The sequence below is a fragment of the Phycodurus eques genome, chromosome 19, assembly GCF_024500275.1.
Source record: "Phycodurus eques isolate BA_2022a chromosome 19, UOR_Pequ_1.1, whole genome shotgun sequence".
Taxonomy (NCBI): Eukaryota; Metazoa; Chordata; class Actinopteri; order Syngnathiformes; family Syngnathidae; genus Phycodurus; species Phycodurus eques.
In genome coordinates, this window is record NC_084543.1 from 13,767,317 (window position 1) to 14,055,674 (window position 288,358).

Below are 288,358 nucleotides of genomic sequence, written 5' to 3' on the forward strand. Positions count from 1 at the left end.
AACAGAACTTCAGCTACAGTGGTAAACAAAAAAAAGTAATCATCACCTTCATCAATCAAGACAGCATGTGCCAACACAACCACAAACCAAAAGGTAGCCATTGCTTCCGGAACAGTTGTCAAACAGTCAGAGTTGATGAGTTTTTATAACAGGTTAGAAGTGACCACAGCTGGTGCTAATTGGCTCTAATTAGCACCAGTTGTACCACCTTTGCAACATAGCTACAAAATAAAATAAAATAAATTGTTAACCGACATTGTCTTGGATCTAAATTTATGTTGAGCTCCTTCTGGTCATTGTATGTAACTTGTGTTATTATTATTATTATTATTATTTACTGTCTAGGTTTTTTTAAAGACCTTGAATTTAAAGATTGTCACACCTTGGATTCTGCATTTAATAGAAACTGGAAGAAAACTGAATACAGTTGGAGTTTGCAGTTACTCCCCCAGCTTACATGTGCTTTCTCAAGTGGTGCTAAAAAGTAACAAAGAAATTATACTTTGTAAATGTACTTAAGATTTTTCTGTTGGATATAATTTACTTGAGTATTCATTTCTCTGACAACTTTTAACTTTCACTCCCTACATTGACAAATGAGGGACATTATCATCATCATCGACAATGGGAAATATAAAAGTAAGACATTAACTGGGGAGCATCAACGACGATGACGCAACAAATTTGGAAAAGCAGAATATTCCCCTCCATGGCTTTGTGATAATCCATCCATCCATTTTCTGAGCCGCTTCTCCTCACTCGGGTCGCGGGCGTACTGGAGCCTATCCCAGCTATCATCGGGCAGGAGGCGGGGTACACCCTGAACTGGTTGCCAGCCAATCGCAGGGCACATACAAACAAACAACATTCGCTCCTACGGGCAATTTAGAGTCCCCAATTAATGCATGTTTTTGGGATGTGGGAGGAAATCGGAGTGCCCGGAGAAAACCCACTCAGGCACGGGGAGAACATGCAAACTCCACACAGGCGGGACCGGGGATTGAACCCCGCTCCTCAGAACTGTGAGGCTGACACTCTAACCAGTCGCCCACCGTGCCGCCCTTTGTGATAATTGTTATTAAAAATTGGTATTGTATATAATTGAGAATAAAAATGTATTATTGCTTTTCTACTTAAGTACATTTCAGAGTCTGTGCTTTTTACTTTTTTTTTTTGTCAGCTATTTGTGGGATACAGTGACGTGCGGTGAGGTTTCCGATTGGTGAGGCACTGACTACGTCACGTGACTGAAGCTCAACACAACACTGCCACATGCTGAATGTCCCACCGTACATCCCAGACTCCACTGTGCACTTTTAGTGGCTTTTCTGGTTGATAAGAAAGACTAAATGTCACACACTTTCATTAAATATATTAGACAGTCTGTTAAACGTCAGTCAGTGCAGTACATGTGTGATAAAACATATATTATTGGCGATGTAATGAGGAAACACCAATGTACTTGTGTGAAGCCACGGACCAATCACATCCCGCCTGAATGGATGTGTGCGTGGTCTCTTGAAGCATCATGCGAGCGATGACTCAACGTGACTCGTAATTGCGCTTGCTCTGCATTTGAACAGGAAATATGAAAATTCTGCTATTTTAATGATTAAATCATTGAAATTATTGGATTGAAAGAGAAAATAAATGTAAAGCACGGACCATATAACTAAAACGGAACAATTTAATGTAATCATAAGGTTGTTTTTTTACTATTCACATGCAGTGGAAAGGTATGACCACCAGGGGGCAGTGCGGCTCTGCCTCACTTGTCTACCATGACCGCACGTCAGTGTCATAAATGAGTATAGAGTATATTATTTTTTCCTCTGTGAACACAATCATTTTATTTTTGAATTGTAATGGTTACAATGGTTGAGTGGCTTATTACTTATATTCATGGGTGTAAATAAAACTGGATGGTAAAACAAATCATTAAAATAACATACAGTACATACAGTAATTAAACAGAGACAGTGATATGACATTGTTAGTTGTACCACAAAGATGCAGAGGCATATTATATTAACCACAATAAAGGCATTTTTACAAAATCTTATTCCTTATTTTATTCTCAAACACAACCCCAAAACACATAAAAATAGAGATAAGTGGTGTGACTATCAGACATTTCTCAGCATTTGAACATGTGCGTATGCTTGTCTTCTTTGTCAATTTGAAATATTTGACTCGACTGCTCATCAGTATATGCCACAGGTTTGATCCTTTCCATCTCTGTATCTGTCCAGGTAGCGTAGGGGTTGTCCGTGGGGGTCTTTCACTTGTGGTGGATGGTAAACTGGAAGACGGATAAATTCAAACACTGGCTCTCGCGTGTCTGCAGGTGAAGATATTCATCATTAGACATCAGTGTTAAGTAATGATACACTCACAAGACTTGTTTTGGATGCTGCGGTTTAGTGTTACTAATGGAGGGTGTTGTGAAAGCTGCTGGTGACAGATTCTGATTGGGACTGGAAGAATGTGAAGTGACTTCAATAATGGGAAGTTTACCAGTACCATTGGTTGAAAAGCAGCCCCACACCATCATGTTCCCACCTCTGAACTTCGCAGTTGGTAGGGTGTTTTTAGGGTGATGCGCATTGCCATTTCTCCTCCAAACGTGGTGTGCATTATCGCATCCAAACAGTTAAATTTTGCTCTCATCCGACTAGACTTTAAACACGACTAAACTTTAAACACGCTTTGACATGCTTTTTTTCAGCAATGGGGTCTTATGCGGGGAGCGTGCATACACGCAAGGGCAGCGGAGTACATTACTCACGGTGTTCCTTGTGACAACAGTACCTACTAATTCTAGGTCTTGTTGAAGCTCTCCACAGGTGGTCCTTGGCTCTTGGACAATTCTTCTGATTATTCTTTGCACTCTTCTGTCAGAAATCTTACAAGGAGCATCTGATCGAGGCAAATTTATGGTGGTATGATCAGCTTTAAAAAGTTAAAGACGATAATACAAATAAAATTTGCAAAAGTTAAAAAATGTAATATATGCATGAAACGAAACATAGTAGAATACAGCTTGAAGCTATGCATACATCCCTTTTTAGACTTATTTCTAATTCTTTACTTTTCAAGTACAGTATATTTTAAATACAGTTCTGTTGTCCATCCATCCATCCATCCATTTTATGAGCCGCTTATACTCACAAGGGTCGCGGGAGTGCTGGAGGCTATCCCAGCTATCTTTGGGCAGGAGGCGGGATACACCATGAACTGGTTGCGAGCCAATCGCAGGGCACACAAACAACCATTCACACTCACATTTGTACCTACGGGCAATTTAGAGTCTTCAATCAATCTACCATGCATGTTTTTGGGATGTGGGAGGAAACCGGAGTGCCCGGAGAAAACCCACGCAGGCAGGGACCGTGATGCAGACGCTCTAACCAGTCGGACACCGTGCCCAGTTCTGTTGTATTGAACTTAAGTACAGCACAGTATAAAACTGTTTGCATTCAAAAAAATGTTTTATTTTATTTTATGTATTTGATAAATGATTCATTATTAAAGTACACTTTTTTTCTCTACCTTTATTGATACCAAGATGGCGCCTACCAGTGTGGTCGCCTCGGTTACGCGCTCTCTAGTATTGTTTTTGTGTTTTTAGTTCGTCTTTGGAGACGTTACACGACTCACTTACACAAAGGGAGACTTACTAACCATCAACGAGGCGACTCTTAACTTTCTTTCACCAACTTTCGCAAATCCGCTCAGTTTTTTCCCCGAGATACTCACCGGAGTGGCGTCTGCGGTTTTCGGCGCATGGAAACGGAGGCGACGCCACAGAGGGAAGTGAGCCGGCATCCAAGTGAAACTCCGCAAGAGAGGATACAGATTGGCGTTCCCGCCGATCCACCTCGCGAATGTATGCTCCCTACCCAACAAAACTTCTTCTCCTGATAAAGACCAGTAAAGACTTCGGACATTCCGCCGCCATGTGCTTTACGGAAACCTGGCTCTCCGACGCTGTACCCGATGGCGCTGTCATGCTTCCCGGCTTCCATATTCACCGAGCAGACTGCGTCAAGGAATTATCGGGGAAAACAAAAGGCGGCGGGATATGCTTCTATATCAACGAAAAATGTTGTACGGACGTCACGGAGCTCAGCACACACTGCAGCCCGCATTTGGAGTCGCTGTTTTTGAACTGTAAACCATTCTACTCACCACGTGAGTTCGCATCATTCATACTGGCTGGAGTCTACATTCCGCCTCAAGCTAACACGAACTAACGCTCACCGAACAAGTCAACAACATTGAAAAAAAACACCGGGACTCACCCCTCATGATTCTCGGGGACTTTAACAAAGCTAAACTCAACCACGAACTCCCCAAATACAAGCAGCACATCGACTGTCCTACCAGGGAAAATAACATTTTAGACCACTGCTATACTACGCTAAAAAACGCATACCGTGCTATACCTCGTGCTGCCCTGGGCTCGTCTGATCATTGCTTAATTCACTTAATACCGAGATACAGGCAAGAACTTAAATGCGCGAAGCCTACAGTGAAAACAGTGAAAAAGTGGACCAATGAAGCAAAGATGGAACTTCAAAGCTGTTTAGACTGCACAGACTGGAGTGTCTTTGAAAATTCATCTTGCAGCCTGGATGAAAAAACGGACACCGTCACATCCTATATCAGTTTCTGTGAAGAGGTTTGTGTACCAACAAAGTCATTTCGCACATTCAACAACAAGCCGTGGTTCACTGCCAAACTTAAGCAGCTTTGCCAAGCTCAGGAGGTCACATATCAGAGCGGGGACAGGGCCCTGTATAATCGAGCTAGAAACCAGCTGACTAAAGAAATTAACATTGCAAAGAGGAACTATGCAGCAAAGTTGAAAAAACAGTTTAGCGCTAACGACTCTAAATCAGTCTTGCATGCATCCCAATCGCTGACTAATTATAAGCGACGATCCCCCCCAAGCTGAGAACAATAGCACACTAGCCAACGACTTGAATACTTTCTACTGCAGATTTGAAAAGGACACTTTCACACCCCGCACCACCGACCACAATCACACCTCTGACTTTACCATCTACGAACAGGATGTGAGATTCATCTTCAAACAACAAAAGATTAACAAAGTGGCAGGCCCAGACCTTATGTCTCCATCCTGCCTCAAAGTCTGCGCGGACCACCTCGCGCCAGTCTTCACTCAGATCTTCAATAGATCTCTGGAACTGTGTGAAGTACCATCCTGTTTCAAACGCTCCACCATCATTCCAGTCCCCAAGAAACCTACAATCTCGGGTCTAAATGACTACAAGCCTGTCGCCTTGACATCTGTGGTTATGAAGTCCTTTGAACGTCTCGTGCTGGACCACCTCAAGAGCATCACAGGTCCCCTGCTGGACCCCTGCAGTTTGCCTACCGAGTGAACATGTCTGCGGATGATGCAGTCAACATGGGACTGCACTACATCCTAAAACACCTCGACAGTGCAGGGACCTACACGAGGATCCTGTTCGTGGACTTCAACTCAGCTTGCAATACCATCATCCCTGAACTCCTTTCATCCAAGTTTCTCCAGCTCACCGTCTCACCTGCCATCTGCCAGTGGATTTACAGCTTCCTGATCATCGAATCAGTCCTGTGTTCTTCCATCACAGTCTGGTTTGGTGCTGCTACAAAAAAGGACAAACTCCGACTGCAACAGACAATCAAAACTGCTGAAAGGATTGTCGCTACCCCCCTACCGACCCTTGAGGACTTGCACGCTGCCAGAACTAAGACAAGAGCGTGCAAAATCCTCTCGTACCCTCCACATCCCGGTCACCAGCTCTTCCAGGTCCTTCCCTCAGGTGGGCACTACCGATCAATGCAAACTAAAACTAGCAGCAATTCCAACAGCTTCTTCCCTCTTGCGATCAACTTCTTAAACACCTAACCTACAATTCAATTACAACATGCTGACAATTTTTTGACTTGGGTTCGTTGTCACATTTCTGTGGGGCCAATTATATATTACTTGTGCACTCACTGTAGTAGTCTCGCCACGCTGCACTATTTGCATATCTGTTGTTGACCAATACTGTCCACTCATGCCAGAGTAGCGTCTGCTCCATTTGCACACTGATTGAGGAGTATTTGCAACATTTGCACAATCAACATTGTCCCAGATTATCGCACTACTCGTCACTTTAAACTGCATACACTCCTTGAAGTCTTGGCGCCCTTTGCACAATGGTCATTGCACCGGACTATTGCAATATTAGTCTTTCGAACTGCTCTAAGCGCTAGAGGACTCTGCATCTTTTGCACGATTGTCAAAAAATAAATAAATAAATAAAAGAAGTTTACACTACCAGACAACTAGCAACCCTTTATTGCTCAGTGACTGTTTTGGTTTTTTTTTTGTCAATGTCTTTATGTCACAAAAGTGTTCTCTGTCAATTGACTGTCTGTTGTCGTACTCGAGCGGCTCCAACTACCGGAGACAAATTCCTTGTGTGTTTCTTGGACATACTTGGCAAATAAAGATGATACTGATTCTGAAATGCAGTGTTCATGTTCAAACTGTGCATAATTTTACAAAAGTAAACAACCTTGCTGTTCTCTTTCATAAAGCTCTTTGTCAAGGTGCAATCTGCCAATCAGAAAATCCTTTAGAAAGGTTTTGCATTTTGACCGTTAATGTACTTTTTAGGAATAAAACCTCTAAATTTTTTAAGAATACTTAGGGCTACAATGCTATTGTTGGACATTTACGGCAGGACGTTTAAAGTTTGAAGCACGCACATCGTCAGTTGTGACATCATAAATTAATAATGACTCGCTCACAGACAAATTTTAGGAACTAGGCAGATAACAGCTTGAAAATATTTTCTTGGGTGTTTATGTTGACATCTGATACGTGGGAAGGCACTCCATAGAATCAACTAATTGTAGACAATTTTTAAAAAGAATGTACATAATGTATCCACTTCAAGACCTGTGATTAGTAAAACCATGAATTTCCTGTCTCCTTCACTCCAGACAGGTGCTCCCTGACATGTGACCCCAGCACAGCCAATGGCAATTTGGTTTTGTCCCAAGAGAACCGGAGAGTGCAACACCTGACTTCGGGTCTGCGTCCAGTGGTAGAACACGAAACCCGCTTTGATTAGACCTGGCAGGTGCTATGCAGCCAGGGCTTCAAACACAGCCAGCACTACTGGGAGATGGAGGTCTCCAAACCTTGAGCCGACCTGGGGGTATGTGCTGCCTTTCCATATTTCAAATATGGTGATCAGAGATACATACAGTACATAGTAGTGGTAAGCACATCTGCTTCACAGTTGAGAGGTCCTGGGGTTGAATCTCAGCCCTGGTTTGTAGTTTCTCACTGTGCTTGCGTGGGCACTCCAACTTCCTCCTATGTTCCCCAAAAATCCCAACGGTAGTTTAATGAAGACTAAATTGTCCGAAAGTGTGAATGGTTGTTTTTTTATGTGCCCTGCAAATGGATGATGACCAGTCCAGGTATACCTTATACTTATTTCACACAGTTTTGACTTTATAAAATTTCAGCAAGACAAACGTTGTTTTAATATACAAGATCTCGTTCTCAGAATCTTAAGTCACGTCCTCACCTGGATCCACAGTGCCTTGCCATGCCTCCACACTATTAATCAATATGTGCTGTGTGCCTGTGTACGTGCAGGTGTGGGTGTGTTTTGAGTTTTTATGTGGGAATGTTAACTGGGAGGGCTGGCTCTGAATGAGTTAACCATTGGGCAGCCGTGACCCAATGGTTAAGATCATCGCCTGCCACAGTGGGGGACCTAGGTTCAAGACCCCAACTGGACCATCTGCCAACATCCCCCGGACTCATGGCTGTGGTGTCCTTGAGCACGACACTGATACCCCGAAATGCTCCCCGGGTGCTTCAGCTGCCCCCTGCTCCAGTGTGTTCCACAAACATGTGTTCACTGTGATGGGTTAAATGCAGAGAACAAATTTAGTGCGCATGCATGTTCATGACAATAAAAAAGGTGAATCTTCAAAACATGTCTAATTTTGTACAAGTTTCATTTTATGCAATACATTCCAATTTAACCATTAAATTTTGCAGTTCTCTGTATTCAAGAGCAGTGCTAGTGCTCAAACTACATGTTGTGGCTTCCATCCATTTTCTACCGCTTATCCGGGTCGGGTCGCGGGGGCAGTAGCTTTAGCAGGGACGCTGAGACTTCCCTCTCCCCAGCCACTTCATCCAGCTCTTCCGGAGGGATCCCGAGGCGTTCCCAGGCCAGCCGAAGGACGTAGTCTCTCCTGCGTGTCCTGGGCCGTCCCCGGGGTCTCCTCTCGGTGGGACGTGCCCGGAACACCTCACCAGGGAGGCGTCCGGGAGGCATCCGAATCAGATGCCCCAGCCACCTCATCTGGCTCCTCTCAATGCGGAGGAGCAGCGGCTCTACTCTGAGATCCTCCCGGATGAGCGAGCTTCTCACCCTCTCTCTAAGGGAGAGCCCGGACACCCTGCGGAGGAAACTCATTTCGGCCGCTTGTATCCAGGATCTCGTTCTTTCGGTCACGACCCACAGCTCATGACCATAGGTGAGGGTAGGAACGAAGATCGACCGGTAAATTGAGAGCTTCGCCTTTCGGCTTAGCTCCTTCTTTACCACAACGGACCGATACAAAGTCCGCATCACTGCAGACGCTGCACCGATCAGTCTGTCGATCTCCCGTTCCATTCTTCCCTCACTCGTGAACAAGACCCCAAGATACTTGAACTCCTCCACTTGGGGCAGGATCTCATCCCCGACCTGGAGAGGGCATGCCACCCTTTTCCGACTGAGGACCATGGTCTCAGATTTGGAGGTGCTGATTCTTATCCCAGCCGCTTCACACTCAGCTGCAAACTGCTCCAGTGAGTTGGAGCTCACGGCTTGAAGCCGACAGAACCACATCAGCAAAAAGCAGAGATGCAATATTGAGGCCACCAAACCGGACCCCCTCTACGCCTTGGCTGCGCCTAGAAATTCTGTCCATAAAAGTTATGAACAGTTATGTTGTGGCTTCCAGTAATGTTAAATGCACTTTTGAATGAAACTCTTTCATGAGCACAGGCCAGTCACACTATTTTAATTTCATTGTACTTTAAATTTTTAAGCTGTGGAACATTTCACCACTAGGCTACAGAAATCATTGTAAGTAATCAACTGACACAACTCCAAGTTCCATTAATGAAAAACAGATTAAGTTAAGTTCGTTGAAATACCAATACAAGCGATCAATTGTCTTAAAGTACAAAACATTTTAAATACCAGACCCTGGATAGTAACAAACCCCTTGATCTTTAACCAAACCCAATGTTTATTCTGCAAAAGTTTTCACTTTAATTGAACCAAGTCCCCCCCTCACCAAGATTACAATTTTGAGGCACCCATTAAATTTCTGCACAGCACTCAAGCTATTTTAAAAAAACATGTACAAGTATCAACGTAAAGAGTTTTATTTAGGAATTACATGAACATTTGAGCTCTTTGATGCCTTCACGAATGCAATGAAACCGCATACAAACAACAAACTTCACACCATCTGTCAAGTCAGTTGGTCCCTTCAGTGGCTGGTGCGCATGTAGTCATCCTGGTGGCCCTTGCTCATGTAATTCTTGTGACTAAAGGCATCGTTCAGGTCGCCTGAATCATCCTGGTGGCCCTTGCTGCTCATGTTGTGGCTCAAGGCCTAGTGGCCATGACTCACCTTATCACTTGAGTCACTCTTTTGGTTGTAGCTCATGTTGTGATCCACATTATGATCATTTCTCATATGGTAGCTTGCATCACTCATGTCATGCTGGGAGGTTTTTGCTCACATTATGATGACTGCCCAACTTTGTTGGAGTCCTTTAGGTTTGTGCAGTAAAACATTTCCCAGGCCAAGAGCTGCATCAATTGCCACTTCTTTCACTGCCATATGACCTTCACCCCAAAAACAAAACTTGACATTTCAAATGAATTTAAAATCAAGACTGAAAATTGACTAAGTCATAATCAACTGCTGTGCCACAGCACTTTAGTGTTCATCACAGAAAGTTTACGCCAAAATGAACAATCAAACACAAGGGATAGTGGAAGGCAGAATAAAATGCAGTTCCACTCAGTGGCATACAACCTGTGCATAAACCTGTTGCCATTCCTACAATGACACCTTTGTTTAACTCAACAGTCCTCAATTTCATAGTAAATTGAGATAAGATAATTTAGTGTATATACACTTGTGACCTTTATTTGGTGCTGTACAGTGATACACACACCCCAACTTGGTTCAAATGAAAAAAAAAAGTTCGAACACTGGAGACGAGAACTGAAGGCAGCCCAAACCTTCTCACCTTCTTTGGCATGTAGCGCCAACACAGAATCCAAAGACTGGAGAAGTTCAAAAGCACTTTTAAGTGAAACATCTTCAGGAGACACATCTGTACCAAATGAAAACATGTCAAACAGATTTAATTCACCAATAATGCTCTCACCTGGCATTTTCTTCAGCTCAGTATCAGATTCAGCTTGTGTAGAGCCAGCTGGAAAAGAAAACCCTGCAGACACAAACTCATTTCAGGACACAAACCTTCTTTTAACAGAACTTCAGATACAGGGGAGAGTAATCATCACCTTCAGCAAACAAGACAGTACGCGCCAGCACAACCACAAGCCAAAAGGCAGCCATTGCATCAGGAACAGTTGTCAAGCAGCTAGACATGATGAGCTTTTATAACAGGGGAGAAGTGACCACAGCTGGTGGTAATTGACTCTAATTAGCTCCAGTTGTACCACCTGTGCAACCTAGCGACAAAAAAATAAAACAAAATGTCAACCTCCACTGTCTTGGATTTAAATTTATGTTGGGCTCCTTCTGGTTATTGTATGTAATTATCCATCCATCCATTTTCCGAACCGCTTCTCCTCACAAGGGTCGCGGGCTATCATCGAGCAGGAGGCGGGGTACAACCTGAACTGGTTGCCAGCCAATCACAGGGCACATACAAACAAACAAACAACCATTCGCACTCACAGTCACACCTACGGGCAATTCAGAGTCTCCAATTAATGCATGTTTTTGGGATGTGGGAGGAAACCGGAGTGCCCGGAGAAAACCCACGCAGGCACGGGGAGAACATGCAAACTCCACACAGGCGGGGCCGGGGATTGAAACCGGGTCCTCAGAACTGTGAGGCTGACGCTCTAACCAGTCGTCCGCCTGGACGTAATTAATGGGTTTTTTTTTGCTTTTTTTTACTGTCTGGATTGTTTTTTAAAAGACCTTGAATTTAAGAAATTGTCACACCTTGGATTCTGCATTTGATAAAAATTGGTAGAAAACTGAATAAAGTTGGAGTTTGCAGTTATTCCCCCTGCTGACGTGGTTTCTCCAGTGGTGACAACAAGTAACAAAGAAATTGTACTTTCTAAGTGTACTTAAGATTTTTCAGCAATATAATTTACTTGACTATTGATTTCTCTGACAACTTTTATTTTGTGTGTGTGTGTGTCCAGTTCGGCTGTTAGGTGAAGCAGAATGGAAAATCTGTATCCATTTTATGCCGAAACAGTTTTATTGTGTCAGAGTGGAGTTTTTAAGCTTCCGCTGTGGTTTTTTAGTATTATAATTGAGGTTTATTGAGAATCAGACGTGATCAGTCGAACAGAACAAAGTTTCTACAAGGGAGAGAGAAACAAAGACAAAATACAATGTACTAACTGTAAACAGGATGAGAGAAGTAAATCATTACATTATCTACAACAGTGAAACATTCAATATGAGTGTGGCATGGGGCTGCCGTGAAAAGGACAGGAGAAGAAGCATGCAGGACAAGGATAGTGAACCCGGCTGTGCAACTGAAGTGTGGTGGGATTAATTATATAAATTATAAAAGTCTACAGGACCAGAGTATAAGTGAGGGGCTCCACAAGCGATTTGCATATTCATGAGTTATTTCTCGCAGAAAGTGCATCACCCAATGAAAGAGTCCTAGGGGTGTGTGCCTGCGGATACATGCAAGTGAATTGACACCGTTTTGCATTCGCAAAGACTGACAGAAATGTCCTGTAATTGCTGTGGCCCCACCCAATCAATTGAGGGGCGGGGTCAGGCACAGGTGTCCAGCCGAAAGCAGCCCGGTGGACGGGACACGTCCCACACCGAGGGACCCAGGGCGGTCTGCCGGCCCCACCGAGGCGCCCGACAACTGGCCACCCAGTGGGGGCCGCGGGGACCCAATGCCACCCCCCAGACAACAGCCCCCGACCCCCCACAGCCAGTCCCCGTCCAACTCTGACAACTTTTAACTTTTACTCCCGACATTGACAAATGAGGTTCATTATTGTTACATTTTTCAACCTCAACGGATGACAACGAGAAATATAAAAGTAAAACATTAACTGGGGAGCATTTAATGCAACAAATTTGGAAATGCCGGATATTCCCCATCCATGGGTTCATTTATTTATTTAGTTATTATTTTTAAAAATGGGTATTGTATATAATTGATAAAAATTAATGATGGCTTTTCTACTTAAGTACATTTACATTTGTACTTTTTACTTTGCTTAAGTACAGGAATGGAATCACGACTTTTTTTTTTCCTGCTTTAAGTAGGGGGTTGAGTAGGCGACCTCTGGTTTTCTCCAGCCTCATCCAACATTCTAAAAACATGCATGTCAGGTTAATTTAAGATGGTAATTTGTCCATGAGTGTGTTAGTGTGAATGGTTGTTTGTCTGTGTGCCCCGTAATTGTGACCCTAATGAGGACAAGCTCTGTAGAAAATAGGTAATCAATTTCACACGAATTAAATTGTAATCAAGGTTTTTCTTTTCCTGTTTTATGATTATCCGCTATATGTACAATAAAATATACTCTTAAGTGATTCAAAAAAAAAATTATTTGTGAAAATAATTGTTTTTCAATTGTAATGGTTACAATTTGAACATCCAATTTTCCTTTGTAATCTGTGGTTTTTGTTTGCATTTGTTTGCATTCAAGAGCAGTCCCAATGTTCAAACTACATAACATTGTGGCTTCCAATAAGGTTAAATGCACTTTTTTTTTAATTAAACTAATTTTATTGATGAGCACAGGCCTCTTACACTATATGATTGTACATGTAATTTTTAAGTGGTGTAAAATGTTACCACTGCGCTACATAAATCATTGTGGTCAATAATCAGACACGGCAAGTTTAATGAATTAACCCAACTCAGATAAAGCCCATTTTGAAGTTTAATTAATTTAATTTAATTTAACTTAAAGTACAATGGAGATTACAGTTTGTTTTTTGGGTTTTTTTTTTTTAAATACCAGACCCTGGAATATAAGAAACTCCTTTATCTTTTCTAAACAAACCCAATGCTTATTCTGCAAGAGTTCTTTAATTGAACCAAGTTTCTCCCCCACATTACAATTTTGATGTACCCATTACATTTCTAGACAGCACTAGAGCCAAAAAAACAGTACAAGTTTCAAGGTAATGGGTTTTATTTCATAAAACCATGAACATTTTAGAGCGCTTCTATGCCTTCAATAATGCAATGAAACCACATACAACCTACACAGAATCTGTCAAGTCATCATGGCCCATTCAGGTAGTTGGTCCCTCATTTAGTCACCCTGGTGGCCCTTACTGCTCATGTAATCATTCTTGTGACTAAAGGCATCGTTCTGGTAGTCCTTGAGGGTCATGTTTTGGCTCATATGGTCATGGTTAAAGGAGTCATCCTGGTAGCCCTTGCTGCTCATGTTGTGGCTAAAGGAGTCATCCTGGTGACCCTTGCTCATGTTTTGGCTCATCTGGTCGTGGCTCAAGGCATAGTCCTGGCGGCCCTTGCTGCTGATGTTGTGGCTAAAAGAGTCATCCTGGTGACCCTTGCTCATGTTTTGGCTCAAGGCATAGTCCTGGTGGCCCTTGCTGCTCATGTTATCATTCGTGTGACGAAAGGCATCGTTCTGGTAGTCTGAGTCTTCCTGGTAGCCCATGTGGTCATGGCTAAAGGAGTCATGCTGGTAGCCCTTGCTCATGTTTTGGCTCATCTGGTCGTGGCTCAAGGCATAGTCCTGGTGGCCCTTGCTGCTCATGTTATCATTCTTGTGACTAAAGGCATCGTTCTGGTAGTCCTTGAGGGTCATGTTTTGGCTCATATGGTCATGGTTAAAGGAGTCATCCTGGTAGCCCTTGCTGCTCATGTTGTGGCTAAAGGAGTCATCCTGGTAGCCCTTGCTGCTCATGTTGTGGCTAAAAGAGTCATCCTGGTGACCCTTGCTCATGTTTTGGCTCAAGGCATAGTCCTGGTGGCCCTTGCTGCTCATGTTATCATTCGTGTGACGAAAGGCATCGTTCTGGTAGTCTGAGTCTTCCTGGTAGCCCTTGGGGGTCATGTGGTCATGGCTAAAGGAGTCATCCTGGTAGCCCTTGCTCATGTTTTGGCTCATCTGATCGTGGCTCAAGGCATAGTCCTGGTGGCCCTTGCTGCTGATGTTGTGGCTAAAAGAGTCATCCTGGTGACCCTTGCTGCTCATGTTTTGGCTCAAGGTGTAGTCTTTGTGGCCATGACTCACCTTGTCACTCTTTTGGTTGTTGCTCAGGTTTTCCTGCTGATGACTGTTGCTCACATTGTGATCCACATTATGGTCATTTCTCATATCATGCTGGAGGTTTTTCCTCACATTGTGATGACTGCCCGACTTTGTTTGGAGCCCTTCGGGTTTGTCCAGTGAAACCTTTCCCACGCCAAAAGCAATTTCCACTTCTTTTGCTGCCAGGAGACCTTCACCCCAAAAACAAACATTTAAAGCATGACTGAAAAATTACTTCAAGTGATCAACTGCTGTGACACAGCACCTAAGTGCTCCATGTAATAAATTTTACTCAAAAATGAACATCTGTTCAAATCAAATGTTAGTGATAGCGGCAGGCAGAATAAAATGGAGTTCCACTCAGTGGCACACAACCCGTGCATAAACCTGTTGCCGTTCCTACAATGACAGCTTTGTTTAACTCAACAGGCCTCTATTTCATAGTAAATTGAGATAAGATAATTTAGTGTATATACACTTGTGACATTTGTTTGGTGGTGTACAGTGGTACACACATCCCAACTTGGTTCAATGAAAAAAGGGTCAAACACTGGAGTCAAGAACTGAAATCAGCCCAAACTTTCTCACCTTCTTTGGCATGTAGCACAAACACAGAATCCAAAGACTGGAGAAGTTCAAAAGCACTCTTAAGTGAAACATCTTCAGGTGACGCATCTATACCAAATGAAAACATAGTCTTTACATGTCAAACAGATTCACCAATAATGTTCTCACCTGGCTTCATCCACTCAGTATCAGACTCACCTTGTGTAGAGCCAGCTGGAAAAGAAAACCCTGCAGACACAAACTCATTTGAGAACACAAACCTTCTTTTAACAGAACTTCAGATACAGGGGGGGAGTTATCATCACCTTCAGCAATCAAGACAGCAAACGCCAGGACAAGCCAAAAGACAGCCATTGCTTCAGGAACAGTTGTTGAGCAACTGGACTTGATGAGCTTTTATAAGAGGTGACGACAGCTGGTGCTAATTAGAGCCAATTAGCACCAGTTGCACCACCTTTGCAACATACCTACAAAAAATAAAACAAGATGTCAACCTCCATTGTCTTGGATTTTAATTTACGCCAGGACAAGCCAAAAGACAGCCATTGCTTCAGGAACAGTTGTTGAGCAACTGGACTTGATGAGCTTTTATAAGAGGTGACGACAGCTGGTGCTAATTAGAGCCAATTAGCACCAGTTGCACCACCTTTGCAACATACCTACAAAAAATAAAACAAGATGTCAACCTCCATTGTCTTGGATTTTAATTTATGTTGGACTCATTCTGGTTATTGTATGTAATTATTGTTATCCATCCAACATACCAACATAAACAAACATCCGTTTGCACTCACATTCACACCTACGGTTACAATTAACCTTCCACGCATGTTTTTGGGATGTGGGAGGAAACCGGAGTGCCCGGAGAAAACCCACGGCGGCACGGGTAGAACATGGAAACTCCACACAGGCGGGGTCGGGGATTGAACCCCAGTCCTCAGAACTGTGAGGCAGACGCTCTAACCATTATTGTTATTATTATTTTTTTATTTTTTTTACTGTCTTGATTTTTTTTTTAGACCTTGAATTTAAGAAATTGTTACACCTTGGATTCTGCATTTGATAAAAATTGGGAGAAAACTGAATAAAGTTGGAGTTTGCAGTTTGTCCCCCTGCTGACATGGTTTCTCATGTGGTGACAAAAAGTAACAAAGAAATTATACTTTGGAAGTGTACTTAAGATTTTTCAGCTATATATAATTTACTTCTCTGACAACTTTTTTTTTTTTTTTTTTTTTTTTTCCTGTCATGTTCGGCTGTTAGGTCAAGCAGAATGGAAAATCTGGAGCCCTTTTATGTCGGAACAGTTTTACTGTGTCACAGTGGTGTTTTAACAATGAAACATTAAATATGAGTGTGGCATGGGGCTGCCGTGCTTCACCCTGTGAGGGAAGGACAGGACAAGATAGAACAGGACAAGGACAGAAGAAGAAGCATGCAGGACAAGGGTCGTGAACCCGGCTGTACAACTGAAGTGTGGTGGGATTAATTATCCATCCATCCATTTTCTGAGCCGCTTCTCCTCACAAGGGTCGCGGGCGTGCTGGAGCCTATCCCAGCTATCATCGGGCAGGAGGCGGGGTACACCCTGAACTGGTTGCCAGCCAATCACAGGGCACATACAAACAAACAACCAGTCGCACTCACAATCACACCTACGGGTAATTTAGAGTCTCCAATTCATGCATATTTTTGGGATGTGGGAGGAAACCGGAGTGCCCGCAGAAAACCCACGCAGGCACGGGGAGAAGATGCAAACTCCACACAGGCGGGGCCGGGGATTGAACCCGTATCCTCTGAACTGTGAGGCTGACGCTCTAACCAGTCGGCCGCCTGGGTATTGTATATAATTGATAAAAAATCATTATGGCTTTTCTACTTAAGTACATTAAGTGTGCTTTTTACTTTGTTTAAGTACAGGAATGGAATCACGAGTTCTTCTTTTTTCCTGCTTTAAGTAGGGTGTGAGTAGGCTACATCTGGTTTTCTCCAGCCACTCCAGCTTCTTCCAACATTCTAAAAACATGCATGTTAGGTTAATTTAAGACGGTAATTTGTCCATAAGTGTGTTAGTGAGAATGGTCGGTTGTCTATGTGTGCCCCGTGATTGGCTGGCAACCAGTCCAGGGTGGACCTCACCTGTCGCTCAAAGCCAGCTGGGATAGGCTCCAGCTCTTCTGTGACCCTGAGGACAAGCTCTGTAGAAAATAGGGAATCAATTTTACAAAAATAAAATTGTAATCAAGGTTTTTATTTTCCTGTTTTCATATGATTGTCAGCTATGTGTAGGATAAAATATACTCTTAAGTGATTCAAACATAAATGGGTTTTTTCTGTGAAAATAAAAAAAAAAAATTTAAATTGTAATGATTACAATTTCAACATCCAATTTTCCTTTGTTATCTGTGGGTTTGTGTTTCATTAGTGTGGTAGTTTTTGTAACGTTCACTGAATTTGTTAGAAAATTAAATTTTGTGTACGCTCATTAAAAATATAATTTGCAGTCTATGGGCCACATTTGTAGGAATCTTGTACAATATGGCATAGGTAAGATTAATTGTGAAAGGAAAAATGTTTTTACCAATCAAATCCGCACACATTTATTTTGTGGTTATGAATGTTTTCAATACACGTGGAAACAGTATTCTTTTACAGGGTCAACGAATCTTTTGTTCTCCCATCTGAGCTACTTCGGAAAACAAGGAGTCATATTTCTGCAGCCAGTCTCCATATGAGTTTGAGTGGCTTATTGCTTTATTTTTATTATTTTTTAACATTTACAGGTGAAAAATATAAAACTAAAAGGTAAAACTAATCATTAAAACAAGATGTACAGTAATTAGACAGTGATGACAGTGTTAGTTGTACCACAAAGATGCAGAGGCATATTATATTAACCATGATAAATGCATTTTTATGAAAATCTTATTCCTCATTTTATTCTCAAACGGAAACGCAAAACACATAAAAAAAGGAGGTAATTGATGTGACCACCAGACATTTCTCAGCATTTCATGTACGTAAACTCATCAGTATATGCCATAGGTTTGCTCCTTTCCATCTCTGTATCTGTCCAGGTAGCGCAGGGGTTGTCCATGGGGGTATTTCACTTGCGGTGGATGGTAAACTGGAGGACGGATGAATTCAAACACTGGCTCTCGCATGTCTGCAGGTGAAGATATTCATAATTAGACATCAGTGATAAGTAATGATACACTCACAAGACTTGTTTTGGATGCTGCGGTTTAGTGTTACTAACTGAGGGTGTTGTCAAAGGTGCTGGTGACAGATTCATCCCATTGGCACTGGAAGAACGCCAGACCAGCTGGTGTCATGCTGTCCTGGTTTTTTCTGTAGAAATCCACCGTTTTGAATGTACGGTCTACCAGTGAATGACTACAAAAAAGAGGCAAAAATTGCTATTGTTATTTGTTATGTATGGGAAAAAAATGTCGCTTCGTTGTGAGATCTCAATGTCCACCCATGTGATGGGAGGCAAAGGTCGTGCAGTTGCTCACCATGGCGACGGCCTCAAATCCTCCTGGAAGCGTATGGGCCCCTCCTGCTGGAAAAGGATGTAAATGTAGCGGTGGAAGCCCGTTCCTCTTGCAGGAAAAGGAGGCAGATAGTGACATAGTTCTTCTCCAGCCTGCACTGCTCCGCCTGGTACATTCCCACTGTGGAAACACGAGGCAGTCATCGTCCCACGTTATCACGCATAGTTGCTGTCGAAACAAAAGCATGTACAGTGCGACGCCGCTACATTGCGGGTCTAATTACAAAAACATTCTGTGTTCCCCACACAACGACGAACAGATGCTATCACTGAAATAGTTGAAAACGTTTTAAATATTAATGCATACTGAGCTATTTGTTCAAATAAAACTTATTCCATGTTGGGAAATACACATTTCATGTTATAATATGCAATTCAGTCAGAATTACAGTGAATACTCGCCCAGTCACAGTTCACCATTTGCAAATTCAACTACTGTATTTCCGTCCCCTCAATTTATTTGCTTTTTTGAAGCTCAGGTTTTTTTTTACGTAATATTTAGACTTTACACCAATCTGATCTGCGTTATCGGTATCGGCCGATAATTAGCATTTTATGCTGATCGGCTTCCATGTCATAAGTCAATTTTTTTTTCGCCTTTTTTTTAGCCTTTTCACATGTCTTGTTGTGCAGTTCTGTAACTATCAGCAGTTCAGAGAACCCACTCTTTTTATCCTTGGAGGGGGTGCTGGAGAGCGCTCCCGCTGGGGACTCCATCGTTCTGCTGGGGGACTTCAATGCTCACGTGAGCAATGACAGGAGGGGCGTGATTGAGAGAAACGGCTTGCCCGATCAGAATCTGAGCGGTGTTCTGTTATTGGACTTCTGTGCTCATCACGGATTGTCCATAACGAACACCATGTTCAAGCATAAGGGTGTCCACACGTGCACTTGGCACCAGGACACCCTAGATCGCAGTTCAATGATCAACTTTGTGGTCGTGTCATCGGACTTGCGGCCGCATGTCTTGGACACTCGGGTGAAGAGAGGGGCGGAGCTGTCAACTGATCACCACCTGGTGGTGAGTTGGCTCCGATGGTGGGGGAAAATGCCGGTCCGACATGGCAGGCGCAAACGTATTGTGAGGGTCTGCTGGGAACATCTGGCAGAATTCCCTGTCAGAAGGAGTTCCAACTCCCACCTCCAACAGAACTTAGCTCATGTTTCGAGTGGACCATGTTCTGCGCCTCCATTGCTGAAGCGGCCGACCGGAGCTGTGGCCTAAGTTGGTCGGTGCCTGTCGTGGCGGCAATCCCCAAACCCGTTGGTGGACACCAATGGTGAGGGATGCCGTCAAGCTGAAGAGGAGTCCTATCGGGCCTTTTTGGCCTGTGGGACTCCTGAGGCAGCTGATGGGTACCGGCTGACCAAGCGGAATGCAGCTTTGGTGGTCGCTGAAGCAAAAACTTGGGCATGGGAGGAGTTCGGTGAGGCCATGGAGAAAGACTTCCGGACGGCTTCGAGGAAATTCTGGTCCACCATCCGGCATCTCGGGAGAGGGAAGCAGTGCACCATCAACACTGTGTATAGTGGGGATGGGGTGCTGCTGACCTCGACTCGGGACGTTGTGAGCCGGTGGGGAGAATACTTCGAAGACCTCCTCAATTGCACTGACACGCCTTCCCATGAGGGAGCTGAGTCTGGGTTCTCTGAGGTGGGCTCTCCTATCTCTGGGGTTGAGGTCACCGAGGTGGTTAAAAAGCTCCTCGGTGGAAGGGCCCCGGGAGTGGATGAGATTTTCCCGGAGTTCCTACAGGCTTGTTGTCGGGCTGTCCTGGTTGACATGCCTCTGCAACATCGCGTGAACATCAGGGACAGTGCCTCTGGATTGGCAGACTGGGGTGGTGGTCCCCCTTTTTAAGAAGGGGGACCAGAAGGTGTGTTCCAACTACAGGGGGATCACACTCCTCAGCCTATTCAGGGGTGCTGGAGAGGAGGGTCCGTCTGGAGGTTGAATCTCAGATTCAGGAGGAGCAGTGTGGTTTTCGTCCTGGCCGTGGAACAGTGGACCAGCTCTACACCCTCGGCAGGGTCCTCGAGGGTGCATGGGAGTTCACCCAACCAGTCTACATGTGTTTTGTGGACTTGGAGAAGGCGTTTGACCGTTTCCCTCCGTGGGGGATGCTTCGGGAGTATGGGGTACCGAACCCCCTGAAACGGGCTGTTCGATCCTTGTACGACCGGAGTCAGAGTTTTGTCCGCATATCCGGCAGTAAGTCAGACTCGTTCCCAGTGAGGGTTGGACTCCGCCAAGGCTGCCCTTTGATTCTGTTCGTAACTTTTATGGACAGAATTTCAAGGCGCAGCCGAGGCGTAGAGGGGATCCAGTTTGGTGGCCTCAGTATTGCATCTCTGCGTTTTGCAATTGATGTGGTTATCTTGGCTTCATCAAGCCATGACCTCCAGCTCTCACTGGAGCAGTTCTCAGTTGAGTGTGAATCGGCTTGGATGAGAATCAGCACCTCCAAATCTGAGACCCTGGTCTTCAGTCGGAAAAGGGTGGCATGCCCTCTCTTGGTCGGGGATGAGATCCTGCCCCAAGTGGAGGAGTTCAAGTATCTTAGGGTCTTGTTCATGAGTGAGGGAAGAATGGAACGGGAGATCGACAGGCGGATCGGTGCAGCATCTGCAATGACGCAGACTTTGTATCGATGCGTTGCGGTAAAGAAGGAGCTAAGCCGAAAGGCGACGCTCTTGATTTACCGGTCAATCGATGTTCCGACCCTCACCTATGGTCACGAGCTGTGGGTCGTGACCGAAAGAACAAGATCCAGGATACAAGCAGCCGAAATGAGTTTCCTCCGCAGGGTGTCCGGGCTCTCCCTTAGAGATAGGGTGAGAAGCTCAGTCATCCGGGAGGATCTCAGAGTAGAGCCGCTGCTCCTCCACATCGAGATGACCCAAATGAGGTGGCTGGGGCATCTGATTTGGATGTCTCCCAGACGCCTCCCTGGTGAGGTTTTCCGGGTACGTCCCACCGGGAGGAGACCCCGGGGATCACCCAGGACACGCTGGAGAGACTCCGTCCTTCGGCTGGCCTGGGAACGCCTTGGGATCCCCACTGGAAAAACTGGATGAAGAGAGGGAAGTTTGGGCGTCCCTGCTAAAGCTACTGCCCCCACGACCCGACCTCAGATCAGTGGTAGAAAAATGGATGGATGCAATACATTCAAATTAAACCATTAAGTTTTGCAGTTCTCTGCAGTCAAGAGCAGTGCCAAGGTTCAAACTACATAACATTGTGGCTTCCGGTAAGGTTAAATGCACTTTTTTTGAATGAAACCAATTTTCTTCATGAGCACAGGACTCTTACACTATATGATTGTACATTTAATTTTTAAGTGGTGTAAAATGTTACCACTGCACTACAGGAATCATTATGGTCAATAATCAACAGACACGGCAAGTTTCATGAATTAACCCAGCTCAGATAAAGCCCATTTTGAAGTTGCCTGAAATACCAAGACAAACCAATTAAATTGGACTGAAAGTACAATGGAGATTACTGGTTTTTTTTTTTTTTTTTTTTTTTTTTTAAATACCAGACCCTGGAATATAAGAAAATCCTTTATCTTTTCTAAACAAACCCAATGCTTATTATGCAAGAGTTCTTTAATTGAACCAAGTTTACCCCCAACATTACAATTTTAATGTACCCATTATATTTCTAGACAGCACTTGAGCCAAAAAAAACAGTACAGGTTTCAAGGTAAAGAGTTTTATTTTGTAAATCCATGAACATTTTAGAGCGCTTCTATGCCTTCAATAATGCAATGAAACCACATACATACAACCTATCAAGTCATCATGGCCCATTCAGGTAGTTGGTCCCTCTTGCGGCTGGTGCTCATTTAGTCACCCTGGTGGCCCTTACTGCTCATGTCATCATTCTTGTGACTAAAGGCATCGTTCTGGTAGTCAGAGTCATTCTGGTAGCCCTTGCTGCTCATGTTTTGGCTCATCTGATTGTGGCTCAAAGCATAGTCCTGGTGGCCCTTGCTGCTCATGTTTTGGCGAAAGGAGTCATCCTGGTGACCCTTGCTCATGTTTTGGCTCAAGGCATAGTCCTGGTGGCCCTTGCTGCTCATGTTATCATTCTTGTGACTAAAGGCATCGTTCTGGTAGTCTGAGTCATCCTGGTAGCCCTTGGGGGTCATGTTTTGGCTCATATGGTCGTGGCTAAAGGCGTCATCCTGGTAGCCCTTGCTGCTGATGTTGTGGCTAAAAGAGTCATGCTGGTGACCCTTGCTCATGTTTTGGCTCATCTGATTGTGGCTCAAGGCATAGTCCTGGTGGCCCATGCTGCTCATGTTATCATTCTTGTGACTAAAGGCATCGTTCTGGTAGTCAGAGTCATCCTGGTAACCCTTGGGGGTCATGTTTTGGCTCATATGTTCGTGGCTAAAGGAGTCATCCTGGTAGCCCTTGGGGGTCATGTTTTGGCTCATATGGTCGTGGCTAAAGGCGTCATCCTGGTAGCCCTTGCTGCTGATGTTGTGGCTAAAAGAGTCATGCTGGTGACCCTTGCTCATGTTTTGGCTCATGGCATAGTCCTGTTGGCCCTTGCTGCTCATGTTATCATTCTTGTGACTAAAGGCATCGTTCTGGTAGTCTGAGTCATTCTGGTAGCCCTTGGGGGTCATGTTTTGGCTCATATGGTCGTGCCTAAAGGAGTCATCCTGGTAGCCCTTGCTGCTCATGTTGTGGCTAAAGGAGTCATCCTGGTGACCCTTGCTCATGTTTTGGCTCATCTGGTTGTGGCTCAAGGCATAGTCCTGGTGGCCCTTGCTGCTGATGTTGTGGCTAAAAGAGTCATCCTGGTGACCCTTGCTGCTCACGTTTTGGCTCAAGGCGTAGTCTTGGTGGCCATGACTCACCTGGTCACTCGAGTCACTCTTTTGGTTGTAGCTCATGTTTTCCTGCTGATGGCTGTTGCTCACATTGTGATCCACATTATGGTCATTTCTCATATCATGCTGGAGGTTTTTCCTCACATTGTGATGACTGCCCGACTTTGTTTGGAGCCCTTTGGGTTTGTCCAGTGAAACCTTTCCAGCGCCAACAGCAATTTCCACTTCTTTTGCTGCCAGGAGACCTTCACCCCAAAAACAAAAAGTTAAAGCATGACTGAAAATTGACTTCAAGTGATCAACTGCTGTGCCACAGCACCCAAGTGTTCCATGTAATAAGTTTTACTCAAAAATGATCTGTTCAAATCAAACGCTAGTGATAGCGGCAGGCAGAATAAAATGCAGTTCCACTCAGTGGCACACAACCCGTGCATAAACCTGTTGCCATTCCTACAATGACAGCTTTGTTTAACTCAACAGGCATCTATTTCATAGTAAATTGCGATAAGATAATTTTGTGTATATACACTTGTGACATTTGTTTGGTGGTGTACAGTGGTACACACATCCCAACTTGGTTCAATGAAAAAAAAGGTCAAACACTGGAGTCGAGAACTGAAATCAGCCCAAACATTCTCACCTTCTTTGGCATGTAGCGCAAACACAGAATCCAAAGACCGGAGAAGTTCAAAAGCACTCTTAAGTGAAACATCTTCAGGTGACGCATCTATACCAAATGAAAACATGGTCTTTACATGTCAAACAGAAACACCAATAATGTTCTCACCTGGCGTTTTCATCCACTCAGTATCAGACTCAGCTTGTGTAGAGCCAGCTGGAAAAGAAAACCCTGCAGACACAAACTCATTTGAGAACCCAAACCTTCTTTTAACAGAACTTCAGATACATGGGGGGGAGTTAGCATCACCTTCAGCAATCAAGACAGCAAACGCCAGGACAAGCCAAAAGGCAGCCATTGCTTCTGGAACAATTATCGAGCAGCTGGACTTGATGAGCTTTTATAAGAGGTGACTACAGCTGGTGCTAATTAGAGCCAATTAGCACCAGTTGCACCACCTTTGCAACATACATACAAAAAATAAAACAAAATGTCAGCCTCCATTGTCTTGGATTTCCTGCTTTAAGTAGAGTGTGAGTCGGCTACCTGTGGTTTTTTTCAGGCCACTCCAGCTTCTTCCCATGTTAGGTTAATTTAAGACGGTAATTTGTCCATAACTGTGTTAGTTTGAATGGTTGTTTGTCTATGTGTGCCCCGTGATTGGCTGGCAACCAGTCCAAGGTGGACCTCTCCTGTCACTCAAAGCCAGCTAGGATAGGCTCCAGGGGCGTCATGAACAAAGACTTACGTGGATTTCCTACTAAAACATGGTGTACGCTCAAATCCAGAAAACGTCGTACGCACAAAATATCCAAATATATGAATCTGTGCGTACGCATGAATCCAAGGACATTTCCTTTGTACATTTCAAACAACGTGAAAATGAGCGTGCATGCTGTAGTATCCGACTCCTCGCTGTCCACGCTCATATTTAAATATGCAAATAATATTAAAATGAATCCTGCACCTGTGATCCCGATCTCTGCATGATCAGGAAAAAAAGACAATGAGCAAGGTAATGGAAAAAAATCCATTTTCTGAATGTGAAGTTGCTCAATGAAGTGGAGGTGCGCAAGAAAATCCTCTTTGGCACGCTGTCATCCGGCATAAACAACACGCGAAAGAGGAGCGAATTGTAGAGCGTGTGTGCGGCTGTCGATGCTGTGTGGTCAGAACAGCGCACACACGATGAACTAAAAAAGAAGTGATCAGACATTAAGATGGATGTGAAGCGGTGGACAGCTGCCCACCGCCAAAGTGTGGCCAAAACAGGCAGAAGAAGCGGCACGGAGGGCCTGACCCCGTTCGACGAGAGAATCGCTGCGATCATGGGTGACACGACTCTTTCCGGTGGTGGGAGCACATGTGGCTGACTCTGATCACCACACAAGGTTAATACCATGTATTTTTATAACTCATAACAAATGTGTCCATACAGTAACCTACACTCACCCATGTGAGATAAAGGTTCATGCGTAAATGTTGTATGTATGGTATTTGTAATCAATCTTTTGAATTCAAATAGAAGTAGATCAGCATATCAAAGAGGATATCAAAAACTTTGAGTCCTTTTTGATGACACAATTTATTATTTTAATACACAGGAGAGGACACGCATACTGAATGCGTTTCTTTTTTTTAGGAGAAGAGGGGTAAATTATGTCATTTCAACACATTTCAATCAGATTCTTCTTTTTTAATAGGTGTCCTCACAAATATCAGTGGTTCATTAAATACACTGGTTAACAAGTGAATTCTGAGTCCTTGCCTCAATTACATTGTCGAAATCAAATGTTGCCGGGCATGAATTGTTCATCAGTGCTAATTGTTCATGTGTCTCTGATGTGCAGATTTATGATAACAGTTTCCCAGCATCACCTCAGTGTCGCCAGAGTACCAAAAGCTGCAGAAACGTGCGTACGCCAGCCATGAAGTTGGCGTGAGGCACAGCACATTTCCACGGTCATGTCACTCTTGATACATCGGAACTTTGCCATAAAAAAGAACGTACGCCACTTTTTTGTGCGTGCGCAACTTTTGTACATGAGGCCCCAGCTCTCCTGTGACCCGAATGAGGAGAAGCTCTAGAAAATAGGTAATCAATTTTACACAAATAAAATTGTAATCAAGGTTTTTCTTTTCCTGTTTTCATATGATTGTCAGCTATGTGTAGGATAAAATATACTCTTAAGTGATTAAAACAAATGTTTTATCTGTGAAAATATTTTTTTTTCTCATCGCAATGGTTACAATTTGAACATCCAATTTTCCTTTGTAATCTGTGGGCTTTTGTTTCATTCGTGTGGTAGTTTTTGTAACGTTCACTGAATTTGTTAGAAAATTACATTTTGTGTTCTCAAAAATATCATTTTCAGTCTATGGACCACATTTGTAGGAATCTTGTACAATATGGCATAGGTCAGATCAATTATGAAAGGAAACCTTTTCTCAATCAAATCCGCACTCATTTTGTGGTTACGTATTCAATACACATGGAAACAGTATTCTTTTACAGGGTCAACAAATCTTTGTGCTCCCATTTGAGCAACTTCAGAAAACAAGGAGTCATGTTTCTGCAGCATCTCCATGAGTTGGAGTGGCTTATTGCTTTAAACATTTACAGGTGAAAAAAAACCTGAAAGGTAAAGATGTACAGTAATTAAACTAACATTGTTCGTTGTACCACAAAGATGCAGAGGCATATTTACCATGATAGACGATTAAAATCTTATTTTATTCTCAAACAGATCCCCAAACCCCATAAAAGGTTACCCAGACATTTCTCAGCATTTCAACATATAAATGCTTGTCTTTGGCAATTTGAAACTCCTCCTCCAAATTACATTAATCAAACTCAGAAAGCCCTTTGGAAGTTCCTTGAAATACCAAGACAAACGCTCAATTGTCTTGGACTAAGTACAAAACATTACTTTTCATTTTAAATACCAGACCCTGGAATGTAACAAATTCCTTGATCTTTTCTAACATTTATTCTGCAAAAGTGTTCACTTTAAGTACCCCCCCCACCAGAATCCCAAGATTACAATTTTGATGCACCCATTACATTTCTGCACAGCATGAGATTTATTTAAAAAAAAAAACAGCACAAGTATCAAGGTAAAGAGTTTTATTGAGTAATTACATGAACATTTGAGCTCTTCGATGCCTTCACTAATGCAATGAAACCACTTACATCAAACATCACACCCTCTGTCAAGTCATCATGGCCCAGTCGGGTAGCGGTTGGTCCCGCTAGTGGCTGTTGCTCATATAGTCATGGCTCATGGCGTCACGCTGGTCGCCCTTGCTGCTCAAGGAATCGCCCTGGTAGTGTGCATCAAGGTTGCCCATGTTGCTCATCTGGTCGTGGCTCAAGGAATCATGCTGGTCGTCTGCATCATCCTGGTGGCTCTTGCTGCTCATGTTTTGGCTCAAGGCGTAGTCCTGGTGGCCATGACTCACCTTGTCACTTGAGTCACTCTTTTGGTTGTAGCGCATTTTTTCCTGTTGCTCACGTTGTGATGCACATTATGGTCATTTCTCATATTGTAGCTTGCGTCGCTCATGTCATGCTGGAGGTTTTTGCTCACATTGTGATGACTGCCCGATTTTGTTTGGAGCCCTTTGGGTTTGTGCAGCAAAACATTTCCCAGGCCAAGAGCTGCATCAATTTCCACTTCTTTCGCTGCCAGGTGACCTTCAACCCCAAACAAAATATATAATAATAATTTGACATTTCAAATAAATTTAAAGCATGACTGAAAATTGACTAAGTGATAATCAACTGCTGTGCCACAGCACTTTAGTGTTCATTTAATCACAATCAGCAAGTTTACTCCAAAATGAACAATCAAATGCTAGGGATAAGGGCAGGCAGAATAAAATGCAGTTCCACTCAGTGGCATACAACCTGTGCATAAACCTGTGGTCATTCCTACAATGACAGCTTTGTTTAACTCAACAGGCCTCTATTTCATAGTAAATTGAGATAAGATAATTCAGTGTCTATCCACTTGTGACCTTTGTTTGGTGGTGTACAGTGATACATGCACCCCAACTTGGCTCAATGAAAAAGGTCAAACACTGGAGGAGAGAACTGAAAGCAGCCCAAACTTTCTCACCTTCTTTGGCATGTAGCGCCAACACAGAATCCAAAGACTGGAGAAGTTCAAAAGCACTTTTAAGTGAAACATCTTCAGGAGACATATCTGTACCAAATGAAAACATAGTCTTAACATGTCAAACAGATTTATTTCACCAATAATGCTCTCACCTGGCATTTTCTTAAGCTCAGTATCAGATTCAGCTTGTGTTGAGCCAGCTGGAAAAGAAAACCCTGCAGACATAAACTCATTTCAGGACACAAACCTTCTTTTAACAGAACTTCAGATATAGGGGGGGAGTCATCATCACCTTCAGCAATCAAGACAAGAAACGCCAGCACAAGCACAAGCCAAAAGGCAGCCATTGCTGCACGAACAGTTGTTGAGCAGCTGGACTTGATGAGCTTTTATAAGAGGTGACCACAGCTGGTGCTAATTGGCTCTAATTAGCACCAGTTGTACCACCTGTGCATCATAGCGACAAAAAAATAAAACAAAATGTCAGCCTGCATTGTCTTGGATTTAAATTTATGTTGGGCTCCTTCTGGTTATTGTATGTAATTATTATTTTTTTTTATTGTCTAGATTTTTTTTAAAAGACTGAATTTTAGAAATTCTCACACCTTGGATTCTGCATTTGATAAAAATTGGTAGAAAACTGAATAAAGTTGAAGTTGGCAGTTACTCCCCCTGCTGACGTGGTTTCTCATGTGGTGACAAAAAGTAACAAAGAAATTATACTTTGGAAGTGTACTTAAGATTTTTCACCTATATATAATTTACTTCTCTGACAACTTTTTTTTTTTTTTTTTTTTCCTGTCATGTTCGGCTGTTCGGTCAAGCACAATGGAAAATCTGTAGCCCTTTTATGCCGGAACAGTTTTACTGTGTCACAGTGGTGTTTTAACAATGAAACATTAAATATGAGTGTGGTATGGGGCTGCCGTGCTTCACCCTGTGAGGGAAGGACAGGACAAGATAGAACAGGACAAGGACAGAAGAAGAAGCATGCAGGACAAGGGTCGGCTGTAGAACTGAAGTGTGGTGGGATTAATTATCCATCCATCCATTTTCTGAGCCACTTCTCCTCACTAGGGTCGCGGGCGTGCTGGAGCCTATCCCAGCTATCATCGGGCAGGAGGCGGTGTACACCCTAAACTGGTTGCCAGCCAATCACAGGGCACATATAAACAACGCAGAGATGCAATACAAACTGGATCAGTGATATGTAATGATACACTCACAAGACTTGTTTTGGATGCTGCGGTTTAGTGTTACGAACTGAGGGTGTTGCCAAAGGTGCTGGTGACAGATTCATCCCATTGGCACTGGAAGAACGCCAGTATTGCATCTCTGCATTTTGCAGATGATGTGGTTATCTTGGCTTCATCAAGCCGTGACCTCCAGCTCTCACTGGAGCAGTTCGCAGGAGTGTGTGAAGCGGCTTGGATGAGAATCAGCACCTCCAAATCTGAGACCCTGGTCCTCAGTCAGAAAAGGGTGGCGTGCCCTATCTTGGTCGGGATGAGATCCTGCCCCAAGTGGAGGAGTTCAAGTATCTTAGGGTCTTGTTCACAAGTGAGGGAAGAATGGAACGGGAGATCGACAGGCGGATCGGTGCAGCGTCTGCAGTGACGCAGACTTTGTATCGATGCGGTAAAGGAGCTAAGCCGAAAGGCGAAGCTCTTGATTTACCGGTCAATCGATGTTCCGACCCTCACCTATGGTTACGAGCTGTGGGTCGTGACCGAAAGAACAAGATCCAGGATACAAGCGGCCGAAATGAGTTTCCTCCGCAGGGTGTCCGGGCTCTCCCTTAGAGATAGGGTGAGAAGCTCGGTCATCCGGGAGGACCTCAGAGTAGAGCCGCTGCTCTTCCACATCGAGAGGAGCCAGATGAGGTGGCTGGGGCATCAGATTCGGATGTCTCCCGGACGCCTCCCTGGTGAGGTTTTCTGGGCACGTCCCACCGGGAGGAGACCCCGGGGATCACCCAGGACACGCTGGAGAGACTCCGTCCTTCGGCTGGCCTGGGAACGCCTTGGGATCCCCACTGGAAGAGCTGGATGAAGTGGGTGGGGAGAGGGAAGTCTGGGCGTCCCTGCTAAAGCTACTGCCCCCACGACCCGACCTCAGATCAGTGGTAGAAAAATGGATGGATGGATGCAATACATTCAAATTAAACCATTAAGTTTTGCAGTTCTCTGCATTCAAGAGCAGTGCCAATGTTCAAACTACATAACATTCTGGCTTCCAGTAAGGTTAAATGCACTTTTTTGAATGAAACCAATTTCCTTCATGAGCACAGGACTCTTACACTATATGATTGTACATTTAATTTTTAAGTGGTGTAAAATGTTACCACTGCGCTACATAAATCATTATGGTCAATAATCAACAGACACGGCAAGTTTCATGAATTAACCCAACTCAGATAAAGCCCATTTTTAAGTTGCCTGAAATACCAAGACAAACCATCAATTAAATTGGACTTAAAGTACAATGGAGATTACAGTTTTTTTTTTTTTTTTTTAAATACCAGACCCTGGAATATAAGAAACTCCTTTATCTTTTCTAAACAAACCCAATGCTTATTATGCAAGAGTTCTTTAATTGAACCAAGTTTCCCCCCAACATTACAATTTTGATGTACCCATTACATTTCTTGACAGCACTAGCGCAAAATAAAAAATAAAAAAAAAATAAAAAAAAGTACAAGTTTCAAGGTAAAGGGTTTTATTTAGTAAATCCATGAACATTTTAGAGCACTTCTATGCCTTCAATAATGCAATGAAACCACATACATACAACCTACACAGAATCTGTCAAGTCATCATGGCCCATTCAGGTAGTTGATCCCTCTTGCGGCTGGTGCTCATTTAGTCACCCTGGTGGCCCTTACTGCTCATGTAATCATTCTTGTGACTAAAGGCATCGTTCTGGTAGTCTGAGTCATCCTGGTAGCCCTTGGGGGTCATGTTTTGGCTCATATGGTCGTGGCTAAATGAGTCATCCTGGTAGCCCTTGCTGCTCATGTTGTGGCTAAAGGAGTCATCCTGGTGACCCTTGCTCATGTTTTGGCTCATCTGGTCGTGGCTCAAGGCATAGTCCTGGTGGCCCTTACTGCTCATGTTATCATTCTTGTGACTAAAGGCATCGTTCTGGTAGTCTGAGTCATCCTGGTAGCCCTTGGGGGTCATGTTTTGGCTCATATGGTCGTGGCTAAAGGAGTCATCCTGGTAGCCCTTGCTCATGTTTTGGCTCATCTGGTCGTGGCTCAAGGCATTGTCCTGGTGGCCCTTGCTGCTCATGTTATCATTCTTGTAACTAAAGGCATCGTTCTGGTCGTCTGAGTCATCCTGGTAACCCTTGGGGGTCATGTTTTGGCTCATATGGTCGTGGCTAAAGGAGTCATCCTGGTAGCCCTTGCTGCTGATGTTGTGGCTGAAAGAGTCATCCTGGTGACCCTTGCTCATGTTTTGGCTCATCTGGTCGTGGCTCAAGGCATAGTCCTGTTGGCCCTTGCTGCTCATGTTATCATTCTTGTGACTAAAGGCATCGTTCTGGTAGTCTGAGTCATCCTGGTAGCCCTTGGGGGTCATGTTTTGGCTGCTATGGTCGTGGCTAAAGGAGTCATCCTGGTAGCCCTTGCTGCTGATGTTGTGGCTGAAAGAGTCATCCTGGTGACCCTTGCTCATGTTTTGGCTCATCTGGTCGTGGCTCAAGGCATAGTCCTGTTGGCCCTTGCTGCTCATGTTATCTTTCTTGTGACTAAAGGCATTGTCCTGGTAGTCTGAGTCATCCTGGTAGTCCATGGGGGTCATGTGGTCGTGGCTAAAGGAGTCATCCTGGTAGCCCTTGCTGCTCATGTGGCTAAAGGAGTCATCCTGGTTATCCTTGCTCATGTTTTGGCTCAAGGCATAGTCCTGGTGGCCCTTGCTGCTGATGTTGTGGCGAAGAGTGTCATCCTGGTGACCCTTGCTGCTCACGTTTTGGCTCAAGGCGTAGTCTTGGTGGCCATGACTGACCTTGTCACTCGAGTCACTCTTTTGGTTGACGCTCATGTTTTCCTGCTGATGGCTGTTGCTCACATTGTGATCCACATTATGATCATTTCTCATATCATGCTGGAGGTTTTTCCTCACATTGGGATGACTGCCCGACTTTGTTTGGAGCCCTTCGGGTTTGTCCAGTGAAACCTTTCCAACGCCAACAGCAATTTCCACTACTTTTGCTGCCAGGAGACCTTCACCCCAAAAACAAAAATTTAAAGCATGACTGAAAATTGACTTCAAGTGATCAACTGCTGTGCCACAGCACCCAAATGTTCCATGTAATAAAATTTTACTCAAAAATGAACATCTGTTCAAATCAAATGCTAGTGAAAGCAGCAGGCAGAATAAAATGCAGTTCCACTCAGTGGCACACAACCCGTGCATAAACCTGTTGCCATTCCTACAATGACAGCTTTGTTTAACTCAACAGGCCTCTATTTCATAGTAAATTGAGATGAGATAATTTAGTGTATATACACTTTTGGCATTTGTTTGGTGGTGTGCAGTGGTACACACATCCCAACTTGGTTCAATGAAAAAAAAAGGTCAAACACTGGAGTCGAGAACTGAAACCAGCCCAAACTTTCTCACCTTCTTTGCCATGCAGCGCAAACACAGAATCCAAAGACTGGAGAAGTTCAAAAGCACTCTTAAGTGAAACATCTTCAGGAGACACATATGTACCAAATGAAAACATAGTCTTTACATGTCAAACAGATTCACCAATAATGTTCTCACCTGGCGTTTTCATCCACTCAGTATCAGACTCAGCTTGTGTAGAGCCAGCTGGAAAAGAAAACCCTGCAGACACAAACTCATTTAAGAACACAAACCTTCTTTTAGCAGAACTTCAGATACAGAGGGGGGAGTTATCATCACCTTCAGCAATCAAGACAGCAAACACCAGCACAAGCCAAAAGACAGCCATTACTTCTGGAACAGTTGTCAAGCAGCTGGACTTGATGAGCTTTTATAAGAGGTGACTACAGCTGGTGCTAATTGGCTCTAATTAGCACCAGTTGCACCACTTTTGCAACATACCTACAAAAAATAAAACAAGATGTCAACCTCCATTGTCTTGGATTTTAATTTATGTTGGACTCATTCTGGTTATTGTATGTAATTATTGTTATCCATCCATCCATCCATCCATCCATTTTCTGAGCCGCTTCTCCTCACAAGGGTCGCGGCCGTGCTGGAGCCTATCCCAGCTATCATCGGGCAGGAGGCGGAGTACACCCTGAACGGGTTGCCAGCCAATCGCAGGGCATACATAAACAAATATCCATTTGCACTCAAATTCACACCTACGGTTACAATTAACCTACCACGCATGTTTTTGGGATCTGGGAGGAAACCGGAGTGCCCGGAGAAAACCCACGCAGGCACGGGGAGAACATGCAAGCTCCACACAGGTGGGGCCGGGGATTGAACCCAGGTGCTCAGAACTGTGAGGCTGACGCTCTAACCAGTCGGCCCCCTGGGTATTGTATATAATTGATAAAAAATAATTATGGCTTTTATACTTAAGTACATTAAGTGTGCTTTTTACTTTGCTTAAGTACAGGAATGGAATCACGAGTTCTTCTTTTTTCCTGCTTTAAGTAGGGTGATTGTAGGCTACATCTGGTTTTCTCCAGCCACTCCAGCTTCTTCCAACATTCTAAAAACATGCATGTTAGGTTAATTTAAGACGGTAATTTGTCCATAAGTGTGTTAGTGAGAATGGTCGGTTGTCTATGTGTGCCCCGTGATTGGCTGGCAACCAGTCCAGGGTGGACCTCACCTGTCGCTCAAAGCCAGCTGGGATAGGCTTCAGCTCGACTGTGACCCTGAGGACAAGCTCTGTAGAAAATAGGGAATCAATTTTACAAAAATAAAATTGTAATCAAGGTTTTTATTTTCCTGTTTTCATATGATTGTCAGCTATGTGTAGGATAAAATATACTCTTAAGTGATTCAAACATAAATGGGTTTTCTTTTCTGTGAAGATAAAAAAATAAAAAAATTGTAATGATTACAATTTGAACATCCAATTTTCCTTTATCTGTGGGTTTTTGTTTCATTAGTGTGGTAGTTTTTGTAACATTCACTGAATTGTTAGAAAATTACATTTTGTGTGCGCTCATTAAAAATATCATTTGCAGTCTATGGGCCACATTTGTAGGAATCTTGTACAATATGGCATAGGTAAGATTAATTGTGAAAGGAAACATTTTTTTACCAATCAAATCCGCACTCATTTATTTTGTGGTTATGAATGTTTTCAATACACGTTGAAACAGTATACTTTTACAGGGTCAACGAATCTTTTGTTCTCCCATCTGAGTTACTTTGGAAAACAAGGAGTCATGTTTCTGCAGCCAGTCTCCATATGAGTTTGAGTGGCTTATTGCTTTATTTTTTTTAAACATTTACAGGTGAAAAAAACAAAACTGAAAGGTAAAACTAATCATTAAAACAAGATGTACAGTAATTCAACAGTGACAGTGATGACATTGTTAGTTGTACCACAAAGATGCAGAGGCATATTATATTAACCATGATAAATGCATTTTTATTAAAATCTTATTCCTCATTTAATTCTCAAACGGAACCCCAAAACACATAAAAAAGGAGATAAGTGGTGTGACCACCAGACATTTCTCAGCATTTCAACATGTACGTATGCTCATCAGTATATGCCATAGGTTTGCTCCTTTCCATCTCTGTATCTGTCCAGGTAGCGCAGGGGTTGTCCGTGGGGGTATTTCACTTGCGGTGGATGGTAAACTGGAGGACGGATGAATTCAAACACTGGCTCTCGCATGTCTGCAGGTGAAGATATTCATAATTAGACATCAGTGATAAGTAATGATACACTCACAAGACTTGTTTTGGATGCTGCGGTTTAGTGTTACTAACTGAGGGTGTTGTCAAAGGTGCTGGTGACAGATTCATCCCATTGGCACTGGAAGAACGCCAGACCAGCTGGTGTCATGCTGTCCTGGTGTTTTCTGTAGAAATCCACTGTTTTGAATGTACGGTCTACCAGTGAATGACTACAAAAAAGAGGCAAAAATTGCTATTGTTATTTGTTATGTATGGGAAAAAAATGTCGCTTCGTTGTGAGATCTCAATGTCCACCCATGTGATGGGAGGCAAAGGTCGTGCAGTTGCTCACCATGGCGACGGCCTCAAATCCTCCTGGAAGCGTATGGGCCCCTCCTGCTGGAAAAGGATGTAAATGTAGCGGTGGAAGCCCGTTCCTCTTGCGGGAAAAGGAGGCAGATAGTGACATAGTTCTTCTCCAGCCTGCACTGCTCCGCCTGGTATGTTCCCACTGTGGAAACACGAGGCAGTCATCGTCCCACGTTATCACGCATAGTTGCTGTCGAAACAAAAGCATGTACAGTGCGACGCCGCTACATTGCGGGTCTAATTACAAAAACATTCTGTGTTCCCCACACAACGACGAACAGATGCTATCACTGAAATAGTTGAAAACGTTTTAAATATTAATGCATACTGAGCTATTTGTTCAGATAAAACTTATTCCATGTTGGGAAATACACATTTCATGTTATAATATGCAATTCAGTCAAAACTACAGTGAATTACTCGCCCAGTCACAGTTCACCATTTGCAAATTCAACTACTGTATTTCTGTCCCCCCGTCCTCTCAATTGATTTGCTTTTCTGAAGCTCAGTTTTTTTTTTTACGTAATATTTAGACTTTACACCAATCTGATCTGCGTTATCGGTATAGGCCGATAATTAGCATTTTATGCTGATCGGCTTTCATGTCATATGTCGCCGATCTGATGAATGAGTGTCTTGTTGCGCAGTTCTGTAACTATCAGGTGGCCAATAAAGTTGTTTCAATCTTGTCGGTGATACGCTATTTTGCGGTGTCTCAGACAAACAACACGTAAGTTATTTGCAGTCTGTGCACAACTGAAGTATGTCGTGGGGAACGTCATCTAAATGCTTCAGCACAAATTTGATCGCACACCTGAAGAATGTACACGAGGAGCATGCCGCGTTCAAGCAACGCAGCGTGGGGGAGAGAAAAGTGTCAAACGGACACTCTGGACAACACCCGTCCATATAGCCGGGACAGTGAGAAAGTTAGAGTAACCATGTCATTAACAGTATTTATTTAAGTAATTCAATTGCAATAAAGTAATTTAATTACATTAAGTAAGCACCCATTATGTCTGTAAATTGTAATGTTGATTTGACCTAAACTTATGTCAGTGGCCAATCCTTGAATGCCCCCTAGAGGTCATTGGTGTTTTAACTTTTGTCTCAAATGCTCGAGAATAATTTGAGCTGGGACGGGCGGCTCCAGCACGCCCGCAACCCTCGTGAGGATAAGCTGTACAGAAAATGGATGGATGGATACAGTACACAATTATATACAATAAATGAACAAGTCATGTAAACAGACACATTGCTCCATCTTGTGATCGGATCGGTGATCGTTTTTTTTTAACTTGCTTATCGGTGATCGGCCCCAAAAATCCTGATCGTGTAAAGTCTAGTAATATTGTAAGATGATCTTTATTTATTTATTGGGGTGGTTGTGGTGGTAGTGGGGGGCCAACACCTGTAGTCGGTCTTGGTACCAAATCGTCTGTGCAGGTTCACAGTTTTCAACCTGTATTGTAAATGACATTTGCAAACATCCATCCATCCATCCATTTAGTGAGCTGCTTCTCCTCACTAGGGTCGCGGGCGTGCTGGAGCCTATCCCAGCTGTCATCGGGCAGGGGGCGGGGTACACCCTGAACTGGTTGCCAGCCAATCGCAGGACACATAGAAACAAACAACCATTCGCACACACATTCACACCTACGGGCAATTTAGAGTCTTCAATTAACCTACCATGCATGTTTTTGGGATGTGGGAGTGACCGGAGAAATCCCACGCAGGCACGGACGGGGAGAACATGCAAACTCCACACAGGTGGGGTCGGGGATTCAACCCCGGTCCTCAGGACTGTGAGGCAGACGCTCGAACCAGTCACTCACCGTGCCGCCGATAAATAAGCAATCATTGATAAATAAAAGTAGCAAGAGACATTTATATCATTGTAATGGAGTAAAAGTACTGTTACTTCTTAACAGCAGAAGTGTTTGCTTCTGGTCTCGTCAACTCCTGTGACAGGCGGAACCTCAAGCCAATGCGCTCCCATATTTTTCCACCACGGAGTAATATTCACAATTACATCCATGCGTGGATGGCGGATGTGTGGAATGGCTCTAGCTGCAAGTGTTCAAAGAGTACGAAACAGTCTATGATGACAGCGACGGCGAACCCCCCCCCCCCCCCCCCCCACGAAAAACTCATCTCATTTATACGTGTCAAGTAAATGGCGTATTTTGAGTTCAAAACGGCGAATTTTGCTGAAAGGCAACTGATTTGCATGTATGCGATTTGGACCAAGCTTTTCTGCAATTATGCCCCATTTTTACATAACAGTGGGGCTAATATACTTAATAACTGCCCGCATGCCATGTTTCTACATCCATTACATGATCAGCTCAGCAGTTTTTAACTTTTCCACACTTCAACACTGAAGTATGCTTACACAAAAGCATTTGATGGTTGTAAAATGAAATCAAAATATCACTCAAATGACTTACACAAGCCAGTGCAGGTATTCAGCTTCATTATCGAGAAGATGCTCATCTGAAAAACACAAAAATATGTTTGATGTGGAACAATAATAGTTCCATGTATTGGTAGACTGTAGCTACATTATATTGAAATGTGCAGCCTGACCTGGTGAGGTGAGCAAGAGGGTCCAAAGCGAACCCTCATCGGCATTAAAGCTGACCACAGGAGCAGATGCCGCCTGGGTGAGAAAGTCAAACAAGTGGAAAGAAAATGTATTAAGGCCAAAGAAGACATTGCAAGAATCCATTTTTATACTGCTCATACTTCTGTCGGTGTCAGAGGATTCCCATAATGCACTTGACCACTCGTTCCCTGGCTATAGCAGATCCGTAGAGGTATTTGAGGCAGGAAATACGCCATAGGGAAAAGATCCCTGAAGACCCCATAGTGGTCTGCCAGTCTTCTTATATGAAAGGGACCACTGCTCTTCTCCCATATTTCCTGCACTCGATCCACAGATATCTTGACTGAGCGAGAAAAAGAGATCATTCAATTACAAACATTGTTCACAGTTGTCCATCCATTCATCTTCTATGCCACTTATCCTCACGCAATACTCTGGATAGCTCTATTCTGCTCCGTATGACACTAGCATTTAAAAGAGAGATTCTTCCATCCCATATTCAAAAAAATAAACACTTGTGTGATAAGAATATAAATTAGTTCATGAGGCCATTAAATTTACCAACATTGAGAAACTTTTATAAAAAAAAAAAAAAAAAAGGATGACAGTTGAATGAAAACATTGAAAACAAAGCAAAATTGAATTGAAAACATTTCCTGTAAAGTTTACAGTTTGAAACAAACCATGTATGTTCCCATTAGTTGTTTTGGTAGAATTAAAAAAATAAAGAAAGAAATAAAAAATAAAGAAATTCAGTACCATTGTGATTGAACCTACATGTGCGCAAACGACTGGTCCTCTCCAGTTCGATATTCTTCTTGTTCTCCTTCATCACCTGCCTCCTCTCCCTCAGCTCATCGGTTCTAGAGTGTCGATATCGAGGTAGTCCGATATTCACCCGTGCTGCACCTGACAAAACACACAGGTCACAAAAATATGAAGGCTTAAGCAGGGGTACACACATACTGACTTTTAAAATCTTAATGATAATTGGACTAAATTTGAGCATTTCCCCCCCCCCCCTTCCAATTCAAGTCAGCAAATGTATGACTGTCATTATGGCTCAAAACTAATTTCCTGACCAAATAATCTTGTCGCTCTCGTCGTCACAAATAACCAATTAGGTAGCGACTAGAATCTCGCACTGTTGCCGCACACCAATGGAGGAGTGACTGGTTGTGTTGAGTGTTTGTACATCTCCCAAGTAAGTTAAAATGTTAACTGTACTGTCCCCCAATATGGCGGCATCCTTTCTTGTTTCTCACCATGTTCCGGATCCTCTTTCTCCATATAGCCGTGATAGGTCTTCCACCAGACCAGCTTGTTCTTCGCGTCTTCAGCCTGTCTGAAGTAACGGTTGTAGCTGCGATATTTCTCTATTGTGTCAATGTTTTGAACGTCAATGTCTTCATTCGGCATCGGGCCCAAGGGAGGTCTCCGTCGATAGAGGAACGCTGTTATGTGGAAACCCACAAATACTGTAGTTAGTTTCCTGTACACCTTGGAAAAGCAAGCTTTCTGAGATTACATTGCTCTTTCAACTATTGATTTGTGCACATTTGTATCGATTTATATGAGCTTTATCTAGAGCTCATTGTAAATCAAGCTGAATTAAATGACTGTTTTTAATGGAGAAGTGTGAAAGGTTTCCACACTTCTCCATTAAACAGCACTATTCAATCAAGACAATCGTTGATACTAAAACCCATAGTAGGTCACAGCTCATTCTTGTTTTGGCGTTCATTTCAATGACCATGAAACGACATTTCACTTAATAAACTACCGAATATTTAATTATTTCACTAATTGAATTTGACTAAAAGTCGGTTTTAAAATACTGGACGAGCGAATGTAACCGCAGGATTTGACTCCAAGCAGCATGCGCACGCTGCACTACAATAAGTGCACGCACCAACAGGCATATTTTGAAAATAACATTTGAAAAAAAACCAAGCAAAAACAGCCCAAGTGTCAGTATTTGTACCTGTTGTGACAAAAGTCCTTGCATTGTTGACCCTTAAATCAAAACAATTCCGAAGCACACCAGCAGACACTGTGCGCAGCGCCATCTTGGATGGCGCTACGGTGGCCGAGAAAAAATTAGTTCATGATCACTCGTTTTTAGTAGGTGTACACTGGAAGGACCACTTTCGACTAGGATGGATACCGCATTTCGGCGCACACGATTATGACATTACATATACTACTACTACTACTACTACTACTACTACTACTACTACTAATAATAATAATAATAATAATAATAATAATAATAATAATAATAACAATAATATTACAATATGCGTGATCAATGCTAATGTAATATAAAATTAATAATAATGCTATGTAGAAGCAATTAAAATACATATACAGTACATAGAAAGTCCGATTTTACATTTTTCAGACAGTACTTGAGGGTATCATCTTGTCGTCACTAGGGAAGGATCAGGTGACGCTGCATCTTGACGCGCTGTGAATTTTGGTAATGATTTCGTTCGTTCATGTTAAACCCATTGAATGAATTAGAATATCCGCTTTTTACTACATTTCAGTATGGTTGTGTTGTTCTGAAGCGCCCCGGCTAACGCTAAATGTAGCTTCTCATTCCGCATTGCTACGTTAGTGTGTGTTTAGCTAACTGCGCGGCGCTTTATGAACTGCTTGCTGCCTGTGTGCTTTGTTGTCGAATCCTAAAATAACAGAATGAGCGATTTTGGAAGTGGGATCTAGTATCCATGCTGCTTTTAATTGTTATGGTAATTTCCTGCCAAATGCACTACAGGTAAGATAACATTTACGACATCCTGACCAACCTTTTGTTGATTATTGTCTCACACACATTGTTTTTTTTTGTTTTTGTTTTTTTCCCCAGTGATGGATTCTCAGAGCTCAAACCTGACCTGTGTCATATGTCTAGAGCACTTTCAAATTCCTGTCACCATCCTGTGTGGGCACTCATTCTGTCAGAAGTGCATCACTGCCCATTGGGACACAAAACTCAGTTCTGGTATTGGACCTTATTGTCCCATCTGCAATGAGAAGTTTGCCACCAGGCCCATCCTCAAGCGTAATGTGTCCTTGTCGCTCCTGATCGAATCTGCGAACAGCAACACTGGCCCGTCTTGCAAAGACTGCGGCAGGGAGGAAGGTGGATCAATGCTTTGTGGTCATCATCATAAGCCTTTAGTTTATTACTGCAAGCGGGATAACATGTCAGTGTGCTGCGAGTGTGCCATCACAGAGTGCAAGAACCACGACAAGGACTTGTTGGAGACAGAAAAGAAAAAACAAAAGGTACACACTTCACATTTTCCAGTCCACCCATGTGTCATAGTGCTGAACACAATTGTCTCACAGTTGAGTGTTTTTTCTTCCTCCCATGTTTCAAAATCATGCTATTATTACTATCCATCCATTTTCTATACTGCTCATCCTCATTAGGTTTGCAGTTAGCTGGAGCCTAACTTTGGGCGAGAGGCTGCGTAAACCCTGCACTGGTCGCCAGCCAATTGCAGGGCACATGTAGCCCAATAACCATTTACACCTATGGACAGTTTAGAGTCTTTAATTACCCTAAAATGCATGTTTTTGGAAGGTGGGAGGAAACTGGAGTAACCCGAAGAAACGGAGCACGTGCAAAGTCCACACAGGAAGGCTGGAGCCGAGATTCGAACCTCAAAACTCTGAGGCAGATACGCTAACCAGGTCACCACGTGGCCCTAAAAACATCCATGTTCAGTTAACTTAAGACTCCAAATTGTCCATTGGTGTGAAGGGTCTTTGCAATCTGCAATCGGCTACCCACCTTTTCATCAATAAGTTATCCACTGGAGTGATTGCTACAATGTACCTAATGTATTGAGTAATCCAGTGCTTTCTGCGGCATTGCAGCAAAGGTTTTACTTACTATTACTCGTGCACTCACTGTAGTAGTCCCGCCACGCTGCACTATTTGCATATCTGTTGTTGTTGACCAATACTGGCCACTCATGCCAGAGTCGCATCTGCTCCACTTGCACACTGACTGAGGAGTATCTGCAACATTTGCACAATCAACATTGTTCCAGATTATCGCACTACTAGTCACTGTAAACTGCATACATTCCTTGAAGTCAATGCGCCCTTTGGACAAAGATCATTGCACCGGGCTATTGCTATATTAGTCATTCAAACTGCTCTAAGTGCTAGACTCTGCATCTTTTTGCACAATTGTCCACAAAAATAAATAAATATATATATATATATATATATATATATATATATATATTTGTAACGGCATTACCAGATAACTCGCAAACCTTTATTGCTCAGTGACTGTTTTTGTCAAATGTGTTCTCTGTCAATTGACTGTCTGTTGTCGTACTAGAGCGGCTCCAACGACCGGAGACAAATTCCGTGTGTTTTTTGGACATACTGGGAAAATAAAGATGACTCTGATTCTGATTCTTTCTCGGCATTCACTAATTTCTGGGGGAATAAGTAGCTATGCACAAGAAATAGTGTAACTCACTTTGTTGTGTTTTTTTTTTTGCACAGCTTTTACTGGAGAAGAAGAACGAGGAGGTGGCGAAACTCAGTGAAGAAACCAAGCAAAGTATTCACCACCTAACTGAAAATATCAGCCAAGCTAAGGTAATTACTTACTTTCTATCCTCAGTTTCTATCCTCAGTTTCTATCCTCAATGTAGGATGAGCTATCCTCAATAGCTCATCCTACATGTTAGTAGCATGACACATCATTTTAATTAGGCATATGGGGGAAAAAATGTGTCGATCACATATGTTACTGCAAAAATCATGATTAACTGCACAATTTGGGAATTTATAATTGGCATATTAAACCATCAATTTAATGCAAGGAATTTCACTTGAATGAATCGTACAGTAAATATTAGGGGGAACCCGATTAAAAAAAAAACAACAACAACTAATTCATTAGAGGCTTGCTTTGTAATTAAAGTCATTTTCATCGATTAGAAATGTTTGACACAAGAAACAATGTTTTTTGACTCAGATACATTTTGGAACTTAAAGGAGAAATGATTTTTTTTTTAACAATAGCACAGGGAGAAAGTGCAAACTTTGTAGTGGAGAAGTAGAGATGCAAACCCGATGCGAACCTCTCACCTGTGAGGTAGCTGTACTAACCACTATACCCACAATGAAGCTTTATGTAATCCTATATCATTTTGTGGTTTGTGAACGTCCATAACATTCCATCATATTGGCAAAATCACAAGAAATGCGTCACTGTGAAAATACGTTTGGTACTCGTGTGAAGCTGTCAATCTTCAAAGCTCTATAAATGAAGCACATCAACTGGTCTTTTATAATGTTTGTGTTGTTTTTCAATAACCAGGAGACGATGCAGCAGACATCCAGTCGGGTCACAGCCAAGTTTTCCACCCTGGTAAAAGTACTGGCTGAGCGGCAGGAGGCCACCGAGCGCTTCATGGAGCAGCAGAAAGAGGCGGCCATCTCTGAGGCAACGGCGCGTCTCTCTGAGCTGGAGGAGAGCGCCAAGAAGCTGCGAGCGAGCCAGGATAAGATAGCAGCTCTTCACGACCTCTCAGATACAGACCTCATCAAGGTTTGGAATGGCCTCACTTTTCACTGCCATTCGTTGGGATGGTTGAATGTCGCTTTACTGCGTTTTTTGGTCTCTTGTTCATCACAGGCAGGACTCTCTTAATTGATGTACCGCACTGTAGATTCATTCACGCCATAATGGCGTGCCACAGATGCAAAACTTCTGCCCTCTTTGATCATATCTAAAAGTTTCACTTTTTCGCTGATTGGTCATCATCTTCTTCTTCCTCTTGGGCGCAGCGCTTAGGCGGCATTGTAAGGGCTTCACTAATCAAAAAAAGTTATCGCTTAAACAAAAAAAGTTATCACGAACACAACACTAAGATACAGTATGCGAGACACAACAAGGGAAGATGCTGGGTGAGGCTCGCGATGAGCTCATGGGATAAATCCACTCGTGCTCTCATTAGTCGATGCCGTGCCGGGAACCAATCACCCGCCTTGTATGAGTGCCCGTGGTATGTACAGTACAGTACAGGCATGTATGTACAAAGCCTCTCAGTCGACTCATCTCTTTGTATGGCATGCATGGAAACCTTCTCTCTCGCGCATCAACATGAAACAATGCGTCTTTCCGCAATATGGCTGCTGATATGGGTGTATTTTTTCATTTTTATTTTTTGATGAAATTGCTTTTTTTTTTTTTTTTTTTTTTTTTTTTTTTTTTTTTTTAAATGAATATTTTTGAAAAACCCGCCAAGCACTGAAGCCGTGAAGCGCCAAGTGGCGAGGGAACACTGTATATAGAAATTTGAAATGAGAAAATAACCAAGACTAATCACTTATTTTTCCTATTGGGAGAAATCACGGCGTTCTAATAGTGTGGGGCCCATTTTGAACATAACTAACAACGACAAATATGGTCCCTGTTCTGATAAACAACACAAAAACGCTTTTGTTGTGCTCGACTCATCATATTTTGGACCATCTCAGCTGACTTCAGGTAATAAGCTGTGCACAACCTGAATTGGTCATCAGTTACACCGGTCCATAAATTTAGAGACTTCATTAAACCTGACATGTATGTTCTGACACTGGGGGAGTACCCTCGTAAGCACAAAGAAAACATGGAAACTCCACACAGAAAGCCGATCAAATCGGCATTCGTTGAGCATTAAATAACCTTTAGATTATCCATCCATAAATTTTCTGTACTGCTTTATCGTCACAAGGGTTGTGGGCGTGCCGGAGCCTATCCCAGCTATCTTTGGGCGAGAGGGGGGTACACCCTGAACTGGTCGCCAGTCAATCGCAGGGTACATATAAACAAACAACCATTCGCGCACACATTCACACCTAAGTGAAGTTTAGAGTCTTCAATCAATCTACCATGCATGTTTTTGGGATGTGGGAGGAAACCGGAGTGCCTGGAGGGGAGAACATGCAAACTCCACACAGGCGGGGCCGGGATTTGAACCCCGGTTCAGAACTGTGAGGCAGATGTGCTAACCAGTCTTCCAACGTGCTGCCACCTTTAGACTAAATTGTCATTAATATTAATAGTGTTGAAGGAGTTGCATTTCTGTTTTAAACGTCACATACTTGTAATGAAGTCATCAAACACCAAAGAATAAACTCTCTTTATATTCTTCTCTTCTGATAGGAATCAATGCTCATAGAAGTTCCACGCCTGAAGAAAATTCCCTCGGACGTGACGCCCCACCTGCAGGATCGATTAAGTGGCATCACAGAAGTCCTGACCCGATTATCCAAGCTGGTGGTTGAGGACCTCGAAAGAGCTGTCTGCACCGTTGTGGGTCAGGACGTCGAAGGTAAGCCCCGAGTATTCGACCTCCCCTCTTCTTCTCTCCTCTGTCTTGTTGTCTGTGTGTTCTCATGGCTCTCGTCATTTTCCGCTAGGTTCTCCTCAGGAGAAGAGACCCATTCTGGCTGTGGTTCCCAGTTCAGCTGCTCCGTGCTACCCTGGCGGGAAGGAGGGCCTCAGTGCTTGTAAGTCTTTTCTTGAATTTCTACTTATGAGTGAAACAATTATTTTGTTAAATGCAGTGAAAATAATAATATGCAAATCAACTATAATACAATGGAAGCACAACAATGGGACACACCTGAGCCACGTATAATTCAGAATTCGGCCAAAGTTTTCAGGAAAATCCTTCTTTGAAGTCAAACTAACTCTGACTTTTACCCGCTTACCTCTTTACTTTAGCTTACCTCATGAGACGTCAAGTTAGCGAGCATCAATTGGATTAACCCCGTTTTGTTTTTTCTGGCCAGAAGTCACTTTATTGAGTAACTTTTACGGCCCCTTCTAGCCACTATCTTTCAAAACAATGACTAGCAACTAACCTAGTAGCCTAGTTTTGTGGTATTATTCCAGACTTCTGGAGACTATATCCTCCAAAGTAAAAGATCATACAATACAAATAAAATTTGCAACAGTTAAAACATGCAATACATGCATAAAATGAAACAAAGTAGAATGTAGCTTGTAGCTATGCATACATCCTGTTTAGGCTTATTTCTAATTATTTTACTTTTCAAGTACAGTACATTTTTTAAGTATAGTTCCGTTGTATTGAACAATACAAAACTGTTTTGTTTTCAATCATTTATTTAAGTATGTTTTATTTAACTAGTATATATTATTCTCGGGGACTTTAACAAAGCTAAACTCAACCACGAACTCCCTAAATACAAGCAGCACATCGACAGTCCTACCAGGGAAAATAATACTTTAGACCACTGCGACACTACGGTAAAAAACGCATACCGTGCTATACCTCGTGCAGCCCTGGGCTCGCCTGATCACTGCTTAATTCACTTAATACCGACGTGCAGGCAAGAACTTAAATGCGCGAAGCCTACAGTGAAAACAGTGAAAAAGTGGACCAATGAAGCCAAGATGGAACTTCAAAGCTGTTTAGACTGCACAGACTGGAGTGTCTTTGAAAATTCAGCTGGCAGCCTGGATGAATATACGGACACTGTTACATCCTATATCAGTTTCTGTGAAGATGTGTGTGTACCAACAAAATCATTTTGCACATTCAACAACAACAAGCCGTGGTTCACTACTATATAATCCCTGTATAATATAATCGAGCTAGAAACCAGCTGACTAAAGAAATTAACATTGCAAAGTTGGAAAAACAGTTTAGCACAAACGACTCCAAATCAGTCTGGCATGCATTCCAATCGCTGACTAATTACAAGCGACGATCCCCCCAAGCTGAGTACAATAGCACACTAGCCAACGACTTGGAATACCTTCTACTGCAGATTTGAAAAGGACAGTTGTCACATTTCTGTGGGGCCAATTATGTATTACTCGTGCACTCACTGTAGTTGTCTCGCCATGCTGCACTATTTGCATATACTGGCCACTCATGCCAGAGTAGCATCTGCTCCATTTGCACACTGATTGAAGGGTGTCTGTAACATTTGCACAACCAACATTGTCCCAGATGATCGCACTACTCGTCACTTTAAACCGCATACACTCCTTGAAGTCTCGGCACCCTTTGCACAATGGTCATTGCGCCGGACTATTGCAATATTAGTCATTCGAACTGCTCTAAGTGCTAGAGGACTCTGCATCTTTTTGCACAATTGTCAAAAAAAAAAATAATAATAAAAAATGTACCGGCATTACCAGATAACTAGCAACCCTTTACTGCTCAGTGACTGTTTTCTTTTTTTGTCAATGTCTTTCTGTCTCCAAAGTGTTCTGTAAATTGACTGTCTGTTGTCGTACTAGAGCGGCTCCAACTACCGGAGACAAATTCCTTGTGTGTTTTTTGGACATACTTGGCAAATAAAGATGATTCTGATTCTGATAATTGATTCATTATTAAAATACACTTTTTGGTTTTTCCTTTTTTGCCTTTATTTAAGCGAAGTGTTCAAACTGCAACATTTTACAATGGAAAATGAAATGCAAAACCTCCTATCTTTAAAAAAAAATAATAATAATAATCTTGTTGTTCTCTTTCATAACGCTATTTGTCAAAATGCGATCCGCCAATCAGAAAATCCTGCAGAAAGGGTTTGCATTTTGGCTGTTAATGTATTTTTTAGGCATAAAAGCTCTGCCTCATTTTTGAAGAACACTTAGGCCTACTACGCTACTGTTGGCCATTACGGTGGTACTTTATTGAGGTGGTACTTAGCTTAAAAAGTTTGAAGCAGGCACATCGCCAGTTGTGACATAATAATTGAATGATGGCTCGCTCACAGACATTTTAGGAAATAGGCAGATAACAGCTTGAAAATATTTTCTTGGTTGTTAATGTTGACATCTGATACGGGGGAAGGCACTCCATAGAATCAACTAATTGTAGACAATCTTTTAAAAATGTACATAATGTATCCCCTTCAAGACCTGTGATGAGTAAAACCATGAATTTCCTGTTTCCTTCACTCCAGACAGGTGCTCCCTGACATTTGACCCCAGCACAGCCAATGGCAATTTGGTTTTGTCCCAAGAGAACCGGAGAGCGCAGCACCTGACTTCGGGTCTGCGGCCAGTGGTAGAACACGAATCCCGCTTTGATTACACCTGGCAGGTGCTATGCAGCCAGGGCTTCAAACAAGGCCAGCACTACTGGGAGATGGAGGTCTCCAAGCCTTGGGTCTATCTGGGGGTATGTGCTGCCTTTCCATATTTCATGGTGATCAGACATACATACATAAATGCCTATGATTTGAGATGGGGGCAGCATAGTAATGCACTGTTAAGCACATCTGCTTCACAGTTGAGAGGTCTTGGGATTGAATCTCAGCCCTGGTTTGTATTTTCTCACTGTACTTGCGTTTGTACTCCAGCTTTCTCCGACATTCATCCAAAAATGGCAACGTTAGTTTAATGAAGACTGAATTGTCCGATAGTGTGAATGGTTGTTTTTTTTTATGTGCCATGCAATTGGCTGGTGACCAGTCCAGGTATACCTTATATTTATTTTATTTTTTTCTTTGTTTTCCAGTGTACCTACACTGATGGATTTTAGCGTTAAATAAAGGTTACGAATGTCAAAGTGGCCTTTGAAGCCTTCAGTTTTTCTGCATGTGCCCTGTGGGGAGGTGGGGATTAGAACACCTTTTACTAAAAACCTTACCATTTATATTACATTATTTAAGTAATGTTAACATGAGCAACCTAGCATTGTGACAAAAGTAATGGTGAGAACATATGACCAGGAACTTTTCCACAGGCCAAATCCTGTTATTTGTCAAAAGTTGATGCAGTTCTTGGAGGTGTCTCCAAAGTTGTCGCCTCCATTGATTACAAAGGCAAAAAGGAGCACCTCCTCAATTGGGACACTCAGCATGTCCGGACGACTACTGGTTAGCTGAGCAGACATTCTTCTCCTGTCCTCCTCAGGTCACCTACACCACCATCCCCAGGAAAGAGAAGGGTCGGAAGTTCATGCTGGGTATGAACGAAATGTCCTGGAGCTTGCAGCTGGACGAGAAGCAGCTCAACGCCTGGCACAACGGCCTCAAGGAGACCCTGGTCGGATCTTCTCAGCACGGCCGCATCGGCGTTCTGCTGGACTACGAGGCGGGAACGCTCACCTTCTACGGAGATGGACACGTCAGGCTACATGCCTTCCACTGTGCCTTCACCCAGGAGCTCTTCCCTGCTTGCTGGATAGGAGAGGGTGTCAGCATCACCCTATGCCATGAGTGTGCAGAACCTCATCGTTCTGCTTTTTATTTAAACTGAGACATTTATTACAAATGTCTTAAATTGTAGACGAAAAACTGTGGGGGAATTGATTGATCAGTCAAAAATGTGTAAAAATACACTACTATTTATAAAAATGATAAAATTTACATTTTATTGAGTAAAATAAGTACATTTTATCCCCAAGGAAAACACAAGTTGGTATCTGTTTGCATCTTGATTTTGGCCCACTCCTCTTTACAGAAGCTCTCTGAACTAAATCCTTCACTTGTTTGTCAGGTTTGAAAAGTGACGAGGTCACTCCAAGACCTTAAAATTATCATTCTTGAGTTGATCTACTTCTTTGTTGCCCTGGCAGTATGTTTTAGGTGCTGGATGATCCACGAGTACGCCTCCATTTATTGGACCCTCAATGCGGTGAAGATGCCCTGCCCTGTATGACAAGTTGAGAGGATGAGTATTTGTAATTGTTCATTGTGCAAAGCTACGTGGCACATTAACACCAGCCTGTCCATCTGTGGGAATGTGAGAAATCTGGCTCAGTGTTAGGGTATCAAATACTCAATAAAACGCACAACCATAATCAACAAACAAGCACAACAATTAGAAATGTCTTTGTGAGTAAACTTACAAATTGAGCAGGGGATTAAATCCTCCCTCATTGTATATCCACCCATTCAAGGTTGGAGGAAGCTGAAGCCTACCTCAGTTGACTGATCTGTTGCGAAAGGGGCATTGTCAGCTATGGGAACCACTACACTACACATTCCAGTCAGCACAGTTGGGGCCACAACTACACTCCCCCAATATATCAAATAGTGTTCTGAATCCTTCCACTAGTTCAATTTCTTGAGGCGTGCCCACATGAATTTTAAACTTTTTTTTTTTTCTTTAAATTTAAGCGTAACTCCTTTTTAAACTTTTTTTTTAAAAATATGCACAGTAAGCGCTGTTACACACTCATTTGACTGCTTTTTTACTTTCAAGCCATCCGATGTGGAGATTCACAGGAACCCAAAATCACATTCCAAGTGAAGGCGCTGTGTCACTTGTTACAAATTATTTTGTGTTTGCGGCAGTAATCCTTTGATTCACCTGTACATTCATGGACATCTGGCTGTAATTGGTTTATGAAAGAAGCATTATTTAATGTATATACATCACTCCTTGTGAAGTGTAACATGACTTGGAATGGTTTTTTTTTCAGGCTCGCATCTTTAAATTGTCATTCAGTATTTGGTGAATTTACAGGTACATCTCAATAAATTAGATGTGTCCAAACCTTAATTAGGTAGTTCAATTGAAAAAGTGAAACTCAAAGAGATACATGACACAGATATTTCATGATTTATAAATAATTATATGTATAATTTTGATGATTATAGCTTACAGCAAACAAAACCCCAGAATTCACCATCTATAAAAACTATATTATGTAACAATCAAGAAACAATGACAATAATTCTTAATTTAGAAATTAAGCAGGAATTTGCCTTCTGAAAAGTACTTTCCAAAGTGTTCAATGACCTAACAATGAAAATCTTTTATTTAGAAATTAGGCAGAAATTTCCATTTGAAAAGTGTTTAATGACTATATAATAATAAATTAACTTCTCTACCATATTCTAATTTATTGAGATGCACCTTTATATATATATATTCTGTGTGTGTGTGTGTGAGACAGAAGAGAACAGCACAGTATTCAAAGCTTTGGCCAAACTGAAGCACAACCATCCCTGCTATTGTGTTTCAGTCATGGGAGGACTTCTGTGCAGTTTGTAACTCAACATCCATCATGTGACACAAAATTAAAAACACATTTGTTTACACATGAAACAAGATCCTTTTAATAAATGCCTATTGGTTGCATTAGCCGTTGTTAATAAATATAAAGCTTCATCATACTTTCAGCCATGCCTGAGCAAGCAAGAGCCCCAGGCTCAGCGCCAAAAAAAAAAAAAAAAAAAAAACAACCGGCCACACCTATCATACAGTACATAGTTACTTTAGTAGGAAGTACAGGAGATCTCAAACAAAAGACTTAAAATCTGACTTGAGACTTTTCTATCATGGTTATGTCTAACATGCAGTGAGTCTACAGGCCTGTGTTTTGTAAACTGTCAAAAAACTGGTGACATCCACTTTTGCGCGACATAACACAATCCATCCTGTCTGTGTAAACCGCTCTGACCCACCTTTTACTGTCTGATCTTAATCCTGGATCAGGGACTCACTGCTGGACTCTAATCTATGCAGTCCTCTCATCCAGCACAATGTGTCAAAGCAGACGGGATGCCTTGTACACCCTGCTAAGTGTGACAAGCTATATATTATCTCCAAAATATATACAGTGAAATGGTAGAAAAATAAATTACTTCATTTAGCTCGCTCACTGGATAGATTCACAGAGCAATGTGTAACATAAGATCAAGTCATAGCTGATTGTTAGTTGTACTGTACAGTACATTACATAAATCACAGCAAAGCTAAATTAAGCATAGAGGGAATCTTGCAACACTCTCAAGACATTAATAATATGAAATAATACCCTCTCTCATTAATTGCTCTTTTGATCCAGTATTAATTTAGTGAACATTTCATCCAAAGGGTATGTGATGTCATGTTATGCATGTCGTGGAATGAGTAGTTCAGAATGTGTTTCAGAAGACAAGAAAAGAGGGAATGATAATAAATTACAATGTGGATGTCAAGGTGGTCCATGTAGAAGAGGTTCACGGAGGGGAAGGAAATAAAGCAGGCCTACTGGTTCTTCTTGTCTTCTGGAGGAGAGTAGGGGGGAGGCTTGTCCTACACACACAGACAGACATACACAAAAATACATAATTACAAATACTGGATGAACCAGGAGATCAGAGATACAGTGATATCCCAATTTTCTCATTAAAAGGGGACATATTAGAGAAAAGGTACTAAATTACATTAAATTGCTAGTTAACAAATAGTTGGGTATCTGGAGGGCCTATACTACCAAGTAAATCCTTTGTTTCCTGGACATTTCTGAGGATGTGTCTGAGCGAGCCATTCTGAATTGTGATGTCACAATTAGACTAATTCATATAGGAACTTTGTTAAACTTCGTTTCTTTGCCCATGACATGGACAAAGATCCATAGCCACTTTCATAAGGTAAGCAGAGCTTCATTGTTTTCTTGAATGCACAGAATAGAATTAGCTAACAGCGTTAGCTTCTGATAAGCGGCACATACTCCTTTACTCAAAGTTTTTGACGCAGTGTGGGTGGTGTGGTATTTATTTGTTCGGTGATGTGTCCTTGTGCCACACAGTTGAGTAAGTGCTGCCTCCATGAGTAAACATGCTTGTATTATCTTTATGAGAGCAAATATTACTAGGGCCCTAATGATTACTCGGTCGGCTGATTATATCAGCCTCTTTCAAACTAATCATAATCGGCCGGAGATTTGCCGAAATATGCTTACTTCCCCATGAAACAATAAACGCTGTTCAGCGTTAGTCTCATTCATAATTATGTCCTTGCCTCGTTTGTCCACTTGATGGAGCTCTGACTCCATTTAATGCAATAAGCATCTTTCCTAAGACTGACGTGTTGTCCCAGTTATCGCATGGCCATCCGACAACATGGCCTTTATTTACAACAGCAATGGCGGAATACCAGGTTACAATTTCTGCTTGTCACTGTCAGCAACAAGTGGAAATGGACAAAAGTATATAACACATGTTCTTAAATCCACTGCATATACCAGGAGAAAGTTTCAGTGTTTGCGTGACACTGAACACACATTTCTTCACGGGAAACTTTTTTTTAAACGAATGAGAAAAGGATTGGCTTCTATTTCAGTTTAACTCTCTCTTTGTACATCATATATTTAAAATGCATGTTTTGACATCTGAGAAAGTCATCACTCCACGGCAAAGAAAAAATAATGGGTTAGAAGAAATGTGATATGACAGGGCATCCTTCATAAATCCTGTTTCGCCAGTAACTGCACTCATGTTGCTTATATACTGTACAGTATACATTTATAGCCCAAATCTAAACATACATTTATCACTTAATGCATATTTGCATGTTTCTGTACCTGAAAAATCCTCTGTTGTAAAGTTAACCAAATACTTAAGAATACAGTATTGTAAAACAGTCAAATGTTCTGCCTGTCATTCCTATCTTTTTTGTTCATTTAAATGGGGAAAGATGATCTGAGATAAAGTGCCTTCAGTTAGGAGCATAAATTCATAAATTTAACTCTCTTAAGGCACTTCTGTTTAATATACTCGAGTTCCTTAAAGAGCAAACGGGGTCCCTATTTTTCCAACTCCAGAAAGTACCCAGCGATGCCTCGAGGTAAGGACGCCACTATTTGGGGAAATATGGAGTGTTCAAACATCAGCGAGGAGTTTCACTGTTATGAGAGAATTACCTCTGGCAGGTACACATGTGTAGGCGGCAGCGTGGAACAGTTAGCAGCACTGGCTGCAGCTTCAGCTGCTTTCGCCTCAGCTGTAAACAGAAGGAAAAAGTAGCACCAGTGAAATTGAATGCCACTTGGTGTACAGCACAGTAGTGCCAGGCACTCACCTGCAGCTGAAGAGGCGACTTCAGGGTCACGTGGGGGCTGCCTGGGCTGCTGACCCAGAGCAGATGAATACGGAGGTGGAGCCATGTAGGCTGCAGCGCTATCAAATGCTGGAGGGTTGGGGTAGAAGCCGTCTTCATGGTGCCGTAAATAGGAGGTTAGCGGGAAATCACTCAGATACTCCGTTTTTTTTCTTTTTTTTCCTCAGAGAAGCTACGTACCTGGAGCAGGCGCGTTGGGGTAGCCGTAGCCAGGTGGGGGTCCGTCGGGATATGCCCCGTTAGAAGGGGGAGGCGGGTAAGCATAGGCCCCGTTAGCCATGAAAGGGCATTCACCAAACCCTGGAGTGACAGGTTGACCTCTGGAAACTGAAGGACACAAAGCATGATGGAGGTCTATATTATGTCTTTTATTCTGGCTCGATTCCAGTTTTTAAATGTAAACAAGCCAAAAGGAAGAGTGTACACGCTATGGTTAGTATTTGGTCAAGTTGTCAGATGAAAGGGAAAACACAGCATTTCCTCAACTAGTAGCCCGGCTCTAATAGAGGACCTGTCTCAATGAATTGCCAGGTGAGTTGTTTATAAACAACAAGGTACAGTAAACCCTCGTTCATCGCTTTATCGGGGGTTAAGTTCAGGACTACTCTTGCAATAGGTGAAATCAAGGAAGTGGCAACCTTTCTTTTTTTTTTTTTAAATATATATTAAAGCAAGTCATTGATGGTGTAGTGGTACACTCGCCTGACTTTGGTGCAGGCAGCGTGGGTTCAATTCCCACTCAGTGACGTGAATGTGAGTGCGAATGGTTGTCCGTGTCTATATGTGCCCTGCGACTGACTGGCAACCAACCAGTGTAGTCCGCCTTTCGCCCGAAGTCAGCTGGGATAGGCTCCAGCGTCAGCCTCACAGTTCTGCAGACCGGGGTTCAGGCACTCCCGTTTCCTTCCACATCCCAAAAACATGAATGAATTGGAGACTCTAAAATTGCCCGTAGGTGTGAATGTGAGTGCGAATGATTGTTTGTTTGTATGTGCCCAGCGATTGGCTGGCAACCAGTTTAGAGTGTACCCCGCCTCCTGCCCGATGATAGCTGGGATAGGCTCCAGCACGCCCTGCGACCCTGGTGAGGAGAAGCGGCTCAGAAAATGGATGGATGAATGGATATTAAAGCTGTATGAATCACCCCAGTCCCACACATTAATTTTTCCTTCTCTTTTATTAACCTCGACCACACTCTTATAAACATTTCCTCCACTTATCCTCTTTCTCTTAATCACTTTTCATACTCTTAATATTAACAATATATAAACTTCTACAAGGGTACTCACCATTGAAACTGAAGGTGATGCTGGTTTTGAATGTACTTCGCAGCCACGAAAAGGATTACAGCTATTACTCTTATATTGTATCATCCTTTTTTATGTATCGGAACGAACATTCATTTATGCCTTAATGGCTGCCGACAGCTGCAAACCTTTTTTTGTTCTCCCTTCCTTCAACAGGTCGAGAAGTTGCATCTGTTCAGCTAGTTAGCTGCTACCATCTTTCTCTGCCACTAACTGCGTACCTTTAGGAGGCACAGAACGTTTGGGCGACATCGCAGAATTTGAAAGAAAGTATTCCAATGATACACGATGAGAGGTTAGTCTATTTCTTTCACATTTATTGACAAAGTAAGGAAACGCCGTTATAACAGATGCCAAAATAAAGCAGTCACCTCTACCGTCCCAGCACGAAGTGATGCATTCAGTAATTTAATGATTTAGGCTGGAAAATGCTTATTTTCCCACACCAGTTAAAAAATATAAAGAAATCCCATGATGTCAAATTATCAGCAATATAAATATCATTTTGAAAATCTGCGATGCACTGAATCCACAATAGGCGAACTGGGATATAGCGAGAGATTACTGTACCTAATTTCTAATAAACCCCTCACAATAGCCGGTAGGGTCCTCTTTTGAGTCCTCTTAAAAATGTTACAATTAAACTTTGCATTCTCACCCTGAGTGGCAACCTGCAACATGTATTGTCCGAACTCAATGGCTCCACCTGCAGTAAAGACAAGCTTAAAGCTCGTGCTGCCTTCCCAGCTACCTAAACAGAAAGAACACCAACACAGAATGAATACAATAATCTTACAACTAATACAACATTTTGCAAGTCACTATAAAACTGACCTCCTGGTTCCGCACTGATAGTCCCCTTGATGTAATTTGCTCCCAGTACAGGTTGTTTGACCTCACAACCCTTCATCAAATAGAAAGGCATCATAAAGGACCTGAGTGCATCTCGACCTTTGGCCACAAAGATCACCTGCAATAGAAGACAGAAAATATTTCCATCAGTTCAACACTATTTAGGATCCACAGTGAGTGAAAACCTCCACTGAATTTGTAAGTTTGCTCACTTACAGACATTAACTGTCTCAAATTATTATGGTTGTCAATTATTGTAATGGACATCAGTCAAAAATGCATACAAATCCAATGATGTTGTAAAATCTTGTGCAATTCAGTGAGTGAAATACGTATTTTAACAAAATATAAGTTAGTACTTGGTAGAGAAGCCCTTGCCGGCAAGCAGAGCGTCAGGTGAGAGTTTCTTGCAGATGGTCACCAAAGGTCCTTAAATACTACACTTTTCTTGGCTGCTGTTTGGAAATTCAAAGCTTTAGGTCCCTTCACAGGTTTTTTATCGGCTGGGGACTTATTAGGCCACTCAGTAAACTAATATGATTCTTCGTGGGCCAATTCTTTGTTGCCCTGGCCAAAGTTGTAACCTCAAACCGTCTTCAATGTTTTTGCTGAGGAGAGGATGTTTCATTCAAGAATTTACAAAACATGGTTCTGTTCATTGGCCCCTGAATGCTCTAAAGTTGTCCCGTACCCTCATATTTCGACCTCCATGCTTGACAGTGGGGATAGTGTTCATTGGTCATGCTCACATTTTTCATCCTCCAAACACAGCGGGTTAAGTTCATGCCACATAGCTCAACTTCGGTTTTATCTGACTGCAGCACTCTGTCCCAAGCACTCACCGAGTCATTTAGATGTTCCACTGGCAAACTTAACGGTGGGCCTGTTCATGTGCCTTATTGAGCCGCGGCACCTTGTGAACACTGCAAGACTTTAGCCCATTACGATGTAGTGTGTTACCAACTGTTGACTGAAGTCCCAATTGCCCTAAGAGAGAAGATCCTGCTGTGTACTTTGAGGGTGCTCCCTTACCTTTCGCATGACCATCCTGGCGCCACTAAGCAAGATCTTGCATGGAGCGCCAGACCGAGGACATGGTAATTTTGTGTCTTCCACTTTCTAATAATGGCGCCAATAGTTGTCCCGTTCTCACCAAGCCTTTTTATGTTTTTTCTTGGGGTTAGGCGAGTACCAATACAAGCCTTATTACAAGGTATCGGGTACTGGGTGAAAACTGCCAAGACCAGCCACCGATACGTGAGGCAAAAAAAAAAATATGACATCGAGTATGTCCTCTTCACCAGTAGTTGGCGCTACACTGCGGCAGTTTGACACATTCGTGAATCATCATGTGCATCAGAAAGAAAGAAAGGTCTTTGTTTACAGTTAATGTCATTGTGTTAATTGGAATTTTATGTATCAAAAATACCAGTTGTATTGGTACTCTGTATCTGTGATTACTCAAGAGTGAATATTCGTACTGGTATTGGTCCAAAAAAAATTGGTATCAAACATCCCTTGGTAACCCATTCCAGCCTTGTGCAAGTCTCTAATTGTGTATATTTTAATAGCTGACTGAACAAACTTACAAATTTCTAGTTTTCCCCCACTGTAATTGATTAATTTAACATACAATGTTCACCATGGAGGATATGGATAGTGGACTTCACACCAATCTGATCGGCTTGATCGGTATCGGCCGATAATTTGCACTTTATGATGATCGGCTTTAATGTCATAATTCGTCGATCCGATCAATGACGTCATTGATCGGCTCCGCAAAAGACATTTACTCCGCGTCACCATCGTGTACAGTATATTTGAATCCAAAAGCTAGTTTATTTTTAGCCATGTCGCATGTCTTTTGACGTAGTACTGTAAATATCTGACCGCCAATAAAGTTATTTTTAAAAAAACATGGCAGTGAGGGACAGACAACATGTAATGCCTGGATCAAACTACAAGACAAATTCGGTCTTTCACGATTGCACTATGTCAGACTACTGCAATAAAATTCCGATACCACCACATCCCATCTTTTATGAGCATTGGGCTTTAGCTTGTCAAGTCAAACACGACCAAATACACTAGTTACCATTGCGACGGCATCGCGACGTGTGTATGATAAGAACAAAATGGGGAACAATTTGTGGTGGTGGTCGGGAGATTACGTTCATTTAAGGACTGCGTGAGGTATGTTCACATACTTTTAATACGATAAGGCTCGAAAGCAGGCAACAAAAGGTTATGTAGCCTAGCAAGCTAGTGCTAGCACTAACTGTTGTACGGTAACATGCCGCCGTTATGTCGAATCATGCTCTAAAGTTTTGGTGTCTGTGAAATAATTTTTTAAGTAATTACAACAAAGTTATTCAATTTCAGTAAATTAGCACCCATTATTTCTGTCATGCTATAATGTTGGTTTGACCTGACTGATTAGAATACATGACCTGACTAGAGCAGTGATTTCCAACCTTTATGGAGCAAAGGCACATATTTTACAATTGGAAAATCTCACAGCACACCAACAAACAAAAATGTCACAAAAAGTAGATACACAGTAATTACTGTACGTACCACATGCCATCTAATAGAAGTGCATTTATTTCTTCTGTCTGTCACTATGCCTCCCTGGCATAAATAGAGGAACTAAGATACATTATTTCTTGTAAATGAATACTTTTTTTGTGCATTTAAGTAACATTTAATAATTTCCCACAGCGCACCTGAAGATCGCTCATGGTACATTAATGTGCCACGGCACACAGGTTGGGAATCACTGGACTAGAGAATACTTTTGAAGATTTGAAGATACTCAGTATACAGTAGACTGACTATACAGTAAATGAACAAGTCATTTAAATAGACACGTTGCTCCATCTTGTGATCGGATCGGTGATTGGTTATCGTTTTTTTAAAGTCGTTGATTGGTGAGCAGCCCCAAAAATCCTGATCATGTAAAGCCTAATGGATACGATATCGATAAGTGAAAATCTTTAAAAGACCATGTGTAAAACAGTTTGACCACTGCTTTAAAACACATTTAAATGTCTTAGAACACATTTTAAACATATTTGAACACGCAAAAAAAAAAAAACACTAACATAAAATGTATGGAAAACACTGTACGTAGTGTAGTGTTAGGTGGGATGGCGTGTGACTTCAGCGAGTCTGTGTGGATGTGCGGGCGTGAATTGTTGCTGACAAAAGCTACCGCGTGAGTGTTCTCGTTGTTTTATGTTTTTTTGTTTTTTACAGTACATCTGAAAAGTGTATAGGCGACTTGGGCTATCCTTTCCCACGTGGGAGGGCATTACAGTAAGTACACTGTAATAATAGCGCATTTAAAAAACGACAGGGGATTTTCACAAGCAACAGTGGATACATGTCACCCCAAAATATTTACTGTGATGTCGTGGAAGGGTTGGTGGACGACGGCGGGAGGGGGGCACTGTACAGACACATTTCCTCTCACCCTGTACGGAGTCAGGTAGATGCTGCCTTTCTTGCTCCTTCTGAAGGCCTCAGGTAGACCCTCCGTGTCGACGAAGACCAGCTCCACGTTGTCATGGTTCATCAAAACGCTATGACATTAACCCCCGTGAGCACAGCAGTATTATTACGTCATTGAACTCATACGGTGTTTTATATGCTTTATGTAGCATTACAATTGAGTTAGACTTCTAAAACACAGGTTGGAATTCTGAATTAAAAATGAGATGATATAATAGGGATTGTTGTGCAATTGTCAGGTGACCAAACACTGCCCATCACTTTACTTTTGAGTTCTGTAAAAGGATTTGTCTTGCATGCTATCGACTGACAGATCATACTAATCTGATTCCAGGTCAACTGTTAAGGAGCTACTATGTTGGGTTCTAGAAGAATCGACATTGACTTTATTTGTGCTTTGAAGCCTGCTATTATATTCTGACCCGTTATCACGGGCGTCAATATGCCATCAAGGACTACATTTGCCTGTCTTCTTCTTAGTCATTGTGGTATCTGTATAGCTAGTCACTAATTTGTTTCTAACGCTTCAGTTTGGGTATACAAACAATATAAGCCTAAAAGTACACTGTTGACGTAAATGGTGCTGTCATGGGAAAACCTAAGCTAGCCGACGCTAAAATGCGTCATTCCATGTACTGTAGTTCCTTCGAAGACTATTATACGTGCGTATAATGAAACCAAAGTGTCATTATGGTAACAAAACATGATAGTTAATTGTATTATGTTAGCGGTCTTCGCCGTTATACATGCCGTGGCTACCTTTCACTGTTGTTGATAATGACTCCGCCGGACTCCGAATGGTTCTGGTTTAGAGTCATGTCGACCGGCCTCCTCCTCCTCCTCCTCACTCCCCAACAACAAAGCCCACCAACGGGTGCGTTCCTCCGTCGCAATATTTAGCACAATACAGGCCTGGCTGCAGCCTCGGTACGCTTAAAACTAATGAGAAGCACGATTTTAAAGGTGTTTGAGCTGCTAACTTCAGTGCTGCACCTGCGCGTACGGCAGTCGACGGGAACGCCGACACGTGACGCCGTAAATACGTCACTTTTTATTTTATTTTTTATTTTATTTTATTATTATTATTATTGTTATTTTTATACGTACCACTGGGGGGCGGGGGGGGGCGGACACTTTGCTCTCAAGTACCACCATCACGACCAACATTAAAATACAGTAGTGTAGTAGGCCTAAATGTTAATCATAAACGAGGCAGAGGTTCTAACGCTAAAAAAGTACATTTATTATTATTGTAAGCCGCCTGTACTGTAATTAGAGAACAACTACATTTAAATAGGCATTCAACCAAATATGTTTTTCAGGTGCTTCATTATCAAGGTTGTGCCAAACATGTCTAATGAAATGTAATCATAAAGACTGTACTGCTAAAGGTTGAACTGGACAAATCAAATTCTATGATGGTTTATTACCTATTTATCTTGGGGGGGGGGGGCGAAATGGACCTCATCTCCTCCAGGTTCCGTCAGCTCAGTATGTCTCCTGCCATACGCCAGTGGATTTACAGCTTCCTGACGGACAGGAGACAGCAAGTGAGGCTCTTTGGAAGCCACCTCATCCACTCGTACCATCAGCACTGGGGCCCCCCAAGGATCTGTCCTCTCTCCACTGCTCTTCTCTCTCTACACAAACGACTGCACCTCAACACACCCAGCAGTCAAACTCCTGAAGTTTGCAGACGACACCATAGTCATCGGTCTCGTCAACAACGACATATAGGCCAATGACGAGTTTTCATATGGACGGTAAGTGGAGCAAACACGCTCAAGACTGTAGCGATGATTGTGGACTTCAGTAAACATCCTTCGCCACAGTTGCCATCACTTGGACTCACCCCACCCTGGTCACCACCTTTTGCAGCTCCAACCCTCAGGTAGGTGCTATCAAAAACAATGCACATTAAGAAAATCAACAGACATTCCAATAGCTTCTTACCCCTTGTTATGAAAACTTATTCACTTCCAGCCTTCCCAGTTAACATGGATATTTGACTTCTAAAGCCGTCAATGGCGCTGAATGTGCATTGCGCAAGACTCTCCACCAGTGGCAGTGAATGTGTTAACACATTCTCTTACCTGTATAATTCTATAGTGACACTTTGCCAATTTTGCACAAATGCACATCTAAAACATTAATGGAAATTGTGTTTTGTGAATACTTTGTCAGCTAACGCCTACCTAAATACATAAGGGATTACATGCAGCAAAAATGGGAACTGGTAATGATAATAGTGTGTTTGTATTGAGTGGTAGAAGTTAAGACATGTGCCACATATCCTGGTTCAAGCCAGGTTCTTACACCATATCACTGGAAGGAAGCATATTGCTCTGTGCATGTAGACCGCACCACTCTGTCTGGAGGAGGGGGTGGGGGGGGATTGTGATGGAGTGGAACAAACCATTTTTGAGGGAATCAGGGGGGCTGTGTTTTTCCTGTAAAATATTACATTTGAACCAAGTACTGTATGGTTTTACACTTTTCTACGTTGTTTAAAAAGGACACACTGTTCAAAAAAAAATAATGGGCTATAAACGCCTATGAGGAGGCTACTAGAGTAGCCCCAACTACTGGAGACAAATTCCTTGGTGTTTTTAATGTACTTGGCTAAGAAAAATTATTCTGGTAAAACTGTTTGTAGTAACGCTTAATGATTTTGTATATGCACTGTTCACACAAATTGGTGTTTTAAAAAAAAGTATATATATTATATATATATATATGTGTGTGTGTGTGTGTGTGTGTGTGTGTGCACTGTTTTATTTTTGCTGTAGAATACAGGAGAGTTGTGAACAAAAAGAGACATATTCAGGTACAATTTAGGGTAGTATTTATATAGCCAAAAGTCACAGTCATCTGCGCTACCTCATTTTTGCAGGAAGTGGACTTCCTGTTTGACAGTTTCATCAAAGATTCTGCTCCTGCATTGTCACTTGTGCATGCAGGGCCCAGTGGCAGCTCATCAGACAGCAACATGTCAACTCAACGGGAGACCACCAGCTCTGAAGATCATCTACTCAAACCACCTGAACAAGTAAGGACTGTTATATACTTGGGTTGGTCAATAATGCCTTAGGCAAAGTCAACGTTTATTCAGTGAACAGGGGCATAGTGATGCCTTTTCATTTCATCAAAGTTCAAAGGCTTTTTTATTCTCATTCATCAACAACAAAAGGTTATTTCTGTACTACAATGCAACACTAGAAAATATATACAAGTACAAAGAGGTGTCTGACCTGTGTGAAAGTGCTGTACAAAGTAAATATAGCATTGTAAAAAAAAAAAAAAAAAAAAAAGTTTGATATAATTTGAAATATGAATATCTGGGTTTGTAACTACATATACGATGCCAACAGAATTAAATAAGCTTCTATTTATAATACTATAATTCCTTACAATCATTTCAAAATTCAAATGCAGATGCTTGCAATGGAGTGATGCTATTTTGAGCTGGCGGGACTATGAATCACTATTATTTTAGGATGTGAGCTTGGATCAGATGACGCAGAACGGAACCTAAGCAGTTAAAAAAAAACTCTATTTCATTACAAAAGCAAATACTAAAAAAATATGCATTAATTTTCTATACTGCTTGTTCTCATCATCCTATCTCAACTTACTTTGGGTGAGAGGCGGAGTACACCCTGGACTGATGGCCAGACAATTGCAGGCCACATAGAGACAAACTACCATCACACTTACATTCACATTTATTGATAATTTAGAGTCTTAAATTACCCTAACACACATGTTTTCGGAATGTGGGAGGAAGGCAGAAAAAACTCACGCAAGTTTACAACATACAAACTCAACAAGGGAAGAACCTCAGAACTGTGAGGCAGACTTGCTACTGTAACCACAATTCCACTGTGCTGCCCAGAATTTGTATATTTGCTTTTTGTTTTGTTTTTCTAATGTAGAGCCAATTTGCATGTATTTTCCATATGTGACAGCCTAGGCCTCTTACACAACCACGTATATGGCAACCAGGCACATCCACAGACATTTTTGGAGGCAGGTGCTCAAGGCAAAAAAAAGGGCACCCATTGCCAAAATTATTCATACAATAAAAAAAAAAAAAAAACAGTACTTTATGTTTGTATGTATTGTTGTATTGTATGTATTCATTTCTGTTAGCACAGTCAACACAGTCAATAATAAAACTATAAACAAAGGACGTAAAGGGAAGCTACAGTAGATATCAAATGTTTACACACCCCTCTTCAGATGCCAGGTTTTGTGATCGATTTTGTACAAAAATGAGACCTAGGTAAATTATTCAAAAACCTACAACCTGTACAAATCAATTGAAAGAAAAATACAATATTTTAGAGTGGGGAAGTAAAAATAAACAATTGAGATAACGTGGTTGCACAAGTGCACCTTCTTAGACGGGGTGTGTGGCTGTGTTCAGAATTAAGCAAACACATTGAAACTCATGTTAAATGGGAATCAACACACAAATGCCACCATTTAAAATGCCTCTGATTCACCCCAATGGAATCTCAGCTGTTCGGGTAGGCTTTTTCTGACATTTTTGTAGTCACATCTTACATCACAAGCCAAAATCTGCAGCATGAGAGTGGTCTTGTTGTTTAAAAGTATTGGTCAAAGGAAGGGTGCAAAAATAATTCAAAAGCATCAAGCATCATGTATCATATCACTGTGTATAATTCTCTCAAGGACACAAATAAATGCCTGTCATATATATATATATATATATATATATATATATATATATATATATATAAACCTTTTTTTTTTTTTAAATCTAGACGAATGAAGAAAAATATGGGCTGCTAAATAAAAGGCATGTTTTGCATCCAGGGCAAAGGGGCGGGTGCTTGAACACCACAGGGTGTATGTGTGCACCTGCCTGATTTAACAACCATGTATGTATACATGTTGTGCTACTTTCGTGATTTGTTCATGTATACAAAAAAAAAAAAACACTTTTACTTTGGTATGGTTTTTTTTAATTGTAAGTGTAGTTTGTAGCGCTGAAGAATGGCACTAACTTGATATGACGAAGGTAACCTTTTCCACTGTTGGGGGAAAAAAGGTGAGGATGAGCGGTATAGGAAATGGATGACTGGATGGACTTGAAAAAGTGAGCCATGCCTTTAAATCACCAAGACTAGACCTGACTAGAGCTTTAACAGGCAAACGTAAATGGGACAATATCACACACTGTTTTAACTTTGCACGGAGCCCTTTTCTCTCAGTTTTGTGATTAGATTAACACCAGTTACGGAGCTGCACTGTTCATACTTCTTTAAATGCTTATTAAGACATTTGACTTGACTTTCTTTCTCTGGGTTGAATATTTTTACCCCGTCGTGGCCTCGCTTTCCATTTCATAATCTTTAATTATAGGAAGTTTGTAACAGATGATATAATCAAAGGATCAAGGGTCTTCCTTGTTTTTTTGTATATGAACATATTTAAACATGAATGTATTAAGTATGATTTATAAATAAATTATTACTTCCTGGGCGGCACGGTGGCCGACTGGTTAGAGCGTCAGCCTCACAGTTCTGAGGACCCGGGTTCAATCCCCAGCCCCGCCTGTGTGGAGTTTGCGTGTTCTCCCCGTGCCTGCGTGGGTTTTCTCCGGGCACTCCGGTTTCCTCCCACATCCCAAAAACATGCATTAATTGGAGACTCTAAATTGCCCGTAGGCATGACTGTGAGTGCGAATGGTTGTTTGTTTCTATGTGCCCTGCGATTGGCTGGCAACCAGTTCAGGGTGTACCCCGCCTCCTGCCCGATGACAGCTGGGATAGGCTCCAGCACGCCCGCCACCCAAGTGAGGAGAAGCGGCTCAGAAAATGGATGGATGGATATTACTTCCTGCATATGAGTAATGCTATTTATATGAATTTTTCAGACACCTGGTTTACCAAGAGTCAAGCAGGTAAGCTGCGTTACAAAGTATTTGTTGTAATGGCATTGTGCAATTTAGCTAATTTGGCATTGCAGTGCGGTGTATTATTGTTTTTTCCTTGCTAGTTCTCTCCGGGCCATGTGCGTAAACTGGGCCAGACAAGAAAGATCCGACACAGGAGGGTGAACGCATTTCAATGCTTACATTTTCTATATCTACTATTATCAGCAGCACCCATGATGTGCTTGTTTCCTTTTAGGATTTTAAAGATGAGGAAAACCCCGACGAGAAAGCATGTCACTTCAAAGAGCTGGAGGTATACCATCAGTCACCTAAGTGTGCATTGTAATGGTTGGCACTTTAGAATAACGTCTTAATTCGCTTCTATTTAAAGCTGAAACCTTTGTATAAGGAGCTGTTGTACACTATTGCACACAAGATGGGAACATCTGCATCAACTGAGGACTTTGCAGATCGCCAACTTCACCAGTACATAAAAGAGGTGATCACCTCCACTTCATATATGGCATTAATTATTACACTACTCCCAAAAACTTGGGGATATTCGGCTTTCAGTTGAAGTGTCCTGTTGAACCTAAAATGCATGATAACCTTTGCACATGAATTTAATAGAGATACAGAAGAGTCACAGAAGAAAGTGCTCGGAAATGTTTATGGTTTAAATTCCTCTCGAGAATTTGGCCGGTCTGATCCTTGTTCGAGAACAGTTTTGCACAAAGTACTGAAACACTGAACAGTTGGACACGTGCATCCAAAACTTTAGAGAAGGTCGAGTTAATTTGTAAAGGTTATAGTGCTTTTCAGGTTAATTCTGAGATTTCACCAGAAATCCAAATATCCCTAACTTTTTGTGAGTAGAGTATGTCGTACGGGGGTGGAAAAAAAACAAAAACAAAAAAAACTTTTCTACCAGGCTCTCACAATGACAGAGTCTGAGCACAACTCTCTGATGGACAAAGTACAAAACGCAGAGGTGAGAAATCCCATAATATCTCAATTATTTGCGAACGATTAAATGTTTAGCTATGGTACCATAAAGGAGAACGTCTTGAAGTTCAAGTTTCTAAACATTTTGAACCTTACAGCCGCCTGTCTACTGCCTGATGGCCACTGTAAAGGAAGCCAAAGGAATCCTGGGAAAAGATGTTAGTGGTGAGTTTGCACAGCATCTTACATTTTTGTGGTGTTTGTGGTGCACAAAATTAAAGGCACTTAAGCAAAGGTCAAAGCAAGGACAAACCATTCAGCCATCCATACGTCACGCTAGTCCTCATTAGGGTCACGGGTGAGCGAGAGCCTACCTCAGATGACTGAGTGAAATTAATGGATGACACATGTTTGGTGGGATGCCGACCTTTCCTTTAGGAGGGTATTTCAACTTCTGAATGATGTGACTGGCAATAATTTCATCAATTCTTTGGCAAATAATCGTATTATGTATTATGATGGATTTGGCAAGATAATATCTGGGCTCCCATTCGAAATAGGTGCAGAGACACTCTCTTTCTTAATTATGTTTTTCAAAATGTATGACGAACAAAGAGGTCAGATATGACCACTCATTGGATGTATGTTTAGGTAAAATTCAATCCATTAGTATTATAATTAGTAAAATAAATTGAAAAAACATTTATATTGACAAACCGTTTGGTCTGCAACTGATAAAGGACCAGTACTTAAAATACTAAAACATTTCACGACCTCACTAATAACAATTATAGTGCTCTTGTGTCTCAGTTTTCCCACAGGTTAAATAATGTGTGGTATCACACTGCACAGTGAATTACTGTATAAAATTTTACTTTTAGGAATGTACATAAAGACAATATCGATAACTTCTTGTTGGCCAGGTTTCAGTGACCCGTATTGCTTGCTGACCATACTGGAGGATGAAGAAGAGAGACGCACACGTCGATCCAGAGCCAAAGCCTCTAAATATGTGGTCAAGGACGCCGTGTCTGATGATGAGATTTATCAGACCGACGTCAAGCAACAGACGCTCAACCCAATTTGGAACGAAACATTTATACTGTGCGTCTAAATGCATTGCTTATCATGATCAACTTGTTCTTGTGTAATCCTATTTTATCGTTCAGGGAGTTTGAAGACATCGTGGGTGCCAGCTTCCACCTTGAGATGTGGTATTGAAAAAAATACATCCCTAGCTCCTCTTTGTCCACTTTAGAAAGTTCAAATCATGCTCATCTCATTTGGAACATTGTTGTGTAGGGATAAAGATGAGGAGGTGTCACTCACTCAGAAACTCGAGGAGTTCACAACCAACTTTTCCAGTTTAAGCAGGTAGGCATGCTACTTAAGTAATCACACCTGAACACTCAATGAAGGGCCAAAACTATTGTTTTGCTATTTCAGAATTATTAAGGAGGTCAAAAAGGAGAAAGGGACCGATGACTTTTTGGGGAAAATAGTCATAAAACTGCAGGTAGTTAGTTAATGTTTTCCTTCCCGTTTTTGCAACTACACCGTCTTCTCTCTTCAAAAATACATTTCCATAATCTTGTTTCAGGATCTTCACTGCACTGAGGACAACTGGTACATTTTGGAGCCAAGAACGGACACGTACCCAGACCGTGGCCAGTGTCACCTGAACCTCAAGTTTATGCATAAAACGGTAACAATGCATCTTGGTATAGACACAGAAAAGAAAAAAAATGTGTGGCGCTGTACCCATTATAATCCCTTTGTGCCCTTGCAGTTTGCATTTTACAGCTCAGGAACAATTGTGTACCTTTTTGGTCCTTGGAAATCAATCCGTTGGAGTTATAATTAGTTCATTAATTGCTCTATAATCATATAAATGTAGATTATGTCCAAATTTCATTTATACCATAAATTAAACTACATTATTCACATGCATAATTACAAGTCTACAAGTTATTTTCATTGACTTTGGTGCAGGCAGCGTGGGTTCAATTCTCACTCAGTCTGAATGGTTATCTGTATCTACTGTATCTGTGCCCTTTGACTGACTGGCAACCAAAAAAGATACAGTAAATTCCGTAAACTTCAGTAACTACATTGCCTCAAAGTAACATTATTAGTTACTGACAGTGATCCTGAGATGATTTTGAGAGACGATATATACTGTGTGACTGGCAGAGAGATGACACACTAAGTCCAGGTCGAAATGCTTACATCAACTACTGTGGAATCTTGCAACAGTTTGTTCTGTCTTACATTTCCAAGCAAAAGGTAAAGTTCAGTTCTATTTTTAACAACACATTCTCATACCAGTTCTTACCTATATATGTAGCTACTGTACATCTTTTTTAATTACTCTCAGAGTTCGACTCCTTGGAAAGGGGAATTGTGTGGTGAGGCTCAGACTCTCCTGGAGCATTACGCCACGCAGAATGACCTCTCATCTTTTCTACAAGACCTGGCGTAAGCAACACTGTAACATTTTGATAGAGCCCGACCGATAATGATTGATTTTTAGGCCGATGCTGCTTCCGATATTTGGCAGAGTAAAATTCCGGTAACCGATGAATTGGCCGATTAATTACAAAATATAAATAATGAAAAAGGCGGCACGGTGGCCGACTGGTTAGAGCGTCAGCCTCACAGTTCTGAGGTGCGGGGTTCAATCCCCGTCCCCGCCTGTGTGGAGTTTGCATGTTCTCCCCGTGCCTGCGTGGGTTTTCTCCGGGCACTCCGGTTTCCTCCCACATCCCAAAAAACATGCATTAATTGGAGACTCTAAATTGCCCGTAGGCATGACTGTGAGTGCGAATGGTTGTTTGTTTCTATGTGCCCTGCGATTGGCTGGAAACCCGTTCAGGGTGTACACCGCCTCCTGCCCGATGACAGCTGGGATAGGCTCCAGCACGCCCGCGACCCTAGTGAGGAGAAGCGGCTCAGAAAATGGATGGATGCATATAATGAAAAAATAACTTCTTTTTTGGTCCCTCAATAAAGATATGAATTACAGGCAGAGCATTTGACTGTTTTACAATACATTGTCCTTTAGTATTGACAAATTGGCAAAAATTGGCTAAAAATCGTCATTTTTTTTCTTTCTCTGAATGTCATTATCTTTGTCTTATGCTCTAATGTGTTACTTTGGGGAACAAAATCAGCAAAAGTTGGATCGATTTTTTGGCCAATTTTAAAAAAACAATTTTTTTAAGGGCTACTAATATCGGGTGATTAAACTGGCTAGCCAGTCGGGCCCTACATTATAATAAGGATGATTTTCACCCACAACACTACAGAATTACAGACGGATCCATCCATCCATCCATTTTCTTTACTGCTTATCCTCACAAGGGTCGCGGGCTGCTGGGGCCTATTCCTGCAATCTTCGGGCGGGAGGCAGGGTACACTCTGAACCAGTCGTCAGCCAATCGCAGGGCACATATAAACAAACAACCATTCGCACTCACATTCACACCTACGGGCAATTTAGAGTCTTCAATCAACCTACCACACGTGTTTTTGGGATGTGGGAGGAAACCGGACTGTCTGGAGAAAACCCAGCCAGGCACGGGGAGAACATGCGAACTCCACACAGGCGGGGCCGGGATTTGAACCCCAGTCCCCAGAACTGTGAGGCAGAAGTGCTAACCAGTCATCCACCGTCCCAGCAAACTTGTCTTAAAATAACAACACTTAGTCGGCACCGACACACTAAAATGATGAAACGTGTATTTCAAGACAGGATATTGTAGTAACATTTAAAGAGAATCCTACATTTCTCCTTCCAGTTACTTTCATTATTTTCGACATTTGGTTAAAGTTGTGTGTCTCCATGACAGTAAGTGGGTGGCTTACAGCAAACTGTGCCAAAGCATAGAGGTGGACTCCTCCTTGCTGTTACAACAGCTCACTTGTGTGGAGTACCACTGGCATCAACATGAGCTGCCACAACAACAGGTAGGAAAAGTGCTAAACAACTGTTCTTGCTCAATTAAAAAAAAAATAATAATAATAATAACATATATTTAGAAAAATATATAAAATTAATTTATAATGACTTTATAATATTGAATTGGAAATTAGTTTTACAGTGCTAAATAATTGATGTATTATTAACAGAAACAAGAACTTGGTGACTCTCTTCATGGTTTCCTGCATTACGGACTCCATCTCGTGTCAAAATACAGGGACGTCTTCCCTCCAACTCCAAGTGCTACTCCAAAATTACACACGTTGCTCAGGTAAGAATTGTGATGAACCTCTTCGCATAATCAGAAATACACGCAATAAATGAAAGTTTGTCATGCCAGAATCTTAGTCCAGATCTGCAAGACGCAGGCATTTCAGAAAATGAACCCGGCTGATTTTCAAGTGCATGATGAGGTGGCTGATGCAGTACAGGTCTGTACCAAAAAGAATGATGTAATGTACATGTAGAACATCGTTATTATGATTCTACTTTTCTCCCCCCTAACAGACAGGTACACAGGAGTGGTTTACCAACAAAAAAGGTTTGCACCAGCCGATGACCAAGGTGAACACACCGCATTGTCTTAGTACGGTATTTGTCATTTAATTGCATTGTATTTTAAACAAATGTTGTTGCACTTGACCATCACACAGGAGCCATCAGAGATCATTAGCGCCTTGTCCAGGTTGATTGAGGAAGTACGGGATGACATAAAACTCAACAAGGATGTGTGGAATAGAACATTTGTCAGGTAAGTAAAAATGATTTAGTTTATTAGATGCAAATAAATACATTTTAATATTCCAATCATGTGTTTCTTCGGCAATTGTCTAGTGCAGTACAAGTGGACGTGTTCACTGCAGTCTACGAGAAGCTTGACTCTCTGGTAAGTGGGACTGACAGCTGGTCGTTAACTTCATTTCATGTCACCAACGCTGACCGTTCTCCTCATTTCCGTAGCTCGCTACAGAAGTGAGAGAAACCTTATCTCAAATGGAGGGTCACATCGATCAGGGTCTAGCAAACAGCCTTTTTCCCGTTTACCTGAGCCTGCAAGTCATCCGCAAAGACAAAGCCTTCTTGCAGAAAAGGTCAGAGAGACTATGGAATTGCTATTGTTCATGTCATTTCCTTTAATGAATACTATTTTTTTTACCCTGCATCAAGTTTAGCAGTGTGACTTTATTTCGCACGTCATGTCGTGTCATCAGCAAATGGGACAAAAGGTGTGTTTGTATCAAAGGCCATTATCAGTGGACGAGTGGTTCGCGATTCTGAGGTTCAAGAATCGCGAACCGATAAGCACTCACCTGTCAGCTGTCACTATTTAAAGCGCCTCTAATTAACGGCAAATAAAATTCAGATGTTCTTGTATGCCAGGGGTCGCCAACTTTTTTTTCAAACAGAGAGCAACTTCTCGGGTAGCAATTCTGAAATAACAAATTTGCTTTAAGTACCTTTAATTAGTAAAATAAGTTATTTTGAATAATGATTGATATATGTCTAAAGACACTCATCATGTCAGTGATTTTCACACAATATTTATCAACAATGGTTTAACAAGGTGGAAAAAAGATAAAGATCAATATGCAACACTATATTTCTATAATCTCTACAAATGCTTACATTTTCAAATGATCCCTTCTACAATATTCCTAGAAAATTACAGTGTCCTATCACTTGTGAGGTGTTTTTAGAACAGGCCCGCAGGCTACTCATGAGGTCCTTGGCGGGGTGGTGACCCCTTGTTGTAGGCTTTTCCTGACATTACTTATTTATTTTGTTACTTCTTTTTGCTTTCAAGCCTGAAGGTTTTGTGCTAACGCTGACTGGTATTTGGACATTTTCATAATTCCCTCAACCAAACCCCAGTTCCAATTCAATTCAATTGTACAGATTATAGGCCACATAAATGATGAAAAACGATTTTCTTCTACTGCAACTATTACTATTTTGACAATCGGAGCATTTATTCACTATCCTTCTAGTGTGCTGGATAGTTTACGAGTTAATGTTCCATTTTAGGGGTTTACTAAAGCTGACCAACTTTCATGTGAGCTTCAGAGAGGCTCAGCCTTACTGGCTCAACCAGATGTTCAACACCACAATGGACAGAGTGGAGAGGGCCATAAAGGTCGACCAGGTAACCCTTGTGTTTCCTTGTGTTCCGTGTGCTTGTGTTTACCCTGGGATCAGCATCAGGATACATTTCAAATATGAATCTCAGCTTCAGCCCCTGCACTCTGGTGCAGTGCCCATAAAACACAGCTCCTCAGCAGTGGACCTGGCGGCATGTATCCAGCCTGTGTGCGACCTGTGGGAGCAGATGTCCTGGCCTGACCCTGAGGAGGCGTTCATGCTCATGGTCAAAATCACAGAGGTGTCGTATACTTTTTCAAATATTTCTGATGCATTTAACATTGGGACAATACATTAAAAAGCAACACATTTCCTGCGAAGGGATTTGAAAGATTTTGCTAATTTTCAACTCTTGTTCTTAGCTGGGGATGTATTGTGTATGTTTTAAAAATGTAAAACAACTCCCGGGTGTCTTGATCACATTTAGTTACACCCTTGAATGGTGGGCAGGTAGCCTAAATATCCAACTATTTATGTACAAGCAATTAAAAAGTCCATTTTCCATAATTGGTCTCCTTTAATTTATCAGGATGCTCAAATCAGATAAATTCCATTCCACCCCCCAAAAAAACAGGACATTATTTCAAATTGACAGCGCAGAACATGCACAGACATAAATTGATTACTGACTTTCGGTCCGTAAGTCCGAACGTCAGAAAGATGTTGATCATTGTTTTCCAAAGTAACAGATGTTCGCAAATGTCTTATTTTGATTAAACACAAAGATAATCAGTGTGCTCTCATTGAGGACTACAGAAATCAGACAATATTTACTGTTGAGAGGCTGAAATATCTGAGGATTTGGACAATTTTCAGTTAAACAAGGCCTCGAAACAATTAATCAATGATCAAATTAGTTGTCGGTTAATTTAATAATTGACTAGTTGTCGATGAATTGAATACTTTTTGCACGTCTACATGAGTCACTAAAGTGCATTCCTTTTATTCCAGGAAACCCTCGTTTGATGGGAGGAAAACTCAAACAAGCAATATCATGCATTGCAAGCTATATTTGACTAGAATTCATACTTTCACCGAGACTTTGTCATTTAAGAAAATACTTAATCTGAAGTAACGTTTTATGGCTGTAACTTTTTTATTTTTTTTATTTTATTAGACTGTACTTATAGAAGAATAGAAGTAACGCACTAAACTTCTGGCCATCTGTCGCTTTGGTTTTGAAGACTTTTTTTGTGGTGTGCTTTCTTTTTGTGTGTGCAGGATGTGTGTAAGATTGTGGTGACCTATTGTCACAGTTTGAAGGACAGAGTCAGAATGCTCTCAAAGAACTGCGACCACGGAAGCGCCATTAACATGGTGAGGAATGTCTTCAAGAAAAGAAAAACCTCATGTGCTATACGTAGAACGGAAGTCTCAAATCTACTTCTTTCTTCTTCTCCAGCTGTGTGTTGTGGTGAACGACCTGGAATACCTGCGCTCTGTCCTGGCACGGCTTCCCACACAGCTGAACTGGGCGGGGCTTCGGGAGCGCACTCAACACGTTATCGGGGAAAGTCAGTTCCACAACACGCTGCCGTTGCAGGTGCAGCAAGCTCAGGGAATTCTCAGACGAGAGATCCGCTCTGCTTTGGAAACGCTGAGCAGAAAGGTGTGCAATACGGGGGTTGCGTCAATATGTCATTTGTTAGTGCCCTTACTTAGTTTTTACACAGTCAACCTGAATTCATTTCGGATGTTAGGTCAGCTACATAGGGCCACTGAGTAGTTTTTGGAGGATCGATGCCTTGCTCAAAAGAACCTCAACACTGTGGAGCAAGCAGACTAGCAGCAACAATTAGTCCTGATTTCTCTTTCTAGGTTGTGACAGGATTCAGGTCTTGGACTCTTTAGTCCCAAAACCAAATTCTTCTGGAAATTCCGCTGGACTAGGCTCCAGCTCACCAGCAACATCAATGGATGGATCTTCCATTATATATTTTTTACATTTATCATGTCGTAAAACATTCGCTTCTCTAGTTGGAGATTAACTCTTCTGTCAGATCCATTTTGAATATGTTTATTAATGTGCTTGTCGTGGAAGCCACAGTATACAATAATGGCAAATTATTCAAAGCAGCTTTCAGTATTGTGCAGCGCATCAGTCAAATATACGAACACAATAATAAACATATTTTTGATTTAATAATGCCATCCATTCTCTATAGTGCTTGTCCTTATTTTGGGTCACGGTTAAGCTGGGAGCCATTTGCAGAGCACATACAAACAACCATTCACACTTATGTTCACACCTACTCTATGGACAATTTAGCGTCTTCAATTAACAAAAAAACGTTGTTTTTGGAGTAATCCAAGATGCAAACTCCACTCAGAAAGTCCCAGCCGTGATTAAAATCCAGAATCTCAGACGTGAGGTAGTCAAGATTAACCACTAGGCCAATGTGCTGCTGAAATTGAACATTATTTGTGTACATATTCTCTCTGCCTGTCTTTTCAGTTGAACACAGACATTGAGACTCATGTCAGAGGAATGTCAACCAGAAAGAGGATTCCCCCCAAATCCACAGAAGACGTAAGTACGAGGGGCAGTCAAAAAGTAATGGGCCCAATTTAATGCAACCTGTTAATAATTGTTTTTTGTTTTGTTGAAGTTTTCAAGGTTTGTAGTTGAAATACTTTTTTGAAGGTTAAAAAACGATTTTCAACCTTCCTTCTGGTAGAAACGTGTTGCACTCAGAAAATGGTTAAAAGCGCAGCCTATAAATGCCCTTGTTCATGGATGGACAGTCGGTGACAAAAAAAAAAAAGGGAGATTACAGTGTAACCTCGATTTGACGGACTAAAAAGGGGGAGGGGTCATCTGTTAAATCCGATTGGCCGTTAAACTGAAGCACTTTTTGAGGCCTAAAAACACCAGTACAGAACAAAATTGTTTTCAACTTTTTTTTTCCATGGGCTAAAAACACCTACTACAGTACAAAATTATTGTTTTCTGCTTTTTTTCATGGCCTGAAACACTTAGTACAGTACAAAATGATGGTAAATAAATAAAAAATTAAAAAAAGCATTAAAATGTTTTAAAAAGTTTTGAAGTTGAACCAAACTTACCTCACTGGTGCATTGGAGGGGTGATTTTGAGTTCCAACTGGGCACTAATTATTTGTCCATTAAATCTGAAGTCCGTTAAATCGAGGTACGGCTGCATATTGAAAAGTAGCGATGAAATCCCCACTTTTTGGCCTTTATTTCTATGTGTCTATTGGCTTTTTTATTGCATATATTTATAACTAAAGCTAGAGGGAAATTGGCTTCTTACTTTTTGACTGCCCCTCGTCGATATGGCTTTGTTTACCACAGTTGCATAAAATACCCTAATTGTTATATGTGCCTCTTCTGATTTAGGCTGCGACCCCTCTCATGCGCTATCTGGAAAAAGAGCTGCATTACATGAACGAAAACTTGGTTCAAGAGAATTTCAACAGGTGATGAAGAGCCTTCGGAGATTGTTGTTAGTGAATCGAACATGAAATTCATCTCGTGATCTCTCACATGCAGTCTCCTCACTCCTTTGTGGAACAACTCAGTGAAGATTCTCCACCAGATGGCCTCTGAGCATTCGCAGCAAGAGGGGCTCATTGTGTTCTGTCACAGGCTACTGTACACACTGCAGGTCAGTACCTACGTTTAAAGCACAACGTGGACTCAATTGCAATATCTTGTGCCTTTATCCAGATTATCACCAAGCTGTAATAAATTATTCCTTGGCCCGTGCACCATCCTTCAACAAAGTGTTGTGGAAATGTGAAAAAGATCATTCAAACAACAAAAACCATGGCTGTTGATTTAGCTTCTTGTGGTGTCAATTTCAGTGCCTGGAACAGTGTTTCCACGGCGAGGGTAATGGCCTTCCATTGAACGTACTCCACTCTGATGAGTACAAGGTGAGGTGATTTAACTGTAGACTGGGTGATGAAAACACAGTAAAAAAAAAAAAAATCAAATATCACTTCTTTTGGCCGCAGACTCTCAACGCCTACCTGACTCATCACTCTCTGAGCAGTCGCCATCTTGTGGACAAGTTCCTGGAAGGGAAAATATGGGAGCAGGTGAGATGTCTACATGCCTACATTTGAAGGGATATTGCGCACGTGTATTCATTCAAACTGCTACTTGTTTTTCTCTTGTATCCCGTAGAGAGTGATTGCCGGTGAGAAATACGGCGCGGTCACCCTTCTCACCTCCTACAGGAGATCAGACCAAAGGCTCAGAGTTGAAGTGCTGAACGCAGTCAACCTCCTACCAATGGACTCCAATGGTGAAACTGAACAGAAAAGTCACAGCAACAAAAATTTTAAAAGTCAAGGCCATCATTAAATCTGTTGTTTTAGAAACTACCATACAGTATCCCTTATAATCTCAGTCTCTCTTTAGTAAAATAAAATTTGAAAGCACACAGTGGCCAAGTGACAAATATTGAAAATGATCGAACCTTACATACACGTTGTCACTCACTATGCATACTTTATTTCCTGAAATAGTGGCCTATTAACACCTTTTCCTCGCATACAGTTTTCTACAACGTTGTCGCCATTTGCGGCTTTACCTACTTGGAGATTTTTTTTTTTTTTTTTTTTTAACTTCTGTTATTTGCAGAAAAACACATATTTGTTTTTCTGCTCTGGCCAAAGCAATAAAAGTATTTCTATGAAGGGAGCATGTGGCATTTTGGTGCCAAGGAGCTATGTTGATGTGAAGGGTTAGGGTAAAGGAGCTTCATTTACAATAATGTAGTGTTTTGCTCCCATTTTATGGCATCTTGGTGCCAAAGAACTATTTTGAAGTAAGTTGAGGGGCTTCATTTAGACAAAGGTAGTGCTTTGCTGCCATCTTGGAACATCTATGAGTAATTATGAAGGTTTTAGACAGCTGTCAATTACTCACAAATCTTTGCTATTTACAACAGGGCTTGCTCTCTATCCCATGCAAATAGCGCTAGAACAACACAGATGGCATCTGTAAATCTGAAATTTACAGTGGAGTTTAAAATACATTTTTAACAATTTAAAACGCTTCCCAAATGTCTGACATACTTTCTTCAAAACACCTCAAGGGTCAAGAATAATAATTCACTTTCACACTATTTCTTGTCTTGCTGAATTTATCTCATTTTGAGGGGGCTCATGAAAGTTAGCCAGCGCTCATAGTGTGCCAATGGCGATTACAGATTTCTTTACCATGGCGAGTAGGGATGAAGCTTGGGGTAGCTTCAAGTTGATCTAAAAAAAAGCGACTCCAAACTGAGAAGCACGTGAACCCCCAATATGGATTTTATTTTCATTCGTGGAGTCAGCACTTCCTCACCAAAGCACCGACTTGAACTTGTCAGTTCGTGTGCGGATCTATGTATTGGTAGAATAAAATGGATAAAAAAATTGTTTTAAATGAATTAATCTTACATGCATTGTTAATGCCTGAGTGTCCTTTTATTCACTTTCTTACAGTTAAGTTACTGCTGTTGAAAAACTCAAAGAAGTGGTGGTGTTCGAAATTAGCATCCTACTTACATGCATTTCTGTGGCATCTGTCCTCTATCCCATGCATCCCACAGGTTTAAGTGATCCATACGTGCATTTGTGTTTGGAGCCTTACCACACCTTCCCTCTTGTAGAACCGTGTTGCACTCAGATAAAAAGCTGTGATCTTAATCCTCTGTTCGATGAGGCCTTTGAGTTGTAAGTTCTATGTCTTCTTCGCTCAAATTCTTTCATACACGTACTGTATACCCTCTTTAACTCGCCACCTGTCTCCATCACATGACAGCCTAGTCGGACTGAATCAGTGCCAGGCTCCAGGGGCTTGCCTGGTAGTGACGGTTCTGGACCATGACACCTTGAGAACAGACGACTTTGAAGGTGAAGCCTTCCTGTCCCTCAAAGACATACCCGGAGTAGCAAGAGGAGGGGAAGAAAAAGACGGACTGAGCTTTCATCCAGATGCCCCTCCGGCCCAAATACGTCTCCCCCTGACACATCCAAAACCAAATGGTATGACTATTTAATTCAAAATAAGATGACAGTTTCCCAACTGGAAACTTTTTGTCAATGATGTCTTCAGATGAGGAGTGGACAACGAGGAACTTTGGAGCGGGTTTTTGGCCATGAGAGCTCAGCTTCAGAGTCAGTGTCAGTGCTAGGGCACACATACTGCTGCTCAATAAATATTTTATATTAATTTTCTGGCGGCACGGTGGGTGACTGGTTAGAGCGTCTGCCTCACAGTTCTGCGGACCGGGTTTCAATCCCCGGCCCCGCCTGTGTGGAGTTTGCATCTTCTCCCCGTGCCTGCGTGGGTTTTCTTCGGGCACTCCAGTTTCCTCCCACATCCCAAAAACATGCATGGTAGGTTAATTGACAACTCTAAAATTGTCCATAGGTGTAAATTTGAGTCGGAATGGTTGAATGGTTGTATATGTGTTGTTTATGTGTGTCCTGCGATTGGCTGGCAACCAGTTCAGGGTGTACCCCTCCTCCTGCCCGATGTTAGCTGGGATAGGCTCCAGCATGCCCGCGACCCTAGTGAGGAGAAGCGGTTCAGAAAATGGATGGATGGATGGATGAATTTTCTGTCAACAACTTATTCACTAATCCGCCTCTTGCACCAAATCATTCAAATGCACTGAAAAGAAAAATCATTTGAATATACTTAATTCGAACATGAACATTGGTTGCACATGATTAAAATGTGTTAACCTGATATTATATATAAATTGGGATAGGTCAAAACCTTCTCCTCACCAGCCCTGCAATTAGAGTAACTAATATACTGTATATTATATTATTTTCAAGAAGAGGGGAAAAATACATCAGCATATGCCCAATAACTTGGAAGACGGCTTATCTTAAAGGTAATGTTGGACCAAGTTCCTTTGCTTTGTAACAAAATGGGTGGAAAAAAATACAAAAGTTAAACAATGATGGTGAGCAAAAGCATGCCCATAAACATAGTAGTCAACAAACAATTTTGACAATGGTTGCGTGTAAAAGTCTGCCATTAAAATATTAAAGATTTAGAATTGCTGTGGCAACCACTCATGGGACAAGCCGAAATTAGCGACAGTATTTAGATACCTGCAAAATCAACACACATTAACATCCCACGACCTTTTTTGGATTTAACTTTAATCCGTGTCGGCAGCCTCATCGATTGGTATATTTATAATGTACTGTAATTTTGCTACTGCTAATAGTAACTTGCTAATTTCCAACATATTTATGACAATTAACAGTATGCAACTGACTTGGTTGCAACCTCTTTACATGCATGTGTGTGTGGTTTCGCAGAAAACAAGATCCTTAAGTTGCTGGAGTCCAGGAAAGGCGAGCGGGAAATACAAGCCTTTGTGAAGAAAAGAAGACAAAGAGAGAAACAGTCCAAGGAGCAAAGTCAAGCACAACGCGCACACTTTTTTTTTCATCCAAAAATATAGAATTTGCTTTAATGAACTAAATCCATTCATAATGAAACACTGGTATAGAATGACAGTCCACCTCCTGATGCTTTGTCTAATCAGTGCTATAAAGTTGGATGTCAATGTACAGAACATATTATACTACAATGAAATGTCAACAATGACAAGCTCTCACAGGAAAAAAAAAAATGTCAGGTATGAACAAACATGTATAACAGAGATAAAGTGGATAAAAATGTAATTTAAAAGACTACACAAGTTAACTGAGTATATTTAGCTTGATTGTGTTCATATGCATTCCTCTTAGAGAAACCTGAGTGCTTTATCAGAGGCTGCCTGTTGTAGAGGTCATTCTAATTTTTCTTCTATTAAATATTTTGTTTCTATTTAAAAAGTTTCATGTTTCATTATTTTTGCTTTTTAAAAAAAAAAGTATGAAAACAAATTCAATATAACAGATAAGTGCTAACTCATATATTCGTTGATACCCTTTGGCGGTAGCTATATACTGTACAATTTGTAAGGATGAGATGAAATTTGCCCTTAAGAGTTTATCTCACACTTAGACCGATTTGGTTAACATCTAAAAATGTACTAGTTGGCTTAGTCATCCATCCATCCATCCATTCACACAGTTGGGTAATCATTCTAAAATGACATGATTTGTACAGAAATTATGTCTAAAATGTATAAAGGTCTATGCCATCCATGAGTTAGCATTTATGAAATTTGCTAGCAATTCCCAAAAAATAAATGCAAATTACTTTTTTGGGGGGCTGAAATACAATAGTATATTTTTAAATCTCTACAGACAACTGATGGATTGACAGCACCGCAGATACAGTCACTTGATTAGGTACACCTGTACAATACAGTGCAATCCGGCTGTATTGTGAACTGTTATTTTAGGTATTACGTTGCTTGCACGATTCTGAGCAATTCTGCCAACTTCAACCTTTACAATATATTACCCCATTTGCCAATGCCAGTCAAGTGAACATTGTTTTCTATTTGTGTAGGATTGTTGATATAAGCCCATGTACTTAAAGTGGCCACATATACGTTTGAAGCCAAGACTTTAAACCTGATTAAAATATGCTTATTGATGATAATCATCATACATCAAGACTACAGTTATGTGTAAAGAACAGTGTTGGTGGTCAAGAAGGATCGCTATTAAAATTTACTGGTTTTCCCATTGGTAATACTGGGAATATGATTCTTTGTAATTCCCCACACTAATGGCTAATTAACTATGAGTACAGTAACCCCCCATATTCAGAGTTCAACATTTGCAAATTTGCCTAGTTTCAGATTTTTGGGGAACCGGTTCTATATTATTCACTGAAAAACTCACCTGTTTGCTGTTTTTATGCTCAGGCACAATGCACAATGGTCATTGCACCGGACGATTGCAATATTAGTCGTTCGAACTGCTCGAAGTGCTAGAGGACTCTGCATCTTTTTGCACAATTGTTTTTTGTCAATGTCTTTATGTCCCCAAAGTGTTCTGTAAATTGACTGTTTGTTGTACTAGAGCGGCTCCAACTACCGGAGACAAATTCCTTGTGTGTTTTGGACATACTTGGCAAATAAAGATGATTCTGATTCTGAGGACAGAGCCATGTCTAATATAGAATAATTGCTTTGGCGCCATCTTAGTGCCAAGGAACTGTGAGGGGAGAAGCATCATTTAGTCATTTCATAGCCTTGTCTAATAGGGGGGAAAAAAGTCTTGCTTCTATCTGGTGGCATCTATAGGCAATTGCAAACCTTTTTAGGTAGACGTCAATAACTCACCGATTTTTGGTATTCATTGCTGGGCTCTTTTAACTATCGCAAGGGTTCACTGTACCCCATGAATTGGTTGTCTGTCAGGAATCATCTGTGCTTGCGTTGAGATAAAAAAAGTGGAAAAAAACAAAACAAAAAAAAGAACCTGGACAAAGTCTGGAATGGTGTCAAAGATCCATCGCTGGTGGTAGTGGAATCAGGACTGAATGATGTGGTGTGTATGGTGGGTCAGCTGGGGTGGGCCCAGGGTTAGGAGAGCTGCTGCTGCTCCAGTGTTTGTTCAGGACAGAGAGGGCACTCTGCGGAGGTGGAGCAGCTCTCACAATGTAGTCCATGGCCACAGGGCAGGGAGACGCAGCCCTGCTCTCCACATGACACACAACAATGCCTCTGCTTCTTGTACACCACCTTGGGACAACACACATACTTCTTTAGCAAAGAATTTGACATAGATTCAAACAAATATCACATGATGCTGACCCTTATTTAGAAAACTAATAGAAACTAAATTGCATGGGAATGCTGAAGAGCTGATGCTGAACTAAAACTCCGAATGGGTCAATAAATGGGGAAGGAGGAGGAAACGCTGAAGTTTACATACACTATAAAAATACACTGCCCCCCCCCCCTTTCTGTCTCACATGAAATCAGACTAAACTTTTCTTGTTTTTGGTAAATTAGGATGGCCAAAATTATTTCTGTTTTCTAAATAGCAGAAAAATGAGACTCAGTATTACTAAGTAAGTGTCTTCAAAGTCAGAAGTTTACATACAGTAAGATGACTATGCCTTTAAACAATTTGGGAAAACCCAGATGATGATGTTATTTTTTTGGAAGCTTTTGATAGGTTTATTGACAACATTTGAGTAAAGTAGAGACACACCTGCGGATGTATTTGACCTAGGCACACCTGAAACACACCAATTCTTTGTGTAACATCATGGGAAAGTCACAACAAATCAGGCAAGATATCAGGAAGAGAACTGTGGACTTGCACCAGTCTGGTTCATCCTTGGGTGCAATTTCCAAGTGCCACGTTTATCTGGTCAAACAATTATATGAAAGTAGAAACACCGTGGGAATGTCCAGCCATCATGCCGCTGAGGAAGGAGATGGTTTACTATTATGAAAAGCTTGTGGAAGGATATCTTAAATGTTTGACCCAAGTCATACAGATTAAAGGCAATTGTACCAAATACTAATGAAATGTATGTAAACGTCTGACTTAGAAGAAAGTCATGAAAATTTTGTTTTTTTTAAAAACAAACAAAAGAAACCTCTCATTACTCTGGCAATTAGCAAATAGAAATAATTTTGGTAATCCTAATTGACCTAAAACAGAAAAAGTGAAGTCTGATTTAATGTCAGAAATGTGAGGGGGGTGTTTACATACACTATATAAAATGGTATATGTAAAATTCTGGTTCTCTCTCTTAATTTGTGAATTTTATTATGAAAATTTGGGGAATGTGATACATTTTTCCCAACAGCTCCTAAATAAAATGAATATTTTGAGGTTGGAATGGTTTGAACTGGTCAAGAAGGCGTCCTGAATGAGCGGAACAATTTGAGAAACACTGTTCTACAATAAACCGGGCCGGTTCAGTGTGGCTGCAGGGTGTGTAAATGGTGAGGTAGGTATTACCTGTTCCACAGTGTGCAAGCAGCTGCAGAGTTGTGCCTGCAGACTGAGGACGGATTCTAAGGGAAGTCTGTGTAACATCTGGAGCTGGTGTAATGCTAAATGGGGGTTCTCTCCGCTCCTCAGGGTCTCCAGCGCCTCCTCCAAGAAACTGGATTGTCTCCGCGCCTTCTCCTCAGCCTGCCTGGTTCTCTCAGCCTCCACTGCCAACCGCCCCGCGTGGGCACGTGACTCCTCCGCATCTGCTTTCACTGTGGCCCACGACTGCAAAACAGTGTAGGTCAAAGGTAGGGTATTTGTTCTTTTAGTAATTCTGACAAAACGCAGCATGCCACACCACTAATCACCCATGAATGACCACTGAAATGAATGGAAATGCCATGAATCTGTTCCAGCAAATCTAGCCTTGGAAGCCCTGTGACCTACCTGAGCTGTGTGTCTCCAGCTGTGTCCCCACTGCTTCAGGACCCTGTGAGCCTCCTCAAGCTCCTGTTTGAGCCTGGACGTCTCCGCACAGTGGCCTGAGGGCATCAGGGCTGGGGGTGTGCCGGGGGAGCCCTGGCCTGTGGGGAAGTGCTCCCAGATGTTATTGCTCATACCATTAAGACCTACAAAACAGATGAAATTCAGGCGTGCACATCACATCACTATCTCTCGCGTGAGCAGCGGGGTGAAATTCCACAAACCTAAGGAACTATGGGATGGTCCCAGGAAGGGGCTCTCGTGTTGGCCAGGCTGGGACAGCTGAGTGGAGAAGAATGGGGAGGCGCGTGGTCTGATTGGGGGGGATGGCGAAGGAGAGCTAAAAGGAGCAGATGAGCTAAAGGATCCTGGGATGTTGACTGGGGCAGAGCTCTGAAGCCGGCTACCTCCTACAAAAAGCAAGGAAACAGGAGGGAGGTCATATTGTATACAACCACATGATGCTCTATACAGTATTTCTTTTGTAGATGTTACACAATTACCGAGCCTAACTCCCACCCGAGGCAGACTTGAATTACTCTCCAAGCCTCTTTCCAATGCTGACACACCCAAATCATTCAGGTCAAGATCATCCAGCGCCGACTCTGCAACAAAGACAGCACCCAAAGCAGCACAATGATGATTTTAAGACCTTCATCTGCACACTAATTGACACACAGTTCCATAAACAGGTACATCTTGACCTACCTACAACAGACTCCACTGTCTCACTGGTAGGGTAGAAGGGCAAGGCGTTGGCATTCATGCCTGATGCGATGCTGGTCCCCGGGAGTCCTACTGGCGCAGGGCTGGGTGGGGTTGCGGCCAGACTGGAGGGGATGCTGGAGGACAGACTTAAAGGGCTGCCCACTGGCAGAAACACCAGCAGATCCTGAGGGAGATACAACGTCGTATTTGTAAAAAAAATATATATTTTTTTTTAATCTTATCTTTACAAAATGTGTGGAACCTTAAACGGGGAATATTATGGAAAATGCTTGAATACAAATGCAGTGGTACTTTGACTTACAAGTTTAATTTGTTCCGTGACCATGCTTGTAACTATTTGTAATGTATATTAGGGTGTGACCAATCTCGGCAGATATTGTCCCTTTTCAAATGAATTCTGATTATTATTTTTTTTTATACATGAACACATTACAACATAAGACAACGATAACGACATTCAAACATTCAAAATGAAAACAAATAATAAAAATCAAGTATCGGCAAACAAGTCGTCCAAATTTTCTCTCGGTTGTGAAGTTAAAGACGAAAGGATGAAAGTATTGTGAAACAGTCAAATGTTCTGCTATAATTCATATGATTATTGTTGTAAGCATTAAGGGACCAAAAAATAAGTTATTTCATGTCAATCGGCCGATTAATCAGTTATCTGAGTTTTACAATGCCAAATATCAGAATCTGTCTCCAAAAAATCCGTATCGGTCGGGCCCTGGTGTATATCAAATCAATTTTCCCCATTGAAACGAACTGAAAGTGGCATGGCACGAGTAGTTAACACCTCCGCCTCACAGCTGTGAGGTTGGAGGTTCAAATCCCGGTTGCAGCCTTCCTGTGTGGAGTTTGCATGTTCTCCCCTTGTGTGTATTAGCTTCCTCCCATATTCCAAAAACTTGCAGGTTAGGTTAACTGAAGACTATAAATTGTCCATAGGTGTGAATGCTTGTTTTTCTATATGTGCTCTGCAGTTGGCTGCCAACCAGTCCTGGGTGTACCTTGCCTCTCGCCCATACTCAGCTGGGCCGCCGATAAGGGCAAGTGCAATAGAAAATGGAGGGCTAGAATTTTCCTATGGATAAACTTTCAAATATAAACATATTGAAAGTCAAGTAGTGTCACCAAATGGATTGCGGTCAGCCTTAGAGGTTCAACTGTGTGCGCCATATTGTGAACACAGAAGCAAGAAATTCTACCTGTTTACTGCTCTGTGCTGATGCCACTTCTCTGCTGCGCTGTTCTAAGGAAAAACTCCTGTGTTTAGCCTTGAAGAACAACAAAAATATGCCATCATTCCACTCAAACATACCATGACACCCACTTTTTCATTAATCTCACCTGATCCTCCCTCTCAAATCCAGGCGCCCTGCCGTACCCTCCCTCCCCCACCCAAGGAGATAAAGGCTCAGCTGCTCCCCTCATGTCCTCACACAGAGTTAGCACACTACCCAGCAGGCCTTGCTCAGGAACACGTGACCCGACAGGAGGCGAGAAGGGGTCAGCGACATGACCGAGCCCCTTATTGTGGCCACTTGTGTCTGCAGCATCCTCTGCAGAGCCTGGATCTGGGGGACGGAGAAGTGGGGGGGATCTGGGCGAAGAGAATGTCTCCTCGAAGACAAATGCTTCTGGAGTGTATTTAAAATGAAAAAGAGATTAGAATGATTTTTGGTACCACTGGGAGATGTGTGGTGGTGACTTACTTTCAACATGAGCAAAAGCACAAAAAGGTCCTCTAGGACAGCTGCCACACTGCTGCATGTCATTACACTTGGTGGACTTGTAAATCTGTGGAAACAAATCAACACCTCTTTCAAATGTTTGGGTTTTCCCTGTAGGTAAGGTCTGATTTGGAGACGCACCTCTGGGTGGAACTGTTGCTCTGTTCTCGTGTGACAATACTGACATCCCTCTGCACACTCACATTTGCTCGGATCACCCCACTCCTCGCTCAGTTTCACAGCTGGACAAGGCAAAGCTCTGTGGGCGCAACAGCAAGCACAACCATTTTCACACTGTCAGCTGAGAAAAGTCATCTTTTGGCATTGTATTATAGCGCACCTGTATTTGTGCTTATGTGGGCTGCGCCGCCTATCTTTGCTGTTATGATAATATGGACAGGCGTAACCTTGACGACACAAGCGAGGCGGTTTCTTGCAGAGCTCTGTCTTGTAGTGAGATAACACATAGTTGTTATCTGAGGAGACACGAAATTGGTACAATGAGGCTGGCAGCTTGTGTGTCACATGCACGCGCACATGCACGCACACACGCGTGAGCGCACACACACACACACACACACACAGGCATTCTGTTTTAAAACAAAGACCAGTATATATTCCCTATCTGAGTGTCAAAACAATCTTCATTCACAAATAACAGATATTACAAATCTGTCCACATGAGCTGTCATGGGCAATTCGAGCTAATCAGACCCTTAAAAAGTCCAAGCAATCACAGTGGGAGGGACAATTGGTAAATTTCCGCATAAACTGGTCAGTATTGGTCAACAACAATAGACATGCAAATAGAGCAGCGTGGCGAGACTACCACAGTGAGTAATGTATAATTGGCCTGAAAGAAATGTGACAACAAACTCAAGACACAGAATTGGCGGCATGTTGCAATCAAATTGTAAGTTAGCTGTTTAAGAAGTTGATGGCAAGAGGGAAGATGGAATGTCCATTCTGATTACTCTGCTCATGATAGATTTACATTAACGCCTAGCTATGTTATGATATATTAACTATCCATATTTTCTATACTACTTGTTCTGTGACCCAAATTAATTAGAAAATAGATTTTCTATACAACGATGTACAATAAGTTTGTTGCATAACACCACAAAACGAACTTTATTGAACAACTTTTGGCTTTACTGCCAGCATTTTCATTCAGTCTTTTGTGTATGAGTTTTTTTTAACTTGCAATATTTCTCTATCCTTCCTTGCAAATAAACTCCAAATAGCTCATCTTGCACGGACATTTTGAGCACACAGCCCTCTCCAGGTCAAGCCACAGATTTACAATTAGATTTTGGTCTTAGCTCCAAAACGTTTGATTTTCAACGTGAATGGTGAAGCCATTCTTTCAAGAATGTATGCTTGAGGTAAGTCTAGCAAAAATCTAAGAGGGGGCAAACTGGAATTTCATAAGTAACATCTTGATGAAAAAACATGATGCACAACATAATCATTAATCATAATCATAATCGTTAAAAATCACAATGCACGAAACGCGACGCTGCAACAAGTGTGCTTCATTGTGACTATCAAATTAGTTTTCTTTAAGCCTCCAAAATGCAGTCAGATATGTGTGTCCATACCGATATTGCTGTTACATGTACCTTGCCAACGTGGTTCCTCACTCAGAATCTTCTCAATGAGGGCTGTACTCGCTGCCTGGCCCGACTGTCCGTCTCCTCCAGCTCCTTCTAAGGGTCCAGAGCCACCTTGACACTCAATGACCTGCATTTCCCTGTGAAAAGATGCAACGTAAAACCCCAATATCTTACTGAGTATAATTTGAGGTACTTTTGAGGTACTTTTCCGCACCTCACATCATACACAGGGCTGCGCAAGTCATGTGACCCATGCGCAAAAGCACAATGGCAGCCGTTCTTGCTGCAGTGGCCTTTTGTATCCGTTTCATGAATGCACGAGCCCGTCTTATAGTAGCGGAGGTGATATCGTCGTTCCGTGTCTCCAGCTGTCCGATGTAGAAATGCACACCTGGAGGGCACAAACAAATATCATTCAAAATGTGGCAAATATAATAACGGTACTTTAAAGTCAAAGAGCGAGAGTGACAGCAAGAGATAGAAAAATTACATTTAGGGTAAAACTGTTCATACTAACCCAGCTGATGAAGTATGCAGCAACTAAGCTAACTGACATTGTATTGAACAAAATAGTGAACTTGTCACATTGTTATCTGAGATGGTGGATGAATTGAAAGGTAAAGTTGGAATAGTTAGGATCACATCTAGCACTAAAAAAGAGGTTCATTAGCATGTCTTTAGCACAATGAAGTTTTCTTTTGCTCTTACATTCTTTTTTCCCCCTTTTAATCACCACCGTTTCATTGTTCATCCATGTGCGAGAAGGGCGACATTCAGATGGTAATGTTGAGATGACAACACATCATCTAGTATCCTTCTTACAATTGTCCTCAATTTCTACAGTACTTCATATCCTGAATGGCTCACGGACGTATCAGCAGTATAGGTCACTTTTTGACAAAAGGTCCTTTTCAGAGGATACAAATGGTTAAGAAGAAAACAGAAGCAGATTTTTTGCTTGTTTTCCTATCAGGGCCTCTCCTTCAACAAATGTGATGCAATATTGCATTTTTAATCAATTCATGCCAAAAAATATCTAAAAAAAAAAAAAAAAAAGTTAGACTTTATTCCTAGATTATGACAGTTTTCATCCCTTTTCGAAGTTTAAATGTTAATGCACAACTAAACTATACAGATATCTCGCAGTTTGTATGTAAGATGGAATGCACTGTAGTCCATCATTAACCTATGCAAACACGGTAGGGTCATATTTGCAGGGAATGTGTCGGAAAAACACTTTAAGGCCATGGAATACATGTAAAACAATGAAATGAAAGACGAGCAGGCACCACATCCTAGTCACCACATTTTCCAGCTCCTACCCTCAGGTCGGCATTATTAAACAATGCATACTAAAGCCAGCAGACATTCCAATAGTTTCTTCCCTCTTTCCATTGTCTTAAAACAGTTGACTTATAATTCCAGCGACATCTTGCCAATTTTGCACATCTCTGTTGTGACATTATTGCTGCATTTATTGTAGCTTTGTCACTCTGTGTTATTTGCATTACTGCTGTTGATCAGTATTAACATCCTACTGGCCACCTTTAGTGCTTGATGACTCTGTGCCATTTGCACACTTGTCTTATCAGAATTACCGCACTAATAGACACTTTGAGTCGTTTGACAACTTTCTGCATCATTTGCAGAATTGTCATTGTATCAGCAATAGGACATTACTGGTACCCTTACATTGCTCAGTGAATCTCCGTACTTGTGTTTTAATGTCCTAAATGTATATTGTGTTATAGTGGCTTGTTTGCTGTAGTACTAGAGTAGCTGCAACTACCACAAACAAATTCCTTGTGTGTGTTTAACATACCTGGCCAATAAAGATGATTCTGATTCTGAAAAATGATAAGTAAGCCAGAAACTTAGGGTGCATTCCTGTGCCACGTGATGATGTATTCTTACCCCCACTGTGCAAAACTTTCGTTCGTAACCTCAAAGTGTCGTATCCTGGGACCCCGTTTCCAGCCCGGCATTCTACATTATTTATGATGTTACATATAGTATTCTGGCACCTCAAAACACACTGTTTCCTATATTATGTGCGTTGAATCTGTGATAAATCCTCTCTTTCTCCAGTTAGGGATTATGAGACAAAATGTGCTTGTTTTCCCCCTTACTCATCTCCATCAGCACAGGTTCCCGTTCCCTCGTCGTATTTGGTACAGTAAACATCTGGACTGTAGTTGAATGTCCCGTCACGTTTGCGCACAGGCCTGCGGCGCCGCTGGTTCAAGAAGTGCCAGTGGAAACAGGAAAAAGGCCGGTGTTGTGTGCATTTATGCTGTACAAAGAGGGGACACTGCTCCGTTCTGAACTCCTTCAGATATCTGAGAGAGTGAAGCAAACGAGACAGAAATTCATGGTTAGAAAACTATCATTCATTATCTTAACAGTACAGCTTTTTTCTCTCTGTGTGTCGCCTATTTTCATTTCTTGCCGTAATCTGAAACCTTACAACTTTATGTTGCGTTAAAGTCGAATCAATCATTTCCTAACACATTGTATCATTCAAGTTAACCGCTATTGATAATGATTTGTATACTTATTTTGTAGTCAAAAGAGTACCGTATATGGGAAGAATGTTCCCAAATTAGACCACCTTTTGTTTCGAATGCGAACCCGAGTGCACGTGAGTTTGTGTACATTTTACGTATCTTATCGGCTAATAGGCTAACATTACGTACGTGTAGTGCTGAGGTTTTTCGGGCTGCACGTTCAACACGGTTGCGGGAGATGTCGAACCTCCCGCGGAAGAAGTCGACGAGGACGACGAATGACCCCCGGTTGTCGTCCCCGCTGAAGACAACGGGGGCACCTGGTGCGTTCTCGACATTTTAGCCCTCGCTGAAGTCCCAACAACAAGCTTGTTTTTAGCAAAAGAAGCTAGCTCGTCAAGTTAGCATAGAAATCCGCATTCTACAACGATGTGAGTTTGCGCGAGACTGGAGGAAGTAGTACAAATGCCGCGTTCATGTGATGTTGGGATTTTTGAGAACTACATACATTCCCGTGTCTTTCCCATGTCTTTGTTGCCGTGAACCAGAATAGTGTGTCCTGCAGTTAAAGCACAAGCACCTCATTATAATCAAACACGACATTTGAGGAAACACATAAACACAAAAATAAATTCAGTGTGTTGTAGAGCACTGTATTGATTTTTTCGCTGCTTCTTATTGGCTGTACCATGGCCGCGCTCTATAATGTACCAATGAGCACAAAGTGTTTTTACAATATGACGTCACGCCAGACTATTAATACTTGGCCTCAAGCTTCCATCAAGCATTGATCGTTTTCCGCGGTGACCGTGACCTGCCACCTTACAGAACAACAGCAACGTCACAAAGGTAAATATTTTCACTTTGAGTCGTTTATCTTACGAATATGATTTCATTTCTTTGACAGTGCTGTGTAGGCTATTTGTGTCGTTGTGTTGTTAGACTGACGTACAGAGCGTTATGCTAGCCCTAACAAGGACAATGGGCTCGTTTCGACCGCGTTTTTAAACAAATACGATTACCTCACGCTCGTCTGCCTCGTGTTGCTGGTAAGCTTGGCGTTGTTACAAATGTGCCACATGTTCTGAAAACGGATGCGTGTGACGTTAATTACCGGTAAAATAAACCCGTATAAGATTATTCTCAATGTCGAGTGGGGGTGAAATGAGAGCGAAAATGGCGAAGACGACAAACTGACGCTGAATGGCGGCGGGAGACTACAACCGGCTCCTCTTTTTAAAAAAAAAAAAAAAAAAAGTGTCCAGATCACAAATGGTCTACGATGTGACAATTGTGTCGAATGTACAATGATCTCTGTCGTATTTTAAGAGACTGCTAATTTGAGAAGTTGTATTTCAGTTGCGGTGTGCCTACGCTAAATCAGACACATAGTTGTTAGGCGGGAGGGGGATGGGCGCCTTGTTGTGGGCTAGGTTAACATGTTGACACGGCTTGTTCAGTTTCTACATCCCGTGGGCGTATACATATAAGTGTCTCTTAATAATGCGACTTCACTGTTCTCTTGTAGCTAATACGAGATGGCCCGTACCAAGCAGACTGCTCGTAAATCCACCGGAGGAAAGGCACCAAGGAAGCAGCTTGCGACCAAGGCAGCCAGAAAGAGTGCGCCCTCTACAGGAGGAGTGAAGAAGCCCCATCGCTACAGGTGGGTTTCAGACTATGGCCAAAAAAAAACATTTTGATCAATATTTTTATACAGAGAGCGATTTCGAAAATCATTCCAAATAATTATCCCATTCAGGAAGCGCCCCAATAGGAACAGGAAGTATTGCTCGTTAACAAAAAAAGTGTATTTCACTATTTTTCAACAAAATATGTAAAGATTACAGTCAATATTGTTATACAGAGAGCGATTCCGAAAATCATTCCAAATAATTATCCCATTCAAAAAGCGCCCCAATAGGAGCAGGAAGTATTGCTCGTTAAAAAAAAAAATGTATTGCACTATTTTTCAACAAAATGTAAAAATGTCAGTGTAACATGAAATGTAAACACAATGTATTTGAAGAATAATCAAAAAAATCCAATAACCGAATGTACCAAGGGCTAACTGAATGTTGATGTAATGAAAGTTTTGTTGAACCTGGCCTGAATCAGAAAAAAGTCAGACAATAGATGTTTATTGATTTTGGGGCACGAGCTCCTCCTACCTTCCTCTCATCAGTTCACCAAGTAACTTTAGCCTTCTGCTCACTTGCTAATTTAGGCAGCTGAAGGAAGTCTTAACTATGCGTTCGCCCCCTTGTGGTTGGCGAAGTGCAGCGGAGCTTGCGTTTTAATTGTAAATATCGTAGATGATCAGGTGGTGGTAGTCTGATCCTGATTTGAAATGTTATTTAATTGTTCAGCCCTACACATAATCCAGTGAGTCAGTCACCACAACATGCTTGATTGGTTTTCCTCAGGCCGGGCACTGTGGCTCTGAGGGAGATCCGTCGTTACCAGAAGTCCACTGAGTTGCTCATCCGCAAACTGCCCTTCCAGCGCCTGGTGAGAGAGATTGCTCAAGACTTCAAGACCGATCTCCGCTTCCAAAGTGCTGCTATTGGTGCTCTTCAGGTAAATAAACAAAACCCTGTGTATACTAAAAGTTGGCATTTATTCGGTGCTAATATGATGCCATTTGACCCATTAGGAGGCCAGCGAAGCATATCTGGTGGGTTTGTTTGAGGACACCAATCTGTGCGCCATCCATGCCAAGCGTGTCACCATCATGCCCAAAGACATCCAGCTGGCCCGCAGGATAAGGGGAGAAAGGGCCTAAGTACCTCTTGACAGTCGTATGTCAAGATAAATATTTATCATAGTTATGATTTTTGTGGACTTTTTTTTTTTTTTTTTAATTTCTTGGGTATTCTTTTGAGTTAATGACTTTTGTATCGTATTTTAGACATCAGCCATTCCACATGCTAATGGGTAGTTGTGTAGGAATATTTGCTTGTTATGTGGATTGTTGTGACATTTAAGACATCACTGCCCCTCCGCCAAGTTTTTGTGGATAATGACCTCCATCCACGATGATAGTGTCTCATCATTGACCATTTCTGGAACAAAATGCAGCCTGCCCAACAAATGTCTCCACTACTGTTACAACTCTTGGTGCAAGGAGCGAGCAGACCTTATTTTTCTGGACTGCTTTTTACATGTTTTCCAACATTGAACAAAATCCTGGCAGCTACATTTTAATAATTGAGAATTGTCACATCTTTCTATTAAAGTTCTTTATGAGTAGATGTCTTGTGTGGTTAACTGATGAAGCAATTTTGAGTTTGGACTGTTTATTTACACATGTACATTTCATACAGACCACTCTGTGTGCTTGAAACCAGTGGCTGCAAGAGAAAGTTTATGCATTTTAGCTTAAGAACTGTGTATGTAAACCAAGCAGGTATTGTTTTACCTGTACGACAAACTATCTCTTCACACTCCTTAATGCTAGCAGCTTTGAGCACCGCACAGCTGAAGCGTGTTGTTGGGGTTTCTGGTGGTCTGTTTCTGAGAATGACATCACAGTTGTGTATATAATCTAACTGCTCGTGTTTAGAAGTTTGCTGGATACAATTAGGTAAATGAATCACATGTACACATTAGGTAGCCCTGCAAAACCTGAAGCTATCAAAGCCCTGTACTCGGATTATCAGTACTTTCTCAAATGAGAACATTCTGGCAATTACTACCCACACTACCTTGGTGGACCTCCACAATTACAGATCCAATATAAAGGAAGAGTTTTGCAGAGCTATTTTATTTTTTGCTATATTAAAGTCAGCTCTTGGATCAGATTGTGCAAGTGTACCTCATGTGTACAATGATCTCAACCAGGGTGCCGTAGTACAGTGTGGAGATGAGAAAGCATCCAATTTCACTTAATTTGTCTTAAAATATCTTAGTTCATCTATAAATCAGTGATTTACAGGGACAGGCAGAACTATTATGCTTTTCCATTTGGTGGCAGAAGGTACACCCTGGCTTGGAGAAGTTTCATAGCATTCAAAAGCGGAGAGTCCGTGTCATACTTACACCACACAAAAGCCTAATATCGTGTAATCTGGTTTCATGTATCTCCCAACACACGATATGTCTGGATAGTGATATTCACACAGCGTCTAATGAAATTCAACATGATTTTAGTGATTTTGGGGAAAAAAGTTCTCATTCCTTACAATACATGCAGTGTGAATACCCACCAGTTTACTGCTGCTCTCTGTACACGTTAAGTGCGTTTCCTGCAAATCTAAAAGTACTTCCTGTGGGACAAAGGACAGTGGGTGTGTGTTTGTATTTAAATGGTTAGGAAGAACAGCTGTAAAGGGCCTCAAGCGGGGGAATGGTGTGATCACCTTGCTCGGCAGGTTTTCCTGTAACACGTGTGAAATTGCGTGTTGCAACACCTCCTTGGTTCCAAACTAAAAACAGAACATACATTTGTCACAATTAGCCTTACATACCTTCACGATCATTTGCATAAACTAAAAAAAAACATTTACCATTCCAATGTTTTTTGCCCCCAAGAACTGGACAATGTACACAATCCTGCCAAGGAGAGGCAGGAATGTGTTTGTGTCACGTTTATTTAATGTACAGTACATGTTTTATCATTTAGTTCTTGCAACGACTTGCCTTCCCTCTTTGAGACACTGTGTCGGCGGAGAAGTTCTCTGGTCACTGGGAGCAGGGCAGACTTGCAGCCACGGATTCTCTATCCTCAAAGTCCGCAGCATTTTAATGAGAGGTCGATACACCGTCCCGTCGCGGGCACGCCAGCGCACAACACGGATAGATAGGGGGCAGCCTTTAAGCCGTGACAGAACCACACCTGCCTACCAACGATACGAACAAGTTCTGGTGGTTTTCAACATTGGTAAATTGGACTGTGAGACTCGCAACGTTGCTCTTCTACTGTGCAGGTTTAATGATTAAGGGACTACCTCCTTTCCCTTAATAACTTTGAACTTTAATGGAACCCTGCCTCTCTGTACTCTGAGAAGAACTGGTTTGAGGAGATTGTTTTTGAAACACCCATTCATCTTATGTTTAACTTTCATGAAAAAGCTTTAATTCCACAATAATAAATGAATATGTGCGCAGTAGTTAGTCATCTAGAATTGGACACAAGGCATGTGTGAGGGCTTTTCTACCTGTCCGTTCTTGGAATTTCTCAGAGAGGTGCCATTGATCTCGTCAATGACGTCACCGCGGCAGATAAACTTGTCAACATGCGCCTGGCTCCCAGATATCAAGTCCAGAAGGAAGACGCGCCCACTGAGGTAGCTGACAAACAAATTGGGAGGTAATAAAACACTCTCTGACACATTTAAACAACAGATGCAATCAAAGGCGCTTAAATTGATCACACTAACCTCAGGACCATTCCCACCTGTCGACACGGCACCACTTCATATGTCTCGCACACCTGGCAAACAAATACAAAATCATTAGACTGTTCTGGAATTAAGGTTTAATGAATAATAAAGTATTAGCGGTAGTATAGTTACCGGTAAAAGCCAGCTTTCATCCAAAAAACTGCAATTCTGTGGAGACACGTTTCTGTGAGGAAGCTGATTCGCAGCTTCATTAAAGTACCATACTGTGGTCAAGTAATAAAACAGCTCTGACCTCCATGTCAAGGTCGAACTCCATGTGAGATAGAACCAGCAGCAGGGACATGAAAGGTTCTGGAAGCGGCAGACACGTGACGTGTGTTGACATTTGACAATTACCAGACCTATTTACGAAGCTTTGGTGATTGCATTTTTTAAGAACGACAAATATTGACCTAAAAATTCTTCATTCCTGAGGATTGAGAAGGCTGGGCTGTACCACTGAAGGGGGGGGGTAAAGTGTACGTTAATAATACCATTGTTTGATTGACCAGTAAGAATGCATAGACATACAGTAGTAGATGACCACATTGTGTCCCAATCACAAATAAAAATGCTAAATTTGAAACAACTGGGACTTCTTAATAGAAGTTAATGAAGTCAGACCTTAAAAAGTCACGTGAAAAAAAAGCATGGCTGACAATCAAGAAGCTGGTATTTGTGTTGTTTGTGAATAGATCAATTGTTTGTCAGCAGTCCTGACAAAATATTTGTGTAGTCTATTATAGTGCATCGTTTTGGGTGCCGCCATTGTTGTGTGTCATCAGACTACTGCATTTAAAATTTCCCTAATTTTGTGAGTAGTAACTGGAATGGCATTCATTGTGGTTTTTTTTTTTCTCTCCCATGTACAATTTTCTGGACCACTTGGTGTTCTATATGATGTATATTGGACACAAAGGCAGAGTAAATCTAAATCCACTGTATTCTGGTGGAATACAGCTATCGCTAAGGATTAACAACAGAAAAGAAAGATGTCTGATCTTAATTTCGAGACAACTATTCAAAGAGAATGTATGTGACCTCCAAGACTCTGGGAGTGTGCAGGAGGTGAGTGACGAACTGTGGCAGCAACTTGCGTCTGAGAGCCAATCTGAGCAGGTAACGGCCTCGGCCCTGAGCTGAGAGCAGCTTCCTGCAAGCTTTAGTCTGTTCCACAGCCCACGCCACAGTACACAGCCTACAAAGACAATAGGAAATAGCAAGGATTTAATATGTTGTTGTTTTTTTTTTTTTGTCCCTTTATGTTCCACTCCTTCTATCACAAAGGTTATACCGGTCACATGAATCTTGGCGGAGAAGCTGCTCAAAACATTGCCAGTAGTCTCGAGGAACCAGACTGAGGACCGGCTCTGGAAAGAAAGCGCACACACACATTACAGGAATTCTTAATATCTGCTTTAAAAATTAATTGTGTAACTTAGACACTCTCAAAGAATTAACAATATGCTTGTTGTTGAATTAATAGTTCTTAAAAAATAAAAATAAATAAATAAATCTAAATATTATTTTAAAGCGGATATTTGGCCAAGGCACACCCTCGATTCGTCACCAACAAATTGTAGGGCACATGGAAAGTGCATCCAGAAATTATTCACTGCACTTCACTGAGTCTAGATTTGATACGTTACAACTTTATTCCAAAATGGAATATATTCACTTTTTTTTTTTTAAATCACATTTTTTATCCATGTAAATTTCCTAAAAATCTTCATCATAAATAAGAGTAATAAATACAGCAGATATAAAAAGTTCTACACACCACTACTCAAATACCAGACCATGATAATTCAATTTAAAAGTTTTCCCACAATATTGTGACCTATAAATTGTATAACTTATTGATCGTTTTTAATGTCTTTGGGAGGTGAAGTAAAATTAAACAATTGAAATAATCTGGTTGCACAAATGCACATCACCTATTATAACTGGAATGTGGCCAATCACATTCAAACTCATGCTTAAATTGGAGTCAGCACACAACTGCCACCATTTTAAATCCCTCTGATTAAACCTAAATACACTGCAGTTGTTTGAGCAGTCTCTTCCTGACATTTTGTTTGCTTTCTAGCAGAAGCATTAAGGTTTTCTGCTCACACTGACTTCTATTTCAAACTGTTCGTGTTTACTAAAGTCTTCAATTAATCTAAGAAGCATGTTTTTTTTTGGGAATGTGGAAGGGAGGAGGAAGAGAAGCAACTGAGCTAACCACCAAAAATAGACTCCAACTGGAAACGTTGAAAGTCAATCAAAAATGAAAATGATTATGTTTTTATAGGAAGAATGTTTGATACAACTCTTGTACTGTTAGAGATAATCAGATAGTCAGGTGTACCTAATGTTGTGACTTGAGACAAACCCTGCCATCTCTACAGTTAATAATATAGTGATTTACTGACTAATATTAGCGTAGCAGTTAAAGTTCGAGATAGCAAAGGAAAATTGTAGCAACAACAAAAAGAAAAAATGGATACTAACGTTGGAGTCCTTTCCTGAGGAGCAGCTCAAGAAGCTGGCAGCAAGAGGTGAGGTGAGGGTTGCTGTCCGTCACCGTCTGCCCACAATCACACTGCAGGTTCAACAAGCACACTGGCAGGTACACACACGCGGAAGGGGGAGAAAGAAAACAAAAAAAGACAACATAAGCACCCCAATGTTGTGCGAGTGCGAGTCGTCGTTACCTTTGAGGGCGCTGACAAGTGGATCTCTGGGTGCCATATTGACGAATCAGCTCTGATCGAAGCTTCACTTCCGCGAACCGAGCTTCCTCTCACCTCATTGACGCGGGCTCAAACGCCGTTTGAATACGCCGGTTGTTTCCAAATACGTTCCCCAAAATTGGGAATGACTGACTTTAGAATGGTCGCACCTCGAATTCCAAACTGTTCGTCCGCTGTGGTGGCATCTTGTATTCATCCAACGTGACGACCAGCGTGCTGCGTTCAAAGATTCTCTCTAAATGTACGCCTTTTAGAAAATAACAAAATAATAATAGAAGGTCGAAGGAAATATAACCATTTAGTGCTTATAATAATCCCTTCAAAGACCCGGCGATGTATATCCATGTGTATAGTTAAGTTATAGATATGTAAATAACAAGATGAACACAACACAAATCATTTGACGTTGATTTAATCTGCCCATGAAATGCGTCACTAAAGGCAACACCATTTCTGCTCTTGTTTTATTACAGCTGCTAAGAATCCAAATTTGCGGCTGGGCTCGGAGAAGAAGAAGGAAAAAAACGAAAACCCCCATAAAATTTCCATTTAAAATAAATTTTTAAAAAAATTAAAAAATCGGTGGTTTGTCAAGCAATTGCGCCCCTTAGCGGTTATAATACCAACCTGCATCCCACCCTAAGCAACGTGAAGGATAAAGAGAAAGCGCTCAGCCGCTCCTGTCGCAGTCCAAGCACTCATCGAGTATCAAAAGGATGCGCTAAATCAGTCCCAAATTGGAGAACACACCACCGCGGGCACATTGCAAAGTTGTTACGAACGGATATTTCTCTCTCTCTCTCTCTCTCTCTCTCAAAGGTCAGTGCCTTCAAAATTCAAATATCCTGCATCCATTCACATTGTTGTTAATTCTACCGACTATTGGACTAAATATCCTGCTGCTCGTGCACTGTTTATGTTCCTTACATTGTATCAATTTGTGCATATAAAATACATTAGGACACCTCAGTATTGCATTACTGTATGGGGTGCCTATGAACCTTTGTGTACATATGAGCAATTGTGCATGTTGCCGTGACGTCGTTACTGCTATCGCTGACTTGTAAAGCAGAGATTGTTTGCATACAAAGTCACCAGTAGCCAACCTGCGGCCGTCCATCAACAACACACGAGTGCTAATCCTGGATTTCCTCTAATCTGTCAGATCCTCGCCTGCGCAAAACTCCCCTGACACATGCTCAGCACAAATAAACACTCATTTAATTGCATTATTTTGTAATGTATATTGTATTTATGATTTGTTGCTCTAAATTGTTTCTAATACATGGATTGTTTGTAAATATTATATGTATAATACCAATAATTTAAAGATTCAAGGGATTCCTGTTGTTTGTTTATGTATTTAAAAATGTAAGTGCAGTACTACCCTTTAATATTTTTGCTTTTAATGCACAAATTGCTTATAATAATGTGTAATAATAATAAATAATGTGTATTTTAATGGTTTAAGACAGTATAACTATTGATCTTATCTATCTATCTATCTATCTATCTATCTATCTATCTATCTATCTATCTATCTATCTACAATTTCAAGGCTATTCATACAATTAAGAAAAAAACTAGTATATATTCAGCTCATGTATTTATTTCTGTTAACACAGTCAATAATATAACTATTAACAAGGACAGTGACTATTCACAAAGGTCAGGTTTTTGTGATATACAAAAATTAAACCAAGATAAATAATTTAAATTTTTTTCCCCCCACTATTAGTTAACATATAACCTGTTCAACTCAGTAAAAAAAAAAAAATATATATATATTTTAGAGTGGGGAAGTAAAAATAAACAACAGATAAAGTGGTTGCACAAGTGCACACACTCTCTTATAAATGGGGATGTGGCTGTGTTCAAAATTAAGCAATCACATTCAAATTCATGTTAAATGGTGGTCAGCACACACCTGCCACTATTTAAAGTGCCTCTGATTGAACCCAAATTAATTAAGGTGGGAGCATATGGACAATTCTCCCAAAGACTCAAACAAATGCCCTTCAAATATCAAAACACTTTGGGTAAAACTGATGCCAGAGAGGGTGATTTAATGATTATTAGTATTCTTTAAATATTGATGAATGATGAAAAATGGGTTGCAGCAAAAAGGGCACTATTTTCATCCATTTCAAAATGACAGGTGCTTAAACAACACTTGAGGTGTATGTGTGCACACGCCTATTTTTAGTACATTAAGTCTTGAAAGACACCCATTCAAAATCATAATCTTGACGAATCAGCATTTTCTCGCTCCGGTGTAATATTTATGGACAGTATTGGAAGAAATTTAAACCCCCTGAGTAGGGACTGCTGATTCGACAGCTCCCGCAACAACAGCAACACTCGCTCCTGCATTCATTTTTTTGGTTTGCTTTTTTTTTTTTTTTTTTTTTGATGCCACCCACATGTTATAAAACCATGTTGCAATTTTTGCTTTGCCCTGTACGTGCGTAGGATAGTGGGTGTCCTCTCCTGTCCTCTCTTCCTCGCCTCATATACCTGATAATGTGCTGAAAATCCTGCAGTGCTCCACTCACACTCTCTTTCCTCTTATAAATTACATTGCATTGATTTGTGTGGGCGATGTGAGCCGAGTCAGCCTCGTCGCAGGGCGAGTGCCAGTCCCCTCAAGCTTTTTATGATCACTCCACAGGACCTGGACCTCCATTTTAAAGCTGCCAGCATGATGAAGGAATGCCTGCAGTTCCTCATTGAACCGGCCAAAAAGCTCAAGAGCCGATTGAAGGTGCGACGTGGAATTTGTGCGGAATCGGAGCTTTCCAAAATCCGATTTAATCTGTTCTTTCTTGGGTCCAGCAGTCCCGCAAGCGAGTGAGGCTGGAAAAAAAAGAGCTGCTGGTGGAGAGTCAATTATTCGTCATGGAGCTGGCCCGAGAACTCAGCAAAATTTGTCAGGTGACCTCCTCCCGCGTTTCCCAAGCGTCCAACTTTGCATTTATAGTATCAATAAATTGCATTCCTAATTATGATTCAATGTTCTGCGCTGCTCTTTTAGAGGTCCACCATTCTCCAACATATATGGGCCGGTGAGGACGTATGGCCAGCCAGTTTGTGTCGGGACTTTATTACGGAGTGGGCGACTGTGCTGGAGAAGAAAGTGCAGGTACAACTATATCTAACATATTCCACCAAGATACAGTAGATAGTGTCATAAAGTTGAGTATGACTCTATGGACAAAGCAACAAAAGAGGAAAAAACTACTTTCTGGTTTATGGAAAAATATGCTAGATTTTTGGATTAGAGAAACGGGAGTCTACCATTTTCATTTTATATGGGTGGAATGGTTCTGCTGTGAAACCCGCCCCCCACCCCCCAAAAAAATCCTCTATCTGCATTTTTGCCAGATTTGGACCTAAATTCACTCGTTCTCTTCAGCATCATATACTGTACCATAACCACAAACCCATTTTTAACATCTTAATTGATTTTTAAAATGTGGGGAATCCTCACACATGAGAAAAAAAAGTGTGTTTACTGCTGTTATGTGTGGTGTACTCGAGATGATCAACAAAGCACACTAAACACACACACAAACCCACACGCACACAGTCCATGGCTTGGCCACACTGGGGGTGGTTCGGAGTTGCGATCGTAAATACTGAAAGTTTAACATTTACAAATGTTGCCCCAACTGTTTTCTGAGCAGATCGAGGAGGAAAAAAATCACTTTTAACACACCCCACACTGTTCGGGATAAACTTTGAGACATCCAATAATTGAGCCTTTGTCACGGGGAAATCAGGGTCAAATTAGGGTGTATGTTATATTGGGTTGTGGTCCAATAAACTTCACTGTATGTCTTGTGTAGCCCACAGTCAGCCTGTCAGACTGCCAGTACCACAGGCCGGAGAAGATTGACTGGAGAGGTCACCTCCTTTGCATCCTGGAGGCAGTAGAGGAGTGCGATATGGGGCCTCACAAGAGGGTCATCATGGAGTGGACGCGGGAAATTAAAAGCAGGCCTCAGGTGAGAGTGGTGTTCACTTCACGATTAAAGTGTGACCCAGTCTGATAAAGATGATTACTATAAACCCTGCCCTTGACAGTCATCCTCATCATACAAGGCCGTCATCAGAAAGCCTTTAGTGAATGTTCCTATTGTATTCTCGTCTTGTAGCCCACCGTGTGGCCCGGCGAGCCGGTGCTCATGATGCTGGACGACTTGGAGTTTCAGTGGAAGAGGGGTCGTCTGCCCAACCTTCTCCCAGCTGTGGAGCTTGTTATGCTGGCTGTGCTGAACGCAGACAGCCCTGTCAAGGTCCGTGCTCTTTTTGTTGAGAACCTGAGAATTTGGTGCAGACTGGGTGCATATGCAGGCTATGTCCACATTGAAATAATAAAAACAAACTTTGTTTGTCAAAGTGCTCAAACAACAGGTGACTCTGTAAACATTTAAACTGTGAGGCAATTTCAGTCAGTCGCAAGCCTAACTAACTAACTAATTACCTGAGGTATGTGGGTACAAGTAACTAATGAACTAAGATACAAAGTTAATAAATATTTAAGGTACGACACTACAAAAATCCCTCCATCCATTTTCCATAACCGCTTATCTTCACTAGGGTTGCGGGCGTGCTGGAGCCTATCCCAGCTATCTTTGGGCGAGAGGCGGGGTACACCCTGAACTGGTCACCAGCCAATCACAGGGCACATATAAACAAACAACCATTTATGGGCAATTTAGAGTCCAGAGCACCCGGAGAAAACCAACACAGGCACGAGGAGAACATGCAATCTCCACACAGGCAAGGCCAGATTTGAATGTGGGTCCTCAGAACTGTGAGCCAAATGTGCTAACCAGTCGTCCATTGTGCCGCCACACTAGAGTGTACAAACAAAAAAGAAAAACAAACTAAGGTTGAAAGAACCTAACTAGCTCAGGTAAAAAGCTCTTCCATTGCATGTGTTTATAGGAGGACATGACCAGGGAATGGCTGGTCAGAAAGCAGAGAAACCAGAACATGGGTGAGATGTCCTCTTACCAACTACAATACATCAATATCTATTTACAAAGAAATGCATTGAAGCATGTTGGATTTTTTGGAAGATGGAGGAAATATCATGTTTTTTCCTTGCTTTGCAGATGCTGTCCACTACATACCCCATGGTGGTAAGCAGAAGTGATGGACTACTGTAAAACTAACTAACTAGCTAACTAACTAACCAGCTAACCAGCCAAATAACTAACTAACTAACTAACTAACTAACTAACATCAATTGGTACCAACTAACGAACTAACTAACTAACAAACTAATGAATACCCGTTGGTACCAACTCACCAACTAACTAACTAACCTAAAAAGGCAGTAACTAACTTGCTAAGGTACACAGTTACTAACCTTCTGACTAAGGTGTGAGGGTACAAAAATACCCAAAACTAACAGAAATAAAAAGGTACTAACAAACATAACTGTTGAACAACAGTACAAAGGTAAGCCCAAACATCTAACTATGATGTAATACAAATGTAACAAAGAACATTTTTCATAGTGAAAATATTACAAACACAATTTGTATTTGAATGTACTCCAATGATTAATTGTCTTTAAAAAAAAGAAAAATTCAGTGAGTGCCCAAAAGTCTTATGTTGCCCTACTTAAAAATAAATATTCTTAGTAGGTCATAACTTCATGATATTATTTGTCTTTCTTCTATACAGTGTGGAACTGGATCTTTGAGGCCTCAGGTGTGTAAGTCTTCTTGATCAGCAAGTCTCATGTCAGACTTGAGATTCTCTAATATTGAGTTCTGGTCATGTGCCACCACAGAGGACGTGTTGCTGGACCCAGACTCAGCCAACCCAGACCTGCTGATCTCTACTGATGAAAAGAGCATGCGATGCGGCCTGGAGCGCCGCGACGTCCCGTGTTGCAACGGCCGCTTCGACGCCTGGTGGTGCGCCGCGGGTCAGGAGGGCTTCGCCTCCGGACGCCACTACTGGGAAGTGGAAGTGGGCCAACGGGACTGGCGTCTGGGTGTGGCTAAGGCGTCTGCCGTGAGGCGAGGTTTCCGCTCTCTCAACACAGACACGGGCTACCTGACCCTGCGTCTGGAGAGGGGCAAGGATGTGAAGGCCTTGACGGTGCCCGCTACCTCGCTGCCTCTGAGCCTGGCGCCCAGGAAAGTGGGTGTGTACCTGGACTATGAGCAGGGCCAGTTGTCCTTCTATGACGTCGACAAGCGCTCCCACGTGTACACCTTTAATGAAAAGTTCACAGAGCAGCTCGTCCCCATATTCGGGACTGTGGAGGTGCTCAAGGACCTGGTGATCAGGCCAGCAGGGGTCAAACAACGGTGCCTCTGTCCTGGGCCATGCCTCTGGAACTGAACTACACAACATCACACAGCGTTTCTAGGAGGGGCAGTCAAAAAGTAACGAGCCCAATTTAATTCAACCTACTAATAATAGATTTTTACTGCCCAGAAATGTTCACGGTTTGTAGTTTAAATACTTGTTTGAAGGTTTAAATATTTGTTTAAGCCTGTCCTCTCCATCCATCCATTAATTTTCTACCGCTTATCCGAGGTCACGGGGGTAGTAGCTTTAGCAGGGACGCCCAGACTTCCCTCACCCCACCCACTTCATCCAGCTCTTCCGGGGGGATCCCGAGGTGTTCCCAGGCCAGCCGAAGGACGTAGTCTCTCCAGCGTGTCCTGGGTCGTCCCCGGGGTCTCCTCCCGGTGGGACCTGCCCGGAATACCTCACCAGGGTAGCGTCCGGGAGGCATCCGAATCAGATGCCCCAGCCACCTCATTTGCCTCCTCTTGATGTGGAGGAGCAGCGGCTCTACTCTGAGATCCTCCCGGATGACCGAGCTTCTCACCCTATCTCTAAGGGAGAGCCCGGACACCCTGCGGAGGAAACTCATTTCGGCTACTTGTATCCGGGATCTTGTTCTTTCGGTCACGACCCACAGCTCGTGACCATAGGTGAGGGTAGGAATGTAGATCGATCGGTAAATCGAGTGCGTCGCCTTTCGGCTTAGCTCCTTCTTCAACACAACGGAATGATACAAAGTCACTGCAGACGCTGCACCGATCCGCCTGTCGATCTCCCGTTCCATTCTTCTCTCACTCGTGAACAAGACCCCAAGATACTTGAACTCCTCCACTTGGGGCAGGATCTCATCCCCGACCTGGAGAGGGCCAGCCACCCTTTTCCGACTGAGGATCATGGTCTCAGATTTTGAGGTGATGATTCTCATCCCAGCCGCTTCACACTCAGCTGCAAACTGCTCCAGTGAGAGTTGGAGATCACGGCTTGATGAAGCCAACAGAACCACATCATCTGCAAAAAGCAGAGATGCAATACTGAGGCCACCAAACCGGACCCCCTCTACACCTCGGCTGCTCCTTGAAATCCTGTCCATAAAAGTTATGAACAGAATCGGTGACAAACGGCAGCCGTGGCGGAGTCCAACCCTCACCGGAAACGAGTCCGACTTACTGCTGGATATGCGGACCAAACTCTGACTCCGGTCGTACGGGGACCAAACAGCCCGTATCAGGGTGTTCGGTATCCCATACTCATAGGAGCTTTTTAACCACCTCGGTGACCTCAACCCCAGAGATAGGAGAGCCCGCCTCAGAGAACCCAGACTCTGCTCCCTCATAGGAAGGCGTGTCGGTGGAATTGAGGAGGTCTTCGAAGTATTCTCCACACCGACACACAACGTGTGTCGGTGTGGATAATAAACAACGTGTGTAACAAAAAACAACGTGTGTCGGTGTGGATAATAGATTTTTACTGCCCAGATTCACATTCACACTCCGACACTGTGTCGGTGTGGAGTGCCCAACGTGTGCCCATCCCCTCTATACACAGTGTTGATGGTGCACTGCTTCCCCCTCCTAAGACGCCGTCTTTCTCCATTGCCTCACCAAAGTCCTCCCATGCCCGTGTTTTTGCTTCAGCGACCACCAAAGCTGCATTCCGCTTGGCCACCCGCCTGTCCTCTCGCTGTCAGCCATTTTGGAAATGACATAATTGCTGGATGCCCATCAGAAGTAGAGAGCTGTGATTGAATGTTTTGCTTTGTATGGGGAACCACCACTAAACATTTTCAAAAGGTTGCAAAACATGTATGGGCAAGCTGCAATAGGCTACAGCATAGTCAAAAAGTGGGTGTCCAAGATCAAAGGCGTAGAACAAAAGCCTACTTTGAGAGACCTCTTTGGCAAGCAAAGGAGCAGTCGACCATATTCGGCAGCAATCCTGGAATAGTACTAGGCTCTTGTTGTTATTTAAAAAAGCAAACAAACAAACAAAAAAACCTACAAACAAGTATTTCAGCTCCAAACAGTGGAAATTTCTGAAAAAGATTTCAAATATTAGTAGGTTAAATTTAATTGGACTCATTAATTTTAAACTCCATCTCATATTATGATATGAGAAAGTGGCTGGTTGTGTATTTGGTACCGGGGCCTTTACTGCGGATTTAAGCAACTGAATCCACCTCTGAATATAACCACTACCGCAGTTATAGATACCATCAAAAATGCAATACAGTGGAATGTCCAAGCCCTGCCGTGAAAAGTGACGGTGTGCAAGTAATTGACGCCCCCCCAATAAAGGTTTAGAATTGTCTAAGAATGCCACAAGATGGTGGCAAAGCACTGCGTTTGACTAAATGAAACTCCTCAACTCACTTCAACATAGTTTCTTGGCACCAAGAAGCCACAAGATTGTTTGCAAAGCACTATTTTTTGCTACATTAAGCTCCTCGATTCACTTCATCATAGTTCTTTGGCACCAAAATGCCAAAAGATGGTGGCAAACCTTTGTGTAAATGAAGCTCCCAATTCACATCAAAATACTTCCTTGGCATCGAGATGCCTCAAGATTGCACCAAAGTAATACTTTTATTGCTTTTGAATGAGCACAAAACCAGCAAATAGGTGAGTTTTCAGCAAATAACAGAGGATAAGTAAACAAACAAAAAAATTATGCAAATAAATAGGTTAATTCACCCTCCTAAAAAAGGTTTATAATTGCCTATAGCTGCCACATGATGATGACAAAGCACTACTTTTATCTAAATGAGTCGCCTCGTTTTACTTCATCACAGTTCCAGAGATGCCACAAAATGTGCCAAAGTAATACTTTTATTTTGCAGATAGGTGAGTTTTTCCCAATTGCAATTAATGGAGGATATGTTCCAAGAAAAACAAAAAAGGTGAATTTGCTGAATGACTGAATGAATAGAATGTCGTCGCCTCACACGGAGGCTGAAATATGAAAAAAAAAGATCCCAATTAACATCCACATGTACTGGAAGCAACCAAGAGAAATGCTACAAAACGAAAAGTACAGACTGTTGGGAATATTTAGTCCAATTTCATGGAACGAATGTTAGGTTGCAAATGTATGTCGGTGTTTAAACCAGCAGAGAAGATGCCCCACTGGTATGAGCATATTTTAAGCATAAAAAAATCTAATTCAGTGGAACCACCAATTTCAAACACAATGCCACACTGGTTCACTTCCATAGGAAATAACGCAATGTCAAATAATTAGTCTGAAACTGTTGCCATCATAAAACCTTAATTAACTTTACAGGAAATGTTTTATGTATAGGGGGTTCTCAGTTTATGAAAAAGTTATATTCCTATGACGGTGACATTAAATGGGAAATTCTTCGACTTCTGTGGTTCCATTGCATCCAAAATGTATATAGAAACACCAATAGCATAGAAAGAGCTTCATTCTCCCCTGGGTTACATCATGGATCACAGAGTGAAATACAGTATTTGCCTAGTGTACAGTATGTTTTCAGCTTGATTGCTTTTTATACAGTTTAAATGTCTGACAGATTTGTCGTATTTGTAAAGGGCTTTTTTTGCAGGATGGATTTCTTTCTTTTGTTTTGTACATGGGGGTTGATAAAAACATGCTGACTAAAGGCAAAACACAAAAGTGTAATTGTGCTTTTCCCAAAGCTACTTTGGAAGAAAAAGGGCAAACTAAAGCCGACAACTTGCATGTTCACAGAATTTCATGTAATAAGTTGAATTTTGCTTTGCTTGCTACTTTGCTGAATGATTTTGCATCACTGCCAATGTACCCCCCCACCCTACTACATCAATAAATAACCGGAATACAAAAGATAATTTATATCTTTATTAAGTGCAATAGATCTGACATAAAGAAAATACATAGGCAAGTGCATCTCTGTAAAAGTGATACATGTAGATTTTTTTTTCAAATCCATCCATTTATCTATGTTAGGTCTAACATATAAAATTTTGTTTTTATAAAAGCAAAAACATAGAATGAAGATGCAGTATAAGTTGACTATATTTGTGCACTTAAGCAAATACAATCTTTATGTCTTATATGCAATTCCTCCAATTGAACAGCTCTTAATGCATTAGCACAATGAGAATGCAGCAGTAGTATAAAGTAAAATATATCATACATTGAGTATAAAACATCTTATAAAATGTGAAACCAAATACAATTTATGAAATCATTTGTAGATATGATCAATGTAAATACAGCAGAAGTAGCACAAACTTGCTAAATTTTGTCTGGTTTGTCTGGATTACTATATTATTATATTGTTCAATTCTATGCACAACACTCCATTAATGTGCCACAACATTCAAAATAAAACCACTCGAGGCAAATAATGAACCTTCTGAATAAAAGCATCCACAACAAACTTAATTAGTTATTGTGGTTTTCTAAATATGACAAAACAACACAAAGTTACCAGACCAGGGTTGCAAGGGCATTGTGTGTAGTGGATTAAACACAGTCAGATTACCTGCCTGCTTTAAATACACTGTGTGTGTGTGTTTGTGTGTTACTACAAGTAAAGCTGTTTACGACAGAACCTTCGAACTTGAATGAATCATACAGAATAGAAGAGAAATCTCGCGGAGCAAGTGGTGAAAGTTTGTAACAGATGCAACGAAATGGCCTTTTCGCCATCTTATTTTTACCATAACAGTGTCAATGTTTTTTTTTTTTTTTTTTTTTTTGGTATCACAATCTCACACATACATCATTACGAATACATACTGTACATCAGGCACGTATGAGCTCTCTGACTCTTTTTAAAAGAGAATCTGAAATATTTGGACCATTAGAATGCCAATCGATACAAAATGAAAATGTAAGCATGTTATTTTAGGAGTCGTAAAACATCTTTTTTGTGACGGTGGCCCCACCGACGACGCTCCTCTGGACCACTTCCTTGGTGATTTGGCGGGTCATCATGCCACTGGTTTCTGTGTGCTGCGTGGTCATCATCATTCCATCTGTTAGAGAAGAACAGTGAAAATCAAAGTCAAACATTTAAACATGATGGGGGATCTGAACTGCTGAAAGGGTTCATGCAGGAGTGAACAAAATTAGAGTAAGATGCCACATAAATACAACATTCAAATCTGAGATTCTAATTGGAAATCAGAAATACGGTATAAATCTCTGAACATCTGTATTGGTACGTTTCCCCCCCCCCCCAATGTTCAATCTGGATCAGATCTGGATTAAATTTGGTTTGATGTGACAGTTTTTGACCGTGAAAACACAAATATGATTTAACAGAAAAAAATGTTAATTGGTTATTGTACAATAATATATATATATATATATATATATATATATATATATATATATATATATATATATATATATATATATATATATATATATATATATTGCAATATATAACATTCATTCATCTTCCGTTCCGCTTATCCTCACGAGGGTCGCGGGCGTGCTGGAGCCCATCCCAGCAATCTTCGGGCGAGAGGCGGGGTACACCCTGAACTGGTCGCCAGCCAATCGCAGGGCACATATAAACAAACAACCAGTCATGCACACATTCACACCTAAGGCCAATTTAGAGTCCTCAATCAACCTACCATGCATGTTTTTGGGATGTGGGAGGAAAGCGGAGTGTCCGGAGAAAACCCACGCAGGCACGGGGAGAACATGCAAACTCCACACAGGCGGGGTTGGGATTTGAATCCCGGACCTCAGAACTGTGAGGCAGATGTGCTAACCAGTCGTCCACCGTGCCGCCAATATATAACATCCATCCATCCATCCATCCATTTTCTGAGCCGCTTTTCCTCACTAGGGTCGCGGGCGTGCTGGAGCCTATCCCAGCTGTCATCGGGCAGGAGGCGGGGTACACCCTGAACTGGTTGCCAGCCAATTGCAGCAATATATAACATATTTAGTCAAATCAATTATATATTACCTATTTTTTCAAAGTTTACATTCATAAAATCACGCAGCAAAAACGTAAAATCTTGCCTAGTGAATTTATTTTATTTCTGGTGAAAAGATCTGTACTTATTTTAAATTTTAGCTTTTTTTTCCTAAAAGTTAAGCAAGACGCAAAGACTTGTTTTAAGATAGAACATCTTATTTTAAGAATCTTATCAATTCAATTCATACTAGCTCTCTTGGCAGATTTCTTTTCATGTATTTCATGTACAAAATGCTATGTTTTTAATAGTTTTGTTTTGAGAAGATAATTTCTTATTAGTGCAATAATTGGGACAGCCTTAGAAAAATGCCTTCCTCAAATATACTGTAGAACCCGATTGATAGATTTATGCAAATGTGAAACAACACAGTCTGGATGGATGGATGAATGGGTGGATATTGTTACAGTGGTACATACTAAGAGTAAATTATAGCATACAGTAGAGGCCTACTGTAAGTCATATTTGAATAGTTTCTGAAAACAAGATAAAACATTTTCAGCAAGCACATTGTCAGCAAGCACATTGTTTTGGTAACAGTAAGTTAAATATGACTTATGCTGGTTGCTATTAGGCTAATGGTATACATTTGCTTCCCAACAGCAATGGGTTACTATTCTGTTAAATCAGTGTACCATCTTAATGAACCATCGCTGAAGCTGTTACTTTAGGCTCAGATTAGTGCTGCTTTCATTTGTACCTGAGAAGTACGGGTCGTTGATCATGGTGTGTGAGATGTTGCTCATGGTGTTGACGTCAGTCGGCATGTTGAAAACTTCCCTCCTTGTCATGGATTGATTATTGAACTGAGACAAAGCCCCTGCAGATGAGAGGAAAAAAATTGCAGACATACCGTATGTATTGTAAATACTACGGTGAAAAGATGGCAGATATATTAAAGGAGCATATTATGGAAAATTGACTATTTTATTGTTTGTATACTAACAAAAACAAACAACGACGTCTCTGGAGTACTTCCCCGCCCTTCAAGTGTGAACTCAAACGACCAAGTCAATCTTTTGTAATCTGTCTGAAAATGCACCAATGAGTGTGCAAGTTCACTTTTCTGTGCAGTACATAGTATATAGTTCCACTCGTATCTTCAGTGCATTCGCAGTCCCTAGTATAAAACGGTTACCTCCATCCTGAGACTCAATGGTGATGATGCCCTCCCTCTCGGGGCCGAAGCCCTGAGTGGTCTGAGCCTGAACTTTGAACTTGTAGGGGATGTTCTCAGTCAGGTTCGGGACTGTCAGCCGGGTCTCCGCGCTGTCTCCGCTCACCTGGAAGGAACGTGTGTCACCTAGACGAAAGAAAAGCGAGAGACGTTAACTACTGGTCGTGGAAAAAAAATACCAACATTGGCTGTTCGTCCCTCTCGTGTAGCTTTGTAGTGGTACTAATGTGTTTGTCTAAACTCTTTAGATATCTGAATGTTTTGTGTGCATTTACCGTAATTTCTCGTGTATAATGCACACCCATGTATAATATGCAGCCCCAAACTTGACGTCAAAATTCTAGAAAACCCTTCTCCCTATGTATAATGCAGTTTTACAATGCACGATTTTGCTTTTACCCATATGATCAAAACATGAAGTATTATCTGTATTATGTTAGTTTTTTTCAAAGAATTATTCTGAAGTTAAGTAGTTTATTTGATCACGTAATTCTTTTTATTTACTTGCTCTTATTTTGAAATTCACAGCCCTAATTTTATTTAGTAAATGAGAAAACACACAGTTGTGCTCATATGTTTCATTACCCGGGCAGAATTTGTAAGATGGGTACAATTCTTTAAAGAAAACATGAAGGACCAGGCAAAAGTTGGGGGGGGGGGGGGGGGAGTGCTCATGCACATTATACATGAGAAATTAAAATTGGGGAGAGCAGTCCAAGCATGAGCACTCTCCCAGGCTTCCAATGTCATCTAAGGAGCCCTACAAAAAACTTGACTGTAGCTTTAAGAGCAAATGAAGACTGTCGGAAAAGTAATGATATCCTCACCTCCTCCATGCAGTTGCTCGCATGTGACCACATAGCCTAGAATGTCTCCGTTTGGCTTCCTAGGCTTCTCCCAGCTGAGCTGCAGGGAATCGGGGCTCAGAGCCGTGAAGACGAGGGGACCCGGCGCACTCGGGGTGCTCAGAGTGAACGGGGAGCCTGCAAGGAAAGGATCGAGAATGATAACAAGACTGTACATGTTAAGTACAAAGCAGTGACCGTTACTAAAGGTCATGGCAGGAACCTGGCATGGGACTGAAGGGACTCTTGGGGTCGACGGCGGACTCGATGGTGATGACGCCCTCTCTCTCAGGACCCCAGCCCTCTTGGCTCTGAGCCTTCAACTTAAACAGGTACGAATGGTTTGGCAGGAGGTCCTGGATGAGCACAGAGTTGTCCGCCGGGTTGGTCACATTGATGCGCTTCACTTCACCTAAAAGAGAGCGACAACACAGTTAAGCAAATAAATGGAATGAAATCCATACCAGCATATCATAATCACCAATTAAACTTTCAAGCAGCAGCGATGAATGGGACCCCGCACCCGCTTTTTCAACTCAACCCAACTATAGAAGCCCTCCCTCACCTCCATTAAGCGGCTGGTAGAGCACACAGTAACCCAGGATGTCTTTCTCGCAGTGGGGCTCCTGCCAGCTGACCTTCAGTGCAGTGGGACCCAGAGCTGAAAACACCAGTCGACTGGGGGTGTCAGGGACCCCTGGGTTGAGTCTTGCATCTGATGAGAGACGGGGTACACTATGAGATAGGATGTGCATTACGGACGTGTGATTAGGCGCGCATGCAAAATAGAATGAGAGCCAAGTAAACATTCTGCCCTTAGAAGATAACAATGTTCAGTTTGGACTGACTGTTTTCTCTGAGAAGGAATAGTTTACCAGTAAGTTTAGTAAGTTCAGTAATAATGGAAGCTGTTTCGAAAAAATATTTTTAATTCCAGAGGCAAGTCTGCATTAAGGGCAGGAGAGCAGTGTTCCATCAGATGGCACTGTAATCTTCCTTTACATATTTCATGTCAAACAAACCATAGAAATGCCCCCAAAAACAAAAAATCAACATTTCTTTCTCCTGTCATTTCCAGCCACAACAAACAATTAAATTGAACTAAAATTGTGGCCAAGGTATGAATAATGTTGGTCTCAACTGGGAGTGTGTTTATTTACATAAAGCCAATCAACCATAATAACAAACATAATGTAACATTACAGTACAAATACCTTTCTGACAACATCAATCAAAACTGATCATTGGTTATCTCAGTAAAGGCAGGATTTTTCAAAAAGATCTGTTGGATCTCATCAGTTTGCAAGTGCAAGTGCCTCTTGTCGAGCCCAGTAAGTGTAGACTCCTTAATTGCCAACACACCAAGAGATATGTGTTGATCCTTGAAGAGGAGAAAAGGGAATAAACGGCAGCCTTCATGCTTTGCATGCGCCATACTCACCCTGGAGCACCCTGTCCAGATTATACAGAGCTTCGTTGACCTCGGAAGACTGAGTCCTGGCCCTCTGACCCTGAGACAGGCTGTAGCTGAACTGGCTCTGAGAGGTACTCTGCGACCCACTGAAGCCGTACACACCTGATGGCACATTGAGCGGAGGAGGCGGAAAAGAAGAGGATGCAGGGGACATGAGAGGTTGAAGGAGGGTTGGAATGTAAATGGAAACAATGGAATGTTAAGACCAGGGGACAGAAAAAGAGAGAGCGATAGTCAGCATAGCTCCTGCAAAGACTGTTTATAAGCACCGACCAACAGCACCAAGCCTGTTACATGCATCCAATTCCAAGACATTGGCTCATGCGTTTACACAGTTTTGCCAAGACAACTTCGTCTTCATTCTTCAGACAACGCATTTAAAGATCTACAGTATCAGTCACGCTGTACTTGGAATTCAACCACTGCTAAAGTTACCTAGATCTGTAAACTTGCCCGACACATCTCCCATAACGATCGAGTCCCGAATGTTTTCTTCTGTGTAACCCCTCTCTGAGCGCTTCCTCATGATGACGTCCGATGTGTGCATTCCACCCACTCCACCTATTCCACCCATCATATCGGGTCTACGAGGGCTTCCTGTTGGAAGAGAGGAGAGTTACTACTGGATGAATACAGATTAGATCGTGTGTGCTTTAATCAAAAGTATCTATCTTACCAGACATGTAGTTGGTGGTTGTTTCTGTGGTAAATGAGCCGCCCCTGTAGTTAGAGTTCAAAGAGGACATCGGAGAGGACGATGTGGACAAGTTGCGTGTGACAGAACCGCCTGGGAATAGGAAGTTCTGGTCCCACTTTCCGTTCATCATGTAATCTGTGAAACAGTAAGACAGGAGCCAGAGTTGTCAGCAGACAGATTGATTGAATGCCAGCTGATCGCTTTCTTCTGCATTCGGATAATGGAACATATTACTCGAAGTAATTCCTTAGCGGAAAGACTAGCAGTTAGCCAAGTTGTGCCGCTCAGTCATTGTAAAGCATTGTTATTGGGCCATCCACAGGCAATGGGTGTTATAAAATCATTTTACTTCACCAGAAAATACTGTAGTATCTTGAGAACTTCACTTAATGTGCCCTAAAACAGCTTTTATTCACAGGTCACAAAAATATGTACACCCGCACAATCTTAGAAGATCTAATACAACATTGTAATTGTAACGTTACAAAAATAACGATGCTTAATTATGACTGACACTGTCAGAGAGGTATTCGTTGAATAATATGTTGATTATTGTGGTTGTATTGTGCAGTAAATGTGTAAATGTGCAAAACCACAATACATAATACTGAGGTAATGTAATGTTGGCAACAGGAGAGGGGGCTAAGCTCTCTAATAACTCTTTTGAGTAAGCTATGATAATGCAGTTCTATGCCAATGCAAACTACAGCCACAATAGTAAATTAATTGTTCAAGTATATTTTAGTTTCTTTGTTTGGTATATTTTTTGATACATTTCTTGCATTTGATTACATTTTATAATTGATATTCAAATTCTGAGCTATTCCAAATTTTGTTTTTACATAAACGCTACACTGTGCATCCCATGAAGACTAACACCTGGTAAATACCAAAGGTGTACCTCCAAATTTATTGGAATACTGTATTGGTATTAAATTGAATACTGTAGTGTTTAACTACTTAATCATCAATGAATGGGTGGAAAACTCAATTCAGAAAAAGAAATGAAGCTAAGCTATTTAGAACTCAATAGTGACTATTTTTATCTGAGTGACCGAAAAACACATTTTGTGTCATGCGCATGGTGTGTATACGTAAATCAGAATCAGAATCTGAATGTCTACTTTTGTAAATGCTGGTGCTTTGTAGGTTGGCATGAAATGAACAGTTGCTGTTTTTTTGGAAGCATTAAAAACTCCCTTCCGTTGAGAAACACATTAAGAGTAGGCAAGCTTCAAAGCAGTTCCATGAGATGTGGATTTAAAAACTGCTAGAAAAAGTGTCACTATGGAAAATGCCCTGTAACGAGGGTAATGGCGTTCTTTAAAATCCACTGTCTCCATAACAACCAGCATTTATACACACCTGCAAGCTGCCCCAAGACTACTACCTTCCCACTGGGATGTGAGAGGACAGACAGAGGCAGGTGTTTGAAGAGGGGGTGGGGGTGGGGTGGGGGTAAGCCTGCCTCTGATCATCAACTGGAAGCCGGTGCAGTTGATGCAAGTGCTCCTCTCTCGGCATAAGCCAGGAGGATAGATAGGATAGGTGCCAACTTGAGGACAAAGGGACAAAGGCTGAAGCTTGTATTAGGACTACGCACAATTTCAATATTAAGGGTAGAGGGACATTTGGCATGCCGGCTGCCTGTCTGCTTGTCTGATGGAGTGCTCTTCACCTGGCACGGGTGTTTGTGTGAAGCTGGGGTATGGGGCCTCATCTGTGCTCCTCTCTGTGTCTGTGCTGAGCCGACTGTTGGAGATGACTTCCACTCGCTTTTTCCACGACACCTTTCGGAGATCCAGGTTGGACCCGACCAACTTGACATATTTCCAGTCTTGCAAATTGAGGTCATGAGGGAAGGGGGAGAAGCAAGCAAGTGGAGAATGGTAGGCAAAAGTGGTCAATGGTTTGCTTAACTATGAATTTTGTTCAAACAGTCATAACTGACTGATGGGACAACATCATATACCGAATGGCCATTCCATGAGCATTGAGCCGTCACGGCCAGCAAGGCCTTCTCTGCTGGAAAAATTATCAGAAGCACTGACCTGCATGTACAAGCCAATTTCTAATACGTGTTCCATGAAAGTATTCGTGATTCACTTCAATTGCAGATAAGATGATGCATTGGAAAATTTGTAGAAAAGATGAATGGATGGGAAGAGAAGAGTTGTTCAGTCCTTATTGTGACAGGGCTATGATACCACAGCACATCTTGTTTACTTGTATTGGGTCCTTATTGGGTTGATAGCCTACATTCTGAGGATGCTGTACTATCCATATAGCTCTTTCACTCACTTCTCATCTCACTATTATAGTGTGTTTCTATGGTAAATGGATTACACTTATATAGCACTTTAACTTACACCATCACAGTGCCCAGAGCGCTTTACAGATGCTCACACATTCATAAACCAATGGGTGGATCAATGTATCTATGGGCTGTTTGTGGTTTGGGGTCTAGCTACCCACCATCACCAGAGACGCTGGGTGTCTTGGACCCTGCAGGAGACTTCAGCACCTCATTGCTGTACATCAGATAGCTGTCATACTCATCTCCTGCCTCGGCATCCACAATTGGGACGTCTGGAATGATGGGAACTAGAACAGACAGAAGGGAGTCGACATTTAGCAAGTAAAGAAGGCTCAGGAACTGGTGCGTTGGATGGTGACTCACTGGACAGCGGTCTCGCAGGCTGTGACGCCAAGTTAATGGTAGCGTCTCTGTAAGGGCCCCACCCGACACTGTTCTTGGCACGGACCTTGTACTGATAGGTCTGCGCAGTCACAAGATTCTCAATTAAGAGCATTCGCTTCTTTGGGTTGTCTATCTTCACCTTCTTAGCTGCACCAACTTGCTCTATATACGAGAAGAGACAGAGATACAACATGATGACAAAGAAAATACAAACACACTAAAGTACATGGACAAAGGTACTGGGACATTGGGCCATTAAAAGAACTGAACATAAGAAAAAGGAGTCGCCCTCCTGTTAGCTTCCCCTATGTTTGTACTGTCTACAAACTTTGGAGTGTCACTATGTTTTGACCAGAAGACCATTTGTGAGGATAAAACCTGCCTAAAATTCTGTTTTCGCTCTTCTGATTCAGTCTGGTGGCACAGTGACCTACTGGTACAAAAATTGGATGGATTCATTCTGATCAGGGTTCTGAAAATAGCCTATAGTATATACTATTGTCCAAACGACTTAGTGTATTTAAGGATTGGAATTCAAGGCAATCTAGGTCTACTTAGGCTTTCATTCATATCAGACTGACAGTGTGTGCTTCGAAAAATACAGTGATTGCCTTACTCAGATCATCGTCGATAGGTGTGTAGATGACCTCGTAAGCAGTGATGTTACCATTAGTTTCTGCAGGCTCAGCCCAACTGAGCTGAGTGACTGTTGGGCTGATGACATTGAAGGCAAGTCGGCCTGGTTCACCAGGCACTGCAGGAAAACAAAGCGAGAACATTTCTGAATTAAAACAGATACATAATATTAGAACTCAGCCTCTTCCAATGACTGTTGTTTTCCAATAACGCTGAACACCCAACAAATGAGGGAACGACTCATTTACCATCCTCCAGAGTCTGACAGGCAACAATGTCTGTATCATTGCCATCTCCCAATGCGTTGTAGGCAGACACTCTCATCTCATAGTCACAGAAGGGATACAGGTTGGTCAGCTCAGCTTGAGGAGTCTTAACATCTAAGACCTGAGCATCTTTCTCTGGGTCGCCATAGATCCAATACTTGACCTAAAATACAAATGCAAACAAAAGATACAACATTTGAGAATCACTCTCTATGCAATTGAAGAGATTAGAGCTAAACTTTATTTCATGCACCTTGTATCCCAGGGGGTTACCGGGTGGTGGGTCCCAGTTGAGGCGAATGCTTCTAGGTCCAGTTGCTTTGGCTCTAGGATTTCCCGGAGCAAGAAGACGACCACCAAGCGATGTGTTTTTGGGACTTACAAAGCCTTTCTGCTGCATCTGGGCCATCTCAGGTGACCTTGGAGCTACAGGAAATGAAGGAAAATGAAGCTATTTAAACAATTTATCCTAACTTTGTACTGAAAAACTCTGTAAAACTAGACCACAACAAACCTCCTTCGACAACATTGACAATTGTAGTCTTCCTCTCTCCGACTGTGGCATTACTACTTGGCTCCAACAGTTCCAAATGGAAGGAGTCAGGCTGACCCAGGGCAGAGTGGGATCTTGGATCGATCACTATATTCTTCTCCGTCTCTCCAGGGTTAAACTTCAGAAGGCCGGAGAGGTCGAAGCGTTGGCCCTTCTTTGTGCGCCATTTCACTGTAGCGGGGCTGTCCTGGTTGCGAGTGCGTACCACAGGGATGGTGTAATTTGGGTCAGATGTAGTGAAGTTCTGGGTGCCTCTCTTGAACATCATGACGCTGGGGTCTGATTAATATTGAAACAAGGGAGGAGAGAATGAATGTGTCAGGAATTTACATTGGGCAGTGTTTCCCAACCTTTACTGAGCCAAGGCAAATATTTGACATTGCAAAAATCTCACAGCACATAAAACAAAACTGCCACAAAAAGTTAATTGTAATTCTGCCATCTGGAACAGCATTTAATCATTTTACCTGGCACTATATGTTGCTGGCATAGATAGATGAACAAAGATACCTTATTTGCAGTAAATTAAGTAATGATTTACAGACCAATTAGGTGATATTGGATAATTTCCCACGGCACATTTGATGATCTCTCACTAAGGTGCTGCGGCATAGTGGTTGGGAATCACTCGGTTTGGTGTAAATGTTTCTGGACAATCTATTCCTTCTTACCTGGTAGGTCAGCGATTGTGACAGTAGTTCTAGGGTAACGGCCAAGCTTGGCACCCTGTCGCGGGTTACTGAGGTCCATGACGAACTGTTTGACCTGTTTGTCATCCAGGAGGGCATCTTTCTCACCCAACTCCAGCAGACGAACCGGAACAGTCTTCTGGGTCTCACCGGGACCGTAAGTGAGGTCTCCATCCACAGTCACGTAATCCTGAAATTACATCACACAACCTTTCTAGTGGAATGCGTATGGAACCACTACTCCAACAGGGTACTGCATTGGTACACTGTGGTCACCTTTTTATCCTTGGCTGTGAGATCTCGTGTACGATAGGAGACTTGTGTGCGTCCGTCCTCAATAATCTCTCTACTAATAGGAATATTGGCCACCCCGTCCTGTCTACTATAGGTATAGGCCGGCTGGAGGAAGGAGAACACACTGGAAGCTTGGGAGATGAAGTAAATGACTCCATTAGTACAATCCGCATATTATACTGCATCATGACATCATTTTCATTATTTTAATTGACAGCTTTTCTGTTGAGTCACTGAAAGTCTCCTGACCATGTTCTTTGATGATGGTGATGTTCACTAAGCGTTTTCCAATTTGGGCAATGCCCAGCGGCACATCTGTGGCCTCCACCAGCAGCTGCTTCTTGTCATCATCTTCATCCTTGGCAAAGAGTGGCACATGTACATCCAGCGACTCCACACCTTCTTGGAATTCTATAGCTCCTGCAGCCTCTGTGGAGAAACAAGTTAATTAAACTAAAAATCATTGACAATGCAAGTTCAGCTCATTAACACCAAGTGAACACCGTGTGAAGTACCAATATTGGTCTTTTTTCCCCCCCCATGACTCTCCTAAAGTTCTCAAATATATTTACGACCAAATAGCTGTAAATGTGCACTTGTGAACCAGCTAAGACACAGCCAAAAAAAAAAAAAAGCCAAGTCAATGAATATACGTACATGTTTAACATTGCCACAAATTCTTTGTGTAATAATATCATATCTTGACACACACATTGTGTGGATCCAACATGCAAGGTGTCCAGGGCAAACCACCAACGCTTACAATTATTATTAAAGTAGATGAGCCACAGTTACGCAAATCTCCATATTATAAACCCTTATACCATTTTAGAACTGTAATTTCAAGGTAGAATTACTAGCTATTGTAGCTTGAAATAGGGTATACACAATTTCCATCACACCTCTGTCTGTAGCAACAGTGTAGTAGCCAGGCAACACTTTCAAGTCATGGAAGTGTCCAGATTGGACATTTCTCTCCGTCAGCTTGACAATATCAGGGTAGCTGCTGCGAGGTGCAGACAGGATGGTGTCCATGATGGTGTAGTCCTGCCTGGAGATCACAAGCGGGTCAGGCTTAGACAATTGTGTGCTTTGGGACCACAGAAATATACTGTATATCAGTATAGACGTTACCTTTTCCCTGCATTTCTCTGCGTTCTGCAACAAAAACGGACAAGTAGTTGATTAAAACAGACAGTGCAGAATATGCATGTAAACCGTACGCTCTGTGAAGTAACACCTTACCTAAATGAGGTCTTTTGCATTTTTTGGGCCCCGGGAATTTGCTTGTAGACCTCATTAAGCTGAATGAGAAGACCGCAGTGAGAGGTATGTACACTCATCCACATGGACACCAAACCCACTAAAGACGCCAACTCACATTATCTGCTACTTCTTTACGAAGCTGTTCTGCATCTCTGGAGTCAGGACGAGACAAGTTCTCGGAAAACCGCCTGTTAAGCCGCAGGGAGATTGGATACTGAACTGTTAAGGAGGAGAGATGGAATTAGACTATTCAGTCCCTCTTGAAGATACAGCATCTGTAAACATACAGTATGCACTCACTGATTTCTTTGGGGTTGGGCTTGATAAGAGCCTGAGGGTGGTTGGGACTTCGGTGTACATTATCTGTAACCTTCCAGCGAACCACATCGGTCCCTTTGAGAGGGCCTGTCCTCACCATAGGTGTGTCCAGGTGGTCTGAGGTGAGCAGAGAGTGGCGGAGAAGATACTCATCCTCCTTGAATCCAACCATGCGACCTGAAGGAACATGAAAAGACATCAATATGCACCTACGTGGGAGACGAGAGGATTTAAAAATCAATTCCTTGACGACATCATACCTTTCTTACAGCAAGGCAGCAGGGCAAGGCAGCTCTTTGGAGAGACACAATGAAAAAGTATTAGTTTCAGTGTAACTGTACAATGACAAAAGCTTTCTGTTCTATTCTAACTTAAAAATCCTGTGTTCCCTTGCTTCATGTCTGATTTTAAGCAATTGTTTTTCTGGGTTTTTACAGCATAGAGGCAAGCCCAAATTTAGAGTTGCGCGTCTTTAGTGTTGTACCATGCTTTGTGGCAACATGCTGGGCAGCACTGAGGTCTACTGGAAGAGATGCACATAATTGTGATCAAAAAGCAGAAAAGGTCCCCAACGGGAGTAGTCTTTGTTCCCACAGAGCAGAGAGAATACTTCAATGGCAATGGGGCGAAACCACCTATGTACAAATTGGGACAATTTAATATTTTTTTCACAAATCGATAATTTTGGTCAAGCCCCACGTGCGTATGTTATTAGTACAAATTATTGACCAATATAAAGTGTTGAAAATGTGTTTTATTGTTGTGCCAACTTATCACAATCTGTATTCTATATAATTGATAGTAAACATGTATTTTTACGCTTCACTTTTGGACAAAATCAATTTCAGAGTATATACATGTTTAACTTTTACATAAGTAAAGGAGTTGAATCAGTACTGTGTGAGTACTTTATCCACCTCTGTGTAAAAGTGAAGAATTAAGATTTAGGGTGAACTCAGGAGTCCTACCCAACCCTTGATCTGTCATTAATGATTTGGGTTTGGCCCAAAACCTATGTCCATACCGTCTATATTATTTTCTTACCTGACAGCAGGTTTTGCAGCAGGCGCAGTATTTCCAGCAGCAGAGCAGCAAAAGTGCCAGCAGCAACAAGAGGAACAAGAGGAGAGGGAGCAACCAGAGGAGACTGGCGGCGGGACAATCTGGAAAAAAAGTCCAAAGAGTAGAAAATATCAGCGATAAGACAATTACAGTATACACAGCGGACAGTGCAAGTGACAAAAGTATCATTCCTCTAACAAAGCTTTTTTTACCATTATCACAATTTCAATGATGGGACAAAGCAGAACATTTTTAAAAGATCCCCTCGATCACAGGTGTCAAACTCAGATGCGGCCTGCCACATCATTTTATGCGGCCCGCGAAAGCAAATCATGCTCGTCAACTTCCGTGATTTTTGCTAAAATCTGTACCCAAATTCCAAATTGTCATAATAATAAACAATAATGTTGAGATATTGCATTTTTCTGTTTAAAAACCCTTCTTCTAAAGTAACTTAAACAATACTTGAACAAACTATTATCCTTGTCTCCTGATTCCAAAACTAGTTATCCCTCAATTTGTTGTGTAAGGGTAATATGTTTTGTTGAGGATTAAACATTTATATGGTTTCACTGTTCTAATGGCACTCTGAAGGAAATCATAACTACAATGCAGCCCGAGACAAAAAAAGAGTTTGACACCCCTGCCCTAGATGAATTCTTACACATCAGCAAAAGAATAGTCACTTTTGCCAAGGTAATGCTATCATTGCATTTGGATTTTTTTTTTTTAGTGAAATAATTACCTTTCTTCTTGAGCACCTGAACCTCCAAGTCTTTAGATGTCGGAACTTTGGGGTTTTCCACCGTGTAGTGGTATGTGCAGTCATCATCCTCATCACGGAAACTGCACTTTTCAAGCACCTTGTCCGCTGAAAATACACACGTTGTAGTGTTTCGAACTACTGGCATGATTGCAAAATGTAATGCTAATCACGAACTTAACAAAGGTTGGAGTGTGTGTGGAAAACAATTATTTCCAGCACCTTCTTTGAGTTCGTCCACCATGATGACTGTGAAAGGACACTTATCACACTCCTCCTTGTCCTTCTTCTCTCCCGTCTTCCAAGCCTGACACTGAGCACAACTCCGTGTAGCCTCGCACACACCTAGTTGGGCCTGGGCAGACCAGAACTAGAGTTTAAAAACTGCAAGCATGTATACATTTGTAAATATGACAAAAAAATTAAAATAAAGTACAAATTCTGATGGAGTTGACATTCACGTGTCTCTTTATGTTGAGAAGCAATTTATCATCTCACAAATGTCAAACAAATGTGGAATATAATTATACTCACTGACCATAAATTAAGACCCACAAAGATAAAATGCTCTGTTTAGACTATCAGAGACATACTGTAAGACGTTAATAATATGCTTAATATAGCGGTTGGAATATGTAGTGCCTTGGAACTGAACTGCATCATAATGTGAGGTTGATGTATAATTTTATATCTAATGTAGCTTGGTGACTGTCAATGTCTAGTATGAGTACCACCAGTGGTACGCAAAATAAATTAATAATAATAATAATAATCACTGCCAAGGTACAATTCAGTTGTATTTAAATTTTGATTTCAATACATTTGCATTTAATCTTTAAGAAATGTTCATTTTTAAACATTTATTCAGGTATAATTTTTTTTTATAAAATAATGTGCAAGACATTTTAAATGAATTATTATATCAGTTGGCCTGCGATTGGGTGAGGATAAGCGGTGCAGAAAATGGATTGATGGATATAATTTCCGTAGAGTTTTTCTCAAATTTTCTTTCCTATGTTTAAGTACAGTGCAAATATTGACCATGTTACAATAATATTGAATGTACCTTTTCGGAATACAACCTCTCTCTCGTTTATGATGAACACTTGGGCCTACTACGCGACGATAATAATGTTAGGCATTATGGAAGTACTTGGAGAGCTATTTTTTTTTAGGTGGTACTTAAAAAAAGGACAATGTTTAAACCAACGATGGAGACGAAAAGTTCACCAAAATGATACTTCATTCACATTCATATCTAATGTTGTGGCTGTTGAGTATGCATCATTAATACACATGCATAATCATGTACAGTATGTTCCTGAGCCACAATGTAAATTGCTTTGCATAAAACCACACATACTGTACATTTAAAAAAAAAAAAAAAAGAAAGAAAATACCTGGAAATTTGGCTCACATGTCGAAGAGGTTTCAATACCAGATGATGGACACTCACAGAGGCCGCAAACACATTTACCACGTCCATTGCACACACCCTAAAACAGGTAGCAACAGTAAGATATCCATTTCAGACATGCGCGATGACATGATGAAAATAAAAAAAGACAATGGTCCAACTGACCCCATTGCTGTCCAGACAGGTCTGGTTGCTCTTGGGACACTCACAAGCATTTCCCTCCCAACCATCAGAACATACACAGCGACCCATAATGCAGGAGCCCCGGTCTGATGAGGTCAAAGAAGGAAATAATGATGATGCAAACTTGCCATTTAGCATAAAACCTGAAAACTGTATTTTGGTTCATTTCAAATGTTTTAAATGATCAGTTCAGGTGGCAAAGACTGCTGTACCATTGCAGAGGAAGCCTCCGAATCGCTGACACTGAGTTCTATCATACTGGCAGTAAGGCCCTTCAAACTGGTCAGGGTTGTAGCACACACAGGTTCCACACTCCAGGCAATCCCCGCGACCTGAACAAGGTTCTTTCGAACTTGGACCGATACACAGGCTGGTGTCGAGAGCTGAAGCACTAGCTGAACAGTTACAGAATGTACTCAACCTAAACCAAACACCAAGACAGAACAAAGACACATTGAGTAAGAAATTGTTCTTAATCGGGTCCAAAAAATAATTAATTAATGACATTTATTTATGGGAATCTCACCAGCCATCATAGCACTGACACTTCCCACACACAAGGTCTCCATTGCCATGGCATCTAGGCGCATTAGGGATGGCAGCCTGGAGGACAAAGGACCAGAAGCATTAGGATGAAGAGACAAGTCTTCATCTGAACCATTTGAGACCTCCTACAGGTTAATGTGCATCTACCTTCTCACAGTCACAAGTTGGACAATGCACTCTGGCATTAACATTCACGGCAGAGTTAAAGGTTGTAGGTTTAACTCTTATAACACCTTCTTTTTCATCCACATCCATCTTACAGACTGGAGACTCGTCGATCATCCTCTGGGCTTTGAGTTTCATCTTGAATTTGCCCTGAAAGACACAAATCCAAGTGTTACAAAATTGTGCGTGCTTTTTTTCGGATTTGAGTTACTGACAGAACTGTGAAGATAAGTGACAGGCATACATCATATTCATATTCAACAGTATGACATACATGGTATTAAAAAAATTGTTGATCATTTTGTTGTCTAATAACCTATATATACAGATATACAGGTACATATACAATATTTTCACCGTATCATAGGATCTTAGTAGCAGTTGCAACTAGCTTTCACTTTAATAAATAGTTTTTCTTGGTGGACTGATCGGTGAAAAAAAACCTTTTATTGCTATTCCAATATGTTGTGACTGAGAAGAACTGCATGACTTGACTTACTGTATGTCTTGCTTAACTCAAGTCATGACTTGACTTGAAAGTTGTAGGTTAAGATTTAAGATTTACATATGACTTGACTATGTACATTATGTGATTTACTCTGGTCTGTGTGGTGTGCAACACAAATCTACAGCAGCGTGTGTTTGAGTTGGATTTCCTTTTGAGGGATTAATGAGTATTATAAAAAATAAACTCCAGGTTTATAGGAGGTTTCTTAGTTGCTCGCTCAGCCACTTACAATTGCTCCAGGCTTGAAATCAAAGGCTCCGTATTCTGCAACCTTCCCACTGGTGGACAGGAACTGTGCCTCAAAAGCTTTGGGTCTGTCCTCTGCACGAATGCTCATCTTGGAACGGATACTCTGAAGGAATACACACATGCACAAGTGACTTGTTTTGCTCACAACTGACTGACTGGAGTTTTCCTGGGAGGCCAGGAGGAGAAGAAAGAAAAGATACACTTCGACTTTCACCCATTTCAGAAAAAGTAACTTTTTTACCTCGAAGGCCATCTCCATGACTTGCAGGATGTTGGATGAATCCTCTTGCAGCAGGCCCACCTCAGCAATGGGGAAATACGTTTGGAGTTTCTGAACAAACACGTGCACATACCTAACTGACTGTAACACATCATTTATTGTGTAGACGTACTGTATAATATAAGAAATATGTAAAGTAAAATAGCCACCAACCTTGTAGTATGTGTAGGAGTGGTTGGTGACAGCAAATACGGGAATAATGTTGTGTTTCCCGAGCAGACGGACCAGCGTGGGTATGGAGGGGTAATCTTGGTTGGTATCCTCTGTATATTTGCCTTCGCCGTCCAGGTGGCAGCGCTCGTCGTTGCGTGGCAGGATGCCCGACAGCACGTTGGCGCCGTCAGCCTCGTAGTGGAAGGCAGACTCAGTGGAGAAAACCAGCAGATGTGTGCTGTGTTCACGCCAACCGATCTTATCCTGAGTATGGGGGAAATCGAACAGAAGCGGACAATACAACGGTTAGCACAGAACTCATTACTGAGTCGAAGGAATTAAAATATGAGCAAAAAACATTGAGGACAGTTGTTTGAGCTTATTACCTTATGGCTGACACTTAAAAATACAAAACAAAATATTGTAATCACCTAGTTGTGTATTGTCTTTTCCAAGGTTACCAATGTCCACATGGCATACGAAGTGTGAGATTATTTGTTAAACAGAAAGTCGAAGAAATTCTAGATCTGCATGCGTGTTCTTACCCCGCAGACTGCAGCCTGCAGTATGGCATCAAAGCCTCCTTCAGGAGCGTCCAGATTGCCAGAGATTCTTTCCTTCTGAAGCTCACTGGTAAAGAAGTTCAAGTCACTGGTCAGCTTGATGACGTTTTCAAAGGAGAACGGAGGGTCACTGTTGGGCCATGGTTTAGAAAGTCTGAAGGAGATAGAAGGGAGCGACAAAAAAGATGTACTGTCAATATACAGTAGAATACATGCACGGAATGTTCTTGAAGGTGCTACGACCACAGTATTTCTTACTTAGTGGGCCTCATGTCTGTTTGAGGCTCAATAACTTTGTCCACAAACTTTCCAAATCCAATGGTGTAGTCATCTGACAGCTTCTTCACCAGTGAAGCTATCGGAGAAAAACACTGTGTCACAGTATGAATAGAAACGGCAAGCATGGCAAAGCGACTGAGCCGCAATGCTTACCCAGCTCTTGGCCCATCCTCTTCAAGTTGTCCAAATCGTCTTCCATAGAGTTGGAGAAGTCCATAAGAATGTACAGATCCAGCGGGCCTTTGGTTGGAGCAAAGACTTCCACGTCGACCAACTTCTCCTCCCCTGGCAGAAAAGACATGCTCATCTGCTGCGGGGACACCTGCGACTGCGCCAAACGGACGTCGATCTGTTGTTTCTGCGCAGGGATGAAAAGCAAGTAGGATGAAAATTTAGAGGTTCCACCAATTCGGCTTACCACAAATGATAAAAGAGGACTTACTCTTTCAATCTTCATGCTGCTTTTTGTTGTGATAACAGCCGCAGCGCTGCAGCCATGAGCCATAATATTTTCATACAGGTCACAACGAGGTCCATTAAAGGTCTAAACACGAAAGACAACTCATTAAAGCAACAGCGAGCAAGAATCGTTTTATCTGCTTCAATGATACCCCTGAAGTTGCACCTTTTTGACAGTGGTATATTTGTTAACCACTAATGACATGGCCAGAAGCTATGGAAGTTGGAAGTACTGATTGTACATACTAAACACAACTTATCTTATAACATCACGATTGAAAAAAAAAAAAAAACAATATAATGTTTGGTTGTTTTAGTGAATTTTAAACCAGTATTGAATCATTTTGGATTTGTTTGTTTTGTCCCCCCTCCCCAGATGTTCAATACAATTTAGATCAGGGCTCTTTAGATAAGTCAATGTTTTTGTTTTTAGCCAGTCTTGGGGTGTTTTCAGCTGTGTGTTTTGGGTCTCCAGAGCCATTGCCTGCGGCTTTCTCACACTAGGCAGGGCATTTCGCTACAGAATGCCTTGATGGTCTTGAAAACTTCCTTGTACCCTGCACAGAGTGCACTGTGCTGGATGAGGAAAAGCCAGAATATAACTGAGCTTCCTCCATGTTTGACAGTACAGTGTTCTATAAATATAGAGTTGATGCAATGGTCATTATTCTCATCAAGCTTTGTGGATTTTCCGGTCTCATCAGTGTCGAGTTTAAAGTCAATTTAAGTAACCTTTGTGGGTTTTACATTCTTTTATGGAAGGGTAACAACACTTTTGTCTACATGTGTACATGCCTATTGGACAGGGACTGATTATGTTCAGCTATCATCTATGGCTCGGAATAATGATCACCAAAAAGGGAAAAAAAATGAATATTTGTCGGAATGCCAAATCACTAAAGTCTTGGCTAAATGTGAAGTCTGTTCTTTTATGTTCCCGTTTTGTGTTCTGACCTCATCAGGACAGTAGGCGCAGCCTTTCCCCGCCTGCAGGCAATCTGAGCACGTTTTGGACCTGGTGGCAAAGCAATAGTTTGCTGTGGAGGAAATTCAGGAGGGGAGATGGTCAAAACACAGAAAGTGAGAATAAAATGCACCAACCGTTAAATAGTTACACCCACACACACAGAGCATAAAGTCTGATTTCTTCTGAAAGGATTTCTTGTCACGCATCTCACCAGACTTGTACACAATAGACACTCATATGAGGAGAATTGTTTGACATAAAAGACTAAAAATCAGAATAAAAAACATGCACAAGAGGCTTGTGGAATAAACACAAGATAGGCACACAACAAAATAACATGAAAATATAAAAGTAATACATTCATCAGAAACAGCTACTAAAGTATTTATGCTTTTTTAATTCCACCTTTTATGGTGAAGTAGCACTGGGTTTGGAGGTGGGTGGAGCGACACCCATTTCTGTTGCATTTCTGTGAATTTTAAACTCTACAAAGGTCAGTGTGGGTGCAAAAAGGCCAATCACAATGTGCTACAACATGTTGCTAAAGGTCCCATACTTATATTGCTCTTTAGACCACCATAGAGTGAGTCTCTAAAATGGACTTATTATAAAAGTGTGAATTTCATTTTTAAAAAACGCCTTTTGTCATACAAGTGTCCAGAAACGACCCCTTTGATAGCTACTTCTGTTTGACCCAGTGTTGTATCCACTTTCTCCATATTTGCCTAAGACCATCCCCTTTCCTCTGATTGGTTGCCGTGTAGAAGACCCACTTGTGAGAGCACACATATTTGTTATGTTGACAGTGCTGGCTCAGTGTGGAGAGGTAGGCGGTGAGCTTCGCTAGTGACTTAGATAAGCTTGAGAAATTTGAATGACCTGATTTCAGGGTTCTCGGAAGAAAAATATCTGAAAATCAGGAATGCGTGTATGATTTTAATTCATATTTCACGTGTTTACTGAAGCCCCCGAGAGACAATATTACATCCCTAATACAAGAAAAAGTCGATTTGGCAAAATCTGTGTCCTTTAAAAGGTTGGAGAGCCCCACTGCATAAAACACTTTGAGAAGAGATGAGTAATTTATAGTGACAGAAGCGCGCACAAGCCAGAAACAGCACTTTTGCTTTATTGCACCTTGTCACGGAAGTCACACTGCATACTTTATTGTGTAAGCTTTTCTTTCATAAAAAAAAAAAACAAACCAAAAAAAAAAAAAAACATATGTTCAGTACAGGTAAAAATAATTCCAGGCCTCAAGATTTCTAACGCTATGCAGAGGCAACGAAGACATGCAAAAGTTGCTAAAGTGTACAAATTCAACAGACATAATAGGTGCGGTCATCTGTACCTTCAGTGTAAGAGCAGGTCATGAGAAAGAGCAGAAGCCCAAGGCCCACTGAGAGATGTAACGTCCATCTCCCCATCGCCTTCCTGCAACTGAAACACAAACACACACACAGTATAGTATACTAGAAAATATGTAATAGAAAACAACAAGACTAAAACATGTTCAACAGAGCCTGAAAAGTGAGAAAGGTATCCCTTGACCCACCTGTGCTTTCCCTTGGTCAAGGCCGAGCAAAGGTAAATAGAACCAGATATGCAGACTGACATTTACACTGGATCTCATTAATATGAGTACTGTGGTAAAGATACTGTATGAAGCACATTTTGTCACCATTAGGAACAAGCCACGTGAATAATTTTCCAACTAACACGAGACTGGAAACAGTTTTTGTTAGGAACTACATTTAATCGATTATATAGTTCTCAATTTACCCCCCAGCGTTTTGCTCTTCATACCTGCATGTAGGCAGCTAAGTAATGACATGTTTCACGCTGATTCAGTTGGTGCGATATGTTCGACAGGAAGGGGGCAAATACAGGGTGGGGTGTGGAAATACCCCTGCATGCTTTGTTGAGTCCTCACTTCGTAAACACTGACTAAATATATGATGGGATCATGCTTGGAGAAGTGAACAAAGGACAGACAGAGTGTGGCCTGAAATCTCCATAGTCATCTACGTGCCTGGGCAGACATTCCACACCACTAATGACGTGAAATGAAAATTACAGAAAATAAATTAGAAAGGGTATTTGTGCAGAGATGATTTACAATTTCAAGGAAGAATTTCTCCTCGAGGTGAGAGAATGACTTGTACAAGTTGAAAAACGTAGCCTGAAAACATATGGGAAAGGCACCTTAACACCTTCTTGTGAGTGTGAGCTGACCACAGGAGTGTATTGCGTGTGTGTAATGCAAGAAGTGTTGCAAGAGTAACCGTGTGTGTGTGTGTGTCACATAAATCACTGACCACGATAGGTCTGGGCAGACAAGCCAGCTTCTTACCTACAAAACATAACCATCAATCACAGAAATATGTGATGAAAAAGCCCTTTTTAAACAAGGCGGGTTGTTTAGTCTGCTGGCTGTCAATTTATACATACAAATTAAAGCTTAGAAGTCATTAATCCACCTGTTAAGGTAAATGGTCTAAATAAGTACAGTATAATTAAATGAATTTTACGCCATCGTCCCCACAGACAAAAACAAGCCTACAGGGTGATCGCACTAACACAAGGGCGGGGTCTGACCCCACCATGACACATCACAAGCATGAGCGAAATCGTCTGAAAACACATGAAAAGATTAGCCTGAAGCTATTGCTGCGTGCCACCTGGGGGGAAAAAAAACAAAGCAATCTGACACTGCATGGAGGTATATGGGTTCCACAGTATAAACACTGGCCATTTTTTCATCTTTGTTTCACGTGTTCCAGTTTCTTTCACCTGTTTTGAATACAAAAGCGCATTGTTGTAGACTGGCTTGTCATTGGGGTGGTACTCTACCCCACGATTTTTAGGGAACATACCTTTTACATGTTTGGCTCTGGAAAAAGTACCTTGGAATTGAATTATCAGCCTCCAAAATCTACAGATTGTCAGAGTGAAATTCAAATTTGATCAAGCAGGATCATAATTTGTCAGCAAACGGATCTTTAATTCATGTCTGTTTTGTTCTTCAACAAATTTGGCTTTGTGGGGGATCCACATTTTCTCGTTCTTCTGAGCTGAAATTTTGGAAAACCCCGATTAGCTGTATGGGATGAATAAATGAAAATTGTTCAACTTGTGCATGTTACACTGCCTTAAACTTTTTTTTTTTTTTTTTTTTTTTCCAGTAAAGTTCAACTGTATTTCACTGTATGACTTCAAGCATTTTTAGGTATACCTTTAATTGAATTTCTATAATATATAAATTTGCTATAACTATATAACTTATATATATATATATATATAATTTTCCTATACTTAAGTGCAGTGCTAAATGTTCAAATTGCTTATAATGTTACAGTGGCTTAACGTAATTATAAGTATACATTTTAGGAATAAAACTGGTAGATGGTGGAAAAAGTTTGAGAATACCATGTTTCACATCAGGGAAATTACAAAAGATATTCAATACTCAACAGTATGAACATAATATCAGCGATCATTAACCATGCAGATGACATAAAGTTGCATAACACACACTTAACTGCCTGTCGGTCACACACAAATATAAGTATAATCAGCAGGTGAAGTGCAGTGAAAACAATGTAAACTTGGGATAATTTATGACTAAGAATGTAAAAAGATTTCAAAGCAAACAAACCTGTTCCTGATCCCACACCAGTCTGAGTTCAAAAGTTAAACAATAATTAAGGGGAAGAAAAAACCCCCACTAAATCCTGTTTGGCATCTGTGACCCAAGAGTTTGGAAAAAGTGTGTATCCACCTCCAGTGAAAAGTAAAATCTCCAAATCTATATATTAAAATAAAAAAAAAGATTTTTGCCAGAAAGTAAGAACTTGGAGTTCTTTGTTTCTGAACCTTTGCGTCTTCCCTCTTGTACAGTCCAGTCTGGTCAAATATTGACTGAATTGCCCATAAACTCAGAGTGGCAAGCGTGTGTGCGTGTGTGTGTGTGTGTGTGTGTGATAGCGAGATTCAGAGCGACTGACTGAATGTGACTTTGTACGCAGGGACTTGTTCCCTCCTTTAACTTCACACACACACACGCACACGCGATCCAGGTGACTATAGCAATGACAGAGAGGGTTAACTCCCTTCCTGAACCTCTATCTCTTCCACACCCTGTTAGAAGTTAAAGGCTCCACACCTCTGCCACATTCCATCCCGACAGCCATTACCTGTGTGGGCTTGAGCGTGGGGGCCAGACCCCTCCTTCCATGGCCTCCTCCCAAAATCTTGGGAGTGGCACATGGAGCAGAACTCTGCCTTCAGGCTACAGGAAACATTGTGTGAATGTTGTGTTCACACAAATGTGCCCTCATCGTGATGGCCATTCCTCTGTTCAAATATTTGAACGACATGCTCATAACTGGACTTGTTGCACGTGCACAGCAGAGGTGCTGGCATGGCACAGAACGTGACATACAATCCTCAAGTGCTCCACATTCACAAAGACGATTAAAAAGCTCTGTGTACGTGTTTTGCAAAGGGGAGAGCAGGCGGAATAAGACGGTGGCAACCAGAAATAAGAGTTGAAGAGTTTAAACATCGTCTAACAACAGACAACAAGGAGAACAGTGTATTCTGAAGTTGATCAGCTGCACGGTATATTTGACTAAATGTCCCTAAACTTGTTTGTATACTACTCAGTAAAAGCAAAGTTACCCTTTAATATGATTTCATCTTGTACATGTCTGATCCGCACATAAAACCTTATAAGCGTGTCTTCTACAACATCTACAACCCCAACCCCGATTCCAATGAAGTTGGGATGTTGTGTTTAACATCAATAGAAACAGAATACAATGATTTGCAAATCGTGTTCAACCGATAATTAATTGAATACACTACAAAGACAAGATATTTAATGTTCAAACTGCATATGCATATAAACAGATTAGACTGTTGACTTAAGGGATTCGTCTTTGATTTCTTTGACAACAGGAGGATACACAGGTTTATTGTACCTTCTGCTACCTAATGGAAACGCTTTGAATTGTTCTGCCTTTCACTATAAATCGCTCGCATAGACAAACAAAACAAAGATATATTTGTAATTACAACCCCAATTCCAATGAAGTTGGGACGTTGTGTTAAACATAAATAAAAACAGAATGCAATGATCTGCAAATCATGTTCAACCTATATTTAATCGAATACACTACAAAGACAAGATATTTCATGTTCAAACTGATAAACTATTGTTTTTAGCAAATAATCATTAACTTAGAATTTTATGGCTGCAACAGATTCCAAAAAAGTTGGGACAGGTGGCAAAAAAGACTGAGAAAGTTGAGGAATGCTCATCAAACACCTGTTTGGAACATCCCACAGGTGAACAGGCTAATTAGGAACAGGTGGGTGCCATGATTGGGTATAAAAGGAGCTTCCCTGAATTGCTCAGTAATTCGCAAGCAAAGATGGGGCGAGGTTCACCTCTTTGTGAACAAGTGTGTGAGAAAATCGTCGAACAGTTTAAGAACAATGTTCCTCAACGTACAATTGCAAGGAATTTAGGGTTTTCATCATCTACGGTCCATAATATCACCAAAAGGTTCAGAGAATCTGGATAAATCACTGCATGTAAGCAACGAGGCCGGAAACCAACATTGAATGCCCATGACCTTCGATCCCTCAGGTGGCACTGCATCAAAACCCGGCATCAATGTGTAAAGGATATCACCACATGGGCTCAGGAACACTTCAGAAAACCAATGTCAGTAAATACAGTTTGGCGCTACATCCGTAAGTGCAACTTGAAACTCTACTATGCAAAGCAAAAGCCATTTATCAACAACACCCAGAAACAACGCCGGCTTCTCTGTGCCCGAGCTCATCTAAGATGGACCGATGCAAAGTGCAAAAGTGTTCTGTGGTCCGACGAGTCCACATTTCAAATTGTTTTTGGAAATTGTGGACATCGTGTCCTCCGGGCCAAAGAGGAAACGAACCATCCGGACTGTTATGGATGCAAAGTTCAAAAGCCAGCATCTGTGATGGTATGGGGCTCTGTTAGTGCCAATGGCATGGGTAACTTACACATCTGTGAAGGCACCATTAATGCTGAAAGGTACATACAGGTTTTGGAGAAACATATGCTGCCATCCAAGCAACGTCTTTTTCATGGACGCCCCTGCTTATTTCACCATAACAATGCCAAACCACATTCTGCACGTTACAACAGCGTGGCTCCGTAATGAAAGAGTGCGGGCACGAGACTGGCCTGCCCGCAGTCCGGACCTGTCTCCCATTGAAAATGTGTGGCGCATTATTAAGCGTAAAATATAACGGAGACCCCAGACTGTTGAACAGGTGAAGCTGTACATCAAGCAAGAATGGGGAAGAATTCCACATACAAAGCTTCAACAATTAGTGTCCTGAGTTCCCAAACGTTTATTGAATGTTGTTAAAAGAAAAGGTGATGTAACACAGTGGTAAACATGACCCTGTCCCAGCTTTTTTGGAACGTGTTGCAGCCATACAATTGTAAGTTAATGATTATTAGCTAAAAACAATAAAGTTTATCAGTTTGGACATTAAATATCTTGTCTTTGTAGTGTATTCAATTAAATATAGGTTGAACATGATTTGCAAATCATTGTATTCTGTTTTTATTTATGTTTAACACAACGTCCCAACTTCGTTGGAATTGGGGTTGTAGCTATATGGGACTCTCTTTTGCATCTGCACTATAAGCAGGGGCTAGGGCTTTGGGACCCCTGGAAACAATGCAAATATAATTTTCTAGAGGCCTGTCAGTCAAAGGGCTTTCCAATTACCAGTATACTAACAATCCATTGAACAAACTTCTTTTTTAAAGCTGTCAGCAGTATCCTCCAGACAGAAAAGGTGAGTTCTTGCATCACTTTAGTGCAAAGGTACTCAGTTCAGGCGGTGTGACACACCTTCAAATTATGTGTATGAACAAACACCCAGAAGTGACACAGCAAGCAGTAATCCTTATTGGAGCAATTTGTTCTAGTTATCACATTTTATTGAACCAAACTTAAGAGTTATCTGCAAAATGAAGCCACAATGATGTGAATCATTTGTCGTCTCCTTCTGGCAATAAACAACCGCTATTGTGAAACCAACTGGATCCATCACACCAAATTAGCGGTTCAACTCACGTGGTTCTTCATTTCGTGAGGACACGAATAGGTAAATATGCTGCTGACACTTGATATTAATGTGTATTCTGGGAGATTTGGACTCAGCTGGACAGTTGAAAGTAGCTACTCGTTATTTGCAACTGTTCCTTTATTGCATGTTGGATGACTCCTCACTTCACCTCCTGTATTTGCAAATACTATACAGTAAGGATGTGCCTGGAAATTGAAACAAGACATTAAAACACTCTATCTCTATATGCTGAGAAAATAGAGATCAATACATCGGTTTGGGACACTTTCCAGTATATACATACTCTACAAATCCACCAAGCTCAAATGAGCCTTTGTGCCCACTGAGCTGCAAACCTACAATGGGTGATGCATTCCAATATACGCTGTCTCTGACCAAGACCAGCACTTTCTTGTTTAAAACCCATCTGTCGCGCAACGGAAATTAATCATCAGTGAGTGAGCAAGTTCGCGATTGCAAAATTACATATTTGTATAATTGAGATCACAGACTATTTCATTTTAATCACCTGACAGGGAGTTCCACAAAAATGGTTGTGTTGTGTACACACTTACACTTGTTGGGAATGCATTGTTATGTGTTCTCACAAGAATTCAGTAGTCAACATTCGGTGGTACTCGAGTTGAAACACAAAGATTCAAGGGGGAAAAGAAAAGAAGAAACAAAAATAAAATTAATCGCCGCATATTCTCCGAAACCTAAGCAATGCGAGCAAGACCTCGGTTTAGTGAGCATCAAAGAATGACTTGTGTTTTTGTGGCTTTTTACAACGCTAATTCCAAAAGACTGCGATTGGCTGGCGATCGGTTCTCTCTTGGTCAAAGTCAGCTGGGATAGGCTCCAGCTAACCCTCAACTCTAATGAAGATAAAATGTAAAGAAAATTGATGGATGGATGGATGGATGGATGTCCAGACTGCAAATGAATCACGGTCGCGCAAAGCCACTACTGGTTGTCGTCACCATGGCCATTTCGTGACAATGGCGGACCATTTCCCAGGATAGATGCCATATCGTGGGTGAAGAACTATGCGGGGATGGTTATTTGGTAACTTGGTCGAATTGTGACAACACAATTGTCAAAATTCAGAACTCATCAGTGGTCACTCCTAATTTCAGAAATAGGCAGCTAAAAAAAAAAAAATGATTTACTTGGTTGTTTTATTTCACACTTCATGGTTGGGCAGGCACTCCGGAGACATAGCTACTTGAATACTGTGCGAGCAAATAAAGTCATTTTTCCATCATCCACGTCCTTTAAATGTTAACAATGGATGTTATGTGGGAGGGAGCAACACTTCAGCCCTATATTAGGGTTTCTTCGAATCTAATTATAAACGCTTTGTTTCTGACATTTATTTCCAATTGATCAAGTTAATCACATTGAAAGATTGATGTCTCACAAGACTATTTTTTGGTCTTAAATCCCTCCAAATGTAACTTTTGTCTTTGTGCAATCAGACGTGAAAAGTGCTACAAGTGTCATTTGAAAGGAAGTAAGGAATGTTTTCTGACATGTGGGAAGTAGTGGGTTAAACGCAGCTGAGGTGAAAGCAGCTTTTTCTTCTCCCCCTGCACATACCACAATGGCCAGCGTGAACAGTGGCATACAAAGTCCTGCCCCTAGCAACCAGATCGGGTTCACTACAAAAGCGGACTTCCTCTGTGGGAGTAACATTCTGCAGGGTGCTACTCATCTTCCTCCTCCTCCTCCTGTTTTTTTAACGGCTGACACTTTCGCAGTGATGCTGGTTAAACAGCACTTTCTCATTAAGGAGGAGCTAAAAGATATAAAATATGTGTAAAAGTCTCATTTTAAATTAAAAGAATGTAATCTTGAATGCAATCTCAAACTCAAACATCTGGTTGCTCTTGAATGAATTTTCAATAGCTCATCAGAATTCCAAAGAGATATATTATGCATTTTCACAATTTAAAGTCGTTCCCAGCTGTCTTAACATGTCTGTGAGATGCATTCGTTAAAATCTCTCAAGGATAAAAAAATTATACCACATTTAAAAAAAAAAAAGCAAGTGCCAACTGGTAAGCGCACACATGCTCGTGTGAAGACGATAAAAGCATCTTTCTATTTTCACTCATGAAAGTAGCACTTCATCACCACGCTGCCAAACTACACTTGTGCAGACACATCACCAAACCTCCCACCATGGCCACATCATCACAGAACAATCAAGTATGTGCCGCTTATCAGAAACTTAACGCTGATAATGCTGTTCGCTACGCTAATCTGGGCTTCCAACACTGCAGCTCCGTTTAGCTTTTGGTTTTAACGTGGTAGTGTCTCCTTGTAGTCTAACCATTGCTTGAAAATGTCAGATCTTTGCACCACCCAAGCTGCCAAATCACAGGTGAGGAAATGGTGTCGAAAGAATAAGATGAACTATTAGGTCACAATCCGGAGAAATTCACAATTTATTCAAACACCTTTTTGGAAATAGGCATATATATATATATATATATATATATATATATAATACTTGGTTGTGTCATCTGTAACTGTATTGCTATTTGGAATGCTTGAGGAAGCAGGAGTACCTGGAAAACAGCCCAAAAGCCCAAGGTACGATTCTAACCTGAACCTCTGCTTAGATACTTTTTGACTCACATTCATAGTACATCATGGATCATATAGCAGGTAACAAGAAGTCACTTTGAAGAGACTGAGCCATTATTCATTGTCACAAAGTACAAGTTTACAGTAAATTGAACTGCTCACTATTCAACTATTCATTCATTTCATGTGTCATCTTAAGTAAGTACCATCTGAAAGCATGTACAATGTGCCTTTACTTACAGTGAACAAGATGTTGTCCGGGTGAAGTGGAAACATGAAGCTCCACAGGGCTGCTCGCTTCCAACAAGCTACTGAACTAAAATTTCTTGTTGTTTTGCAGGAAGCAGTTATCTCTCCACTTGCACACTCTTGTCTGACTGAGCCTGGTCTGAGAACTCCTCGCCAATTTACATGACAAAAAAACTGCCTGCTTTTGGATCAGTGAGTTCATTCAGTGATGAATACACTCCGCAACTCGTCCACCACAAAATGATTAAATTAGCTGCAGATATTTGGAATTCTGTAGTGACATTACCGTTCGAAACTCTTTAAGATGTGTTTTAATCGCAGGCAGCACAGTGGTTTAGCGCAGTGTTTCCCAACCTTTATTCAGCCACGGCACATATTTACATTGGAAAAAAAAATCTCATAGCATACCACCAAACAAAAATGTCACAACAAGGGGATATAGAACAAAAATATGCATTTGCTTGATTGAGATATGTGCCTTGAAATTGACTGGGGTTGTGACAGTCAGCAGAACTTCAGATTCTCTGAACCTTTTGATGATATTATGGACTGTAGATGATGAAAACCCTAAATTCCTTGCAATTGTACATTGAGGAACATTGTTCTTAAACTGTTCGACGATTTTCTCACACACTTGTTCACAAAGAGGTGAGCCTCGCTCCATTTTTGCTTGTGAATGATTCAGGGAAGCTCCTTTTACACCCAATCATGGCACCCACCTGTTCCCAATTAGCCTGTTCACCTGTGGGATATTCCAAACAGGTGTTTGATGAGCATTCCTCAACTTTCTCAGTCTTTCTTGCCACCTGTCCCAACTTTTTTGGAACCTGTTGCAGCATTAAAATATTAAGTTAATGATTATTTGCTAAAAATAATAATGTTTATCAGTTTGAACATTAAATATCTTGTCTTTGTAGTGTATTCAATTATCGGTTGAACACGATTTGCAAATCATTGTATTGTTTTTATTGATGTTGAACACAACATCCCAACTTCATTGGAATCGGGGTTGGGGTTGTAGATGTTGTAGAAGACACGCTTATAAGGTTTTATGTGCGGATCAGACATGTACAAGATGAAATCATATTAAAGGGTAACTTTGCTTTTACTGAGTAGTGTACAAACAAGTTTAGGGACATTTAGTCAAATTTACCGTGCAGCTGATCAACTTCAGAATACACTGTTCTCCTTGTTGTCTGTTGTTAGACGATGTTTAAACTCTTCAACTCTTATTTCTGGTTGCCACCGTCTTATTCCGCCTGCTCTCCCCTTTGCAAAACACGTACACAGAGCTTTTTAATCGTCTTTGTGAATGTGGAGCACTTGAGGATTGTATGTCACGTTCTGTGCCATGCCAGCACCTCTGCTGTGCACGTGCAACAAGTCCAGTTATGAGCATGTCGTTCAAATATTTGAACAGAGGAATGGCCATCACGATGAGGGCACATTTGTGACAGTCCATTTAAAGAGGTTTCGTCAGGAGAAGTTACATATTTCTCTCAAAAATGCTGGAGAAGTTAATGTTTTTAAAATGAGCGCAACGTTCTTGAGGTCTTCCAATCTTGTTTCAAAATTCTGAATAGTACAGAATCAGCTCTTTTAAAGGTTTTTTTAATTACATCTGCGATTGGCTGGCAACCAGTTCAGGGTGTACCCCTCCTCCTGCCCGATGACAGCTGGGATAGGCTCCAGCACGCCCGCGACCCGAGTGAGGAGAAGCGGCTCAGAAAATGGATGGATGGATGCATAATTACATCTTTTTAGCCATAGACCGCCGACGGTGTTATGCTCGTGCTTTTAGATTTAATTGCTGCATTAGACACCATGGACCATGACATCATGATCTCCCAGTAGCAGTGGGTGGGCATCAGGGCCAAGGCGTTGGGAGTGGTGCAGGTCATACCTGGCAGAAAGGACCTTTTGTGTCAACCTTGGCAATTCAGTTTCCTCCTCAGTTGCCCTCATGTGGGGTCCCACAGAGCTCAGTTCGAGGTCCCCCTTTTCTTTTCTTTTTTATTTGCTCCTATTTGTCTGCTTAATCAGGAATCATGGAATGTCCTTCCACTTTTCAAAGTCAACCATGACTGCAGCCCTCCACCAGTCGGGGCTTTATGGCAGTGGCCTGACGGAAGCCTCTCCTCAATGCAAGACACAAAGCCCGCATGGACTTGCTTAAAAAAAAAACAACAAACAAACAAAAAACAAAAAAAAAACACCTGAACGACTGCAAGATGGTGAAAAATTTAAGGGGGTCTGAATACTTTCCGTACCCACTGTATATACATTATCTAGAAGAACATTTTCTGATTCCACTGAGCAATATGTATTGAATAGTTATAAAGTTTGTTTAAATGACAAATCACAACAGGAATTTCACTGAAAAGGGAATATCTGATTATTTATTTACTGTATCAGCAACACAGTATTTACAAATGTTAAAAAAATAAAAAATAAAATCATATGTCCTCAAAAGGCCTTTTTGGAACAAGAGCCATAATGCTGCACCAGTAGCTTTCAATCATCTGCACAGGGACCGGTTTCACTGTTTGGCTTTCTTTACGATGGTGCCCACCGCAGAGATGACGGTGGTCTTGGTGCCGCTGGCTGTCGTCGTCACAGACACGACGGAGGGCAGGGTGGCCGTGGTGGTGCTGATGAGCGTGGGCTGGGCCAGGGTCACTGGGATGGCAGAGTCCCACTTGCTCTTCCTCTTGTGAGAATCTGCTGAGACAAGTCAAAGCTGGAATATTTCTTTTTTTAACATTTCGTTAACTAAACAATTGTTATTTCAATGAGAATGAATTTCCCATTTTTAGTAGAATACAGTAAAACTAGCCCTGTCAAGAATAGTGGAAAAACGTGACTAATTGACCACCTAGCAAAACATTTTTTCCCCCCCCAACTACCTACAGTGGGTACGGAAAGTTTTCAGACCCCCTTAAATGTTTTACTCTTTGTTATACTGCAGCAATTTGTTAAAATCATTTAAGTTCATTTTTTCCCTCATTAATGTACACACAGCACACCATATTGACAGAAAAAAACTAAATTGTTAACATTTTTGTTGATTTATTAAAAAAGAAAAACTGAAATATCACACAGCCATAAGTATTCAGACCCTTTGCGGTGTCACACATTTAACTCGGGTGCTGTCCATTTCTTCTGATCATCCTTAAAATGGTTCTACACATTCATTGGAGTCCAGTTGTATTTGATTATACTGATTGGACTTGATTAGGGAAGCCACACCCCTGTCTATATAAGACCTTACAGCTCACAGTACATGACAGAGCAAATGAGAATCATGAGGTCAAAGGAACTGCCTGAAGAGTTCAGAGACAGAATTGTGGCAAGGAGCAGATCTGGCCAAGGTTACAAAAACATCCTGCTGCACTTAAGATTCCTAAGAGCACAGTTTGCATGTTCTCCCCATAATCCTGAAATGGAAGACGGTTGGGACGATCAGAACCCTTCCAAGAGCTGGCCGTCCGGCCAAACTGAGCAATTGGGGGAGAAGAGCCTTGGTGAGAGAGGTAAAGAAGAACCCAAAGATCACTGTGGCTGAGCTCCAGAGATACAGTTGGTCGATGGGAGAAAGTTCTAGAAAGTCAACTATACTGCATCCCTCCACCAGTCAGGGCTTTATGGCAGAGTGGCCCGACGGAAGCCTCTCCTCAGTGCAAGACAAATGAAAGCCTGCATGGAGTTTGCAAAAAAAATAAATAAATAAAAATAAAAAATAAAAAACACCTGAAGGACTCCAAGATAGTGAGAAATAAGAGTCTTTGGTCTGATGAGACCAAGATAAAAATTGCTGGCCTTAATTCTAAGTGGCGTGTGGAGAAAACCAGGCACTGCCAATCACCTGTCCAATAGAGTCCCAACAGTGAAGCATGGTGGTGGCAGCATCATGCTGTGTGTGTGTTTTTCAGCTGCAGGGACAGGGAGACTGGTTGCAATCGAAGGAAAGACGAATGCGGCCAAGTACCCGGATATCCTGGACGAAAACCTTCTCCAGAGTGCTCAGAACCTCAGACTGGGCCGAAGGGTCACCTTCAAAAAAGATAATGACCTTAAGCACACAGCTAAAATACCGAAGAACAACTCCGTGACTGTTTTTGAATGGCCCATCAAGAGCCCTGACTTAAACCCAATTGAGCATCTCTGCAAAGACCTGAAAATGGCTGTCCACCAACGTTCACCATCCAACCTGATAGAACTGGAGAGGATCTGCAAGGAGGAATGACAGGATCCCCAAATCCAGGTGTGAAAAACTGCATCATTCCCAAAAAGACTTATCGCTGTATTAGCTCAAAAGGACGCTTCTATTAAATACTGAGCAAAGGGTCTGAATATTAATGGCTGTGTCATATTTCAGTCTTTCTTTTTTAATAAATCTGCAAAAATTTCAATTCCGTTTTTAGCAAATGGCTGCAATATAAAAAAAGAGTGAAAAATTTAAGGTGGTCTGAATACTTGCCATACCCACTGTATGTTAATTGTTGAAACCTGGTGTGTTCCAATGGTCTCTTCCCAGGGCCGCATACAAAACAACTGAAGGATGATGGGCCACTTTGACATTGTTCGTAACCTTTAATTCATTTACAGTAACACATGCAAACCAATCAATCAGATAACTGACGCTTATTACAATTGCATTGAAATATATTTAAAAAATTAAAAACCACAAAGAGGCGGCACGGTGGACGACTGGTTAGAGCGTCAGCCTCACAGTTCTGAGGACCCGGGTTCAATCCCCGGCCCCGCCTGTGTGGAGTTTGCATGTTCTCCCCGTGCCTGCGTGGGTTTTCTCCGGGCACTCCGGTTTCCTCCCACATCCCAAAAACATGCATTAATTGGAGACTCTAAATTGCCCGTAGGCATGACTGTGAGTGCGAATGGTTGTTTGTTTCTATGTGCCCTGCGATTGGCGGGTAACCAGTTCAGGGTGTACCCTGCCTCCTGCCCGATGACAGCTGGGATAGGCTCCAGCACGCCCGCGACCCGAGTGAGGAGAAGCGGCTCAGAAAATGGATGGATGGATAAAAACCTCAAACACTCTTGAATAAAGCAGGGATGAACGGCCAATAAGTGATTTCGGGGTTGGTTAACTCCAGAAAACAAACAACAGTATTAATAAAAAAAAAAAAAAGAGAAAATTAGAAAGAAATCTGCAAATAGGTGAATCTGTGGGTGCCAAAATGCAATTATGTAAATGTTATTTGCATTTATTTATTAATTAAAAAACAGTTAGGTGACAAAGCAAAAAGTCAAGGACTTTTCAGGATATTGGGGTGGCCAGTGGCCCTGTATTCGACTAGAATAGATCCGCCACTATACTGACCATCAGGAAAATCCCACCTCCCTAAATTGACCAGTTCAACTGTTCAGATCAAGTACTTTGTTATATGAATGAAGAATTTTAGAAGATTTAAAATAATTAGAGATTCAAGGAAGAGAATGTAGAAGCTGCAATATAATTGTAATTTTCATTTTGAAATCAATTAATTGTTTTCTTGGGATTAAGTATATCTTTCTACAATTTTTTTGGTAGCAGTGTGTCCTTGGGAGTGTTTTTGTTCACACGAGACAGAAATATAGTGTAGTTCGCACCTTAAAAAAATGTGCATGACTGCAAGTTAGTGCATATTTACCTGTGGCTGTGTTGGTTGTGCTGCTGCTGTTTGTGGTTGAAGCTGATGTGTTGGATGGGTTGGTGCCCTTTTTCGTACCTGTGACAAACTCGATCTGCACAAAAGCACACCCAGCATTAGTACTCGGCTTTAAACGATCAGGATTTTTGGGTCCGATCACCGATCAGCGAGTTTAAAAAACGATAACCGATCCGATCACAAGATGGAGGAATGTGTCTATTTAAATGATCTGTTCATTTACGTTTTATACTTGTGTACTTAATTTCTCAAAAATATATATTTACAATAAATGTATCTTTGTTCCTCTCTGCCAGTGAGGCATAGTGATTATTAGATGGCAGGAAGTAAATACAGTAATTAATGTACCCACTTTTTTTGACTTTTTTGTTTGTTGGTGTGTCGTGAGATTTTTCAATTGTAAAATATGTTCCTTTGCTCCATAAAGGTGGGAAATCACTGCTCTAGTCAGATCGTGTATTCTAATCAGTCAGGTCAAACAAACATTACACGACAGAAATAATGGGTGCTAACTTACTGTAATTAAATTACTTTATTTTAAATTAAATTACCTCACCCACACCGAAACTTTAGAGCATGATTCGACAGAACGGCGGCATGTTTGCGTCCAACTGTTTGTGCTACCGCTAGCTTGCTAGGCTACATAACATTTTATTGCATGATTGCGAGCCATATTGTATTACAGGTATGTTAACATACCTCAAGCAAGCCTTAAATGAACATCCTCTCCTGTCCTGAGCACCGGTGACCACCAACACACGTTTTCCCCCCATTTTGACACACTCCACTCTTGTTGTCCAGTGTATCCGGTTACATTTGAGTTGACAAGATAAAGCCCAATGATCGTAAAAAACGGGATGCGGTTTATTGCAGTAGCCTGACAGTGCAATCGCGAAAGAGCAAATTTGTCTAATCCGGGCGTTACGTGTTGCCTGTCTCCAACGTTTTTTTTTGTTTTTTTTTTTATAAATTACTTCATTGGCCGTCAGATATTTACAGTACTACGTCAAAAGACACGGGACAAGGCTAAAAATAAACTAGCTTTTGGATTCAAATATACTGTGCACGCGGCGATGCTGAGTTAATGTCTTTTGCGGAGCTCGGCGAATTATGACATTTAAGCCGATCAGCATAAAATGCTAAATATCGGCCAATACCGATCAGCCCGATCAAAACGGTGTAATGTCGAATTAGTACATTTGAATTAAATTGACTGGTCATGTTTGATTAGAACCACTGGAATATGGAGCCACTGATTACATGCAATTTATGGGGATCTTGCTTCAGGGCACAATCAGTATTTAACAAACACACTTCAAACTCTTATTTTAACCTGCATGCAACTGAGTACATTTCACAAGACAGAAGAACAGAGCAGCTCATGCAGGGTACTACATGTTCTTTCTAGTCCCCTTTATGACTAATATGCAGCTGCTGGAATGATGTTGTTGGTACTGATGACAGCGGCATGTGTCAATGTTGCCTCTCCCTGTGCAGACTTTATGAAATGCAATAATTAAATTTACAGGTAAAGGGAAAAAATGTCTGAGCATGAGCAACAGTTATGAGAGCATAGCATGGCAAAATGGTTTCTAAGTGTTAATGTGTAGACATAAAATAGTGTGTTAACTTGCTTTTAAGTCTAACCTTGGTCCGCTCCTTTTTGGCTTTCTCCAGCTTGTCCATCTCCACTTTTTGTGCTTTAGCTGAAAGAATGAGTTCATAAGAAATTCTTAAAATCATAAGGAGATGCTGAAAGAAAACCACCATACCGAGAGCTTCGTAGTACGAGTCCTCTGACCAGCCGTGAGGATCAAACATATCTTTTGGGTAGTTAGTGCCCAGTTCGTCTATACTGCAGAACTGAATGAGCTTCTCGTAAATACTAGAAAGAAAAAAAAAAAAGGAAAAAAAGATCCCTGTAAGATTTTACTAAGAATAGACTATATAATTTATTTAAAGCAACTATAGTTCTGATCTACTGAAATCACACATAACACTTTTGTGTCTGAATATGTGTGAGCTAAGGTCCATACCTTGGATTTCTGAATTCTTTTTTCTTCTGAATGTGGCTGTTAGTGTCGAAATCTCCATGGAGCTTTCTTTCGTACAGCTTGTGGATCTTCTCCTGTTGCGACAACAACATTGAGAGGATGTGAATTGACAGGGTAGATGGGCATCCTGTCTACCAAAAACAAAAGCATCCACTAAACATACGATCAGACCTGCGAAAAGCAAAGGTAATTGTTATTCGACAAACAGGAGACACTGTCAACTGGCCAATGTACAGAGTATCACGAATGATAAATCAGGCCTTCCATAAAAATGAAAACATGAAATAGCGGAATGTTGCTCCAACATGAAGAGCGACAACTCCCTCCAGCTTTTCCTTCCATTGACCAGTTTCATAGACCTGTGCTATTCTACTCTGCATCCAAGGCTGCATGTTACAGATCGGATGTTATTTAATTCATCAAGTTCCTTTCAGGCAACATGGTCTGCCTTACAGTTGAGATGTTCTGGGTTTGAATCTCAGGTCCTCCTGTGTGCAGTTTACATATACTTTTATATAGTATGGATTTTTTCCTCCTTAAGTACTCTGACTTCTCCCACACTTGAAAAACATTCTTCTTAGGTTAATTGAAGACTAAAACTGTGTGTGAATTGTAAATAGTTGTTTGTCAATATGGTCCCTGTGATTAACTGGCTACCAGTGAGTGGTAGAAAATGGACTGATGGATTTTAGTAGAGAAAATAAACTTTTATTTTCCTTCGTGAGCCTTGACCCAACCTGCGCCTCCTCTAAGCCTGCCTCCAATTTGTGAGGTCTTGCAATTGCTTTTTTATTTTTATGATGGCTGTCCGAATGTCACAATTGTCTTTTTCCAATGATTGTGTTCAACTCATCTCCAGTGGTATGGCGCGGTCGGTATTTTCATTTCAAAATAGTCCCACAGGAAGCTTTGAAAAACAACGCACGAACCGCATGTCCGAAAAAGATTCAAAAACAAACAAACAAACAAACAAAAAACAATAACAATGGAGAAGGATCAATTTCCTGGCCACCGCAAACACTCACTGCCAAGTGAGGTGGAAGTGGGAATTGCAATCCAATTGCTGGCCGGAACAAAGCCACAAGTTCCAGCCCACTGCTTGTCATTCTAAGGAAAAGGCTGGGCTTGCCATTGGCCCAGAAGGTGGGGCAGGATGAGGGCTGGCTGACTGCATAAGACAGATCCGCCCTTAAAATTAACAGAGTTCACAATGGAAAGAAATGTGCTGTAAAATTCTTGATCGTGGGGTATTTTGTCAAAATCATGCCACAAACATGTTATTAAGACAGCTATGAACTGTTAAAAAAAAGCATAATATGCATCCTTGAGAGACTCTAAAAATACATGTCTAAAAATTCAGAAATACTTTTTGATTAGTAGAGTAGCTGTTAGATATACTGTATAAGTTATCATTTATTTGCTTAGCTTGCATTAGTATTATGGACAATTTTTAGAAAGAAAGATGTCTCGCCTTCAAGATGACTCAGCAGGAATCATCAGAGAGAAGGACGCGGCCGGGACGTGGCAGGTGTTGGTCCCATGTTTTCACCTTGAAACCCTACCCTTAGTGTGTTGTGTCTTGTAGCTTAGTACGTTTGGTCTTGTAAACCTCCCTATTTTCAAATAAATGCAGGAGCGACGGGAGAGATTGTTTCGAGCGTGTTGAGAGGCTGTAATCTGAACAATCTCCCATGCGCCCTCCTCATGAGAAAAAGAAACAAGCGTCTTCATTCCTTTTGTGTCTATTTTTTATAATGTTGGGTAAGATAAATCCAACAGTAGCCATTACAGAAAAGAGTTGCACAATTTATCATACAGCCAAATTGGCAAGTGTCTTTCTCTCATTTTAGGTCTTTTGGCATTCTCCATCGAGGGGAAAAAGGCACAGCAAGTGAAAACAAGTCCAAAGCTTCTCCAGTCATCTTCACTTCAAGAAAACAATGTTGACAAAATTATCTGTCAAGCAACCAGGAAATAATTTTGTCGCAGATAAGAACCTCAGCATAAAATTCGAAAACTGTCAGAAAAAAACAATTATAAGTGTCACACATCTGTCGAGGATGAGGCATTTCCTAGTTTAATAGTGGCAACTCCATAGAAAAAATGAGTCTGGTGTTTTTATTTATTTATTTATTTTTAAATCTCATACAGTGCACATCTGAGATCCAGCTAAACTCAAGATCTAAACCAAGAATTGTTTTCCAGGAATGTTCAGGGCATGATTGGAGAAGATACCTGGAAAGTGTTCAGAGCAGATACATTCTTGCAGTTGTGAAATAGCAAATAAAAACAAAAAAAAACAATCACACTAAGAGAACATGAATGCAGCCTTATGGTGGGCACAAGCCAGTGCAAACAGTAGGCCGGTCCCAAGCCCGGATAAATGCAGAGGGTTGCGTCAGGAAGGGCATCTGGCTTAAAACTTTGCCAAACAAATATGAGCGTTCATCCAAAGAATTCCATACCGGCTCGGTCATGGCCTGGGTTAACAACGTCCGCCACCGGCGCCGTCAACCTGCAGGGCGCCGGTGGAAATTCAACTACTGTGGGTCGAAGAAGAGGTGGAAAGCGGCTTCTTTGCCAGAAAGAGAAGAGGAAAGCACAGAGCCTAGAACTGAATGTGGGGACTTTGGATGGTGGGACTATGACAGGAAAATCCCAGCAGTTGGTTGACATGATGATTAGGAGAAGTTGATATATTGTGTGTCCAGGAGACCAGGTGGAAAGGCAGTAAGGTTTAGGGGCAGGGTTTAAATTATTTTACCATGGTGTAGATGGGAAGAGAAATGGAGTCGGGGTTATTTTAAAAGAAGAGTTGGCTAAGAATGTCTTGGAGGTGAAAAGAGTATCAGATCGAGTGATGAGGCTGAAACTTGAAATTGAGGGTGCTATGTATAATGTGATTAGTGGCTATGCCCCACAGGTAGGACGTGACCTGGAGATGAAAAAGAAATTCTGGAAGGAGCTAGGCGAAGTCTTCCTGAGCATCCCAGACAGAGAGAGTCGTAATTGGTGCAGATTGTAATGGACATGTTGGTGAAGGAAATAGGGGTGATGAAGAAGTGAAGGGTAAGCACGGCATCCAGGAAAGGAACTTGGAGGGACATATGGTGGTAGACTTTGCAAAAAGGATGCAAATGGCTGTAGTGAACACATTTTTCCCAGAAGAGGCAGGAACATAGTGTGACCTACAAGAGCGGAGGTAGAAGCACCCAGGTGGATTACATCTTGTGCAGACAACGTAATCTGAAGGAGGTTACCGACTGTAAAGTAGTGGTAGGGAAGAGTGTGGCTAGACAGCATAGGATGGTGTTGTGCAAGATGACTCTGGTGGTGGGGAGGAAGATTAGGAAGACAAAGGCAGAGCAGAGAACCATGTGGTGGAAGCTGAGACAGGACGAGTGTTGTGCAGCTTTTCGGGAAGAGGTGAGACAGGCTCTCGGTGGACAGGAGAAGCTTCCAGAAGACTGGACCACTACAGCCAAGGTGATCAGAGAGGCAGGCAGGAGAGTACTTGGTGTACCTTCTGGCAGGAAAGGAGAGAAGGAGACTTGGTGGTGGAACCTCACAGCACAGGAAATCATACTAGGAAAAAGGTTAGCTAAGAAGAAGTGGGACACTGAGAGGACCGAGGAGAGGTGAAAGGAATACATTGAGATGTGACATAGGGCAAAGGTAGAGATGGCAAAGGTTAAACTAGAGGCATGTGATGACATGTATGCCAGGTTGGACACTAAAGAAGGAGAAAAGGATCTATACAGGTTGGCCAGACAGGAGAATAGAGATTGGAAGGATGTGCAGCAGGTTAGGGTGATTAAGGATAGAGATGGAAATACGTTGACTGGTGCCAGTAGTGTGCTAGATAGATGGAAAGAATACTTCGAGGAGTTGATGAATGAGGAAAATGAGGGAGAAGGGAGAGTAGAAGAGGCAATTGTGGTGGACCAGGAAGTGGCAACGATTAGTAAGGGCGAAGTTAGATAGGCATTAAAGATGATAAAAAATGGAAAGGCAGTTGGTCCTGATGACATTCCTGTGGAGGTATGGAAGAATCTAGGAGAGGTGGCTGTGGAGTTTTTGACCAGCTTGTTCAATACAATTCTAGCGCGTGAGAAGATGCCTGAAGAATGGAGGAAAAGTCTGCTGGTGCCCATTTTTAAGAACAAGGGTGATGTGCAGAGCTGTGGGAACTATTGAGGAGCCACACAATGAAGTTGTCGGAAAGAGTAGTGGAGGCTAAACTCAGGACAGAAGTGAGTATTTGCCAGCAACAGTATGGTTTCATGCCTAGAAAGAGTACCACAGATGCATTATTTGCCTTGAGGATGTTGATGGAAATGTACAGAGAAGGTCAGAAGGAGCTACATTGTGTCTTTGTAGATCTAGAGAAAGCCTATGACAGAGTACCCAGAGAGGAACTGTGGTACTGCATGCGGAAGTCTGGAGTGGCAGAAGTATGTTAGAATAATACAGGACATGTACGAGGGCGGCAGAACAGTGGTGAGGTGTGCTGTAGGTGTGACAGATGAATTTAAGGTGGAGGTGGGACTGCATCAGGGATCAGTCCTGAGCCCCTTCCTGTTTGCAGTGGTGATGGATAGGCTGACAGATGAGGTTAGACTGGAATCCCCATGGACCATGATGTTTGCAGATAACATTGTGATCTGCAGTGAAAGCAGGGAGCAGGTGGAAGAACAGTTAGAAAGATGGAGGCATGTACTGGAAAGCAAAGGAATGAAGATTAGCTGAAGTAAGACAGAATATATGTGCATGAATGAGAGGGGTGGTGGGGGAAGAGTGAGGCTACAGGAAGAAGAGATAGCAAGGGTGGAGGACTTTAAATACTTGGGGTCAACCGTCCAGAGCAATGGTGAGTGTGGTCAGGAAGTGAAGAAACGGGTCCAAGCAGGTTGGAACGGGTGGAGGAAGGTGTCAGGTGTGTTATGTGAGAGTCTCTGATGGGATGAAGGGCAAAGTTTATAAAACAGTGGTGAGGCCACCCATGATGCACGGATTAGAGACAGTGGCACTGAAGAGACAAGAGGAAGCAGAGCTGGAGGTGGCGGAAATGAAGATGTTGAGGTTCGCTCTCGGAGTGACCAGGTTGGATAATATTAGAAATGAGCTCATCAGAGGGACAGCCAAAATTCGATGTTTTGGAGACAAAGTTAGAGAGAGCAGACTTCGATGATTTGGACACGTCCAGAGGAGACATAGTGAGTATATTGGTAGAAGGATGAGGATGTAGTTGCCAGGCAAGAGAGCTAGAGGAGGATCAAAGAGGTTGATGGATGTCATGAGAGAAGACATGTGGGCAGTTGGTGTTCGAGAGGAGGATGCAGGAGATAGGCTTACATGGAAAATGATGACGTGCTGTGGTGACCCCTAAAGGGACAAACCGAAAGGAAAAGAAGAAGACACTAAGAGAACATGTTAGTAACACTGAAGCACTTTTGGCTATGCGTGTCCTGAGGCCAGGGATACCCAGGAAATACTGGTGAATGTGAATCATTAGTTCACTACTTAGGTGTGGGAATAGAAGCCTGGCGGGGATAAAGTTGAGCTGTTCACTTACTAAATCTGCCTTGTGTCCTGACCTGCCTCTGCGTCTTACAGAACAAATCTGATTGCAGTCTCTGAATTTATGTAGACACCAGAATTTCACCCGAGGCAAATGAAGGTGCGCAATTATTTACCTGACAAAGGCGACTGTGCTAACGCACTGATGACTACTTAAATTGCAAGCCTGACTAATACTGGATTTAGCGCAAAAAACGCTATTTGAAAGGAAACAATTATGCTTTTATAAAGCTTCCTAAAGTTGTAGACGATGACAGTATTCAATAAATTGCTTACTTGAACTTTGGTGTTGTACGACAACTGAGTGGAGTCAATGCTACTTCTATGATTGATCCTACAGACTGAGTGATAGAGAGCTATAAATCATGGATTCAGAACCCCTCTTTGAGGTTCGTGGACAAGCCATTGCCAATTTTCTTTTAATGTCTGTCTTTTACTAGCCTTTCATGGAGCACGGCAATTTGGATGCTGCAGCCCCTCAAATTAGCATTCTTTCCTTGTCAGCTTCAGTGATATGAACACTGATGGGAGGTCAGTAGAGCAGTGCTTTCCAACCTTTATGGAGCCAAGGCACATATTTTACAATTGAAAAATCTCACGGCACACCAACAAACCAAAATGTCACAAAAAGTGGATACATTAATTACTGCATGTAGTTCCTGCAATCTAATAAAATAGCATGCATTTGTTCTGTCTGTCACTATGCCTCACTAGCATAAATAGATGAACATAGATACATTATTTCTTGTAAATAAATAATTTTTGGAGCAATTATGTAAACTTGTATAATTTCCCACGGCACACCTGAAGAGCGCTCACGGCACAATAATGTGCCCCGGCACACTGGTAGAGAATAACTGCAGTAGAGGGAGTCAAGTAGAGTTTGGGCAGTGCTAGCAAAGTTGTTTTTTTGTGTGTGTGTTTAAAATCACTTACGTCTCAATTCTTCGCACCTTTGTTTTGTGTTTTTATTTTGTACTCCAAACTGTACCTTGCATAAGAGGCATGTATTGACTGCTGCCAAAGCAGCCAGAGCCAAGTATTCAGCTTTGAGCAGGACAATTTTATTACCTCCAACCTGTGCAGTGTGCACATAAAACATGAATACCTGCGAGAGTCTATTCGAGCCGGAGGATGAGCTCAGAATTACACAAGCCTGATAACATCAACAACAGCCTCTACTCTGGTCTGATTGAAGACAATACCATGTCCTTCATGGCTATGTACTGTATATCATAAGTTACAATATGTTTGATTAAAGAGAAGAGGGAAGCAATGAGAGCTTATTAATGATCACATAACTGTAGAGGAGTGGGTACCTGAAGTTGGCTTGAGCAGCGTCCCGGGGGCTCGGGTGGAATTCGGATCTCATCAGGTGACATGTTTCTCACCTTCTCTGAGAAGAGAGCTGTGGAGAAGAAAGAAAAATATGAGCCCTTTCAATTCTCCACTTTTGCAGTGTTGTTTTGCATGCCTTCCACTCAAAAGAAGGTTGAACTAAGAAAGAAAATGCTATGCAAATGCAGGTAACTGTTTTAATTATTTGACTTAATACACAACTGCTGCAAAGTTTTAAAGATGAAGGGGTCAGAATGTTTGTAACAAGGTCATTCACTGAAGTCCTGTAGAATAAGTTGGTTTTGCAGGACATATTGGAGCTAAAAATGCACATCTCTGACAGGGAGTGGTTGCTGTTGAAGCTTGGAAAGACAAGGGAGGCGCCTTTTCTATCTCCATCATTTCCTTTGTAACCATCGTCTGTTTTGCTTTTGCAGGGTCTCCTCTGAATAGAGGCCAGACGTTCCATCGTTTCACACCATCGCACAGACAAATAGCTGTTTCGCTCATTCAGGTGTCTGTCACACACTGAATGCGTGTTGCAAACTGTGTGTTACGTATGAGTGCAAAAGCAGGAGCTTTTCCCTGCATGTAAGACAAGTTCAAACTTGACTAGAGATTTGAGGATCATTTACCCAGTAGCTGACTTTTAGCTCAGCAAGCTGAAGACGTCTTCTTTTTAAAGCATACTCGGGAATGACCACCATCAATCTTAGCGCAATGAGTACTAGGATGTGACTTCCTTTGTAACATTTTGCTTGATCTTATCAACTACCATACTTATATCAAATGCATTAATAAAATGAATAGCTAGTCCTCTCCAGTTTGACATTTTAAAACATATTTGTAAAGATCCTCAGTTCTTTTTTGAAAACCAGTGCTTTTGGATTAAACAAGACAAAAAGGAAAGTGGGGCCCTCTCAGCCGAATTGAATCTTCTGCGTATAACATTTGTTTTTTGACTAATAGGAATATCCATCCATCCATTTTCTGAGCCGCTTCTCCTCACTAGGGTCACGGGAGTGCTGGAGCCTATCCCAGCTGTCATCGGACAGGAGGCGGGGTACTAATAGGAATAAAAACAGTTAATTTGGTTCAAGTATCTCACAGCCAATGGCAGAATTGTGTTTGTAATGCTAGTGTAGCAAATGTACTCCTGTGTCTCACAATGTTGCATTACATTGACGTCATCTTTCTGATATCACAAACTGAGAAAGTGGGGAAGTGCTATTTTCTCTTTTGCAGTCTGCAAAGAGAGATGACGGATTTCCACAAAACGTGACGGCAAAAAGTACGGGGCAAGAAAGAACCTCGAAAACATTGTGTATATGCATTCTACTGTTACCTCAGGCCTAATGTTGGTATTTGTGAATAGCAACTTTCTGAGATAGCATATGCTAAAAATAAGCGCAAATAATATACAAATTAAGTTTTATTTTTAAACAAATATGTAAGAAACAGAAAGTCATGTGCTCAAGGCCTTTAAAACCAAATGCATTCTACGATGCATTAATTCTTCTTTACAGAATCCGATAATACTGGAAACTTTTTTTTTTTTAATTTGCTTTTCACTGCATTGCATTCATTAAAGCACACAAAGAACCCCACTCGTTGTGGTTGATAAAGGAAGGCAGAATGCCTGTTTTACTTATGTTTGGTCGTAAATATCAATGGTCACGAGGGAGTTTTTTTTGTTGGTGGTGTACCGTGCCAAAGCCTCTGTAGCCTGACGAATGCTTTCCAGCGCCTTTGCCGTTTACCCTGGTTTACTGCTCAAGCATGACTTCTGACTCACACGCATCAGTACAGACTTGCCACAGAGTTCTCCGTGCGTGTCAGCAGAGGAGCAACATCTCCCCTTGAAGATGCACCATTGCTGCTGTCGTGATGGTTAGAGCTCGGCCACTTTTAGGAAGAGAGGTGGGACAGGGCATTGCCTTTGCTTGGTGGATGCACAACTAATACTATGCAATGTATGCAAGCTCGTATACATTTTCATGATGAGGAAATATGCAGCAGTTATGTTGAACCTTGTACACTGTCTTTTCAAGAAGAAACAGTAGCCCCTGACAATTTGGGCAAGTCCAATGGGTGGAGATAAACAATCTTGCATACACTGTCACAGACAATTTAACATTGTAGCTGCAACAAGGGTTCACCACTGTGGGAGTCAGCTAATCCCAACCCGTCGAAACAAGATTAGCAAAATAATGTTGTAGTTTTATTCGACAAACTAATAAAATCAACTTTCAGAAGTGAAAATCAACCACAAATCTGTGTTTACGGAATAGCCGCACAATCAGGATTGATAGAGAACGACATTGTCAAGTGTGCCAACAGTAGATGATAATCAGTTTCACAACTGCCATCTGTTCTGCTGGAAACAGACAGTCAAAACAGAAAGTCAAAATCTGTGCCCTTCAGGTCTCTTTGGACAGCGGCACAATGCGTGTCCCTTCACAGAGTAGACAAAGAGTTGTCTTCAGCCTGCTGACAGGAGGCTCACTGTGACATTTACTGTCAGACTACACAGAGGAGCCAAGCGCTGCTTCTGGAATGCCAAGTGTCCAGTTATGAGTCACGCGCAGACCCCCGCATAACACTGATGGCAATAGAGTCGTCTTGAAAACAAAAACGCTGCATTTCCTCTTGTTGATAAACACAACGAGTCTGATAAGACTGAAGCGAATGGGCTTGTTGATTCATGGCACAAACGGAGACATTGAACTGCTTAGCCATTATTTTTCTGATTAGATTAGTCAGCTCTTGAGTCTTTCAGCCTACAGTTAACTGAATGGTGCAGTTAATGACACCCTCAAGCTTGAGGCCAGAATCAACAAATAGCTGAGTGGGAACGTTGTGTGCTCGATGAGCCGCGCATAAAACGCCGCTCCTTGTATCACTCATTTCCTGCCTGATATCTCTCTCACACACACACACACACACACACCTGCACGGGTCAGTGATTACTCACTTCGCATTGCCAACTCCTGTGTTAGACCTTCATGACCCATCTTTCAAACGGCAGACAAAGAGCCTTTTAGTAGTCATGTGAGTCCAGTTAGTGCTTCACACATTGACTGCACCCAAGTCACTGAAACGATTATGGGCTATTTATCCCCCCTCCCCCCCCAGACAAATATAACCAATGTTTAATTTTGTATGTGTTGTTTTGAATTGCATTATTGGTTCTTAATATTTTGATACCAACAATGGGAACAGGCGGCACGGTGGGCGACTGGTTAGAGCGTCAGCCTCACAGTTCTGAGGACCCGGGTTCAATCCCCGGCCCCGCCTGTGTGGAGTTTGCATGTTCTCCCCGTGCCTGCGTGGGTTTTCTCCGGGCACTCCGGTTTCCTCCCACATCCCAAAAACATGCATGAATTGGAGACTCTAAATTGCCCGTAGGCATGACTGTGAGTGCGAATGGTTGTTTGTTTCTATGTGCCCTGCGATTGGCTGGCAACCAGTTCAGGGTGTACCCCGCCTCCTGCCCGATGACAGCTGGGATAGGCTCCAGCACGCCCGCGACCCTAGTGAGGAGAAGCGGCTCAGAAAATGGATGGATGGACAATGGGAACACTTGGAATAAATACAGAGGGGATACTTGGTTTACGATGGCATTCTGTTCCTGTGCAAATGCAACTAATTTGTACTAAGATGGAATGCACATCGCCTATGCTAATGCAGTAGTAAAGCCATCATACTGAAAAACAATTCTAGGCCATAAATATAAGACAATCAAATGAAAACCAGACAAACCTTCTTGTGCATTCTTACGCTGCTGCGCTAACTAGCCATTCGTAACCTCGAAACATCCCGAACTGTTGTAAACTGAGGAGCCCCTACACCTGTCTGGTGGCCCGGGGGCCAGATCCGGCCCGCCACATAATTTTATGTGGCCCGCAAAACCAAATCAAAATTGCTCATTGTGTTCTGGTGTAATACCATTTTCTTGTTACCAATCCCCCTTTGAAAAGAAATGGAATAGTTGAAAAACATGTTTTTATCGGCTTCTGATTTCAAAACTGGTTATCAATGTGTTCCGTATACTGTTTGTAATTACAGCATATGAGGTAATCTTTCATTTATATGGGTTGTGTTGGAAAATTAGTTTGAAAAAGATTTGCCAAAACACGATTCACAGTCGTAGTGGCCCTCCGAGGGAAGTCATAACGACGATGTGGCCCGTGACAAAAATTAGTTTTGACACCCATGCCCTACACAGTGCAACCTCTGCAGTCCAACCTCCCATTTGTTTATTTAGAAACTTATCGTATTGAAAGTAATACAATCAGAATTGATGAGTTCCATGGATAACTTGTTGCCATCATGTTTTAATTAACACTAACATTTAATTAACATTTTAACATGCTTTTCTGCCATAAGTGTAAAAAGAAGCTACCCATGTATATTTAAAAATACACTACTGTCGCATTGATGACACGTGACTAATGAATAGTCTATCTGAAAGTAAAGAGGGAGGGTTGCTGTAAAATAATCAACATCCTGCAATGTGCTTTTTAATATTCTTAACTCTCATGCAGGTGTAGAAAAGTTAACCCCTGTAAAATTGTGTGCTCAGGTGAGTCTTTTCCCCTAAAGACAAAACACATCTCTGTTTCTGAGTCACTTTCTGTTCTTCCACTATTGATTCAGTCACTTACTCTTTGCCCTGGCTAAGAAAAAAAGAAAAAGCTGTTCTCACTGAGCTGAAGTTTCACAGGATATGTGATATATGTGTGATAATGACATTGTGTGACTTGTGAGGGGTACTTTAGGGGGATAAATGTGCAAGGGTGTTGGCCTTTAGACCTTTCGCTGAAATGCTCACAATAATATATACACAAGTATACATTTGACCTAACTATACAGACGATGCAGATAAATTTGTTCTAGACCAAAACAATATTTTCATTTAACATTGAGTGCAAGATAAATGTTTTTGTGTGTTTACACTTACCAACAAGCTCGTTTGGGTCTTTTGCTTCTACTTCTGATACCTATACAAAAAGAAAAGGGAGACAAACCTTAAAGGCTATCTTAAATTACAGTAAATTACATGAGATTGTCAAAAACAACAAGACAGTTCTTCTAATTGATCACAGAATAGAAACGAAGATTTTTTAAAAACATTTTTTAAAAGAAATCCTAGGTTTGGCAAAAGGTAGGGTCTTTTCTAACCTCTAAAGTATGCCGCATGTTGTGCCAGCATTGACTGCGTAACAGGTTGAGCACAGAGGAACAGTACTGTTATTCACTGGCTCCTTGTTATCACTTAGCAACTGCACGGGCACATCAAAGCATTGTCCTGACTCGGGCCAAATCACATGGCCTGACAAGAGGGTGGCAAATAGAAACGTGCAGGCACAGCAAACCAATGGGGATAATAAATTATGTGGCACCTGAGGTTTGACGCTGAAGAATCCTAGGATTTCTATTTCACTAATCCTAATCTGATATTTCTAGTCCTATTTTGTTAGGCTTCACAGGTGGCAGCAAACAGCAGAGCTGGTGTTCGTGTGTATTGAATACATGGTTCAAACTGCTCTTGAGAGTAAAATTCTAACTCTTTCAAGGTACCAAATTAACAGTACTCAGAGCAAATAAAGTTTATACATTAACTTGGTTTGAATGAGCTGCTGACAACAACAAAAAACTATAAAGGTGTGAGTATTTTCAACTTTATTGCCGTCAAAAGATGTTTGATTTATATGACAGAAAGTGTGGGCGAAACGACAAAACAGGAATGCATAAAATTAAAGCTGTTGTATGAGTGCCAAAACAAAAACAACATGCCTTTATAACTCAAGAATTGGTGTGGGTAAAATATTGATTAATCCATGCATCGCAATATTCCAACCCCCAATTCAATATAAATTCAGCAACTTTTTGTTCTTTTTTTTTTTTTAGGCTCTACTTTTTCAGTTCATTTTTCAGATGTTTTATTGCTCAAAAATGTTAGGTAACATCACAAATGTTCACATAGTCATAACAAAAAATATTTCAACATTGTCAACAGGTACTCTAATGATTAGTGTATTTCTACTTTTTAACCATCACACCATTTAAATCAATATTGAACCGAATCGGAACCGACATAATCAAAATCTAATTGAATAGCAACCAAATCTAATCGAATTGTGAGGTCCTTAACAGTACAATGAATTGTCGTGTAGACCTCAATGCATCCTACAGGGCATTTATTTCAATGATATTGTTGGTCAGCTATTGAATGTCTTTTGAAAGATGAATACATGAAGGATAAATATCTTTAATACAGTTTAAAATAAAAACCTTTTTTACCATATTGAGATTAACACCAGTACAGTCTCACACCATTTGAATGTGATCCAAATAAGTGTGACCTCTTCAAGTGCATGAAATATGGCGACGAATTGATGGCTAGTAATTCCGAAAAGTGGATGTTCAGTAAAAACAGAAAAGGGCTGAGACTGAAACTTACTTGGCCAATTGACATAACAGCTCTAAGGTCCAAGAGCTCTCAAAGTAGCACATAGATAAATGAGCACACTCCAAAAGATGTAAAAAGTCACTGAGTTGGCATTTAGATTCAAAATTTTCCGCAGAAAAACATTGCTTGGTTTGTCAATGTGCAGATACAATTGTTTTTTACAATTGATTTCGTGCTGCAAAAATAAGGACTAACGTCAAATGTTTAGTTTGAAAAAATAAAACATTTGACAGTATTCAACAACATGCAGGCCTAATCATCATCACGAAAATCCTCGTTTTCACTGAGAAATTGATTAAAAAAATTACTTTTCAAAAGAGGGTGTACTGCGCTATACACATATATTAAGCACTGCAAGAATTTTGGGCTGCTGCTCAACAGAATGTCACTAAAATTAGATGTTTGGTTGTATGTTAGATTTTAAAACAAAAAGAGCATCTGGGGGAAAGCAGTCAAATCTAAGAAGCCTCAAAAGTACTTATGAGTACAATATTTTGTTAGTTGCACTATGTTCGGCAGAATTGCAAAGTGAGGACAAACGCTACAGAAACTGGATGGATGGATAGCTCATGCTGTTAAAATGCAGAGATGTTGACCTCATGATTTCCTTAAGCAAGAAACAGACCAAACAATAGCATAATCGGGGTGGCAACATTTGGACCTCACCTATACTTTGGGTATTACTTCGAAAAGTCAAGCAAATCAGCAAGCGATACTAAAGTATATACTAAAAACTACACACTGGACAAGAGTGGGCATTTACATTAAACAATAAAAACATTACTTCAACCAATGAACAATAACCGTTTCCACATTTCCCATTTTTTAAAGACAAATCTGTCATTGCTTGTCAAAAATTACAAACGAGGATGAAAAGGTTCAGTTAACCAATAAACGACAATGGAAATTTTAAACGGGTACCACTACCCTTTCAAATTTTGATATCACAGTACACTACAATATTTAGCCTATGACAGTAAACATTGTGCTCAGTTAGCACAACATTTGCAATAGCATCAGCACATCACAGGAGGAAGGAAGGTGTTACTAATGTGTTTCCAACTTCCCACCATTACCAAAGATTTTGATGGCATATGGCATATGCATATAAACAGATTAGACTGTTGACTTAAGGGATTCGTCTTTGATTTCTTTGACAACAGGAGGATACACAGGTTTATTGTACCTTCTGCTACCTAATGGAAACGCTTTGAATTGTTCTGCCTTTCACTATAAATCGCTCGCATAGACAAACAAAACAAAGATATATTTGTAATTACAACCCCAATTCCAATGAAGTTGGGACGTTGTGTTAAACATAAATAAAAACAGAATGCAATGATCTGCAAATCATGTTCAACCTATATTTAATCGAATACACTACAAAGACAAGATATTTCATGTTCAAACTGATAAACTATTGTTTTTAGCAAATAATCATTAACTTAGAATTTTATGGCTGCAACACATTCCAAAAAAGCTGGGACAGGTGGCAAAAAAGACTGAGAAAGTTGAAGAATGCTCATCAAACACCTGTTTGGAACATCCCACAGGTGAACAGGCTAATTGGGAACAGGTGGGCGCCATGATTGGGTATAAAAGGAGCTTCCCTGAATTGTTCAGTCATTCACAAGCAAAGATGGGGCGAAGCTCACCTCTTTGTGAACAAGTGCGTGAGAAAATAGAAAACACTTTAAGGACAATGTTCCTCAACGTACAATTGCAAGGAATTTAGGGATTTCATCATCTACGGTCCATAATATCATCAAAAGGTTCAGAGAATCTGGAGAAATCACTGCATGTAAGGGGCAAGGCCGAAAACCAAAGTTGCATGCCCGTGACCTTCGATCCCTCAGGCGGCACTGCATCAAAAACCGACATCAATGTGTAAAGGACATCACCACATGGGCTCAGGAACACTTCAGTTCAACACTTCACTTCAATAAATACTAAATTTCAGACAAATTCCTACAGCATGCTGGTTGGGAATCACTGGAAGTGTATTGAAGTTGTGCTTTTAAAGTGCAATTGTTTATTTGCTGATGCGTCATAGCCTGTTAGATTATCCAGATAATTATAAAAGATATAAACAAACACCAGTTGTGCTACATGCTATGTTTATTGGTTCTGCTTTATTTGCTTATCAATGTTCTTTATAGCAAAACTTGTATACAAGAATCATTCTTGAGAAGCTTGTCACGTGGCTTGTGGTGATGAATTTTTGTTTATATTTTTATTAGGGATACCATGATGATAACGACAACTGTAATCATTTTGGTCATAACAATTATGAACAGGATTTAGCTAAGTGGAGGACAAACACCTTTAAGTGTAATGAGAATAGCCAATTTAAGGCTTCGACAGCGTTTAAACAATGCTCCACTTCTGATGAAATCAACCGCAGTTATTGTTCGTGACCTTCTCCCCTACAGTAGTAAGTCGGAAGAGTAAATAGACCAACAATAATAGGGAAAATATGGTGACAGGGAAGAACATGAGTGGCAAGTCTAGAGTTTTAACTTATTAAATTTTTGGATGCTCATCTACAATTATATCATACATTATGATTGATATTTTGACTTCCCTTCCGAGGGAATGCTGACTCGCTTGTCAGCACATGCAATATCGAGAAATCTCATCATGGCACTCAGGGTTTCTGTAATGTAATCCAAAGGATGGTTGCAGTCTTTCCTCATATTGTGGCCAAGGGCGTTATTTTACTCGTCTATTAGGGCTGAGTTTATTAGAGGGAGATCTTTATTTCTTCAAAGGCATTTTCATAACATGAGATCAAAATTTTGCACAAATCTGCAAAACAACTTAATGTATATTGTAAAACAATATAGAGAGGTCCTTGGAGTACGATTTAGATCGAATCCAACAGCAACCATAGTCTATGCAGTGGGGCTGGGTGAATATGGAAAAAAATAATAATCACAATTATTTTCATTGATATTTAAATCACAATTAACAAACACGATTATTCATTAGATTTCAAAACTTAAGATTTACCAAAACACAAACTTACCTGTAACTTAAAAAGAACAATCAGAGAATAAATTAGTAACAAGTAAAACAATAATATGTTAAAATAGCGATTAAACAAAACAACCTGCTGTTCCTGCCTAGGCCTATTAGGAGTAGTGTGGTACGGTGTACACATGGAGATAGAGACTTAGATTAGGAGTAGAAGCGGGAAGAAGAGTAGAAGAGAGAAGAAGTCGAGATTTAATTTTATTAATATTATTTGCTTTTCAAAGATCAGGAAGAATTTATGTCTGTGAGTATTGTTACATCTGTCTGTTTGTGTTCCCACGGCGTTTGTGTGTCAATACACATTATTTGAAGGTAAATCACTCCCATGAGCAGTGACTTTTAATGCTAATTTTTGTTAGCCCATCAAAGTGTTTTTTCATTGGGTGCTAGCATTAAAGTGGCAATTTTCAGGAAAAAGGCTAAAATGAAATATGTTTTAATTCAATATACAATGTGTGTAATTATTTTTGTTTTGTGTTTAGTTTTATAGTAAATTCCAACTGCAGTGTCAAATAAACAGCTTAAACCACACTCAAGGAGAGCAGAATAACATACGTCACATGCTGCTTTTACAACTTGCACATGCTGCAGTTCGGCAACATTAATCATTTTTCTTCGATTATGTTTTTATGATCGTGAGAAGCCAAAATTGAAATAGCGAATACAATATGATTACTCGCCCAGCCCTACAAAGCGGAACATTTTATTTAAACCGTATGTCACCTTTACTGATGCTACGTGTGTTGTGGTAATGATGTCGACCACAACACATCAGTCTATGTAAATGTCATAAATGACACCTTTTGGTACCAACTCAACCCACCCCAATCTGGCAAAAATCTAACTAATCAGGCGCACTCTTATCAAAGTCACCTGTAAAAACAAGCACCGCAGCACAAACACACAGGGTGAGGCTGGCGCCCTCTAAGGATCAACGTCATCTGTCCACCTCGTTGCACATGTAAACACACGTGAAGATATAAGTAGCTCAAACGAGGGCCCCCACCGCCGCCCCCACCCCGATTTACTTGAACAGCCATCAGGCATGAAAAGCCCCACAGCGCCATCTAGTGTGCAAGCATATTTATTCATCATGTCAAGTGATCACCACTTTTGGATTAGACATACAGTGGTATGAAAAATTTTTTGCCCTTGAATCTGGCGTGATCTTTTTTTGTTAAAATTTGTTCTGTCCACAGCAGGTGGATGCTCAAATACCTCAACATCATCTGCGTCCCTTGCCTCGTCAGACTCGTCATTCGTCATTTCCTATGGAAACAAAAATGCAGGGTGTTAACACTTTAATGATCCAACGGGGAAAGAGAGCAGGAGGGAAACAGAGAACACAGAGAACCAGATCACACACATACAGATATTCAAGAAGTGAAGGGATACCCAAACAGTGCACCACATCCTGAGAGCTATGGGGGTTGTGCCTTGCTCAAAGGCACCTCGACAGTAGACAGAAAGAAGACGAGGTAGACTCTCTCAAACATATAGATATATAAACACATATATATGCCATTTTTTGTCCACATTGAACAAAACTCAAACTTTGACTCTCCGGGTCTAAGGCCCAAGTCCTTACAGATGAGTTACTGGCACCCCAATATTTTAGAAAGCAGTAATTATTTGGGATAGGCAACACAATTGATTAATTGATTTTTAAAAAGAGTTGACAACGTGGAAATGATTGTTGTTAAAAGCAACGTGAAGCAACTGAGGCAAAATGAAAAGCACCAAGTGGCTGCAAGAGGCACTGTTGATTTGGTTTGAAATAGTCTTTTGTCTATTGAACAAAAACAAAAAATGAGGTCAGCTAAGGAAAGTTGAGCTGCATACTTGCAGACTACCGGTATAGCAAAGCGTCAAGACACATTGTTATTCTGCTCAGGACAACATGTCTGCCATTTGTAGCCAAAACCACTTGCATAAAATATGGGTACTCTCCAGTGAGAATAAAAAATATTTACTACTGGAGGGTGAGAGAGAGAGACAGAGAGACATAGACAGAGACAGAGAGAGAGAGAGAGAGAGAGAGAGAGAGAGAGACTCACTCACTCACTTACATACAAAAGGCAATTAGTGTCAAAATACCAGACCTTTGCAATAGTATTAATGTCAATGTGGACTGAAAAACAAAAACATATGCCAATGCGAGAGAACAGTTGATATTTGAGCAAAAATTTGAATTATTGGAAACATTTGCTTCATTCTATGACAACTTTGCCCCACTCCAGAGGCCTCATCTACAAAGACTTGCGTGGACTTCCAACTGAAACATGGTGTACGCTCAAATCCAGAAAACGTAAGCACAAAAATATCCAGATGTATGAATCTGTGCGTACGCATGAATCCAAGCACATTTCCTTCGTACATCCCAATCAACGTAGAATTGAGCGCCCATGTTGGAGTAGCCGACCCCGCCCACATTTAAATATGCAAATTATATTTAAATTAACCCTGCACCGCAGATCCCGATCTTTGCATAATCAGACAAAAAGGAAAATGAGCAAGGTAATGAAGAAAAATAATGTTTCTGAATGTGAAGGACAGCTGCCCACTGCCAAAGTGTGGCCAAAACAGGCGGAGGGCCTCACCCCGTTCGAGGAGAGAGTCGTTGCAATCATGGATGACACGACTCTCTCAGGGTTGCTGGGAGCACGTGGCTGACTGATCATCCCACAAGGTTAATACCATGTATTTTTACAACTCAATAATGTGTTCATACAGTAACCTACACTCAACCCTGGGAGATAAAGGTTCATGCGTAAATGTATGTATGGTATTTGTAATAAATCTTTTGAATTCAAATAGAAGCACATCAGCATATCAAAGAGGATATCAAAAACTGAGTCCTTTTTGATTACTCAATTTATTATTTTAATACACAGGAGAGGACACGCACACTGAAAAAAAGTAGGTTTTTTGGGGTTTTTTTTAGAAGAGGGGTAAATTATCTCATTTCAGCACATTTTAATCGCGTGCAACCGATGTGCATGTTCAAATTAAGTAAATTCTAATTATTTTCTTTTCTTTTTTTCAGTGCATGTGCTGGAGTCACAAGAAGCAATTGAGAGGGCAATAGGTGGCATAAATGATCACCTTGATCAATTAATAGCTGTCCTCACAAATTTCAGTGATTCATTAATCCAATGGTCAACAAGTGAATTCAGAGTCCTTTCTTCTTTTACATTGTTGAAATCGAATGTTGCCAGGCATGAATTGTTCATGTGTTTCTGATGTGCAGATTTATGATAACAGTTTCGCAGCATCACGTCGAAGTGTCGCCAAAGCACCAACAGCTGCAGAAACGTGCGTACGCCAGCCATGAAGTTGGCGTGAGGCACCGCACATTTCCACGCTCATTTCACTCGATACATCTGAACTTTGCCGTGAAAAAGAATGTACGCCACGTTTTTGTGCGTACGCACTTTTTGTACATGAAGCCCCTGGTCTTTTCAACAGCCTTCAATGTGATACCTACACACCTAATTAAAAGACAAGCCTGGATCAAGTGACCCAGGTGACCCAAAGCTTTATTGTTCTGCAGTCATTATGAGAAATATTCATTTTACCTTATTGCCAAAAAGTACTATTACAGAAACTGTGGTTAAACTAAGAGTTCAGAGCAAAGGTAAAAGCATGCAAAATGCAAAGACAAGTAGTAAATATCTGCAATAGATGAAATCTAACAGCCCAGTACTTAGTGACATATCAGATTTAAACAAGTAGCTGGTATATTGCTGCTGTATATATATCGCTGGTGAGTTCCCCATTGTCCATTCGTTGTCTATACCATTCGTTGTCGTTAGGGTCGCGGCTGGGCTGGAGCCTATTGCAGCTGACCTTGGGCGAGAGGTGGGGTACACCCTGGACTGGCCGCCAGCCAATCACATGGCACATAAGCAAACAACCACTCACACTCCTCTATAGAAAATTATGAGTATTCAATGAACACATGCATGCGTGTTTTTTGTCACTGCGTGTTTTTGTCACGTGGGAGGAAGCCAGAGAAAATACGCGCAAGCATGGGGAGAACAAGCAAACCACACACAGGAAGGTTGGAGCAGAGAGTCGAACCCAGAACCTCAAAGCTGTGAGGCAGTGCTACAGAAACACGTGTGTTTGGCAAGGAATGGTTTTGCATAATGATGGCTTGTTCATCTCATTGGCTTGTTAAAAAAGCTTGTTAAAGGCTTGTTAAAAAGCATAAGATTTTAGCATTTTTATCTTTAGTGAGGTGAACGAATCACAGCCAGGTTAGGTATGGTGAATAAAATCCTCTCTGGATTTCCCAGGGAAGCCAGTTTGTCACAATTAATTACAGATTTTTTGGCCCTTTCAAAAGTGGTATTTTAGTAAAAATTTGTCAGGAAAATATCGAAATACTGTTAAAACCAATATGGCAGCTCGTATGCCCCTTTTTTTGTGACATCACACAGACTTATTCAATTGGCTGCATCAATTTGCCCAAAGGAATCATCAGCTGGGTCTATTTTGCAAGCAAGACAGTGAATTTAGAATTCAAATACTGACCAAGTTACTTTCTCTGCTGTCTTCATTTTCAGATTCCTTGTCAACGACGCCCTCAGTTCGATTGAGGTCATCCTCGTCGTAGCTGAACACAAGCCCTCCTGTGCCTCCATGTTCCTCCTCTAATGGACAAGAAGAGACACCATAAGAACATCAACAACATTGGAAGAGTAGCTCTTACGTTATGTTTGCCTTCTTTTGCCAAAGTGACCAGAAGAAACCTGTATTTAGCCTTTAAAATGGCGACGATCAATGGCAAATACTGTATCTATAAAAACACTGTCTGTGTTCAGAATCATTCACTAAACCATACTACCTATAGTTATTATTATTATTTTTTTTTAAATATGTAGTGGACTATATAATTCACTGATTCTTCCCTCACTCGTGAACAAGACCCCAAGATACTTTACCGGTCGATCTATGTTCCTACCATCACCTATGGTCACGAGCTGTGGGTCGTGACCGAAAGAACAAGATCCCGGATACAAGCGGCCGAACACCTCCGCAGGGTGTCCGGGCTCTCCTTTAGAAAGAGGGTGAGAAGCTCGGTCATCCACGAAGATCTCAGAGTAGAGCCGCTGCTCCTCCACATCGAGAGGAGCCAGATGAGGTGGCTGGGGCATCTGATTCAAATGCCTCCCAGACGCCTCCCCGATGGGGTGTTCCGGGCACGTCCCACTGGGAGGAGACCCCGGGGACGACCCAGGACACACTGGAGAGACTACGCCCTTCGGCTGGCCTGGGAACGCCTCGGGATCCCCCCCGGAAGAGCTGGATGAAGTGGCTGGGGAGAGGGAAGTCTGGGCATCCCTGCCAAAGCTACTGCCCCCGTGACCCGACCTCGGAAAAGCGGTAGAAAATGGATGGATGGATCGATGGATAATTCACTCTTCAGTCAAATTAATAATAGCTTTCGAACACTACCCAGATGCGAAATTAATTATGTCATGATTGTCGCACATTGTACCGACCGGAACAACGTCAACTGATTCACCTTAAACCTTGTGTGGCATTCGGTCTGTAGGACCCATTTTCATCTCAATAAAAATGATACAATACATTTTTAAGTCAGACTCACTGGCCTTGGCTCATTTTCTGTAAAGAACACATATCAGACTGCAATTTTATGACCACTCGCTGTACTCCCTCTACACATTTCTATTACATACAGTAGTAAGATGTTCACCTCGAATGAACCTGGGGATAATACAAATTTGGAAACAGATGTTCTGTGTACCTGTGCTCGGTCCTCCTCCTGTCTAGGCCTGTGTGCACGCAAGTGATTATCCTCTTTGAGACTCCTCAGAGATGACAGACGTGCTCGACGGCAGAGAGACAAACTAGCTGCCACCAGGACAGTGTGGGACAAGTGGGTGCACCGCCTCCCCCTGCTGTACAACCCTGGGCCAAAAATCACCATTGATGAGCAGGTGATGCCTTTTAGGTGCCGCTGTCCCTTTAGGCTGTATAGATCCTCTAAATCTGCAAAGTACGGTATAAAGATCTGGGGTGCCTGTGATGCCCCTTCCTCATATCCTTCAACTTACAAGTTGACACAGGGAAACCTGATGGAGGAGCCCCTGAGGAAAATCAAGGAATGACAGTTGTCCAGGACATGTCCCAGGAACTCAGTGAACACAACATCACATACGACAATTTTTTTTTTTACCTCATACAAGATGAGACAGGAGCTCCTAAAGAGGAAGCTGACCATGGTGAGAGCTCCCACCTCAACTGTTGACTACAAAGAACAGGCCTGTCAAGTCTTCCAAGTTTTCGTACACGGCTGACACGTCCCTGGTATCCTATGTGAAAGGCAAAGAATATGGTAGTCATGAGTACACTGCAAAGGGATGGGACAATCTGTGCCCAGGAAAATCCCAAACCAGAAATTATCATGGATTATAATGCCACAAAAGGAGGGGTAGATAACACGGACAAACTGGTGACTGTCTACAGCTGCAAACGGTGGATCCTATGTTGGCCACTGGTGACATTCTTTGACATATTGGACACCTCAACATACAACCCCTTTGTCATTTGGATGGCCTCAAACCCAGAACAGAGTGGAACAGAGTTAAGATCCAGAACAGACGCCTCTTTCTCGAGCAACTGGGAAAGGAATTCGTGAGACCTCAAACCGAGATAAGACATGTTCCCAGAACCTCTGCCTCTGCAGCCATTGTGAGGAGGAGGGCAAATGCTGGTGCCCTACCCACTCAACCTACAGATGCTGGCGCCCTACCCACTCAACCTACAGAACCACCATCTGCAGAGTCTGAAGTAAATGTGTGATGCTGTTGCAGTATATGTCTGGTAAGTATCCGGACCCAAAATGGATCGAAAAAGACAGTATTCATGCATCAAGTGCATGAATTATAAATGTAACACACACACAAACACACACACAGTAAAACTCTTCCCATCATGTCTTGCATAAATTAGCGGCGAAAGGCCATGTGAGCAATGGGGCTGATGTGTTGCCTAGACTAATATTCTTACTGTATGTGTTCAGCTTGTGTTGTGCATATTTCTACGAAGTTCAAAGAGATTAGTCAGTAGTTACTAGGGTTTGGCATCGTTTTAATTTGAGCGATTCCAGTTCAGACTCCTTAGTTTGATTCCGGTTCCAAACGATTCTCGATTCCGATTTTTTTAGGGGGCTGGGTCAAAAAAGTTTGCATGGTTTAAATAAAGGTTGTCCAAATTATGAACATCCATTTTCTGAGCATCCCGCTGCATAGACTAAAATGAACATTTGACTCGAGGTTCTGTATAACCAGTATCAATATCAAACCTATGAACTCAAAGGCAATGTGTGTGGAACACAATTGACTTAATATTCATTAATGTTTCAGCGAAATAAATACAGCAGTTAAAATAGTTATTTTAACTGTTTTAACTATTTTATTGTATCGTTTCACTCACCCAGTTGACAGAGTTGACTTCACTGACGCCTTGTTAAAATGGTTATTTTTACAATGCGATCTGCCCCTGTATTCTGTTTCATCACGTCAAATGGTTTATATGTGCAAGTTTTAACTTGTTTTAAGCTTGTAGCCTTTTATTTTGAAGGGTACGCACCAGAACTCAGCATGGCACGAAAATTAACTTCACACAGCACCGGTGATATGTTTTGTTTTTTTTTTTTTTAATGGATGGAACCAAATGCTATATAATGCTGATTTCTTTCCCTACCCAGCGATGAGGCACAAGGTTAGTGTTTTTGATACTTTGAGACAAGGTTTATGTGAATTTTGTCCCAATTCATTGTGATGTAAAGTTGCTGCTGTGAAGTTTTAGCCCAATCATCGGGGCTTACGTTGCTTTGAAGACTAAAATAAACGCTAAAAACCATCAGTGCAAAAGTGAAAGCAACCGTTTACCTTGTTAGCTGTCTCAATGTTGGCGTAGATGTATTTTATTGTTTCACTCACCCACCTGACTGAGAGTTGACATCACTGAAGCTCCGTGCGGTGTAAGGTGAGGCTCGGAGCTCGTCAGACGCTACACAGCGGGAAAAACTTCTTTGCACAATATAATCTTATTTAAAGTGTTGCACTGAGGTGCCTGGTGATTAATTTTAACAAAGTTAAGACACACTTTTGTTTGCTGCCGCTTCCATTGGGCACAAGCATGTCATCGTGCCGTTGTTCTTCATTGGTTTATGCTACTTCTTCGTTGCTTTTTGCCATTTCTTCGCAGCTGGAGGACGAGGTGTCGAAACTGGGAACCGAAATTTCTAAATTTCAACGGTTCCAGGAGAACCGGAACGTTAGTCCTGGTTTCCAATCGGTTCTCGATTCTCAATACCCAACCCTACTAGTTACGAAAAACCAAGTTCAAAGAAATAAGTCATTAGTTATGAAAAACCTCACTTTATTTGTAAATTTGTATTCCTAGTATCTTGATTTTAATTACTATTTTTTTTTTACATTTGAACAAATAAGTTATAAATATGATCTAACAAAGGATAAGGGAAACCATTAACCATATATACTGTTTATACTGCTTTTAATTGCGATGACATCCACATTTGTTGAGTATTTTAACAAAGGTATTTGATTCTGTGAACTTTGCAAAGCATTAAAAATCCCACAATGTAATGGATCCACCAGACCCACAAACACTGGCTGAAAGACAACAAGATGAAAAACTACACAAAAATATAAATATATAGTTAAAACAAAAAAAATCATAATAAATGGTTGTTACAGAAAAAAATAGAAATGGCTGTGATGCTGTTGGAATGTGGAATGAGTATAGGTCAGTGATTGTCAAAGTGTGGTACAAGTACCACTGGTAGTATCCGGGTAGTATAGTGGTACGTGAAATAATCACTGCAGGAGTACAGAAGTATGTAAGTACAGTTCAGTTGTATTTTAAACTAAAAAAAAAAAAAAAAAAAACTTTTAAATTTAAAAAAAAAAAAACATTTGCATTTAATCTTTAAGAACTGTTTGTCTTAAAACATTGATTTAGGTACAAATTGTATTTAACCTTTGTATGCAATAAATTTTTACTGAATCATTATTTAAATTCAGTTTTTTTTTTTGGCTCCTGCGCACCAGTGACCCTAGTGAGGATAAGCGGTACCAAAAAAATGCATGGATAGATATTTAAACGGATTGTTAATGTTAAAACTGCAAAATGTTAAGGCGGCTTACAATAATATTATATACTTTTTAGGAGTAAAACGTCTCATTTTTTTGAACACTTGTGCCTACCTAAGACGCCACTATTTTTTTCATGTTTTACTTCTTCATTCTCCTTTTTGAATATGGGTCATTTAACTTTATCTTATTTTGTTTGATCACTTCTGTTTTGTTGTTCTTTTTATATCACCTTCACAAATGCTCAAAATGAAAATTTCAATCAATCAATGACAGTCATTATGGTGGTTCAGTACTGTACCTAGAGAGCTAAGATTTAATTTTTTTTTTTAGGTGGTACTTCGTGTGAAACGTTTGAGAACGACTGTTACAGGTTATCCATATGTAGTGCCTTCAATTAATGTATCCCACAATGCATCTTGAAAAATACTGTAGTGAACAACCTTTGGTCACTTAAAAAGCCATATATCCCATGATGCATTGTACTGATACAGGAAAAAAGAAAAACGCAGATCAATTATACAAATATTCATAGTGCTTTTTGTGTCCACCTTTTCAAAAGACTAAGTTGAAAACAATACAATGTTATTATAATTTATGTATTTGTTTGTTCAATATTTAATACAGGTCCACAACTGACGTTGATCCGGTACGTTGAATGTACGCAACAGCAATTAGTGATGGGCACGGCAGTTCTTTTGAGTGTATTGAATCATTCGAATCAGTTCATTGAAAAGATTTCGTTCACCGAATCATTCAGTTATTTTTCACAAAATCATTCAAGTGTTTCCCTCATTCATTTAATGATCCATCCCTGAGGTTCACGGTCACTCAACACATTCACCGAAGGACTACGTGTTGTTGTTGTCATGTATTCTAAACTAGGAAAGGTGGGGCGATTATTTATATACAAAAAAAAACAAACAAAAAAAAAACAGAAAAACTTTGCCTAAATGATCACCTCCCTCTCTCTCTCAGCAAGCTCTTGAACACCCGGCTTCGATTGTGACTCGTGAACATGCATGCAGCGGACTCAGCTGGCGACAATCCTTCCGCGGCCCCTGATGTCCAGCTCGGCTCTCGCCAGCCGGCGTGACTTTACTGCATTCCACCGCCGCGGACAGCGTCGCTGACACCAGCTCCCGCCAGCCGGTCTTCCTGCTCACTCACCTTACTGTTATTGTCATCTGATAAGTGGAAAGCAGCTTTGAGTGTCTTGAGAAGCGCTATAGAAGTTTAATGTGTTGTTGTTATTAATATTATGTAATAATCGCATTAGAGACACAGAGGGAATTATATGTGTGTACGTAAAAACATTTATTATTAATTTACATTTATTTTAAATACGTGTGCTTGTAATCATGTGCTTTACTGACTCAACATTAGCCCTTAGTTTGAAGAAACGGCTGCTAGTGAAAGCTATCCCCGCGAGGACGTCAGGACTTGGTTAAAATCACTCATGAGAACACGTTCACTGCGTAGTACGTCATTCCTTGCGGAAACGAATCACTCAGCATACTAGTACATCGCTCCTTAGCGGATCACAAATGAAGTTCCACGAACGAATCAGTCGTGTCTAACGGATCGCGAACTTTAAGTTCCAGGAACGAATCACTCTTCAGTTCCTCAGTACACCAACTCACTGAACGAATCACTCAGCTCACATAAGTTCTTTTCCTGAACGAATCACTCTTCAGTTCCTCAGTACACCAGTTCACTGAACGAATCACTCAGTTCACTTAAAACCCTCTCCTGAACGAATCTCTCCTCAGTTCTTCAGTACACCAATTCACTGAACGAATCACTCAGTTCACTTAAGGCCCAGTTTCCACGGCGCTGCCTGACGCTGGCTGCTCATTGGTCATTCGCCAAAGTGAGTAAAAACCCTGGCGAATCGCAAATCACATGGCAGTACTTTAATGAAGTCCCGCCCCCGCCTTCACGCTGGCATGCTCATTGGTCATTCGCCGAAGATTAAGACGTGACTAACAGAACGCTTCAGCAGTTCGGTTTCCGCTCCCAGCCGACTCGCTACCCTGGCGGCGGGTAGCGGCCAAGATAAAAGAACGAATCAGTTCATAAACTGATTCGGTTCAGTTCGTTCACTAAAAATATTCGTTCTTCTGAACGAAACGTTCGCGAACGAAACAACGCCAGCAGCAATGACGAATTCAACAGCAAGCCCGAGTGATCTTCGTTAACTATTTTATATTATTTTCTAACTATTATTGGACTAATGAGTGAACTATATAGTCCACATAATAAAAACATCTGTGATGTGACAATGCAGTAGAAAATGAGTGAGTAATGATTCCGAACACAGCCATACACCACAACACCTTTTGAACTTCATTGGCGGCTAGCTAGTGCATGCTAATTTTAGCGACCACACGAGCGCTAGATGCACTGTCTTAGCCTTTTGTCTTAAAATAACACTTATCTACCTGTCTCTTCTGGTTCGGGGTCAGAGTAATCAGGCTCTGAATCGTCTCCATAATCCGCCAAAGATGAAAGAAGTGCACTTTTTTTACCACTGGCCATTGCTTCGTCAATGTACTCTGTGAATGTCGCTTCTCAGCCCGGCGCAGACATAAAACGTCATTGTATGATATGACGGGAGTTCTTCTTTGTCTCCATCTGTATTGTTTATGGTGGTTGGCAACAAATGTTTCGAGACATTACCGCCATCTACTGTTTTGGAGTGTATTTCAGGTATGCCCATTACCACAATTAAAGTATATATAAAATATAACTATCTATGCTGTAATAAAGATGATTATGATTCTGTATATGGCTGTTTATTTGATTACGGGACTTTTTGTGTCTTTGATGTAAAATTTAAAGAAAAAATATATTTCAATAAATGCTTTTCAATAACCAGCAGTGGGTGTGCCTAATTATAAGTGTTGTCTAAAATTTCATGTTAATATTAGTATATTTAGAAATTTTTTGAGCGGATTTATGGTGGTATTTTACAGTTTTCACCCTGTTCCTAGCACAGGGTTTGGCTATATGAAGCTTTATCTTTCTACTAAAAAAAAAAAAAAGCTAAAATTGTGTAACTTTGACCATAAATTCTTTAAAATATCAATCCATCCATTTCCTTTACCACTTATTCTCACTAGGGTCGCGGGGGTGCTGGAGCCTATCCCAGCTATCTTCGGGCGGGAGGCGGGGTACACCCTGAACAGGTTGCCAGCCAATCGCAGGGCACACGAAACAAACAACCATTCGCACTCACATTCACACCTACGGGCAATTTAGAGTTGTCAATTAACCTACCATGCATGTTTTTGGGATGTGGGAGGAAACCGGAGTGCCTGGAGAAAACCCACCCAGGCACGGGGAGAACATGCAAACTCCACACAGGCGGGGGCCGGGATTTGAACCCTGGTCCCCAGAACTGTGAGGCGGATGTGCTAACCAGTTGTTCACCATGCCAACTCTTTAAAATATAATATAATTAATGATTTCTCATCATCTATACAAAACTTTTTTGTCTTATTTTTACTAAAATATGTCTGTCCCTTAAAGTTGCTGTCATTACCGCCACATTGACTATTTTCAGATCAATAAAGTTTATTAAAGTTTGTCTTGTCACTCAAGAACATGCTAGGGCAGAGAGAAGTCAGATAGTTTGATATTTGGAAGAGTAAGTTTTTTCCTCATTTGTACCCTTAAGTCACATAATATTTTTACCATTTGTCATTACCAAACGACTTGTAGTAATAATGTTTAAAGATTTTCCTTTAAAAACTTGATAATCATATAAAAATGTTGTACAGGACTAGCTAGCTAAAAGAAAAAATTTAGCTAACTCTACCAGCATAGCACAGTTGGCTAAAAACTTTGAAATGTTATTACCATCACATGTCATCACATATTGCAGTGTGGTGGTGATGACAGAAACGAAAATTAAAAGTGCACGAAATCAAATAAACACCCATATCCTAATAATTACTGTCCTCATATACTTTTCCTAACATATGCAGTCGGAGCCATCTCATCCGAAAATGTAATTCTAGAGTGACTCAACTCCATTTCAACGCTTATTTTATCATTCTGAATTTATGTATGGGTTTATTTTTATGTATGTTTTTATGTTCATTATTTTGCACTGATTTCACTGCTATTGTACAGTAATGGTGTTATCACGATTGGAGATAGACACTTTACTGCAAGTTACATAGTGTATGTGCATTTTGCCAAGCAATAAACAGAAAGAAAAAAAAAACACCAATTGATATTGTTTTAATCAGTAGCAGATAGTCAGTTATCCTACAAATCTTACCCATTTGGGTGCTGATCCGAATAAAGGGGTTGATCAATGAATTGTTATAGTCCGCTTCCAACAGGGTCAAGTTGGCCAGTGACCAATCCGATCCAGCAGTTTCAATTGAAAAATGCTTACTGTGTGTGGTATTTGCACATTAATGCCATTTACAGGACTGGAGTGGAACAATATTGATGGCAAGTTCTAATTGTTCAATTAAACAAATCGGATGAACAACTATACATCCATTTTATAGGCTGCTTGTCCTCATTATTACAGGTGGGATGGAGCCTATGTATCTCAGTTGACGGGAAAGAGGCAGGGTACATCCTGGACTACTCGCCAACCAACAGCAGGACACAAAGAGACAAACAACAGTTCACACCTATATATGGACAATTTAGAGGTCTTCAATTAGTAAATTAACATGTATGTTTTTGAGATGAGGGAGGAAGCCACCTGCCTGGGTACCTGGAGAAAACTGGAAAAAGTCACGGGGAGAACAAACTGCAAACCCAACACAGGAAAGCCAAATCCAGGATTCCAATCCTGAACCTCAGAACTATGATGTGGTGACCATGTTTTATTCAAATGAATTGCAGTTTGGCAACTTCAATGTAATGTTGGACCATATGATACACATGGACTGTAAAATTAAGATATTGATCAACAGAAGTCAAATTTATTCTGTATACATTTTTTAAATTACATCTGTTTTGCAGGACTTCCATGAAAAAAAATCCTTGGTCCAGATTCCACCACAAATGTAATATGTCACTCATGTCTAGATGACTCCATCTTTCAGCTTTCTCTGCTGCTGCACCTCCTTCATCCTCTTCTTCAGTGTGTCCTCTTGTGGGGCTGGGCTACAGCAACATCCGTACAGCAGAGCAAAGACAACCAGAGATAGTGCTCCCAGCACAAACACCACCACGACCACGAAACCCCCCAGCGCCCATGGCTCTTGATGCAGACGTACCAGGAACCACTCTATCCAGTCGTCGGGTTGCAGCTGCTCTTGCACACTGCACAAAGTGATAAAGCTTTAGTTGGGAAAGAATCTGGATCTGTTGAGATTAGCACATACTGTAGTCGGAGAGCGTTAGTTCCCACTGATGATAAAATGTTGGCCGTAACAATTAAACATTTGAAAACCGTCATGTTTATAAAGCTGCTGATGCCGAAAACTATTGTCACCCAACACATTCCAGTTCAAAAACTCACCTCTCCACAGCCATGTCCCACTAAATGGTTCTCTCACAGCTCAGTGAGTTTGGACAAAGTGCGACCATAGCTTATGTCAATGGGGAGTTTAGAGCGCGACCCTCTTCATCCAGCAGCAGCTCCCCTAAAACTATTCGACTATCGACAAAATGTTACACTTTCCTGAATCAGCGTGTGACTAGAGAACAAGTCGAGGCCTCCAGCGTTTCCAACACACGCTGTTGTGTGAACATGGCGACGCAAAAGCAACAAAGGTTAATGTTTACTCAAAATATTGACTGGTAAAGTCAAAGGAGGAAGCTGATAATTAACACCACCAATGACCGTGCAGTGTTTTACTGAATCTATGTTGATTTTAACCAGTCATTAGAATATTTGGAATGCACAGTTGGCCTAGTGGTTAGCAAGTCAGCCTCACAGTTCTGAGTTTCAGGGTTTGAATCTTGGCTTTGGCCTTCCTGTGTGGAGTCTGCATGTTCTCCTAATGGGTTTCTACAGGTATTCTGGCTTGCTCCCACATTAAAAAAAAGTTAGGTTAATAATTGAAGGCTTTAAATTGTCTATAGAATGTGAGTGTGAATGGTTGTTTGTCAATATGTTCCCCGGGATTGGCTGATGACCCGGCCTTGGTATACCCTGCCTTTTGCCCAGTCAGCGAGGCTCCACCTCCACTATGACATATGAGGACAAGTAAAAGATGGGTGGATGGATGGATGGATGAATGGATAATACATTGAACATTTTGGATGTTTAAATTGTCCAGGTGCTTTTTAAAATCACATTTTGTAAACCCTAAATCCTGCATGTACAATGAGAAATCTAGAGACTTCTCTTAGTCTCAGTACTAGACCAGGAGAGGGCACTGGCGCTTTACTATGCGCCACATTACTGCGATTTATCCTTTAAAATAAATAAATAAAAATGTTTAATACATCATTTTGTTACAAGTAACACCTTACAGTAAAACTTAATTTGACCAGCAGTTGGGCAAACTGACAAAATGTATTAAAATACAGAATTGAATGCAAAAAAAGTCCGGTTAAATGTAAATTTATTCACGTGGCTTCTTTTGGTTTGAATAATGGCTTTATTAATGAGTAAATTTACTGTATGATCACTGTGGTTTTTATATAACCTTATGCAATGGCTTAAAAGTAAATTATAATTCAGAACTCTCAAAACTGAAAACAAAAAAGAATTACAGTGGAACCTCTAAAGTTGGTTCAGTTGAACGCTCCAGAGGTCTCAAATTTATTTAGGAAAAATTTGTTGTTCTTCTTCTTTTGACCAATCAGAACAAGCAAGGTCGAGAACAAGCCATGATCCAATCGACTATCGAGCTTCCGCTACATTACTTGCTATTTTAAGATATAGGACTTGCAGCTTTTTTTTTTGATGCAATAGATTTTCCAAAACTCAGAAGCACTGAGCCTAACAAGGACAAGTGGTGTTGAGTGGAGCAGGCTTGAATTGTAATCTTCTCCATGCAGGTTTATATACAGTAATCTGCAGCTAGTCCACTAGTTTGATCCCATACCGAATACATGCAAATACTAAAAATATTAGCAATGTGTCATTTTTCTTGTGCTTATCACTTCCAATGTACTCTTTACAGTCTTTTTGTGTGTCATTGTATGTCTGAATTGTGTGACGCATGCAATAGTACAATCAAATTGTGATTTTCATCATAGTTTATTCGTTAAAAAATAAAGGGAAAGCACTCATACAGCCTTAAATACTGATATGAGTCTATAAAATACTGTAATAGATTTTGAATTTGTGACATTTCCCACATTCTCTCCTGATCATCACACATAATGTGTTACTAGAAACAATGCACATGTATAACACAGCAGGGACTGTTAAATCAAAGGTGCATCACCACTTCAGCTATTAGTACTGTTACTGTTTACCTATATAATAATTAAATAATAAAAAAGGTTTATTATGGGAGCATTAAAATATTTGTATGGATACTACAACTTACACATCTCCCCATTTCAGTCAATTGTACAAACACACTCAAAACTTCAAATAATTCCCTCAAACAGCTTCTATGGAAAGAAACTGTAATATTATCATGAAGGGATTATTTAATGAAGTATGTTTTTTGTTTAACACATACAGTATTTAGTGTTATGAATTGGTTTAGTGGCCATTAATGGGCAATGTGATAACCGTGCAGAGGGAGTGCTCAGTATTCAATGCAACATTTCTATGTTATGGTCTCCTTTCTTGAAGAAAAATAGTAACCATTTTGGAATGACTCGGGTACTCCTGCTTCCTCTTTTCACCAATGAATTATGACACACAAATGTTTCATTGTTTTGGTCGGATTCATATGTATTCACTCTCCAAGTGTCCTGTCTGCTGTCTGTGAACACAGTCCTGTATTCAAATGCTGGATTTGTGTCGATTTTCTTTGCCGTGATGCATATCTGCTGGTAATCCCACCGAAACTCTGAAAACAAAGGCCTTCAGTATTATTTTCCCATGTCGTTAATGCTTCACTCATTTATTGTTCTTCTGTTCTTTTTTAATCTTCAAATGGGCTGTAGTGGTTCCACTCTGGAGGCCTGATATTTTCCCTCCACACAGCAGCAGCATTGGAGGCAAGAAATTGTGAACATGGCAAGGAACGTGGCTGAAAAAAGAGAAAGGCCAGATTTTTCAGTGCAAAGGTAACAGAATTCAGTCACACTTTTTATTTTTTTTTTGTTAAACTTGACTTACCGACAAAAAGGATGATCACACAAAAGGCTCCCAGTTCCAGTGGACCGGCTTGTGGCAGCCCTTCCAGCTTGCTCCACACATTCATTAAACCAAACTTCTCAAGCTCCTTATTCACGTCCATGCTGATCCTTGGCTCCACAAAGGCGAAACACTCAAAAGGTCCGTTGGAAATGGGGTAGAGCTCACTTTGCTGGCAAAAGGTAAATATAGAAGAGACTTTGATAGTTATTGGCTCTGAATGTAAAAAGTTATTTTCATCGACAACTCCACCCTTAACTACTAAGTCTACACAATAATTTTGTTCCCCATCCCTGCAATTATCCTCACAGGCTGGGGAAAAAAAATTTTTTTCACCCTTTTACCCTTTTGGTATAGAAACATGTTTTGCTGCTCCTGCTGTATGGTTACATCGCATAGCTCAGACGATATATATAATTTTTTTCCTGCATTTTAGACACACAGCGTCCTCAGCCTAGGTGTTTGGTGTGTAACTATTAACAGGACAGTCTATTTCAAGCCTGGTATTTCAAGATGGATGCCTGTCATTATCATTGGAGCCGCAATGTAGTACCAAACTAGCCCCAAGGCATATCCATAAGGAAATTACATTTCCCTGCATTCAGGTGCATTTCGAATGACAATTCATATAGTGCTACTATTATGATTAACAGTTTGTATGCTAACCTAAGATAGCAACCTGAGTAGAGAAAGTGCCAGGGCCAATTGACACAAGTTGCCCTGTATTCAAGTGATATTTTTCATTTTAAATGAGAATTAATGGAGTCTCCAATTTGGAGACTCTAAATTGCCCGTAGGCATGACTGTGAGTGCGAATGGTTGTTTGTTCCTATGTGCTCTGCGATTGGCTGGCAGCCAGTTCAGGGTGTACCCCGCCTCCTGCCCGATGACAGCTGGGATAGGCTCCAGCACGCCCGCGACCCTAGTGAGGAGAAGCGGCTCAGAAAATGGATGGATGGATGAGAATTGATGGAATGCTAACAGAATTTTTTATACTGTTCTGACACTGCACTTTATTAGATGTCCATAGTGGAGTGGTTACTAACTGCCTCACTATTGTGAGCTTAAGGGTTTCGATCTCGGCTCCGGCCTTCCTGTGTGGAATTTGCATGTTCTCCACATTCTAAAACATGCATGTTAGGGTAATTGAAGACAACTTATACATAAAATGTCCAAAGGTGTAGATGTGAGTGTGAATAAGTGTGCTGCGATTGACTGGCAACCAGTCAGCTGGGATAGGCTCCGGCTCACCCTAATGAGGACAAGTGGTGCCGAAAATGAATAGATTGTGAAGGTGAATTAAATTATGTGTGTATTCTGTAATACATTAGTGAATTTCAGAGAAAGTTAGATATAGAACTCAAATGGGAATCCATACTTTGTTTTAATTAGCAAAGACAACCAGAGATAGTGCTCCCAGCACAAACACCACCACGACCATTTAGTTCTCCTCACTAGGGCCGCGGGCGTGCTGGAGCCTAGCCCAGCTGTCATCGGGCAGGAGGCGGGGTACACCCTGAGGAGTTTCAAGGCACGGGGAGAACATGCAAACTCCACACAGGCGGGGCCGGGGATTGAACCCCGGTCATCAGAACTGTGAGGCTGACGCTCTCACCAGTCGGCCACCGTGCCGCAAAATGCAACCTTATTGTTGTAATAATACGACTTCAGGCTTGTAATATTCCGACTACAATCTCGACAACCTTTGATGTTCAAAATATACAATTTCCTTTAATCTTCAAAATATAGTAGCCTACTTTTTCTTTAAAAAGAAAAAGAAAAGTTTACTTTGCTAAATGGCTTTTTTTTCTTCCTAAATCTCGAAAGTATACATCTTTTAATTTGAAGACATCCAACTTCTTACACGAAACTATACATCCTTAATATTAAGGCAAAAATAAACAACTTTTAATCTTTTCAGTATGGCCCCAATACTCCTTCTTACTGGCCTAGAGTGCCAAACAATACAGAGTATTATTATTATCACCTGTTTTGGCAGTATTTATAGATAATGGATTCTTCGTGGCAATCTGTCCAGCTAGTCGGGGAAAATGTGAACCACCTGCTAAATGTCGTGAGAAGAATACATGAGCTCTGCACACTATGGACACATTTCTTAAGAGGCTGAATAGGAGATAAATGTGCCACTTATTGTTAATTAAGGGGGGAAAACATTAGCTTTTTACATGCATATTGACATGTAAACAAAGCCCACTTTCACTATATAATACTTATGAATGCAAATGCATGGATGTAATACATTTATGTTGATAAGCGGCAGGTTAGGAAGCGCATGCTTACCGGTACCTCTGCAGTAAACTGGTTCCAGTACTCCTAAATGTGGCGCATAAATTTAACCCTCAGTTTTGCAGACCTCCTCTTCAGCACTTCACCCCCCCCCCCCCCTTCTTTCTCTTTCCATTTGCTTATCAAATTAGCTTGCTTGAATTTAGTTGAAGATTTCTGCTGGATTTCTGCAGTTATTTATTTGAGTCTTTTGAGAAGGTCAGCAGCCTTTTTTCCCTGTATGATTGCATGATCTGTTCGTCCAGTGCTGTGTGTTTACTTTCTCGCACTTTTTGTGCCTCTTCTCTCCTCCTTCTTTCTCTCAAGCCTCACCCCCTTTTACCTCCTCCACTTCTTCTCAAAATGACTCTTTCACTGCTGCTCTCACTCCCACTCAGCGTCTGTGCTATGTGTACATCTGAGTGCTTATTCGCTGTTTTTTTCACCCCTCCCTCTTGGTTCCCAGAGACCAGCTGTGTCAGGGCCTCTTATTTTTGTCTTCAGTCGCTGTGGAGGCGAGGCTCCTTCCAAAACGAGCATTGGGTAGTATACTATATGTGTTTATGTCCATCTGGTGTCTTGACAGCTGATACCTGTATTTATTTAACATTTTCAGACTGAGAGTTTTTCTCATTTATTCTCATATTCATGAGAGTTGGTTTAAAAAAAAGAAAAGAAACAATGATCCATTCATGGCGGCACGGTAGTCGACTGGTTAGAGCGTCAGCCTCACAGTTCTGAGGGCCCGGGTTCAATCCCCGGCCCCGCCTGTGTGGAGTTTGCATGTTCTCCCCGTGCCTGCGTGGGTTTTCTCCGGGCACTCCGGTTTCCTCCCACATCCCAAAAACATGCATTAATTGGAGACTCTAAATTGCCCGTAGGCATGATTGTGATTGTGAGTGTGAATGGTTGTTTGTTTCTATGTGCCCTGCTATTGGCTGGCCACCAGTTCAGGGTGTACCCTGCCTCCTGTCCGATGACAGCTGGGATAGGCTCCAGCACTCCCGCAACCCTAGTGAGGAGAAGCGGCTCAGAAAATGGATGGATGGATGGATTGTGCTGGGTCAAATCTCTCAATCCAAGATGGGTTGTTTTATCTGCTCAACCGCTTGGTCTGGAAATGTTTTACCCATTATGGATTAATATTTTGACTTTATACCATAACTTTTCATCCCATCTGACCACATGTCATCACATCACGCTCCCTGTTGGGCTTTTGCCTCCTTTCACTTTACCGATAATTTTTTTCTGTCCGCCATATTGGAAAGTAAGGATGCCGGATGTTCTTGGCTTTCAGGAAAACTCAAACAAGGTAAGAATTTAAGGTTTTAAATGTTGATAATATATAAGGTGTGTTTTATGATACGTGGATATGTATGTTTTAAAGGTTGGACAACAAATTTAACCGATTGATGTAACTCTGCCTGGAGCTAATCCAGTGTAGCATCATTCACAAGACTATGTTTTCCTTAGTTTCTTTTTCACAAATGTAACATGTATATGGCGTTGTTGCCAACGCTAGTTTACAGTCATGTATTGTATGTTAGTACTAGAAGGGTCGTTTTTCAGTAATGCTTGACAATGGACACCACTCTCGAGGCAAATTCAAGATGGAGCGGGGCACGCACACACACACCGAGCTGGCGCTTGCTGCAGAAGCAGAGAGAAGACGACGAAACTCCGTGGACACTTTTTATCGACTGGAATTCACATTACCATAATAAGTTGGATCGACGAAAGATGCACCAACACGTCAGCGTAACTCCGCATGCGAATCATTTCCACATCACGGAGCCTTTGCTGGGGTTGATGTCCGCCGGCGTTCGGCACCGAATAGCCCACACAGATGAAAAGAAATGGCTGACCTGTGTTCTGTGAGGGGTGATGCAAAACAGGCCTTCTTGTAAGACAAGTGTTTACTAATTTCCTTAAACCTTACCATGGTCGTAGAGTCCGTGTGTCCCAGTGATCCAATGAAATAAGTTGTCGGGGGATTTATGCCCCTGCAAGGATAACACAGGGCAAACAGGAGAGACCAGACAAAGAACGCCCCTAAACCCCCTATGATAAATAAAACATTTGGAACACATTCTCTCACCCGGACACAGTTCACTGTAGCCCGTTCTTGAGGCAGGGATGGAGGTGGGGCTCTATGGCGAGTGTCTGGTGGCCACCCCTGCACCCATGGGGACTGGCAGGGCACCGCCAGAAGAGAGGTGCGGCAGTCGTAGATGGGGACCTCGGTGAGTTGATCCTCATCAAGCCGCGATTTTCGAGGCTTCCTGAAGTGGTTCGCAGCCAAGTGTGAAGCGGTTGGGATGAGAATCAGCACCTCCAAATCTGAGGCCACGGTCCTCAGTCGGAAAAGGGTGAAGTGCCACCTTCGTGCGGGAATGAGATCTTGCTTCAAGTAGAAGTATCTTGGTGTCCTGTTCATGAATGAAGAATGAAGCAGGAGATCAACATAGATTGGTCATCATGATCATGATCATTACATCATGTTCCAAGCATTTATATTGCATGACATCATCTGAGAGGACACCTGTGACCCAAGGCGCTGAAACTCTAGATAAGTCAGATGATTCAGCTCTTTGTTTGTTGAGTTTTGTGATTATGATATAATATGATTTAAAAGACTATTCCGTAGTGCATCAACAATTTAGAACACGGGCAGAGACGTCTCAACCTGTTTTCATGAAGGCCATATTTCAGCCTGCAATGTCTAAGCAAGCCATATACCTACTCAATACTGATTTTCCACACATTTTATATTCCCATAAGCCCATTCACAAAGTTTTACCTTTTAAAAAAAGAGGAAACCGATAGAAATATAATAAAAAAAAAACAGTTCATCAGAAAACTATTAGCGATGCTAACATGTACACACCTAATGTGAGTACTTGTCCCGTTAGGGGTCGCCAAAGCGCGTCATCATTTTTCCATGTAAGTCTACCAACTGCATCCTCCTCTCTATCACCAACTGTCCTAATGTCTCCCCTATGAGTACAACTATCAACCTTCTCTTTGGTCTTCCTCTACTTCTCTTGCCTGGCAGCTCCATCCTCATCACCCTTCTACCAATATACTCATGCTCTCTCCTCTGGATGTATCCAAACCATCAAAGTCTGCTCTCTCTAACTTTGTCTCCAAAACACTTAATGTGAGAGCTTGACCATGCAAAATATTTGTTGCTCTGATCCTTTGTTGAAGTGTCCTATGTAATATCCATCCATCCATCCATTTACTGAGCCGCTTCTCCTCACTATGGTCGCGGGCGTGCTGGAGCCTATCCCAGCTGTCATCGGGCAGGAGGCGGGGTACACCCTGAACTGGTTGCCAGCCAGTCGCAGGGCACATATAAACCAACAACCATTCACACTCACAGTCATGCCTACGAGCAATTTAGAGTCTCCAATTAATGCATGTTTTTGGGATGTGGGAGGAAACCGGAGTGCCCGGAGAAAACCCACGCAGGCACGGGGAGAACATGCAAACTCCACACAGGCAGGGCCGGGGATTGAACCCGGTTCCTCAGAACTGTGAGGCTGACGCTCTAACCAGTCTGCCACCGTGCCGCCTGTCCTATGTAATAGGAAAATTAATTTTGTTAGTCTGCTATTTTGGATAAGCAACAGTTGTGGAAATATGTGCAAGCAAGAGTGAGGAGGAAAAGGTGAGAGAGAGTGCACATGTGTGTTTACGTCGAGAGTGAGGAGAAAAATCTAGGGAGCAGGAACAGGTGGGAGGGAGGGAGGTGATGTGGATCTATGAACGTTTAAGTATCTTAAAACTATTACTGCATGAAGAGATGAAATGCTGAAGGGGTTCCCACATGACAATAAACTCCGAGCCATCATACGTAAACTTCCCGAAGGCCCCTGACCACCAGTAGGATATTACAATATTCAATCATATTTATTTTCACCACCAAATGAGTGTTGATGCTTTTGTTAGTTTCATTTTATTTCTCCACAATTTACTTCATAGTCAATCGTTTTTGTTTCCAATCAATACATTTGCTGCATTGCACAGTCAGCTTCTCTGAACTACTGTCACAGTATGAGTTATGTTGCAATTTAAAAAAAAAATACTCGGAATAGTTGAGTAATCTTTAAAAGTAAGTACTACAGTACTTTTGCTCGAGTCATATTTTGACATCAGTAACATTTGATTATGAGGTTCTTCACTTTGACTCTATAGCTGTACTATATTTACATGCCATCATTTTATTTTTTCAGAACACAATTTCCTCTCCTTGAGCCGACACCTTATCGTGGTGGAGGGGTTTGTGTGTCCCAATGATCATAGGAGCTAAGTTGTCTGGGGCTTCACGCCCCTGGTAGGGTCACCCATGGAAAACAGGTCCTAGGTGAGGGACCAGACAAAGCACGGCTCCAAAAACCCCTATGAAGAACAAAATATAGGGATCTAGTTCTCCCTTGCCCAGACACGAGTCACCGGGGCCCCCCTCTGGAGCCAGGCCTGGAGGTGGGGCTCGAAGGCGCGTGCCTGGTGGCCGGAAAGGGTAGGGTGGGTCCCCCTTCCCATGGGCTCACCACCTGTGGGAGGGGCCATAGGGGTCGGGTGCAGTGTGAGCTGGGCGGTGGCCGAAGGCGCGGACCTTGGCGTTCCGATCCCCAGCTACAGAAGCTGGCTCTGGGGACGTGGAATGTCACCTCTCTGGCTGGGAAGGAGCCCGAGCCTGTGTGTGAGGTTGAGAAGCTACGACTAGATATAGTCGGGCTTGACTCCACACACGGCTTGGGCTCTGGTACCAGTCCTCTCGAGAGGGGTTGGACTCTTTTCCACTCTGGAATTGCCCACGGTGAGAGGCGGTATGGGTAAACTTATTGCCCCCCGGCTCGGCGCCTGTACGTTAGGGTTCACCCCGGTGGATGACAGGGTAGCATCCCTCCCCCTTCGGGTGGGGGGATAGGTCCTGACTGTTGTTTGTGTCTGTGCACCAAACAGCAGTTCAGAGTACCCACCCTTTTTGGAGTCCTTGGAGGAGGTGCTGGAGAGCGCTCCCGCTGGGGACTCCATCGTTCTGCAGGGGGACTTCAATGCTCACGTGGGCAATGAAAGGGCGTGATTGGGAGTGGTGTTCTGTTATTGGACTTCTGTGCTCACCACGGATTTTCCATAACGAACACCATGTTCAAGCATAAGGGTGCCACACGTGCACTTGGCACCAGGACACCCTAGGTCGCCGTTCGATGATCGACTTTGTGGTCGTGTCATCGGTGGGGGAAGATGCCAGTCCGACGTGGCAGGCCCAAACGTATTGTGAGGGTCTGCTGGGAATGTATGGCAGAATCCCCTGTCAGAAGGAGTTTCAACTCCCACCATATTGTACTGAGCAGGCAGGACGGGCAGTACCAGCTTCTTATGCTTTCCTAAGTTCCATTCCTGCTTCCATGGCTATAATCACACTTTTCCACTTTGTCATCAGTTTCATCCCTTCTTCGTCAAATTCTTGTGAGATTTGTTGATGTCACCACATGATGATGATGTTTCGGTTTTATCGTATAACTTTCAGAGGCATATGATTGCTGAAGATTTTAATGGAACTCTAAATTGTACCAGTAGCAATCGAATCCAACCATTGCATTCATAGTACTGGAATTTAAATTGAAATCTCGTTTTGACTGATGATATGATGTGACATCATTGGGCACGTGTGATGGCAGCATGTCGGGAGGTGACGGCATAGGCAATCAATCAAATTTTGACTAAAAGTCTATATTCTATCTCTTCCCAGTCTACCACCCTCACGTATGGTCAATAGCTGTAGTCGTGACTAAAAGAACAAGATCAGGAATACAAGCTGCCAAAATGAGTTTCTTTGGGCTGTCCCTTAGCGAGAGCGTGAGAAGCTCAGTCATTCCGGGCGTTCTCGGAGTAGATTTTAAGGTTATACATTTTGACACTACATTTGAATATTTTTTCCATGCAATTGTATTATTTTATTTCCAACAGTCTATTCTCTTCATTTCACAGTGTATCTCTTGGCGACACTGCTTCCATTACTGTTCCTGTATGTGAATGTTCAACTCCCCCCTACCCTCAATTCCAGCCTCTATGTGCTGCCATGTAAATCTAATCTGCCCAGGCCCTTCAGAATCTGGAGTACTGGCCAATGTTATTTAAACTCTATTAGCAACTGGACTGTATCTTTAGCCAATCAAATGTGTCCTTTGACAAGTCTGACGTTTATGGGGCCAGCCAACTGGAACCTTAATGACATCAGCATTTTTCCCTTCTCTGATTGGTTGGTCAGAGCAAAAATATGCCATCTTCGTCTAGCAAAGCAAACTAGCAAGCCGTCATCCTATCCCACATACTGTTGGGTCAATGTCCAGTACAGATTCTGTTACCATGACAACTAGGGGCGGAGCTAGGGGTGGCGGCACTTAGCGCCCCGAACCTGAACAAGCAATTGCAAAATACGATGCACACACGAGCAACAACATAGATTCTATTATCCTTTGTGGAGCTACCATCAAGCCACCAAATTACACTTTGCTAATTCCTGTGTGGACCTGCGGCAGTGGACACATCCCCAAACACAAATATGACACCCACCCCAACTCGTGGACAAACTCACAAAGCGATCAAGTCGTGCCGCTTCTCAGAAGTTAATGCTTTTAGCTAATGTTAATCTGTTAATGCTTTTATCAAATGTTAATCCCAGTGCAGTTCTGCTTACCTTTAGGCTTTGATGTAGTGTTTCACCACTCTGTGTCCAGACTGCAAATGAAGGGGACTAGCGCGACACAACTACTGGCTAATTTAGCCGTACTACACTGGCTTCAATTACTGCAGAAGCACTTTTCAGTTTGCCAAATTCAACCAATATCAATATTCCAGGGGTTAGTTTATATGTTAAAGAACCTTTGCACTGATATCACAATGGATGCTCAAAGTAAAAACACCATTTGGTACATCTCTCATGGCTTTTTTTTTTAAATTTGTACAACACAAAACCTCAACACAAATTCTAATGACTGTTCAGACACCTGAGGTATGGTGAGATCAAACAGAGTAAGTTTTGTTTTAGCCATTTTAGAAGCAATTAAATGAGTGATTTTCTTGTTTTTTTGTTTTGTCCACCCAAACAAGTGCTTGTATCTTATATGAATCCCACCTATCTGTCCATTTTCTGTGGTGCTTATCCTCATTAGGGTAGTGGGTGAACACCCTAGACTGGTCCCCAGCCAATCGTAGTAATATCGATGCAATTTCCCCTAATGCAAGTATGTGATTACCTTTCCTCTAGTTTGCAGGAGCACAAATGTGGTGGTGAAAACCCGTGTTTTCTCCAGTGTTATATTGAGTCTTTGTGTACTGTTTTTGTCCAAGAACCTCACAATTTCCCAACAACCCTGCAATCAGCCCTGCATTCATATCACGTGGGAATTTGTGGAATAAAACTTCAAGCCATACTATATAGTAAAACATTGGGAAAGTACTTGTGTCCTTTCCAGCAGAAGACTTTTTATTATCTTTAAAAAAAAAAAAAAAAAGGGTTCCAGACTGACTCTAAATTGCCTGTAGGCATGACTGTGAGTGCGAATGGTTGTTTGTTTGTTTGTTGCCCTGCGATTGGCTGGCAACCAGTTCAGGGTGTACCCCGCCTCCTGCCCGATGACAACTGGGATAGACTCCAGCACGCCCGCGACCCTAGTGAGGAGAAGCGGCTCAGAAAATGGATGGACGGATGGGTTCCAGACTTTCTACAAAAGATGTAAAAAGGACACATTGTTGTGCACTAGCAGGATGGCTGATCTGTCAGCTAATGCATATAACTGTTTCAATTCAGTAGTACAGAAGAGCAACAGAGGGATCAAATACTATATGCAGCGTTGAGTACATTTTCCTAACGGTAACCGATGCGTGCTGCCTAGTGGTCAAAATGATACGTCTGTTTTGAATCACATGGCCTAGCTGGAGCCTTTCTCCCCAGTAGGTCAAAAGAAGACACAGTTGCCAACATTGTCATCTGCCAACATCTGCAAATCATTTTCTGTGTGCATTCCAATTATAGTAAAAGTAAATACTACAGTTGACACGATTCATATCGCATTTTTATTCAGTGTCTTGAGGTTTTGTGGTCTTAACATATCCCTGCAACCCCTCCAGAGAGACATTTTGTTCAAAATCTCTATTTTCCCTCCTGATCAATTTGTGATCTCATCATACCTCTTAGGTGACCCACCAATCAGTTCAAGTTAAAATGGCACACAAAAAAAGGGTCAGTTACATACCAACTTATGCATTGCACTTAATATACTATATATATAATTTAATTAATGTATTATTGCCATAGCATATTGAAGTCGATACACACAGGAGATAAAGCAATGCTCTTTGAGGTTAAGGTTAAATTGTTCAATTTTCTCAGGATATGTTAGAACATGTATTTGGACAATGAATAGCACACTAGTGTAAAACTACAGCTAGACAAAACATACAAAACAAAACATTAAGAAAGCAAAACTCAGTAATAATCAGATAACTACATTCAAAAGTCAGATGAAAACACAGGAATAATATCACCCAAATTGAAAAGGCGTACACACATACTGATACTTACATACTCTTTTCTGATCAAAGTCAGCGAAGGCCTGATCCTGACCTGAGTGCTCAAAAAGCAGTCGAGATCATAAATGTAAAAACTGTTGCAATATTTACTACTACTGTAGTACTACTAACGTCCTGTGGTGCCATGCTGCCACTTACAGGTCAGTATTGGTACTACGATAGACTTTCGGTTTTGGGAAGGGGACGTGTGATCATCTCGGGTACACTAAAAGAACAGTCAGCACACACACGATAAGCGCGTACCCCGCTTTAGTATATACTTTATTGAAATAAAGGTGAAACGCTGAACTATATGACCCAAATTTAGATGGTGCTGGAAAATAAAATTGTGTTTTGAAATAAAACAAATATCGTAATCACATAGTGTATATATAATACAAATTTTAAAATATTGTTATCATGAAACAATATTATTTTCTAATTAATATGATCTAATATGATTAGTGATGATGATTTATGTGATCTATGATTGATGATCTAATTTTAGACTGGCCTTAAATAATGAATATAATTAATTCTGCAAATTCATTAATGAGACTGGTCAAATTAAGGTTTGACTAGAAATTTGAGTTTTGCACAACATTATTCATTAAAAGATCATATTGTTTCTGTAAAAACATAACTGTTTTCATCCAAATGTATAAAATCTAGCATGCTTGGTATGTAGTCTAAACTTTGGGAAATGGTTTGAAGTCATTTGGGTTTTGCGAGAAGCACCTGAAGGCATCGTGGGCTGCAGCAACAAAAAAACAAAAACAAAAACAAAAAAACAGTCAACCTGTAAGAACACTGCCAGATTTATATTCATACAGTATATTTTACGAGGTGCTATTTGTGTAATAAGCTTCTGACTATGGATCAAAAGATTTTAAGTTGACTCCAGACACTTATTTTCATGCTGTTTGGCTATATGTTCACCTGTTTAGCACTTGTGGTCATGAGTTATGCAGAAAGCCCCTTCTGTTTTGAACTGCAGGATTCTCCAAAACGTTATCTACTTGGTGATCGAAAAAGTAATAGACCTCCCAAATAAGCATTCTCAACCAATACTTATAACTCTAGCTATTTCACAAACAAACAAACAAACAAAAACAATATTGTTAAACTGGAAAGCTATCAATATCAACCAATGGTTAACGATAGAATACATAACACAACAGAAACTCTGGCCTTCCTGTGTGAAGTTTGCAGGTTTCCCCCAGGTTTTCTGTAGGTACTGCTGCCTCCTCCACACATTCCAAAAAACATGCACGCTATAGTCTAAATTGCACTCTAAATTGCCAAACGTATTTTCTCAACTGCCTTGACTCACATATGATTTTAAGTGATATTCCATTCTAAAGCAATATGGTTTTATATGATGTTGGTCTACCCTTTGCAGCTGTAACAGATTGTGCATCAGTACACAAATCAAGGTTCATACAGACATGAATGGGAGAGTTTGATGTGGATGAATTTAACTGGCCTCAACCCTATAGAACACTTTTGGATGAATTAGAGCTGAGACTGAGAGCCAGGCCTTCTCATCCAACATCAGTGTGTAACCTCACAAATGCACATCTGGAAAAATGGTAATAAATTCCCGTATACACACTCCTAAACATTATGGAAAGCCTTTCCAGAATATTTTAAACTGCAACCTTGCACTCACTCACTCTGCACAGTGAATACTTTTGGCAATATAGTGTACATAAACCCGCTAAAGCGTACTGTAGTCCAGTGGCGTCGCTAGGTCTATTTTAGGCAGAACCCCCTAAATCCGATCTCCAGGCCACCTGAAACCCCCCCCCTGGACAATTACTTTTTGGTCAAGAATAAATCTAAATAAAAGTGGATTTCTGCACTCTAGTTTTACTTCTACAAGGTCCCACTCCATGACACTGATTTATTTATTGACCATTTTATTTATTGACCATTTAAGAATTTATGATCTAAATTTTTTTAGATTTTAGTATTGATACAGCATATTTAAATGTAATGTTTGCATGTTTTAATGATGCACCACCAATATGCTCTAAAAAATATTTTATTTGTTTACTTAGTTTGAACCACTGCTGCTCTCGACTTTTAGCCATAGAAAATCCCATATGAAAATGTAGGGATCCTTTTATTCAAATTGAAAAAACAAGAGAATAGAGACAATTTGGATGGGCTCTTTTTCCTCTTAATGCATTGCCAAGGTACAGTATAGGGACTCTATATTGGCAGGTAGACAAAATCAAGCTACATGAACTCGAGTGCAAAAACATGTTTTATGATGATTATTATTATGTTAATTTTTCTGAGTGAGTGCTGGGGCAATCGCATTTGTTAATATGTCCCAAAGTTGCATGGAAGTCCCCCAACACTTCAGGCTTATGTCCTTCTGCACGTGTTGTAGGAAATGGTGACGATAAACACAAGGACGAGGAGCCCAATCACAGAAGCCAAGCCTATCAGCGTCTCCATTTGAGTGTTGCTCTCAGCAGCTAAAAGGACAGGAAAGCATAATGTAAGTACAACAGCAGAAAGACATTTATGTAGAGAGAATAGAGAACACAACCTTTCGCCATGGTGATAAGATATGGCTTTACGGCTGCTATTTCAAGTAATACGCACTGAGCTGATGACGAGTGCGGCGCTCCAGTGGATTGTGATTGCTTATCTTCGCTGTTCTGTTAAGAAGCACCACGTGATTTCAAATCTAGTCGAAGATTTCATGTTCCAAGTACACTGATGTCAAATCATACTAGATTTATTGTGCATAATGATACCCTTCATATTACATTTAAACTTAAAAGGTAAAGTCATCTGTAAATGGATACCTATACATTTGCAAGAAATACATTTCAACATAAACTGGTAATAAAATGTGATCTGACCTTCAAGCCACAGCAATAGACTGTTTTCTTAAACTAATACCACCCAAAGAAATACGTTTCCATGTTTTTATTGAGCATAACATCACAGTGTTGGCTGGAAATGGTGTGCGAAGCTGTTTGTTCTCCGACCTTCAGGTGACAATAAAAGGTGATATTTTTTCGACAGTCTTCATTTCAAAAATACATTTCAGAGATGATAAAATGATGTATGTAAATACAAATGTCCATGCACAACTGAACGTCTTGAATGGCAATATCTAGTATAACTAAGAAATACTGTATAATAAATACAGTATCGTCTTTAGGTTTGTCCCCATTGTTGTGTGGCATCAGAATAGCAGATCTCGGTGGCGTTCTCATACATTAATTTGTTTCAAGTAGCAACTTAACTTTCAAGTGGTGTTCCAAATGCGGTATTACTCATAACTTGCCCTCAAGGTCACTACCTGCATTCTCTTCGTGGAGCAACATGTGTTTGGTTTTGTCCAAGTGTCCATCGTTGCGCTCTGGTTTAATTCCGAGCAGATGGCACATTAGTGGGTACACGTTAACCAGATCAAAGGGATCGACAATCAGGTTTTTATGGAAATCAGGCCCCACGGCACGAAAGAATGCCTTCATATCCATGGCTTCATTATCAAAGCCATGATCTCCTTTGTTGAATTGCAAAGGTAAAAACTGGAGGGACACAGAAATGCAAAGTTTAATTAGAAATAGAATCATGTGCACCTTTACTTGAGCCAGTAAAGCTTCGTCAAGATAAAATCCGTCGTCGGGGAACAACAATGGTTTTGGACGACTTGTCGGGCATCTTACAAATTGTTAATGGCAGCAGTTAAAAAAAAAAAATGATGCAGTCGATTTAGGCCCTAAATCGACTGCATCATTTTTTTTAAGTGGCCCTAAATTTTAAGGCCACTTAAAAAAAACTCACTTTGGGCCCCTTCCTGTTAATGCTGCAAATGAATTATAATTTTATATTTCCTAAATCTCCTGTCAGTCACACATAGGCCCTTATTGTCGTGGCCCTTTGTGTCCACCTGACGCAACCATTCCCACTGCAAATTATGACAGGATTGGCATCAGTCACCGGTAGTGGGAATGCAAGAATTGAAAGAAAGAATTGTGCACCCACAGTCAAGCATTACCACTGACGCAATTGTCTGTCAAACATAAAAAATTTTCCTCGTACTAATATTCTTGCGTTTGTTTTTGTTAAACTTATTAACGAAACAGTAACTGATCCTGAAATCATGGACAGAAAATAAACAATTCAGTATCTGCTCCCAGCCCGAATGGGAAATATTTGTATTGTAGTATATTTATTATGTGTTCTGTTGACTCAACCAGTTTCATAGTCATTAATAATTACATTCTGGGATAAAAGTACTACAAGTCAGTCCAGTGTAGATGTGTGAAGAGTAGAAAGCAGGAGCAGAAATATAAAAAAATAAAAGACAGCCGACTAGGACGGAACTAATCGACTGGCAGCCACTTGCGTCAGAGTGTGATTTCTAGCTTGTGATACAAATTTGCGATGTATGATTGGCTCAGAGTAGAGGATCCTCACATCCAACACGTTGAGAGTTGGTAAGTGAAGATTCACAAATAAAAGATGCTTATAAATTCAAATGCACGTACACAGTGCTGTTTCTTACCCCACATATTACATATCCAGGGTCAGACAAGAGGATGATGGGAAGAAGTCGTGGATGTGAGCTATAATGCAGTCTAGCCGGCACGTCCTCCTTTTTATACACATGAAGGTGAGGGTGGCCTCCCTTTAGAGCCTGGTAGACTGTCTCCAATTTACCTTATTTGGGAAGCAACATTCCAGCAGGGCCATAGTCCAAAAGTTGGAACTGGATATCCCTGAAGCTAAAACCTGGGATTTTAGACAAGGTGATCCTCTGAATGTGTTTATCTGGTAGTATTTTAGCCATCCCGTGGTCTGCGGTGATAATAATGTTGAGTTGGTCAGTGAGACCGTGGTCATGTATCTTGTCCCGGATGTAGCCGACAGTACGATCCACTTGCTCCGCCATCACCCGGAGTTCTGGGGAATCTGGTCCAAATTTGTGTCCAACCTAAAATAGGTTCCCCAAAATACAAGGAGACAAAGTCCAGATCCTGTTTGTGGAACCACCCACCAATCACCTTGTCGATGTTCATCCTCCATTCTGTGGTCATAGATAGGAGGCTCCGCCTGCCTCACATTTACAGTTTCTCCTTTGTATGTTGCAGCTGTGCCAGGGAAATGCAGAGAGCCTGCTTTTAGTCCCTAAAAGAAAATGAAACTTAAGGACACAAAAAAAAACATGGTTACATTTAAATATTTATTCATTAACAGTTATTAATTATGATAAGAAGGAAATATTGATTCTAAATTGGTGATGTCAAATGTGTGGGATCTTACATGCTTGGCTGTCGGATACAATAGGAACAACCCAGTCGTTCAGGTATCTTACACACCCATCTATATATATATATATATATATATATATATAACCCCAATTCCAATGAAGTTGGGATGTTGTGTTAAACATAAATAAAAACAGAATACAAACTGATAAACTTGATTGTTTTTAGCAAATGATCATTAACTTAATTTTTTTTTGGCTGCAACATGTTCAAAAAAAGCTGGGACAGGGTCATGTTTACCACTGTGTTACATCACATCATCTTTTCTTTTAACAACATTCAATAAACGTTTGGGAACTGAGGACAAAATTGTTGAAACTTTGTAGGTGGAATTCTTTCCCATTCTTGCTTGATGTACAGCTTCAGTTGTTCAATAGTCCGGGGTCTCCATTGTCGTATTTTACACTTCATAATGCGCCACACATTTTCAATGGGAGACAGGTCTGGACTGCAGGCAGGCCAGTCTTGTACCCACACTCTTTTACTACAAAGCCACGCCGTTGTATCACGTGCAGAATGTGGTTTGGCATTGTCCTGCTGAAATAAGCAGGGGCGTCCATGAAAAAGACGTTGCTTGGATGGCAGCATATGTTTCTCCAAAACCTCTATGTACCTTTCAGCATGAAAGGTGCCTTCACAGATGTGCAAGTTACGCATGCCATTGGCACTAACACAGCCCCATACCATCATAGATGCTGCCTTTTGAACTTTGCGTCCATTACAGTGGGGATGGTTCTTTTCGTCTTTGGCCCGGAGGACACGACGTCCACAATTTCCAAAAACAATTTGAAATGTGAACTCGTCGGACCACAGAACACTTTTCCACTTTGCATCAGTCCATCTGAGATGAGCTCGGGCCAAGAGAAGCCGGCGGCATTTCTGGGTGTTGTTGATAAATGGCTTTTGCTTTGTATAGTAGAGTTTCAAGTTGCACTTATGGCTGTAGCGCCGAACTGTATTTACTGAAATTGGTTTTCTCAAGTGTTTCTGAGCCCATGTGGTGATATCCTTCACACATTGATGTCGGGTTTTGATGCAGTGCCGCCTGAGGGATCGAAGGTCACGGTCATTCAATATTGGTTTTCGGCCTTGCCGCTTACATGCAGTGATTTCTCCAGATTCTCTGAACCTTTTGATGAATTTATGGACCGAAAATGATGAAATCCCTAAATTCCTTCCAATTGTACGTTGAGTAACATTGTCCTTAAAATGTTCGACTATTTTCTCACGCACTTGTTCACAACGAGGTGAACCTCGCCCCATCTTTGCTTGTGAATTGAGCGATTCAGGGAAGGTCCTTTTATACCCAATCATGGCACCCACCTGTTCCCAATTAGCCTGTTCACCTGTGGGATGTTCCAAACAGGTGTTTGATGAGGATTCCTCAACTTTCTCAGTCTTTTTTGCCACCTGTCCCAGCTTTTTTGGAACGTGTTGCAGCCATAAAATTCTAAGTTAATGATTATTTGCTAAAACAATCAAGTTTATCAGTTTGAACATTAAATATCTTGTCTTTGTAGTGTATTCAAATTAAATATAGGTTGAACATGATTTGCAAATCAATGTATTCTATTTATGTTTAACACATATCCAACTTCATTGGAATTGGGGTTGTGTATATATATATATATATTGTAGATGAATTAGGATAAGCGGTATGGAAAATGGATGAATTGATGTATTAAATTATAAATTAATATGACAATAAGAGAAAATGAAGGTTTATTTGCTCTGACAGACATTTTTCAAGCGGCACGGTGGCCGACTGGTTAGAGCGTCAGCCTCACAGTTCTGAGGACCCGGGTTCAATCCCCGGCCCATACTGTGTGGAGTTTGCATGTTCTCCCCGTGCCTGCGTGGGTTTTCTCTGGACACTCCGGTTTCCTCCAACATCCCAAAAACTTGCATAAATTGGAGACTCTAAATTGCCCATAGGTGTGACTGTGAGTGCGAATGGTTGTCTGTTTGTATGTGCCCTGGCAGCCAGTTCAGGGTGTACCCCGCCTCCTGCCCGATGACAGCTGGGATAGGCTCCAGCACACCCGCGACCCTAGTGAGGATAAGCGGCTCAGAAAATGGATGGATGGATGGAGGAGCACATTTTTCATGTCAGTAAAAGTACTGAGACATCTCACTCACAGGTATGTTTTGTTGTGCAAGTTTACACTATATTGATTTTTTTAAACAACAGGAATAGTTTTGAATGTCTATGCTCTATTTCAGATTTGGGTTTGCTCACAGGCTACATTTTATGGTTAGAGGTGTAAAAAAACATGAAAACCATGGAGTTGTTTGTGGAAATCAAGCAATTGTTCAGCTAAAAAGAGGGAATATCAATCACACCACTGCTTGAAGAGAGGAAGAAGAAAAGCACTTTTTTTTTTACTGCGCGACAGACGTTGAAGAGGTAGATCTAAGAGAACAGAAACATCTGATTACGAAAACATTTTGAGAGCTGTCAAAAAAAAAAAGAGTCTAAACCAGCTGTTCGCGACATAAGATGCAACCTTGAAAGGGCAGGAGTGAAGAAGACTGTTTGCAGAAGACTTAATGAAAAAATGTAAAGAGGCTGATCAGAAAGAGCAATAGGAAGGCAGGCCAGGCTGGAATTTTCCCAAAAGTACTTCCACCTAGTGGGAGTAAGAAGAAAAACAAGCAAATCTTCAGGATTGTGAACAAACAAAACGATATCTGAATAAATCTGTCTCTGTGTTGTTATCCAGATAGGTAAGCTGCCATTGTCCCAGTAGGAATCAACAAACTGAGCTGCATGGTACTGCTTCTTCTCCTGAGTAGTCGTGTTGAACCAAATGTTGTGGATTACCCCATGATCCATCCATCCATCCATTTTCTGAGCCGCTTCTCCTCACTAGGGTCGCGGGCGTGCTGGAGCCTATGCCAGCTGTCATTGGGCAGGAGGCGGGGTACACCCTGAACTGGTTGCCAGCCAATCGCAGAGCACATACAAACAAACAACCATTTGCACTCACAGTCACACCTACGGGCAATTTAGAGTCTCCAATTAATGCATGTTTTTGGGATGTGGGAGGAAACCGGAGTGCCCGGAGAAAACCCACGCAGGCACAGGGAGAACATGCAAACTCCACACAGTCGGGGCCGGGGATTGAACACGGGTCCTCAGAACCGTGAGGCTGACGCTCTAACTAGTCGGCCACCGTGCCGCCGATTACCCCATGATTCTCTATGTAATTTCCTGGGTAGGGAATGGGAAAGATACACACGAAGCACCATAATGAATGTTAATCCCTTGAGCCATCAATGAAATTTGACCACTTTTTATGTGCAAGGTCACAGCCAAAGCAAACAAAAAAAACCATGCACTAAAATATGTTCAACCACCACTGTAAACGATCTGCAACATTTGCAAACTAGTAGTTTGCAAGGATGGCCGACTGGTTAGCATATCTTCCTCACAGTTCTGGGGACCGGGGTTCAAATCCCGGCCCCGCCTGTGTGGAGTTTGCATGTTTTCCCCGTGCCTGGGTGGGTTTTCTCCGGGCACTCCGTATTCCTCCCACATCCCAAAAACATGTGTGGTAGGTTGATTGAAGACTCGAAGTTGCCCGTAAGTGTGAAAGTGAGTGCAAATGGTTGTTTGTTTCTATGTGCCCTGCGATTGGCTGGCGACCGGTTCAGGGTGTACCCCACCTCCCGCCCGATGATAGCTGAGATAGGCTCCAGCAGCCCGTGACCCTACTGAGGATAAGCGGTAAAGAAAATGGATGGATGGATGTATAGTTTGCAAGGAACTAACAAAACAAAATGAGTTTAAATAGCTCTAAATATCATAATTCAGTCAATTCTATTGTAATTGGCCATATGTTGGAAGAAATGTAATCTTTCTGTAATCTAATTGTAATTTAGAGAGTTTTCCAGAGCATACTATAATATGGTTTTATGGATTACTATGAATAATACCAAAAAAGTCAGATGTTAGAATAGAAATACTACAAGAATGAATCATTAGGTAAAACCAATTAGCTTAATTGTAATGTTTCATTGTTGCTTATTCTTTCTATAACCCTTACCAGTAAATGAAGTGAACTGTGTATTTAGAGTGATATGTGGGAAATATGGACTTCCTTGTGACAAATTTGCATTCTTTTTAGCCTAAAGAAATGAAAAACTGCTGAAGTACAATGTTATGAGTTAATCTAAAGTCATACTGTATACATAAAACTGTATCTATTGTTAAAAAAGAAATACCTGTAAGAAGTGAGCAGGGCTAGTGATAGTGAGAAAAGGCGGTGTGACATAAAGTGCCTTAACACCATCTTCAGCCATTTTATCCAGGTTGGGGGTTTCAATATCCCGGTCATAATCCCAGCGGAAGCCATCGAAGGAGATGAGCAGCAGTTTGTTCCTCCTGGGAGACCCACTCAAGACAGACTGCTGCCCAGAAACAGAATCCCATGTTGGAGCAGGAGTGCAGGGTGGATAAAAAAATGCAGCAATAAACTAAGCAAAGCGACAGTGTTACTAATCGGTTTGACATTTTTATGCCGGAAATTGTCTGGTTGTGCAAATATGAAATCTCTCGCTAGTGTGCTACATCAAGGGCACACCCCTCTTAACTCCATGTATTTCTTTTGAGAATATTTGTCAGCACAAAGATCAAACATATTTAAATCACTTTACTATGTAACTGATAATTGGAGATAATGAAAGACCTTTAACCTGTGTTTGTAACATTAGCGATCGCTTACCAGATATTATCTCTCTCTCTCTCTCGCTTACTCTCACTCTAGGTTGTTTCAAAAGTCACTCATAGCTTCCATCCATTTTCTGAGCCGCTTCTCCTCACTAGGGTCGCAGGTGTGCCGGAGCCTATCCCAGCTATCATCGGGCAGGAGGCGGGGTACACCCTGAACTGGTTGCCAGCCAATCGCAGGGCACATAGAAACAAACAACCATTTGCACTCACAGTCACACCTACGGGCAATTTAGAGTCGTCAGTTAACCTACCATGCATGTTTTTGGGAAAACCCACGCAGGCACGGGGAGAACATGCAAACTCCACACAGGCGGGGCCGGGGATTGAAACCCGCTCCTCAGAACTGTGAGGTAGACGCTCTAACCAGTCGGCCACCGTGCCGCTCACTCGTAGCGTTTTAGTATTTATTGAAAATTTTATGTGGATGAAATTCAAAACAATCCATTCAAAACCCACATACTACTAACCTACTCATGGAGAATATTTGTAGTTCCATCTTTAATTTGGAATGTTTTGTTCCAGCCTCAGAACGAAGTTATATTGACTTTAGTTTTAATCGGTGTGTGATTAAAAATGGTGTTTGAATAGGTTTATTTGTGCTTTTGAATGTAACCGCTGTGAAAAAAATAAATAAATCATTCATTGGTGCCAAGATTATTTGCAAACTGAAAAAAAAGTGTATTAACTGAGGTAATTATTTTTGAGAATTTTGTGTGTAATTGTTCGTAAACCACAGCTATCGATTGATCGATCTGTCTCTCTGTCTGGCTAGCTATATACAGGCAGGGCATAGATGTTTGGCCTTGGAGGAGGTCTGCAGAAACATTGTCTTCCAATCTACACACATGCTCACTGGATTCATCGGGCATGCGGTCAAGGGAGAGATGTCATTGAGTGCATGCGTTGGGGATTGCGGTGACAGCACGGTGTTATAAAAATGGCACAATGGTCATTAAAATAAATCAACGATGTTTCACACGTGGATTCAATAAAGACTGGACTTTGTAATCTTAATGAAGGTATAGGAGGGCTGTTTTTGTGTGCTTGATAAGGTTTATTGAGGTAGGACATTAGAATATAAGTGGTATGCAACTCTCGCGAACAAGTCTAAGTTGGAGACATAAAAAAAAAAAAAAAAAAAAGGGGAAATCAAGTACTTAACTCTCCGCTTTTCATTGAGACATTGCTCCGGAAAATACACGGAACTGTTTATATGGTTAGAAAGCGATTTTGCTACTAAGATATGTTAGATATGAAGATACAACGGTACAGTCAAGGAGGACACTGATATCTATATGATCCCTCAAAAACTGGTTTGCGTGTTGTGTTCATCTTCATCAGCAGTGTACGTCTGTGAAAGAAGTGAAAACACAGTTGAGAGAGTGACTGTGGGGATGCTGTATTCTGGTTGTTAAATGTCAAGTCATTTGTCGCCATATTTTGTTTGAATTACATTCCATATATACTGAAGAGACATGAACAACATTTGTGCCCCAATCTTAATGAAAGAAAATCCCACAATGAGCACCAAAATAACTGGAAACTGACAAAATTAAAAAATAAAATGTTCTGAAAATTAAACAATGAAAACTGCGGTTTGTTTTATTTTTGTGATCCAACAGAATTATCTTAAAAAAAACAAAGTAATGAAAATGCCCTGGACAGAAATGGCGGCACCTTTAACTTAATATGTTATTGGACAACCTTTTGAGTGAATCACTGCAATCAAACGATTTCTGCAACTGAATTATACATACTGTATCATCAGGTATTTTTATGCCACTGTAAAGGCGGCTGTGGATTAGTTGGTGCAGCAGCTCGTCCAGTAAAAGAAGGATCGGCGGTTTGAATCCCAGCTCCGACTGACCACTGTCGAAGATTTCTTGGGCAAGACAATGAACCCTAAATTGCTCCCGGTGGGCCTGGCAATGCCTTGCATGGCTCGCCCATTGCTGTGCGTGAATGGGTGAATGTGAGCCTCTGTAAAGCGTTTTGGGCACCTTAATGATGTAGACAAAAAGTGCTACATACTGCAAGTGCACTCCATTTACTACTCATGAGCAAAGTGCTCCAACCGTCTCATGGTGTACAACAGTGTATATGCCTATTCAGTATCAGGACTCTTCAAAGTAGTTTGATGTTTTGTTCTTTGCCATTCTTGTTTATTTTTTTTTTTTTTTTTTTTTTAGTAGCTGTGTGTTTGTGTTTTTGTCCTTTTGGAAGAACTGAAAATGCAACACAGCAGCACATTTGACTGTTCGAACATAACTGAACCCGCTGTTTGTTTCACAGTAGGGACTATGTTCTTTCGTTGTACACACGGCACAGGTAAAATAGTTAAAGTGGATAAGAGTGGCGCGATTGAGATTGATTTTGCAATACAGTGTCACCCATTTATTTAGGATAACAAGTTCCAGTTGGGGCTCTTGGGCAAATCTCCTAGTAGGAGTTTACTATGTACTTAGAATTCTCCCAAAATGGCTGCTTCAAACCCATCCATTCATCCATCCATCCATTTTCAACACCGCTTATCCTGGGACGCTGGATAACGCTGGAGCCTATCCCAGCTGACTTCGGGCGAAAAGGCGGACTACACCCTGAACTGGTCAGGCGAGTGCACCACTACACCATCAGTGACTGCTTCAAACCCAGATGGCTGAATTCATGTTCAATTCAGACATTGACTGTTTTTGTGCTTCCTGTCATGAAACTGAGGTGAAACTGGTGTCGGGGCCGAAATTTTTCAAACTTTCTGCGAGGCTGTACTGAGCTAGTTTTAGGACGTCATGCTCGGGCCCCCTAGAGTACATAAATAGTTACCAGGAAACACATACTTGCAAAGATTTATGAGTTCTGGGGGCTTTTGAGGCCTCCAAAAAGACGATGCATTCCTCAGAAGAAGAATAATTCCAAGAGGGCACAAAATCAAAAACAAATATTGGATTTCAGATGATTACAGTGTATATCACTCACCTCTTTTTTTGCTGAGTTCCTTTTATACAAGGTGTGGGAAGTAACGGCGACGAACACCAATGCCAGAAACCCAGCTACTGCTGATAAGCCAATAACAATTTGCGACCAAGTGGTCTGTTTTTGACCTGCAGGCAGACAAAAACAACTTTAAGGAGTTTATGAATCATTTTCAAAGTTCCAGATTAGCACACAGTAACACTCCTATCTAAAGACACAGGCTTTTTGATAAGAGTTGAGCTGACAACATTTCAACCTCAGTGCCGCTATAATTTTGTCAATGTGGAGATACGAGCATTCACAAATATTTTCCGTTGTATTTTTCTTCCACTTATTTTAACCGTGTGTCGTTCGAGCACAATTACTAAACAGCTTCAAATCCATTCAACTGACCAGCGTCATCCACAAAATAATGTGAGCTATAGCACATCTGCTATTTCTTTGGCATTTTTGTGTTTTTTTGCAACACTTGCTCCTACACTGGAAGTTAAAGTATGTGAAGTCATCACCTTCAAAGCAGTAGACTCCAGAAGTGTCACAATGACAAATCCACATTTTCTCTTTTTACTTCGAATTTTAGTAGGAACTAAAACTTGATCATTGTTGCCTTGAACATGCAATTGAAGTAAGCATTGCAAGTTAAAAAAATATTTAATTTAATTTCTTTTTTTTTTTTGCACAATGCTGAGCCTCACTGTACACCATGGGAGGGACACCTTCCACTGAATACTGAGTGTATGTCGGATAACTTACTGTTTTTGTCTCCTCCTGTGTTTTTCAGCATATGCTTGGTATTGTCGAGGTGTCCATCATTGACCTCTGGAGCTATCTCCAGCAGATGACACATCAGTGGGTACACATTGACTGTTTCAAAGGGTCCAACCACCAGGTTTTGCTTGAAGTCAGGCCCAACTGCCCTAAGGAAAGGCTTCATGTCCAACACTTGATTGTCAAAGCCATGTTCTCCTTTGTGCCACTGTACAGGAAACAGCTAGAATTTGGGGGAGGGAGGTGGAATTACAATCAATAAATACAAATGAATAAAAACAAATGAATACTCTAACATTGATATGTACACGGTATTTCGAAGCAGCATCCCCCCAAAAAACATGGAACATTCACAATGTAGTCGTATTATTGCAGAGGTATAATCAGGACTAATTATGTATGGCACTTTAATGTCTTAGTACAATATTTGCTATTCAAGAGTCATTGTTTGTTCTTCTGATATGGTGCATAGCAATTTGTATTCAAAAGATATTATTTTGAATACAAATTCAGATGGCACTCAAAAGAAAATGACTCTCACCCCATTGATTACATATCCGGGGTCAGCAAAGAGGATGATGGGAAGAAGTCGAGCGTGGTTACTGTAGTGCAGCCTTTCGGGCATTTCCTCCTTCTTATACACATGAAGACGAGGGTGGCCGCCCTTCAGAGCTTGGTAGACCTTCTCCAGCTTCCCTTCTTTAGGAAGCAGCATTCCAGCAGGGCCATAATCCACAAGATGGAATTTGACATCCCTGAAACTGAAGCCTGGGATCTGTGACAGGATGATCTCCTGAACTTGTTCACCCCTAAAGACTGTCGTCATCCCGTGGTCAGCAGTGATGATGATGTTGAGTCGGTCCGTCAAACCGTGGTAATGGATCTCGTCCCGGATGTAGCCTACAGTTCGATCCACTTGCTGGACCATCTCTCGGCGCTCTGGAGAATCTGGACCATATTTATGTCCGACCTTGTCTGGTTCCCCAAAGTACAAGGATACAAAGTCCAAGTCCTGTTGGTGGAACCACTCTCCAATCACCTTGTCGATGTCATGCCTCCACTCTGTCTCGTTTGAATAGTCATAGAAACGAGGTTCCACCTGTTTCACCTTCACAGTTTCTCCTTTGTAGGTGGCAGCGGTGCCAGGAAAATGTAGCGAACCTGCTTTTAGTCCCTAGAGGACAATAAAAGAAAAAAGATTATGGTCATGAAAAATAGAGTAAAACATTTCATAGATTTGCGACATAAAAGTTAGAAATACATGAATACATTTTATATGGGTTATTCAAGAATTAGAGGACATTCTCACTTCAAATAATCCATACACAAAATACAGAAATGTGAATTTGTTGCGTAAATTAGACAGGAGTTGTCCTTAGACAACATAAAAATAAAAATCCATCCATCCATCTGTTTTCTACCGCTTATCCAGGTCAGGTCGTGGGGGCAGTAGCTTTAGCAGGGACGCCCAGACTTCTATCTCCCTATCCACTTCATCCAGCTCTTCCGGGTGGATCCCGCGGCATTCCCAGGCCAGCCGAAGGACGTAGTCTCTCCAGCGTGTCCTGGGTCGTCCCCGGGGTCTCCTCCCGGTGGGACGTGACCGGAACACCTCACCAGGGAGGCGTCCAGGGGGCATCCGAATCAGATGTCCCAGCCACCTCATCTGGCTCCTCTTGATGCGGAGGAGCAGGGGCTCTACTGTGACATCCTCCCGGATGACCGAGCTTCTCACCCTATCTCTAAGGGAGAGCCCGGACACCCTGCGGAGGAAACTCATTTCGGCCGCTTGTATCCGGGATCTTGTTCTTTCGGTTACGACCCACAGCTCGTGACCATAGGTGAGGGTAGGAACGTAGATCGACCGGTAAATTTAGAGCTTCGCCTTTCGGCTTAGCTCCTTCTTTACCACAACGGACCGATACAAAGTCCGTATCACTGCAGACGCTGCACCGATCCGTCTGTCGATCTCCTGTTCCATTCGTCCCTCACTCGTGAACAAGACCCCAAGATACTTGAACTCCTCCACTTGGGGCAGGATCTCATCCCCGACCCGGAGAGGGCACTCCACCCTTTTCCGACTGAGGACCATGGTCTCAGATTTGGAGGTGCTGATTCTCATACCAGCCGCTTCACACTCGGCTGCAAACTGCTCCAGTGAGAGTTGAAGGTCACGGCTTCTTGAAGCCAACAGAACCACATCATCTGCAAAAAGCAGAGATGCAATACTGAGGCCACCAAACCAGACCCCCTCTACGCCTCGGCTGTGCCTTGAAATTCTGTCCATAAAAGTTATGAACAGAATCGGCGACAAAGGGCAGCCTTGGCGGAGTCCAACCCTCACGGGGAACGAGTCTGACTTACTGCCGGATATGCGGACCAAACTCTGACTCCGGTCGTACAGGGACCGAACAGCCCGTATCAGGGTGTTCGGTACCCCATACTCCCGAAGCACCCTCGACAGGACTCCCCAAGGGACACGGTCGAAAAAAACACAAAAACAAAACACATGTAGACTGGTTGGGCAAACTCCCATGCACCCTAAAGGACCCTAACGAGGGTGTAGAGCTGGTCCACTGTTCCACGGCCAGGACGAAAACCACACTGCTCCTCCTGAATCTGAGATTCGACTTCCCGACGGACCCTCCTCTCCAGCACCCCTGAATAGACCTTACCAGGGAGGCTGAGGATTGTGATCCCCCTGTAGTTGGAACACACCCTGCGGTCCCCCTTCTTAAAAAGGGGGACCACCACCCCAGTCTGCCAATACAAAGGCACTGTCCCCAATGTCCACGCAATGTTGCAGAGGCGTATCAACCAGGACAGCCCCACAACATCCAGAGCCTTTCGGAACTCCGGGCGAATCTCATCCACCCCCGGTGGATGAGACACCCCCTTGCCACCGTGGATCTTTAAACCTGACCTCAAACCCAGAGATGAGAGAGCCCACGTCAGAGAACCCACACTCTGCTTCCTCCAGGGAAGGCGTGTCAGTGGAATTGAGGAGGTCTTCGAAGTATTCTCCCTACCGACTCACAACGTCCCGAGTCGAGGTCAGCAGCGCCCCATCCCCACTATACACAGTGTTGGTGGTGCACTGCTTTCCTCTCCTGAGACGCCGGATAGTGGACCAGAATTTCTTCGAAGCCATCCGGAAGTCTTTCTCCATGGCCTCACCGAACTCCTCCCATACCCGAGTTTTTGCTTCAGCGACCACTGAAGCTGCATTCCGCTTGGCCAGCCAGTACCCATCAGCTGCCTCAGGAGTCCCAGAGGCCAAAAAGGCCCGATAGGACTCCTTCTTCAGCTTGACGGCATCGGGGATTGCCGCCACGACAGGCACCGACCACCTTACGGCCACAGCTCCGGTCGGCCGCCTCAGCAATGGAGGCGCGGAACATGGTCCCCTCGGACTCGATGTCCCCTGCCTCCCCCGGAACATGAGCAGTTCTGTCAGAGGTGGGAGTTGAAACTCCTTCTGACAGTGGATTCTGCCCGACATTCCCAGCAGATCCTCACAATACGTTTGGGCCTGCCACGTCGGACCGGCATCTTCCGCCACCATTGGAGCCAACTCACCACCAGGTGGTGATCATTTGACAGCTCCGCCCCTCTCTTCACCAGAGTGTCCAAGACATGCGGCCGCAAGTCCGATGACACGACCACAAAGTCGATCATCGAACTGCGACCTAGGGTGTCCTGGTGTCAAGTGCATATGTGGACACCCTTATGCTTGAACATGGTGTTCGTTATGGACAATCCGTGATGAGCACAGAAGTCCAATAACAGAACACCGCTCGGGTTCTGATCGGGGGGGCTGTTCGTCCCAATCACGCCCTTCCAGGTCTCACTGTCATTGCCCACATGAGCATTGAAGTCCCCCAGCAGAACGATGGAGTCCCCAGCGGGAGCGCTCTCCAGCACCCCCTCCAAAGACTCCAAAAAGGGTGGGTACTCTGAACTGCTGTTTGGTGCATATGCACAAACAACAGTCAGGACCCATCCCCCCACCCGAAGGCGGAGGGAGGCTACCCTCTTGTCCACCGGGGTGAACCCCAATGTGCAGGCGGCAAGCGGGGAGGCAATAAGTATACCCACACCTGCTCGGCGCCTCTCACCGCGGGCAACTCCAGAGTGGAAGAGAGTCCAACCCCTTGCAAGAGGACTAGTACCAGAGCCCAAGCTGTGTGCGGAGGCGAGTCCGACTATATCTAGTCGGAACTTCTCGACCTCACACACCAGTTCGGGCTACTTCCCTGCCAGAGAGGTGACATTCCACGTCCCTAGAGCCAGCTTCTGTAGCCGGGGATAGGATTGCCAAGGTCCCCGCCTTCAGCCACCGCCCAGGTCACACTGCACCCGACCTCTATGGCCCCTCCCACAGGTGGTGAGCCCATGGGAAGGGGGACCCACGTTACCCTTTCGGGCTGTGCCCGGCCGGGCCCCATAGGTGCAGGCCCGGCCACCAGGCGCTCGCCTTCGAGCCCCACCACCAGAATAAAAATAAAAATGATTTCTAAAATTACTTTTTTAAAATCTTGTTCCTCTCTTATGATGACCAACTTACATATCAGATATAACAGTTTTATAGATAGATATAACAGTTTTTATGTTTTCTTTGAAATTGTTGAAACATTTAGTTTTATCACAGACATTACACCTCTCGCACATGACCGAATAATTGTCACTTTTGAGTTCAGAAGGAAGAATACGAAACCAATGTTGTCGACAAAGTAGCAATTTTTGTTTTATTCCTCAGGAATGTGTAGGAATGTGTGCAACTAAGTTGCACTCAGTTGTGCGTGACAAAAAAATGAAACACGTACACGTCATATCTTAGGTTCTACAGTTCTTCATGACGTGTTCAGTGTTGCGTACAGTACGTAGCGACTTTTAAGACCGATCTTAGGACTGTTTTTCAAAGAAGTGACTACTGACAAATCATTGTTACTGGTAACAATGGAGTCTCTGAGACTCCCTCCCAGCTGTAGTCAGAGAATGAAATGTTAACCCCTCCGCAAAGCCACCACTCTCTCTGTGTAGAAGTCCAACACCACATTAAAACATTTTGCTTAACTGAGTGTCAATGCACCTGTCTCTGTGCTGTTATCCAGATGGGAAGGCTGCCATTGTCCCAGTAGGAATCAACGAACTGTGTCATGTAGTACTGCTTCTTCTCCTGAGTCGTTGTGTTGAACCACATGTTGTGGATTACGCCATGATTCTCGATATAACGCCCTGTCGAGAAAAAGAAAGATGCCAACTAAGATTGTACTTGTATACAAATGCAGCCTCCCTATCTTTTGTCAGTGGGGAGGGGGGGGGGGGGGAACAAAGTGGTGTGGGCATACATTTTAACATGAACAATTTGGTCATGAACAATTTGGTCCTGCGCACTGTGCCACTGCTCCTAATTTGCCCCTGTGGTACGTTACAGAACATTATTCATTTAATACTTTTTATGCTTACCCTGTACTACACTACACTTGACTTTTCATGTACTGTTATACGCACTACAAACTACAAATGTGTTTCAAAATGGATATTTTATTTGATTGAAAACCAATATACAACATTTAACATATTGTACTGACTGCTTCCTGTTTTTAATGGGTCAGCCATTTGCTTATTATTATTGTTAATGTTATTGCTTTTATTTTTTATTGTCCAGTGGGCAAACCTTTCTTGGCAAAGGTGTTTTTGATTCATGTGTGTTGTAATACATTTTTATCTGTTGTGTTTGCCAACATTGATTTACATTTTTACTGCAAGTCAATGTTATGGCATTACTTTATATAGTGAGGAACACAATTTTGGATTTGGTTCTTCAAAATCTGAAAAGCTTTTGGAAACCCTGCCCTGTCCTGTATAAGTATGTGCATACTTACACGATGTACCAAAAATGTGTCCTGCTACATTTTGAAACAGAAATTTATTCTACAGTATTAAACAGTGCCTTTATAGCTATTTAAAGAGGGTGTATACATTCTTGGTGCACCACGTTTGTGAGGAAATTCTGCAATGTTTTATTTTGTACTTTGACTGTCGTGTATTGAAAATCAATACGGTCATGCAAATGAAAATATATTTCATACATACCTGTAAGCAGGGTGAAGTGTGTGGGGCTGGTGATGGTGAGGAAGGGTGGTGTGACATACTCTGCTTTCACGCCATCTTTGGCCATTTTATCCAGATTAGGGGTGTCCACATCTCGGTCATAATCCCAGCGGAAACCATCGAAAGAGATGAGTAGCAGCTTGTTCCTACTTGATCCACCGAGGACAGACTGCAGCCCAGAAACAAAACCTCCTAACGGGGATGCGGCAGAAGGAGTGCTGACAATCAGTCCAAAGACAACCATGCAGAGCAAATGCATAATGATTTTAGGCCTGCACATTCTATGATGAAACCTGAAAAGTGAACATCTCAGAGTGGCGGATCATTGATCCATCCCCTGCTTTTATTGTAGACATTAAATATATGACACCTTTTACATGATTAGTGCATATAATTCAACCTCACAAAAATTGGCAAAAGAAGAGGCAGATAACATCAGACTAACCTGCATTTACAATCCGTAGAAGATGCACGTCATCTTATTTTATCAACTCATAAAGAGAGTTATCCCTATATAACCCTGTGTTTTGAAGGTCCAGTATTTCAGTATATGGCAGAGAAGTAAAGCAATGAATCAAGGGTTATCACTGGGACAATCAAATTCTCTCTTGGCCTAAAGCAACATCTTCAATGTGAACAATAGAACAACATGGAGAGACTACTACACTGTTGTTATTATATGTTCTTCAAGTTTTGTACTGTGGAGCAGTTCAATCTTTTATTTACTGCAAATATGCTAACTGTAGCACAAAATTGGTTCGGGATTTGTATTTAATTCCTCTCAAATTTGTTTGATTAATTTGTGAAAGACTTCACTGTTGCACAGTAATACAATAGTAAGTCATCCATCCGGGCGGGACTAATATCCATCCATCCATCCATCCATCCATTTTCTGAGCCGCTTCTCCTCACTAGGGTCGCGGGCGTGCTGGAGCCTATCCCAGCTGTCATCGGGCAGGAGGCGGAGTACACCCTGAACTTGTTGCCAGCCAATCGCAGGGCACATACAAACAGACAACCATTCGCACTCACAGTCACACCTACGGGCAATTTAGAGTTTCCAATTAATTCAAGTTTTTGGGATGTGGGAGGAAACCGGAGTGCCCGGAGAAAACCCACGCAGGCACGGGAAGAACATGCAAACTCCACACAGGCGGGGCCGGGGATTGAACCCGTGTCCTCAGAACTGTGAGGCTGACGCTCGGGCCTAATATGATGATGAAATTTTAAAATAACTAAAATTTGAGGACACTTATGAGGTGTTACTTCCAACTGTAGGAAATCTAACATGTACAGTATTTAATAATAATAATCATAGCAATCATAGTAATAATAATAATAATAATGGAAAGGTAATAAAAAATAATACATAATAAAATAAATAAATAATAAAATAATAATGTTTGTGTATTTTAACAATGTAAAGCACTTGGAGGGGATATACAGTAGATGGATGAGGTTCGTGGACATATTTAAAGTTGCCAGCGGTTTTCACTTGCTCACGCTGTATTTAGTAAGGGTACCCGCAAACGATCAATGCTCCAGTCACGCACGGATCGCTGTGTCCTCTTCTGCATATAGAGATGTCTCCAAAGGAGACTATTGGGCCGCATTTAAAGGGAATGAGAGAGAAAAAACTGTAAGGCAGTTAAAAAAATAAAAATAAATATCCCAAGCCAAATCAAATTTGCCTGCAGTTTATTTTTGATTTTTTTATGGATCATAGACTGATCTGACTGCCATTGTTTCACAATGAGACTGACTCGTGTGTGACCACACAATTGACTCCATCCAAATCCAAATTCCCATTGAAAACACCATATAAAGATATTGAACCTTAAGCCAAATCAGTAAACAGAACAACAAAAAGGCGAGCCGAAATGAAAGAATTGAGGCAAATTAGAATGACAGTACCATAAATTACCAGCAGGTAGCACTATCATTCCATTGAAGCTATCGCTCGGGATGCCTCAGTGTTATGGATTTATTTTGATGTTGAGAATAAGATCATTATTAGATGACACGTGACTGTCAATTTAGAGTAATATGCTTAAAAAAAACATGCAAAAAAGCCATGTTAAACTTCAGAAACAATAGAAGAACTATGAATGCATTTTCAATTTATATTATAAAGAGTTCCAAAAGATTAAATGCTAATGTATCAAACTTAACTTTAAGTTAAATTAACTTAACAATTAATCACAACAGAACTGTACTTTAGCAGTGATTTTTTTTTTTCATGTACCACTACAGGAAGCCCATGTACCACTCGTGGTACACTCTTTGAGAATCATTGCTCTATAAGGTTTAAGTCTGGAGATTGACTTTCTTAGTCAAAAACCTCCCACTTCTTCCCCCTGATGAAATTATACATTTTGCAAGTCTGGGTAAAACGACAAGTCCAGGGTGTACTCGCATGCCCAAAGTCATCAAGGATAAACTCCAGATCTCCCGTGTGACCCTAGTGAGGATTAATGGTATATGATTTGAACCACCACCGGTGAACACGGGATAAGTGGTATAAAAATGGACGGGTGGATGGCTAGTTGTTGCAGTGACTTATACTGAGAGCTGTTCTGATACTTTGGTTAATTTAGCTACATGAGCGCATCAAAATATTAAGAAAGCTCATTATGATGCATCTTTTTAAAAGGTATAAATAATCAATGTTTGCAAGATTCCTTTGTCATTGGTTACAATTAACCTGTTGAAAATGTAATAGTGGTGTAACTATTTCAATTATGTTTTTCAAAATAATATGTATATATTATTACATTTTGCTGCCTTTTTTTCTTTTAAAATGAATGGCGCAACATGACCCTCAGATGTTTCCTCCCAAAAAGTGGATTATAACCATGGATCATTATTTTGAAATTAACTATATATTGTTCTTTAGAAAATAATAAACTGCTTGAAAACATGATGAAATGTAAATACTGTACATCATAAAAATGTTTGTTGCATTAAATGTGTACAGCATGTGAAAAACCATCATACAATAGCATGTTGACCTGATGACAAATGTGCACAATTTAGACAATATTGCTTTATATGAGAACAAAGATTCATTCATTCATTCATCTTCCGTCCCGCTTCTCCTCACGAGGGTCGCGGGGGTGCCGGAGCCTATCCCAGCTATCATCGGGCAGGAGGCGGGGTACACCCTGAACTGGTCACCAGCCAATCGCAGGGCACATACAAACAAACAACCATTCGCACTCACATTCACACCTACGGGCAATTTAGAGTATTCGATTAATCTACCCTGCATGTTTTTGGGATGTGGGAGGAAACCAGAGTGCCCGGAGAAAACCCACCCAGGCACGGGGAGAACATGCAAATACCACCCAGGCGGGGCCGGGATTTGAACCCCGCTCCTCAGAACTGTGAGGCAGATGTGCTAACCAGTCGGCCAACGCTGAGAAGAAAGATAACAAAGATATTTGTAAAAATATCTCATGTTTGATACTGCAGCAGAATGGCACATGACCAGAGAGAGCCAATCACAAGCATCGGCTTAAGAAGGACAAAGAGATAGGAGCAAAAAATCTGAGCTTTTGCTACTATTTTTCAAATATAACTAAAATTGTAATCATAGAAAATTCTAAAAGCAACTGTAATTAAATTACACATTTTCTCCCAGTAATGTAATGGATTGCAATTACATACATTTTGTAATTAAACGCCACAATCTAATTACACACATGTAATTAGTTACTCCCCAGCACTGTAAATAATAGAGGTATAATTATATATAAAACTCTTGTATTGGATTTCATTAGCTTGCGCATCCTTCCATCCATCCACTTTCTATAGCTCTTGTCCTCATCAGGGCTTGGTTGGGAGCCTATCCCATCTGAACGTGGGTGTGTGCCTCACTACGTCACGCTTCCTCTGCTGCACATCTATTGTAACAACCAATCAAACATCCAAGCAGACAATCTTCTCCTATAAGCTGCATTGCTGCTCATTACGGAGAGTTTGTAATGTATGTGCAACAATGTGTGTTTGACATGCATTCCCCAAATCCACAGATTGCTATTTGAGTGAGAAGGCAAACCGGAGAAGTAATGAAGTGACATGTGCCGAGCATCTGTCATTCTTGATGGCCTTTAGCCCTGGAATGGCTCAGGTTTTTTTTTTTGTTGAAGCAAACTGAAACATATGCTACTGGTACTTCTCCCACTTTGTAATCCATGAGCAGTTTCATTACCAGCAATTAAGAAGCATCTTGTTAGATGAGGAGACACAGTGAGAGTGAGAGGGAGGAGATGAGGAAGAAAATGACAGGAAAAGAGCGTGAGGAAAAAGTCATGCCAGCTGCTGTTGATTCCGCAGTCACACTGCAGCTTCAAAAGAGTCTTCAAAATTTAATTGTTTGTGTTTGTGTCACACAAAGAGCCGCGTACACACGTCTTCAAACATGCGATTGAGTTTTTTAAGTGAGGAGAGAGCTATGTGTGAGTGTGCTTGTGATCACAGCACTGTCACCCTCGTCTGTGAGGCCGTGACAGTGATGTATTGGTAATTTAAAAAGTTGTTCTTTTCCGCAGACTGGTCTGCAGGCAGGTCAGCCAACCGCAGCCCATTCCCCCTTCAGCACTGAGAAAACTCATCTACATCTAGCACCAGAACGCTTGCACATGCATGCATGTGCAAGCATGCACACACACGCACTCCCGCACGCACACACACACCCACACATTCCTAATGCTGTACATCAAATTATTACAGACCACATTCTTCCTTAAATATGCATATTTCATATTTATTTCCTTTCATTGTATTGATTCGACTTTACATTAGAAAAAGATGGACCCAAAACAATTGATTAGGATCATGGGTAGCTTTACATTCTCCAAATTGGTTGTAAATATTTTGCATCTTTGCAAAATTACAGTCATTGATCTTTAGGACACATTTTCTAGAAGGCTCCAGACGATCAGTAATTCCCGATACTGCCTGTAATGTGTGTAGAGTATTTTGTATGTTTAGAATTTTGCCTTGAAATTACAGTTATTTATGTATGGAAACAAAACACTTCCCAAAATCATTCATTGACTTTTACAAACAAATCTGACGCTCTATAAATGGTGAAGGACACTCCGGTGAAATGCACTGTAATTAATTGCTGGAATTATTAAATTGTTATGTACCATATTTTTTTCATAGCGTGTAAAGAAATGAGTCAGGACAACATCCTATGGTCTACTGTTAACAACTCTTTCGCTCATAGTTACTGGAAAGAGAAGGCTAATTACCTGAAATATAATGACAGAATGTGGCCAAGATCATCACCTGATGAGCTGCTGCTCATTAGGGTGAATAAAAACTGCATATTTACTAGTTTAAATAAAATGAGCTGTCATATGGCCTCAAACCAAACACAAAAAGCTAGAACTGAAAACACCAATATCTATTAGTGGAGACAGGGTGGTATAGAAACTCAACCATTATCTTTAATATATCACCAAATTAATGAGTGGTGGTTGGATACACTGGGTATGCTGCAAGGAAGGACATGCCACAGAAAAGACATGCAGCTCGTTAAGAGATCTATTCTGACACATTCTGAATCTTTGCGAACATGTAGTTGCATTAGAGACACGATAGTCTCAAAATATCCCCACAATTAAAAAAAAAAGAAAATACTGAATATTCCTAATGTTAGGAAAATCCATGTGTTTACATAGAGCAAGTCAAGTTTTAATGGCATATAGTCAGTCATGACTTTAATTATTGTCAATGTAATTTTCCTTTATTATTAATGTGTGCGGGCGGCACGGTGGACGACTGGTTAGAGCGTCAGCCTCACAGTTCTGAGGACGCGGGTTCAATCCCCGGCCCCGCCTGTGTGGAGTTTGCATGTTCTCCCCGTGCCTGCGTGGGTTTTCTCCGGCCACTCCGGTTTCCTCCCACATCCCAAAAACATGCACGTTAATTGAACACTCTAAATTGCCCGTAGGTATGAATGTGAGTGCGAATGTTTGTTTGTTTGTGTGTGCCCTGCGATTGGCTGGCAACCAGTGCAGGGTGTACCCCGCCTCCTGCCCGATGACAGCTGGGATAGGCTCCAGCACGCCCGCGACCCTAGTGAGGAGAAGCGGCTCAGAAAATGGATGGATGGATGGATTCATGTGTGCTGATTTGAATATATAATTGTGCGTGTTTACGCAATTGGAGCTTTCTCATGCACCCCCCCAACACACACACACACACTCCTCGGCACGCCACTGGCTATTGGAGAACCTTGACTTCTGTCAAAGTTGGCCAGCCAAACCAGATTAATAAGGGTCCATATATGGTCTCAGTTCATTTATAAACAATGGCTGGCACACACACGTGCACACACAATGGGGAGGGTAGGTGTGTGACATGTTGATATCCGTGCTGACATCGGTGAGCCTATGTGTATCAAATAATGAGCGCGAGATGCTGCGAGCGCAAGTGCAACTCTCCCATGACTGGCAAAGTCTGAGAGAACAGTACAGTGAAATCCTCCCGGCGACAGTGCTTGAACGAATAATAGGCTGCTTGACATGGATTGATTACAATCTATTGGCAAGCTTGATCAGAAGGGCTTTACAACCTCCCTCTGAACACAGTTATCCAGAAGGCTGTGGGAAAATCCAAGACTGGTAAGAACTAGAAGGCTTGGTTTTGTCAGTATGTTCACGTCCAGACAACAGAGACCGACACATACACTGAGGAGTGTTTTGGCAATTGTCTTAGATACTTAGCCAATATGCTATATTTTACCAATGATCAAAGAGTGGAATCTGTTCAGTGATGTTGCCAAGTTATTCTAATTTCCTTTTCTTTCTTTTTTTCATGGAAAAAAGGTAAATTTGTTGATTCATTCCATTTCTAAATGTCATCGACATGTATGTTGAAAAAAAAAAAGTTAAAAGTAGAACTAAATGAAACTAAAATAAAGTACCGTAAAAGTATCTTGATGGGAAGTTGTTTCCAAAGCGATACTGTCACCTGTTTTATAGATATTTCTGAATCTAATCTGAATTCAAAGAAATAACATTTTAATGTCTGTGACATGATTTTGGTGAAATACCACACGGATCAAGAAATATATCTCACACTAATTTTTTTTGTAAAGCTGAAATAAGCCTGCTTCTGTCTCATGCAAGTGAACCACCCCATATACTGCTAGGCCAACGGCGATGTGGATTTTGTTACCAAGACAACCAGGGGCAGAGCTAGGGATGTCTGCTGCATGTTGAAACATGTATCTAAAAAAAAAAGACTGAACTGTGACACACGTGAGCCCCCAAAAAGCATGGGTTTGGTTTTCCCTTGTAAAGTCAGCACTTCCTGACCAAGCTGAATTACACGTCAGTTTGTGTGCAGAACCTTGTATGTGGCACATGCAGAAGACACACTGGCAAAAACAAATACCCCCCTCCCCCGCACACACACACACACCAATTACACCTAGCAAGCGGGGCTTAATTTACTACCAAACTATTTATTAACTCTACCAGGCAAATGCACAGACATTTTGGGGGGCATTTGCGCAAGCCAAAAAAGGGCACCCATCGTCAAAATTATTTGTACAATTAAGTAAAAAGTAAAAAAAAAAAAAAAACTTTTTTGTACAGATTTGTTATTTATTTCTGTTAACACGGCGGCACAGTGAAGACTGGTTAGAGCTTCTGCCTCACAGTTCTGAGGTCCGGGATTCAATCCACGGCCCCGCCTGTCTGGAGTTTGCATGTTCTCCCCGTGCCTGTGTGGGTTTTCTCCGGGCGCTCCCACATCCCAAAAACATGCATGGTAGGTTCGCTGACAACTCTAAATTGCCCGTAGGTGTGAATGTAAGTGTGAATGTTGTTTGTTTGTATGTGCCCTGCGATTGGCTGGCAACCAGTGCAGGGTGTACCCCGCCTCCTGCCCGATGATAGCTGGGATGGGCTCCAGCACGCCCACGACCCTAGTGAGGAGAAGCAGCTCAGAAAATGGATGGATGGATGAATGAAGAAAAGATGTGCCGCACAGAAAGGACACTTTTTTACTGGTCCCTCCCAGATGTACCGTACCATCGCTGTATCTATGACTAACAGATGAGAGATGAGATTATTTTCAAGGTGGCTGAAGGAGAAATGAAACCTGAGACTTGAAGTATAACCTTATTTCTAATTTTCATACAAGGAACATAAATAAAGTGATCGATTTTATGTCTGTTTGTCTCTCTGTGGGAATATTAAAACCGCTGGTGAGGTTTCACACATTGTATTCTCTTCACTCTTTTTGATCCCATCTCTTGTACAGATACTTTGCTAAACATATTCTCCTTGAAATGTTTAAAGCACTAGAACGCAGACATTTTATTTTCAGTTTGCAAAGTATAATTTATATTTAAACCCATTGTAGGTTGAAGCCAATGGATATGGAACTGGCAAATACATGCTTATGGTTCAGTAGATGATAAAGAAGCTGAATCAATGTACAGGTACAGTACATACAGATGCCAGCAGTTTATACATTCTGGGGCTCTTCTATCCCACACTCACATCACCAATAAAAAACAGTGAATGGACCAATGTAACGAGCAGTGAGTTTACGGGATTCCATTTGGAGTGGAAGGCCATGGGAGGAGAGCCAGACCATCTGACCCACATTGTATTCCGGAGTAGGAGATCGATGAAGATCCGCCGGCCGAGTTAACACATCCCTGACGTCCTTCCATACAGACTGGACCCGTCGAAGATGCTCCCTCAACGCGGGAACCGCCACTGTGTGCTCTTGAACTTTGAACAATGGCGGTTGGGAACCATAACATGCCATAAAAGGAGTCATACCTGTGGTGGAGCTGGTGAGGGAGTTGCGAGCATATTCCACTCATGGGAGGAAGGTGCACCAGGAGGCAGGGTGCCAAACAGAAACGCAACGAAGAACGGATTCCAGGTTTTGATTTGCGCGCTCCGTCTGGCCATTGGTTTGGGGATGGTAGCCGGAAGAGACAGACTGGGCATTGCGTCCACTGCCTTGCAGAATTCCTTCCAGACCTGGGATGAGAACTGAGGAACCTGGTCGGATACTATGCCAATAAGGATTCCATTAAGTCTGAATACATGGAGGATAAGAAGGTTAACAGTCTCAAAGGCTAAAGGCATTTTGGGAAGAGGTACATAGGGACCACACTTAGAGAACCGGTCAATAATGGTGAGGATGACTGTGTTACCTTCAGATGGGGGTAGGCTGGTGACAAAATCCAGGGAGATGTGGGACCAAGGGCGCCTCGGGGGTTGATGTGAAGCCTTACCTCGGACACAGACAGAGCAGGCTAAGATAAACTAAGGTGTCTTTGACTTGGCTGGGCCACCAGAAGTGTTGCTGGATGAAGTGCATGGTGCGGGTGATGCCAGGTGAGCTTGGAGTTGTGGGCCCACTGAAGGACGTCAGAGTGTGCGGAATCGGCTACGAAAACTCGGTTAGGAGGACTGGTTTTGGGTTCCGGGTGAATCCTCTGAGCCTCTTAAACCACCTGTTAAATTTTCTATGTGGCTACTCCAAGCACGTGGAGGGGAGGATGGGTTCTGGTTCAGTTGGGCTGGAGGAAGGTCCATACATCCGGGAGAGGGCATCAGGCTTGCCATTGCATGAACCGGGGAAGAAGGAGAGGCAGAAATTGAACTGGCTAGGAAATAAAGACCAACGGGCTTGCTGGGGATTAATACGCTTGGCTGAACGTAGATAAGCCAGGTTCTTGTGGTCAGTCCATATGAAGGGTGTAACGGTTCCCTCCAACCACGCCTACACCCCTCTAGGGCCCAAATGATGGCAAGCAGGTCACGGTTCCCGACATTATAGTTTTGCTCAGATGTGGACAGGTGATGGGAGAAAAAGGCATAAGGATGAAGATTTTGGGAGCCAGCGTCCCACTGGGAGAGGACGGCTGCTGCTCCAATGTCAGAGGCATCGACCTCCACCACGAACTGGAGGGAGGGGTCAGGGTGTCGCAGGATGGGAGCACTGGTGAACAGTACCTTGAGGAGTTTGAATGCTTGTGATGCAGCGGGGGTCTAGTGGAAAGGTAAGCTGATAGAGATGAGAGGTACGGCAACCTTGCTTTAGTCACGGATAAAACCTCGATAGAAATTGGCGAAACCAAGAAAGCATTGAAGCTCCTTGCGGGTGGAGGGCCAGTCGATGACAGGTTGAATCTTTGCTGGGTCGGGTTGCAACTGTCTCTTGGCGATGTTGTATCCCAAGGCGCTGGAGCACTTGACGGACATGCTGGCAGTGTTCTTCGAGGGAGCGGGAGAAGATGAGTATATCGTCAAGCTCGACGAAAATGAACCGGTTCAGAATGTCACGGAGAATGTCATTGATGAAGGTTTGAAAAATAGCAGGTATGTTGGTTAATCCGAACGGCATGACCAGGTACTTGACGTGTACAAGGGTGGTATTGTAAGCCGTTGTCCATTCGTCTCCTTCCCTGATGTGGATGAGATGGTATGCATTACGTAATTCCAATTTTGTGAAAATCTGGGCTTCACAGAGGGGTTCAAAACAGGGGTCAATAAGGGGCAGTGGTGCTTTGTTTGTAACCGATGTCATTGAGACCTCGAAAATACATGCAGGGGCGGAGAGCTGTATCTGTATTTTCAAAGAAAAAATAACCCGCCCCCACTGGGGAAGAAGATGAGTCCCGAAGCTAGGGAGTCACGGATATAATTCTACATTGCTCTTTTTTCAGGACTGGAGAGATTAAAGAGGCAGCTGGAAGGAAGGGGGGGGGGTGTCGAGGTCCTTGCTGAACATGGGGGATAGGTCATGGTAATCTTCAGGGACTCGGGAGAGATCGGTGGATGTTACTGGTGGCTAAGGTGTGGTGGAGGACGGGGTGGCCAAAAGGAGACAGTGGGAATGACAAATGACTCCAACCAGTGATAGACAGGTGGGTCAAATCTATGGCAGGGTTGTGTTGTTTGAGCCACGGGATGCCAAGGACAAGTGGTGTCTCCGGGGAAGCAATGACAAATAATTGTAAAGTGTTTCACGGTAATTTCCAGAAATGAGCAGGTTGATTGGTACAGTTTGGTGGGTTACAGGGGAGATGAGTCGCCCGTCCAGAGCGTGACCTTCTTAGGAGACGGGAGGGGCTCAAGTGGAAGCTGGATCTGACATGGCAAGCCCACATGGATGAAGTTGTCATCGGCGCTGGAGTCAATGAGGGCAGAGACTGCTGTATTGTGAACTGGACCAAGAATGCATGTAGGAAGGGTCACATGGGAGGGCGAGCTTTGGGAAGTGTTGATTTGGCTCACCACGACGCTCTCAGGTCACGGTGAGCCCAGTCTTTTGACTTGAGAACGCAGGTGACAATAAAGTGTCCAGGCTGCCCACAATAGATGCACAATTTCTGAGTTACACGGCGTTGTTGTTCCTGGGGGTCTAACCGGGTCCTACCTAATTGCATTGGCACCTCTGGTCCAGTGGGGGGTGAAGAGGAGGCGGCCGGAGGTTCCGTGTGCAGCGGAGTCATGCGAGGCGCAGCCCCCATGGGAGAAGTGGAAATACGGGTCGTAGTTCCCCGCTCACGAGCTCTCGCGGTTGTCAAGTTTTATCGCTTATGAAACTAAATTCTCGAGGGAGGTGGTCATCCCTGGTCGCGAGCTCATCTTTAAGTTGTTTTGATAACCCCTTGAAAAAAATTCCTCTTAGCACTGCGTCGTCCCACCCACATTCACACGCGAGTATCCGGAAATCGATAGCGTAAGATGCCACGGAACTTGAACCTTGGGTGAGAGCGAGGAGACGCCGAGTGGCTTCCTTACCCTGAATGGGGTGATTGAAAACCTTCTTGAGTTCAGACATAAATTAATCTAATGAGGTGAGTACCGGGGAGGAATTATGCCAAAGCGCTATGGCCCATTTGGCAGCTCTTCCGCGCAGGAGGTTGATTATGTATGCAATTCTGGATCTGTCAGTCGGATAGCTCAGCGGTTGTAAGTCTCACGTGCAGTTTAACAGAAATTGGCTACATGACCCAATGTTCCCTGAGTAAGGTTCGGGAGGGGGAACGTGAGGCTCTTTGTAAGGGAGGCGGGGTTGATCGGAGGCTGCGGGCACGGGAAGAATATTCACAGGTGGATTGCTGGAGTGGGTCTGGGAAGACAGGAGGGATACTTGTTGTGTGACAAGAGAGAATGTAGACCGGCAGGTCAAGGAGCGAGCATGGACCGGGAACGGGAGCAGGTGGAGTGGCTTGGCGGCGAGGCTGGAGCAGGTAGAGAGGCGAGGCAGGCACGGGAGGAACGCTGGAGACAGGAAAGAACACAATCGGGTAAGTAGAATAGCAGTTCGTGGGAAAGTTACTGTCATACCGCAAGAAACTGTGAGGCTGACGCTCTAACCAGTCGGCCACCGTGCCGCCCCAACCATCATATATATATATATATATATATATATATATATATATATATATATATATATATATATATATACACACCCTTATATTGAAATCATTAAATACACTGGCAACAAATTACAAAATGTCAGAATCAGAATCATCTTTATTTGCCAAGTATGTCCAAAAACACACAAGGAATTTGTCTCTGGTAGTTGGAGTCGCTCTAGGATGACAACAGACAGTCAATTGACAGAGAACACTTTTGGAACATAAAGACATTGACAAAAAACAGTCACTGAGCAATAAAGGGTTGCTAGTTATCTGGTAATGCCGGTACATTATTATTATATTTTTTTTTTTTGGGACAATTTTGCAAAATTGTCCCAAAAAACGTCCTCTAGCACTGAGAGCAGTTCGAAAGACTAATATTGCAATAGTACGGTGCAATGACCATTGTGCAAAGGGTGCCGAGACTTCAAGTGAGTAGTGCAATAATCTGGGACAATGTTGATTGGCAAAATATTGCAGATACTCCTCAATCAGTGTGCAAATGGAGCAGATGCTACTCTGGCACGAGTGGCCAGTATTGGTCAACAACAGATATGAAAATAGTGCAGCGTGGCGAGACTACTACAGTGAGTGCACTAGTAATGTATAATGGCCCCACAAAAATGTGACAACAAAATCAAGTCAAAAAATTGCCAGCATGTTGTAATGGAATTGTAGGTTAGGTGTTTAAGAAGTTTATTGCAAGAGGGAAGAAGTTGTTGGATTGTCTGCTACTTCTAGTTTGCATTGATCGGTAGCGCCTACCTGAGGGAAGGAGCTGGAAGAGCCGATGACTGGGATGTAGAGGGTCCGAGAGGATTTTGCACGCTCTTGTCTTAGTTCTGGCAGCGTGCAAGTCCTCAATGGTGGGTAGGGGGTACCGACAATCCTTTCAGCAGTTTTGATTGTCCGTTGCAGTCGGAGTTTGTCCTTTTTTGAAGCAGCACCAAACCAGACTGTGATGGAAGATTGATGACCGCTGTGTATGATGACCGCTGTGTATGATGACAGCAGCTCCTGTGGCAGGCCGTGCTTTCTCAGAAGCCGCAGGAAGTACATCCTCTGCTGGGCCTTTTATGAGGATACAGTTAATGTTGGTCGCCCACTTGAGGTCCTGAGAGACTGAAATTCCCAGGAACTTGTAGGTCTCGACGGTTGACACAGGGCAGCTGGACAACGTGAGGGGCAGCTGTGGCGAAGGATGCCTCCTGAAGTCCACAATCATCTCTACAGTCTTGAGCGTGTTCAGCTCCAAGTTGTGTCGGCAGCACCACAGCTCCGGCCGCTCCACTTCCTGTCGATATGCAGACTCGTCACTGTCCTTGATGAGGCTGATGACAGTGGTGTCATCTGCAAAACTTCAGGAGTATGACAGCTGGGTGCGCTGAGGTGCAGTCTCACTTAATGTCGTAGTAGTTGGAAACGTAAAGAAGAGGCCTTCATCCTGCCTTGGATAGATAATGGCTGATGATGATGATGATGATGATGATGATATACACACATATATACAGTATATATACTATAGTGCCCTGAAAAAATATTGGCCCCCTTTTCAAATTCTTATATTTTTTCATTGTTTCCCCACTTTGATGAACAAGACCATCAAACAAATGTAAACATCAAACAAATCTAACCCAAGTGAACTTGAAATGCTGTGTTTAAATAGTTCATTTATTAAGGAAAAGGAAACTATTCAACATTGCCTGTCCCTGTGTGAAAAAAATATTTACCCACCCCTTGTTAAATCGAATTAATTGTGGCTAGTCACAATATTTTCTTAATTTTCACTGGTCACACCCAACCCTGCTTACCTCCAGATCTGTTCAATTAAGAAATCTCTTAAGCAGAATCTGTCCCAACAAAATCAAGCTCTAAAAAAGCTCCAACAAAATTACACGATCCAAAGAAATTCCAGAACAGTTGAGAAGAAAAAGTAATAGACATCTATCAGTCTAGAAAGGGCTGCAAAAGACATTTCTAAAACTTAGGATTCCAGCGAACCTTAGGGAGAACCATTATCCTCACATGGAACAAATATGGAAACTTTCCCAGAAGTGGCCGGCCTACAAAGATTACCGCAAAAGAAAAGCTATGACTCATCCAGGAGACCACAAAGAAACTCAGGACAACTAAAGAACTGCAGGCCTCCCTTGGCTCAGTTAAGGTCAGTGTTCATGACACATCAATAAGGAAGAGACTGGGAAAAATGCATCCATGGCAGAGTTCCAAGGCGAAGACCACTACTGACCAGAAAGAACATAAAGGCTCTTCTATTTTTGCAAAAAAACATCTAAATGATTCCCATGACTTTTGGGGAGCATAATATATGGACTGATGAGATGAAATTTGAGCTTTTAGGAAGGTGTGTATCTCGTTACATTCTGGCATAAATGTAGCACAGTATTTCAGATAAAGAATATCAGTCAAACATGGTGGTGGTAGTGTACACCTGTACCGAATACCTCTGCATTGCAGTTTTTCTCAGTCATTTGCAGCGCAGAGAGGTCATTGTTAGTAATACAGATGTTGCCACTTTTTCATTCAGGTAAAAATTAAATTTTTACTCTTCCATTTAAGAGTATATGCATGCCAGCACTCTGTTTTGCTAGGCCAAAAAGTACAGCATGAGGTCTAGTTACAATGGTGAACTCAATATTGACCTAGAGTGCCCTATAAGACATAATCAGGTTCATCTCTTCCTGGCAGTTGATAGGGTGCTGACATGTGTAATTCTCTCTGCCTCTGATCTCTCCCCCAGGACATGACCCAGCTAAAAAATATGAGTTCTCTACCTCAGCACATATTTTAGCATATGATTGACAGACAGTACCACTTGGCTGTGATACACAGTCATCCTACCTTCCGCAATTTATCATGGAAGGCTCGGGTTGAAAATTAATCTTGACCTAAATCTTAATTGATTGGGGTAGAATTTGACGGAAATTGTGTCAGACATTTTTATTTTGGACCTCACGCTTCATGGTAATATAGGACGCTCTTGGAAACTGATGATAATTTAATCAGACCAACACTATCATGCAGAAATAGAGTTTGTATTTTAGGTCATCAGTCTGATGTTTCAGCAGTTACGATTTACTGAAACAATGACCACACACAACGTACATTTCAGTAAATATTCATATATTTTATTAATTCCAAATATATACACATAATCAACTGCAGTAATCATAAGACCAAAATAAAAAAAAATAAAAAAAGGAAATAAATTACAAGTTGAAATATGACAGCAGTATATACTGCAATACTGAAGTGCACGCACATGCACAAACACACACAAACACACGCATGCATGCAAGTGCGTACGCGCATGCACACACGTCACCACAGGCCAGCTCACAATGTCCTAAGCATTTGACATTTTCTGGCCGAGAAGAACATCACCGTACTGAAGCAACCTCCTTACCTACCCGACCTGGCTCCGTGTGCACCTCCTACGACACAGGTAGCATGTATGAGTCTCAGCTATGCTCCAGCAGTGGAGGTTTGATGGAGTCAGGAGCAGATCATACACAGGCTGCACAAGAAACTTGATCCGCTGGGGTTCAGCACACCACAAATCAGACCAAGATATCCTGCGGTCCAGTGCCTGAACTCGACATGTCAATGCTATTCGTCTCATTTTTACGAGGATGGTGTGGCGTTCAGCCTCCTCGCTTGCTCTCACTTCCTCTTGGGCCACCTAATGCCTTGCCCTTCCCCTGCTGCTGTTCATAGTTGGAAGGGTAGGTGGAATACTATAGGTCTGCCTTTTATGAGCCGAGGCTTCTGCTTTATCTACGGCACTTTAGACATTCCGCTTCCTCCCTGTCCTCACCTCAATTCCAACTCCTGGCACCTTGGAATCTGTGGACAGTTCCTCTCAAGCACGGGTGACCATGAGCTCCTCCATCACACTGCTGAATGGGAAGTGCTGATCTTTGTTATTCCGTCCGTAGAGCGTTATGCTGCTTAAGGCTTCTGGGGAGTTCAAACCACCTGCGGAGGTATCAACTCATTTCTCTTTCTTGGCGCTCGACTGTGGACATAGAAATGTAGAACTTTATGGTGACATAATTCTTCTTGACGACAGCTCACAAGATGTGTGAAATTGTCTTGGACCACCGTTCCAGCAGCAAGCAGCGCCTCACAGAAATCTATTTTGAAAACGTTTTTAAACTCCACGTGTGCTTTGGGTGATAGCGATTTCCACACCACCCCCCATTTTACTTCTCTTGCCATTCCATTAATCAGCATTAGCAAACAGTGCAATTAGTTCTGAATGAAAGGAGATTCATTTTTCTGTCTAATTTCTGCATCGGATCCCATTGAGGCTGTACGTTTCACGCTGTGAACCACAAGCATGGCTAGAATCTCAATCTACCATTGTGAAAAGGGTCATATTTGAGCACAGACCTAATTTTCTGACTCAGTGCTTCAGCTTGCAGTGGTATAAATGAGGTGGGTGGTAGTGGTGTACTGATGAAAGGTGGGACACAGACTATTTATGGGGGCTCACGTAATTTTGAGATGCCGTAAAAAAGTGATCTGGTTAAATTTGTGCAGAACCTGTGATGTGAAGACACCGCATTAAATACCTATGTTTTGACTTTGCTGAAATCGTAAGTAACTGTCAAAAGCTTACATACAATTTAGGTGAAAAAGCACTTAAACATCCATGCATACATCCATCCATTCATCCATCCATTTTCTGAGCCGCTTATCCTCCCAAGTGTCGCGGGAGTGCTGGAGCCTATCTCAGCCATCATCGGTGTACACCCTGAACTGGTTGCCAGCCAATCGCAGAGCACACATAAACAAACAACCATTCGCGCTAACATTCACACCTATGGGCAATCTAGAGTCTTCAATTAACCTACCATGCATGTGTTTTTGGGATGTGGGAGGAAATCGGAGTGCCCGGAGAAAACCCACGCAGGCACGGGGAGAACATGCAAACTCCACACAGGCGGGGCCGGGGATTGAAACCCGGTCCTCAGAACTGTGAGGCAGACGCTCTAACCAGTCGCCCACCGTGCCGCCAGCACTTAAACAATGGCGAGTAAAGCTTTCGTTACTGTGACAGCGATTGAATGAGGCAAGTGGCTTATACTTGTGGAAGCTGAGCCCATATTGTGTAAATAGTAGGCACCTGTAAAGAAAATTAACGCATTTTCAGCACCGCGGCAGCACTTTATTGCATGCACTTGTCAATTAGTGTGCAGATCCGTCCATGCATCGCCAAACACACACACACAAAAAAAGAAAACAACCCCACCGCACAAACAAGTTCACTGGACAATCCATTACAGTAGATGCGGTCAGTCTGTGCGTCCAACAAGTCAATGCAGCTCTGGGTTTTTATGTGATTTCAGTATTCCAAGGTTGTGAGTTTGAATACAGAATCTGGCTTTCCTTTTTGCATGTTCTACCCATGCTTGGGTGGATTTTTTTTGTGGGTACTCTGGTTTCCTCCTACATTATAAAAACATGCATGCTAGGTTATTTGAAGCATGTCAATTGTCCTTGGGTCTGAATGTTTGTCTATATGTGCCCTGCGATCAGCTGGTGTGAAGTGCAGGGTGTAACCCGTCAGCTGGGATATGCTCCAGCAATGGATGGATGGATGGAGTTCTTTGAAAATGGGAATTAATTACCTTAATCAGTCAAGTGTTTTTCTGCTCCACATGACTATACAGTCATGAGTTGTTTTTTTCAGACAGTGTTCTTGTGATCCCTGGTTATTAATTATGAAATATTTTTATCATTCCGGCAGCACCACTGATTAGTCATGATCAGTGTGTGTACATGTTCACCATGACAGTCACCATCCGGTGCGCATGTCTACCCAATCGGCAGAAGTTCTGCAGCTCCACTTATTAAGTTATACAGAGTTGTTGTTGATGTTGTTGTTGTTTGGACAAACTATCATGAGTGAGGTTTTTCTTCAACAAAAAAACTCGTCTGTTTCAATTTTGAAGACATTTTATTTTCAATTCTCCAGTTCTGTACCAGACACAAAGAGAGTACGAAAGAACAGTTTGTCTCTGAAATGACATCTAGTGAATAGATAAAGAATAAAAATGCAACAACAACCTTTATCTTGTACGTCAACCAGCAGTAACTGTTCCTTGTATTTATTGTATCTGGAACCCACCGTTACTTACACACTCTGTGAATCATATTAGCCAGGATACTTTTTTCAGGCCAATACATGGCCCAGAGCAGGGCATAAGGGACATATTTAATGGTGACACAGCTCATTAGATAACAGGGGTCAGACACCTTACCACCTCATCTTCGTAATGGACACTAGAGTGTTTACAGGATAGGTGAGGGATCAGGGCTCTTGTTAAATTATGAAGGTAGTGTATAGCTGAAATATGATTCACCTTGAACGGTTGTTGGCATTTTGGGAAGGAAAGAGAGATTAGCATAGAGCACTTCAAGCATCTGCTGCCATAGATCTCTCTCCTTGTCCCACACTTGCTGTTCCCCTGATTGATGGCAGAGGCTGTGGGTGTTCAAAAAATCTTGACAAAAACTTTTGCCGACTTCAAGTCAGCTTGTCCAAAGCTTAGATAAAAAACACAACCGCTGAACGTTGGTTCAATTAGTATCGTTGAGCAGACTGACCGACCGATCGACCGAGCGAGAACATGCTGAATATTGGTCCCTTAATAACCATATTGACACTGTTATGTGTTTCATCCATCCATCCATTTTCTGGGCCGCTTATCCTCACTAGGGTCGCGGGCGTGCTGGAGCCTATCCCAGCTGTCATCGGGCAGGAGGCGGGGTACACCCTGAACTGGTTGCCAGCCAATCGCAGGGCACATAGAAACAGACAACCATTCACACTCACAGTCATGCCTACGGGCAATTTAGAGTTGTCAATTAACCTACTGTTTTTGGGATGTGGGAGGAAACCGGAGTGCCCGGAGAAAACCCACGCAGGCACGGGGAGAACATGCAAACTCCACACAGTCGGGGCCGGGGATTAAACCCGGGTCCTCAGAACTGTGAGGCTGACGCTCTAACCAGTCGGCCACCGTGCCGCCACTGTTATGTGTTTGTTCCATGAAAATATTTATTCATTCATTCATTCATTTTCTGTACCGCTTATCCTCACTAGGGTCGCGGGTGTGCTGGAGCCTATCCCAGCTATCTTTGGGGGAGAAGCGGGGTACACCCTGAAGTGGTCGCCAGCCAATAGCAGGGCACATATAAACAAAAAAACATCCGCACTCACATTCACACCTACAGGCAATTCAGAGTCTTCAATTAACCTACCATGTATGTTTTTGGGATGTAGGAGGAAAACACAGGCAGGCACGGGGAGAACATCCAAAATCCACACAGGGGAGGCCGTATTTGAACCAGGGTCCTCAGAACTGTGAGGCAGGTGTGCTAACCGGTCGACAACCGTGCTGAAAATATTTATGACAATGAAATTATTTTCCACCAGATGGTATCAGCTCTGCATGGTGCCGCTCCACATGACTATTTTATCCTTCTGCTATTGATATTGATACCTTTTTTGTGGGGATCCAGGGGGTGAGGGTTTATCTACAGACTGTAATGGTGACAGGAAGAACCATGCCATCCTGTTGAGATAAACAGCCAAATAGAAGTAGTGACCAGACCACCTGGGATGAATTCAATCTTACTCTCTCTTTCCTCTGACCTGCAACAGAGCCCTAGTGTGAGGAAGAGAGCTGCGGCACAACTGAAGGGTTGCTCTCAACTGTGCTTTTAATTCTCCTCCCAAAAGAGAGAAAGTTGTTGGAGCAGGATTGAAGGATCCAGACCAGAACTGTCTGCCTGATTTGAAACACTGGAAGTCCAGATCACCAATACTAATGAAATCTATTAAATACCTGAGTGGGTGGATTGCCAGACATTTTTGCAATTACAATAGCCTCATTTACAATGAGCAGCATTATTTAAATATTAATCTGAAAACCTGAACAAATATTTCAATGTGAATGACATTTTAATATCTTACACCTTGGTCACATTTTAAGGGGCCCATTTACAGAAAGTGACTCTTTTTGCAGACTTTTTAGGATTCCCAATAGTGATTCTACATCAGTGCGTAGAACATAATAGTATCCTGCATTTCTTTGTTTCTACAAAACAGGACAACATTGCATTATTTATTGTGATCATGGCAACATGAGTGGACCAGAAAAACAAGCAGGCTCCGACTGTTCTGGATTTCTTTTAGGCGGAGACCGATTCCGATTTTAGTAGAATAAAATTACGATAACCGATTAATCGGCTGATTAATTTAAAAAATATAAAATTAATGTCATGACTTGGGTTTTGGTCTATTAATGCTTACACCAAATAGATTTGAATTACAGGCAGAACATTTGACTGTTTTACAACACTTTGTGCTTTATTATTTGTTTAACTTTACAACAGAAAGAAAAATCGTTAAAAATCGACTGATTTCTTGCCGATTTAATAAAAAAGTATTTGTTTGAATGTCATTATCTTTTATCAGGTTGTAATGTGTTAATATATAAAAAAAGTAATGAAATAAAACAAAATAAAAACAGAAAAACAAAGGATTTTTTTTTTAAAAAGGGCTAATATCAGCCGATTAAATCGGTCAGCCGATTAATTGGTGGGGGCCCTACTTTAACTGTACATTTCAGATAATAAAACATGATTCCTCACTTATTCAACAACATAGATTGACATGTAGGCTAAAACTATGTATTGTTCTTCCTGCTTTCTACTGGAACACTTGCACCCTGTGCTCAGCTAACGGAGATTATCACCATCACCTGACATTGGTATGCATGGATGGCGTGTGTATGTGGAGAGCAGGAAAGGTGACATTGCCCAACCATGCTTCTCCATTATCACCCTTTACTTCAGTTAGTGAGTATCAATAACCAGTTAAGACTTTTAGTAGAGATGAAAACAACATGATCTGGGAAAATATTGAATAATCAATAAAAGATAATGCTTTCTGATTATTCGGGTACGTGTGTTGAGAGTCTAAATGGGTGTAAGGCCTTGTAACCCCCCATCCCCTCCCTTTTGCTCTTGTGTCTCTCGCAAGGCAAAAATCCATACCCAGCAAATACAATCTAGTTTCTCCCTGCCCTGCCAGTTTAAATAGCCCGCATTAAATTAAGTTGGTTAAAATAGAAATCGATCTTTTCGTTGGACATCTTACTGCAAGGCCTTTGCACGACTGGGCTTGTAATCACTGTTGATCCTTGATAGAAATTAACCCACATAGAGTGGGGTAATGAGTGTATATAGTAATAGCTGTATGTAAAACAAAAGATAATAAAAGTAATAGTTTTTTTTTCATCAGCAATCAAACAGCTCTTTAATATGCGTTAACGCTATGAATTGCTTCATATAATGCTTTCCATTCCCCGACAGCAAATATGAGCAGATCGAATCAACTTATTCAGTTGGAATTCACTTTGCTCAACTGAAATTCAGTTGAATCCTCTTTGTTCATCATCTCACTCACTCTTCTCACATGCTGGCAGGCTCTCTCTCTCTCTCTCTCTCTCTCTCTCTCTCTCTCTCTCTCTCGCTCCCTCCCTCTCTGCTCTTTTGCCTCGCCACCATCCTTTCAGACTCATTAACTCTCTACTCTATCTTTTCTCTCCAAACACTGAGTAGTACCACAGATCAATACAAGTTTGTGAAGTTATTCCCTCTTAAAGCACTGTTCTCTCCTTCCCTTACTACTTTCTTTTTAAACCAAAACACAGGAGGCAGAGTATTTTTTTTTTTAGCTTTCTGCTATGACTCAATAAATTCTGCTCGCATTCATCTTTTCTACACAGAGTTATGCATTTGCCCATCTGACATTGGTGCAAACTGATAGTGTTTTTGTGCTACAATGATGTACAGTAATCCAAAGCAAATTAGTCACCAAAATCAATTATAACTAAGTAAGTAAGTAGTAAATTAAGAGGGCTGGCAGACTGCCAAGCTTCTCGATGGGCACAGTTGCTGGAACAAACGTGGAACCTCGAAAGTTCAATACAATCCTTTGACGTCAGATGTTTGACTTTTTAAAAAAAGTTACATTCAAATAACCGCTGATGACAGTAACGCATTACTCTAAAATCATGGCTTTTTGGGGTAACAAGCAATCTAACACATTACTATCTCTAGATTGTAATCAGGTTAAAGCTACTTTTTTAATATCATTGTGTAAAGGATGGACTTTAGCTCAGCAAAAGAAATAATTTACTTCAACTTAGGGAATTGCAAACAATTGCCAATAGCCTGCAGTAAAGAGTATCATGAAGCAAGTCAATAAAAAGGACACATCATTTACTGACGGTACGTGTTGTAAGTTTAGACCAACTTTCAGCCTTTGTTTTACTAACAAATAATACAAAATGGAGTTGGATGAAACACTATTCTTAACCATACGTAACCAAAAGGGACAGAAAAAAAAACAACGATACATTATGGAATAAAGGGGAACAAAGGAGGTTTTCAAGTTGGAACTACAGTCACTATTTTGAATTTGTGTCAGTTACAGAAAATATTGCGTTTCATTGTACACTCTGTGCTGTAGACAAAGTGTTATATAGCTTCAAAACTACAACTTCAATTTTGAAGAAACATTTGAAGTCGCACGGTACATGCAAGCATACACAACCCCTCCCCACCCCATAATATGAATAATAATAGGTACAGTAGATTAAACATATCCATTTGAGCTACGTCGTTACAACGATGCAAAGCTCGTGGGGGCAAAGTGTCAGCACATTCCATGTTTGTGGACGCCACAAAAACCAAAATAACAAGGATGCATGCACATTGCTTACTGTACAATGATCACAACGAGGAACTTGGGAGTAACCTTTTGAAGGAAAGATGATTTTTTTTTAACCTTTTTTTGCCTCTTTTTCAAATGTTCTGTATTGATAGCACACACTTGGACGTTGACAGCAAAAAGTAAGCCTCATGAAAATTGGTTGAAAAATGACCAACTTGGTAGCGAACATAAGCATGCCGCTCAGCCAGGCTGCTACAGCGCGCTGACGTATTTAGTCTTCTCTTTATATCTGTTGTCCCACCTGGTTGTGCAAAGCAGAGAGCTGCTTTATATTTTATTTAAAAATATATTTATGTTAAGTGAAGTCTAGAAAGAGTCTTTATTTTATTTTTAAGAAAAAAGAGTCTACTTATGTTAAATTAAATCCAGAAAGACTCATGCATACATATATCCTCAACTTAAATAAAAAATAAAAATAAAACATTAAACCCAAAATGATGCTGGACGGGCTCGCTGACTCGGACATTAATTAAAAAATAATAATAATAATAAATAATTGAAAAGAGGGAGTATTTCAGTATACCAATAAACATCAGAATAATAAAAAAAATTACAAAATAAGCAGAGGGAGTATTTCAAACTCCTCTGTTGCACAGCAAACTTTTTCCAGCACAAAGGTATACAGATCCACCATTCTACAAGGCCATGCAGCTGAACAGGGCAGGTTTTAAAAAAAAATAATAATAATGATTTGGTCCCCTGGGTGCGAGTTTGACACCAGTGATTTAATCCACAACTAACTGCTTAGCTTCTTTATTTAAACCAGGGATGTGTTAGGGTGGCATACCTGCAAATCTTGAAACTCAAAAACAGACACATTGTTTCAGCAACAATAATGCAGGATAGAGGAAATACAAAAATAGCATGTAGAGAAGATGTTCCACCATTACGAAGTTGATGCAATAAATATATTAAAATAAGAAATATTGAAGCCATAATTCATTAACTTATTATAGAGGAATGATTATGTTGTGTAATTGAACACTATGCAGAAATGTTTTTAACCTTTTACATAATATACTGCAATAACTGTCCAGTGATAATGTTCTTGAGATACTTTTAAAAATATGGAAATTCAGACAAATTGTACTAGAGGTGAATTTCTATAGGTTGGCAGTTCTGCAGTCATGCCATAACAACGGTGGTGGAGCTTGGGGATTGCAATGAGACATGCGGCTTCTAGGAGTTTACAATATGTTTAAAACATGTCAGCTATTAATACAGTAAAAAGAGACATTTCAGTGGCGTCGGTCATATTCTTCACATCTCCAAAACCATCACTTTTCAGGAAACCAAAAAACAGGGCATTTTTTCAAACATGGGTACTGACCGATAGTATAAATTTGTGAAAAATATGAAATTGACAAAACTGGACATAGGTTTCTAATCAACAGTCACAATTTTTTTTTTTTTTTTTTGCAAAACATATTTTTTCTTTAATTCAGATTTTTAAAATATTTTAATATGTAACCAAATATTTTTTGTTGCCAAAATGTTCTTCCACATCTTAGGAGGTCACTGGAACCATGCTTTTTCTTGTTCCTTACCTAGAACGAATTTGTATTTGGGTGACCCTACCTGGGCCAAAAAGCCCCCAACAATTTAGCGCCTAGGATCACAGGGACACACAAACCCCTCCACCACGATAACACGGCTGTCTGAAACTCTTTTCAAGCACCACAAATTGAAGTCTCTCAAATTACCTATAAATGTATCAATTCAATAAAACTGAGTGACGTGAATGACCTTTTACTCATGTTCAGGATTACAAATTTCATGTGACCTTTTTCCAACTTTTAAATAACACATTTCTCCCAGCAGCAAAGAAAAAAATTGCATTTATTTGATAAAACGCACACATTCACTGTGTTTTCATTTGGGAGCTATTGATGCCGTGTCAGTTTGCGGGTATGCATTGTGAAGGTAACATTTGGAATCCTAAAAAAAAAAAGAATCTCAGCACGTAAAAAGTCCTAAGGGGATCAACAATGTAATTAGATTGTGCTACAGGTATTCCATCCTTGTCACTTCCAGTACCTGTTCAAACTCAGAGCTGGGAGATGATGATGATGATGATGATGGGCTAATTAGCAGTTATAAATGTTTAATTAAAATGTGTTTCTTTAGTAGAATAATCGTGAGAAGGTTTGGGGATTTCTCCACCTCCTCCATCTGACTTCTCAGGTAAATATGAGATTGTAATAGGCGAACACAAAGAGATCTGACAGAAAGCAACTTGGGAAATACGAGAAGGAGTTTCTGTCTGAACAAATCCCCACTCATGGTGGACAATTAGTGAAGATTTATAAAGCTATTCTCTTCATAAAACATTCATGCATAATTGACTTTAAAACTGAATCACATGACTGAGAGAGCACAAAACGAGGGCGTGAACCAGCATAAGACTTTATACAAATGATTACTTTTAACGGGACATATAATGGTAAGTTGACTTTTTAATTGCTTGTATACAAATATTTGGGTCTGTGAAGTGCCTGCCCACCCATCAAGTGTGAAATTAAACAATCAAGTAAATCTTTTGGTATCTGCCTATTTCTATTTAAATCTCGGGTCTGAATGACTACATCTAAAATTTGTGGTCATGAAGTCCTATAAACGCCTCGTGCTGGACCCCCTCAAGAGCGTCGCAGGTCCCCTGTTGGACCACCTACAGTTTGCCTCCCGAGCAAACAGGTCTGTGGATGACACAGTCAACATGGGACTTCACTTCATCCTAGAACACATCAACGACGTGGGAACCTACACGAGCATCCTGTTTGTGGACTTCAGCTATGCATTCAACACCATCATCCAAACTGTTCTCCTCCAAGCTTCTCCAGCTCCACACGCACTACCAGCACTGGGGAGCCCCAATCATGTGTCCTCTCGCCGCTGTTCTTCTCACTCTACACGAACGACTGCACCTCAACGCATCCTGCTGTCAAACTCCTGAAGTTTGCAGACAACACCACAGTCATCGGCCTCATCAAAGTCGGTTACGAGTCTGCATATCGACAGAAAGTGCTTTGATGCGGCCAACAAAACCTGGAGCTGACCACACTCAAGACTGTAGATATGATTGTGGACTTCAGGAGGCATCTTTCACCACAGCTGCTCCTCACGCTGTCCAACTGTCCTGTGTGAACCGTCGAGACCTTCAATTTCCTGGGAATTACAGTCTCTCAGAACCTGAAGTGGGAGACCAACATTAAATGTATCCTCAAAAAAGGCCCAGCAGAGGATGTACTTCCTGCGGCTTGTGAGGAAGCACAGCCTGCCACAGGAGCTGTTGAGGCAGTTCTACACAGTCACTGAATCAGTCCTGTGTTCATCCATCACAGTCTGGTTTGGTGCTGCTACAAAAAAGGACAAACTCCTACGAGCAGGGTCACCCATGACAAACATGTCCTCGGTGAGGGAGCAGACAAAGCATGGCTCAAAGACCCCCTATGATGACGACAAACTATGGCCTCAGTTTTCCCTTGCCCAGACGCAGGTCACCGGGGCCCCCCTCTGGAGCACTGGCCTGGAGGTGCAGCTTGAAGGCGAGCGCCTAGTGGCCGGGCCTTCACCCATGGGGCACAGCCTGAAAGGGTAATGTGGGTCCCCCTTCCCATGGGCTCGCCACAGGTGGGAGGAGCCATAGGGGTCGGGTGCAGTGCGAGCTGGGCGGTAGCCGAGAGCAGCGACCTTGGCGAGCCGATCCCCAGTTACAGAAGCTGGCTCTAGGGACGTGGAATGTCACCTCTGTGGCAGGGAAGGAGTCCGAGCTGGTGTGTGAGGTCGAGAAGTTCCGACGAGATATAGTTGGACTCGCCTCCACACACAGCTTGGGCTCTGGTACCAGTCCTCTCAAGAGGGTTTGGACTTTCTTCCAATCAGGAGTTGCCCACGGTGAGAGGTGCCGAGCAGGTGTGGGTATACTTATTGCCCCCAAGCTCAAGGCCTGTACGTTGGGGTTCACCCCGGTGGACAAGAGGGTAGCCTCCCTCTGTCTTCAGGTGGGGGGATGGGTCCTGGCTGTTGTTTGTGCCTATGCACTAAACAGCAGTTCAGAGTACCCACCCTTTTTGGGGGTCCTTGGAGGGGGTGATGGAGAGCATTCCCACTGGAGACTCCATCGTTCTGCTGGGGGACTTCAATGCTCACGTGGGTAATGACAGTGAGACCTGGAAGGGCGTGAGTGGGAGGAACGCCCCCCCCCCCCCCCGTTCAGAACCCGAGCGGTGTTCTGTTATTGGACTTTTGTGCTCCTGGCAGATTGCCCATAACGAACACCATGTTCAAGCATAAGAGTGTCGCTGAAGGAGTCCTACCGGGCCTTTTTGGCCTGTGGGAATCCTGAGGCAGCTCATGGGTACCGGCTGGCCAAGCAGAATGCAGTCATGGAAAAGACTTCCGGATGGCTTCGAGGAAATTCTGGTCCACCATCCGGCGTCTCAGGAGGGGGAAGCAGTGCACCACCAACACTGTGTATAGTGGGTCCGACATACTCCCGAAGCATCCCCCACAGGACTCCCCGAGGGACACGGTCGAACGCCTTCTCCAAGTCCACAAAACACATGTAGACTGGTTGGGCGAAGTCCCATGAACCCTCGTGGACCCTGCCGAGAGTGTAGAGCTGGTCCACTGTTCCACGGACAGGACAAAAACCCCACTGCTCCTCCTGGATCTGAGATTCAACTTCCCGATGGACCCTCCTCTCCAGCACCCCTGAATAGACCTTACCAGGGAGGCTGAGGAGTGTGATCCCCCTGTAGTTGGAACACACCCTCCGGTCCGCCTTCTTAAAAAGGGGTACCACCACTCCAATCCAGAGGCACTGTCCCCGATGTCCACGTGATGTTGCAGAGGCATGTCAACCAGGACAGCCCCACAACATTCAGAGCCTTTAGGAACTCAGGGGGAATCTCATCCACCCCCGGGGGCCTTGCCACGATAAGCTTTTTAACCACCTTGGTGACCTTAACCCCAGAGATAGGAGAGCCCGCCTCACAGAACCCGGACTCTGCTTCCTCAGGGGAAGGCGTGTCGGTGGAATTGAGGAGGTCTTCCAAGTATTCTCCCCACCGACTCACAACGTCCCGAGTCAAAGTCAGCAGCGCCCCATCCCCACTATACATAGTGTTGGTGGCGCACAACGGTGAGGGACAACATCCCTCACCGTTGGTGTCCACCAGCGGGTTCAGGGACTGCCACCATGACAGGCACCGACCACCTTACGGCCACAGCTCCTTCTGACAGAGGATTCTGCAAGATGTTCCCAGCAGACCCTCACAATACGTTTGGGCCTGCCACGTAGGACCAGCGTCTTCCCCCACCATCGGAGCCAACTCACCACCAGGTGGTGATCAGTTGACATGATGAGCACAGAAGTCCAATAACAGAACACCACTCGGGTTCTGATTGGGTGGGCCGTTCCTCCCAATCACGCCCTTCCAGGTCTCACTGTCATTGCCCACGTGAGCATTGAAGTCCCCCAGCAGAACGATGGAGTCCCCAGCGGGAGCGCTCTCCAGCACCCCCTCCAAGGACTCCACAAAGGGTGGGTACTCTGAACTGCTGTTTTTGATGCATAAGCACAAACAACAGTCAGGACCCGTCCCCCCACCCGAAGGTGGAGGGAGGCTACCCTCTCGTCGTACAGACGCCGAGCCGGGGGGAAATAATTATACCCACACCTACTCGGCGCCTTACACCATGGGTAACTCCAGAGTGGAAGAGAGTTCAACCCTTCTCAAGAGGACTGGTACCAGAACCCAAGCTATACTATATCTAGTCTGAACTTCTCGACCTCAGACACCAGCTCGGGCTCCTTCCCTGCCAGAGAGGTGACATTCCACGTCCCTGTAGCCAGCCCATCCCACAGGTGGTGAGCCCATGGGAAGGGGGACCCACGTAACCCTTTTGGGCTGTGCCCGGCCAGGCCCCATGGGTGCAGGCCCGGCCACCAGGCGCTCACCTTCAAGCCCTACCTCCAGGCCTGGCTCCAGAGGGGGGCCCCAGTGAACCGCGTCCGGGCAAGGGAAAACCGTGTTCATTGTTTGTCTTCATTATAAGGGGTCATCTTGTTTCCAGTAGAACAAATTAGTTTCAGTAGCCACGGGGCTTGCCCCAAAATGAGGTACTTTTATTAGCTTTCTCTCTGGGAAGTAAATAGAACTTTGGTAAGCAACAAAGTGTGAGTGCTTAGGGTGGAGAGACTGGAGAATCACAGTCATCTCTTGGCTAGATGGATGCTCTTTCAAACTTGAGATAAGTAGAAACAGAAAAGAGTGCAGTCATGATAAGAATATTATATTGCAGTGGATGCAGAGTGGTTTTCGTTCTGGCAGTAAAACAGTACGCTTAGTACTAATCGTAGTTAGTTGATAGTTTCCAGTGAGGGTTGGACTCACCAATGCTTTCCTTTGTCAACGACTCTGTTAATGCCTTTATGGACTGAATTTCTGGGCGCAGCTGAGGCATTGATGGGGTCAAGTTTAGCAGCCTTAGTTTTACATCCCGGCTTTTTGCATATGGTGTGATTCTGTTGGCTTCATTAAGCTGCAGTCTTCAATTCTTGCTGAGAGGTTCGGAGCTACGTGGAAAGCGGTTGGGATGAAAATCAGCACCTCCAAATCTGAGACTACGGTCCTCAGTTGGAAAAGGGTGGAGTGCCCTTTCTGGGTCAAGAATAAAATTATTCCCCAAGATGAGTAGTTCAAGTATCTTGGGGTCTGAATGAGCCAAGAATGAAGAGGGATATATACAGGAGAATCTGTGCAGCGTCTGCAGTGTTTTGGACTTTGCATCGGTCTGTTGTAGTTAAGAGGGAGCTGAACTGAAAGGCAAAGCGCTCAATTTATCAGTCGATCTAAGTTCCCACTCTCACCTATGGTCACGAGCTGTGGCTAGTGATGAAAAAAACAAGATCGTGGAAAAAAGCTGCTGAAATGAGTTTCCTCTGTAGGGCGTCAGGGCTCTCCCTTAAAGATAGGGTGAAAGACTTCGTGATAAGGGAGGAGATCAGAGTAGAGCTGCTGCTCCTCCACATCAAGAGGAGCCAGATGAAGTGGTTTGGACATCTGGTGAGGATTTGTGTTGGATGCCTCCCTGTTTAGATGTTCCACCGGGGCGAGATCGTGCTGAAGATCCATGACACGATGGAGAAAGTATGTCTCTTGGCTGGCCGGGGAACGTCTTGTGATTCCCAGGAAGAACTGGATGAAGTTGCTGAGGAGAGGGAAGTCATGGCTTCCCTGCTTAGGCTGCTGCCCCCACCAATGGACCTTGGATAAGTGGAAGAAGAGGGATAAATGAATATTGCAGCTGATGATTAACGTTGATCTTAAGGTGAGATAAACTGAGGGGAAGGCAAAGAAAAATGATGAGGGAAGAAGAAAATGACAGAAAGAGGAACAGTAATAACGTGATGGTTCACATACTTTCCAACCCTTCTGCGCTATGAAACTATGTACTACGGTAAACAAATATACCGATGCTGTTATTTGTACAGAATTGGCGATGTATGTAACAAATTATTTGCAGACTAACCAAAAGTCTTTAAAGATAGATCATGCAAAATAACATTTTGTAGAAGAACACAGCAAAGTCAGAATATGTGTGTACTTGTGTACTACTACGTGTGTACCTTTACCAAGCAACAGTCTTGCAGAGTCCGACAATCAGATGAGTGAAAGAAATCAGCGCCTCTATAAAATTGTTCTTGTACAATGACATTGATTTCAACCAAAACAATAAACCTTTTGCTGTTTTTATTCAAGGTTTCCTTCAACACCACACACAAAAAAAAGTTACATTAACTGAGGCCTCTAAATTGGCGATGGGTGTAAATATAAATATGGTTCCAGGTGCCCTTTGATCCCAAACAGTCTCAGACAAGTATTAAAAAATGGATGCAATTTTCTGTCAAAACCAACGCTCTCGCTGCTGTCTCCACAAAGCTGATTGGTTCTGTCATTTTTTTTTTTTTTTGGATCAGCCAGGTCTCTTTTTGAAATTTGGCAAGATGAATTTCCTAACTACAGACTTGTACTCTCACAGCTGCCACATTATTTTTTTAAGGTGAATTCCGAGATAATGTCTATATCCATTATTTATTTATTTTATTTTTTTTACTATTGATTTACATGTACATTTCAAGTTACACATATCTGTGTTTAATTCATGGAATAAATCACATGCAGAGATGCCCAAATTGCAAATAAATACTGTAACTACATACATATCAACACACTTCCTTCACAGCAGGTGTGTTTTGATGTCTTAATTTGTGTTGTTTGACAACATGCAGGCGTGTAGATATCAAGCTTGCATTGACCGCCGTAGTCGAAATCGGAAAAAAAAAAAGCCTTAGGGGATTTTTATCCACTTATTGAAAGGGGCCAGATTCTGATCTACTGGTTAGAGTGTCTGCTTCACAGTTCTGAGGACCTGGGTTCAATCCCCGGCCCCGCCTGTTTGGAGTTTGCATGTTCTCCCCATGCCTGCGTGGGTTTTCTCCGGGCACTCCGGTTTCCTCCCACATTCCAAAAACATGCATGGTAGGTTAATTGACAACCCGTAGGTGTGAATGTGAGTGTGAATGGTTGTTTGATTGTATGTGCCCTGCGATTGGCTGGCAACCAGTGCAGGGTGTACCCCGCCTCCTGCCCGATGACAGCTGGGATAGTCTCTAGCACGCCCGCAACCCTAGTGAGGAGAAGCGGCTCAGAAAATGGATGGATGGATGGATGGATGGAACTTTGATGTGTTTTTTTAATTGTTACACTGCCATGACACATATCCAAGCTGTGCCACCTGAGAGACAAAAATTGGAATTGCTTCACTCATACAGTGCTATTCGAGCCTAACATACAATTTCCTAGTCATAATTGATCCTAATGAATATAATTCAGCTTCACAGTTCCTAAAAAAATATTACAATATGACGCTCTTGGGAGCAGATTTCCTCATCTTGGCCGCTCTGTGTGCTGTTAACTGTTCTGAAAACAACAAGAGAGCTCATTGTTTTATACCAGTGGGACGAAGTGGCAGAGGAACCAGACAGACAGTGGCAGCTGGCCTAACTTTGAGGGCCAGTCTGCGTGAAACTGTGAAGGAAACAGGGACTATTAATATTTCATTTGACTTTGTCTTTGCTCTTGAAAAATAAAAAATAAGTGTCTTGTAAACTTGACACATCACAAAGAAGAGTGTTGTTGACAATCCTGCTAAATTTGTATACAAAATAAGGCTTCAAAATCTCTGCTCTCAGATGCTGTGGGCGTATTCACTGAATGCGCTCGCACAAATGTCAATCAAATAGCACTAATATGTCCTGAAAATGGATGCTACTTCATCCAACATTTTTCAAATGCCGACACATACGATAACTACATAAAGCCTCAGGTGGCTGCAATATATCCCAAAGTGTCGATGCGGTGTGAGGTACTCTAAAGTGGCCAGTCAGGCTCCATTTCCCCATTCTTTTCTCCTAATCAGTCAATCAATAATTTTTTCTCCTTCTTTTCCCCTTCTAGCATCTTCACCCTTCTCACCGTGATGTGGGCACACTCAGAGCAGACAACAAGGCGCTTTAAAGCGGCCACGCCAGCGCGGAGCCATGGTCCACGCGCTGACTGTCAAGTCCGACTACATCCCCCATTCTTTTCCCCTCATCACTATTCCGCCTTTCTCTGCGTGACGTGAGCACACACGGCCGACAGCGAGGCACTCTAAAACGGCCATGTCACCGGATTATCCGAAGGGAAGATGCATTGTCAGAGTGTCAGCATAACTACAGTAGCTATCCGACTGCAAGTCGCAATTGCGCCCGATAACCACAGATACGAATGAAGGCGGTCTAGTTCTCATATAGATGGGGAGGAGGTACTCTTGCCAGACTCCAAAGTGTGTCACAGCGCACCGTTTTAGCTATGCCCAGAAACTCAGGAAAACTGAAATGGCGAAAAATAGTTTAATATTCCAACTTCAGTGAGAAATTAAAAGTTCTCAGTCTGCACGTTTTCAGCAAATACCTTCAAACATTTATTATATATTTAGAAACAAATCTCTGAATTCACCTTATTGGGCCTTCATGTGTTACAACTTATATATTTTAACAATTGAATTAACATGTTACCCTCAAAACAAACTGACTAACTTGTTGCCAACCAGTGACAAAAGCGGCCTGCTATCAACATACACAACATGAATATTTAGACCATAGTAAAGTTATTTCTTTATGTAGAGATGAGATGAGAGCCCACAGAAAACCGAAGCAGGCACGGGGAGAACGTGCAAACTCCACACAGGCGGGGCTGGGATTTGAACCCCGGTCCTCAGAACTGTGAGGCGGATGTGCTAACCAGTCATTCACTGTCCCGCCAAGTCATTAAAATTGTGAAAAAAATATTTAATTTCATGTGAAATGGATATTAGGTACCGTGTCTTAATACACACGCACCAATCAGTTGTTTCCAAAGTCTATTCATGATGGATTCGACCGCTCAGTTTTCCCAGCACTCAAATTGGGGCATGGCTCTTTCAAGTCTTGGTCAAATGTCACACAATTATACGTCATAAGAAGTGAAGAAACATTTTTAAACTATCGGTACATACAGCTAAAAGATTGTCAGAATCAGAATCAGAATTTGTTTCCAGTAGTTGGAGCTGCTCTAGTACGACAACAGACAGTCAATTGACAGAGAACACTTTTGAGACATGAAGACAATGAGAAAAATTTTTTGGGTAGTATTTAAAACATCCTGAAATAACACTACAAATCTAACATTGGCCTATAACTATCCAAAACATTGTAAAGTAGCACCCCCATCCATAAAAACCTAGTGACTGCGCTGCTCAGTAATGTTAGTTTGCCATTTCCACTAACACTTCCGATTCCATCCCAACAAACTTCATTTTGCAGTTGCGGTGCTCTCCATAATGTCTTTAGTGAAAACTATCAGAGCTACTGAAAGCCCAAAACCCTTTTTTGAATACGGCTGTGTCGACCACTTTAACACGTGTTGTCAACAGCGTGCACAATCTGTTGGAGTGAGTGCACAACACACAATTTAGTGCCTGCTCTTTGGGCTCTTACTAAATCAGGCCCATAGTGTCTTAATGTCAATTTCTATGTGTTGATTTTCATTGGCCAAGTTTGAAAGTGATTGTTATGATCTGTTTTATTTTGGCACGGTCTCTGCGTGCAACATGTTTTTCTTTTATTACTAACACAGCACTGGTATTGCATTTACAGACAGAACTGCACATTTCAATTCCCTGTGCTTCTGGTTCGGATGTTTGATGTCTCAGATTATAATTATTACTATTTCAGTTTTGCACTGTCCTAATTTTCTAACATGACTTGCCATTTTAAATCATTAGTGCTTAGACATACTTATTTTTTTCTTAAAGAATATGGTTAGCCTCCATCAGGCAAAAAGATGGAGGAATAAGAGAAAGAAAGGACTAAGAAGAAGTAATAAATAAGGCAGACAGAATTAAAGCGAGACTGTGACAGAAAGAGGGATGAAGGTATCACCAAAGCACTTTAAACAGCTCTCAGCTTTTCCCATTTTCACTAATAATAAATGGGGCTTCATTATTGAGTTGTGTATGGTGCAAGTTCCACCGCAACCCCCGTACCTACTTATCAAGATGCTATTCTCCTATTTGCTCATCCAGGAAAGAGAGAGAACCTGTTTGAAGAATGTGTACTTGTTTGTGTGGGGGTATGTACATATCTTGCCTAGTGTGTGTGCGTGTGTGTGTGTGTGTGTGTGTGTGTGTGTGTTTGTGTGTGTGTGTTCAAATGTATTGAATGCGTGTGTTTGTATGCCTACTTTGCCAAGGGAGATGTTTATCTATTTACAGCCACCCACAAAATCCCAAGACCCTTTACTGTGGGGGCTGAATGAGCTGGATGAGTGAGCAAGAAACACAGACTAACATATGTCAGTAATATTTCATTAGTATGATCTATTTGTCTTTTGTTCACCGTTCAAAAATAAATAAATAAAGTCCATGAACATGTCATAATTACCTGGCACTGGTGCAATCCCACTAGCCTTCATTATACAATTTTACAAATACATTCTAAAAATTTGAAATCAAACCCTGGTTCAGAAGGCACTTTTTAATCAGTGTGTTAACATTGTAGTAAAGGACACATTGGTCACGTATTACCGACGTACACCGATTAGGTCAGGGAGTAGCCCTTTGCCGCACATCGTCATTTCACTCTATAAATATTACAGTCATATTGATTAGATACATATGCCTCTTTATAGCACTGCCCCCTGCCCTATAATCACCTTTGCAGTCTGACTTTAGAATAGTCCCATACAGAATAATCATAAATATTCATACATATGTACAGTAAATTAGGACAGCATATTAACATTATTATACTCATATGCAGTAGCAGTTCTGGATTGAATGGCGACCTGTGCGATGGCCCTAGATGGTCGATCGTCAACGGTCACGGTCATTGTACATCATTACACTGCCAATACAATCGTTGACGGGGCAGAACCCCCCCGCGCACACACACAGCCGTGCCGCCCTGTGCGATCGCACACTTCGCACATGCCAATTACCGCCACTGGTTTATGTTATGTGTTATGTCTTGTTTTCCCAAGTGACCCATGCTCATGTTTTGTCTTGCTTTCTTGGTGTTCGTTTCCACCTGTTCTTATTAACCTTATTCCTTGTGTCTACCAATCCGCTCCCTCCGGCTACTCGTGTCTTGTCCAGGTGTGCCTCGTTGTCTTGTCAGTTTGCTTGTGTTTAGTTCCATGTTTTCTGTCAGTCTGTGTTGGATCATTGTCATTGTCAGTCACGGTTGCCTGGTCATGTATTGTTTCCTTTTGTGGTGATTTTTTGTTTGTTTGTTTGTTACTTGAATCTTGTTATTAATATTTTGTTATTATTCCATGTGCCTTAGTGTTTTTGAAAATGTATTCTTTGTTGCACTACCACATGCCTCACTGCTTCCCTACATTTGGGTTCACCACCTCTTGCCTCCAATGCCACGAAAAGCTCAATCGTGACAGTGTGACTGTTTACAAACCAAGTCTGACACAATCAAACGTTGCTGTCAGCTAGTGGTATTTTACAGGCATGGCTGAAAAGTATTGCACGGCTTTCATGAAGCTTAAGAAAATCCAAAAGACACTTTACAGCACGGTAATACACAGTACCGTGTCAGTTCCTTTTATTTATTCCTCTAATTGGCCCAGTGGAATCTATTATTTGGCCTTGTAAGCTTATCTTGAGGTCTAGAAATTGACACACACTGTTCCCTATTTCTGACACTGTATGAACTGTATTGGGTAAACCTCCTCCTCCCACCGTGAATGAGAGCATCCCTACTGTAGTTTGCTCACTCAGCCCACACTGAACGCATCCTCACACTCCTGCCTCCACACATTGCTCAGCATCCTTCTCCTCCCTCTAATATCCCCTCCTCCTTCTCCTCCTCCTCCTCCTCTACTGTATGTCCCGCTCTCTCACTCTCTCTCTCTGTCTCCATCTCAGTGTTGCTCAGAGCAGTTGCTCGGCAGAGCGGCATTACATTGCACAGTGTGCATTTGCCGTGGCGTGTATGTGTCCACAGCGGCGATTGTAGTTAACTCACAGAAAGGGACAGATAGTCTGATAGAAAGGGAGCGTGAACAGAAGCGAAAGAGATATTTGTAGAGGCAGGACTGAGCGGACTGAAAGAAAGCAACACTCCTGATCAGTGTAAGTACTCTACTGTGTGTCCATGCATTATTCTCCATTTACTCACTATTGAGGGAGCTGTTTACCAACTAAATGAGCTCCATACCATAGTGACTTGAGAACAGTAGAAGTGCATAGGAAGCACGCAGCATCACTTTCAACTTGTTGGCTGGAGTTACTTCGGGTTGCTCCGTTGGAAATCATTGGTTGTTCTTTAGTTCTCTTGTGTGGGGTTTGCTTTTAAGTGGGTTATGTGTAATTTATTCAAGGTTACTTGTTTTGCATCTGGTCACTGTACTTTTGTTTTTTGTACTCGTGTCCAGGGGTTAGTGTTCATTTTACTTTTATAAATTTCTTTAATACTTTAGTAAAGTACTTTACCTTGGTTCATATGAAACAAAAACTGAATCAATGCTGAACTCATCTTTTACGTACAAGATACGTGTATTCTAGTGTTTCCACTTTTCCACGGAGTGTAATTCATGTGAACGGTGAGAACTGAACTGAATTTTGCTTTTTCTCTTTCTTTTTCCTTTTTTCCATTTCCTTTTACACTGAATTGTTCCATTCTCTAGAGATAACAAATTGCAGCGCTTAAGCATATTATGCCGCTTCGCAAATCAAGTAGAAAAGCTCCTGCTTGAAATGTTATCTAAATGCAGATGTTTTCAAAACATTAAACAGAGACAATACACCGACACCTGCACAACTAAAAGTGTGTTAGTTCCACAAATGTATGTGTGAATGTGTCAAGGAAAGGGCTTCCCTGAGGGATCACAGAAATTTTATTTTGGCGGCACTGGGCTCCTTTGTTGGGATTTCCTCTCACACCAAAGATGTAGTGGAAGACACTCGCTGTGCCGACTTCAAAACAGGCTTCTCGGCATGGAGGCTGGAGCAAGTGGCAGAAGTGTTTCGTGGGGCCACATGCTGGGAGATACTTACCCTTTTGATTTAAGAGGCAATGTAACTTTTTCAGGGTGGAGGCAAAATCAGGTCTGGTGTGTTGAATCACTGCTAGGTACTGGCAAATAAATAGAAAATACGAGAAAATATTTTGCCACTTCATGTTAAGTGTATTAGCATTTTTGTGCATTCCTTGGACCTATTTTTAATTTTGATGATGCCTGAATAGTAGTGCTGACACAGAACCTTTCGTGTTGTTAACCATGTGAGACTTTATTTTCGTAATTTGAATGACTAAATTCAGGTGGATGGTGGATCTGGGAGAATTTGGTGTTGAAGCTAATTAATATGGTTTGGCATTGTGAGACGGGCATTAAAGGTGACTCGATGGATGGTCTTGTTAGCGCCAGACTAACTTTTTTTTTTTTTTTTTTTTTTTTTTTTTTACAAGGAGCAGCGTGGCCCATAACTTAAATTTTTAGGGGGACAAATAGAAAATTTAGGTTTGCACACAATAAATCGACTTTCTAAGTAAATAGCCACATTGCCACTCATTTTGACTATATAAATGATAAATACCATAACAACAAATCTAGATACTGTGTGAAATGTGAAACTATTGGCAGTATTATTAGCAAATTTCATGTTCCCCGCATATTGTGGGTATCGACAAGACAAAGTGAACTCCCAACTTGTCACAAAAACAGAATTTCTTGCCTTTTTTTGCCACGACCGTTTCCTCACCAAACAAGTCCAACTCATCAGGATTTGTCTCCCCTGGCACACTAAGTTCATTGGGGAGAAAATAAGAACTGATTATCCTCTAAAAGCATTCATCTTTATTTGTGCATTCTTTCCAACAACTGATATGAAGTGTGGAGTAGATATTTGTCAGCAACATTTTATAATAATAAAACAAAAAATATGCAACTTTATTGGTCGCACATGCGCGAGAGGATGAATTATTTACTCGCGCTGGAGCCCTGCCTTGGAAGAGGCCTGCCCCATCGTTCTCATTCTTGTCTAACGATGTATTCTATTACCCAGAGATAATGCAAAATAGCGACATTAGAGCTAACAAAAGATCCTCCATTAATGCGCCTTTGCCTTTTACACAGAACCCATCGAATGTGGAATATTGATGCAATGGTGTGTACTTTCACATTGCTGCACACGCCAGAGTGAGACACTTAAGGCTGAGCGATGCGGCTAAGCGATGCGGCTGAACCCGAATGAACTCTTGCGCAGCGTGCGGGGTTCCGCAACTATTTGCTATTTTTTTTTTCAAAATATGAATTGCTGGTGTTGGGGTCGCAATGTTCCAGATTACATCCAATCAAAATGCTCTATCTATTCCTCTATCTTTTTATGGTTTAATAAATGCGCATCATTAAAAGCCTGTATAACAGGCTCGCTGTTCAGTATATCCAATCACTCAATGTGCGGGTGTGAATCGCCAACTGTCATTTTTTCACAATGGTCCGTTTGACAGCATCTCGCAATGTGCGGCAGGGCCTCGATGCATGACAACGTCAGTGCCACCATCTGGTGTGACATAAAATACGTGTTGGACGGCGTCATTGCTTTCCTCATTACAACCAGGGGAAGTGAGTGTGACGTGTGAAAATACACACCCTTGCATTCCTGAATTACTTTTACACAGCTGCCTTACCACCTCTGTCACAGTTCAGAAAACTTCTCCAAGGGCAGAATATTGCCAGAGGGTTTTGTCCCCACTACCCCTTTTGTTTTAGTGTTGTCTATATGAAACAGCAACCCACAAAAAAGCTGAAACATTACCACTTTAACAGACTGAATTCCAGTGTTTTAAATGGCACCAAGATTCTGCAGCTTGGGTCACTATCCCAGTCCTACCTATCTAAGAGCCCTTGTCTGTCAGGTATAGCTTGAGCCCCCAACCACAGTATTCCTCACCCTTGTCTGAACAATTACAAACCCATAACTTAACTGTCACTATTTACAGAAAACTGATGATTTTTTAAGACGAACCTCTCATTCTTGGTTTCAAATGTAGATTTCACTTTAAAAGTTAATGTCACAAAGCATCGCAAGAGTGTCCCTATAAATCAAACACCAACTCTTTAAATGTCCCCTTTTATCAAAATCCTATTTGGTCAAAAAGAGTCAGTGACATGGTTTATGTTTGATATCTATTCAGTTTGTCGATTGAATGCAAAAGATGAAAAAGGGCACCAAGCTTGCAAAAGATTTCCGCGTGTGACAGAAACATTTTACTGAGTCATTATCCAAGTACCTGCCCACTTTGTGGTTGCTACAGTCCCACTCATACTGGAAAAACTGTTTGACAATCCAGCTGTGTCATGTGCAAAGTCTTGCATCACCTGCCAAACTCAAAGGATTTGAGGAATAAATGGCTTCAATTTATTTTGGAAGAAATTCCTAAACATTGTGGAACCAGAATGGTGCTGTGTTTGGGCCCATTTCGTGAAGGCTTACTTTGTAAAATAAGTTTTCATACGCCGCATTTCCGGGTTTAGAGTACTTGTGTGTGTGTGTGTGTGTGTGTGTCTATATATATATATGTGATGTTGAATCAGTGTGTTTCTATATATATATGTGTGTGTGTGTGTGTGTGTACACACACACATATATATATACACAAACACATACACACACAAAACACAGTGGGGCAAAAACGTATTTAGTCAGCCACCAATTGTGCAAGTTCTTCCACTTAAAAAGATGAGAGGCCTGTAATTTTCATAATAGGTATGTATACCTCACCTATGAGAGACAAAATGAGAAAAAAAAAATCCAGAAAATCACATCTGATTTTTAAAGAATTTTATTTGGTCAATAACAACAAAAGTTAATCTCAATACTTTGTTATATACCCTTTGTTGGCAATGACAGAGGTCAAACGTTTTCTGTAAGTCTGCACTAGGTTATCACACACTGTTGCTGCTATTTTGGTCCATTCCTCCATGCAGATTTCCTCTAGAGCAGCGATCTTTTGGGGCTGTTGCTGGGCAACACAGACTTTCAATTCCATCCAAAGATGTTCTATGGGGTTGAGATCTGGAGACTGGCTAGGCCACTCCAGGACATTGAAATGCTTCTTACGAGGCCACTCCTTCGTTGATGTGTTTGGGATCATTGTTATGCTGAAAGACCCAGCCACATTTCATCTTCATTGACCTTGCTGATGGAAGGAGTTTTTCACTCAAAATCTCACAATACATGGCCCCAGTCATTCTTTCCTTTCCACTTATTAGTTATCCTGGTCCCTTTACAGAAAAACAGCCCCAAAGCATGATGTTTCCACCCCTATGCTTCACAGTAGGTATGGTGTTCTTTGGCTGCAACTCAGCCTTCTTTCTCCTCCAAACACGACAAGTTGAGTTTTTACCAAAATGTTGTATTTTGGTTTCATCTGATCATATGACATTCTCCCAATCCTCTTCGAGATCATCCTAAGGCTCTTTAGCAAACTTCAGATGGACCTGGACATGTACTGGCTTAAGCAGTGGGACACGTCTGCCACTGCAGGATTTGAGTCCCTGGCGGCGTAGTGTGTTACTGATGGTAGCCTTTGTTACTTTGGTCCCAGCTCTGGGATTTTTGCTCACCGTTTTTGTGATCATTATGACCCCACAGTGTGAGATCTTGTGTGGAGCCCCAGATCGAGGTAGATTATCAGTGGTCTTGTATGTCTTCCATTTTCGAATATGGCGAAATAAAGATGATTCTGATTCTGATACTAATTATAATAATTGCTCCCACAATTGATTTCTTCACACCAAGCTGCTTACCTATTGCAGATTCAGTCTTCCCAGCCTGGTGCAGGTCTACAATTTTGTTTCTGGTGTCATTTGACAGCTCTTTGGTCTTGGCCATAGTGGAGTTTGGAGTGTGACTGAGGTTGCGGACAGGTGTCTTGTATACTGATAACAAGTTCCAACAGGTGCCATTAATACAGGTAATAAGTGGAGGACAGAGGAGTCTCTTAAAGAAGAAGTTACAGGTGTACAACATGTTTGTAGGTGACCAAAATACTTGTTTTCCACTATAATTTGCTAATAAATTTCTCTCATTTGGTCAGTGGGAGAACTTGCACAATTGGTGGATGACTAAATACTTTTTCGCCTCACTGTATATATACAGTATCTATTGAATTCTGCTTCACTACGATAGTAAGACATCATCGAATGAGCGAACCGCTGAGATATTGCCAACGGCCAATCGTCCAATTAGAGCGTAGCTGCTGTCCATATTTACATTGAGAAGATGAGCAATCCAATGAGAGCAAAGCTTATTTACATGTTGTACTTTATATTAATGAGAAATCTGGCCGCCTCAAATGCCAGGCAAAAAGACCAACTAAAAAAGCTTGAAAAAGGATCATTTGGGCATTTTCACTCCAAATATTTTGCAAACCTGATAAAAAGGACATCAAAGATTCTTGTTTTGAAAATGGTGGAAAGGGACCTTTAACTAACAGTAATTTCCCTTAGTGAAGAATCAAGTAACATAGCATTTTATACTCTTTAAATAGATGGTTGTAGTAAACCTCTGTATGAAAGTAAATGTACAGTGTCATAGTGAGGGTTGTGTGTAAACTTGTGGGGATTGTGTTACATGCTGCAGTGACAGAATAGATATGCTTTTGTTCTCACCTGAAGCTTAATCCCTTCTCTACACAACAATGCAAGATGGATGGAGAACTATTTGAGAGCGAAGAGATATCAACATGTATGGAAAAGTGACAATTCCCTGTGACACCATATGCCATTGTGCGATTTATGGACAAAGATGCACTAATGTACTCTCTCAGGAAGAACCAAGAACAGGATTTGCATGTGAACAAGGGCTTTATGGGATATGCAAGCTGCTAATATGCCTTCAGAGAGATTTAGTGGCAAACGTTTGAAGCTTTCAGAAACAGGTGTTCTCCAAATCATAGCAAACACATTTTTCTTAACAGCTCTTGCACTATTTTTTTTCATTGAGCAGTCGCTCAGGACTGGGAGATGGCAAGAAGAAACTGCAGATAGTTCAATGTCCTTGTGTGTTTGGGGTTTTTTGCCAAAGTGGTTTTACTAAAGTACAGAGTGGCCAAGTGTACGAGCTGTTCCCCTGATAAAGAGAACAGCAAGAACATGGTGGTGAAATGTCAGATAACATTTCAGTCCATTATTAAGTCCATTTACTCAGTGGACATGATTTATAGATTTATACAACTTAGATTTTTTGGGAAGCATGGTGGCATAATGCAGTGGCCCCAAAGCAGATACTGCTCTGATTTACTGTTGGTGAAGTCCATCAACCTATACACATACTGTACATGGTACGTATGGTGATCTAGTGATGTAGCGTCAGTTTGCCCCTTCCAAATACTACCAATACTCCGTTTTAACAATGTTAATAGGTGCTAAAATAAACTAATCTCTGATTAGCCTTGTCTTAAATTGACTTTTCACAGAACACCACTGAAATGCAGACTGGCCAATCACAACTCAGCACAGGACAGAGGTCAAGCACTTTCCTGGTGGTGCACCGCTGAATTTAGTGATACATCTGCGAAATTAAATGGTCCAAGGTTTCATATCTATGCAATGCATTTTTATTTACATCGCGCCAAATCCCAACATAAGTTGTCTGAAGGAACAGAAGGTGATCAATGTATTTGCACTATTCAAAATAATAATGGTATGTTACCAACAAGTGGCGTGGCACCATATTATGAGCCCCCATACATCACCTTTAATGAGTGCCCCCGTCAAAAATACTTCGTGAACGGGTTGTTGTTTACTTCCAGAAATTATTAATTATTTGTCAATCTGGGGGGTGGGGGGGGGGTATACACCCACCCCTTTTTGACCCCCCTGTTGCCAACATCACCATCAACATGTCATATTTCCACACACACACACACAAAAAAATAATCTACAACCATACAGGTTGGCTTTTAAGAGGCATGCTGAGTGACAAAATGACACAGATCATTATGAAAAACACCATGCTTCATCAGCTACTCTTCAATTTCACTGTTTACATTTATCGTACAAGTTATTAACTTCACTAACATGGAAAACCTCACCCCATTAACTTTTCACCAGCCTGTATTTTATTGTAGCTGAATGAATTTTTCATTTCATATTATATAGCAGCCCGTAGGAGGCAAATTGACTAACGACAACCCCACATACAGTAATTACCAAAAAAAAAATAATTTACCAAAGTCAAAGAAATTCATGAACTCTCCTCCATCCGCAGTCTGCTCTTCACCACCAAACTCCCAGCTTGGATTGACAAAGAGACCTAAATTATGTTCATTTTCAATGGCTGGCTTTTTCCTCTCAGCCTTATTTATGTCAGCAGACTGCAGCCAGGACACACTCCTATAAATCTGTTTCTACTGCAGACCACACACATCAATGCCCCCACACCTCTCACATCCACATTTAAGCCTTTCCTATCACCATCCATTTTAAGTTAGCCCTGTGTATTTATTGAATTTTCAGACTGTTCTCAGGCGCCCTACAGAGCGATGTACACACTAACTACTTTTGGCCCATCTAAGCAACAAATCCCCCCCCATCCCCTTTTTTTACTCTCACTCATGTATTGTACACATACACTTAGCTGAAATGTTTTCTTCTGTAGATGCAGCTGCTTGACAGAAATGTAGTACTCAACTGTAAAATATTTTGCCTTGGATGTGTGAAAGGCTCTTCTCCACCACTCCTCACCAAGAAAGGGGGCTGTGGAACAGTGTGGCTTTGGGAAATCAAGCAGTCTGAATCATGACGGAAAGTAGGAGAAGAGCAGGAAACATTTTTAGCCCTGCATACAGTACAGTGGTAATCATAATTTTAAACTGTGTCCAACCAGGTAACATTTAAAGTTTTGACCATTTGTCAATTTAGAATGATAATGCTTAAAGACAACATATTATAGAAAATTGACTTTAAATACTATTAACTGGGTCTCTGGAGTGTCTGCTCACCCATCAAGTGTGTCAACCTAGTATGTTGTTATCTGGCTATTTTTGAAAATGTGTCGTAGCACGCGTGCGCGTGAGTTTGAGTGTGTGTTTGTTTGTGGAGGGTGAGCATTTGCATTTGGCCATGTGTCCACATGCACAGATCCACAGCTGTGATAGGGACGTTGCCTTGCTCAAGGGCATCTGGTTACCATTTTTACATTTTATGTCAACACTGTACTCGAACCTGTGCCCCTTTGGCTCCAAAGGTCAAGTCCTTACAGATGAACTACTGCCACTCCATTGTTTTCTTCTCTTTACAGGTGCTTACATTCACAAGTCAGGCGAAATAATAAAAATACAAAAATATTTCCTGTCTCGTCACCTCTGGGTCAAAGATTGGATGGCACAGTCTCTGGCCACTCCTAGCAGATGAAAAAGAAGTGCTAACAAAAGATCTTTTTCTGTGTCTTGTGAGAGGAAATATTCAAGGCCTTGGATGAATATGTGCACTGTGCTGGACCCTATCTGGCTTCATTACTCAAAATGCGTTTTAAAAACAACAATGACTTCATTTCACTACATCATTTATACAGTAGGGGAGCAGTGTGTGAAGCGAGCAGGAGAGGGGGGGGGATGAGGATGAGGAAGTATTTGCAAGTCTACATTTGACATTGTATTTTTTTCTTTATTAGTTTTTATTTTTATTTTTGACACTACTATCAATCTATCCATCCATCCATCCATGTTCTGTAACACTTATCTTCGTTAGGGTCCTGGGTGTGCCAGAGCCTATTCCAGATGATTTCGGATTTCGGGCGAGAGGCGGGGTCCACCCTGGACTGGTTGCCAGCCAATCACAAGGCATATACCGTATATACAAACATACGCAAACAAATTATATAATTCTTGAAACTTAAAGCTAACCCACATTTATCATCAGGATAAAACATTTTTTAGTAAAGCTATCAATTTATAGGCACTACTTTTGTCGTAGCAGGCAATATGTCTTGCTTCAAATTGTCAGGATTGCAAGACAGCGGAGGGAAAAAAGAGATTTTGCGTTTTTGATATCATTGGCATGGGGTGGAAATTTTGCCTCTCCCAAAACGAGACTTTTCAGCAAACCAAAAATAAGGTGAACCATTAACATTGAATCATCAGAGAGAGCAAGGCATTCCCAGGCATTTTGAAAACCTTAGACTGGTCAATAATTTGTAAAGATAACAGACCCACGTGGGGACTGACCAATTAGTATAGATTTATGAAAAAATTTGGACATTCGCCCAACAGTGACAAAATACATTTATTTGTCTGTATTTTATTTATATACTTAGTCTATTAATCAGTCATTCTTTCAACATCTTGGCTTATTTCATTTTCTGTTGAATACTCCAGCATGTCTTCATCTATGTCCTTCTCCTTCCATCACTAAATTTTGCATAACTCTTCTTTTATGTCCTCTCACTCCATCATCCACATCCGCAAAACTTAATACCACCACCAACCCCCCAACCCTCTCCCTTCCCACCGGCCCCCCGCTACCCCTCGCCCACAGTTCCAGACTGATTTGCCTCGCTCGATGACGAGGCATTTGACAGGCCTGCTGCAGGAAGATAGCACGATTGAATGCAAGTCCCCAGGGTGGGAGGACGAGTGTAAAAAAAAAGAAAAAAAGGGGTGAAGTGGTATTAGCTGGTGAAAAGGGGGTTGGCACCATGAACCAGAGAGAAGATGGTGTGGGTGGGATTTTTAGGAAAGGGAGATCCAGGCTTGGAGCTTAGGGTGAGCCAGGCAGACTGTGAGAGGAAGAAAGTGTGAGTTGAAAAGGTTAATACAGCTTGTCAGTTCCAAAAGATCAAGGGCAATCATAAAGAATCTCGAGATTGTTTTTTGTAATGATTATCATTGAAGTCATTATTTGTGATGAAGTGTTGCATAAGATTGCAAGAAACATCCAGAGATACATTTTTCTGTGCCCCTTTTTTTTTTTTTTTTTTTTAGTATTTAATATAGTGTACAGTCCAAAGGTATTTGGACAATTACAGAGTTTTAATGCTTTTCCCTTTTTACTATAGCACAATGGTTCGAAATAAAATAATTAAGGTGTCATTCTTGTTCAATTATTTTGTCTGCTCATAAAAACAAATTTTGACCTGAAAACAACAGGAGGGCTAGTCTGAAGAATTAACATTCTAGTCTGAAGAATTAACATTCAACTTTTTTTTGGATACATTTTACTTTTAACTCTTCTCATTTTACATTTTACTTTTAACTCTTCTCTCTTTGCCAGTGGGATGTGTCACTTCTCTTGTAGTTTTGAAATGAGTGGACTGTCAATCACGGCACATTGGTCCTGCTGGTAGTATGCTTTGGTGACAGGTTGGAACAAGGACATTTCACTTCTTAAATCCGTAGAGATGAAGAAACTCACCGAACCATTGCACACGCCGGCCGGAAATAAACTACAAGAAAGACTTTAACCCATCACATTGCCATTTCTTCTTTCTCCCCATTGTCCTTCTGTGTAGTTCTTCCATACGTGTAAATGTTTTACATTGTATGGTTTTATTTATTTCTTGACTGTCACTGTCATCCTTTATGCCTCCTTACCTTATTCTCCTTTTATTTTTCCTCCTCCCATCCATCAGCTTATTTCCAATCATCCCTGGTGCACCTGACAGCCAAGCAGGGGAGAGAGAAAGTCATGCGGACGGATATGTGTGTGCGTGCGTGTGTGTGTGAAGGGGAAGGGTCTTCATATTCTTGTAAAGGGCCTGGACGTTGACAGCTATGGGAAAGGACAGCTGATCCTTCTCATTGTGAGACAGAGGGAGGGGAAGAGTTGACAGGGCTAGAGGGAAGAAAGACTAGAGAAGGAATAGGGAGTGTATGAGATACAACTGAGTGCTATTAAAAAGTCCATTCAATTTTACAATTTCAATCCACGTGTCCAGCTAAATTTTCCATGTTTCAGATGTTTGAGCTGACACTAAGGTAAAGACTCCCAAATTGTTACAGATGAGATTCCATCCATCCATCCATTCTCTGAACAGTTTATCCTCACTAGGGCTGCCGCAGAGGAGAGGCCATTGTTTTAAAAAAAATAAATAAATTGGTACCATTTTTAATGCAGTATTTTATTCAAATACAGTATTTAAGAAATTGAATAGAGATGAAGATGAGCAGACCTCTTATATTTACGACTGTATGAATAGTCACTTTCCCAAAGTCATCAAAGCTTTCTAGGAAAAAAAATTACTGTAGTCTGCGTTGTAGCATTTTAGAAAACAGAAAACAACAACAAAACAGCAAAAAAACAGTAACACCAGCTGTGCGTGTGCTATTATATGATATAATTCCTCCCGTACCCTAGAGAAATTTAACTTTGTAGATATGTGACAATTTAGTTCATCAAAATAATTCCATATCGGATCGGTCGTGGCCCGGGTTAACAACGTCCGCCCCCGGCACCGTTAACCTGGAGGGCACCGGTGGAAATTTAGCTACTGCGGGTCGAAGACAAAGGAGAGGTGGAAAGCGGGTTCTGAGGCAGAAAGAGAAGAGGAAAGCACAGAGCCTAGAATTTAATGTGGGGATTATGACAGGAAAATCTCGGGAGTTGGTTGACATGATGATAAGGAGAAAGGTTGATATATTGTGTGTCCAGGAGACCAGGTGGAAAGGAAGTAAGGCTGGAAGTTAAGGGGCAGGCTTTAAATTATTTTACCTTGGTGTAGATCGGAAGAGCGGCACGGTGGCCGACTGGTTAGAGTGTCAGCCTCACAGGTCTGAGGACCCGGGTTCAATCCCTGGCCCCGCCTGTGTGGAGTTTGCATGTTCCCCCCGTGCCTGCGTGGGTTTTCTCCGGGCACTCCGGTTTCCTCCCACATCCCAAAAACATGCATTAATTGGAGACTCTAAATTGCCTGTAGGCATGACTGTGAGTGTGAATGGTTGTCTGTTTCGATGTGCCCTGCGATTGGCTGGCAACCAGTTCAGGGTGTACCCCGCCTCCTGCCCGATGACAGCTGGGATAGGCTCCAGCACGCCCGTGACCCTAGTGAGGAGAAGTGGCTCAGAAAATGGATGGATGGATAGATCGGAAGAGAAATGGAGTAGGGTTTATTTTAAAGGAAGAGTTAGCTAAAAATGTCTTGGAGGTGAAAAGAGTATCAGATCGAGTGATGAGGCTGAAACTTGAAATTGAGGGTGCTATGTTTAATGTGATTACTGGCTATGCCCCACAGGTAGGATTTGACCGAGAGGTGAAAGAGAAATTCTGGAAGGAGCTAGACGAAGTAATTCTGAGCATCCTAGACAGAGAGAGAGTCGTGATTGGCCCAGATTGTAATGTGTCCATTGTTGGTGAAGGAAACAGGGGTGGTGAAGAAGTGATCAGGCATCCAGGAAAGGAACTTGGAGGAACAGATGGTCGTAGACTTTTCAAAAAGGATGCAAATGGCTGTAGTAAACACTTTCTTCCAGAAGAGGCAGGAACCTATCCTGACCTACAAGAGCGGCGGTAGAACCATGCAGGTAGATTACATTTTCTGCAGATTATGTAATCTGAAGGAGGTTACTGACTGTAAGGTAGTTGAGAGTGTGGCTAGCCAGCATAGGATGGTGGTGTGTAAGATGACTCTGGTGGTGGGGAGGAATATTAAGAAGACAAAGGCAGAGCAGTGAACCATGTGGTGGAAGCTGAGAAAGGAAGAGTGTTGTGCGGATTTACTGGAAGAGGTGAAATGGGCTCTCGGTGGACAGGAGGCGCTTACAGAAGGCTTGACCACTACAGACAAGGTGATCAGAGTGACAGGCAGGAGAGTACTTGTAGTATCTTCTAGCAGGATAGGAGAGAAGAAGACTTGGTGGTGGAACCTCACAGTACAGGAAATCATACAAGGAAAAAGGTTAGTTAAGAAGAAGTGGGACACTGAGAGGACCGAGGAGAGGCGAAAGGAATACATTGATATACGACGTAGGGCAAAGGTAAAAGTGGCAAAGGCCAAACAAGAGGCATATGTTGACATGGATGCCAGGTTGGACACTAAATAAGGAGAAAATTATCTATACAGGTTGGCCAGCGGGATACAGATGGGAAGGATGTGAAGCAGGTTAGGGTGATTAAGGATAGAGATGGAACTGTGTTAACTGGTGCCAGTCGTGTGCTGGACAGATGGTAAGAATACGTTGAAGAGTTGATGAATGAGAAAAATGAGAGCGAAGGAAGAGGAGAAGAGGTAAGTGTGGTGGACCAGGAAGTGGCAATGCTTAGTTAGGGGGAAGTGAGAAAGGATGAAAAATGGAAAGGCAGTTGGTTCTGATGACATTCCTGTGGAGGTATGGAAGCATCTTGGAGAGGTGGCTGTGGAGTTTTTGACCAGCTTGTTCAACAGAATTCTAGCGTGAGAGAAGATGCCTGAGGAATGGAGGAAACATGTTCTGGTGCCCATTTTTAAGAACAAGGTTGATGTGCAGAGCCGTGGGAACTGTAGAGGAATAAAGTTGATGAGCCACACAATGAAGTTGTCGGAAAGTGTAGTGGAGGCTAGACTCAGGACAGAAGTGAGTATTTGCGAGCAACAGTATGGTTTCATGCCAAGAAAGACTACCACAGATGCATTATTTGCCTTGAGGATGTTGATGGAAAAGTACAGAGAAGGTCAGAAGGAGCTACATTGTGTCTCTGTGGTTCTAGAGAAAGCCTATGACAAAGTACCCAGAGAGTAACTGTGGCACTGCATGCAGAAGTCTGGAGTGGCAGAGAAGTATGTTAGAATAATACAGGACATGTACGAGGGCAGAAGAACAGCGGTGAGGTGTGCTGTAGGTGTGACAAACGAATTTAAGGTGGAGGTGGGACTGCATCAGGGATCAGCCCTGAGCCCCTTCCTGTTTGCAGTGGTGATGGATAGGCTGACAGATGAGGTTAGACTGGAATCCCCGTGGACCATGATGTTTGCAGATGACATTGTGATCTGCAGTGAAAGCAGGGAGCAGTTAGAGGAACAGTTAGAAAGATGGAGGCATGCACTGGAAAGGAGAGAATGAAGATTAGCCGAAGTAAAACAGAATATATGTGCATGAATGAGAGCGGTGGAGGGGGATGACTGAGGCTACAGGGAAAAGAGATAGCAAGGGTGGAGGACTTTAAATACTTGGGGTCAACAGTCCAGAGCAATGGTGAGTGTGGTAAGGAAGTGAAGAAATGTGTCCAAGCAGGTTGGAACGGGTTGAGGAAGGTGTCAGGTGTGTTATGTGACAGAAGAGTCTCTGCTAGGATGAAGGGCAAAGTTTATAAAACAGTGGTGAGGCCAGCCATGATGTACGGATTAGAGAGAGTGGCACTGAAGAGACAACAGGAAGCAGAGCTGGAGGGTGGCGGAAATGAAGATGTTGAGGTTTGCCCTAGGAGTGACTAGGTTGGCTGTCCCGCTGATGAGCGGGACAGCCAACCTAGATGTTCGATGTTTTGGAGACAAAGTTAGAAAGAGCAGACTTGGATGGTTTGGACACGTCCAGAGGAGAGATAGGGAGCATATTGGTAGAAGGGTGATGAGGATGAAGCTGCCAGACAAGCGAGCTAGAGGAAGACCAAAGAGAAGGTTGATGGATGTCGTGAGGGAAGACAAGAGGGCAGTTGGTGTTAGAGAGGAGGATGCAGGAGATAGGCTTACATGGAAAAGGATGACACGCTGTGGCGACCCCTAATGGGACAAGCCGGAAGGAAAAGAAGTATAAGAAGAAGAAGATATGTGACAATTTGCTTTGTTGAGTCTTTAAAATCCGATGTTCAGAACCAGAAGATCAGGGCTAAACAATATTGTTTTGGATAAGCTCCAAATTCTACATTGTACAACCCCAATTCCAATGAAGTTGGGACGTTGTCCATCCATCCATTTTCTGAGCCGCTTCTCCTCACTAGGGTCACGGACGTGCTGGAGCCTATCCCAGCTATCATCAGGCAGGAGGCGGGGTACACCCTGAACTGGTTGCCAGCCAATCGCAGGGCACATAGAAACAAACAACCATTCGCACTCACAATCATGCCTACGGGCAATTTAGAGTCTCCAATTAATGCATGTTTTTGGGATGTGGGAGGAAACCGGAGTGCCCGGAGAAAACCCACGCAGGCACGGGGAGAACATGCAAACTCCACACAGGCGGGGCCAGGGATTGAACCCAGGTACTCAGAACTGCGAGGCTGACGCTCTAACCAGTCGCCCACCGTGCCGCTTGGGATGTTGTGTTAAACATAAATAAAACAGAACACAATGATTTGCAAATCATGTTCAACCTATATTTAATTGAATACATACATCCTTCAAACACGCCAGTTTCCCTCTCGTCATTGTCAGAGTCAGTCTCGTTGCCGTGCGGCTCCTCGGAAATGATGCTCTTTTACGAAAGCTCGAACAACAGTGCAAGCAGACACGTTAGCCCAAGCGTCCACAAGCCATTCACAAATTGTGGCGTAACTCGCCCAGCGCTGCCTCCTAGTCTTCGTAAAGCTGTGATCGCCATCTGTCATCCATCGCTCCCACGCCGCTCGCAACTTCACTTTGAACACCCTGTTTACACTGATGTCCAGCGGTTGGAGTTCATTAATCTATTGCTCAAGTTGGTCTTCCAACTCGGGCCACCTCGTCTTGTTTCCGCGGAAACTCAGTTTCATCTTCTTGACTTGGCGAAGCTCGTTTTCCTGCTTCCTCCACTTGCGAACCATGGATTTGTTGATCTTGAATTATCTCGCGGCTGCTCGATTCCCATGTTCCTCCATGTAACTGATAGCTTGCAGTTTAAACTGTGCTTTGTAAGCGTGTCTCTTCGTAGGTGCAGTAAGGAATGCAACCAGCAAAGTTAATTTGAATCTTGAGATACATCAAAACATGTAGCTAACATTTAAGAATTACAGATGGGAAATTTTCGGGAGGTCCCAAGTATTTGGACAAAATGACATGACTGTAAATATAAACGTAATTGTTGATATTTCACAAAATTAAGAGTTTCCACACTGGATATGCTTAGCCAGGCCTTCACTGCAGTCATCATTTGCTGCTTGTTTGTTTTTGTCCATCGCAGATCCAAATCAGGTCACTGATTTATTGGATTGAGGTCAAGTGGCTGACTTGGACATTTCTTTGCCATCACAAGTTTATTTCAAATTGATTCTTTGTGAGAAAAGTGATGCGCAGCTTACGGTAACAACGGCAATTCCAAAACAAAAAAAAAGTCATCTTAACAGGGTTACAGGATAGCAGCACGGCTCCAAAGGATTTTTAAAGGAATTAATTTGGAATGTTTCTCTTTGCAGTACATTCAAACAGACAGCATTTGCTGTTCCATTACTGAGCTCCTGTCACAAGCACTCAAGGCAAAGGATTTGTAGTATGTTGTTTTTGAGCTCCAGAACCCTGTTTTTCAAATAAGACTAATTAATATCTTCCCCTCAATCCGCCAAAGGTCTGCAGAAAGAAACCCATGGGAAATGTCCCATACTTTATCTAAATGCTAATGTGGTCATACTATCAATAAAAAAAGAATAAGCCCTTTTTTCCCCCTTTTTTCTTTTGGGATAAATTATATGAATAACCTGCTATTGTATTAACATGACCGAAGTTAAAATATATCGAGAAAAAGGGGTAAAACCAGATTTTTTTTTTTTAGTTCTTCCTACTCCTTTTAAACATGTAAACTGTGTTGCACAATGACATGTAGTGATGTTATTTTCTTTCCTTTTAAAGTTTCCCTTTACTTTCAGTTATAAATAAAATCCCGTGAAAAAATGCCTCCCTCTCAAATTCTTAGATTTTTAGTCTACTTACGTTCATGCAGCTTTAAAATGCTAAATTTATTTATTAAGGTAAAAAAGTAACTACTCAGCCCCAGTAGCCTAATGGATAAGGCACTGGCCTCCTAAGCCAGGGATTGTGGGTTCAAATCCCATCTGGGGTGGTTTGTGATTTTGCAGTCACTTTGCCAGACTATACAAATTTGTTTATGGGTTGTGCTGAGCGACTCCCCACTGCTCGAAAAAAATAAAATAAACAGAACACCAAAATAACATATCCTCCTATTAATCAATGAATGAAACATTCCGGTTTAAAATCTTCAAGAGCATGCAAAATCTTGGACCCTCCACATCCTGGTCAACACCTCTTCGAGCTCCTTCCCTCTTGTAGGCACAAACTAACAAATGAAAACTATCAGACATTCCAACAGCTTCTTCCCTCTTGCCATCAACTTCTTAGACAGTTAACTTACAATTCCATTGTAACATGCTGGCAATTTTGTCTTGAGATTGCTCTGACATCTCTGTCTGACCAATTCTATATAATTTGTGCACTCACTGTAGTAGTCTCGCCACTCTGCACTATTTGCACATCTGTTGTTGACTAATGCTGGCCACTCATGTGCTTGAGAAGTATCTGCACCATTTTCACAATTGACATTGTTCCAGATTATTGGACTGCAAGTGACTTTAAACTGCTTACATTTCTTGAAGTCTCTGGATCATTTGCACAATGGTCACTGTACGAGACTATTGCTCTGTTAGTAATTTCAAACTGCTCTAAATTGCTGCTCTGCATCATTTGCACTATGGTGGTGATAGTTATATCTATTCTCTATTGTGCAAAGAGCGCGGCGCAGAGAGCGAGAGCGGCATGGCTGCAGTTTTAACTGTAAATAATACAAAACGTCTTTGGAGTATGGAACATGTTAATTTTGATGCAAGTTATTTTGTCAAGCTGCTCACCTATAGCAATGTATTTGGAACTAGGAAGCACACAATAATTCCTCGTGGTTCATGAAAACGACTCGTCTATGATGAGTACTATACGTCAACAATGTCACCATGACCAAGTACAACGGCACACCAACTTTGGATAAAATGTCAAACGAAAATTGCAAATATTTTCAAGTTTTTAAAAATATTTATTTACAATAACTTTAAAACAATAATTTTGTAGTGTACAATGTACAGGTGTATGGGTGCATAGGTGCTAAAAAAAAGTGCTTCAATGTAACGGGAAATCGGCTGTATTGGATGACCCCTAACCCTCGGACAAGGATGTATAAAAATTCAAATGTATCATTTTCTTGTTCAGCAAAGTTTGTACCTCACTAACATCTGAACAGTAAGGCTATCATAGTGCTAACAAAGTGCTACAATGTATAAGGGAGTAACTCCCGCTAGAGTCTCGTGGCTAGACTCTAAGCGCAGGGGTAATCAACAAAACTTAAAAAGGTCCAAATCGAGAAATCTGTTCAGCAATGATGCCGGCATTTTCCTGCTTCCTCCACTTGCGAACCATGGATTCGTTGATCTTGAATTCTCTCGCGGCTGCTCAATTCCCATGTTCCTCAGCGTAACTGATAGCTTGCGGTTTAAACTGTGCTTCGTAAGCGTGTCTCTTCGTAGGTGACATTTTCGGGGGTCCTTAGCCAAACCGATGTTGTTTTGCACAATGCACATACCGGCGCTATATACCCACTGGGGGCGTGCCTTTAGCATCCTCTTTAACTTGCAACCTTCCCCCTTTAACGTCCGCATGCTGTCCTCAGTCACGTCTGCCTTTCCTCTATATAAGCAGCGTGTCGGCAGTAAATGCTCCCAGTCAGTCAAACAGAGCGCTCATCAAAGTCACAAAACATTTACAGATTTTGGAACTCGGTGCACACATAAGGCGCCCCGTCAATTTTGGAGAAAATGTAAGACTTTTAAGTGCGCCTTATGGTCGGGAAAATACGGTAAATGTGTTTCGTCTGGTCCTTCATGTTTTTTTTTTAAGAATTATCCACATCTTACATATTCCGCCCGGGTAATCAAACATATGAGCACAACTGTGTGCTCTTATTTTCTAAAGTAGGGCATTGCATTTAAAAATAAAGTAAGTAAATAAAAAGAGAAAGTTATACATGTTCACTAGCACAGTGACGTTTGCCTCACCGTTCTGAGGACCCGGGTTCAAATCCGGCCTCGCTTGTGTGGTATTTGCATGTTCTCCCCGTGCCTCTGGGGGTTTTCTCCGGGTGCTACGGTTTCCTCCCACATCCCAAAAACAGGTGTGAATGGTTGTTTATTTATATGTGCCCTGCGATTGGCTGGCGACCATTTCAGAGTGTACCCCGCCTCTCGCCCAGTGTCATTGTCTCGAACACCCCTGCAACCCTAGTGAGGATAAGCGGTACGGAAGATGAATGAATGTATATACTGTACGTGTTCATAAACTTTAACGCGCCTAACTTCAGAAATATAAAGTTTGAGTTTCTCCTTTTCTGTTTGGCATCATAACAGACACAACAGTGAAGTCAAACAATTTGACAGTACATATTGAATTTTTTTTCGAGGTTATGTTTGTTCAAAACCCTTATGTAAATAATGTTTTTTCTCCGTCTTTAACCCAACTTCCACGCCAAGTCTCTTTCCACACCCCTGCTACATTTCTCCTCATCTCTGTCTGGGCTGGACACAGTCAGTGATTACCACCTGAGATCGGATTTGATTGGCTGAAGGGAGTGGCTAAACTCGCATGTGATTGGTCAGTACGGTTTGCCACTACCGCAAAGCCTGGAATGCTGTGCCGCTTAAAATAAAAGCGCCCTATATGTCTTGAATTATAACCTTTCTTTTCATGGCTACGGTGCAGGTCCATATGGGGTTGCTTCTGGGTCTGGACACGGACCGTGGTCCGCCAGTTAGGGACCAGTGCTCCAGTGTAACCATACATGCAAGAGTCTTCTTGCTTTGAATCAGAGTACGTAACTTCCATTGTGGTCCAGTGTAGAGCTGCAAAAAGACCACTGAATGCCCACAAAGCATAGGGTGACTTCCTCCTTTGATCCTCTCTGAATTGAGGTTTTGCAAGTTCTTCTGAGGTCCTGATGTCCTACCCGCTTCTCTTGAGTACAGGGGCAGACCTATAGTTCACTATAGATCGCTAAAGATATAGTTTATTTATAAATGAATAAATACTTAAATAACATATTTTTTTCGAATCAAATCTACAAGAAGAGCTCCCTTCACATTGGAATTTGGCATACGAAAGGTTTTATAATACTACAGCTATAATCGGGCCCTTGCACCCCAGCCACGTACTGGCAGTTTGAGGTCCTGGCAGGTTGGGATATTGGCACAATGAAGGGCCGCAAATTACCCCCGGGCGGTAGGTTGGACACCACGCTGTAGGACATATAGAAAGTTATGGCCCATATTGAGTAAATGTGGGCCACACAAAAATAGCGTATGACCCGCAAATGGCCCCCAGGCCATAGGTTGACACCGCTGCTGCAGGACAAGTGCAAAAGTGTGACCAATGCAAATGTTGCATAAAGGTCCGGCTGCACAAAATGGGAGGACAGGCTGCAAATGACCCCTGGGCCATAGGTTGAACACCACTGCTGTCAGAAGCGCAAAGCCGTGTAACAAGTTATATTGAGAAAATGCAGGCCATACAAAAATGGGGGATGGACCCCAAATGGCCCCCAGGCCATAGGTAGGACACTACTGCTGTTGGACAAGTGCAAAGCCTTTTCAAATGTTATATTGAGTAAATGCGGGTGTTGAAAGAAGGTAATGAACTCTTAGGCCTACTACACTATTGTATGTATTGTCAGTAATGATGGTCAATCTTTTGACTACTGAGAATGTTACATTTAAAAGGCCGTAGATCATTTTCTGTTGAGTTTAGGACATAGATTGTAATTACAATTTTGTTCGTGTGGGGGTGCTACAGGCGGCACGGTGGACGACTGGTTAGAGCGTCAGCCTCACAGTTCTGAGGACTCGGGTTCAATCCCCGGCCCCGACTGTGTGGAGTTTGCATGTTCTCCCCGTGCCTGCGGGGGTTTTCTCCGGGCACTCCGGTTTCCTCCCACATCCCAAAAACATGCATTAATTGGAGACTCTAAATTGCCCGTAGGTGTGACTGTGAGTGCGAATGGTTGTTTGTTTGTATGTGCCCTGCGATTGGCTGGCAACCAGTTCAGGGTGTACCCCGCCTCCTGCCCGATGACAGCTGGGATAGGCTCCAGCACGCCCGCGACCCTAGTGAGGAGAAGCGGCTCAGAAAATGGATGGATGGATGGGGGTGCTACACGCGTGTAGGAATTTCCGCAGGCGTAGTAGGTCCAACGTAGTGCAAGAGGTCTTTGATGAACTGTCACCATGTTCTGTTTTCGGCAACCTCAGAAAATCTACGGTTGAAGAGCCGCCACCGGCATACAGTAAATCGGGGGAAAAAAAGCTCTTGATAACTTTTAATGTCCCAGGTGTAGAGATGGTACTGACCCAGTTTGAAGTTAATCGAATGAAATCTGTAGGACAGGTTCGCAAAGAAACAATAGGGACCTCACAGGTCTACCTGCTCAGGCCGTATTAATAATAATAATAATAATAATAGGAAGAAGAAAAAGAAGAAGAAGAATATATTGTGTCAAAAGTCACACTGATAAACGCATACGCAGGACGTGTGTATGAGTGTGGATTAGAAGAAGACAAGCCATATTGCCTTACCATTTGCTTTAAGGCATCTTTGGTCTCTTAATCCCCAAAAGTAATCTAACAGGATTTAAGTCATGAAAAACAAATGTGTGCATAGCTTGTATAAAATATAAGATCATCGCAGTCCCTTTTAGCTGAATATGGGATGTAAAATGACCAGAAATTATTTTATGTAACAACAAAATGAGGAAGATTTGAAATTAAAGTTGAAAATATTATTTTTTTTATGATTGTTAATTATTGCTGATCGACTTTTCTCCAAGGAGACAAAAATGAACAAGAAACATTATACTGTACTAACATTGGCTGAGCAGGTGCTTGAATTTAATTTGCATAATAAGTGGTAGATTAATAGAATTAACAGTGCTGCTATGATTGATCTTCTGTGCTTCGGGAGCTAATGGCGCAGGAGACAAGAATATGAAATGAAGACAGAAAAAAAACATTGATCATTAGGGCGAGGATGATCATTCAAAACCTCATCAAAACACAGAGATTTGTCAGGAGTTTCTCTTGAATGCAAAAATTATGGCCATCCAAATTGTGGTGATTTACCAACTTAAAAGGGTAAAATAACCCTGAGTCGATATCACACTAACATAGGCCAGGCACGATTGCACATAAGCAGATTCACAGGGGCCCAAAATCAAAGTGAGTCAATGCAGTTGTTCCTACCTCAATGTAATGACCGTCAATTTCAAGAATAGAAATAAATAAAGTGTCAAAATAATCCACATGCCCATTACAGGCTTTGTCAAACTAGAGCATGTACGTGAATATTATAGACGTGTAATAAATCATCGCAGATCCCACAGTTATTAATGATAACTGCTTCCTTGAATAACGCTAATACACAGAACAACTGAAAATAAGACACAAATTCATGAAAGTTGTAGAAATAGAACCATGAATGAATGCAACACAATGTGCGTGTGGGACAGCAGGAGACATAATACACTGTACGAATTGACCCAGTATGAATAACCCATTACAAGATTTCATGTTGGAAAGTTTTAAGAGGGACTTTGTGACTCTGGATCACAATCGAAATTTTGCCATAGTGATGGCGCATGTATTCCAAATTTCCCCCCAAATTCATAGTTAAATGTAAACTAATGTGGAGAGATTTTCCCCTGAGAATTGTCTTCTACTTTTTCTCCACTTTGCCCCCTAACCCACTGAGATCTATTGTAATATAATATAATAGAATAGACACGGTGGCCGACTGGTTAGAGCGTCAGCCTCACAGTTCTGAGGACCCGGGTTCAATCCCCGGCCCCGCCTGTGTGGCGTTTGTATGTTCTCCCCGTGCCTGCGTGGGTTTTCTCCGGGCACTCCGGTTTCCTCCCACTTCCCAAAAACATGCATTCATTGGAGACTCTAAATTGCCCGTAGGCGTGATTGTGAGTGCTAATGGTTGTTTGTTCCTATGTGCCCTGCAATTGGCTGGCAACCAGTTTAGGGTGTACCCCGCCTCCTGCCACAGCTGGGATAGGCTCCAGCACGCCGGCGACCCTTGTGAGGCGAAGCGGCTCAGAAAACGGATGGATGGATGGATAATAAAAGATAAGTAGGAAAAAGAAAAAACACCAAGCAAAAACTTTATAATTTCCTTAGAATTTCACTTTTCAAAAATGAATGATTGATTGTGTATATGTATACAGTATCTAAGATTATTATCTTAAATTAAATTACATATATTGTATATACACACACAAACACACACACACAGCGGCTGAAATAAGTATTTAACACGTCACCATATTTCTCACTAAATATATTTCCAAAGGTGCTATTGACATGAAATTGTCACCAGATGTTGAGAACAACCCATGTAATCCATACATACAAAGAAAGTAGAACAGATAAGATCAGAAATTAAGTTGGATAATAATGTGAAATGACACAGGGAAAAAGTATTGAACACACGAAGAAAGGAAGGTGCAAAAAGCCAACACGACACCTAAAATCTATCAATAATCAAACAGCAATCCAGCCCCTTGTCCATGCAAATGAATATCAGCTGGTTCAGTCCTAATTGAAGGCCTACAAAAAGGTTTCATTGCCAAGTTGTGAGTCAAGCCACATCTCATGATGGGTAAGAGCAGAGAGCTGTCACAAGACAATCTGAAAATAATTGTTGCAAAACATAGCAATGGCAAATGGTTACAGGCGCATATCTAAGCTTCTGAACGTTCCAGTGAGCACGGTTGGGGCCATAATATGTAAGTGGAAAGGAAATCATACCACCAATCAGGTGCTCCTCGCAAGAAATATGACAGAGGAGTACAAAGAATAATCAGAAGAGTTGCCCAAGAACCAAGGACTACCTATGTAGGCCTTCAAGAAGACCTGGAATTAGCAGAAAAAAAACAGTGAGTAATGTACTCCGCCGCCATGGCCTGTATGCACGCTCAATACGCAATACCCCATTACTGGAAAAAAAGCATGTCAAAGCTCGTTTAAAAATTGCTGAACAGTTAAATACTGGAAGAACATAGCCTGGTCTGATGAGAGCAAAATTGAACACTTTCGATGCCATAATGCACACCACGTTTGGAGGAGAAATGGCACTGCACATCACCCTAAAAACACAATACCAACAGTGAAGTTCGGAGGTGTGAACATGATTTTGTGGGGCTGCTTTTCAGCAAATGCTCCTGGTAAACTTCACATTATTGAAGGAAGGCTGAATGTACCGAGACATTCTTGACAAAAGTCTACTGCCATCTACGAGGATGATGAAAATGAAACAAGGGTGGACATTTCAGCAGGATAATGATCCAAAACATACTGCCAAGGAAATTCTCAATTGGTTTCAAAGAAAACAAATACAACTGTTAGAATGGCCCAGCCAATCACCTGACTTGAATCCAATCGAAAATCTATGAAAAGAATTTAAACTCAAGGTCCATTAAAGAAGCCCATGTAACCTTCAAGATTTGAAAACTGCTTGTGTGGAGGAATGGGCCAAAATCACACCAGAGCAATGCATGTGACTAGTTTTTCCATACAGAAAGCGTCCTGAAGCTGTCGTTGCAAACAAAGGCTTTTCTACAAAGTATTAAATAAATACCAGTTGCCTTGTTCAATACTTTTTCCCTGTGTCATTTCACATTATTACACACAACTTAATTTCTGATCTTATTTGTTCTACTTTCTTTGTATTTATGGATTACATGAGTTGTTCCCAACATCTGGTGAAATTTTCATGTCAATAACACCTTTGAAAATATATTTAATGAAAAAAATGGTTACATACATACAAAGAAAGTAGAACAAATAAGATCAGAAATTAAGTTGTGGATAATAAATACTTATGTCAGACCGAAAAATCTTTTATTTCCCTTTATCAGGTTTGGATGATCAATTGGGTTGGAAATGCCCAGGATGCCCTTTTGAGATGACAGAATTATTCATTAATATTTGTTATTGGATCTCTTATTTGAATACGGAAAACAGATTTGCTGTAATTGGTAAACCTTACAGAAGACAAACAATTAAGCTACACGGTGGCCGACTGGTTAGCAGTTCTGGGGACCGGGGTTCAAATCCCGGCCCGGCCTAGGTGGAGTTTGCATGTTCTCCCCATGCCTGGGTGGGTTTTCTCCGGGCACGCCGGTTTCCTCCCACATCCCAAGAACATGCACGGTAGGTTAATTGGAAACTCTAAATTGCCCGTAGGTATTAATGTGAGCGCTAATGATAGTTTGTTTCTATGTGCCCAGCGATTGGCTGGCAACTGCTTCAGGGTGTACCTCGCCTCACGCCCGAAGATAGCTGGGATAGGCGCCAGCAGCCCGCGACCCTAGTGAGGATCAGCGGTGACGAAAATGGATGAATGGATATATATATATATATATATATATATATATATATATATATATATATATATATATTTATATATTTATATATATTATATATATATGATGACACAACTCTCCAAGTTTTAAAGAGAACTTCAATATAAACCCCCTGCTGTCCTCCCCAAAATATACAAAGTCATCCTCCACGAAATGTGCCAGACACAGCACAATTCTAATCCCAAAATGTTGAGGAATTTCTCCCAAAATAAATAGAAGCCATTTATTCACCTGAGTTTTGCAGGTGATGCACAGTAGCTACAAGTTTTAGTATTGGATAAGACGCAGGTGCGCTTTCATTCAGCCATTTTCAAAACTTGAGTTGAAGGGGTCGGTGGGTACTAAACACAAACAAGTGAGCAGGTACTTGAGTAATAAGTACCGTGACAATGTAGAACTGAAACAGATTGGCTCATTTTCTGCCTTTTGCGTTTCATTGGTTATTGCATACAATCTACAAACCACATAGATGTCAAACTTAATACCAGGTCTCAGACTCATGACCTTTGTTATACATAAAACATCCATCCATCCATCCATTTCCTGAGCCGTTTCTCCTCACTAGGTTCGCGGTCGTGCTGGAACCTATCCCAGCTGTCATCGGGCAGGAGGCGGGGTACACCCTGAACTGGTTGCCAGCCAATCGCAGGGCACATAGAAACAAACAACCATTCACATTCATAGTCACACGGGCAATTTAGAGTGTCCAATTCATGCATGTTTTTGGGATGTGGGAGGAAACCGGAGCGCCCGGAGAAAACCCACGCAGGCACGGGGAGAACATGCAAACTCCATACAGGCGGGGCCGGGGATTGAACCCGGGTCCTCAGAACTGTGAGGCTGATGCTCTAACCAGTAGTCCACTGTGCCGCCATATGTAAAACAGTGGAAAAATATAGATTTTGCTAGCGTAGGACATTTAAAAATTCTAGAACTTAATCTATCTCAGTTTATAAAAAATATTATTGAAAAAAATGAACACGGTTGCACAAAGCAGTAATTAAAGTGTGCTCTCTGTTCACTCCAAATGAAAGCAGTTGAGTGATTCATTCATGCCTTCTTCAGCAGATTCCAAAGCAAGATTAAATGTAATAGTCCCCACAAAAATTTAGACAGCAGGTATTAGACGTTACTGGTGGATGTCAGAGCTAATTCTTAAATACCCATCTAAGTTTAGCATTTTCCATTTCTTGCGTAGCCAAGCAACATGCCTCTGACCTTCAAGTGAACCTAGAGATTGCTGAAATAATCATGTTGCTGGCAGGATTTGTGTGTGGTTAAAGGACTAAATCATATGTGTGTGTGTGTGTGTATATATATATATATATATATATATATATATATATATATATATATATATATAGTTTTTATTTATTTTTAAATCTTTAAATTAAGTCTGCTGGCTAACAGAGACTGGATTGCCACTGGTCCATCTTTTAGTGAAAAGAGTTGTTAAAAGCAACCTTGACCTGATAGGGTCAAACTCTATCACAGAGGCAAACATTTTTTTCAACGGTTATTTTGTAATGAGCACCTTTCACACGAAATATTGACTACTTCACTGAAAGGAAAATCACTTTTTTTACCCAGATGAGCTTTTGGCTTTCACCTCAGAAACTCAGTAAATGCATCAACCAATCACTAAAAGCTATGTTTACGATACGTTGGTGGAGAACGTTTGCATGCACAGGGGGGCGAGTATAAGTTTGTGGACCTCTAATACAATAGGTGGCACTATTCCCCTTTCTCATATTTTAACATTGACAATTTTTAGGTCGACCTACGAAATTGAATTTCAAGCAGGGATGTCCATATTACTGCCTGGGTGCCATTTGTTGCCCAGCATCTGTTTTTAGCAGGGTATGTACTAAAATTGAAATTAACGTAGTCTCTGTCATTTGCCTACATTGTGCTACTTACTTTCTTCTTTCTGGCAAGGCAGGATATGGAGAGAAATACATTCCTTCACTTCCGTGTTTTCCACCAATCACACATCATTTGCTGTGTTTGTAGAGAGAGAGCGAGAGAGAGAGAGAGAGAATGGAAAGTAATTTGTATTGCCTTGCAATGAGGCAATCGATAAATGGTAACTTGTGTTGGGCTTGCTTTCCACTGGACACGTGAGGAGCCAGTGGTATTAAAAACAGGCTTTATTCCCATCGTTGAGCACATTATCCTTCAGCTACTGAGGTGGGAGGAAAATGTCATGGCGTAGTACTTATGTTTCATGGAGTGTTGGCTTCATGATCAAATTTAGTGCCGTACAGTCTGTTTTAGATAATTGTGTAGGATCATATTTTGCACCGTGGACCCACGACATGGCAGACTGAAAAGAAAAGGGCGTCATCTATTGATATGACAATGTACATGTTGCATTAATATTGGGGTAAGCTGATTTTAGTTCAGATATGGTACACAAAAAACTAGTAAACATTTTTGCTTGTACTTTGATGTTTTTTTTCAGCATGTGAATTAATAAAGCCATATAAATAATGCATTTTCAATGTAATGTAATTTTGAAATTAGGTTTTCATTTCAAACAGTTTGGCAACAAAAAAAAAATGGAGGAAACACTCGGGAGCTAAAACTGCCACCTGTTTTTACGAAGCAGAGTCTGAAGAACTGACTCTCGAAAAAGAGCCCAAATTCCCATCACTACAAGAAAGCACTAACAAAGTGCATGCAATAAAGTGATATGGGGAGAATACTAAAAAAATATATTATTCTGTAGTCTAGCAAATATGCATAAAATATGCAGCTGTGTGCATTATGCAGAAGTACCCATCTGGGAGCCCTTGACCTTCATTGGCTCCCCAGCTTTCCTCCATGTGGCCTTGAATGGCACTTGGACCTCAGCGGCCTCAGACAACTCGCCCGACCCAACTCAACACCCAGCACCCAATTTTAGGGTCCCCTTCACATGCTCACCTGACTTCACCTGGATTATTGTGACAGGAAACCGGTCAGAGGTGAGGTTTTGATTGCTGCCTGATGGTTGGTCGCATATTGCTGGCGTCAGGCAGAATTCTCACATCTCCAAAAGCATCACTTTTCAGAAAACAAACCAAAAAAATGTTTGTTGAGCCATTAACGTTGCATCGTCATAGAGAGCAAGCCATTTTCAACACTTCAGATTGGTCAATAATTTGTCAAAATAACAGAGCCACGTGGTGACTGACCAACAGTATGGATTTGTGAAAAAATATGAAATTGACCAAATTTGGACATGACGCCAGCGATATGCTTCCTTTGGGGATTATTATTGCATTCAACCTCTAGAATTAGTAGAACTATCAATGGTCAGTGGCACTTTATAATATCAATCAAATTTAATTTTCAATATATAGCAATTTTCATACATATTCATACTTTAGGATTGCAGTAGAATTAGCCAGACAGACATCTACTGTATAGGGTTGTTCGACTTTGGCCGTTTTGCACTCTCGAGTGTCAAGTTTTCCTTTGTTCCTTCCAATGGTCCAATGTATTAGCTCATAATAACAATAAAGGGGCCAAGTGTTCATCTCTCATTAACCCCCAAGACTTCCGGTTCACCCTACTTTGTATCCCTTTTGGTATTTGCATGGCACTTGCGAAGTGAGAAAGTAATCTCAGTGACAGTTGACGGTAATTGCAGGTGTTTTAATGTCCTCCATTACATGCTGCCACAGGACGAGCACTAGCTTTTAATATCCTGGCTGGCAAGAGAGCATGACATGAAATTAAAGCTGAACTAGGGTCAGCTGTGTGAGATGAGATATAAGGACCCAATCAATTCCAGGCAGTTGACAGGATCTGGTTGAATTAACACTGAATTGAGAAAATCAGATCCTTAAGGAAATCAAATAGCTCTTTAACAGCGAAAAGGTGGGATGCACAAAAAAGTTCTCCATGCAGTCGTATGTTCATAACAATTAAAATATTACTGTATTCAGTAGAGTGCAGACCACTGCCATGGTTGTACTGTGCTGTTACGCAAAGAAAACCAAAGTGTGAGCAGCCATTTATGCAATCAACAGCGTGAGGTAAAATATAAAACATGTTCATTTTCAGTTCATAAAATCAACATGAACAACGAGCATTGGTAACATATATCCAGTGGTATGTGGAGGGTGATGTCAAATGACGAGGACTGTGGCATTTATTAGGGCAGGTGGATGCTTCCGTTGTGAGTCAAACAACAAAAAAGGAAAATACATTTGTTTACCGGTAGTTTGTTTTGCACACTATGTTTATTAGTAGGCTACATTCTGTGAAATAATGAATTAGTACTATATTAGTAATCAATGGAGTTTAAGCTTTCTGGAAACAGGTTGTGTAGATTATCAATACAATACCTCATGTGCCGGCGGCACGGTGGACGACTGGTTAGAGCGTCAGCCTCACAGTTCTGAGGACCCGGGTTCAATCCCCGGTCCCGCCCGTGTGGAGTTTGCATGTTCTCCCCGTGACTGCGTGGGTTTTCTCCGGGCATTCCGGTTTCCTCCCACATCCCAAAAACATGTGTTCATTGGAGACTCTAAATTGCCCGTAGGTGTGACTGTGAGTGCGAATGGTTGTTTGTTTGTATGTGCCCTGCGATTGGCTGGCAACCAGTTCAGGGTGTACCCCGCCTCCTGCCCGATGACAGCTGGGATAGGCTCCAGCACGCCCGCGACCCTAGTGAGGAGAAGCGGCTCAGAAAAAGGATGGATGGACCTCATGTGCCAGAACTAATTCATAAAACATAATCATAATAGTTTTATCTTCAGATTGTAAACTTTGAAATCAATAGAATTCAGGGAAACTGCGAGGCTATTTGGTAACTGGTACTATCTGCAGAGTTTAACTATTTAGAAAAAAGAAAAACTTTCAAGTTATTAAAGAAGCTGAGCCTTGTGACGTATTCAAGTCTCATCCCCTGTGCTCAGAGCCTACATATGTTTGCCGCTTGGATTTTTAGCAATCAAAGTTGTGATTTTCTGGCTGTGCCCCCCCCCCCCCCATGACGCCTACCCAGGAATCCTTCATATCTCCATGTGGAGCTGTGAAATCTATTTAGAGCGTTTAGAGCAGCTACAGGTCCCCGACACGCTGCCTGAAGCCTCGGGGCACACACAACCGTATTAATAGCCACACAGTGGAGATTTGGCATTTGGGTATTCTACATGACAAAGTGCCTTTGGTACCTGTTAGTTCCACCATGAAATGAAGAACAAAGTTGAAGTAAAATCCCTGCCAACAACATTCGGGATGAAAAAAAAAGCCTTGTTTCAACATTGTGTTTTGTTGTTGGGCAAATGTGTTTCTAATTAATTTTTTTTTTTTTGGGGGGGGGGGGGGGAAACATCCCCCTACTGGTTTGCTTCCACACCTTGTTCAACTACGTTAACAATTTTACCGTCTCTCCTGATGCTTTATCTTCAGTCTCACTACCCCTTTGGGTTAGAGACTCTCTGGAGTATTGCAACTTTTCACTGCTTTTTGAGAGAATTTTCCCATGAGTAGTTTGCAAGGATGTTACCCTTATATTTTTGTAGGAATCCAGATATTCATATGATAAAATATTTACAAACCCTGTCCCTATTAAACCATGTAAATGAATTATTATTATTATTGATTACTTAATTGTACTTGCTGGACATTTTGGACTTTGGACATAACATTGCACTTTGCTATTTTTTGGGCTTGCATATATGACACAAAGAATTACGTAGTTCACATGGCAAATGCAGCCAGTGGCATGGCGTAGGAATGGTTAGCATGTCAGCCTCACGTGTGTTTTGTTCCAGTGATTTCCTCCAAAAGCTTGTGCAACAAAATATTACATTTATTTATTTATTTATTTTTGTCCAGGCCAGTTATATTAGCTTGTTATTTAAAATACCTTTTACCCTGACATTGTTTGGTAACTTCAGGCTAATTCCACTCTCATGTTAATCATCTTGCCTTTCTTTTAGATAGGCTTTCTGGTGTTAACTCACTTTACATTGTATGTTTATGAAAATATATTATCACAATACATTGTCTTAAATTACTATGGAAAGTTTAACAATTTATCTCAACACGGATAACGAAGCTTGCTTAAGAATCCTTCGATGGGGTAAGTGGGGATTGAACCCCAGGGACCATTCAGGTTGAGTGAAGACCACTCTGGGGAAAACAGCCGTAGCAGCTCCCCGCCGCTCTTGAGGTAGGATCTGTATTTATTTACTTTAATCCAGAACAAAATCTGTATCTGAAATTTTAAATTTTTAGCTATTAATAATGCAACTTTGTATGTAGGGCTTGAGAGTAACTCTTTTGGTCACCAGCCACTGTGGCTACTTGTTTCCAAGATATGCTAGCCACTCAGCATTTTAATCAGCCAGAATTTTTTATCGTTTTAATATTTTTCCCAACTGAAATATGTTCTTCAATGGGGAGAAGGGTGCTCATAAAACTTTTACCCGATCAAAAGGTAACCCGCAAATGTGGATAGTTGGAGTGGCGGTGCCACCCACCACTGATGAAATTTGGTGAGTTGGCGGGTGTTAATGTCAAGCCCTTCTTGTATGGCCCTGGGGTCTTGGCAACAAATGTTTCAGACCTGACACTTTCAGGTCTTCACTCTCCTAAGGCTTGTGAGTTTTGCCTACAGATAGATTGACAAAATAGGTCTTGAGCTGACAGAATACAAGAGAAAAACCTTGACTGTCATTACACAGTGTGCAACAACATTGACGAAAGCCTATCTTAAGATCAGGGCAATGAGTTTGCGTGGCAAAACAAAGAGTCACATTTCCTGTTAATATCCAAGTAGTGCTTGGATTATCGCAACAACAACAAAAAGGTGTTTGATAGTTAGTGCATATTAATATTTGTTATGGCTATTCAAAAGAAAATGTATTGGTTTCCAATACTGGTTTGTTCTGGTCCTGAAGGATCTGTAGTGCTGGCCAGAGAGCAACAGGTCAAACAGGTGGAAACCATTATATGAGCTGTCTTTGGTAATGTTTTTAGCGATACACGACAGCATTGTTTGTGTCCAAGCTGCCAGAAGACAGCATAATCTTTTCCAAGGTAATGCCTGGCAGTGTGCTCATGGGAGGAGAGCCGACAAAGCTTTGTTTGGGATTTTAATCTCTGTAACAGAGATGCTGCAAATCAAGCAAATCAAGCTTATCTCCAGATAAATGAAATGAGGGATCCCCAGTCAACACTGAGATTATGATACTTATTCTTTTGACACTTTTATCAGTTTAGCAAGTAAAGACTTTACCAGGAGGAGTGGTTTTATACAGAAAGCTATGCTAAAGTTACGTCTTCCCAACGTTCTCATCTTCCTTTGGTGTCATTGGGGAAGAAGAAGCAGAAATATGGAGTAAATCTGCAGGGGAAGGCCACCAAATTAATAGTTTGCTTGTTTAGTGCTAAGTATTCCTCACTTTACATATTTTATTGAGCTACTCTGCTATTGTGTTCACACGACTGAAAAGCACTGTAATTCCTCAATTATTGAGGTCCAACTTGAAAAACCAGCTCTAAACTATGCTGGACTCCAGATAACTGAGAAATAGTACATACTGTATACCTTTTGAAGTTTGTGACTCTACTTTAAATTGCCCATGTGTGAATGTATGTGAATGGTTGTGTATCTCCTGTTTATGTGCCCTGCGATTGACTAGCAACCAGTCCAGGATGTATTGCGCCTTTCGCCCAACATCAGCTGGGATTGCGCCAGCTCACCCAGTGAAGACAAGCGCTATAGAACATGAATAGATATTGATGTATTTTCATGACTGTCAAAGAAAAATATTTTATTAAATGTCTTTTTTTGTGCAGCTGTCCTGCTAATAAGTGTTCCAGCCTTAGCAAAGTACTCACCTCATACAGGTTTGAACATAAAATGGTCTCCCTCTCCTGCACATTCTGATTTGACTATAAGTATGATAACCAGCTGCGTTTCTTACATGAAATGCGGTAAACACATTATCACAACTTTTTTTTTCATGCCCCACTTGCGAGTAGCTCAGCTTGTTCTAATGCAATAACAAACCCAGTTACCATCTGGCCACATGCTAATGACCGCTGCAGGCCATTAGAGCAGCCTGTGATACAGTACAATACATACTGTACATACATTTGATTTGATACCAGTTTGTAATGGGTTATTTGTGACAATTGTTTAAATGGCTGATTCAAGTAAAGAAGAAATTTCAAATAACTACATTAATTACTGATGTTGAAACCTATGAAACAACAGGGAAGAACCACTTTGCAACAGAGCTCTGTTGCCCATCCATCCATTTTCTGTACCGTTTGTCCACATTAGGGTCGCAGGCAAGCTGGAGCCTATCTCAGCTGAGTTTGAGCGAGAGTACATCCTGGACTCTGAGTAAACCTACCAGCTCTTCAAAAATCAAACATTCCTCTCCACCCATCTACAGGTAGCAGAAACACAGCTTGAAAAGCAAAACCAGTAGCCTTTGCCTCTCAGACACACACAGATTCCGTTTGTTTAACGGTTAAGAATCCATATTTTTAGGACTTTTCTGGACTTTTTTTCACGCTATAACATGCCGGCACGCGATAGTTGATGTGAACAGGTGCGCTTGTTGGAAGCCAATGTTTGAACGGGAAGCTTTGTCGCCTGTGTTTTTGATTATTAAGAAGTATTTTGAGTTTGAGAAACTTGTGCATGCAAGCACATGACACAACACAATCGAACAACCAATCACATGCATATACACGCACCTAAACGCTGCAGAGAGGACGCGTGGAAGACAAAAACTGAAGTCGTTTAAAAGTACGTCAAACTAACTTTTTATGTCTATGCGAGCGCGTTGACATTGATTCTGATTGAATGCCAAATGTGGATATTGTTGGTATTATTAGTTGGGATGGAAAGGCTACAACAATGGACTAATGTACAAAGTATATCCAGAAAATGTTGAAGTATATACAGTATTGAGGTCAATCTACAGAACATTAGAGTCCAATAAAACAGGAAAAGGCCATTCGTGGTTGCCCGATGCCATACACTCCACTGAACAGATTTCAATTCCATCGTATGCTGTCCAGAGACTCCAGACTTGTATGCAGAAGACACAATTGTTTGGTAAAACGTGTTCAGTTTTGCCATTATATAAGTACTGTACTTAAAGTGACTGCTTATGTGAACAGTATATATATATACATATATATATATCACATAAAGTAGTGTATGTGTTTGCAGCAGTGTTTTGAAGGCTGTAGTTGGCCTCTCTTCCCCCAAAAAGCATTGCAAGTGAGAAAGAGAAAATAATACTGTTCGAGACAGAGCTGAGACGCTGTCTGGATTCTTGCATTGTCACTTTGAACTAGTTTAGCATCTCCCCATGCAGCTCGGCGACTGAACAGGGGACTTTCATGAGTGCGTTTCGCACTCAATAATGGAAATATGAAAACAAAGCCATCTGAATTCTCTCGGTGTAGTGCACCACTTAACTGGGTGTCAGTGCTAAGTAATCTGGTGCTTATTGCGGTAAATGAGTGATGTTTCTGGAAAATCATATTACATAAATGGAGGAATACTTCAAAGTATCTGGTATGAACGCAACACACTGCGGCACACCCGTTCATTTAGGTTCTTAGGTTTCTGTCCTGACAGCGCATCATGAGAACCCTTAGTTCTGTTAAAGTTGAAAGAAAATATAAAGTTATGACATGCCTGTCTTACTGTTATTATCCCAAAGTGTTTACTAAAATAGTTTTGACAAATTTGTTGACATTGAGTAGCAGCAGAACACAGCCCCTAAAATATTTAGCACACATGCCGTTGTTTCTTCGCGCCCATGTTGCGTACACGCCTTCAAGATGAAAAGCTTACCTTGTGCGTATGTGTGTTGTTTGTAGCAAGGTTAAACCTGACTGAGCACCCTTGAGCTCAGTGCCAGCTAAGATGCAGCAAGCTAATAACTTCAATTATCTCAGGACTCGCCTGCAGGCCACTGCTGATAGGTGGATGGTGTTGCTTTATCTGTGTGTTGTAGAGACTTGAGGCAAGGAGCTAAAGCCAAACATCTGACATCAGAGGATACACATTTATGATCGCTTTTACTTATTACAGCCACAAGCATACACTTGGATAGTCATATTGATTTCCTTACAGAATAAAGCTTCAATATTTCGGCATTTGTTCATGGCTCTTGATATTCCTCACTCAAATTGGTTTTGTTAGTCATTACTGAATTCGTTGTTTCTAATACAGCAGATTACAGTGGAGGTGGAATCCACAAATGACTGCTATAATGAAATGTGAAACCGCATGAAAAAAAGGAAAACTTTTATTGACATTGCCGTGTATTTCTTAAGACCGAGCCTTTCAAACAGTAAAGATGGAATTTGTTTCTCAATTTGCATCAGTAGAAAAAAACTGTTTGACAAAAAAAACAAAACAAAAAAACAAATACACACTGAAATCAGACTTCAAACCAGTGTTGCGCATAAAGTCATAAATACCTCAGCATATCAAGTTCCTTTCAGAATAATAGTGGACAAAAAGTGGATTCATTAGTTCCAGGCTCCAACTTCAGCCATCGTAACCTGTACAACAATGTCCCAAGGAACATTTGGACATACTTAGTGGAAGAACAACCGTGATATAATAATGGGACATTTTTGACACTTTCACTGAAAAAGAATTTGATATTCCATGAGACTGTAGCTCTTCAGAGAGCAGCAATGTAAGCTTCAGTCCAATATCTGTCTCTTCATAATATGCTTAGGTATGCAAGTGTGTCACTCCATTTTTAGAGGCACTTTGGAACATATTTAATATTCAGCCTTCAATAAATTTGAAGAGGGATAAAGTGTAAAACAATGCCTTAGGTTAGAAATTTGCATTAGTGGTAATGAAGCAAAAGGGGCAAACACTGTGTGAGAATGTGCAAAAGATTGTTTTGGGGGATAAAATACAAGCAAAACATGTAGTCGGGAGGACATTTTGGGAAAGAAAAATGTTAGATGTTTTGCTATTCTCTCTTGGCGACACAGCGACCAGTGTGTGCCAAAATTAAGGCTTTGTACTTAAAAAGCAGAGAACGATTTGAAGAGCAAGAAAGAGAAGGAAAGCCAGCGAAGCAAAGTGTATGCATCAGAAAAGTGTAACAACATGAGGCAGCCGCCGAGGCACCCTAGAAAACCAATCCGCAGGGTTTTGAAGACGTGGAGGGGAAAAGGTGAAGGAGAACAAAGTTGGATGTGGAGGTGGAAGAGTGGCAGACGGGACATATCAGATGGAAAGAAAGATGGGATGGGAGAGGAAGAGGACTCAGAGGGGCACGCAGAGGACAGCAAATAGAGGTCGAAGACTCTTGCTTTCACTTTCATTTCCCCCTCTTTTGCTTCTAATCTCCTCACCTCCTCCTCCCATCATTGCCACTTCTCCTTGCATGAAATCTGTCTGCATATCCAAAGTCAGACCGCTGTACCATCAGCAGGAGAGGTAATAGAGGCGACCGCCATTCTAATGTTTAATTCATTGGTGTGGCGAGGACAACAAGAAACAAAGAAAAGGAGAAGAAGGGGGAGGAGAGATTACCATTTTTATTTTTTGATTTTTTTTTTGTGGCTTTGTTTTGAGCCAAGAGTAGATAAAATGCTAGTGTAGGAGGAAAGGGAAAACAAAGAGGATACAAATACATAGAGAAACACCATACGTCGTGGTAGAAAAACGAGTGGAACGTGGTGATTATGGAGGTGTCTGCTGGGTGCCTCTTTGGAGTAATACTGACAGAAAGCTGTGTGTGTGTGTGTGTGTGTGTGTGTGTGTGTGTGTGTGTACCCGCAAGCAATAGTCCTGACACTGCCCTGTCGCGCTCCTGTTAATCAGAGCCTGATTAAATATCCTTTTACAAGAGCAGGATTAGGCCAAGCCCTATTAGGCGTGTGTGCATGTGGCTTGTTTCAGTCAGAAGGTAGCTATTGTTCCTTCCTTGCTCTCAGACTGAGGACACCTACATACGATGACGCTATTGTATGGCATTTTCTGCAAATAAGCCAAGGTCACTAAAACAGAGGTTTTTTTTGTTGTTTGTTTGTTTTGAAAACGTTATAGCAGCCCTCCATTTTCGATGCTGCATGTCTTTACTGCACCCTGGACTGGCCTGTCAATCGCAGGGCACATTTGAACCAATAATCATTCCCACTCAGATTCACATTTAGGCAGAGGTGGGTAGTAACGCGCTACATTTACTCCGTTACATTTACTCAAGTAATATTTTTGATAAACTGTCCTTGTCAGAGTACTTTACATGCACTGTAGTTTTTAATTTTACTTGAGTGTTTATGTGACGAAGGATCGATGTTTTTACTCCGTTACAATGATCGACATGCCGTTCGCTACTTTTATTTCTCCATTCATGCGTGTGCGCGTCTATATTTAGACTCCAGCTTGGACTTCCGCATAAGGTGCCGTTGCACCAATCAAACGTGAACACTAATGTCATTTGACTCCAATTCACCAATCAGACGACACAAGGCAGTCACATGACCGCGCACTTAACCTTCGCGAGCCAATCAAAATGAAAAAGTTTGGGAAACGAAAACAACCGCGCGAGTGTGTTTGCGCACCAAACACAACAGCTTTGTCAGGCAGCTCTTAAATTGTGACTGCCCAAACTTGGATATTTCAGCCTTCTAACTTGAGAAAACACCTTGCGGTAAGTTGTAGATGTTTCTATTGTTGTTTTGGCAGTGGATGTGACAAAATTAGAACACACGCGCACGCGCGCACCCACACACACGCACACACGCACACACTGTTCAGCAAACAGCTTCTTCATTTTAGTGAATAAAGCAAATAATGTTTCTCTAGGGCCCATTGCACGTATTGCTGGTTTTTGGGCAGTTAAAAATTGAAATGGTGGCAGGTTTGCGTCGACTCCCACATATTATTATTTTTTTAATTTGATGTGCATGCTTTGATTAAAAAAATAAATAAATCACAAATTCCTCTTGTAGTTTTTTCATTGTGTACTTTGTTACTCTTAAGTAAATATTTGGATGACTACTTTTTACTTTTACTTGGGTCATATTATTCGAAAGTAACAGTACTCTTACATGAGTACAATATTTGGCTACTTTCGGCTCCTAGTCTTAGTAAAGCTACCTATTGATTTTGAGGTAGACATACTAACCACTAAATCACTCTTGATAATAATAATTAAAAAAAGGTTAACGTACTTAAACTCAATTTAAATGGCAGATCCAAGTGTACAATTCTGATTTCATGCCTGTAGTTGATTTAAAAACAAAAATATTTATCTATTTTATACTGTTGATGTAGCCGTGTTCACATTCATGGAATGATGCCCAAAATAACACCACAAATGTTAACACTGGGCACTGACAACATGGTAGTAAACAATCAGACATTTAAAAAAATACCAATATTAAATACAATATCCTGCTTAGTGCACCAAGGCTGACCTGATTTACAGTACCTATTTTACTGCTGGTATTTTTAATGTTTTTTTTTTTTTTTTTATGAGCAGACGCAGGTGTTTTAAACACTGTTCAGTATATTTCTATGTCAAGTTTGCATTGATTGGGTACCGTCTATCTGATCTGTACGTTTCCGAGGCACTTGCATTGGTACATATCCAATACATATTGGCTTTGTATTCACATTTGGAAGATGCCTGTTTCACTCGCACGGTTTGCTTGGGACTGGCACTGGCCAAGAATCGAACCCACACTGGCTGCATGAAAGGCGGCATTGTGTACTACTTCACTAACCGATCAGGAATATGAGTCATATTCATATCATTTGATAATAATAGTAAAGACAATCAACTTATTAAAAAAAAAAAAATAAAGTTATTGACAATTAAACATTTTAGGCATTCATAGTAAAGGCAATACTTACTGCCAAAGTAAATGGTGGTGGCCCACTGAAATGCATTTCTTGCGTAACAGTAAAGACAAAAGTGCATAAAGGTAAATACATAAACAGCTTCATAATTGTGACCCCCTAAGGACGAAACCCATTGGAAGTTGCAGGGCCGTGTTTTTAGCCAGAGCCCGTAAAGCATTGACTATGTAGAAAAAGATCGATTTTCAGAGGTGATTCAAACACCAGAAAAATAAGATTACTTCCCAGTTGTCATTGATGGGAATTTCTTACCTTAATACCTAAAAAAATTTTATTGAGAGGGTACAGTGAAATCTCCATAAGAAAAGTCCGACAGCGATGAGAAATCAACGACGCTAATCGGCCGCTGCCGTGTGCAAAACAAGGAAAACTACATCATGTCTGGTATCAACAGAAAGCTTGGGGTTCTCTCTCTATGCATCATTGGAAAGCATTTTTAATGCCTCTTTTCGGAAAATGTATATAGGTCAAAACACTGCCATGTGACTCCTGGTCGGCTTCATGCTGAAGGGTCACGTACATCGTGTGAGTTGCAAAATTT

The 288,358-nt window shown here is 41.8% G+C and overlaps 11 protein-coding genes, 1 non-coding gene and 1 pseudogene across 23 annotated transcripts; 5 read left to right on the top strand and 8 right to left on the bottom strand.

Moving 5' to 3' along the window:
- Window positions 1-34,693: 34,693 nt before the first annotated feature.
- On the bottom strand, window positions 34,694-40,206 carry mrpl38 (mitochondrial ribosomal protein L38). The gene is made up of 9 exons (XM_061706293.1): window positions 40,111-40,206; window positions 39,392-39,580; window positions 38,904-39,035; window positions 38,267-38,469; window positions 38,108-38,180; window positions 37,969-38,014; window positions 35,502-35,660; window positions 35,243-35,379; window positions 34,694-35,149 (listed from the first exon to the last, which is right to left on the bottom strand). Exons 1-9 carry the CDS (start codon window positions 40,193-40,195, stop codon window positions 35,013-35,015), a joined length of 1,161 nt encoding a protein of 386 aa, XP_061562277.1. The 5' UTR covers window positions 40,196-40,206; the 3' UTR covers window positions 34,694-35,012.
- A 330-nt stretch (window positions 40,207-40,536) lies between these two features.
- Window positions 40,537-51,777, top strand: trim65 (tripartite motif containing 65). Of its 2 annotated transcripts, none has more exons than XM_061706779.1 (8): window positions 40,537-40,608; window positions 40,999-41,420; window positions 42,663-42,758; window positions 43,486-43,716; window positions 45,319-45,487; window positions 45,576-45,665; window positions 48,102-48,319; window positions 49,057-51,777. In XM_061706779.1, exons 2-8 carry the CDS (start codon window positions 41,001-41,003, stop codon window positions 49,399-49,401), a joined length of 1,569 nt encoding a protein of 522 aa, XP_061562763.1. In that variant the 5' UTR covers window positions 40,537-40,608; window positions 40,999-41,000; the 3' UTR covers window positions 49,402-51,777. The 2 variants fall into 2 exon arrangements, with proteins under 2 accessions (XP_061562763.1, XP_061562762.1); XM_061706778.1 differs by having other exon boundaries at window positions 40,576-40,908.
- wbp2 (WW domain binding protein 2) lies at window positions 51,167-60,681 on the bottom strand. Its single transcript, XM_061706785.1, has 8 exons — window positions 60,408-60,681; window positions 59,611-59,719; window positions 56,118-56,253; window positions 55,942-56,034; window positions 54,157-54,303; window positions 53,938-54,069; window positions 53,780-53,859; window positions 51,167-52,170 (listed from the first exon to the last, which is right to left on the bottom strand). The coding sequence occupies exons 1-8, from the start codon at window positions 60,464-60,466 to the stop codon at window positions 52,123-52,125; spliced, it is 804 nt and encodes a 267-aa protein (XP_061562769.1). The 5' UTR covers window positions 60,467-60,681; the 3' UTR covers window positions 51,167-52,122.
- A 498-nt stretch (window positions 60,682-61,179) lies between these two features.
- unc13d (unc-13 homolog D (C. elegans)) lies at window positions 61,180-80,414 on the top strand. 3 transcript variants are annotated; one of them, XM_061706770.1, is made up of 36 exons: window positions 61,180-61,411; window positions 61,481-61,539; window positions 62,542-62,697; window positions 65,554-65,580; window positions 65,676-65,732; window positions 65,810-65,866; window positions 65,945-66,052; window positions 66,485-66,544; window positions 66,657-66,723; window positions 67,422-67,602; window positions 67,668-67,712; window positions 67,801-67,872; window positions 67,945-68,014; window positions 68,099-68,203; window positions 68,692-68,784; window positions 68,876-68,976; window positions 70,350-70,467; window positions 70,630-70,751; window positions 70,821-70,911; window positions 70,988-71,044; window positions 71,134-71,231; window positions 71,315-71,366; window positions 71,441-71,571; window positions 72,506-72,623; window positions 72,708-72,860; window positions 73,841-73,936; window positions 74,022-74,228; window positions 75,075-75,149; window positions 75,980-76,059; window positions 76,133-76,247; window positions 76,447-76,518; window positions 76,600-76,683; window positions 76,772-76,892; window positions 78,186-78,309; window positions 78,398-78,621; window positions 79,918-80,414. In XM_061706770.1, exons 1-36 carry the CDS (start codon window positions 61,390-61,392, stop codon window positions 80,061-80,063), a joined length of 3,564 nt encoding a protein of 1,187 aa, XP_061562754.1. In that variant the 5' UTR covers window positions 61,180-61,389; the 3' UTR covers window positions 80,064-80,414. The 3 variants fall into 3 exon arrangements, with proteins under 3 accessions (XP_061562754.1, XP_061562755.1, XP_061562756.1); XM_061706771.1 differs by having other exon boundaries at window positions 72,545-72,623; XM_061706772.1 differs by lacking the exon at window positions 72,506-72,623 and having other exon boundaries at window positions 72,677-72,860.
- unk (unk zinc finger) lies at window positions 79,846-91,138 on the bottom strand. 5 transcript variants are annotated; one of them, XR_009770432.1, is made up of 16 exons: window positions 90,721-90,967; window positions 90,154-90,363; window positions 88,239-88,415; window positions 88,031-88,161; window positions 86,746-86,881; window positions 86,547-86,664; window positions 86,388-86,472; window positions 86,023-86,312; window positions 85,881-85,949; window positions 84,652-84,835; window positions 84,447-84,548; window positions 84,168-84,353; window positions 83,908-84,089; window positions 83,485-83,745; window positions 82,723-82,939; window positions 82,164-82,247 (listed from the first exon to the last, which is right to left on the bottom strand). XR_009770432.1 is itself a non-coding variant. In XM_061706776.1 (15 exons), exons 1-15 carry the CDS (start codon window positions 91,132-91,134, stop codon window positions 82,089-82,091), a joined length of 2,385 nt encoding a protein of 794 aa, XP_061562760.1. In that variant the 5' UTR covers window positions 91,135-91,138; the 3' UTR covers window positions 79,846-82,088. The 5 variants fall into 5 exon arrangements, 4 of the variants coding, with proteins under 4 accessions (XP_061562760.1, XP_061562759.1, XP_061562757.1 ...); XM_061706776.1 differs by lacking the exons at window positions 82,723-82,939; window positions 90,721-90,967 and adding an exon at window positions 91,040-91,138 and having other exon boundaries at window positions 79,846-82,247; XM_061706775.1 differs by lacking the exon at window positions 82,723-82,939 and having other exon boundaries at window positions 79,846-82,247; window positions 83,908-84,044.
- A 130-nt stretch (window positions 91,139-91,268) lies between these two features.
- LOC133418268 (histone H3.3A) lies at window positions 91,269-93,785 on the top strand. Its single transcript, XM_061706786.1, has 4 exons — window positions 91,269-91,380; window positions 92,060-92,197; window positions 92,958-93,111; window positions 93,188-93,785. The coding sequence occupies exons 2-4, from the start codon at window positions 92,070-92,072 to the stop codon at window positions 93,314-93,316; spliced, it is 411 nt and encodes a 136-aa protein (XP_061562770.1). The 5' UTR covers window positions 91,269-91,380; window positions 92,060-92,069; the 3' UTR covers window positions 93,317-93,785.
- si:ch211-250n8.1 (uncharacterized) lies at window positions 93,424-99,141 on the bottom strand. 2 transcript variants are annotated; one of them, XM_061706781.1, is made up of 16 exons: window positions 98,615-99,141; window positions 98,412-98,522; window positions 97,210-97,285; window positions 96,957-97,113; window positions 96,329-96,374; window positions 96,169-96,227; window positions 96,048-96,083; window positions 95,913-95,965; window positions 95,691-95,823; window positions 95,173-95,372; window positions 95,040-95,085; window positions 94,893-94,958; window positions 94,740-94,799; window positions 94,573-94,658; window positions 93,953-94,047; window positions 93,424-93,884 (listed from the first exon to the last, which is right to left on the bottom strand). In XM_061706781.1, the coding sequence occupies exons 1-16, from the start codon at window positions 98,649-98,651 to the stop codon at window positions 93,850-93,852; spliced, it is 1,296 nt and encodes a 431-aa protein (XP_061562765.1). In that variant the 5' UTR covers window positions 98,652-99,141; the 3' UTR covers window positions 93,424-93,849. The 2 variants fall into 2 exon arrangements, with proteins under 2 accessions (XP_061562765.1, XP_061562764.1); XM_061706780.1 differs by having other exon boundaries at window positions 93,424-94,047.
- A 210-nt stretch (window positions 99,142-99,351) lies between these two features.
- Window positions 99,352-108,787, top strand: zgc:194990 (uncharacterized protein LOC568410 homolog). 2 transcript variants are annotated; one of them, XM_061706783.1, is made up of 10 exons: window positions 99,352-99,472; window positions 101,325-101,417; window positions 101,489-101,587; window positions 101,688-101,795; window positions 102,502-102,660; window positions 102,811-102,951; window positions 103,607-103,658; window positions 103,777-103,803; window positions 104,354-104,380; window positions 104,463-108,787. In XM_061706783.1, exons 2-10 carry the CDS (start codon window positions 101,355-101,357, stop codon window positions 105,020-105,022), a joined length of 1,236 nt encoding a protein of 411 aa, XP_061562767.1. In that variant the 5' UTR covers window positions 99,352-99,472; window positions 101,325-101,354; the 3' UTR covers window positions 105,023-108,787. The 2 variants fall into 2 exon arrangements, with proteins under 2 accessions (XP_061562767.1, XP_061562766.1); XM_061706782.1 differs by having other exon boundaries at window positions 99,388-99,472; window positions 101,492-101,587.
- Window positions 108,788-108,799: 12 nt separating this feature from the next.
- Window positions 108,800-139,557, bottom strand: itgb4 (integrin, beta 4). Of its 3 annotated transcripts, none has more exons than XM_061706767.1 (42): window positions 139,405-139,557; window positions 130,781-130,869; window positions 129,417-129,499; window positions 128,446-128,547; window positions 128,157-128,361; window positions 127,983-128,079; window positions 127,707-127,878; window positions 127,162-127,425; window positions 126,970-127,059; window positions 126,709-126,831; window positions 125,954-126,121; window positions 125,787-125,863; window positions 125,473-125,681; window positions 125,243-125,346; window positions 125,061-125,156; window positions 123,883-124,015; window positions 123,643-123,768; window positions 122,880-122,998; window positions 122,096-122,129; window positions 121,818-122,012; window positions 121,633-121,736; window positions 121,497-121,555; window positions 121,386-121,409; window positions 121,154-121,302; window positions 120,501-120,680; window positions 120,234-120,382; window positions 119,940-120,147; window positions 119,230-119,547; window positions 118,969-119,141; window positions 118,698-118,878; window positions 118,430-118,567; window positions 117,793-117,975; window positions 117,588-117,716; window positions 115,092-115,247; window positions 114,851-115,012; window positions 114,383-114,517; window positions 113,507-113,656; window positions 113,165-113,353; window positions 112,924-113,079; window positions 112,058-112,222; window positions 111,620-111,739; window positions 108,800-109,959 (listed from the first exon to the last, which is right to left on the bottom strand). In XM_061706767.1, the coding sequence occupies exons 2-42, from the start codon at window positions 130,854-130,856 to the stop codon at window positions 109,829-109,831; spliced, it is 5,832 nt and encodes a 1,943-aa protein (XP_061562751.1). In that variant the 5' UTR covers window positions 130,857-130,869; window positions 139,405-139,557; the 3' UTR covers window positions 108,800-109,828. The 3 variants fall into 3 exon arrangements, with proteins under 3 accessions (XP_061562751.1, XP_061562750.1, XP_061562752.1); XM_061706766.1 differs by lacking the exon at window positions 139,405-139,557 and adding an exon at window positions 133,088-133,626; XM_061706768.1 differs by lacking the exons at window positions 114,383-114,517; window positions 139,405-139,557 and adding an exon at window positions 133,088-133,626.
- Window positions 139,558-141,786: 2,229 nt separating this feature from the next.
- Window positions 141,787-175,339, bottom strand: sap30bp (SAP30 binding protein). Its single transcript, XM_061706784.1, has 10 exons — window positions 175,165-175,339; window positions 168,108-168,226; window positions 164,787-164,837; window positions 159,021-159,060; window positions 154,039-154,127; window positions 147,122-147,213; window positions 146,858-146,970; window positions 146,720-146,791; window positions 145,068-145,161; window positions 141,787-142,134 (listed from the first exon to the last, which is right to left on the bottom strand). The coding sequence occupies exons 1-10, from the start codon at window positions 175,259-175,261 to the stop codon at window positions 141,870-141,872; spliced, it is 1,032 nt and encodes a 343-aa protein (XP_061562768.1). The 5' UTR covers window positions 175,262-175,339; the 3' UTR covers window positions 141,787-141,869.
- Window positions 175,340-194,213: 18,874 nt separating this feature from the next.
- LOC133417983 (ectonucleotide pyrophosphatase/phosphodiesterase family member 7-like) lies at window positions 194,214-201,656 on the bottom strand (annotated as a pseudogene).
- A 1,522-nt stretch (window positions 201,657-203,178) lies between these two features.
- LOC133395277 (ectonucleotide pyrophosphatase/phosphodiesterase family member 7-like) lies at window positions 203,179-211,989 on the bottom strand. The gene is made up of 6 exons (XM_061664038.1): window positions 211,713-211,989; window positions 210,706-210,851; window positions 206,155-206,787; window positions 205,599-205,836; window positions 204,849-204,973; window positions 203,179-203,226 (listed from the first exon to the last, which is right to left on the bottom strand). The coding sequence occupies exons 1-6, from the start codon at window positions 211,987-211,989 to the stop codon at window positions 203,179-203,181; spliced, it is 1,467 nt and encodes a 488-aa protein (XP_061520022.1).
- Window positions 211,990-265,456: 53,467 nt separating this feature from the next.
- On the top strand, window positions 265,457-265,529 carry trnar-ccu (transfer RNA arginine (anticodon CCU)). Its single transcript has one exon. It is a non-coding gene; the product is annotated as a tRNA-Arg (tRNA).
- The last annotated feature ends 22,829 nt before the right edge of the window (window positions 265,530-288,358 follow it).

What these genes read in the sequence shown, in the direction of transcription:
- mrpl38 (XM_061706293.1), bottom strand. Translation starts at nt 40,195, where the DNA reads ATGGCGCTGCGCACAGTGTCTGCTGGTGTGCTTCGGAATTGTTTTGAT. An exon ending in CCTCTTGCTCACCTCACCAG is followed by an intron (nt 38,015 to 38,107) that starts GTCAGGCTGCAC and finishes TGTGTTTTTCAG; the next exon opens with ATGAGCATCTTCTCGATAAT. An exon ending in GATTTGAGGCCGTCGCCATG is followed by an intron (nt 35,380 to 35,501) that starts GTGAGCAACTGC and finishes TCTTTTTTGTAG; the next exon opens with TCATTCACTGGTAGACCGTA.
- trim65 (XM_061706779.1), top strand. Translation starts at nt 41,001, where the DNA reads ATGGATTCTCAGAGCTCAAACCTGACCTGTGTCATATGTCTAGAGCAC. An exon ending in CAGAAAAGAAAAAACAAAAG is followed by an intron (nt 41,421 to 42,662) that starts GTACACACTTCA and finishes TTTTTTGCACAG; the next exon opens with CTTTTACTGGAGAAGAAGAA. An exon ending in GAAGGAGGGCCTCAGTGCTT is followed by an intron (nt 45,666 to 48,101) that starts GTAAGTCTTTTC and finishes CCTTCACTCCAG; the next exon opens with ACAGGTGCTCCCTGACATTT.
- wbp2 (XM_061706785.1), bottom strand. Translation starts at nt 60,466, where the DNA reads ATGACTCTAAACCAGAACCATTCGGAGTCCGGCGGAGTCATTATCAAC. An exon ending in TCTACCTGACTCCGTACAGG is followed by an intron (nt 56,254 to 59,610) that starts GTGAGAGGAAAT and finishes CTTCTATTGCAG; the next exon opens with GTGATCTTTGTGGCCAAAGG. An exon ending in TATCAGTGCGGAACCAGGAG is followed by an intron (nt 56,035 to 56,117) that starts GTCAGTTTTATA and finishes CTTTCTGTTTAG; the next exon opens with GTAGCTGGGAAGGCAGCACG.
- unc13d (XM_061706770.1), top strand. Translation starts at nt 61,390, where the DNA reads ATGACGAGTTTTCATATGGACG. An exon ending in GTCACTTCAAAGAGCTGGAG is followed by an intron (nt 65,867 to 65,944) that starts GTATACCATCAG and finishes TTCTATTTAAAG; the next exon opens with CTGAAACCTTTGTATAAGGA. An exon ending in ATGAGCTGCCACAACAACAG is followed by an intron (nt 70,468 to 70,629) that starts GTAGGAAAAGTG and finishes TATTATTAACAG; the next exon opens with AAACAAGAACTTGGTGACTC.
- unk (XM_061706773.1), bottom strand. Translation starts at nt 90,869, where the DNA reads ATGTCGAGAACGCACCAGGTGCCCCCGTTGTCTTCAGCGGGGACGACA. An exon ending in TGAGGAACCACGTTGGCAAG is followed by an intron (nt 86,882 to 88,030) that starts GTACATGTAACA and finishes GTGTCTCCTCAG; the next exon opens with ATAACAACTATGTGTTATCT. An exon ending in CCACATAAGCACAAATACAG is followed by an intron (nt 86,665 to 86,745) that starts GTGCGCTATAAT and finishes TTGCGCCCACAG; the next exon opens with AGCTTTGCCTTGTCCAGCTG.
- LOC133418268 (XM_061706786.1), top strand. Translation starts at nt 92,070, where the DNA reads ATGGCCCGTACCAAGCAGACTGCTCGTAAATCCACCGGAGGAAAGGCA. An exon ending in AAGAAGCCCCATCGCTACAG is followed by an intron (nt 92,198 to 92,957) that starts GTGGGTTTCAGA and finishes GGTTTTCCTCAG; the next exon opens with GCCGGGCACTGTGGCTCTGA. An exon ending in CTGCTATTGGTGCTCTTCAG is followed by an intron (nt 93,112 to 93,187) that starts GTAAATAAACAA and finishes TTGACCCATTAG; the next exon opens with GAGGCCAGCGAAGCATATCT.
- si:ch211-250n8.1 (XM_061706780.1), bottom strand. Translation starts at nt 98,651, where the DNA reads ATGGCACCCAGAGATCCACTTGTCAGCGCCCTCAAAG. An exon ending in AGTTCGACCTTGACATGGAG is followed by an intron (nt 96,084 to 96,168) that starts GTCAGAGCTGTT and finishes GTGTCTCCACAG; the next exon opens with AATTGCAGTTTTTTGGATGA. An exon ending in ATGAAAGCTGGCTTTTACCG is followed by an intron (nt 95,966 to 96,047) that starts GTAACTATACTA and finishes TTTGTTTGCCAG; the next exon opens with GTGTGCGAGACATATGAAGT.
- zgc:194990 (XM_061706783.1), top strand. Translation starts at nt 101,355, where the DNA reads ATGATGAAGGAATGCCTGCAGTTCCTCATTGAACCGGCCAAAAAGCTC. An exon ending in AGCTCAAGAGCCGATTGAAG is followed by an intron (nt 101,418 to 101,488) that starts GTGCGACGTGGA and finishes TCTTGGGTCCAG; the next exon opens with CAGTCCCGCAAGCGAGTGAG. An exon ending in CCACTACATACCCCATGGTG is followed by an intron (nt 103,804 to 104,353) that starts GTAAGCAGAAGT and finishes TCTTCTATACAG; the next exon opens with TGTGGAACTGGATCTTTGAG.
- itgb4 (XM_061706767.1), bottom strand. Translation starts at nt 130,856, where the DNA reads ATGGGGAGATGGACGTTACATCTCTCAGTGGGCCTTGGGCTTCTGCTC. An exon ending in GCCCAACCCCAAAGAAATCA is followed by an intron (nt 121,737 to 121,817) that starts GTGAGTGCATAC and finishes CCTCCTTAACAG; the next exon opens with TTCAGTATCCAATCTCCCTG. An exon ending in CACAATCGCTGACCTACCAG is followed by an intron (nt 119,548 to 119,939) that starts GTAAGAAGGAAT and finishes AATATTAATCAG; the next exon opens with ACCCCAGCGTCATGATGTTC.
- sap30bp (XM_061706784.1), bottom strand. Translation starts at nt 175,261, where the DNA reads ATGGCCAGTGGTAAAAAAAGTGCACTTCTTTCATCTTTGGCGGATTAT. An exon ending in CCCCGAACCAGAAGAGACAG is followed by an intron (nt 168,227 to 175,164) that starts GTAGATAAGTGT and finishes CTTGTCCATTAG; the next exon opens with AGGAGGAACATGGAGGCACA. An exon ending in ACAGCAGAGAAAGTAACTTG is followed by an intron (nt 164,838 to 168,107) that starts GTCAGTATTTGA and finishes TTGTTTCCATAG; the next exon opens with GAAATGACGAATGACGAGTC.
- LOC133395277 (XM_061664038.1), bottom strand. Translation starts at nt 211,989, where the DNA reads ATGCATTTGCTCTGCATGGTTGTCTTTGGACTGATTGTCAGCACTCCT. An exon ending in CCGGATATGTAATCAATGGG is followed by an intron (nt 205,837 to 206,154) that starts GTGAGAGTCATT and finishes CCCAAATTCTAG; the next exon opens with CTGTTTCCTGTACAGTGGCA. An exon ending in GGAACTCAGCAAAAAAAGAG is followed by an intron (nt 203,227 to 204,848) that starts GTGAGTGATATA and finishes CTTCTTTCACAG; the next exon opens with ACGTACACTGCTGATGAAGA.